Raw genomic sequence first — 285,047 nt, forward strand, 5'->3', positions numbered from 1 at the left:
ACATTTACTGATTTCTATGGTGTAAATATTTCCATCATGGCCAACTTCAAGCCACCAACATGATGTCACTGATCACAAAGCTGAGAAGAAATGCCAGCAGGACACCCATTAAGGAGCATTTCTATTACACGGGTACAATAAGCATTAATAGCCTCAAGGGCACAGACGATAAGGCTGGTTCACAGGCTCCTCCAAGGCTTCCCAGGTGTGATCTGAAACCGGCCCCCACACAGGGAGCAGGGAGAGACCGAAGCAAGAGGCAGGCCACCAGGCTGCTGGGTGGAAAGTTTAATAAGCAAGGGAACGAGGCTAGTCATGGGAAGCCACGAGGTGCAGGTCTCCACGCCCACTCGCCACACTCACAAGTTGAGACAGAGGCCTCACCTGGGTTCAGTCATGTATGCCATCCAGTTGCTCTGAACACCACCGAACTACCTCAAGGCTGTGTCCTTGGAGCAGCCTCTGGGAGTGAGGGCGTCCAGCAGAACCCACATTCCAAAACCAGAGGAGGGGCTGAGGAGCCTCCGAGGGCCTGGATCCAGTTCACTGGTCATCAGCAGTCACGTTTTCTCCATGACCTCCCCCAACAAATAAGAAAGTGGAGTAAAATATTCAGGAAGTGAGGAGTTCTGAGTATATATTGCCTTTATTTTTAGTAGGATTTAATGGTAAGTGTATATAATTTAAAATAATGGCCATGCTTAGTGGTCCTGAGTGGCTCGGCCAGTTAAGTGTCTGACTCTTTGATTTCGGCTCAGGTCATGATCTCATGGTTTGTGAGCTTGAGCCCCTGCATCGGGCTCTGCGCTAACAGTGCAGAGGCTGCTGGGGATTCTCTCTCTCTCCCTCTCTCTCTGCTCCTCCCCTGCTCGTTCTCTCTCTCTCTCTCTCTCTCTCTCTCTCTCTCAAAATAAATAAATAAATAAATAAGAACTATGGCCATGCTTAATAACCAGTTAAAAGAAATCCCAAAAATTCAATAATCAGTTCTTATGAATAAGCTGGAGCTGGCCCCGGCACCCCACTGCTGGTAACAGACTCTTCCGGAAACCCATGGCTGGGGCAAGGGTGAAGAGTAAGACCAAACTTTAAGAGGATGTCAAAAAAACTCAATAATCAAGAGAAATACTATTTTATTTTATTTATTAAACAAATAAATTTGTTTATTTATTTTATTTTTAAAAAAAAATTTTTTTTTAATGTTTTTTATTTATTTTTGAGACCGAGAGAGACAGAGCATGAACGGGGGAGGGGCAGAGAGAGAGGGAGACACAGAATCGGAAGCAGGCTCCAGGCTCTGAGCCATCAGCCCAGAGCCCGACGCGGGGCTCGAACTCACGGACCGCGAGATCGTGACCTGAGCCGAAGTCGGACGCTTAGCCGACTGAGCCACCCAGGCGCCCCTATTTATTTTATTTTTTACTTATTCATTTATTTAAGCAATCTGTATCCCTAACATGGGGCTCGAATTTACCACCTCGAGATCAAGCGTCACATGCTCTACCAACTGAGCCAGCCAGGTGCCCCAAGATAAATAATATTTTAATGCAATGTTTTAAAAACCAAAATTATGAAGAAAGCAATCCATGATGAGCAATTTACCAAATTTTAAATAGAGGATCAGTGGGAACTTTGAGGGTGTGAGCCTGGAACCGGGGTGGTGGGGGGCGTTGCCCACCAAGTGAAGTCACCTATCTAATGCAGAAAAGAGAGTTCAACCTGGAAAGAGAGTCTTATTTTTTTTAATGTTTATTTATTTATTTTGAGAGAGAGAGCGAGCAGCGGAGGGGCAGAGAGAGAGAATTCCAAGCAGGCTTTGCCCTGTCAGGGCAAAGCCCGGCTCGGAACTCAATCCCAGGAACTGTGAGATCATGACCTGAGTGGAAATCAAAAGTCAGGTGTTTAACTGACTGAGCCACCCAGGTGCCCCTGTTATCTCAAAGTTTTAGAACCTCAAGAGATAAGGATCACCAAAGAAAGTTTTTCAGAAGTCTAAACTTTATGCCATTAGTAATAAAGCAGTGATTATTATTCACAATCAAATTAGCTACACTGATTTTTCAGCCCTCCTCTAGAAATGTTTATGTTATTCTTTTTGCTTCAAAAGTCCAAACGGTAGAGAATTTATCCTGCCTCTCTTAGAGGAGTGGACAGAGGGAGGTTCCTCACAGGACATGGCTTGACCACTGCTTCCAAGAAGTGGAGTGATTTGATAATGTGCTTTTGAAAACCCACATGATTAGATAGAAACCATTTTTAATATAAATGATTTTCAATCACAACTTTATTTGAGATATTGAAAGGTATTACTATATATGTTAAATATCAAGTAACAAGGTAGCAAAATATCTTAGGATTTGGAGAAAAGTGTATGAACTTTACAAGAAAAAAACACCTTATGCTTTCGGGTGCTTTGGTGGCTTAGTTGGTTAAGCATTTGACCTTGGGTCAGGTCATGATTTCCTGGTTCCTGAGTTCAAGTCCCGCATCAGGCTCTGTGCTGACAGCTTGGAGGCTGCTTCAGATTCTGTGTCTCCCTCTCTCTCTGCTCCTCCCCTGCTCACGTTCTGCCTGTCTCTCTCTCTCAAAAATAAACATTAAAAAAAAACCACTTTGTCCTTTTGATCCTTTGCTTTCTTGTAACTTGAATGGATTCTCTTTAATTTTTTTTAGGTTTAAAAATTTTTTATTTTTTTAAAGTTAACATGCATAAAAGGAAACTGAATAACACAAGAAGCAAAGAACAAAGTCATCCATAATCACAAGCAGTTTACCAGCAGACTTCTAGGTCTTTAAATTTTTTTAATTTTTATTTATTTTTGATAGAGAGAGACAGAGTGTGATCAGGAGAAGGGCAGAGAGAGACAGAGACACAGAATCCAAAGCAGGCTCCAGGCTCTGAGCTGTCAGCACAGGGCCCAATGTGGGGCTTGAACTCATGAACCGTGAGATCATGACCTGAGCAGAAATCAAGAGTCGGATGCTTAACCGAATGAGCCACTCAGGCAACCCAGTCACTTCTTATTAATATCTTCTTCTTCCATGAGTTTCTCAGACACCATATTTCCATCCTCAGCTCCTAGAGATCCTTTGGCTTTGGAGGTCATGGGCCAAGGCCCTTTAAAAAGAAAGACACTTGTCTAGTACCCACTATCTACAGTGAATCAGTTGGCTATTCAGAATACCTATGTGGCCATACCTCCTGCCAGCAACAGGACTATTCAGATTACTCACCGTTACCAAATTCATATACAGTTCAAATCCACATAGGACACAATGCGCTTTCCACTAGGACCTCCTTATTCTATCCCACTTGTGCTATTTCTTTGACTCTTGGGCTCCTGCGGCACGCTGAGAGAACTACAGGCGAGCTGGGGTCTCCTGGCCACCTGGGGTATGATATGACCAGACCCTCCTCCCATTCATCCAGAGTCCTTTCAAGTGATGAGTCAGATACTCAGACACTCAGAGTGTTCTGACTCTCCCTACAACACTTCCCATGAAGGGTTCATTTTTAACTGCCTCCTGTTCTCTCTGACCCACTGAGATGCTCCCCCTATCCTTGTGGCCAGAACAGACATCTTGGAGTGGGGAACCAACCTGTCATATGAGGCTGCTGGACTCCCCATGATGCCAGGGCCAGATAAAGTCCCTAGACTACCGGCAAAGGTTCAGCCCAGGGAAACAGACATGGGAAACCACTTCTCACTTTCAGAATATACTTGAAGAGGTTCAAGTTTTCCATCAGGTGAAACCCATTCCACCTATGGAAGGAGATGGGTGGGTAGAGAGAGATACCAGATCAGTGTCTGTAACTGTTCTCTCCCCATCTATGATCCAGGCCAAGGATGTTCTGTAAAAGGCTCCCTCCTTCATGTGCCTTGGCCACATGAAATTTCTCCACGTGCTGACCTGGATCTCACCGGAACTCTAATGCATACCCTTCATCTGGGGATTGATTATTGCTCTCTAATTAGCCCCATGGGTTAATTATTTAAACCATCCCTTGCTTTCCAAGGCTGCCTTGCCTGGGACTTGCCTGTGGCTGGGGTGGGGGTGGGGCTGTCCCAACTTCTCTCAAATCCATCTGTGGCTCTTACAACCTCAGCATGAATCAGAGCCCTGGGCCCCTCACTCATCTGGAAGGAAAGGGTGGCTAGCAGGGTGTGTTGAGTTAGAGGTGCCTATGGGAAACGTCTGGTTCTTGTGCTTGTAAGAAAGGTCTAAGTTGGAGATGAAGATTTGGGAGCCATTAATGCATTAGAGATGACACTAGAAGCCACAAGGATGAGTTGCTCCGGTGGAGTGAGTTGCATGAGAAGAGAATAAAGGATGAAGCCCTGGAGGACCAACAAGAAAAGGTCAGGCAGAGGTGCCTGCAAAGAAGACTGAGCAACTGGAGAGGCTGCAGCAAAACTAGGAGAGAGAGGTGCTCACCAAAAATACGGAGAAATCTCCGAAAAGGAGGGAGGAGGGGCGCCTGGGTGGCCCAGTCAGTTAAGCCTTGGACTTTGGCTTAGGTCACGATCGGTTCATGGGTTCGAGCCCCACATCTGGCTCTGTGCTGACAGAGCCCACTTCAGATCCTCTGACCCCTCCTCTGTCTGCTCCTCCCCCACTCATGCTCTCTCTCTCCCTCTCTCAAAAATAAATAAACATTAACAAAAACTTTTTTTAAAAAAAGGGGGTGCCTGAGTGGCTCAGTTGGTTAAGCATCTGACTCTTGATTTCAGCTCAGGTCATGATCTCACAGTTTGTGAATTCAAGGCCCTAGTCAGGCTCCACACTGACAGTGCACAGAGCCTGTCTGCTTGGGATTCTCTCTCTCTTCCTCTCTCTCTGCCCCTCCCCTGCTCATGTTCTGTCTCTCTCTCAAAATAAGTAAATAATTTAAAAAAAAAATTTTTTTTTAAAAGGAGGGGAGGGCACTGGGTGGCTCAGTTGGTTAAGCCTCTGACTCTTGATTTTGGCTCAGGTCATGATCTCACTGTTCGTGAGTTCGAGCCCCACATAGATTCTGTCTCCCTCTTTCTCTGTCCCTCCCCTGGTTGCTCTCTATCTCTCTCAAAATAAATAAAAATAAACTGTAAAAAAAAAAAAAAAAATGAGGGACGAGTCAACAGTGTCAAATGTTGAGAAGTCTAGTAAAATGAGGTCTGAATTAGATTCAACAACTGGGAATCCACGCGGGACCTTCAGAGCAGCTCATTTAGCGGCCTGGTGGGGACAGAAGCAGGGCAAATCATACGGTGTGCTTGGCTGCACAGAGCACTCTGGGTACCAAAGAAGCATCTCTGCCTATGTTGCCTGGCAACGCTCACCACCTCTGTTTGCATTGATGTTTCTCTTAGCTATTACACTCAAATAATACACTGCTGGATCAGTGCGACAGTATGGGATCTATTTTAGTACCATAAAAGCTACTGTAAAAGTTTTTCTGGGTTCATATATAGTATTATTTCACAGTTTACCTTTAGATTCTGAGTTTGCAAGCTGGTAAACACTTTAATTGGTTTAACATAATATAAATCAGGCTTCCCATGGCAATGCTAGCCCTACGTCCCCAATTCCACTGACAACAACTGGCTGGAGGGAGTAGCAGCCTCAGCCTTGAGCTCTCCATCTGGCCATTCGCCTCCACCTCCTACCATCCTTCCGATTTTTCTTATACTTGGCTAGCTTAGCTCATTTGTTCACTCATTTGTTGGGCCCTTTCTCTCTCCTCAAAGGTTTAACTGTCAAACAAAACATATATTGCATACATTTGTACCACGCTTTCACACTTATTTACAAAACACCTTCCATCATTTACCTCTCACAACCCCCTTCTTCAAGGAATGATTAGGCTCGAAAAGCAGTGGCGAGGCGCGTGCGTCCCCTGCCGTCACTCCGGCGCTCTGCAGCCTCTCGGGCTTGCTACCGCTCCCCACCCGGTCAAGAGTTCCAGAGGCCGCTAGGCGAGTGCCCGCGCAAAGCTTCCTGGGAAATGCCTGGCCTACAAATCCCGGTACCCCCCGCGCAGCAGGCCCGAAGCAGAGGGTGCTTTCTGTGAACTCTAAATCTTGTTTGTCAGTGCCACTGGATACTGCACGAGACCGATTCAGTATTCCCAAGAGGCTTTGGGGGAACATGATATCTCTTCCGTCCGGTGCGCACGAACGGACTTTACTTCCGCAGCTTCTTGGTCTTGCTGGTCGTGGCGAATCTGCCGTTGCGTCACGGTGGCTAGGCGCGCAGGCCCTCAACGGGAAGCTTGCGGAATCTGCTGCGGGAAGAACGCCCGGGTTTCTTGAGCATCTACAGTCATGGCGGCGACTGCCCCCAGTGCGGGGGGCTCCGCGACTGAGGCGGCGGGTTCCGACGAAGCCCCGCTACAGTACAGCCTTCTTCTGCAATACCTGGTGGGCGACAAGCGTCAGCCCCGGCTTCTGGAGCCTAGTAGTCTGGGTGGGATCCCGAGCCCCACCAAGAGTGAGGAACAGAAGATGATCGAGAAGGCAATGGAAAGCTGCGCCTTCAAGGCAGCGCTGGCCTGCGTGGGAGGTGAGGCAAGATTGGGGGGCGGGGGGAGCATTGGGAGGCTGAGGGCTTGGACGGCAGAGGGGTCCTCTGCCAAGAAGACCACGCGCTTGGGAGGCGAGGAGCCTGTGGACATCGACCTTGACTACACCCCTGTCTCGATCCATGAACTCGAGTAAACCCACTCTAAGCCCTGAGGTTAGTTTTCGCCTCTGGAAATTGGATCAGAGAATCGGTATTGTTCGGGCCGGGGCCTGGAGGTTGGTTATAAAATGGTTGGCTTCGTTCATTCATTCGTTGATTCGCTTTTAAATAAGGATTCTTTCAACAAATTGTCATAAGCAACTATCACATGCTTGGTAGTGGAGGGACAGGGGGAGACAAGAGCCTGGTTCTCATGAAGCTAACATTTTAATATATAGAGAAACAAGAATGTTGAGAACGACCTGGCAAAAGAGTGCTGCAGACAAACAGGAACAGCAAATGCAAAGGGTCTGGTAGGAACCAGTCTGAAGTCTGAAAAACGGAAAGGCCATTGACGCCAATGTGATTAGATGGCGGTGAACAAGGGGGAAAGACGTCTGGCGTTGGCCCTTTTCTTTTTTCCTTTTTTTTTTTGTTTTTTGTTTTTTTTGTTTTTTTCTTTTTTAAACCTTTTGAGGATTTGAGAATGTATGGTGTGCCTCTTGTAAAAAGGTTGGCCACATCTGCAGAGGAGTTGAAATCTCATTGAGAATGAAAGACAATCCAGAAACAAATATGGCGAGAGTTGCAGATGTAAAGTATAGTTGAAAGCAAAGAGAGGGGTTTTGTTTTGTTTTGTTTTGTTTTTGGTTTGGGGAAGGCTACAAGAGGAGGTGAGATTGCAGCTGTTATCTTAAAGGATTGAGAGAATGGGAGTAGACTAAGAGGAAGAGAAATGTCCTTTCAAGTTGCAAGTGGGGTTGAGTATTTGGGCGTTTTGCCTATAGGCATTAGGGCGGTAATTGATGAACTTTTGCCTATAGGCATTAGGGCGGTAATTGATGAACTTGATGACCCAGCACTGAATGTAGTGAAGCAAAGTCTGGTGCTTCGGGAGACCATATAGGGAATTGGCTGAAGTGAAGCTCTGTGAGGCCTGGCCTCGGTCTTTGTTCATCATTGTGCCTGACTCTAATACATCACTTGCATATTTGTTGAAATGATGAATAAGTCTTTGTAGTGCCCCAGGGTGGAAGTGATAAAGGCCCTAGACTAGGATGGTAATTGTGAACGTAGGGTTGTAGAGGAAAGCAAAGAGGCAGTCAGAAATGCCCTTGAGGGGGAGCCTGGGTGGCTCAGTAGGTTAAGCAGCTGGCTCTTGGTTTGGGCTTGGGTCATGATCTCACGGTTTGTGGGATCGAGCCCCAAGTGGGGCTCTGTGCTCACAGCACAGGGCCAGCTTGGGATTCTCTCTCTCCCACTCTGTCTGCCCCTCCCCTGCTCTTGCACACTACGTGCACTCTCTCTCTCAAATAAATAAACTTTAAAAAAAAAAAAGAAAAGAAATACCCTTGAGGTTTGAAGTGAGAGTGACTGGAAAGAAGGAGCCATAAGTAAGAAAGTCTGGACGGGAGATGCCCATGATTTCATTAAACATTGACCTTGATGTGATGAGAGGACATGTATATGGAAATGCCCAGCAGGCTCAGGAAGGCTCAGGGAGATGGGGACAGCACTGTAGGATTTGCCACTTGGCAGCTTTGTGACCTTAGGGAAGTTATTCCCTGAGCCTCAGTTGCTTCAGCTACAGAATGGAGAGGATAATAGTATGTACCTCATGGGACTATTGTGGAGAATAAATGAAGCTGTGACTATAAAGTGTCAGAGTACTTGGCACATGGTACTCAGTGACAGTTATGAATGTCACCATTGTCACGGGAGTGGTATGCAAAGTTAACAGCTGAATGTCTGAGTATAGACAGAATGAAAGGTTAAAGATTGAATCTTGAGGAATGTTAGACAATGAAAGGAGGAAGAGATCCAAAGGGAGGCCAAGAAGAAGCTGTCAGCAAGGTAGTTCTTAGCTTGTGTGATGTGGAAACCAGGTAAGTGGAGAGCTTGAGTGGCAAGGTGGAGTGAGGGGGCAGCAGGGAGCGTCCTCTTCGCTGGTGGCCATCCAAAATGTGCTATTCGAGTAGGACCTCATTACGGTAACCCAGAAAACATGCCAAAGAAATCTTCATCTCTGTTTGTTTTTAGGATTTGTCTTGGGAGGTGCATTTGGGGTATTCACTGCCGGCATTGATACCAATGTGGGCTTTGACCCTAAGGATCCTTATCGTACGCCGACAGCGAAAGAAGTTCTTAAAGACATGGGGCAGAGAGGGATGTCCTACGCCAAAAATTTTGCCATTGTGGGCGCCATGTTTTCTTGCACTGAGTGCTTGGTAGAATCTGTAAGTGTCTCTGCCTTCTGAGAAAGCCTTGCCTGTGCCATGTTATGACTTCTAAAGAGAAATGCTCTGAATGTTAATTAGAAAGCAGATCAGAAATGTCTGGTACTCGCTAAATTGAATTTCCATTAGTCCATAATGTAAACTTCTCGTGCATTTATGATTTGGGTTTGCGTTACTTTTACTTCTTTTTGTAAGCTAGAAGTTAATGATTTTATTTTTTTAAGTTTTTAAAATTCTAGTTAGTTAACATACAACGTAATATTAGTTTCAGGTGTACAATGTAGTGATTCAACAATTCCATACAACATGGGGCTCAAACTCACGACCCTGAGGTCAATATTCACACTGAGCCAGCCAGGCACCCTAACAGTTCTATTTTTAACTTTCTGAGGAAACTCCATACCCTTTTCCAGAGTGTCTGCACCAGTTTGCATTCCCACCAACAGTGCAAGGGGGTTCCCCTTTCTCCATGTCCTCACTAGTACCTGTGGTTTCTTGTGTTGTAGATTTTAGCCATTCTGACGGGTGAGAGGTGATACCTTGTTTAGTTTTGATTTGCATTTCCCTGATGATGAATGATGTTGAACATCTTTTCATGTCTCTGTTAGAAGTTGGTTAGGGGGGCCTGGGTGGCTCAGTTGGTTAAGTTTCCGACTTGGCTTCCACTGAGGTCATGATCTCACAGTTCATGGGATCGAGCTCTGCACTGGGCTCTGCTGGTAGTGCGGAGCCTGCTTGGGATTCTCTGTCTCCCTCTCTGCCCCTCCCCCACTTGCACTGTCTCTCTTTCCAAATAAATTAATAAAAAAAAAAAAGTTAATGATTTTATTAAAAAAAATTTTTTTTTTTTAATTTATTTTTGAGACAGAGAGAAAGCACAAGCTGGGGAGGAGCAGAGAGAGAGGGAGACAGGAACTGAAACAGGCTCCATGCTGATAGCACAGAGTCCGATGTGGGGCTCAAACCCACGAGCTGTGAGATCATGGCCCAAGCAAAAATCAGAAGCTTAGCCGACTGAGCCACCCAGGTGCCCCTAATGATTTTATTTTTTAAATTAAAAAAAAATTTTTTTATAATGTTTTTATTTATTTTTGACAGAGAGAATGAGAGACAGAGCATGAGCCAGGGAGGAGCAGAGAGAGGAGACACAGAATCTGAAGCAGGCTTCAGCCTCCAGGCTCAGATGTCAGCACAGAGTCTGATGCGGGGCTCAAACTCATGAACTGTGAGATCATGACCTGAGCCGAAGTCAGACACTTAACTGAGCCACTCAGGCACCCCTAAGTTGTTTTTTTAATTAATTTATTTTTGAGAGAGAGAGAGTGTGAGAGAGGGAGGCGTAGAGAGAGAGAATCCCAAGATTGAGATGCTGGGCTCAGTCTCACGAACTGTGAGATGATGACCTGACCCCAAATCAAGAGTCCAGTGCTTAACCAATTGAGCCACCCAGGCACCCCAGAGGTTGGCTAATGATTTTAACCATGGGACTTATTGGAGAACCAAAGAGATTTTGATTACTTGTCAAATTGTACGCTTGGTTTCTGCACTCTGATACCACCTTCAGGAAGCATCCAAGAACACATTCAAATTAGGAACTATACTTTTGAAAGCAAAGAAGATTAGGTTTCCTTTGGGGAGGGACTAATTTGGCCAGCTAGAAACGCTGTGTTTTTTCCCCCTTAATCATCTTGTCTGGCTTGTTTCTTTGGCTCTAAACTGCACTTCTCCACCCACAGTACCGGGGAAAATCAGATTGGAAGAACAGTGTCATTAGTGGCTGCATCACTGGAGGAGCCATTGGTTTCAGAGGTTAGTAAACAACTCTCACATGGTTTTCTTTGTGGCTTCGGACAACATGCTGTAGTTAACATTTCCAAATGTATGAGTGTTTCAGGGACAGCCCAAGGCATATGTGGACACTTGATATTCTTCCCTCTGAGAAGTAAATCACATTTACTTTTGTATTAACTTCATTTTGGAAACTTCTAGTGTCTAGGTCACGATTTTTCATCTTTGGCACTATTGACATCTTGGACATGTAAATCTTTGCTGGAGGGAGAGTAGGGCTGTCCTTTGCATTGTAGGATGTTTAGCAGTAACCCTGGTCTCTACCCACTAGATGCTAGTAGCATCCCTTGGTTGACCACTGAAAGTGTCTCTAGACATTGCCAGGTTTCCCCCAGGGGACAAAATCACCCATGGCTGAGAATCACAGAAGGATCTAGATCTTGGAACTGGGCTCACATTGAAAAGACGGAAAGAACTTCCTCCCAGTAATTCCTGGAATGTGTTGCTCTGCAGGATAAGTACGGAAGCATGGCTAGGTCTCACTCAGCTCCCGAGAGCCCACTTATTCCAAACGGCAGGCCGTGCTGAACTCGCAGCTCTGTGCATTTCAAGTAGCTAAGACATTTTTGTTAATACTGTACAATTGTCAGTTTTAATATTGTATGTAAGTTATACAGTCATGTCTTTTCATGTTGAAGATTCTTAGACTCCTACCCGTGGAAAGCCAAATGTCAGGTTGTCAGCCGTAAACAACGAAGAAACCAGTCCCCTGCACTTCTCCCTGTTGGCGTGCCCGTCAAGAGTGGGATATGGGGTGTCAGTGTCTGGACTCTGCACAGTGTCCGTTGCTGGGCCGCTCTCCCCTCTGCCGTGCCCTGATTTACCCAAATAGCCTGCTTTCTCATTCTCTGAGAGGCAGGATGATTTGCTGTCCTTAAAAGCTGCTTTTGCTCCTCTGACAGCCATTTGTGATTTATAGAGTAGCTTTTCCTCTGGTCTTCCCATCGCTCCGCTTTGTCAGGGACTCTGAGAAGCCTGGCTCCCTCTGGGACTGCTTTGATCACCTTCCCAAGAATTTATTTCATAAACAAATCAGGGTAACAGGCTGTGCGCTTTCACTTGCTTCCAAGGGCTGGTTCTCTTAACCAGTTTCCTGCCTGTGAGGGGCTATTTCATGAAGCTGCAAATAGTAATTCTTTGGAGTGAGAAAAGCCAAATGCACACTTATATAAAGCACACTAGAGTAGATTGTATACACAGCTCGTTGAAGTCTTGTGGATCTGATGGGTTTGTTGAATGACTTCGAATGCTTCCACAGTTTCTTGCATTCATGGGGCAGGCACACTCCTGAATGCGGCCTGTGTTCGTCACTACACGTAACGCCATTTCTGTTTGCTTTACAGCGGGCTTAAAGGCCGGGGTCATTGGTTGTGGAGGTTTTGCTGCTTTCTCTGCTGCGATTGATTATTACCTACGGTGAGAGTTATTGCCTCCCGGGAAGGACAGTGCCAGCCCAAGATTAGAGCTGTTCCGTGGAGGGCAGTTTCTGTACCACTCCGAGGCACTTGCTTCCGAGACCGAAGACCTTTGTTTTCCCTCGTGTAGTTGGTGTGGTGAGGGAGCCACCTGGCTGCTTTCTGCCCCCAGCCTCTGAGTGGCCATACTGTCTGCTCCTGGGTTCTAGCCACGCCTAGTGGGGGATGTGCCATGGCAGCCTCTCTCTCTCGGGCAGATCAGGAGTCAGTGTGATGACTTGTAGGAATTAAGCTCCCCAAAGCTCAGTCCTGACCACAGCTGGCCCTCTGGTTGTTTGGTGCTGGGAACAGAGGCGACTGGACGTACACCAGGAAGTTCGGAGCTCCAGGCAGTCATCCATCTCACACGAGGGCAGGGCACGGCGAATTTACACCTTCTCTCCCATTTTGTCATTATGTTTAGTGTTGTCTTTGTTTAAAAAAATTATATTACGGTTTAAAAGGTTGGTTAGTTTTGGGGTGGCGGAGGGGGGGATAATGACAGAGTGAGTCTTTGGTTCTGCCCCTGGAGCCGGAGTTGTCTTGTCCCCTCCTCTTCCACTTCCCATTATAAATAATAAAGGCCGTTCATACCATAAAATGAATGAATAAATAAAAGGTGGTTTATTTTTATTTTCAAATTTCACAATTCCCAAAAATGGTGCCAGGTAGCCCAGAGGTTGAGAAAGCACCTGAGCGTCTGGGTACATTTGATTCTCAGGGCTTGCAGAGGAGTGTTTTCTGAGTTTGTTACTTCAGCCAGGGCCTGCCCTCCAGGAAGCCCAGCCTAGACGTGGCCCAGGATGCATCGGAATTCCACGCATAAGCCCTGGCCTCTTCTAAAAACCCCACCGGCCGCCTGGTGGGAAGGCCAACAGTCTGAGCCATGTTGGTTTTAGGCTCTGACCGCTGGACCAGGCCCAGCTCAAGGACACAACATGCGCAGGGTCCCGCTGTGGTCCTGCTAAGTCACAGCAGCTGCTGGTGAAGATCGGCTGTTCACCACCACGCTCATTCTCTGGTATCAGGTTATGTATTTTTGTAAAATACATACTACAGATGTATTTTAACATCTTAGTGTTTTTTATTTGATCTAGTGGCCTTTTTCTGAAAACAGAAGCTCATCCTAATTGTGTGCCCTGGGGCAAAAGAAAATAGGCTTTTGGATCTGCCCTGAGACCTTCTTTACTCCGGTGCTTCAGTGATGACATGAAGGTGATGAGCTCAGGCTCTGCCACTTGGGGGCAGGCAGGTAGGCTTTGTGGGGCTGTATAATTCCAACCGCCTTCAGCCAGCAGTAACGCCTCCTGTTTTCTACTGCACGCTAACTTCATCTTTTCTTTTTTCTTTGCTTTCTTTCCCCCCTTCTGCTGTCTTCTAGCTCACCCACCCTTAACCAGAATTCACTCAGCTGACGTGTCCAGATGCCCTAAGTGTGAGTGTATACATGAGTGATAATGTCCAACTCAGTTGGCAACACCTTCCTCTGGCTATGCATGCTGTTTCCTTTGCAATGAGTGTGAGCCAACGCATTCCTGTCCTTATGTGGTGAATTCTATATAATATCCCGTCCAGTCTCACAGGTGTGAGACTTCATTGCCCCTAGGCCAGCTGGAGTATCCTCAGAGGTCTGGGAACAAAAGAGTGTTTCCTATACAGTCCCTAAATATGTCACCTATAAGCACTTTGAGAGCAAGAACAGACACTCCTACCTGGCAGCTGTGATACCTGGCATCTTCTACCAGCCGGTCCAGAAAGTAGGGTCAGATACGCCAAATGAGGACAAGAAATGCTGCTTTCATGACCGCCTTGGACAGATGAGCCCTAGGCTGTCAGTAGCCATCACTTCAATAAGCCAAGCATTGTCCACATTGACTATTCAATCAAGAAAGGAGATGAATAGTTTCCTGTTTTAGATGGCTAAGGAGTCAGTATGAGCTCATAAACCAAACACCAATTTTCAGAGACATCTGTTGCTGATCTCCAGAATAAACAGTGTCCAATGGCTTAGGCTGGTAGGAACCTATATTAACCCTACTGGCTCTCCTAAAGGGAGGCAGGGCCCCCTAGAGGATCCAGCCTCTCCAACAATCAGACTAGGCCAAAAGGCTGCCCCAAAGACGCCCACTTCCAAGGAAAATGCAGAGAAGAGTTTACATAAAATAAGAAAACTCCCCTGGTATGGACAACTTTCTGCCATCTATTGGAGGCACACTGATGTCCAGGTTGTTGGGGCCTTTGTCCTTCATGAAAGGAATTGGTTAGTGACTGACCTGAGACCTCTGTGAAGCACACAGAGGGGGCTGGGCTCACCTCCCCCCAAGGTGCCACAGTCCCTGTAGGCTGAAGGGAAGCTCAAGGGAAGTTGACTAGGTACACAGATTCCTGGGAGCTCCCATCTGGATGCAGCTGGAGGAGTTAAAATGTTTAGATTGGTGGTCTTCCCTGGACTACTGAGTATACAAATGTCCACACCACAGGGCTGGGTTGTGTGCAAATGTTGGGGCTTTGCATTTTTTTTATTAACATTTTCCTCTCACGTGGTTTACATCAATTTATAATAATCTACATAAGTTGAAACAGAACATAGACCAAAAAAAATATATCCTTACCAACTTAATTAAAGTGAAATATTAATGAAGGTTCCCATCCTACCTGTATCAGCAAAAACTGGCCGCCCACAGCCATTGCCAGCAGGGATGGGCATACTGGGATTCCTGCAGCCTGTCAGCTGGGCTCCTGTTGGCACAGCCTGCCCGGCTGGGCACAGTGGCTGGGGATTCTGGGCTGCACGGTCCCTGACTCTCAGGAGAACCCATGGGCTACTTCCTTGATGCAACTTAGTCCATGTCTGGTACCTGCCCCTCCCCACCCTGGGGGTGGAATTTATAAATATTCTGAGCCTTTTGCATTCCTCAGCCCCTGCAGCCTTCCTCCGGTTCTCAAGTTGCTTAAGCAAGTTTGGGGGGTGTGGTGGCTACCTGATGCTGAGAAGCAAATGTCTCTTGTTTCAGGGAAGTGGGAGGCACCCATTTTTTTGGCTGTAACTAGCTCTAACTGGTCCTCCAGTTCATTACCATTAATTAATGGCTTTTGGAAGCAGAAGCCTTCCATGCCATACACCAACTCCTGAGTGCAGAGACTCCTGGGATGGTCACAAGCTGGGATCTTTAGACTCAAATGGTGTTCTTTCTCCATCTCCTGTCCCAAGGAGCAGGGATCCTCGCTGAACCGCTAACAGGCAGCTATGTATTTCCCTCCTGTTAGGCATTTCTTTCCTCTGATGTGCACAGAATGTGTACCGTTCTGCCCAAGATTGGGCAACAGGTGTAAACAAGATCAGAAAGGGCCCTCCCTGCCTCTCACTGAGCAAACGTTCTACCTTTAGGTCCAGCGAACCCTTCTTTAAAACTCCGCCCTGAGCACAATCTAAGGGAACCGTTCTCTACTTCTCTGCCACATGGAGCCAGAGAGCCGTGTACTACAGCTCAAGCCTAGGAGTGTTCTCTGAAGCCACCTGCCACATGCTGGCAGCTACTGCTCAGGTGGGAGGAGATACCTCTCAGTCCTTTCAGTGTGGAGAAAGGGGTCTCCGAGCTGGGAACAGAACCTGCTGATCCTCTGCTCTGGGGAAGATAGTCAACAATGAAAGTCCCCAGCAAATCCCAGTCCCAAAAGAGGCAGCTGCCCATGACTCCTCATTCCTCCCCACTTCTGGAGTTGCCTAGAGTTCACCCAAAAGGCTGCATCTAGAAGCTGTGGGTGGGTGGGGAGGCAGCACCAGGATGACTGGCTACTACTGGACCTGGACCCTGCCTGTGTTTCCTAGGCCCTGGGGGACACACGGCCTCGGGGGCTGCCCTGTGGCAGTGCTTGGCTGTGGAGGATGTGTAACATCTAAGGCAAAGGTACCGCAAGGTACGAGAGGCGCCAGGAAGGACTGCCTCCTGGATGGAGCCTGCGTGTTTCTAGATACCTGCTTCAGCCATATTAGTTGCCCCCCCTAGAGACCTGGCTCCACTACAAAAGCCACTATAATTCCTTGTTGCTGAGAGCCACTTCCCCCCAACTCGGGGCACCTGGTGCTACATGGCACCCCTCCGAATGTTCAACCTGTCTTGTTTCCTCAGTGGCCCGCCTCCCACCTCCCCTGATTCCTGACCCTCTGGCTCTCTTAATATTGGGTCACTTCTGAGTCTCTACGCTCAAAGGAAATAGAACACCAGGGGAAAAGGAACTGAAAAGCAGAAGAAACAGTGAAAGATGCCTCAGTGAAAGTAGGCAGGAGACAGAACAGATAAACCCCAGAAATGGAGATTGTCAGGTGGAAAATTCCAGAAATCTGCTCTCCAGCTCTGTGCTAAGCTGAGGATTAGTGTGAGTCTGTCCCCTTGTCCAACATTTGCACAGGCAGCAAGGCAAAGCAGGTGTGCTTCCACAGGTAGAGGACAAGGAAAGGGCTGGGGGCGGGGGGCAGCAAGCGGCAGCCTTTGACAAGCCACCATCGCCACCGCCACCCGGGGTCTCCTCAACTTTCAAAGTGATGGAGCAAAAACCAAGGCTGCACATGCATGTGGGCAGGCTGGGAGGAAGTAGAGGGTGGAGGAAACCCGAGGAGAGGCTGCCAGGAGACTGCAATCTGGGAGCAGGGCCAAGAGAGGATAAGCTGGCAGTGGTTACAGAGCGCAAAATAAAAGCCCTTGGACTGGACTCAGGAGGAAAGAAAGTGTTGGAGGAAATGAAAGAACAAAGCAGGCTGTCTGTATGCCCATACTGGGTCGGTCACTACCATTTCTGCATGACAAATAGACATAAAACAATTCCTGAACAGCACGGGGCATTAGACACAACTAGAGGTACAGAGGGCGGGGCCCGGGGCATGGTGGTGAGGCTGGGGGCTGGGTCAGCTGGCTTTGTACAAGGTGGCACGAAAGATGCACATATTCCAGTTCTTGGAAATCTGTGTCCCTTGGAGTCTGGAGTGCTGGGTTTGGGAGTTTTCTATTGTAGTCTTTCAAGTCTGTGTTGGGTCCCCCGGCTGGAGGGGCTGGCTCGGGCCGCCCCCACAGCTGATCCCACCTTGGGCTACACATCGGTAGAGAAGTACAGTGTGTTCCGCTTCAGTTCTGCGAAGGAAATGGGGGGGTGCTGCAGGTAGTAGAGGAGGACCTGGACCTGTGGGGGGACAGGGAAGACTCAGGCTGGGTCCCCGTCCTCCCAGCCTTCTGATCTGTTGGGAAGAAACGGTCCCTGCGCTGGGGTCACCTCTGTGCCGCTCCCCTCCCTGCCCTCAGGCCGCTTCGCCTCACTGGAAGCCCAGCTGTGCCTGCCTTTTGGCGGCAGCAGAGGGCACTGCAGGGCAGAGGGTCAGGGAGCCTGGGGCCACTTCCCCAACCTCAGTCAGAAGCTTCCAACCTGCTCCAGAGGTTGGCTTTGGCTGGGCAGCCCTGTCTCCAGACTGGACTCTGCCCTGAATCTTGTAGGGATTCCAGGGAAGCTTCCGACCCTAGAAGCAATCCTAGAGCTTCTACACATGAGGACAAGACCCCGGATGTTTCCTGTGCCCCTGAGCCTGTCTGGGCCCCTGGTCTAGGCTCAGCCTTTTTTTTTTTGTCATGCTGGTCCCGAGCCCTGCCTCCCTGGTGACATTCCGCAGACCACCTACCCCGCTGCTAAGGAGGGAAGGGGTGTGGGAGTCTGAGCTGTTCTCCCCGCCCCCCAGGGGAAGCTTGTCGCCCGCCTCTACCAGCCCCAGTTCCGGGCGGTGCTGGCGGTACCTGTGCCATGACGTCATGGGACCAGATGTCTGCAGCCGACGTGAGGTGTGCTTTGCTCTCCACTTCTGAGGGTCTCAGTAACGTGGGGCCAAACACAGTAGCCAGGTTGTGAAGGGACATTTTGTTGATGGGTTCCTTCTCAGCAACCCTGAAAGGGTTGGGGCAGGGGAGAAAAAAGAAGTCATTTCTCAGCAGCTGCTCAGAGCTCCAGACCGTTGGCCCGAGCTAGAAGAACTGGAAGCATTCCCAGAAGGTGGGTACTAGCCTCCCTCTCCTAGGGGTGGGGACCTCTTGGGATGGAGGGACTAAGCCAATGGACCAAGTCTCCAGCTATGTCCCTGCACATTCCTGTATTAGATTCTAGCTCGTGGGCCACCCCTTGATGGTAAACTGCCAGAGCCAGAGGGCCTGCCCCAACTCCCTTGATGATGTTACAGATTCAAGAACTTTATAGTAACTCATACTCCTCACGGTCCTTTGGGCAGGAACTATCATCATCTCCAGCATACAGATGAAGAAACCAAAGGGCAGAGGGGTTAAGTGACTTGCCTGAGGTCACACAGCTAGCAAGTGGTAGAGCTGGGATGGAATACGTCTGCCTCCAGAGCCAGTGCTGCCTCCAGAGCCAGTCTGCCTCCAGAGCCAGTGCTCCTCGCCACTCTGTGCTCTACCCGTGATCGGTGAAGCTGGAGTGCATGGCCCAGAGGAAGAGCCACAGTGTGTGGGGCAGTGGCAGGGGCCAGAGGTAGGGAGCCAGTGCTCCGGCAGCAGTCACTCACTAGACCTGAGGTTCTTTGGCTGTGCTGTGGCAAGAACCACCCTAATCCCAGACGGAGCCCAGGGGCTCTCCTCCCATGCCTTTCCAGAAGGGTCTTCCTCATGGGACCCCGGAGTTGCCTCCCTTTGGATCGTTCTCTGCCTCTCTTGCATAAGAGGCCTCATGCTCTGTGGAAACTTCCCCTGAGTGGCAGCAGGGGCTGCCACCCATGGTACTGGCAGACCCAGTACCACCCAACGCATCAAAGAGGCGCTGGGCCTCCCTCCCTGAGCAGTGCCTCCTCCCAGCTCCCAACTATACCATCATTCCCAGCCTCTGGGCAAGAGCCACAATGCGCATGCTGACTGCTTTGGAAACGGGCAGACAAACACTGCCATGCCAGGAGGCAGCTGTGCGGCTGGCCCAGCCCCCTCAACACACACACACACACACACACACACACACACACACACACACACACCAGCCAGGGGCCCAGATGTGGGAACAGACTGTGCCCAGTTCCCAGGGTGGAAAACCTAATGAATTTTCCCTTCCCACTCCTTCTCTGTGTGTCCTCCCCACAGTGCTCGCCAAACTATGGGAACTGGTTGGGGCTTCGGTCCTGGCCAAACCAGAGGGAAAATGTCTCATAATGGGAAAAACAAGACAGCAGCCCCAGGCGTTTCCAGGTCTCTGCTGGCCCTCTAGAGCTGGCCTGGCTGAGCTGCAGCCCGGAGCCTGGGCCTGAGGGCTAGAGCTGAGTTCAGGGAAGAGCCGGCCCTCGGCATGGCCCCAACTCAGGAGCTCCCTGGTCCTGGGTGACAAACAGATTTAAGGGACACCAGGACACTTTTTGTCCCCACTTACACCTGGACCAGTGCTGGGCTCAAAGGCAAATGGCGGGGACACCGTGAGGGCTGGTTTCAGTTCGGAACTTTGCAAGCATCAACTTCAGCAGCTCCCGGTTAGAGCTGACTACAGAGAGGGCGGGGGAGACGGTGGGGGTGGTGTGGGGGTGGAACTTAGTTTAGGACTGGGGACGTGCATTCTAAGGACAGAGTTTTTGCTAACCCCAAGCAAATCCCTGTGGACTGGGGCTCGGTTTCCCTGTTAGGTGAGGTGAGGGTCAAGACCAGTGCATTTCAAACTTTTTTGACTGTGACCCACAACAAACACACTTTACATCCGAACCCAGAACACGTGACCGCATGTAATCGAACAGAACCACAACATGCACGCTTACTGCCCACAGCATGCCCTATGCCGTCTGTTCCGTTCCATTTAAAAAATGTTATGGTGATTGAATGACCACTAACTGCAAAATCCATCTACAGTCCCTGGCTCTGACCCTGCCTTTCTAAGCAGTCTATGGCCCATACCTGAGGTCACTATTAGGACCCAAGTATTTCTCAAAACAGAAGAATTTGAGGGCAAGAGTTTGAAAAGCAAACCCTCACCCTGTTAGGGATGGCCCAGCAGAGGCCAGCGCCCATGAGGAAGAGCTGAGAAAGGGGGTCTCCCCCAGTAGATGTGTCCTCCCCAGCAGGGGCCTGCCCTGGGCTCCCTGCTCCCTCCCCCAATTGGGCCCCTGCTCATTACCTTTTCAAGTGTTCCAGCAGGAAGAGGAAGGTGATGAGGTTGGGGTCGGGCAGGGTGCGGAGCAGGTGCATCATGCAGTTTTCCTTGGCAGCAGGGTCTGACAGGGCTGGGGAGAAAGCAGGGAGAGGCTGGAGCTCAGCTCCCAGGTGGGCAGGCCCGAGCCAGCGCCCCCGTGGTCAGGAGGCTATGGGACCCTGAGGGAGAGCCTGGGCTGCCGTGCTCCCCTGAGGGGAGCAGACCCTGTAGGAAGGGCCTGGTATCTTCCCAAGGGTGGGCTATTAACAGCTAGTTCCTACAGAAGCCCCCACCCATGACCTGTAACTCAGTCAGGAGGTAGGCTGGTGGGGAGCAGGCACCCTTCCTCCCCTTACCACGTGGGCCTCTACAGCTCTTGCCATTCCCCATGCCTGGTCTAGAAGGCTAAGTTTAAAGAATGATGATACTGGCACGAATGTTTCCTCTCTTTCAACTGCCTCTGATGCTAGAGCACGGCAGTGAACAGCCTTCCCTTCCGTGGGGCTCTTCACTTCCTGCCGTGGCTGAAGCCCTGATCTGCTCCTGAAGGATGCAGGAGGGAGGAGGCAGGAGGGTGGAGGGAAGAGTGAGGAGGTAGGAGGGAGGAGGGAAGTGGTAGGAGAGAGGAGGGAGGAATCAGGAGGCAGGAGGGAAGAGTGAGGGAGAAGGCAGGAGGGATGCTCCCAGGCCTGGATTCGCCTGGGTGGGTGGAGGCTGGAGCCCTGCTGGCCGAGGCCCTCAGCCTCCACCCACCCATGGCATCAGTGAGAGCGAGGGAGTGCTCCTCTGGAAGGCTGGGTTCCAGCCATCTCAAGTGCACTCCAGCCAGGCTTGTCCTTGGCTCTGGGATGTTGGCCCTGACCACCCACTTCAGGGCACATTTCCCTGGATGCCTGGCTTTCCAGCAAGGAGGTCAGTATTCAAGGAGGAAGCACAGAGGGCAGCCCACAGGGGCAAGAGGGGAGAGGGGCAAGTGAGCGAGGGTCCACCTCTGGATCAGGCCCCAGCAGGTCACACCTCACCCTTTGGGCCACTCGGTCACGCAGCCCCGGAGCACTGGGCAGACCAACAAGCAAGGGAAGCCACGGATCTCTTGGTCCTCACTTTGCGGTCAGGGAAGTCTGGCTCAGCCCAGCCCTCGGGTCCCCCAGAACCTCACCGATGCCCTCCATGAAGGCTGGGTAAAGTCGGTCTGTGAGGAGGGGCTCGGGCAGCTCCCGGAAGTAGAGCTTGAGGGTGCCGGCGATGGCATTGATGTCCATGTCGCTCAGCATCAGCAGGATGTCCTTGTTATCTGCAGAGGAAGTGCGCAGTCAGGTCTGTGGCGGCCTGAGCCCCTCTCTTCCACATAGTCCTCATCTGGGCGGGTGGGCCTGTTCTGTCCCACACAACACGGCCAGGGGAGCCCCCCACCCACTCTGTGTCTGCTCTGGTCTCCCCAGGAAGGGCAGGAATGTAGGTAGTGCCCACAGGTGGTCTGTGACTCAGCCCCGGGGTGGGGGTAGGAGGGGAGCACAGTTCACCATCCAGAGTTTTGGAGCCACATTCACACCACATGTCAGACACCCTCTTTGGAATCTCCCCACTGCTAAGCCTCTCTCTGGAAGGCAGTGCACATTTTTTACACCTAAAATCATGTTCTGACGAAGCCTCAGCTTCCAGGTTGCACAGGGGAGCCATGCCAGCACATCCCCAGCCCCTCACCCCAGGCTTCCTGAACACAGGCCCCACCTCAGCTCTCATGGAATCAGCACTGCCCGGCCAGTTCAGGTTTCCTGACTATTGCAGTGTGAACCAACAAGATGAAGGAAAGAAGAATCAGAAAGGTCAGGACCCACCACTGAGGAGTTTACAGGGCTAGGGGAGCAATGCCCCTCCCAAAGGGTGCTCAGGGCTCTGGAGATAGCAAAGGGGAGCCCGGGCCAGCCAGTTCAGGCTTAAAGCCCTTTAGATTCCTTACAGCCCACCAGGCACCAGGGAGCTGGCAAGAAAGCCAGGAACACTGGAGTAAGAAAGATCTGAGTTTCAGTCAGGCTCAAACCTACAAGCTGGGCGATCCCGAGCAAGCGACTTGGCCTCTCTGAGCCTCAGTTCCTCACCTATGGCAATGGATAACAGATTGGAGGGGAGGAGGATCACAAGAAAATACAGGTGGAGTCCTTGCTTTAGAGACTCAGAGATGACCCACCACGTGCCACATTGGACTGTGATTCACAGACCAAGGCTCCTCTGCCATCAGCTACTTAGGGCCTCTCTGTGGAGAAGGCTTCCAGTTCTTCCAGGCTCCCCTAGCAGGTGGCTGAGCCTCTCAGAGTGCCCTCTGCCCACCACTGCCCAGGTGGGGCCTACCAGACTCACTGGCATCAAAGACGGCCTTCAGCGCCTGGATGTCGGTGGCCACCCCTGATATCCGGTAGATGCCGACCTCCTCGATGCCCCTCTTCTCCACCTCCTCCACACACTGCCGCACGATGTAGGGCACCTTGGAGCGCTCCCGCCTGGTGGGGAGGGGAGGGGAGGGGAGGGGGTGGTAGAGGGCCTCCCCGTGATGGCTACGGGTAACCCCAACTCTGCGCACCTTGGCCTTGGAAGGCACTAGCCTCTGGCGTCAGGGGGTAGGGCCCAAGAAAGGGCTAAGAGGCTGTGCCACACACACCCCACCCAGCCAGCCCAAGGCCTGCCTGCTGAGGGACAGCAAGGGACAAAGGCAGGAGGAAGGCTTGGGAGAGAAGCCCAAAGACTCTGAGAAAAGAATGTTCCTTAGAGCACAGATCTCAGGTTCAAATGCTTACGGGGGACCAACAGGGAGTCCACTGAGGACTCAGGTCCTCAGGTCCTGGGAAGGGGAGACAGGAGGTGGCGGGCAGACGGGCGCGTCCCCCTTCCTGAGGGGCAGCAACCCCTTGGAGTCCAGCCCGCTGCTGCCAAGCCTCAGTGGTCACAGCCTCTCGTTCATTACAAGAAGCTGACAGCCTGGGAGTCTCGCAATCTCCCAGTGCTCAAATGCTGGCTTGTTGATCTCTAAAGCACTGGGGAAGACAGAGACAGACCTCTGCGGGCCACTTTCGGCCTCCAAACTGGCCATCCACTGAGCTGGAGGGTGACTGACTAGGGGCTGACGGGGGCTGGCAGGGGGCCCGGGCACTCATGCCAGCACTCAATATGCCGGAGGCGGCACCTACTTAGTCACCACGCTGATCTTCACGCCGAAGACTCCAGTCTGCTTTTTGGACGGGGTCCTCTTTAGGCTCATATCTCGGCTGGTGAACTTCATGGAGAATTCCACTTTGATCTGGTTGGGGGTACGGCAGGCACAAGTCCCCCGGGGCATGAGTGCCTCCAGAATGCAGGGGTCCCCTCCCCGTAGGGCCACGTCCACCACCCAGGGCTCCCCGCAACACCTGCAGGGTGGGAGTGGGCAGGGTGCCGGCAGTGTAGGGGGGAATGGGCCGGGCTGAGGGGACAGGGGTAAGACGGCACCCTGGGGACAGCAGCCAGAGGCCCACCCATTGTGCAGACATTTCCTGTGTCTCTGGGCTCACCCCGTTCATCTCAATCACATCCGTGTGCCAGTTCTTGGTTTCTACAGTTTGTGGATCCAACTGCAGAGAAAGGAAGAAAGAGAACATGAGTGAGAGGGATGCAGATGGCAGCTCAGGGGCGAGCCAGAGCTCTCTGCTGGCCAGCAGCTGCTCATATGCGGGCGACATGGTCAGGAAGGCAGAACTGGGGCCTGAGGCTTCTCTTGAAATCAACCCTTCAGGGAGGCTCCAGCCCCCGGCCCTCCTGTCTGTCCTGGCTAGTAAAGGACTCCCCTACTCCGTGAAGGAGCCAGGACAGACTGGTAGGCACTCTGGCCCATCACATCTCATTCGTTAGTCACTACCACCCTCTGAGATGGGTATTAACACCCCACCTCACAGACCAGAAACCGAGGCTCACAAACAATAGGCAACTTATTCAACTACCAGGACTGGGGTGGACGGGAGGGTCTGTAGCCTGTGCACATGGAGGTGCTGAGTGGGAGGCGGGAGAGGTTAGGGGGTCCATCTCAGGGGTCAGGCTGCCTGGCTCTGAATCCTGGCTCTGCTGCTTCCAGGTGTGTGACCCTGGGAAGTTTCAACCTCGGCTAAGCCATCAGTTCCCTGCAGCAGCCAGTAGCAGAACCTGTCTTGCCAGATTGTTGGGAAGACTGAGTGAGATAACAGTGGGTGGGCAGCTGGCCCCCAAGGAAGAAAACACTCCTGTAGGGGAATCCCCCCAGATTGGACTGGAGCCCCAGGAAGTGGGGGTAACCGGGGAGTCTCAGGCGCACCTAGGTGGCTCAGTCGGTTAAGCGTCCAACTCTTGGTTCTGGCTCGGGTCATGATCTCACAGTTTTGTGAGTTTGAGCCCCGAGTCGGGCTCTGTGTTGGCAAAGCCTGCTTGGGATTCTCTGTCTCCCTCTCTCTCTCTGCCCCTCCCCCACTCCCCCTGTCTCAGTATCTCTCTTGGAATAAATGTTAAACTTAAAAAAAAAAAAAAATTAAAACAGGGGCGCCCGAGTGGCTGAGTCGGTTAAGCGTCTGACTTTGGCTCAGGTCATATTCTTGTGGTTCCTGAGTTCGAGCCCCGCGTCAGAAGTCAGGCTCTGTGCTGACAGCTCGCAGCCTCTCTCTCTGCCCCTCCCCAACCCATGCTCTGTCTCTGTCTCTCTCAAAAATAAACATAAAAAAATTAAAACAAACAAAAAAGCAGGGGAGGCTCAGAGATATTCCTCACAGGGGATCAGACAGGACTCCGTTTCTCTCAGTGGCCTTCAAACTGTTTTTCCTTGTGCACCCACACAATCATCTTGAAAAAACTATGCACTCCCTGGCCCATTTTCAACTCAACATCTGAGTATTTCCAAAGCAAGTTTCAATAGTTGCAAAGGATAGAACTTCCAGGATAATGTAAATATTTACATCTTAAAACACAAACTGCTACATGATTCTCTTCAATGTATTCAGTGGAATCCAGTTACCACAGTGATTTGATGCACCGTCATCTATTTAAAAAATACAAGCTCTTCTTTCCCTCGTACAAACCCTGTGTCATTTCTTTTTCTCCCTGGATTTGTTGTTATTCTACTTCTCCTAAAGAATTTTCTCCTAGTTTGTACTTTTCTGTCTTAAAGGCTTTCATTCTTCACTCTATTACATGTTGCTTCAACAAAAATATCTGTACAAATGGCAAGGAAATACTTCCTGGGGCCACAAGGCTCCAAATATTCAAAACATGTCCTAGATTAGTTATTACAATGACTAGCAGCACACAATAAAAAAACTAACCAACACATTACGAATAGTTATTAATAAATATTCAGTAGCAAAGTACTATTTTGACGGGACTGCATCTCTTCATGAGACAGGTAGAACATTTTTCTGTGTGTGTGTGTGTGTGTGTGTGTGTGAATGTTATGTTTTGCTAGGGTGGAACTGGGTACAGCCTCAAATACCGCTTCTGTGTGTGCATGTGTGTGTGTAAGTGTCTTGTTTTTTTTGTAAGCTCTACACCCAACATGGGGCTTCAATTCATGACCCTGAGATCAAGAGTCGCACGCTCTTCCGACTGAGCCAGCCAGGCGCCCCTGGTTTTGTTTTTAAAGATGTAAAGGATGGAACATCTTGTTCATATAAATAACTAGATGGGGCTGAAAATAGTTTTATTACAGCAACATTATATGATTCTTTATGCTATTTCCTCCTCTTTTGCCTTAAATTGCATATATACCTATCATCAAAAATTTTGTTTTTATTTTTATTTTTGAGAGAGAAGGTGCAAACGAGGGAGCGAGGCCACGTGGGGGAGGGGCAGGAAGAGAATCCTAGGCAGGCTCTGCGCTGTCAGTGCATATCCCGACGCAGGGGCTCGATCTCAGGAACATCAGATGTTGACCTGAGCTGAAATCAAGAGTCGGATGCTTAACCGACTGAGCCACCCTGGCGCCCCCCAAAATTTATTTTAAATGACTTCTCAGCTGACAATTTCCATCAGTTTTGTGGAAAGCAAAGAAGTGGAACGCACCCGACTTGTAACTGGGCCTTTAGTGTCTTTTACTTTCTCAACACCTACACCTACATTTCAAGAGGCCCCGTGCTGTTGGCCACCCAGGGGGCCTTGGTGCCCTGGGCTATGCTCTGCAGTGAGTCCTGGGCTCCCCAGCAGAGGAAGGGAGGCGAAGGTGAAAGGCTTTTCTCAGGCAGATTGCTTTGTGGTAATAGCACCTGTGGGAGTTGAGAGTCTGCAGACTGATGCTCTGAAAACTCTCCCTGCCCACACACCCCCTGGAAAAGCTCTCTGCACCCTCAGGAGTGTGTGTGCAGCAGTGTGAACACCATTGTTCTAGCAGGCCCACACCACAGAGGAAAACGATCAGGTCAGCCCGGAGTGGGCTGGGCCCTGGAGCTTCCTATAGCTCCAAGTAAGTCCTTCCAGCACCTTCTATCATCCACGCCAGCTGCGGGCAGGTGGCAGTGGGGCCGGGGGGGGGGGGGGGGGGTTCTGCATGTGGGCCAGCTTTGGTCCAGGCCCAGCCTCTAGCAATTGGTTCCCTGCCCAGAGGAGAGATGGAATTGAGAAGGGGACAGAGGAAGAGCAGTGTGGATAGGACCGAGCAACCCCCATGCTCCCCAACTCTGCCCCAGCACCTCCTCAAACACACAAGGGAAGCCTGGCTGTTGTCCAGGCTCGTTACTTCAGAAGATTTGGAGCCAAGCATCCTACTGGGTCCCAAAGGAAGCCCCGGAACCTCCCTCTCCCTAAACCTTTTTTATCTCAAACCCTCACCAGGCCTGTAGCACAGGCTGACCCTTATCGTTCCCTCCTGCCATCCAGAATGCTGGCTCTTGGACATAGGGCCGGGTCTGTCCCCAGCCCTATCCTCTAGCAGTGGCCACCTGGAGTAGAGAGCTAAACGGTGCTTTGTCAACTGCGGCTACCACCTTTGGGTCACACAATCTGGACGGACCAGGCCCTTTTAACTCTGGTTTTTCCAGCCATTGGCATATGCCTCAGGCCGATTCCATGGTTCCGGCACCTAACGCCCCTCCTGTGCTCTAACCACCCATGATCTGGCACCTCCTGGCAGTTGCCATGGACTAGGGAGCCAGTGGTCCCTCCCTGGGTCCTGGAGTGGCATCTGGACACAGCCAAGTGGGGATGCACAGGGATTGAGAGTCAGGCCTATCTGGGTCCAAATGACTGCTCTTCTTCCACTCCCCTGTGTGAATCTGGGCAAGTCACTTAAACCTCCTTGAACCTCAACTTCCTCATAGGGCATCCATAGCACCTCAGAGGACTGTTACGGAAAATACTAACAGAACTAATGCATTCTGATCATTTTATAGGAGTCTGGCATGATGGATGACAAACCCTTCACACACAGCATCTCAGTTAATCATCATAACAAGCCTGTGGGGTTTAAGCCTTTTTTAGCCGCCCCCATTTTACAGATGAGGACACTGAGGCTTAAAGGGAGCAAGGAACTTGCCCAGCGCCGCACACCTAGGAACTGAGAGCTGAGGCACAAAATCAAGTCTCCCCGACTTACCTACTCTGCCAACCCTGCAAAATAAGGTGTAAAGGACCTAGCTGGTGTCTGTGCCTCGCGGCAACAAGACATGAGCTGTTTCCATGATTTGCTTAGAAAGGAGACATTAGGCCTCCCGGTGCCTGGTCTGACACCACAGGCAGGCCTGGGTGCTGGAGGGCTGCCTCCAGTACAATTCAGCCATTCTCTCCCTCCCCATCGTTTCCATTCTAGCTGCTAAGCGGCAACCTTACATTTTCCTGGGAGCATGTGAGACATAGGAAAGGCCACTCCTGATGTTAAGGCCAAGTTCTAGCCCTGCTTCTTCCAGAAAGCCTTCCTTGGATACCCCCAGGCCTTCAGTTCCCTTCTGCATTCCTGCTGGCACTGAGACCCTGTCCCTCTGCAGCCTGCTGGCACCATTTGCTGTCATTTCACACACTCCAGCCTGTCTGAGGCCAAGTCTGAGGAAGGTGGCACTTCTGTGTCTTCCTGGGAGTCCCCACCGCTGCCATATTCTGGATCCCCTTTGCAGGTGTGGCCCTGGTATGCTCCAGGGAGGCCCGCCTAGCCCCTTGGTGTCTTGACAATGAAGTTCTGTCTCTCAGCAGGCCAGCAGCCTCCAGAAACCAAGACTATTTTCAGGACATCACTTAAATACAGAGAAGGGAGGGTGAGGAGTGGAGAGGAACGTGGCACATTTTCCAGAGAAATGATGCTGCCTGAACTACTGTGGCTATTTATAACCCCTGGGAAATGTGGACTCTGCTATTTCCTGATTAGATTAGTGCCGGGGGCGGAAGAGCCAGCCCCCAGGATGTGAGCGGACAGGAACACCTGACCACTTACCCGCCAGTCCCAGCAGATAGATGCCCCCCCGCCACTGGCCCTGGGGAGCGGGTACCTAGGGGCTGCCAGATCACCTGAGAGGGGGGAGACAGATGGGGCTGTGAAGAGCCAGGCTGGGGGAGACCCCCAGAGGACTCCTCCTTCACCCTACAGGTAATACACATGCCGCTGGGGCTCCCCCACGGTGGGGCCCAGGCAGGAGACAGAAATGAGCCACAGGACATCCGGGAGAAAGTCATGAACAAGAGGGCCACACACAGCCACCGGGAGCACCTCAATTATGTTGTTTGCCTTTGCATTTAGGCAAAGGTCGGGTCATGGCTGCACATTCAGACCTCTGCTAAGGAGACAGCTGACCTTGGGGATGGATGTCCACAAGAGAACTACCAGGTCACCTGCACTGAAATCCTTCCTGCGCTTGGAATCCTGCATTCCTGCTCAGGAGACGGAGGCGTACATTCTCAGAGTGAATGCGGCAGGTAGTTGGGTAGCTGCTTCCCCACCTCACATCTCGGCCAGGAAACCCCAGCGGCCTCACAGGGGCGCTGACGGGATCGGAGGACAGGACGGCAGGGGAGGATGCTCTGAGCTCACCTAGGCGACCTGTGGATGGCGGTTGTGACTCGTTCTGCAGGAACATCCTCAAGGGTCCCCTCTGAGAAGCCTAACCCCTTCCTCCCAACCCGTTTCTCGCCAGCCTGGGGCAGGTGACCCCAGTGGATCTCCTTCCCTCTGTTCATGGCCACCTCTCAGTGCTGGGGCTTTCAGAGGCACCAGTGAGTCTGGAGTCCCCACTGCTGCTCCCCTGGGTGGGTGACACAGCCCACGTTCAAACCCAAGTCCTTCTGATGGTGGCCCACAGCCTTCCCACAGTGCCACACTCCCATAGCCAGGCAGCTCGCCCAAAAGCCTTCTGGTGATTTCTGCCACTGCCCCTTCCCACACGCCCTCACAGGGGGCCTGTGGTGGTACCACGCTGTCTATGGGCAGTGGGGATAACCAGATGGAACTGACAGCTACAGTCCCAGTGGGAGGGGACAAAGGGGCACAGAGCAGCCATCGGTGTGTTACTTTGGGATGTAACACAAGGGCTCACTGGGTGACGAGGACCCATGAAGACAGTATTCACCAGGGACCCCAGGGGCTCCGAGGCCCACCCCCACCCCCTCCCCACAGCCCCTTGGCTCGGAGTCCCTTTCCTCAGAACCTCACCCTGTCATTTCCACAGCACAGCCCCGAGGCCCTGCGGAGCCTGCCCGATCCCTGACCTCTTGTCCCTGGGGGCCTCGCTTCTGCTTTCACTCCAGCGCTGCTCTACCCTTGGCTTTCTGAGTCCGGAGCCTGGCATCCCGGGCCTGTCCTGGGAGGTGGCATGGACTTCTCTCGAAGCCAGACTCGTTTGTAGGGCTAATAAAAACTAAGTGCTTCTTAACAAGAAGGACAGCAAATCCAGGATACTGGAGTCGTCACCCTCAGAGGTGAACGGGGTGCTGAATGGAAGGTAGACATGGCTGGCAGTGTTTCTGGGGATGCCTGCCAGAGGCCGAGTGCTGGGCTGTGGAGACCAGGCCCTGAGCCAGGCGTCCTGACGGCAGTACATTTCCTGTGTCTCCCAGGCCGGTGGCCACGGTGGCGGTACCGGGCTGGCCTTCTCCTGCCCTCCCCCAAGTGTGTCCACATGCTCTGGGCTGGGTCCCCTTGGGACACCCAGGCCAGCCTGTCATTGGGACAGACCACAGGCGTGAGAGGCATGGTAAGGCTGGCAACAGGGGAACCGGGGAGCTGCCAAAGCCTGCCTCTCCTCCCTCTCGGGAAGGGTACTAGAGGATTCCGTCAACGTGGCTGCTCTGAGAGAAGCTCACAGAGAGGCAGGGAGGGGTGGCAGGAGGACGCCAGGGCCTATATCCTGGCTTCCAGCTCAGCAGCTGGGCCTGGGGAAACCATGGTCAGGCTCAGAAACTCACCCCGTTTTCCCAGGGGTTGACTCCCCCACCGTTAGGCCAAACAGGTTGCTGGAGTGCCCCTCCAGCACTCACCCTGCAGGGTCAAGGTACCCTCTCCCAGGCCCGCTGCATGATAGGCTTGTGCAGACTCTGTACTGCAAGGCACCAGGATCTCGCCTCCCTTTCCCCCGCCCCCCTGGACTTTGAAGTTCTCAGAGGCCCACATATGGAAAGGGTTTAGCAGCTCTGAATGAGGCTTTTATTGAAGCCAGGTTAGCCTCATAGCACCCACTGTGACCTGCCTTCCCCAGCGGTCTGCATTCCAGTGGCTCAGCCTGCCCTCAACCCTGGGCTGCCTCGGGAGACCCCCAAGGCTGGGGGCATCTCTCCCAGAGCCCTGGGACCCTGCCTTCCTCAGGGCTGGCCCGTACACACTGCCTTCCCTGCTCCAGACAGCCTGGACATTTCACCCCAGAACCGGGCCCCAGGCTAACAGCCAGGAAGTTGCCTTGCCTCGGCTCAGGGCCATACTGGGGGCACCAGGGTAATGAAGGCAGGGTTGCTCTTGGGAAAAGGAACTGGCTGCGGCCAAAACAACACAGAGGCAGCCCAGAGCAGCCTCATCTCCAGAGTCAGGAGTGGGAGGCTGAGGTCCTGAGCAGGAAGTTTCATGCTAATTGCCATGGGAAGGCCAAGGGCCTGCCGGACCACCACGGGCTCGGTGGCCTCCCTCTGGACTCAGAGTGCTTCGGTGAGCATTGTGAAAGTCCTACTCTGAAGCTGACCTCATCCTGCCTGACCAGGCCAGGAACACAGTCTGGGCACAGAGCCTGTTCGTGAGAATGAGTAGCCCTGGCGATTCTGCTGCCTGTGCCCGCGCCGAAGGGCCTCTCAGTGCACTCTTGCCCTGGTCCCACAGGCCGCGAGTCCCCAAGCAGCAAGGCACCCTATCCAGGGCACCCGGCCCTGACCCCTTGAGTTCTATGACCACCCAGACAACCGGGCAACTGAGGATCAGTCATAGGCCCCCACGGGGCTCTGGACCTCCACCTTGCAGGGCGGCATGCTGGCTGAGAGCAGAGTTTAAGTGCTGGCTCCTGGACTAAGCCACTCAGGTCACGCTGGGTCAGTCCCTGAGCCCGTTTCCTCATGTAAAACAGACTAGATAATATTAGCACCTCTTAGGTTATCACCTCTCACATTGCGGCTAGGAATGACCTGGTACTCAGCAAGTGCTCAAAGTGTGTCTGCATCACTAAAACCAGGCTTAAGCTCCCCAGGGGCTTCCCACTGTGCTGAGATTAAAAGCTGAACTCCTTATCACGGCCTGCCAGGTCCTACCCAATTTGGCCACTGCCTGCTCCATCCAGGGTGATCTCCTATACTCTCCCGTGGCCTCTGTCTGCTTCTAAATACGCTATGGCCACCCCGGCCACAGGGTTTTCACTTTGCCTGTTCCTCTGCCTGGAATGCACTATCCTGGATCTTTCCAGAATCCTTTTGTCATTTAGATCTTAGTTCAAGGAGCACCTGGGTGGTTCAGTTGGTTAAGCATCTGACTCTTGATTTGGCTCAGGTCATGATCAGGCGGTGAGATTGAGCCCTAAGTCAGGATCTGCACTGAATCACACTGCTTGGGATTCTCTCTCTCTGCCCCTCCCCTGCTTGTGCTGTCTCTCAAAATAAACAAACGCTAAAAAAAAATTAAAAAAATAATAAAAAAAATCTTAGTTCAAAATTACCTCTTCAGGCAAGGCCTCTCCCTTCTCATTACTCTCTAATCTATTACCCAATTTTATTTTCTTCCCAGCACTTGTCCAGCCTGAAATGATCTCATTTATTGCCTGACTCCCTCTGTAGACAGAAAGTTCCATGAGATTAAGGGTTCTCTGCCTTCTCTGAGCACCTAGTACATGGAAGGCACCCATCAATATTCAGAGACCAAATGAATCAAGTGGGATGTGGGGGGTGGAGAGAAAGCAATGCCTTTCCACCAAGGCTCCTTTAGGACAGGGGTCAAGAAGTCTCATGTTTCCTGCTCACCTCTCAGCTCCTTTGTTCAGTGAATGGCTGGCCTTGGCCCAGGGGCAGCCCTGTGACCTCTCCCACCCAGACTTTCTCAGCGTGTTGAGAGTTTAAGACTTAGGAACAGGAATCTTGAGACATGGCCAAAATCATCACATGAGCTGGATCTAGGAGATCATCCTGTTCAGCTCCTTCATGATACTGATGCCAGAGAATCAAAAAGGTGAAGAGATTTGGCCAAGGTCACACAGCCAGTAAAGACAGCAGGCTCAGAGTTAGAAAAATAAGGCCTCTTGACTCCCACCAGCCTGGTGCCCTCTCTGGCATCCTGTGCCGCATGAGCCCGAAGGGCGGGGTGCTCCAAGGAGGAGGCCAGGACACAAACAAGGCTTCAAGCATGTGATGGGAAGCAGAGCTGTGGCTGTCACTGCTCTGGCTGTGCCCATCTGAGGCACCAACCTTGGCTGGGATCACTGTCCAGGACAGAGAAGGTTCTAGCTCCTGGCTGAGGAAATCACTGTGGAATGACAGGGCCCTCCCAGCCTCTCTGCAGAAGAATCCTAACGGCAAGTTCCCAAGGTGGCTTACCACCTCTCTAGGCTCACCCTGGGGACAAAAGACAATGCAGCAGGGGTGGCCTTAATCTAAAGCTCAGTGGGATCCTGGACTGATTCTGGTTTCTCCCAGGGACTGGGCAGGCAGGTTCCAGACATGGGGGAATGGGTGTTCCTCTAGGATGCTAGGGAGCAGTCAGAACACAAATATCTTTCCTGTCCCCAGCATGAGCTGATAGGGAGAAAGGAAGCCAAGACAGTACTTGCTGACCAGCTCCCGACAATTTGGGAAGCTGGCAGGCAAGGCCACTCAGCAGAGGGCTTTCCAAACTTGTGCTCCCTGACCAGTGCCTGGCAACTCCCCCAAACTAGCTCCTGCAGAAGTTTCTGGGTTCTTTCCAAAATGTCTGCCCTCCTGTGGCCTCGCTGCCTCTGGATACTCCTGCAACACTGGGCTCTGACAGCTCTGGCCTTTCAGGAACCACCTGGGTTGGCAGGCTTAACTCCCCCTGGTCCGGGGCCATCTAAAAGCTGGGGCACCAAGCCCAGCATGGCTGCCTGGCCAAGCCACCTGTGGACCACAGAGATGCTGGAGACAGCCAGTGCCCTTTCTAACCTCCCCAGGTGCAAAGAAACAGCACTTGCCAAGTGCACTTAGAGTAGGGGTTCCTACCTTGGGATCTGTAACTGTATCTAAAACAGCATCCAATTTGTGCATATGGGTGGCTCTGTGTCTGGATGGGGGCTCCATAACCTTCATCAGATTCTTAGAGTTGAGGACCCCTGCTCTGTGGAATCAAATAGCCCTCTTGGGAGCCAGCTCAGTGGAGAAGTAGGGGCACTGGAGGTCAGGAGATCACCCATATGGCCCCAGTGAGCAAGTGCTGTAAGAAGCTTCATGGCTGTGAGAATGTGGGGATGTTACTCCATTCCCCTTTGCTAACTCTCCAGCCAGCCTGATCACAATCCTGGCTCTCACAGAAGCCCAGGAGGTAAATGGGCTGGCCACAGGGGTCTCCAGCCTGAGGGAGAGGCACTATTGTCCCTTTCCTACAGCTGAGGGATCACTATAGGGGTGCAAGTGGGCACGTGAATGATTAAGACATAGACACGGGTCTCTTCCCTCTAGCAGATATGGCAGAGGAGGCGGGGCAGGGGGCGAGGGGCAGGGCAGTGTGTGGGCAGCCAGGGCAGGATAGATGTCTACTGCATAAGGTTTCAAGATCTTTCTTGGCATCCAGAGCCAGATTATGAAATACAGTTAATGAGCCCAAGATGTACCTGTATCTGATAGCCTAGCACCCTTATACCCTCCACACCTAGAACAGCCAGGGGATGGCTGTGTGAGCCTCGGGGATATACGCATGGTTTGAGTATCCGGTGATACCTGTTAGGAAGAACTGTCAAGTTCAATGACAGACTCTGGGAGGGGCTAGGAGCTGTCCTGTGGTCACAGTCAAGATGGCAAAGAGAAGGACCTGAGCCCTAAGGTTCCCCAGACAAGTGACCCAAAGGGGGCTCCCATCCTGTCCTTCCTCAGGCAACACTTCTGACCCTCCCCAGAAATAGAGGGAAGCAAACCCTATCACAGACACTCTGGGGTTCAGCAGGAAACACTTCCATTTACCTTGCTGGCCTCTGGCTTCTTGGCAGAAGTTCTTTTGAGGCAGGGGATTCCCAACGCCCTGTGGCAACCCCTGAAGCAGAGCCAAAGTCATCAAGAACTGTCCTCAACCCCCCCCTCCCCGGCATCCTCTGGGCCCTGCCAGTTCAGCCTCAGTCCCCACCTCCAGGCAACCCCCCCACCCCGCCCCTTGCCCAATGCTTCTGGCTTGGCCTCTGCCTCATGGGGGGCCTGCTAGCTTCTCTATGGCTCCCACAAGTGACCCCATTAAAACCTTTGGATACTTCAGGGGGTGGGGGATGGGCCTCCTCCTTCAGCCTCTCTCTCTGCAAAGTGCAAACCAGGGCCCCAGGAGCAGGTGCGATGGGAGGAAGAGCAGGCGCTGAGCCTCATCTCTGGTAGTGTGATTGAAGCGCAAAATTAAAAAACAAGAAATTAAAAAGGAAAGGAAAAGGAAAGCAGAAACGCGAAGCGGTGTCGAGAGCCCTGGTGGAGCCCGCAAACCCAAATGCCACGTGTCTCCTCTGCTAAACGCTTTGCACCACACGCCAACTGCCAAGTCAGAGGCCAGAATGAGGCTTCAGACCCAGAACTCCCCTTGGGGATACGAACAACCCCAAACACAGCCCCCTGGGACCCAGAGGGAAGCCCCTTCCAGCAGCTGCAGAGGCCCCACAGGTTAATACTAACTAGGACTGTCCCATCTGAACACATTCTTTAGCCCCAGCAAGGGGTCCCCAGATAAGTTACATACACCCCCTCCAGCCTTTAACAAATCTTTAGTGAAAAGGGAGCAGGAGGGCCACAGGTGTCTTGGCATCCACAGCATCAAATCCTCAGGGCAAAGTTGATGAGGAGTTAATGGGCGACCCCGCCTGCCAGGCTGGGTGGTACCTGGCGCCCTTCCCCCATGCCACCTAAGCTGCTGCCTGATCCTAGTCCCCTCCCTGGCTGACAGTGAGCCGCCTGCCCTGCAAAAAATAGGTTAATGCAGCTGGGGAAAGAAGGGGAGTGGGCAGAGGGCCTGGCCCCCCAGGCCCGCCTGTTCACCCACCAGCCTGGGTACAGTTAGGCAGGCTCAGCAGGGTGAATGAATGTCCCGCCATGCAGACCCTCGTGTCTGTGACACTGACATACTTTGTCACACAGCGGGAACTAAAGGACCAAATCCCTGGCCACACAGGGTACCCTAGTGCCAGAGCCACCCTGCGGTTGCACGGATAACAATCGCCTCAGCTGCTCAGCACCTGGCTGGCCTGCCACCCTTGCCCAGAGGGTACCACCAGACGTGGAGATACAAGAGGCCCCCAGAGGCAAAGCTGCCTAAAGAATTCCTGAGGCGGATTCTTGATTTTGCCAGTCACACACGCACGGCGAAAGAACAGAAAGTCTGGGATTTGAGGGGTTGAAAAATTGCCCCCTACCTGCCAGGCACCTCCCCAAAGGCACAGGTAAACCAGAAAGGCTCTGTTTGGCTGGCACCAGGCCAGGAACCTGCTGGGGCAGTTTCTTGCCAACCTGGAGGTTTGGGAATGGACAATGAGCTTTGGGCTGGTGTCTGCTGGCCTCAGCAGGGGCCGGGGAGGGGGGTGCAGGGAAGGGACGGCTCCGGGCTGCCGGGCACAGAGAGCTGCCTCAGCACAGAGGGGCGACGGGAGCAGCTGAGGCCAGCAGGGCTCTGCTAGCCTGGTCCCTGGAGATGCTGAAGGTGACACAGGGGCCAACGCAGGACAGCTCAAGTTGCTGCCTGTCCAGCACTTTCCAAGACTGATGTCACCTCTGGGAGGTCAAGTATGTCCCACTGGCAAGGGGTGAAACTAGACAAGGAGCCAACAGGCCCAAGATCCCTTCCTCTTGGCAGGTGCTGGCTGGAGGTAAAGACCTACACAGAGGGTCTCCCTTCCCCTCCTCCCCAAGCTGCAGGATGGCTTGGAAATCTCCATCAGCCACAGCCACAGCCTCCCTTGAAGGATGGGCATGGCCCTTGCCAGCGAGGACAGGCACCCTGCGACATCTTGCTTAGGCAGTGAATTCAGGGCACAGTTATCAAGTGCTTACTGTGTACTAGGTGCTGGGTCTGGTTCCTCCTCAGATGCCTGATGCCAGGGCCCAAAGCCAGCCCCTAGGCAGCCTGCCCAGCTGCAGGACAGTCGGCTTCTATCTCAGATTTTAATCCCCACCAAGGTCTGGGGCTGCAGGCAGGACAGGCAGTCCGCCCTGGCACAGCTTGGTCTAGGCTGCCTGCTGGGTCAGGAAACCCCTGGCACGCTGACTGGGTTGCCTGATGCCCAGCTGGAACTGGGCCAGCAGTCATCTGGGTGGTCCCTGACAAGGCAGGCCCCTGGAGGCTGTAGCCCCCAGACTCAGCACCACCACCACCTCCACACCGTGCTCCCGTCCTCCCTGGTGGGGCATGATGCCCACAGCCCCGTACAAAGAAGTCTTACATGGCCAGTGGTGTTGAGTGCTTCTGCCAGTGCCCCTCAGCAATGTCCACGGGATTCCGGAAGGGGGTCCCACAGGGGGTGGGCACCCTGAGTAGGGGGAACTGAGACCCAGGAGCCCCTTGCTTAACCGTTCACATTCCTGCCTGTATAGACTCAGAAAGGAGCCAGGCTGTCCTCTCCCACAGGAGACAACAACCCCCCTTTTCCTGAGACAGGGACAGATGCAAAGAAAACAGCCAGGGTCAGGGGTGGGGGTGGCAACAGCATTAATCATCAAATTAAGGCCACTTACAACAGACCCACATGCCTACCCCAGCCTCTGTCCTAGGACTCGGTAATCAGGCAGGAGCTGTAGCGGATCTCCAAGGGGGGTTGGGGGGGGGGGGGGACAGAGCGGCCCCAGCAGTCCCCGGCCCTCCCACCCACGCAGGTCCCCCTTCCCCCCCTCCTAGCACCTTTTGGCGGAGCAGCTTGCTGCGCACCCGGCCCCAGAGCCGGGCGCCCGTGTTGGGGGGCCGCTTGCTCCCTGGCTCCTCCAGCCGATCCAGGCAGCAGCGCTCCAGGGGCTCACAGACCGCCTTCAGGCTGCAGTCGGGCTGAGGCAGAATGTCGGTCATGCCGGCGGCAGCAGGACCCGGCCCGGACTACAACCGGGCCTGCGGTGCCAGCTCCGGGGACACGGGAGAGGCAGAGGCGCGGGCAGCCTGGCCGCCGGGGCTCAGCTGCAGCGGCGAAGATAGAGGGAGCGTGCGGAGCGCTCAGCCCCCGGGCTGGCCTGGACTGTTACTCCAGCCGGACAGGGAAGCGCATGGTGTGCGGCTCCGCTTTCTCCTCCCCTCCCCGGAGACTGCCTCCCAGAGGAGCGCACCGGTGGCGGCGGGCCCTCTTCTCCGCCTGCTGGTCCGCGCCAGGCTCGCAGGGACGCCCCAGTGCGTGCGCCACGGACCTCCCGAGACCGCGCGGGGACCCGCCCCCACCGAAGGAAGTGACTCAAAGGAGGCGCTGGCGGCTGCCCCTCCAAAAAACCCAACCTCCGGGTTTTAACTCTTGGCAGCCTGGGGCTCCAGCTCACCGACCCTCAGCCCAAGTACTGAATAAAGTTTGACAAGCAGCTAAACACAATCCAGTCCATTCCCCTCTCCATCCGCGGCTAACCCCTTCACCACCAGGCTGCTCCCTGGGGGCCTGGGGGATGTGAGGGGGGCTTGGGAGGAAGCCAGAGGGGGGTCTGCAGGGGGCAGGAGCTGCGTTCTGGCCATGGACAACTGCCCTTGTCCCAGGCAAAGGTCCTGCACTGCCCTGGAGTTCTGCTTCCCCTACTCTCAACTCCTGCCCCCAGGCACCTCCCCGGATGCCAATTTGGTGACAGGACCAGACATGTGTGGACTGGCACTCACAAACCACCTCTTCGGAATGTAAAGAATAACGAAGTTCTCCAGTGGGGCAGCCTCCTGGGCTCTAGGGGTCTGGAAGGAACTGGTCACCATGGGCCATTCTCCAAGGACATGAGCAAAAGCCAAGAATGACACTGGTTACAAATGCCCAGCAAGAGGTGCCCCTCACACAGCCACTTTTAACAGTGGCCGCATGCACTTCACCAGAAAAACCCCAAACAGTTTTGTGCTGCCGCGGGCAGAGCCACTTTGGCAAAGGGCAATCAGCCACTTTGTCTGGGCTGGGTGGCTCGGAAGACAGAGAAGAACGAACTTGTTCTTTACCCTCAAGTTGGTAAACATTCTAACCAGAGTGAGAAATGAATCACCAAGTTAGAGCCTGGTGTTGGGGTGGGGGTGGGGGGAAGGCCCCCAGATGGTTAGGGTACACAAAACCCAGAGACATCACATTATGCAGAGCTGGGCTCACAGCAGGAAGGAAACCAACGTTTTCAGGATGCCAACCACGAGCCAGGTCTCATGCAAAGGGCTTTCAGATATCCAACTGCATTTAGGCCTTACAACTTTTGTGATGCCTGTGTTACTGTCTCCATTTTCTGAGTTTTGAGGACTGGGGCTCAGGGAGGGAAAATTCTTGCCTGAGGTCACACAACTGTAGCTGGGGAGTGACAGGTCTCTTTCAAAGCTTCTGGTGCTCACAACCGCTGGGCCTCACTGAAGTGTGGCTGGTTCTTTTTTTTCCTTTTTAAAATATTATTATTTATTTATTTATTTGAGAGAGAGAGAGAGAGAGAGAGAGAAAGAGAGTGAGCGAGTGCGTGCAAGCATGAGCAGGGGAGGGGCAGGGGGAGAGAAAGAGAGAGAATCCCAAGCAGGCTCCATGTTCAGCATGGAGCCCGACGCAGGGATTCACTGCAAAGAAAGCCAAGACCTGGTCATAATAAAAGCCACCCTTTACCGAGCATTTACGGTGTGATGGGCACCGTGCTAAGCCACATGGATTAACTCACTTCGTGATTCCTCAACCTTACGAAGTCAGTACCAGCACCCCCATTTTCCATTTGAGGAAATGAAGGAGACCGGAAGTTGAGCACCCTACCCAAGGCCATGCTGGGTCCAGCCAGAACAGGCCCGGCGGACAGCACCACTGTCGTATCCTGCATTGCAGGATCTGGTTCTGCACTCCCTCTGCCTGGCGGGTAGAAGTGGGGTCCTGGAGCTCTGCTGGGCTCTGGGTGTCCCTGCAGGGTGGCCGGGCCAGCTCCATCTGTTCTAGGGCTCCACACTCCACACCTGCTTCTACACAGCGCAGACAGGGCTAAGCTGCCAAGGCTGCACGGAGTCTCCTCACATCTGAGCCAAAGTTGCCCAAAGTCGCAGCAGCTAAACACGGCCGGCCCATGACACCTTGCCCGGTACTCCCTGAGGGGGAGAGAAAGAGACCCACAGAGGCAGGGACATATCTGTGTCCCCTGCCCAGCTGAGGCCTGAGGCCCCCTATCCCTCCTGACCCATCCCTAATCTGCCTCTCCCAGGGCACCAGATGCTCCCTCTGAAGAGAGTCTTCCTCCAGTCCCACAAGGGGCCAGGCAGGTTCCCCACCCTGGCTGTCACAAAACCCATTCCTCCAGGAAGGCGTCGCTCACTGCTGCAGTCTTCACTTCTCCAACTCATTCATTTCATTCAAGAGGCGCTGACTGAGGGCCTGGCTATGTGTTTGACCCTGGGTGTGGGGCTGAGGAATCATCACAGACATGAATCGAAAGTCTGTGCTTGACAAGGCTGAGAGCCCAAGAGAAGAGCAAGACATGGGCTTAAATACCTTTAACAGGCAGCAGAAAAGCACTCCCTCACTTGACACATATCAAGTGTGTGCCTACCATGTGCCTGCCATACCCAGATGGCCAAAGCATCACCTTAGCTCTCATGAAACCCAGTCTTAGGCCTTAAGAAGAGCACAGATAAAGTGCAATGACAGTTGAAGGAAAGGAGAGCAAATTTCTAGTCAGAGGAACCGCAGAAGGCTTCTTGGAGGAGGAGGGGTTGGCATGAGCCTTGAGAGCTGTGGAAAAAGGCCATCCGCTTGGCTTTCCTCTGCAACCCTTCAGCTGACGTGCAACCGCTGGTTGTGTAACTGGCTGGGAAGGTGCCATTAACATCTCTGACCATGTCGATACGCTTGGTACCATCAGCTGGTTAACTTCAAAACTGGACCCTTGCTGCCTTTCTAAGGTTCTCTTCCTTCTATCTGGGTCATATGCCACAGGGTACAGTTTACTCCCCCAAACTGCACCCTGTGGGACAAGGTGTGCCTCCCCCACCACTGGATGTGTGGGAGAAGGGAGGCAGTCTAGATCCTGTTCCCAAAGCCCTATGCTTGCCTGTCATAGGAACCCCAGGCTCAATACTTGTCTGGGTAAAGCAAACTCTGATTGGGTGAAAGCTGGCCAACTGGTCTCCATGGCGACATAAGCGCCTTAGCAGATGGGTAGCCGAGTTGGGAGGCTCTTCCCTTGAGATGTTCATCTTTCCCTTCCTCCCCGTGGGCTGGGGGCTCTCTCTGGGACAGCACAGATTTGCCTTCTCTTCCCTAAGCCTGACTCACTCCTTCCTGGAATCAATGGTCTAGGAGCAGGCTGCAGGGGGTTTGTGCAAGACAAATGTTCCCAGTCACTTCCTCAAAAGCGACCGTCTGAATTCCAGTCCCTCCAGCCCACCACAGACCCTTCCTCATCTTTGCTGGATGGGCTAGGCTTAGGCTGTCCTGACCACCCAGGAAAGGACTGCATCCCCTTCCCCCTTCTGTCCATCCCTTCCGTCCAGCCACACCTGGCAGAACCCGCCGCTGAGGACATGCAAGGGCCCCCTGTCTGGATAAACAGAGCCTGGGCGGGAAGGCCCACACGAACAGATGTCGCTGTCTTTGGAATTAAAAACATTCCTAGTAGACTGTCCTGTCTTCCCTCATCCCTTCTCTGCACCCCCCACTTCCAGGCTCTCTGCAGAAGGAACAAGAAGGGCCGCCCTTAGGGAGGTGCAGGTTAGGTTCCACCTAAGGAGGGGTGTATATCTGGGGCGGTTGGGGCCAGGCACCCAGCACAAGCCTGCATGAGGCAAAATCGGGTTAAAGTGATCAGTAGCGGCATCACTGAAGAAAAAAAGGTCAACAGGGAATAGATGCAGCCTGAGATGTGTGGGCGGGAGAGGCAGGGACTGCCACCAGTGCTGCCTTGGTGACAGCTGGGGGTGGGGACGGCTTCCAGGCAAATCCTCCAGCCTGTGAATGCTAGGAAGAAGGTTCTTTCTCAGGACTTTGGGATGCTGCTGCCACTTCTCTGGAGTGACCCCCTTTTCCGCAGAAGACTTCCCTCTTCTCCCCCAGCCCAGACTAGAACCCTGATCCTCTATCCCTGGGATTGCACTGAGGATGGGGAGCAGAGCTGGGGAGCAAGGTGGTGGTGGACAGCATGATGGAGTCTGAAGCTGGAGGGCTGCAGAAAGGAAGCCCGAGGCAGTCCCCGCCCAAAGACAGGCACAGGAGTCCAGCCTGAGAGAACCAGCAGGGCCAGCAGCCGGAGCCCAGACAGACCGGGGCCCTCGTGCAGGGTGTGCAAACTGGCGGGGCAGGTGGTACATCCCAGAGCAGCTGTGAGAAAGCACGAGGACACTCCCCTTAAGATTCCTGGCTCTGTATCCCTGCATCCTTAATGTGTGTTCTCACCTCCTTCTGTACTTATCCTATAGAACTATACCAAATGGCACATCCCTGGCAACCCCTAGTGATTCTCATGGCATATTTGGTCATGGAAATGGCTGGAAAACCCACTGGAGACTTTGGGAACATCTCGCTTATCTAAAACAAACCCCACCCAGGGACAGAGCGGGAAGAACACACCTACCGTGTCCTTCTATTTGTTCCCCATACAACTCATGGCCAGACCAGCACCCAGACCCCTTTGACTTCTTGCCTGCTCCTTCTCACCAGAAGGAGGTATGTGGCCAGGGTCTCCCAGCACAGTGTTGGGGGAGAGGCAGCCCCCCCCCCCCCCCGCCCCAGGCCTCATGCTGAAGACACAACAGCCTCAAACAGGAAGGTTTGAAAGTAAGTCAGGATCCAGTGAGGCCCTATGCCTTTTTTTCTCCTGCTCTATGATTAACCAACTCTTTTCCACTCAACTCTCAGCTCCAAATAAACAGAAGAAAGCTCCTGGGAGCCAGGGAACCTGGGCAAGAGTCCTGCCTGGTCACTGGAGACTCAGGAGCCACTTTCTCTCTCTGAGCTCAGTTTCCACACCTGTTAAAACAGGGGCTTGGACCAGACAAATGGTCATCAATGCTTTTTTTTTTTTTTTTTTTTTTTTGCAGAGGACACTCTCTGCCTTTCTTTCCAAATGAAATCTTATACCAAAGTCTCCCTGCCCCCCAGTCAGATAAAAACAGAAGAAAGAAGAGGCCCCTGGCTAAAGCCCAGGATGGATGGGGTGCTCCAGGTCCCTCCCAGCAACCCCTAAGCTCAGTAGGCAGAACCTGGAGCCCCTTAGCCTCCTTCCAGGGGATGGTTCTCATGAGAACTGCTGTTTCTCTTAACCACAGCCATTGGCCCCTGCTTGCCCTCAGGGCGGGGAGATGTGGAGGCTGGGGAGATGAGGGGCTTTTTAAGGAGACTTCCAGGTCAGAGTCCTGGCTCTGAACTCGTGTCTTATCTCTACTTTTCTCTTTGCTTTGGGAAAGCTGTGGGCCTCTGCTTTGCTGGTGTGGGTTCCCTTCGGAGGCCTTCCAAATGGATAACACTCACCGAGTCATTCAGGCTGGTGCTTTCTGGGTCACCTTGGTCCTGAAGCCAGTACAGCCCAGCTCTTGCCTCTAAGGGTATGAGCAGGCTAGGCTGTGCCCAGCCTCTCCTGTCCCAGCTCACGGGAAGTGGGCTGCGCCTGGGGGTCAGACCCTTGCGGAGTGCCACCACTGCTCACACCCTTCAGTGCCGTGGCAAAGGCTGGGCTGCAGTGAGGGGCCACGGCTGGGTCTGCAGCACCCACAGTGAGGGAGGCTGGCAGACCCCATGTGAGGTGCCCCATGTGAGCATTCATATCCACCTCAGCCCTCACTCAGGGATGTCCCTGGCAATTCCTCTACTAAGTCCTTTTCTCAGAGATCTTTTCAAAAAAATCAAAAGCAAGACCACCCAGAGACCAGTTTTTTTGATTTCTAGGAAGATAAAGTTGCAGCCTCTGCCTGCAGGGAGCTCAGCGGTTACTGAAATGTACAGTCACCTCTGTAATCTCATTTAATATTCACACGGGTTCCAGAGGAAGCACTCAAGAGGTCACCTGAGGCCACCTTGCTATTAGGTGGTGGAGCTGGGATCAAACCCAGCTCTTCCGCCTGAGTCTGGGAGCCCCCAGAGCTGGGAAGACAGCACCCCTCTTGTGGTTTGTTGAGAAGCTGGATACTCTCAGGCCCTGAATGAGTCAGTTCCCAAGGTCCTCTCTGAATTAGCTTCTCTGCTTGCCACCCACCCGAGAGGTGGGCCTAGGGAGTGGGCACCAGGCCTGCCCTCAAGGTGGCATTCCCAAGAGGGGCAGGAGGGCAAGAGGGAGATTCCAGCCTCCAGCTGTTTCCTATTGAATGCTTCCCATCTCCAGAATCCACTGGGGCAGAGTCCGCCTCCCCACATCAGGAACACCTGGGAGGCGGAGGCGGCTGAGCAGGGGTGGAACGAGAGAGGTTGGAGAAGTGTGGGGAAGTCTCTGGGTAGCGGGGCACTGGCCCTCCCAAGGTATCCCGCCCCTGGATTTCCCCCATCCTGCTGCCTGCTCTCCAAGTGTAACTGAGGCATCTGGACCAGTCTTGAGAAGTGACAGCAGGTGGGAATGAACAGCTCTGAGACGGGCAGGGGATGGGGTGGGGCAGGACAATGGCTCCAGTCCCAAGACCTCTGGGAGGAGGCAGTGTCTGAAGCAGGGAGAGGAACAGTGCTGGCACCAAACCTCCCCTGTCCCCATGTGCCTCTGGGCTGGCCTGGTGGTGGTGGCAGCAGCAAAGAGAAGAGCCCTGCGTGGGCCAGCTCTGAGAACAGCAGGCAGCAGGGATATGAAACGCAAACTCTAGAGGCAGACGCTTCCCCTGCTTGTGCACATCAGGACTGAGGCTGGGTACAGGGGAGGACTCCACCTTCTGGGGGGAAAGGCCGGAACACCATTCCCAGCATGGCCACTGCAGCATCCCAGGGGAGGGAACTGCCTAGCATTGTGGGTGCCAGGCCAGGGGTTGAGGGCTGGGGTGGTGGAATGAAAGGGAAAAGCCAGCCCCAAGGCTTTCTCATAGCTGCCCCCACACCCTTAGGTAAAACCAGGCCATTCCCAGGATCCAGGGGCCCAGCAGTGGTCAGCGCAGCCCGAAAGACGATTGGGAGAAGGTGTCAAGGACCCACATGAATGTCCCTCTGTTGATCCCACCCAGGGAGGGACCCTGGCACCTCCTGGCACCAGCCATGAAGAACCAGAGTGGGCAAGAGCTAAAAATGTCTGGGTCAACCAGGCCTCTGCCCCAGAGCCCAGGCTCCCAGAGCAATAAAACTGACATGCCTGGCCCTCCAGCAGTCAAACAGGGACAACAGACCCCTCAAGGGCCAAAGAGAGGGATGTGGGGTGGGGGAGAGCCCTTGACTCCTGCCCTAGCAGGCTCCTGACCCACGCTTACTCTGAATTTCCTCATGCTCTGCAGAGTAATTGAAACCAGAAACAACTCTGGGCCAACAATGGCCCCTTGTTCCCGGCTCCTCACTCACTTTGTGCTCTGGGCCTGACCGCACCATGCCAAGCTGAGAGCTGCACCAAGGGAAGAGCCCAGAGCTGCTCAGTCCAGGGTCCAGGCAGGGAAATCTTGGCTGCCGGGTGATAAGGGGCCTAACCTTGACCTCCCTCCAGCCTACTCTGAGGTCAGTTCATCAAAGCCGGGTCTGACCTTCATCAGCATAACAAAATAGATATGGCCTCAGCCAACCTAAGGTCTATACAGAGGGGGCCACTTGCAGGTGACAGCCTTTGGGAGGGGGTGCTGCTTGACGAGCTATACCTGGAGTCCCTGTAGGAAGGTGGAGGACAGTGTACCTGGGTACCTGGACCTCCACCCTCCAAACCTGCCAGTTTGGGCAAAGGGCTGTCATTATTAGATGAGCACGGACTCTGTGCCAGCCCTGTGCCAAGGGCTTCATGGACTTCCACATTCACTTCTCATTAGGACCCATTTTACGGATGAGAAAACAGAAAATAAAGTTAACTTACTCTGTTCTCCCAACTAATGAAAGAAGAAAGCTGAACTCTGAACCCCAGATCTGTTGGGCCTCAAAGGCCCAACGACACTGACATATCAAAATTCTCCTCTTTTCTTTACTACATGCTGAGGTCCTGTTCACTCTTCGTATCCACAGCATAGTGCCTGACAATTAGAGGGTGCTCAGTATGCAGAAAGGCATGAAGAAGCTAGTGAAAGCATGGCTCTTTCAGGGAGGCTCCTCTGAGCCTTACAACAAGCTGGTGATGAAGGCGGAGTGGGAACAGTTATCCCCATTTAACAGATGAAGAAACTGCAGCCCCCAGATAGCAGTCTTCTGACCCTCAGCGTCAGGGTCACTCCCTCCACACTCAGTACATATAAACCATGACCTAGGGAAGGGCAGAGGAGATCCGAGGAAATAAGGGTCAAGGAGACAGGGATGCCTAAATTGGGGGAAAGAAAGCCAAGAGGCAACTGTTTTAACCAGAAAAGGCTAATAGTGACCAGTTGGTCCTCCACTTGTGGGGCCCTGCTTTCTGGTAATAGCTGGAGACCAATGAGCAGTTGGCTGGGGGTGGGGAATCTTGGGTCTGGAGAGGAGGAGGCTATGAAATCTCCATCCTCAAAGACCAGGCTTTTTCTCACTTAAAAGGAAGAAAGTCTAGGGGCGCCTGGTTGGCTCAGTCGGTAGAGCATGCCACTCCTGATCTCAGGGTCGTGAATTCAAGCCCTACGTTGGGTGTGGAACCTACTTAAAATAAAATTTTTTTTTAATTAAAAAAAAAAAAAAAAAAAGGAAGAAAGTCAAAAATAACCAAAATGTCCATTGGTGGATGAGTGGATAAACAAATTGTGGTCTATGCATTCAATGTTATTCAGCATTAAAGAAGGACATTCTGGGAGGGGTACCCAGGTGATTCAGTCAGTCAAGTGTCCAACTTTGGCTCAAGTGTCCAACTTTGGTTTGTGGGTTCGAGCCCCATGTCGGGCTCTGCAGTGACAGTGTAGACCCTGCTTGGGATTCCCTCTGTCTCTGTCCTTCTCTGACCTGTGCTTTCTCTCTCTCTTTCTCTCAAAATAAATAAACTTTAAAAAAAAAAAAAAAAAAGAAAAGGAAATTCTGCGGGCCCCTGGGTGGCTCAGAGCCGCCCGCATCGGGCTCTGTGCTGACAGCTCAGAGCCTGGAGACTGCTTCGGATTCTGTGTCTCCCTCGCTCTCTGTCCCTCCCCGCTCATGCTCTCTCTCTCTCAAAAATGAATGAACATTAAAAAAGTTAGTTTAAGAAGGAAACTCTGACACATGCTACCGCATGGATAAACCTCAAAGACATTATGATTCCACTTCCATGAGGTCCCCGGAATGGTCAAAATCACAGACAAAAAAAGTAGAATGTGGTGGTTGCCAGAGGGGTTACCTTTTTTGTTTTGTTTTGTTTTTTAAAGTAAGTTCCATGCTCAACATGGAGTTTGAACTCATGACCCCAAAATCAAGAGTTGCGTGCTCTACCAACTGAGCCAGCCGGGCATCCCCTGGAAAGTTACTGTTTAATGGGTATGGTAAGTTGGGATGATGAGAAAGTTCTGGAAAAAAAAAAAAAGTTCTGGAGATGGCTGGTGGCGATGGTTGCGCAACAATGTGAATGTATCTAATGCCTCCGGGTGACACTAAAAATTATTAAAATGATAAATTTTATGGTATGTATATTTTACCACAGTTGAACAAAAAAGAGGGTCTAGATACTGTCAGATGTGCCCATCAGGGCTTTGTGTCCTAGTACTGAAGGCAGGGGACTGGCCTTCGTGACCTCCTCCTGAGTGTCATTTATAATAGCTCTGAACCCTCACAAGCTTCCAAGAGGCCAGGTCAAGAATGTTATAGAAACTATCCCCTTTCCCCTTCTGACATGGGCTCTGCACTTTGGAAGGGAAGAGGACAGAGGCAAGGCATCCTATCAGGCCTGAACTTTGCAACTGGGGGTGAAGGGCACCAGGATAGCTGGAGCCTCCTTCCTGGCCTGGGACCCTGCCCCTTCCCACCCCAGGGTCTTCAGTACTCCCAGGTGAAGCCACCTCCTACCCTGGGGTGTGTGTGTGTGGGGGGGGGGCAGAGCCAAGGGTGGGGGCTGTCGCCACGCCACGTCTGGCTGAGCTGAGGAATGGGGGTGGAGCAGGGGCATGGAGGGGCTCCTCTGGCTTAGGTAGCTTCTAGGTCTCAGACTCCTCTTTAGTCTGGAGTCAGTGGCAGGAACCGAGCTATGGGGTCCTCAGGGACAGCTCTCCCCTCAGGCCATGCCAGTCAACAAGGGCTGGGCCCTGGGAATATGCTAATCAGCCAGCGGGTAGGTCCCAGTTGGGGACAGCACATCTGGAGCCTGGAGTAGCATAGTTGGAAATAGACTGAGATAAACATATGGGAGTCCCCTGGGGCCAGGGAGCCAAGGCAGACAAAGGGGGGCCTCCTGGCTGAGAGGTTCCTCGGTTAGGCGGGGGTGGGTCCGCAAGGAGGAGGCAGGCAGTGGGGGTGGCCTGGACAGAAAATCTGGACATACTGGCCTCTTGGTTCTGGGGAACAAAGGGAGGGCTCCTGACCGTGGAAGAGGAGAAATGCACTAAGCTGGGGGTGGGGGAGGCTCCAGGAAATTTGTAGTGACAAAGGGCAGATCCCTGAGGGTCACAGACTGACACCCGCCCCATCTAAGAGCATTTTCTTTCATTCATTTGCCCAGCAGCTGACCAAGCATGACCAACGGACTGGGTCCCTGAATTTGGAGCCCCTGCTCAACCACTGTGGCTCTGTCACTCACCCTTTCTGGTCTCAGTTTCCTTCTCGGCCCAAAACAGGATTGGATTAAATGCCCCCTAGGAGTCCTCTGGCCTAAAACCCTTCTGATCTCTTCTTTCATTCATTCCTTCAATCTCCCTCTGACTTGTGTTACTCACAATCCCTCCTGCTCGGGGCAGGCAGGTTCTTTAATTTCCTGGGACACTCCCTGCACATCCCTGCCTCCCAGCATGGCCACAAAGGCCCTTTCCCCCGGAATGCCCACCCGCTCCTTTCTGCTGATCCAGAGCCTGCCCACCTTGCTAGAATAACACAGAACCTTAAAATGGCAATTCATGTGCTGGCCATTATGTAAAATGATTTTTATGAAGTATAAGATCTACTCTGGGTAATGTAATAAAAAAGGTAATTATAAAGACTACATACAGCCCCAGAAAAAAGGGAGGTAATGATATTACATGAAAATAGAAAAAATACAAAATACACACTGTGATTAAAGCTATATAAAAATTTCTATGCCTGCGGAAGGGAAAAGGCACAAAGTCGAATGGCTGTTTCAGAGGAGTGGGAGGAGGGACGGCTCGTGATTCTGTTTCAAGTCCCTTTACTATTACTGCAATTTTCCTTCTAATATAAACACTGCATTTGGAATTTTAAAAAATCCAGGGCTCTCAAATCCCCCTCACTCCACCTCCTCCTGGGAGCCTCCCCGATTCTGGCCCACGGTGGTCTTTCCTTCTTTGAATTCCTGCTGCACGCTTTTCCATCTTATTCCACAGGGAACAGCGGCAGGCAGGAGAACGTCTGCAGAGGACAGGGCTCCAGCCTGCCTCCAGTTCTGGTTCTGGTCCTGTCTCCCTCCCCAAGGGCAGCCTGGCGTTGGACAGGTCACCTACCCCTTTGGTGCCTCAGTCTTCTCATCTTTCCAACTGCGATCGCTTTCCTCTCCCACAGGGTACGTGAAGACCCCTGAGAAAACAGCTGCAAGTGCTGGGTGCTAGCTCTGGGGTGCTATCACCATCATTACTGGCATCTTGTTGTGCTCTCTTGTGGCTTGGCTCTCCGATCTTGAGGCCAGGCCCCTATGGATCTTGGAGCAGCCAGCCCATGGTGGGTACACTGCAGATAGATGGTAAGTCCCCCACCCCTGGCTCTTTTCTCTGCAGGCATGCTCATTCTGCTTCTTGCCAGGTGCACCAGGCGGTAAGCATCCCCTGCCAATGTAAAGGGACTCCAGGCTAAAGAAGGACTAGGCTCACTTTATACCATAAAGTGGGGTGCTGGGGCAGAATATCACCCTGGCTCCTTCTCTGGGCCACTAGCCATGCCAGTGCCCTGTACCCAGCCTGGGAGATTCCTTGATGGAGGCCTGGGGGATAAGGACACAGCACAGAGAGGGCATGGTTGCCCTGCACACGGTCAGCAGAGGCGACGGGCCTCAGTGTCCTCACGGGGAGGATATAATTGTCATTTTCCTCGCAGAGCTGTTGCGAGGATCAGAGGAGATCATGTTTGGGAATGTGCCTCCAAGAGCCCAAGGGCTGGACACACGTGTTGCTGATCAGTGCTGCCATTTGTCTGCCACTAAATGCTGTCCCGCACCCCCAGCCTGCTGCTCCAGATCCCCTGCCCCCACTGCCACAGCAGGCAAACTCAGAGAGAGACTCGTTTCTGAGCAAACACCTGGAGCTCAGGAAACGGAATCCCTCGCTGTTCTTTGGATGGGCTGAGTAGGAAGGGGCTTAGAAAGAAGGTGGCAGACAGGCATGGGCCTTCTCTCCCCTGCCTCTCCTTCAGGTCACCCGAATATTACCAAAGATGGCCCCTATGGCAAGGCCACCTTTAGCTCCTTCCTCAGTGCCCGCCAAAGGGGAGCAGAGCCCTGTGCCAGAGGCTGGTGCCAATTCCTTTCCTTGGACACGTGGCACAAAGGGAGGTGGGAGCAAGATGTGGGAACAGGCTGTTCTGTGGCTCCGCCGGGCCTGGCCACATGGGACTGGCTCAGCGCAGGCTTTCCACCCAGCCTGGTGATCCACAGGGGCTCCGTGGGGCATCACGGGGGAGCAGGCTTTATGAGGCATGGCGCACACTGGGCAGGACACCCCCACCCCTCCCTGACCCACGGGCAGGAGGGCAAGGCAGCTCCATAGCTGAGGGCCAAGGGCTGCGCCCTGGGGAGGAGAGGGCTGGGAGACTCCGAAGTCCTCCAGAGAATGCTGGCTCTCAGCTGGCCGCGCATAGGCCCAGGTCAGCTGGCAGTAGGAAGGTTTGTATTTCTTTTAATATCAACTCCCAGGCATTTAACATTCCTCGAAGCTTAAACACAGAAACATTTTCCTTACCAGACTGTGCTTTCTTCTCTGCCAAACATAACCTGGCTTCCTCCCCTTCCCCCAAAGCCTCCATCTGCTCCTGTCTCCAAGACGTAATGATTTATGGTGTGTTTCCCCTGGGGCTTGTGAGGCTGACAGAAACGAGGAGGAGGAGGGAAGCAATGGAGCTGGAAGTCCAGGTGGGGACGGTGCCATGGGGCCCTGGAATCTGGATTCTGGGGGGGGGGGGGGTCAGGACCCACAATGCTCACTTGAGGGGGCTGCCCTGGATACCCTTTTTAACTCTCCCATGCCACGGCCACCAATGGCCCAGGAAGCGTGGCAGTCACTTTCTTGGCTGGGTATCTCCTGGGGCTGAGCGGGCCAGCCCCAAACCCCTTCCCCGCCTGTCCCTCCGGCCAGCCCAGGGATATGGAGATGGGGCCCCCACCCCTTATGCCTGCAGGAAGTGGGTTCTGAATTTACAGCCCTCTCTCTCATCTAAATTAATGAAGGACTGGCTTGTGGTTGCCTGGCAGCCCAGTTTCCCTGGTGACAGTGCTGAAAAGCAGGTCCCACAGCATCAGGAACGGACATGCACAGGAACACGGGCGACAGGAGGCAGATGGCCGGGCCCCCACCGAATAATGCCATTCCCCTGTTCTAACACTGAGGTGCAATAGGTGGGAGAAGGAAGAGGCCCATATGGGTCCCCAAAGGGCACTACCGCCAAGAACTTTACCCAGCCAAAGCCAGATACCAATCTCTGCAGCCTCAACAGGGCAGCAGAGAACAAACACTTCCTTTGAAAAAGCACCATTCAGCCCCCCCTCCCCCATCACACCTGGGGCAATTAAGCTCAGAGCACCTAATGCCCATGGGCTCTGTCCCAGTGCTAGTTACTGCTTCCCTTGATTTCGTGGTCACAGAATCCACCCCCAACAAGGCCACTTGTGTCCTAAACAGAAGGTGCCAGATGGAGTATGGATGGCTCCATGCTGAATGTCATCCCTCCAAACCTGCATCCTCTTAATAGGTGAATGAATAGCAGCCATCTTCAAAACTGGCAGAATGTTCCAGAGACACAGGCTGCAAATAAACAAGGCTTTCAAGAAACACAGCTGAGGCACATATACTCTTACCCTGACTCAGGACCTGGCCCTACCAATACCCACAGAACCTACCCGAAGCCAATGAACTCCTGGCATGAGTAAGGCCCAGCAGCCCTAGCAACAAGTGGGAGACCAGCCCCCAGCAAGCCAGCTGGGTCCTAAGCCCTTCCAGCTTAGTGGCAAATGCTCAGGGTCTCACTCCTCCTATGCCAGACATTGCTAATCAAACACAGCATTCATGGATGCAATATAGCCTCAGAATCCTTCTCAGCACAATGTTCCTGGGAAAAGCCACCAGCAGATCAGAGTGGAGATGTGACAACCAAGGTAGGAGTCATCTCTCCAGCCCACCATGCAGGAGTGTGTGTGATGTGCCTGAGCCAGCCGTGAAGCCCAAGGAAGCAGGCACACGTGGGCTTCTGGAGCCATCTCCAGCAGGGGAGAACAACCACCTTGGGGAACTTTTCTCAAACCAGCTTTAGACCCAAGTCACAAAGGGCCAAGCACTTTAGCCAAGAGGGCAGGTAGGAAGGACTCCTTCCCAGTGGCACTGCCTCTTGGCAGTTTCCAGAGCCCTGCCTCGGTGCCCTGGCCGCGCCCGGACCCTCACCTGGATCTGTCCTTTGCCCATGATCTTGTCCACGATCTCGTTGTTGTCCTTGTTGACCTTGGTCTTGTCATAGCACTTTTCGTAGCACAGGATCCTCAGGGACTGGGAGCCCTCCAGCTCAATCTCAAACTCCTGGGGAAAGATGGTACCACGATCCTGAACTTCCAAAGCTGAGACACAAAGCTTCCTGGCAGGTGGGGGCCCCAAACTTGCAAGGTGAGAAAGGGGTGAGGGGGGCCCATGAGGAGCACATTGCAAGGCATGGAGGAACTTCCTCTCTTTCTGGAGCTCCAGAGGCCTCCAAATTCACTGATGAGGTGGAGTTTGGGCCTGAGCTAAAAACCCCATGTCTAGACGTAAACACGGTATCAGACACCAAATGAGCAGGGAGTGGAGAGCAGAGGGGTTGGAGAGAGAGAATTCGCCAAACCAACAGGCTCGGCCACCCCCAGCCAACAGGAGGTGAGCACGGGGAGTGGGGTGGGCACAGCTGGTGATAAGCTCAGGGGTCCCTGTGGGGACACCAGCCCCCTCCACTCACCTCATCCCATTTGGGCTCTGTCGTGTCCCGGAACACCCTGGTTTTGGCTTTGCTGACAAAATAGCCAAAGGAATCCACCTCCAGGGTGCAGTACAGGTCTGCAGTGGGGACAGGCAGAGACACATCAAAGTGAGGTCTGAGACTCAGGACCTCGGGAGGGAAAGGGGGATAAATGCCTCTGTCCCTCCCAGCGTTCCTGCAGGGCAGCCCTCAGTGTTCCCCTTTCCACTTCTCTGCCCTCTTCTTAGGTGGCTCTGCCCCTCCCGCCTCATTCACCACCCTCCAGCTACACTGGCCTCCTCCCTCCAATGTGCCCAGCTGCTCTCACCTGAGGGCCCTTGCACTTGCAGTCCTTCATCCCTGATCCTGGCTTGGCTGCCTCATCCCCACGAAACCCATGGCCGAGGTCTTCACTGACCACGCAAACTGAAGAAGCTCCCCTCTCCCGTCCCCCTCCCCGCTGATCCCACGTTCGTCAACAGGGCATCTGGCATTGGAGGTGGGAGGCTCTGGAGGGCATTTGGCCCCTGGGCGCTGTAAATCTGGAGCAACCCCCACTCGCTGTGACAAACCCAAAACGCCCCTCCCCGCCTTCCAAAAGCTCGGTTTGTTTTCTTCATAGCACTCGACTTTAACTCAAGTTATCTTTCTGCCCGTCTGTCTCCCCTCACTACATCGACACCACACAGGCAGAAGCGTGGTCCTCCTAGCCACCAGTGTACCCTCGGCACCAAGGACAGGGCCTGCACAGAGTAGGCACACTGTGAGTATTTGCGGGATGAATGAATGAATGAAGCTCTTACCACCACCCCAAGTGCTTCAGGTGACAAAGTGGTGGAGGGCTGGGGTGGGAGGAAGGGGAGTTTTCCCTAGTGTTTCCACCTTGAACTGTGGCCTTTAAGGCTGAAAATCTTCTCCCCTCCACTCTGAGATCCAGCTGATGCGGCCACAACACTGGGTAGCCACCCCAGGCACTCTGCAAATCCACAGACTCCCTCTGGGGCTCAGACCCTGGCACCCCTCCCCCTCCATGGGACCTGTCAAGGTTGTTTCCCAGGGTAAATGGTGCTTTGGAGGTGCTTTGGGGGTATTAGAGCCAATCCTCTGACTTGTGAATCAAGGGGCAGAGGTCAGAGGGGGGACATACATGCCCCTCCCAGGCCCCCGTTAAAGGGCTTTCCTCAGAAAGGAGAGAGGATGGGGCTGCCCCCGAGTTGTCTCTGGCCGGGTGTGATGCAGACCAGATATAGCTGGGTATCAGAGCACACTGGAATGTGGGCACGGATTAAAGCAGGAATCACGATGGTGTCTACATCCCAGGCCTGACAGGGCAGATGTAATGAACTTATTAGGACAAAGAGCCATGGTTGAAGATTCATGGGGCCTAACCCTGCGGACTTAGAGTGAACACGTGAGTGGCTCAGGAGGCCGGTAGAGGGAGGAGGTGGGGACAATCTGGAGGTCAGGAGAGGTTTTGTAGCAGCTCACCTCGTGTCTAACAGCCCTGACCCAGTTTGGGAGGCAGAACATCTATCTGCCCTTGGAGAGCGGGCCACTCTCCCCCAATAAGCTGGCTCCCCGGGGCCCACGCTAGCAAACAGGGAGCAGAGAGACAGGGTGAGGCACCTGGGCAGTGTGGGTCATAGACTCAGGTGTATGTAACAGTCCTAAGGAGCTTACTCACTGGGAATATTCCCGGGCAGCTTCCCGGACCCTCCCCAGAACCCTGGGGAGTCTGTGTGTCTGGGGAGGGTCCAGGAAGCTGCCATGTGTACAAGCACAGCTTGAGTGATAAGTGACGTGGTCCTGGCCATACTGAGAAAAACCCTTCTCTAAAGCAAAAAATAGGCGTGTTGCTAAATGGGAATGATATCAGTGACCTCCGAGGGACGTCGAGGATCACAGCAGAAAATCCACTTGAAAGGGCTCTGAACATGCCAAGGCATGTCCACACGCTGGCCACATTGGAGTTTTCTCCAGCATCTAGCAAGGTGCCCAGGCGCGGTAGTAAGCTACCCCATGAACTTCACAGTAAATGTTTATCAAATGGCTGGCTGTGAGCCAACGCCACATTTTCTGTGTGATGTGCCACAGGGAGAGAGGCACAGGACACACCTCCCCACTGCCACAGAGAAAGAGAAGGGGGGGGGGCGGGAAGGGGTGGGTGAAGAGGAGAGGAGTCAGGAGCCTTGGGGTTCTGACCCTCTGTGATGTTAAGTCCCTTTAATCTCTCTGTGACTCAGTTTTCTCATCTGGCAAATGGGGAGAAACAATCAGGTGCCTAACTGGCTCACAAATTCCTATGGGGAAAAGTTAGATAAAAAAGTGTAATTGTATTTTGTCAAACACTAAGATCTGCACAGATTTAGTAGATGGTGATAAAGAAGGCAGAAAAGGGATGGGTGTGCCAGTGCATGCACGGTCATATTTAAGCCTGCTCTTAGGTCAGTATTAATGAGGATGTTTGCCTTTTATGGAGAAAGAAGTTGGGGCTCTGAGAGGTTAAAAGACTTGCCCAAGGTCACATAGCTTATAACTGGCAGAGATGGGGTTAGAGCCCAGGATTTCAGGCACCTAGGGGCTGGGGAGAGCTTAAGAAAGAGCAGATCTTGGAGACACAGGGCAGCCAAGAGGAGCTGGTTCCTGACCGTCAGGGGAATGAATGGCCACCCACCCACATGTCAAGGCAGCTGGCAGGCCCCCAGCGTGGGGCAGGCCAGAGCAGGGTAAGTGGGCAGCGGAAGGCCCCATGCAATGGGTCCACAGGGACTTCTCATGAATGGATGAGCAATGGCTCTCTGCTCTCCCTAGGGCTGGGGTTCAGGGGCACTTACTGGCTGACTGCTTAAACCCCTTGGCGGAGTGGACGATGACATGGAGGAAGCCATAGAGTCCTGGAGACTCATCGTCTGTAAGAGAGGAAAGCCCGCAGGGTAGGGGGTGGTGAGAGGCCTGCTTCAGCCCCTTCTCACCCCAGGCTGGCAGGAAGGCACAGAGGGTGGGAGACAGTTGAAGCCTTGGTCTTGCAGCACCACCTGGTGGCTGGATGAAGGTTTCCAGAGCCCACAGCTTCCTGGAATGTGAGCTGGTAGCGCTTCTCCCTCTACAGAGCCCGGAAGGCCAATCCACATCTTCCCTACTGGGCCAGGGATTTCATACTATTCCCCAGGGGCACTTTTCCTCCGGCTCTGAATCCTGCCTATCCCATGGCTGTCCTCCGCAGTGTCGCCTTTCAAAGTGAAAATTAACCACTATAAGTCAGCCTCCTCTTGGGACAGGAGGCAGATGACCCCCATATGGGGAGGACAGTCTGCCTTCAAAACCCCTTCCACAAGGTGCACCCCCTCCCAGCACCCACAAACAACCAGATACCACCCATTCTGGGCCAGCCCGGATCACAGCTCTCTCCTGCTCCAAAACCTCCTGCAGGCTCCACGGCTTGAACAAACGTCTTTGCTTGGCATTCAAGGCCTTCCGAGATCTGGTCCCTGGAAGCTTCTGACATTATTTCTCATACACTAATCCATCTACGCTTTCCCCCTCCACTGCCATCACATGTCATGCTTCAGTCTTTTGCTTCCATTTTCTGACTACCTCATGAACATATTAACAACATGATTCCAGTATATGATGGTGCCAGATCCTTCTCTCAAGCCAGAGGGGGCCAGTGATGAATTGAGACCATCTGGGAACTCAGTAGAGAACAACCCCTATTCAAGCTCTCTGTGTACCTGGCAACTGAGTCGTTACAGCCACGTGTCTGGCTAGGTCCTTACGGAAGTTTCCAGCAATGCCCCGGGGGCTAGGACCTGCTGATAAGGCAGGAACCTTGGGTTCCAGATCTTACCGTCTTTATTGCTGGTGACAGGAATGTTGTGTACAGTCCTAAGTTTGAAACAGGATCCCGTGAGCACCTGGAGCTCCACTGAGCTCAGGACAAAGGCCTGGAGATCTGTAGGAGGAGCCAAGAGGAAAATGTCGTCACAGATCCACCAGGACCTGCTGCTCTTCTCTAGGGGCTACTGAAGGAAAAAAGCTTAGCTCTAGGGGCAGAGTGGGTCATTGGAAGGGAGGGAAAGACTTGCAGACACTCACATGGGAGCAGTCATAGGTGCTGCCAGCGGGTAGGGATGAGAGAATCTAACTGAAAAAGCTCGAGAATGTGTGTATGAGATAGCGAGAGCAAGAGAAAGAGAGATAGACAAGCCTGGGCCCCGAGTCCAGTCCTGTTGCTAATTCACTGTGTGCTTTAAATAAATCACTTAAGTCCTTTGGGCCTCAAGTGGTCAGTAGCATCAATTAAGTGCCACCTGCCCTGGCACCTTGCAGAGTGACTGTGAGGGCCAAGGAGGAAACCCTGGACATGAAAGTGCATGGAAATGCAAAAGGCCACTGTTGCCATGGATACCATCAGAGCAGTGTAGAGTGGGGCGGGACTTTACCCTTCTTCTGTAGCTTCTGAATTGCTTCTCTCCACTCTGACCTCTCATAGTCCGAGGACAGTAGAAACAGGTAGCTCTGAAGAGAGGAGACGAGAAGTCAATGGGGTGGCCATGTGGCCAAGCACATTCCTGGTTCCTTCTTACCCAGGCACCCCTAGGTTTGGAGAAGGTGGCAGCTGGGAGGAGAGTCTCCTTTCCTGGAAGCCCAGTGACAGGAGTGGCAGTGCCAGTGATGGCCAGCAGGGGGCACTGGCTCCATACCAGCTGGGAGTTGTTGCACCTTCCTTGGGAATCCCGCCTAAGTGCCTGACTCCCACCACAGGTCATGGACAGGAGCCCTAGAGAATGGCAGCCCTGGACCAAGGAAGGGGGTTGCTTCTGTCCCATCCCCACCCCTCCCTGACCTTTCCATTCCGATTGTGGATCCGAAATGGGATCGTGGGGGAGTTGAGCAGCAGCAAGAACTCGTTCTCAAACATCTTCTTTTTCAGGCGCTCGATGGCCCGGCTCTGTCCTTTGTTGGCTTTCTGTGGGGGGATGGAGGGCACGGATGGTTTCCCTCACACACTCCACTCTGCACTCAGCATCTCTAAGCACAACACTCCCTTGTGCATTAGTCGTGTCTTTTTCTTTTTTATATTTTATGATGCTTTGACATCTTGGGAGGCCTAGCTGGCCAGGAAGAAAACTACCCCTCCCTTAGAAATCAGGCCAGCTGATCCCTAAGATAGTAAATGACTCCTCTGTGTGCAGACCTTCCATATACAAACCAACCAGCCCTGAGTTCATACCCCCAACACCTCCTTTATCTAACTCTCACCATGCCAATATTCCTCTGCCTTAAATAACCCAGGGCCAGATAGCACACAACTAGAGACCACCCTATAGCCCAGATCCTGCTGACGTTTTTCCAACTCTCAGTCCTAAGGAGTTGCCCCTGCCTTGCTTTCTTTCCCTGTGGGAAACACGATACAGGCCCTGAGCCATGCTTTCCCCAGAGGTCTTCAGCATCCTGACCAAACCTGGTGCTTCCCCTGTGGCCTGTGTGGTATGACATGCCCCCTCCTCTTGGAAGCTCTAGGTCTTAAGAATCTTCTTTTAGTGCCATTAGCCCATCCATGTCATCACTCAGTCATCTCTAGAAATCAGATCCTGGGCACCATCAAGATACTCTGCTTAAGGGGCATCTGGGTGGCTCAGTCGGTTGGGCGTCCAACTTCGGCTCAGGTCATGATCTCATGGCTCGTGGGTTCAAGCCCTGCTTTGGGCTTTGTGCTGACAGCTCAGAGCCTGGAGCCTGCTTCGCATTCTGTGTCTCCCTTTCTCTCTGCCCCTCCCCTGCTCATGCTCTGTCTCTCAAAAATAAACCTTAAAAAAAAAAAAGATACCCTCCTTAAAAACTTCAGACACCTTTCAGCAAAAAGCCCCAACTGCTGGACTGGCACTCGGGGCCTCCCAGGGCTGGGCTCTGGCCTCCATGCGCAGCTGAATATCCCACCACACCCCACCTTGCACCCCCCACCTCAGCTGCACGGTATTATTATTCCCTATTCTTTAACAAGCCATTATGTCTCAGCCCATGCTGTCTCCTCCAGCTTTTCAAGTTTGTATTTCATGAAGGATCCCTTCCGTCTTATTAACTGTGGTTATGCTCCACATTTCCGTTCTGGCACTGCCCTCAAGCTCCTCAGTTAGAATTCATCTCTGTGGCATTTTCTTACCCACTAGACTAGCAAAAATGGCAACAACTGCTCATAGCCAGTGTTATGACAGTGTGGGGAGACAGTGACTCTCACACATTGCAGGGAAGGGGGTGGGGGGGTTGGTACATAATCAGATGCAACCTTTTCAGAGGTAAATGTGGCAATTAGTGCAAGCCCTCTGTCCCAGCCATCCCACTTGTAAGGAATCTACCAGAGAGAAATAGGAGTGCAGTCAGGTTTACTGCAGTCTTGCCAGTTGAGAGTAAAATATCACATGCGTCCTTGTGCAGTCAAGCAACAGAATACAATAGGATTGCAGCTGGGGCACCTGGGTCACTCAATGGGTTAAGCGTCCAACTCTTGATTTCTGCTCACGTCATGATCTCACGGTTCATGAGTTCGAGCCCCGAGTCGGGCCCTGTGCTGACGGCTGACAGTATGGAGCCTGTTTAGGATTCTCTCTCTCCCTCCCCTACACTCTTGCTCTCTCTCAAAAATAAATAAACATCTGGGGCGCCTGGGTGGCGCAGTCGGTTAAGCGTCCGACTTCAGCCAGGTCACGATCTCACGGTCCATGAGTTCGAGCCCCGCGTCAGGCTCTGGGCGGATGGCTCGGAGCCTGGAGCCTGTTTCTGATTCTGTGTCTCCCTCTCTCTCTGCCCCTCCCCCGTTCATGCTCTGTCTCTCTCTGTCCCCAAAATAAATAAAAAAACGTTGAAAAAAAAATTAAAAAATAAATAAATAAATAAATAAATAAACATTAAAAGAATAGGATACAGCTGTTAAAAAGAATCTGCTAGGTCCAAAAAGCTCTAAGACACACCATTAAGTGAAAAGCTTAAGTTGCAAAATGGCACATTGTAGTCTGGTCTCATTACAAAAAACATACTACACACCCGTAAAAGCAGAGAAGAGTCTAGAAGAACACACCTTAAACTGCTGACAATGGGGGGTGGGTGCTAATCTGTTACACTTTGTACACTTCAGTATTGTATTTCTTGTTACAATAAGCCAGTGTTACATTGGTGATTAGAACAAAAACAAGTTTTTTAAAAAGTATTATTAAAAGAATAAATCATTGCTTCTGTGACTCAGAGAACAACAATGTGCTTCCCCAGGGACTCTCCTCATATTGTGTCACATGCTGACGTCAGTAATGGGTAAGACAAGGAACTCTGTGAGAGGTATCTGGCACACCCCTGCAGCCAGCGGCCAGTGGAGCTCAGCAAGTGTACCTTCAACTGAGTAGAAGGCCACATCTGTGCACCTGGTGCAGGAGGGAGAGGACAAAGTCCACCATCAACCAGGACCAGGATGCCCCGGGGTGGGGCTTGGCCATTCAGGAGGAGGACACCTGTGCCCCTTCTGAGGAGACGTGCCTGCATCACACCCCCAGTCCTAGGTCATCTCTCTGACCCAGGCACGCCTGGGGTCATTACTGTGGTCTTCCTCTCATTCAAAGAGGGATGTCTAAGCTGAAAGTATTCTTAGAAGCCATCTGGTCATGGATTCCTCAATAACTGTTTATGAAGCATCTATTATGTGCTAAGTCCTAGGGACCTAGAACTGAAGAAAACAGTGCCCTGGCTAGAGTTCAAATTCAAGTGGGGAAAAGAGAAAGCAGCCAGTGAAATTATGATTCAGGACCAATAAAGCAAAACAAAGGGGCAAACACCAGGAGCCGGAAAGCAAGGCACCCAACCTAGACTGCAATGGGTACATATCAGGGAAGACTCTTCGGGAGGTGAGGCCTAAGCCAAGTCACTGGGCGAGGAGAGGAAACCAGGCCAACCAACCAAGCCTCTCCATGCCTTTCGTGACATTCACCGGGAAGGCTCCTTCTAGGGGGGCTTTCCTCCAGCCATTGTTTTCAAATATATGAATTGAAGGCTATACATTTGCCTCTAAAGAGTGCTTTGGCCACATCCATGGGGTTTGATATGAGTGCTTTCATTTTCATGCAGTTCTAAACATTTTGTAGTGTCGATTTGACTTCCTTTTCACCTTGAAAGTTTTAATTTTCTAGGCATTTACTTAACTGTATTCTACTTGTTGATTTCTAATTTTGCTTCACTGTGGTCTGTGAACACGACCAGTAGGCCATCAATTTTTTTAGGGATACCTGGCTGGCTCAGTTGGTGGAGCATGTGACTCTTGATCTTGGGATTGGGAGTTCAAGCCCCATGTTGGGCGTAGAGCTTACTTAAAAAAATTTTTTTTTAATTTGAGATTTCCTTTGAGACTTAACACGTGATAAATGTGTGCAAATGTTCGACATGAGTTTGATAAGAATTTCAGTTCTAGGCTACAGCACAAGCTTCTGTGCATTTTTAGTTTTTCATTTAAATTTTTTAAAAGTTTATTTTATTTATTTAGTTAGTTAGTTATTTTTTCTTAATGTTTTTATTTATTTTTGAGACAGAGAGAGACAGAGCATGAGCAGGGAAGGGACAGAGAGAGAGGGAGACACAGAATCGGAAGCAGGCTCCAGGCTCTCAGCCATCAGCACAGAGCCTGATGCGGGGCTCGAACTCACAGACTGTGAGATCATGACCTGAGCCGAAGTCGGACGCTCAACCGACTGAGCCACCCAGGCGCCCCTGAAGTTTATTTATTTTTATTAAAATTTTTTTTCCAATGTTTATTTATTTTTGAGAGACAGAGACAGCGTGAGCGAGGGAGTAGCAGAGAGAGAGGGAGACATAGAATCTGAAACAGGATCCAGGCTCTGAGCTGTCAGTACAGAGCCCAATGTGGGGCTTGTACTTGTACTCACGAACCCTGAGATCATGACCTCAGCCGAAGTCGGACACTTAACTAACTGAGCCACCCAGGTGCCCCTTATTTATTTATTTTGAGAGAGAGAGAGAGAGAGAGAGAGAGAGAGAGAATGAATCCCAAGCAGGCTCCACACAGTGAGCATGGTATTCAATGTGGGGCTCGATCCCATGAACCGTGAGATCATGACCTGAGCTGAAGTCAAGAGTCAGACACTTAACCCACTGAACCACCCAGGCTCCCCAGTCTGAGAGGCCTCTCAGGCCCCTTCTTGCATGCATCCTGCTTTTCCTTAAGAAGGCCTTCTTCTCTCACTTCCCTTTTCTACAGTGCTTGACATACACCAGGAAACTTCCTATGACTAACTTCAGTCAATTCTGAGCACTGACTTCTTGGCCTTCCCTCCATCCGCTCAGTGCTAATCTGCCACAGCCAGAGTCTCTTCATGAGCATGTACCTGAGGCCTCCTATCCTTGCATCCCGCCTCCCTTATCAGATTCTCAAAACTCACAACTTCCCCTCCTTCTGCCACCTTGGCACACCTGGTTCAAAGGGCCCAAGGAAAAGGGCCACCCTTCCTACCTCGGCTCAGATGCCAGGCTCTACTCACCTCCTTCTGGATTTCACTCTTGAGGGCAGAAATCTTCATTTTCATGTCTTCCAGCTCATGGTCTGGGAAGGGATGCACCTGGGGGCTGGCCTCAGACTCCTCAGGGGATGGAAACACTAGGTCGGCCAGGGGGATGTACCACTTGCAGTCATATTGCTGGTGCTTCCTGCAAACGAGCCAGAGAAAGACATGAGCCAGAGGGAAGGAACTTGGCTCTTCAAGCCTGAACTGCTAGAATCCAAAGAAACCTGAAAGGGATTTGCTGTGAACTTGTCACAGGCAAGAATGATCCATGTCCTTGAGGAGTCTGATCAGAAAACCCACGTGTGGAGAAATGACAGTCAAGTTCTAGGGTCAGGCGGCGGTGAGGGCTGTGGACCTTGGCCTTGCCAATCTTCAGGCCCAGTACGACTGATGTTTTTAAATATCTCAACCCTCTAACACTTTCCTATTCCCCATTGCACACTCTTCCCTCCCCCAAGCCTATCTCTCCTTAGCTCATATTCGTTATCCTTTGGGCTAGAGGTGTATTCACACATGTTATCTTTAATGCCAACTCTGATCAATAGAGGCCATGTGGGGTACTGGGTAGAAGATTATAAAGCCACACCCAAGCCTAGTGGGAAACAGTGCCGTGGTTCATTAGTAATGTCTGTCACGGGCAAAGGACTAAAGGCATAGGTGTCTTTGCTTATGACTGCCATCTCTGCTTTTGAATGATCTCATCTGTGATCCCGTTCCAGGGAACTAAAGCACATAATAACCTCTCCTTCTCTCACTTCCCTCAGGCCTTGGGTTTGCACCTCTCGTTGTGGCCCCTTAGTGCTGCAGTCTCCCCGGACTCTGAGGCACACAGTAGGGGATCAAGAAGTGGGGGAGGAAAAATGAGGGAATGAGTACCACATAACCTCTTCTGCTCACGGCACAGTGTGGACTCATGCCACTGCATGTGGAGATGGAGGTGGAAAGCAGCTTTCAGGTCTGATTAAGGTTCAAATCCTACCTTCTCTAGCTCTAGTGCGACCTTGGGCAACTGATTTTTTTTCTTCTTCTTCTTTTTTTATTTTAGAGAGAGAGCACGCACATGTGAGTAGGGGAGAGGGGCAGAGGGAAACAGAATCCAAAGTAGGCTCCACATTCAGCACAGAGCCTGAGGTGGGGCTCAATCCCATAACCCTGGGATCATGACCTGAGCCAAAATCAAGAGTTGGACACTCAACTGACTGAGCCACCCAGACGCCCCTGATTTAACTTTTCTAAGTCTCTTCTCTTGTCTGTGAGATGAGGATAATAATACCCACTTTGTGGAGTTTGGGGGAAGATTGGAAATAATAGAGTCAAAGCATTTGTCATGGCACCTGGCATGGCATAAGCACTCAATAATGACAGCAGATTTAATGAATATTCACCAAATTGCAGTTAGCAAAAATTTAGAGCTGTCTAATAAAAGGAGAATGCTTAAGTAAATTATGGCATATCCACTTGTAACATCATGCAGGAAAGTAAAAGGATGATTATGAAGATTAGGCAGCAACGGGGAAAATGCTTATGACGTGAAATGGAAAAAGCAGCATCCAAAATTGGGCATTCACTCTGATTACAAGTACATGAAAAAACATGAGAAGGTTTAAAAAAACTGGAAGGAAATATAGCAGCAGGAGACTGATGCTTATGTTCGGGTGGGTGATGGGTTTTTCCCCCTGTAATTTGGTTGTATTATCTTTATAATTAAAAACAGGATTTATCTTTAGAAAAAGGATATGTAGTAAAACAAAATGAATTAATGTGTTTTTTAAAAGGAAAAATAAATGCGGACTGCCCCAGGTGCGGGGGAGGGGGCTCCTCAGGGGTCAGAGTCTAGCTCCCTCCCACCTTGCCCCCTGGACTCACCCTGCGGATGTCTTCTTGAGTTTGGCGCACAGTAGGACATCTGTAAAGAGGAAGACGTGCCGCAGCTTCCGGGAGCTCTCCGACACTTCCACCAGGAAGCCATCCTTCACCAGCTGCCGTGTCTGAGGGAGATAGCACACCCACCCCCACCTGCTCAGGGGGAGTCAACCTAGGGCCTGGCCTGCTCTGGGGGCACCATCCAGCTGGGAGGTACCACAGGGACACAGGTAAGGTCCCACAGACACGGGCTTTCTGGCTGTGATCTTGGGCAAGTTCCCTGACCTCTGAGTCTCAGTCTTAACATCTGTAAGATGGGGACAATGATGTCTGCCCTGTAAAGTAGGATTCACCAAGCAAGACGGTATATGTAAAACGGCCTAATGCCTGGCACATAATATGTGATCGATAAATGGTAGCTTTGTATTTCCCCCCAGCTGCCAACAGCTCTCACCTGGATAGACAATAGTCCAGAATGACTTGGTTTCTCCACACTGGGGCGTGAACACCACCCACTCCCAGCCCCAGAACCACCCCAACCTTGCCTAAGAAGATGATCTTGTTTCAGTTCAACCTTGACCCACAGACCCACTGGGGTCTGTTTATGCCACCTCTGAGTGGATTCTATAGGCGCCCTCAGGTGGACAGGAGATACTGGTCTCCCTTGGGTGGGGCTGTACCAGTTCCTGGGGGAAACTGCAGCCATCTCTAACCTGGGTTCTGGATGGTTAAGAGCATTTTGCTCCACGCAGAACTTCCAGACTTTCCTCCCTGACACCCTCAGAGCCAGCAGGCTTCTCTGGGGCTGTCACAAACTGTCCCAGCCTTCCCTGTGTTATATACCACGTGACCTACATATTCTGTGATATGTAGGTGGGCATGGTGAAAGTATACAGTTAAAAAGACCTGAAACCGACAGTGCTCTAAACCTTCTGGAGAGCTTTCAGCTATCTTTGAGTCAAACAAGCCAGTGACATTCCAGGATTTGCAAACCAGAGCTGGGAGTTGCGCACAGGGACAGCTCTCTGTGCCCCATTAGTCACACTCCAGACCCTGTCCCTCATTACTTCCCTCCCCAGGAGATATTGGGGGCTTGTAGATGTAACAAAGGAACATAAACTCAGCCAGCCTCCACTCCTAAATGCCAATTAATTACCTCCCCCGGACAGGGAGCACTGTATAAGGGCCACGCTGCTGACCCACGTGGGTTAACTGTCCCTTCGATTCTTTAAACCGCTTCCCCTCTCTGGGATACCCCCACCCTTCCACCAAGAAGGGGCCCCAAGGAACTGGAGCTGCTGTACCACATCTAGGTGCCCACCTGGGACATTCCAGCAACCTTAGCCACCTCTCATTCCAGAATTTCTTGCTGTTGGGCTCGCTCCTAGCTCCTGCCCTCCTATTCGTGCAGGCTGATAACAGGCAGCTCAGAGGTCGACTCCCCGGGCTCCCTCAGGCTGTGCCATTATCTTCCAGGGGACCCTGAGGGCATCACACTGCCCACGGTGGGTGTGTGCATTCAGCACTGTGAGAGCCAGAGCCCCTGGTTTCCCTGGTATGGGGGACAGTGCGTGAGGCTTGCAGAGAGATAACCCCAGCTAAAAAATCCAGTTCCAACACTTATGGCCAAGAGACCTTGTGTCAGATCTTCAGAGACTCTCCAGGCCTCAGTGGATTATTATAAAGATTAATGAGATACCGAACTTAAAGCTCCCAGGGCCTGAAGACCTTTTCTTGGCTGGGCATGGGAGAGGAGGGTTGGAGAGGCAGAATGCCTGCTCCCCTGTGCAAGAGGGCAGGGATAGGTGATGTGGTCCACTGCACCCTTCTCAGCCTGGGTGAGTGGCTGGGCTGGGTCCTGAGCTCACCTCTCCCTTGGGGGTTGTGACGGCAGTCCGGCGGGGGTCGATGTCCTCATTGATGCTGGACAGGAAGTTCTGGGAGATGCGGAGGGCATCCTGGAGCAGCGGGTAGTCTGGGTGGTCCACAGGTGTGTGCTTCAGCAGGTCCTGGGAAGGGGTGGGGTGAGTCAGGGGCGGCAGTTCTGGGGCTCAACGAGAAGACAGTGGGGACTCAATCTTCACCAAAGGAATTCCAAGGGGGGGCGCTAAGGGACCCATGCTCTAATCTGGTCATGCCTGCAAAATCAGGGTCAGAGAGGCAGCGTCAGGGCAGTGGCGCCCCTTTGTTACTAGTGCAGTCATCACTCTTCCCCCTGGCGGAGTGAGCCAGGTGGAGTCTCATCTCACCGAGCAGCTGCGAGAGACACCCCTCTACCTACCCCACAGCTGCTCCAAGGATCCTGGAGACCATTAGGCCGGGATGGGGAGGCAGGAAGTACCTGCCTCCCCGGGAGCATTTGGTCAAATGTCAAACTTAGTAGCCAGGCTATATTTAGGCCCTGGGTCCATTGGCATAGCTACCACAGACCAGGCAGGTACAGTCGGGACCCAGGGACACTCTGCCCGGCTCCCCAAGTGGGTTGTTCTCAGTGACTCCAGCACTCACCACCCTGGGCTCAGCCTCCCACTCGACTCCTAACACCTCCCTGGCCATCCAGGGGGCTGACACTCACATGTAGGACCAGGGTGCTCCTGGTGACTCGGTCAATGGGCTTGTAGAGCAGAGCTGTTGGCAAAGGCAGGGAGAAGGAGACAGGACAGATGACATACAGGGAGTAGCTCGACACCTTAGAGATGAGCCTTATCCCCACCCTCTCCGCCCCCCTGCCGCTGCCCTACATGGACACCCATGTGCAGGAAGCCACAGCTCCATTCTGTCCCAGGGCAGGCCAGATGACACCAACAGGCAGACATGCAGCCCTGGCAGCCCAGGCCCCCTCCTACCTGCCTCGTCTCATCAGTCACCAGAGGTGACTTCTTTAAGGGCCATCCCACAGGCCTGTCCTTGTCTGACCAGGCTCAGAGCAGATGAAGATGCTCCTCTGCACCCTTAACCCTGCATCATACAGCTATACCTAGCCTTACCCCATAGAGCTCTAGCACCCCCAGAATGTGGGAAAGAGACGTGCTGTTTTTCCAGGGAAGGTAGTTCCTCCACACCCAATCATTCTTATACTCCTCCAGTCCAAGGTCTGGCATTGCCAGCTGGGAACGGCAGGCTTTGTTCCGACCCACACGGTTGGCCTCATCCCCATGAGAAGACCACCCCCCCCGCCCCCCGCCACCCTCCACGCCCTCAAACTCTCCAACCAAACAGGACAGGCTGAGGGCCAGGGAGGCAGGCCAGCTCTCCACATAAAGGCTCTGCTCTCAACCAAGTGGCAGCTGAGGGGGCAAAGATTTCCCACAGGAATTCAGGTGGGGCCTCTGGGAGCCCCGAAGAGGCTGGGGAAATGCTAGCTCAGCAGGGCCCCCATTCACCACACCCTGTGGCTGACCAGGACAAATGAGGATTGCTGGGATTCAGCAGGGACAGGTGGAGGCAGCAGCTGGCTGACCATACTTCCAAACAAAGCTTCCTACAAACAGCTGTGCCTCACCCCTCCCAACATAGGTGGTTCAGCCTCCGTCCACCTGGATGCCTCTGTCCATAGGCTCGTGACCTCTGTCCTCCTGCCCTGGGGCAGGAAGAGGCAGGAGGCTGGTTGTGACAGTCCCAGAGCCGACACTCATGCCCTAGCTAGCCCCCGAACCAAAGAGTCCCCTGTAGATATAAATACCCCATGCACTGCTAAGCAGACACTTTGGGGAACGATCTGCTGGCTATGGAGAAGATACAGTCTCAGTGGTGCGCCATGAGCCTTATCTGCAGTCTTTGCTTGGCTGCCCTTTAGAATCACTGGGGGAGCTCTTAAAAGAAACAGCTGCCTGCTCCACTCTCCCCACCTCATCAGCGAAATCCCAATCTCTGCTGGGTGGAACCTGGGTATTAGCATTTTTAAAAAGTTCCTTTGCTGATTCTGATATGTACCAATGGTTGAAAACTACTGCTTTAGGCAAACACACTTTCCGTGCCTTATTTTAGGCCTTTCTTAACTTAGCAATTGCTAGAGACCCTCCCCATGGTATATGGGAACCAAAATGAACAGGACCAGGCTGGGGTTATCCGGGGATAGGGAGGATACAGCCCAGTTACCAGCCTAGGGCAGGAGGACCCGTATTGACACTATTTAGAGTATCCACCTGTGGCTTAGCTCATCTGCAGGGGGGAAATCACACCCAAGAACCCCAAAGACCCAAGAGAAAGTGCAAGTTCAGCAGACACCTGCCAGCGTGGGCTCTGGAGTCCTAGCCCGGGGAAAGCTGGTACTGCAGTGCCAGCTCCCTCTGCCCCTCTCCCAGGTCCCGGCAGGAAGCGGCTGACTAAGCTCAGAGGTCTGCGCAAATGGTGGGTTGGGTTTCAGAGGGGCTATTAATACGTCTGAGGTCACCTCGAGGTTACCTGATTGGGGCTGTGGAATGAGTGCCTGGGTTGGGGGAGAGGGGAGGAATGGTGGGGACAGGGGAGTGCAGGAAGAGGGCCCTGGGGCCACAGTCAGATATGGAGGGAAGAAGAGGGGGGAAGAACAACCCCGATGTTCTGCTCATCGTGTACCCCACGGGCCGTGTACCCCATGGCCCCTGTACACCAGTCTCCCCTGACAATGCAGGGTAAAGAGCCCACCCTTCCCCCCTTACCTGTTCCATGGCCCTTCCTGCCCCTGCTTCCCCTACTCTCCCTTCTCCTCACCATGCCATTCCAGTTCCTGGGATAGACACCATTCACCAAGTTACAATGCCTGTCTCCCCACCTCTTCCAGGAAGGCTTCCCTGATGAGGATTTTTGCAAACGACACTCACAGTGCCTAAAAGTCAGACCACTGACATAAGCAAGCTGGCCTCTCTGTAGTCTGCTGGGCACTTAATCTGCATCCAGTGGCACTCTCTTATACGTGCTATTTCCTTTGATTAGAAAGACAAGCAATTAATTATCACTAGCCCCATTTTACAGATGAGGAAACTTCTCTAAGGCGCGGAGAAGTTACATAACTTGCTTATAATAACAAAGCTGCAAATGGTAGCTGGGTTTTGAATGTAGGTCTACCCATGCTCCTGGCTTTGAGCTATCATCTTCGGTACAGGAGGGCAGTGTCTGAGAAAGCTCAGTGACCCTCGGGAGAATTCTTGGCAAGATTCACCAGGAAGGAGTAGGTAAGCTGGCCTCTTTTTTGTTACCAAGATGAGCCCCCTCCTTGGGGGCCTGGATCACACACAACTTCCTTTTGCATCCCCCACAGCAACTGGCACAGAGACGTGCAGCAAATAAACCAGTAAGCCAGAGTGAGCCCCAAGTGCAGAATCTCCCCCCGGGAACTTCCAGAACCAGTGTCTCTTGGAGGGGCTGAGAAGATTCTAAACAGTGTGGTTGGTAAAAGCTCATTCTCTCCTCCCTCCCCACTTTGAAGCTGACTTCAAAGACAGCATTGCAGTCACAAAAAAAAAAAAACCCTGAACTCCAGTCCCAGGTCTGTTTCACTAAGACTCAACTCCCTTTTGGGGAGGGAAGAGGAAGCAAAGGGCTGACCGGTTTCCTTTTTAAGGAGGCAGAGTGGAGACCTGACCCACTCCTAGGCCAAACCAAAAAGAGCACTTCTCCTCTGATCTTCAAACAAGGCAATTTCAAGTCCATCCCTCCTCTTGACCCCAGCCTGTTGGAATCTGAGCCAACGGGTGGGGGGCCCAGGACAGCTCCTGCCCGGTGACTGGGGTTCCCACAGCCGTCCTCCTGGGGCAGCTGGAGAGGGGCTACCTCAGGGGTTCCTCCATCAAGAACGAGCCTCGACACAGCATGGCCTGAGAAGGAGAGCAGACAACAGCCCCTCCAGCACAGTGGCCTCTGAGAAAGAGCCCAGGAAACCTCATCATTTCTCCTTCAGCAAACAGCCACCCTCCTCCGTTCAGCCTTCCACAAGGAGCTCCAGGTTACCACGGAGATGTGAAGGCAAAGTGACTGAGAGGATGCAGAGACAAAACGCCTCAGGGAAGGAGGTCCTAAAACCAGCCGCCTGCCGCTCCAACACACAGGGGCCCAGGGCAGCTGGCGTGGAGGTCACACCTGACCCTCCCTCCGCACCCCGTCCCTGCCAAAGGCAGCTCGGGTCATCCCTAAGGCACTTCTTGCCTCAGAGAGCAGTGGCCGCTGCTTCCGGACACCCCCTTTCCTGGGCCTGCTCCTACCTGCTCTGAGCAAGAGCCTGGCTGACAGCACGCGCCTGTCCCAGGACCTCCTTGCTGAGGGAGCTGCAAAGAGGATGCTCTGGGTCCCTTCCATTGACCAGTGGGTGTGTGACCTTCACAAGGCGGCAGCCTGCCACGCCCCCCTCTCCTACTGGCTTGCACCAAGTGCCGAGACCTCAGCTTGCGGGTCTCCAGAGGCTAGAAACGCCCCCCCATCCCGGGAGCAACCCAATTCCTTCCTGCTCTCCCAACTGCATCCGCGTTCTCCCACTGCCGCTGTTCTGAGGAGAGAATGTCGCGAAGGCAGCATGTGCGCTCTGAGCACACAATACCCTGGCGGCTCAACCGCCTCTCCTCTCTCCGGAAACAAAGAAACTCCCAACCTGTCCCTCCAGCGGGGTCCCCCTGGCCGGAGGCACTGCTGTCCAGACCACGTGCCACTCTTTGACAGTCCCCTGCCGGGCCTCTTTAGCCCCAGGGTTGCCACACCTGCAGGCACAGCCTGGTCACTTTCTCTTCTTAAACAGCATCTCCAGGAAGTTGCCCACAGCCTCTCAAGCTAAGCCCCCAATTCCCCACCGATCCTCGGGACGGGGTACCTGGATGCTTCTAGCCTGGTCGTTCCATTTCCGAGCCACCCTGCCCCGCGTGGCCCCAGACTTCAAGTCCAAGCTGGAAGCTGGCCAGAACGGGGGTAAACACAGATCTAGCCATTTGCACCCACCCCCTTCCCTGCTGCCCCCAAACCTTGCCAGCCACACATAAGCCCACTCTGGCCGGCCCCCAGAGGTGGGAAGCCACACCGCCTCCCGTGAGAGGGGGCCTAGGTTACCATAGGTGCAGTTACAGCAGAAGCGAATGATGAGGAGAATTTCCATGGCAGCCTCCGTCCCAGCGGCAGGAGCTTGCGGCCATCGCTCGGTGGCTCCCATCAGCAGCCTGGCCACTCAGCCACCTTGCCGGCTGCTGCTGCACAGCCTGAATCAAGCAGCCGCTTCAGAGTGCTCCTCTAGCAAGGGGGAGGGGCGGGGAGGGAGGCGCGCGTGGAGAGGCAGGAGGGGGAAGGGGGAGGAGGAGGGGAGCGAGCTGCCTGCTGGCATCCTAAGGAGGAGCACGTTTGTAGCTGGCCGGCTGCCTAGGGACAGAGGCTGGATTCTTCCCATTTGTGCACCACACACACTCACACACTCGCACGCACATGCTCACACAAGCAGGGCACCGTAGTCCACAAAGGCAGACAAAGGAAGGTGACTGTTACCCAGCTCGTTCCCCAGAGTACCTTCCATAGTGACTGATGTGTGGCTGTCCTTGGAGTCCTTGGGACCTTTCACTTTGAGTTCCTGCCAAACAGAGGGGAGGAATCACTACATGGCCTCCCCATCCCCCACTGGAGGCATAGCAAGTAGGGCTCTGAAACCCAGGGTGTGAAGAGGAGGGCAAAGACCAAAGCATGGGTCCCCCCACTGCCTGCCTCACTGACTCCCGACTCCCTGTGCCACAACCATGATCTCCTGGAGCCTGTGGAGTCCCAAGACTGGGTGTAGGTGAGGAGGAGGGGTTCTGGGTACCAGAGAGGTCTGTGACAATAGTGCTCCTCAGACACACCCCCTAAAGCCCCTCCCTGGTGACTCGGAGGGCATTCCAATGAATGGGTGGTGACAAGAACAGGACCTCCCCCTGCCCCCCACCGCCACCCCCACCCCCGGTCAGGGTTCCCTCCACAGCAGCCACACACAGGGTTGTACACATCAGCCCAGGGTATGTGGGATTTGAGAGGACAAGCAAAAGGAGTACCAGCACCTTGGGGCACAAGCAGACCTGGAGACAAGGAGGGATGGAGATAAGGGGATAAGGTCTTGCACAGGGGGAGGCAGGGAGGCAGCACCCCTGGGGCAGAGACCCAGCTCCACAGGGTGGTCTGACCTATATCCTACCCAGATTGAGAGGGACTCAACCCAGCCCACAACCACACCTGCCACTCCCCACCCACCGGTGCCTGTGCTGGCAGTAGAGAGAAAACTGCAAGCGAGGAAGGAAGAGCCAACACCCCTCCTGGACCCCAGGCAAAGTGATCCAGAAGTGAGGGCTGGAAACAGACTCCAGGGATGGCTTATCCATTCGATCCTCTTTTATCTGCCTTTACAGAGAGAGCTTCCTGCCCTAGCCCTTTGGCAACAGACCAGTATGGCCTGTAATTGGAGCTGTAATGCAACCCCCACTTGCGGGGCTGAGTGCACGGAGGGGGCCTCCGAGTGGGGTGTCAGCAGAGAGGCCAGGGCGAGGTGAGGCCAAGGTCAGAAACTCAGGTGATGTTGTCTGCTCTGCCTGGAAGTGGGGAAATGTCCAGGCAGCGACGGGAGCTCCCCATTTCCTACTCCTGCCTCAGGCTGTTTCTAGACAGAGAAAACCCTTGGGGACTGAGCATGGGGGTGGGGAGAAGGGGGTTACTCAGCTCCTCAAGACTGTGTCTCTGGCTGGTGACTGGATTCCCAGCTTCAGGAAATTTTTCTCTATGCTCCTCTCCAGTGTGGCCTGGAGGTATGAAATCGCTCCTGCTGCAGAGAAGGGCCTGACTGCAGTGATTAAGTGGAAGCGCCAGTAGGAAGCTAGGAAGCGACGGCATCAGTGCATGAATCAGGGTGAGAAGCCACCTGGCAGCAGGCCAAGGGGCTGGCTCCGCCTTTGGGGCCAGCAGCCTTCGCCAGGGACTAGGGGAGGGATGCAGGGGCCGGCGCCGACCAAAGAGAATGGGCAGTCAGCCCAAGCTAAGGGGAGACTCACCACTCTCTGGACCGTACATGACCCCGGGCAGCCTTGAACACAGATCAGAGGGCTCCAGTTTGTTCCCAGGGAGCGCTGGGAGTGATAAGGGGAAGCGCCATTTCTCCAGCCTTGTGACTCCATGTAGAGGGACTTCCCCACCCAACTCTGTCCTCCCAGGCAGAGGGTGACTCACCTGACGGCTGACTCTGGGAGAAGAAACTGAGCTTAGCTCCCTGCTTCCGTCCCCAGTAGATGTATTTGATGGTGGAGGGGAAGTATTAGCAAGCCCAATGTGGCCGCAGACCCAAGTCTACATTTTCCAATCTGGCTTTTACTAGTAATTAAGCTGACGTTTTCATCTCCATCTGCCCAACCCTTGTGCTGCCTCTCCGCTAGTTCCAAACTGGAGGAGAACCCATAACCCCAGGAGTCTCACAAACACTATCCTACGTCTCACCAACTTTTCTAGCACCAGCGCTGAGAGCGGAAAGCAAAGAGTCCAGAGAGGCCCGTAAGGCAGGATTTCCAAAACTGCAGAAGGAGCCCCCTGTCCCTGGAACCAGAGGTTTTCTTGTCCCAGGCTTGGAGCTGGTGCCGTGACTGCAAGGCCAGCAGCTTGGGGGTCTCACTGAGATCCTTCTGACCAAAGGGGTAAGCTGGGCTCTGCTCCCGGAGGATATGCGAGCTCCTCCCTGACACTTCCTGGAGGGAAGCATCAATGGCAGACATTGCCACATCTTTGCCCTCCAGAGAATGGGAAGAAGGCTTAGCTGCAACAGGGGGACAGGTCTATTACCAGCTGGAAGGTATATGGCTGTGTCTCCACATAAATGGGCCTGGCCCTCTCTCTGTTGTGGGATTGCAAGGATCTTAAAACACCACCTTGGGGCGCCTGGGTGGCTCAGTCGGCTAAACATCCAACTTCGGCTCAGGTCATGATCTCACCGTTTGGGGTGAGCTTAACATCTGTTAATTCTGGGAGCCTGAGTCTGGATCCTGCTTTGGATTCTGTAGCTCCCTCTCTCTCTGCCCTTCCCCACTCTGTCTCTCAAAAATAAATAAATAAACACTAAAAAAAAAAAACAAAACACCACACACACCACCTAGTTTAGACCTCTTCAAATCTTCCTGCTCATAAAATCACTGGGAAGCTTGTTAAAAATATAGACTCCTGGGTCCCACCCAAACCCTCTGAATTGAAGCACCAGGGAAGGTGTCTGAAGATCTGCATTTTAAACAGTGCTCCTGGTGGTTCTTATCAAGCAAGTCTGGGTTGAGCTGAAACATCCAGATACCTCACTGGACAGAAGAGGAAATAAGGCCAAGAGAAGGGAAGTGACTTGCTCAAGGTCACTACCATATTGGGAAAATACTGCCTTTTTTCTTTTTTGCCTCCTCTGTTCTAACATAGAATAACCTAAACAGAATAACAAAATCAAACGAATCGTTATTCTTATATTAAGGGGGAAAATATCAAGTGTGAGAAAGCAAATGTCAGTCTAAGTGTTACCCTCAGGGGAACCATTTCCCTAACTGGCAACAGGCCAGAAGGCTGGAAGGCTCCAGGTTGTAGCGGGGGCTGTGCAGGGAGCTGCCCACCTCCGAGATCTTCTGGAATTGATTGTTGGACTGGCTGCACTTCTCAGCGGTCTCCAGAGCGACTTTATAGTTATCCACAAACGCTTTGTACACGCCAAGCTGGCTGGCCTGCAGGGAGAAGGGAGAAGAGAGAGAGAGGAGGGCAGGGGTGGGATGGGAGAGAGGATTAATGAATGGATGAAAGCCTAAGCAGGGCACCTGGAGCTCCCTTAGCACTCAGAACTTCTGACTTAGCTCCAAAGGGCTATGTGGGAACAGAGAGGGAAAGGTAGGATGAACATACTACGGTACCCCTTTGAACTTAACTGTTTCCGTGGAAACCAGCTCAGCCAATAAGGTTAACAAGAGGGTACTGGGGGCTGGGGGGAGCAGGGCAGGGCCTTTGTTGGCATGCTAGAAACTCAAGAGCATTTGGCTTTATTTAGCATCATCAAGGTCTCTCAGGGTTTGAAGCCCCTGAATGCCTCACACGTCTTTCATAGTCTGGAATTAGCTGGAGCAGGGAGGGCACGTGTAGCCTGTTCAGTACCCCACTCCCCATGCTGAGTATAAGGCACAGCACTTAAAGGTACAGTGCCTGATCGCCTGGCTGGCTCAGTTGTGGAGCGTGCAACTCTTGATCTCGGGGTTGTGGGTTTGAGCCCCACGTTAGGTGTAGAGATTACTTAAAATCTTTAAAAAAAATTTTTTTTTAATGTTTCTTTATTTTTGAGAGAGAGAGAGAGTGAGAGTGCATGAATGGGGAGGGGCAGAGAGAGGGAGACACAGAATCTGAATCAGGCTCCAGGCTCCGAGCTGTCAGCACAGAGTCCCATGCAGGGCTTGAACTCATGAACCATGAGATCATGACCTGAGCCGAAGTTGGACGCTTAACCGACTGAGCCACCCAGGCATCCCTCTGTGTTTTTCCTTTTAAGAATAGGGCTACTAGAAAATTTAAATTACATATATGGCTCGCACTATATTTGTACTGGAAGCACTGCTCTAGAGAAACTTGCATATGTGTGTTCCCAAGGAAATGTGGGCAAGTGTATTCACTGCTTTGCTCTTCCTCCTGTGAAAAGACTGATAACAAATGGTCACAAAAAAGGGGAATCCACACACACAGTACAGTTCAAATGAATGAACTAGATCTCTGTGTAGTAACACTGACAAGTTCCAAAACAAATGTTGACTGAATTGCAAAATATATACATGTAAAAAGTACATGTAAGGCCATAAAAAGATACAGACCCATAATAAAAAACACAAACTACAGCCCAGAAGGCGACACACCAAATTCATTCCAGTAGCTGCTTCTAGGTTGAGCAGAAGGGCAAGGGAAAGAGAGAGAGAGAGAGACTTCATCTGTAAGGCTTTGTTTTCTTGATTAAAAAGCCTTTCTGTATATCTTCAGAGCTTAACATCTGTTAATTCTGGGAGATGAGTGCACAGTTGTTTGCTACATTATTCTCTAGAATTTCTGCTTTAAAATCTTTTTCAATGAAGTAGCAAGGAGGTTCAGCTGCTACGGGGCTCCCTCGGGGGATCCTGCCAAGGTGCTGGGGAAAGTGGGCTGCCCTTGAACCCCATTCTGCACTGCTCTGCTTTCTGCAGAATCCTTGTGCTCCTTAAGATCCCAAAGAGGTGGGGCAGGTGGAAGCTGGCAGGTGTGGGCCAGGAAAGCCAGAGGGGAAGATGAGCACTGGGATGCTTGCAGAGAAGCCAAGGCCAGAGCTGTGCAGGTCTCAGCCCCAGACAGGCCAGACTTTGCAAAAAAAAGAAAAATCTTGGGAGAAGGGCAGGAAGGGATGGAGCTCAGTTCCTTCTCCAAGGGGAGTATTGGCCCACTGGTGTCCCAAGCTACGGGGAAGGTTCTAGACAGCTGCTTCCTAAACCAAAGTAAAAATCATTGCTATTTTTCTTCCAGGTATGTGCTCTCCTTGTCCCCCTTTCCCACAAGAACGATAAAGGCTGGCTGCCCAGGTTGGAACCCTACCTTTCCATCCTACTGCCTCAGGGAGTAGCAGGACAGGAGTGAGAGCAGGAACTACGTGAGCAGAAGACCTGTGTGTAGGGGGTCACTGACCACCCCAGGCACTGCCATCTCCATGGCATATCCTTGTCTGTAGAACCCAAGGCCGGGCCCACCAGGGCCATTAACTGGGAAGTGGAGGTTGCTTGGAAACAGCAGCTTGGCACTGGGGTGATCTCATAAAACAAATAGCAGAGATGCTAATTCCCTTCTCTCAGTAATGGAGACCAGCTGAAAATAAACTGCCTCCAGATGCCTGGACTGCCCCAGCTCCACCCCAGCCCTCCCAAGCCTGCAGCTCCAGGGGCTTCAGATAGCAGTTCCTGATGTTGGAGGAGGGAAGGTGGGGAAGCAAATTCACAACCCAGGCCTGTGGGGCTGAGACCAGAATGCGGGGACCCTCGTGACAGCAGGGTCCAAGTGACAAAGATAAACTGGGACAGTCTTTCCACTATGCTCGGGCCTACACCCCCTACCCCAGCTCTGGTCAGCTCTCTTATGCCCTCCCAAGCTGATCAGCTCAGGCTCCTGGGACCAGGCCAGGAGTGGTGACTGGGTATTCACCATCCCTGACCTGGCGCAAGCACACTGGGGCTGCTAGAACCAGGAGCGTGGGGTTCCCTTGCATACTACCTTCTGGGGTGCCTCTAGCTAAGTATAACAACAATGACGACGATGACAGTGGTAATGGCAATAACAGTAACGTTACTGGCTAACTATGGAGTATTTACTAATGTATTATGTTCCAGGCCCCGTTCCAAGCACTTTTCAGGTAATAACTCATGTAGTCCTCACAACAATTCAATGGGGTAAATACTGTTATTATCCTCTTTTTTACAGATGAGGAAGCTGAGTCACAAAGAGGTTGTACACGAAGTCACAGGTTCAATCTGTGGCAGAGCCAGGATTCAAAGTCAGCTGTGCCTCTAGAAGCTATGTCCCTATAACACTGCTGGCCTCTCAGGACACAGACCTCAGGTCCTGTGATGTCTCCCTCAATGCTCTTCCAAGTTCTCCCTAGTCCCAGTGGTCAAGGTCATGGTGCACTCATTCATTCATTCATTCATTCATGTATTGGGCACTGGGATGGTTCTGGGATCTAATGATGAAGCAAACACAGTCTGTTCTCTCAGAGCTTATGGTTTTGGGGAGTCAGGCAGGTACAGTGTTCACTGAGGGGATAAGCATAGGGGCTTTGTTCGAAGGTCTGGGTAAAGCTTCTCGAAGGAGGCTGTTCTAAGCTGGGAACAGATGGGGAAGGACATTTCAGGCAGCTAGAGCTGCCAGAACAGAGAGGTCAAGAGTGTCTGCTGCATGAACTAAGAATAGAAAGTTCGGTGTCAGGGGGCACAAGGATGGGGGAGGCAGCAGCCAGAGGCCGGGGGGTGGACAGAGGCCAGCATGCAAAGGGTCTCAGGTTCCTCAGAGCCTGGTATTTACTTATCCAATGGGCAAGGGGGAGAGATTTAAGCAGGGGAGAAGCAAGGTCTGGTCAGGAGTTCAGATAACTCTCTCCTGCCAGTAGCTAAGGGTTGGGAGGCTGCTGGGGAGGCGGGCCCAGAAGCAGGAGTCACTAATGAGATGAGGGTGGGGACAAGCAGGCAGCTGTAAGCTTTAAAGTGGACTCCTTGGGATGCGGGGAGGGCTTCAGGACGGGGAAGGTGGTGGGGCAGAGGAGGTGCCAAGGACTAGTCCAAGGGAGGCATGGATGGATGGTGGCTGGGATGGTGGCAGCACCCATTGAGACAGAGGCAGGAAGAAAAGCAAAGAACTTCAGACACAGTAAGTTCAGTTCTGATCGTGCTGAGCATGAGGTCGCAGGAGTATCCAAGCAAGAGTTTTCCCCAGTGTAAGCAAAATACAGGTCTGTCCATTCAACCAGTCCCACCACTGCAGGGGAGGTAAAGGAAAGGCACTGCTCCTTACCCCTACCATTCACACCCAGAGAACAAAGACTCCTGACTGGCTGTCTCTTCCTGCCCTCTGGGCAGGCAGAAGTTATAGGCAGAGAAAGACCAGGGAAGAGTGGGGTTGGGGGCTCTGTGGGTCTGACCTGGGGACCCTCCAGGGGACACAGCCAGAGACAGTGTCAGAGCCAGGGGAGGGTGTCACAGAAGGCTCAGGAACTGGAAGATCTCTGCAAGCCTTTCCCAACAGTATGTCTGCACAGTAATTCTACCTCCTCATACCTTTCCCTCCCTTGCAATCCCTCAGGAGAGCTGACCCGTGTCCCATCTGACTGTTCACTTCAGAGGCAGCACTGAGGTGTGGCAAATGCCCAAGGTGTCCCAAGTGAGCAGTCCCTGCCCGCCCATCTGGCACATGCTCCTCTATCAGCTGAGAACAGGGGACCTGAAGCCCAGCAAGTGAGCATTTGTTCCAGCCCTTGAACTCCCTTGGGGAGAGAGAAACCTATGCATATAGCCTCTCACATCCCTGGAAGCACTTAGGGCTTCACCATGGGAGACCAGGAGTTGAGGCACTAGGCCGAGGTCCCCATACAACAGAGGCCCAGGCTTTCCTCCAGGACTCAGAAATGACCCAGGCCTTCAAGGAGGCCAAAAAGGGCTAGGGATGACCGGTCCTCTCCCAACACCAGCAGCTCCACCGAGACACTGGATAAGGACTCTCCATCAACAGAAAACTCACCAGCTTCTGGAAGAGGTGGCCCATGGTGACCTGGCTGTCCCACTGCTGCACCTTGGGGCAGAGGTTGTCATAGAACTCCTTGTGGATCTCGTAGATGTCCTGGATCTTGTAGAAGATTGTCTCAATCTGTTGGATGGTGAGCACGGGCTGGGAGGTGGTAGCTGTGGCCTTCAGGGGTTTCATGGGCTGGAAGTGAGGAGGAAGGCAGAGAGGAGGTGAGAGGCACATAAACCGGAGGGTCAGAAGGCCCAGGGCACTGATGAGCCTTTCCTGCAGCTGGAGTGGTACCTAGACAAGGCCACTGAGGGCAGGGCACCTGAAGTGTGGTTTGTATCAAGTAGCTGCTGTCATAGGCTCCGACAAGCCATGCCCAACCGCGAGGGGACCTGGCAGCCAGGGCCTGGTCCAGCAGCCCTCCCAGGCCCCAGGCTTAATTACCACCAGGACATATTTCCCCCACGCCCTCATCCCCCAAGGGGCCCCTGCCCCTAGCCTGTATGGACTTTGGTTATTGGTTTAAAAGGACATGTCCTTCTTCCACAATGGCCTTGTGCTCTGAGTCATAAGCTCCCTTGTCACACTTCAGTGGAAGGGAGGGTTGACTGGGAACTCAACCCCTTAGCTACTTCCAAGAAACACAACATGATTCTAGGATTTTGGGGTAGTGTCTCACAGAGACCCAAGACCAACATCAGCTGCACTGACATTTCAAGTTCCCATCACTTAGTATATAGAGAGCGAGCAAGGTGGCACGCATGCCCCTGTCCTACCTCCTATACCTGTGGCAGACATCTCTAATCAATCACAATGCTCTTTCTAAATGAGCTTGGTTGTGGTCTCAGACTCTTTCGCAGTGCTGAGGTTGACATGTAAGATGAAACTTATCTGTAACCTCTGCTTGTCTGCACCAAAACTCTCCAGGGCCTACAGGTGGAGCAGATGAGGTGACAGACAATAACACAGGACCACTCCCTAACACTGGCTGGAAGCTGGAACTATCACCTTAATGCCCCAAAATAGGACTTGTAGGAAAATGGGACTTGGGTGCATTTTCTTCAGGGTGATTGCCTGTGAGTAATGAGTAAATATTCCAGGAAAAAAAAAAAGCTATTAAAATTTATAGTTGAGGGGCGCCTGGGTGGCTCAGTCGGTTAAGTGTCCGACTTCAGCTCAGGTCACGATCTCGCGGTCCGTGAGTTCGAGCCCCGCGTCGGGCTCTGGGCTGATGGCTCAGAGCCTGGAGCCTGTTTCCGATTCTGTGTCTCCCTCTCTCTCTGCCCCTCCCCTGTTCATGCTCTGTCTCTCTCTGTCCCAAAAATAAATAAACGTTAAAATAAAATAAAATAAAATAAAATAAAATAAAATAAAATAAAATAAAATAAAATAAAATAAAATAAAATATAAAATAAAATAAAATATAAAATAAAATAAAATAAAATAAAATTTATAGTTGAAACAAACAAACAAACAAAAACCCCCTGATACTGAAAGATAAAGAGCTCTTCCTAAGTTGGCCTTCCTCAGCCCTAAGCCTCCAAAAGATGCCTCGACTGCACTCCAGAGGCCCTCCAGGAGACAGGGTCTGGAAACCTGCCACATAGAGAAAGTATAGGAGAAGCAGGCACATTCACCAGGAAGACAGAAGCCTGAGTCAGACATGGTTAATATTCTTCATCTAGCTGAAGGGCTCTGTGTGGAAAGAGGCCTTTGACTTACCCTGAGTCACTCTGGAGACCCAGGAACAACCAGAAGTTATGGGGACAGGTGTGGCCTCACTAGAGCTGTCCCCCATTGTCTTATAGGATTGGGTAGTGAGCTTTCCAACCAGAGAAGCATTCAAGCAGATAATGGGCGACTCAGTGCTGGACTGGATGGAACACCGACACTGAGGGAGACCGAAGTTATCACTGGCTCACTCTGAGAGATGACTATCAGCTCGAGCTCCCACAGCAGCCAAACTCCAGGCAAGCTTCCCGCGCTCCTCCCATCCGGCTCTCTGGTGGTGGCAGGGTCATGTCTATCCATAAGAGGAAGTCCCATCTACTCAAATACCCAGATGATGCTCTGAATGCCAGCTCCCTCATCTTCCCAGCTCTAAAAAAAAGTCCAGAAATGATAAAGGCAGGGAAAAGCAGAGCCTTCCTTCTGACTCTTTTAGCTAACCCTAATGTCCAGGCTTTGCTAGGGAGGTAGGATGGGGTTTAACCTGGGGCAGGCCAGGGGGTGTGGGCTTGAGTCTCCGCTCTGCCACTTAATAGCTGTGGGCACATCACTTAGCATCTGGGCCTCAGCAGCCTCATTTGTAAAACTGAGATAATATTACCTTCTTGAGAACACTGATGGGCAGATCAAAAGCCGTAATTTATATAAAATACCAAGTATGTGCCTGGCATACAGACGGCAGTCAATAGTGTTAGCTGCTACTATTATTATTACTCACCCCACAAATAATGTACCAAGTGCCTCATGTGAGGCCAGACCAGGGTATTCAGTGATTCACAACACACCCAATCCCTGAGCCAGTGGAGCCTCCCATCCAGTAGGGGAGACAGACACATAATTTACATAGAAGTGCAGTGAAAGAAATAAGAAGGGGACCTCCTGAGACAGGGTGGGGAAGGACAGCTTCTCCCAGAAAGGAACATTTACCCTGAAACGGAAGCATGGGGGTGCAGAGGACAGTATTCGAGGCAGGCTTCCTCAACGCTGGTCCCGAGGTAGGTACGGTCTTGGCGAGAGACAGGAGCCGGAAGAAGGCAGTGAGCCTGTGTGCCTGGGCAAGGGGGAGGAGCGGGGCTGGAGGACCGAGCAGAGGCCAGATGGGGCAGGGAAGACAGGCAGCTTGTAAGCCCTTGCAATGAGGGTGAGGCAGGGGAGTGATGGGGGTCCAGTTTTCTTTACAGGAGATTTCTTTTTCTGACTCATGATCCTTGCTCTGGAGAACGTTATAATCTATTTGGGTAACATGGACCAACACAAATGAAACAATCTAGTGGGCAAAGCGAGATAGGATATCACCCATCTTGGGCTGTCAGCACCAACCAAGTGGTCCCAAGGTTGGTTGTGCCGGCACAGCTCCGAGGGCTTCACAGAGGAGGTGACAGGAACAGAACCTTGAGGTTTGGGAAGATCTGAGCAGGTGGAGGGTGGGTGGGGCATGGGTGAGCATGCCAGGGAGGGAAACAGAAGGAACCAGGGGCCAGGAGAAAGGGAATATTGTTCTCCCAACCCCAGGTGGGTGGCCCCGCTCGGCTTTAGGGCTTCCGGGATTCCCTGAAGGACACAGAGATGGTCCTCAAGATCACTGTCCTACTTAATCCTTTTTTCCTCTACCAGGAATCCAGTGGACAGACAAGTCACCACAGACTCCCAGAACCTTTACTCCTTGCTCCTGCCTGAGTGCAGTCCCCACTAGGGAGGGAATAGTCCTGGGAAGACAAAGGGTCAGGATTTCTCAGGAGCTGCTGGGGATGCACTCCTCCGCCACCTATGCAAAGATAAGATCTGACCACTCTGCTTCCTCCTGAACCTCCCACTCTGTCTACAAAAAAGGAAGAAATGGGTGCTCACCAGCAGTAGGTCACATGGACAGGGGCTGCACTCCGGCCATCACAGGGTTCTCAGGACAGGGTTGGGGACCTTTGGTCTCAGCTCTGATTTCACTCGGGGGAGAGGGGAGTGATGGGTGTGTGTGAGCCCCGGCTGGCCAGAAACCCTTGAAGGCAGTTCACTTTAATCTGGTGAAGCCCTGAATCCAGGCCTCGGGTCCAGATGGCTGCAAGGCCAAGGCAACCCCACACTGAACTTTGATCCAGCACTGTTCTTCTGCCCAAGTGTTAGCACTCCCAGAATCCTGCTGCAGGGAGCAAGGGTGGTCCCTGGCTCTCCATTTTATCAGAGGAGAAAAAGATTCTTGAGAGGATCACGGAGGGACCTCAGAGTCAAGCCTGGCGCTCGAGTTCCCATGAAGTGCTTCTCAGGAAGATGGGCCAGGTGGGTTCTGACTCATAGTGGGACTTCACACAGCGATCTGTCAGCTCTGTCCCCCAGCAACTTGGCTTTTGAAACAGGGGGAAGAAATCTGCCCAACTCCTCCACTTCCTATCCCAGAAGGCCTGGGTTTACTCCTCCTCCCGGAACCCAGAGAGGGAGGCATAGTTAACCTGTTTTACAGATAAAGAACCTGAGAACCCCAAAGTTAACTGCCTAAATGAGAGGCTGAGAGAGGAGGGCCAGAGGTGGGAAGAGCTTTAGGTGAGGGCCAGGGGGCAGCACCTGAGCTCACTTCACACATTCCTCACACATTCCCCATGGTGGGGAAGATGCAGAATTTCCTGCATTTGATTTGTCTCCCTTCCTCCACCCGCCCCCCCCCCCCCTTCAGTCCAGGCTCCCAGACCTACTTTGCTTGTAATCTGAGCCAACCAGGAACCTGGAGGTTTCCAGATTACCAAACCCTACCCTAGCCAACCACCCAGGGGGCAGGAACAGAGGCTCCTGTGTAGGTCCTGGCTGCGTGTGTGTGTGTGTGTGTGTGTGTGTGTGTGTGCGCGCGCGCATTTGGTGTTGAGTACACACACCACACACACCCAGCCATCTGCATATCAGGAAGTGTGAAGCTGAGAACAGTCGAACACAAACACAGTATGAGCAGAGCCAGGGGACGAGGGTCGAGAGTCTGGTGATGAGTAGGAGATCTGGGCGCGGACCATGGAGAGGACAGGTTTTCTTCTCCAGGCCCCTTGGTCAGGTCATCCCCTGCCCCCACAAAGAGCAAAGGGCTTTAGCAACCACGCAGCCACGAGGGGAGGGTTCTATAGCTCAAGGAGGGGGCAGGGAGGTTTGATTCCTTATCTCTGAGGCTTATTATCTGAGGCTGTGGCTGTGGAGGGTCCTGCCCCCTCTTCCTGGGGCCCTCCAGCACAGGCCAGCCCTCCTAGATAGTCTCTCCCCTCCCTCCTGCCACTGCTCAAGAAAGAACCAATCAGGGGCCTGGGATGAACAAACTCTGGGGGGTGGAGGGAAGGAGCGATGCGCCCTGGGTCACCTCTGGACTGGGGCTCCAGCCTCACAGGTTTTGCCTCTGAGGCATGAAGCTGTTAGAAAGGCGAAGCAGGGAGGGAGTGTCTTGGCCCCTAAACCTGTTGCTATCTTTGCTGGGACAAACGGAAATTCACATGGGGCCCAATGACTGACAAGAATGCAAGTTGGCATCTACGAGTGGCTCGCCTCTGATGAGGATGGGCCTCCCCTTCCTTTGGGGAAAGGGTGTGTTGACAGAAACAAGCCCTAACCTGAGTCTCTCTCAGCCCCGGAGAAAATAACAGCAGCAGCTAACACTTAGGCTCTACGAGCTGCACATACACGCTCATCTCGTCCCCACAACAACCCCATGAGCAGAGTGCCTACTAGTATCAGTGCAAGCATTTTGCAGATGGAGAAAATGGGCCACAAAGGCTCATCAATGTGCTGAAGGGCTAGAGTTAGAAAGCGGTCAAGCAGGGATTCTGGTGAGCAGTCTGGTTCCTTTGTCTGAACTCCTTTCAAACGGGCATCCTTTTCGTAATGACAACTACGCCCCCTCATTTTGGTGTGGCAATTCAGTGTGTGAGAGGTATTTCACATGTGTCTGACTGGCCCTCTGCTTGTCTTCCTTCCTTCAGCTAATTGAGTGCCTAAGTGCCTGGCATTTATACTAGGTCCCCCCAAGGATCACCTGACCTTCTCAACCCCATGAAGGAGAGAGAGAGGGTAGTGGGATTATTCTCAGCTTCAGATGAGGAAAACGAGGCTCCAGGATATTATGCGTGGCTTGCCCAAAGCCAGTGGTTTTCAAAACCACAACACGTGTGAGAAATAACGTGGCCCAGGACACACATACATATACGCATCCATACAACAAACCCAAAGTTTCACAAAATAGTACCTATTCTTACTACGTGCGATGCACGCTGACATTTTCCTTCTCTTTTAAAAAAACACACTGGTTCAACCTACTATGTTGACTTCACAAACTCACTAATGGGTTCAGATGCACAGTATGAAAAACAGTGCAATGAGTCTGTGATTAACAGCACAGTCAAGTCTTGCCCTAGTTCTGGCCTCAGACCACAGTCCTATCTGCCATACCGTCCACCACTTGAAAAACACTTGCTGTGCCTACCAATAAACTCCCGGGGAGAGCTGTCCCAAACTGAGCTCAGGGTGTCGCAAAGTACCTGCACATTTCGATAGTTATTCCTTGGGTAATAAATACCAAGTCCCACCCGAGACTCCGGGTGACGACATCTCACATCACAGCAAGTACAGAAATGTGCATCTTACGGTTCTTGTAAGAATGAGTTTCTACTCATCTACGTTTCTTATGCCCCCTGTGACTGATACCATCCTACGTCTCAGAAGGCAAAACACGCAGGGGAAAGAACTTGACCTGCCAAAGTTACTCTGCAAACTACCCAGCTGCATCTAATGAGCATTTTCTTCAAAGGCAAAAACATCTTACATCTGTGTACTACTTTTACCTAATATTAATAGTATTTTGGGGCGCCTTGGCGGCTCAGTCGGTTAAGCTGTCTGACTTCGGCTCAGGTTACGATCTCACTGTTCATGAGGTCGAGCCCCGTGTGGGGCTCTGTGCTGACAGCTCATAAATAAACATTAAAAATAAATAAATAAATAGTATTTCCCTCCCAGGCTGAGTCTCGCCATGCCTCCATCTTGGGAGGAAACTGAGGCACCTTCATAGAGGGCTGGGGTTGGTCTAATGCATCAGAGCTATGGTGATTCTCAAGAGACACAGACACCCTTCCACCTCACCTTTCCTGCCACAGGGCCTCGGGATGGGGTGAACGGCTCACGACTCCAGGGAGGAGGAAGGACTGGCACCAGGAACGACTAAGAGGGCTCAGTTTGATTGACTGGTAGAGACCACCCTGAGCAGTGTGGAGGCATAGGCTGGGACCCCACCCCCTGACCTGGACAGAGTGCTGTGATTGATTAGTAATGCCTGTGTGCTTTCCCAGATCAGGTAATGGAGAGCCAGGGCTGAAAGGCACAGGCCCTTTCTGGCAATGACCCCCGGCCACCCATTGCCAAGCTGTCAGCAGAGCAACACCAAAGACTCTGCCCACAGAGAAAGACTGATCCAGGTCTCCTTTCTTCTTCAACCCCCAAAGTAGTTTTTGAGCCTGACACTGAGGTCAGAGCACTCACCAGCAACAAGGCTTCCAGCTGGTTAATGTAGATCTCTTCGCTGGCCAGGAACCCCGAGAGAACCAGCTTCCTCATCTCCAGGCCTTTCCCTGCTTCCACCTGTATGAGAGCAAACCGAGAGCCAACAGGTCAGGAGAAAGGAGGCTAACATCCCAAGGGACCTGTTTTCTTGCCTTTTTCCTTCTCTTTAACACTTTTATAGAGAATAAAAGCCAAGTAGATTTACTACAGAAAATTTGGAAAATAGAGAATAAAAAAGGAAAAACAATCACCCATTTTCCTGCTGCTAACATCTTCCTTTCTCTCCCACATTTCCTTATCTGACATCCACCCATCCACCTATCCAGTCTTAGAGTAGTGAGCAAAAGAACAAAGGAGGTGGCCTCATGTGTAAGGGGCAGTTTAATGGGGGAATACAGACAGGTGACAAGGGAAATCAGAGCCATGACTGAGGCAGCGCATGATCACATGGGAGGACCTAACAGGGGCCAGAGGAGGCTCCTGGAAGAGTATAAACTGAGAAGAGGGGTAGAGAGAATGAGACGGAAGTGGCCATGGGAGCCCCATGCTGTGGCCTTCTAGCTACACCTCTGACTATATCTTCCTGTCCCCAAGGGCTCAACCCCACAATAGAAGGTGCTGCACCCCCCAGCATTTCCTGACCACCTCATAGTGCAAGGCACATATCCTAACTAGCCTCCTCCCCACTCCAGAACTCCTCCTCCATAGTGATCGTGCCCCATTTAGCCTTGAACATCCGTCTTGCTAATCTCTTACAAGGACTCTGTTCCACCCCTCCCTTTCTGCTGTGGGCTTTGGCTCTGCCACCCGGATTCTTCTAACTGACCTCTGCCTCTCTCTCCTCCCTTCACACCACACACCAGAGCCAGGTTAACCTTCATGAGAACACTGCCTTACCCCTGATGCTTGTCAAGGGCTTAATATCAATACTGTAAAACCTTGCTAGTTACAACAACATGTATGGATCTAGAGAGTACAATGCAAAGTGAAATGTGTCAGAGAAAGAAATACCGTATGATTTCACTCATACGTGGGATTTAAGAAACAAATGAACAAAGAAAAAAACAAGACAAACAAAAAACCAAAATCTCAACCACAGAGAACTGGTGGTTGCCAGAGGGGAGGTGGGTGGAGAGATGGGTGAAATGGATGAAGGGGATCAAGAGTACCCTTTTTCTGAGAAGCACTGAGCAATGTATAGAATTGTTGAATCACTATAGTGTACACGTGAAACTAATGTAACACTGTATGTTAACCATACTGGAATTAAAAATAAATAAATAGGGACACCTGGGTGGCTCAGAAGGTTAAGCGTTTGACTTTAGCTCAGGCCATGATCTCGCAGTTTGTGAGTTTGAGCCCCACGTGGGGCTCTGTGCTGACAACTCAGAGCCTGGAGCCTGCTTTGGATTCTGTGTCTCCCCCTCTCTCTGCCCCTCCCCTGCTCATGCTCTGTCTCTCTCGATAATAAGTAAATGTTAAAATTTTTAAAAATAATAAATAACATTAAAAAATATCAACATCGCAAAATGCGATTATTTGGGGATTCAATTAGGTCATTTGTTCATTTATTTATTCGTCCAGCAAATATTTACTGAACACCCACCAGACTCTGAAGATCCAACGGGAAGCAAACATACAATAATCCCTGCTCTCATGTGGTTTATACTCTAGAGGAGAGAAAGACATTAAAACGAACAAACAAGTAAATATAAATCTATAACTATACACTGTGATATGGGGTCCGGCTTGTTCTTCACTTAAACACCTTTCCTGGCTCCTAGCGCCTCTCCTTACCCTGCGAACCTGCCCCACAGCTGTCAGATCTCTTTGCCCAACATGCCTGGAGTGTTCTGGCCTCTGAACTTTGGTTCCTGCTGCCCAGGATGCCTTCTTCCACTCTGGCTCTGCTCTTGTCCCAATCCCAGCTCTCTTTGGAGTCACAGCTGAAGTCTCTGGGCTGCAGCATCAGCTCTCACATCAGTGTCTGGGGGACCGACCCTCCCACCTGACGTGTGAGCTCTCGTTAACTGCCCAGTGACTCTGTAGGGCCTTGGAAACACTGTCATCACACTCTTCTTGCACATCCCTGAAGCCCAGCACCACAACGATACCCCTAACACGTGGGCATCCGACATTTATTAAACCTTGTAAGTTCCTTCTGCTTGCATTTAGCCCTCAAATACCTCACTGAGGTCGGTACTATATTTTTCCATTATGCAACCATCTGCATAGCAGGCAGGACTTGTAAGAGGAAAGGGACTAGCCCAGGGTCACACAGCCAGGGAGTGGCAGAGCTGGGATTCCCTCCCAGTCCTTGAGTACCAAATTCCAGGCTCCTCCACTGCTTTAATGATTTCCTCACTCTCCTTTTCTTTTTCAAGCATCAGATGCTTCCCTGGAATCTCAGACAGAACCCTCTCTGGGCATCAAATGCACACTCCTAGTACAGGCTGGGAGAGTATATGAAGCTACCAGAAATTTTGAAGTCTGGAGAAGAGTGGCCTTCTCCCAGTTGCACAACCTGTCCCCAGCATGTTCCCACAGCCTACCCCAGGTGAGGGCCTGAATCCTTGGCCTTCTGTCAGCAACCCAGTTATCAGATCTGGGCCAGAGGCTGCTGCCCCCAGAGTCTCTGACCCTGTGATAGAAAAACAATGTCCTGCCAAAGATGTCCACATCCCACCCCCCAAACCTATAAATACGTCATCTTATATGGAAAAAGGGATTTTGCAGGTATGATTAAGCTAAGGATTTTTAGGCGAGATGACAACACTGGATTATCCCAGTAATCACAAAGGTCTATGAGGGGGAGGCAAGAGAATCAGCGTCAGAAAAGGCAATGTGAGCAGAGAAGGGGAGCAGGAAGAGGGAAAGAAAATGTCTACAAGACTGGAGGATGCTACACTGTCAGGATGTGGCCACGAGCTAAGGAATACAGGGGGCCTCTCTAGAAGCTGGAAAAGGCATGGGAATGGATTCTCGCCCCTAGAAGCTTCCAGAAGGAATGCAGCCCTGCTGACCCTTTTAGACTTGTGTGTGAGAGGATACATTTGTGTTGGGCTAAACCACTAACGGTGTGGTAATTTGTTTCGGCAGCATTAGGAAACCAGCATGGACGTCAAGCTTTCGGGAAGGACAATAGTTATTTATTGATGGCTTCACAAGTACCAGGCACAGTTCTAAGAACTTTCCAGGGATTAACTCACTACAATCCCACGATCTGGAAGGGGTTGTCATTACCCCCACACCCAAAGGCACCGGGTGGAAACTGCCAGCTGCTTGGAACTCTTGGCATTTCAGGCAGGCAGCACACCCTTCAAGGAGCAAGGTCTGAACCTAGAGCAAGGCCACGACCCCGGCCCCTCATGGTCAGATTGGGGGCAGCCTCCCTGCACATCGCACAAACCCTGCTGCTCCCCAAGCCTGACAAATGGGAGCTCGCCTTCCCTCCTGCTCCCTGCCAACCATAGATTCACCCGAGGGCCCTGCAAACATCTAAAGGAAGTCGCTCGGGGCGCATTTGGAGCTTAACGGCAGAGCTGGCTGGACTAGGACCGGGTGAAGACCTGGTGACGGCAGCTGCTGCCATGTTTTCATCCGCCTTGGCGTGAGTACAGAGCCCTGGGCCAGTCCCTGTGACAGCCCCTCTCAGCAAGACCCTCTTCTCAAGAGACTTCCGCCTCAGAGCCCAATCTTGAAAGAGCTCCCCCAAAAGTCAGTAGTCAGCCCCAAGAGTTGCATTCTGGGCCACACTGACCTGACGTTTTGGCTGCCATAGGGGTAAAGGTGGCCGAGAGCTGAAGGATGTGAAATTAGGTTGTGCACATGTTACCAACAAGAGGCCTGTTCTCAGTTACCACCAAAAACCTCTTCCTTTTTTTTTTTTTTTTTTTTTTTTCTGCTTTCCTCAGACCCCCGTGTTCCTGGCTTAGAATCATCTGGAAACTCACAATTGTTTCTTCGATCCTTGCGGGGCTAGTCTCGTCTCACAAATCACCAGGGCTGGACATTCATTCATTCTGCACTATGTGCCAGCCACTGGGAATACAAATTCAAAGGTGAGAGAGATGGTCTCTGCCCCCAAAGAGCCCTCCAGGGGTGGTGCCCACATGCCCAGAATCCCCAGGGCCAGTTCTCTGAAGAGCTCAGGGTCCCCACAGCATGGGCCATTCTGCTTGCCAGTTGTCCAGTACAGGGAAGCTGCCTTCTGAGTGACGATGTCTCCACTTCCTCCCCAAGCAGAGCTTCAGAAACGTAGCCACCGCGGGCTGGTTCATTCCCAGCAGTTTACACAGTTTGGGGGCTTGAGGCCCCCAAACGCAAGAGGTCAAGTCCCTCTGGTAAGGACAGTACCTACAAGGTAGGTTTAGCCAGCTCTGGCCCGGTCTTCTAAAGTGTTTAGAGGCTAAATAAAGGTTTGGGTCTGGGCCAAACCAAGATACCATCTGTCCAGGAACTTTGACCTCCTCCAAGAAAATAGTGAGGACTGAACAGGCAGAGCCACCTGCCATCCAGAGCCCTAGGCCAAATGGCTCTGCACACAGCAATATTCAGTTCATGGGCCACCTCACCTTCTGAGGAGCACCCAGCAGGATCTGCTCAGAGTAGATGCCACTGGGTCTAGAGGCTGTGCCCATGCCAAGCAGCAGCCTTAGGACAGCTGGCCCCTCTCTGAGCTGAGACAGCTGCAGGGATGCCCAGCCATTCTCTCTTCTTCCTAGAGCTAGGCACTGGGGAGGTCCCCTTCAGCCATTTCCTTAGCGGAATTTAGAGACGGGGGACAAAGCCCACTCCCCTGGAAGGTGGATCCCTGCATCCCAGGTTCTCCGCTGTCTGAGGCTTTAGGCAGGCCCAGCAGTGTTTCTGAAGGCCAGGTGTTCATAGCCCACCTTTGCACTTTGGTCATACATACCACCTGCACTCCTGTTTACTTAATATTATTCTTCACAACTGACTTCTTAAAAGTACAGCCTTATCTCAAGCATTATCTTTGAAATCCTAAGATGTCAAGTCATATTTCCCCTAAGATACATTAAAATATAAACCTAACCACTAACATGCAAAAAATACATCTAGGTGCCATCTAAAATCACATCTCAAATCATCCGAAGTGTAGCCCACACTTCGAGAAACACCCCAGCGGGGGGCACAGGCATGGCCATTGCTGCCTGTAGGGGCCCAAGAGACTGGGGCAGGTGAAATCAATGTGACTATCCATTAAAAACTGACTATCCATTAAAAACTGGCACGGAACAACACCTGATAGGTTAATCTGCATTACAAAAACATTTTTATTCCTGACAAATGAGTTCCTTTAAATAGCAGCTTTTAGATAGCAAGGCACTATCAGCCCTACGTACCTTTAAATAGAACCGTAAGAAAAGATTTTTGGAAAGCACACAACACTCTACGGCCAGGAGGTGATGCTGCTATCAGTATTAACATTATTATTAGTTTATAGGGAATTAACTCCTCAAAGGGAAGTCCGGGTTGAAAAACACAGCAAGCTCCAGCCCCAGCTCTGGAGGAAACCACTGCCCTAATCACCTCTGTCCCCCAGGAAGATGAAGCAGCTCGGAAATTACACTGAAAACACGATTGATTTATAGGACTGGCATTTGGACACATGCTCAGGAACACAACCACTCTTTAAGGGGAAGTACTCCTGGAGTAAAGTAATAGCAAAGAGCGAACTGCCTTGGATTCCCACCTGCTCCTGAGAAGGGTCTATCGTGCCAGAGTGCCAAGACCGTCCACAGCCCAGGCCAGGAGCACAGCCTCCAGAAACGCCCCTTGACCACACATGTGCACACACATGCACGAAGTCCAGCTCTGACCCCGACAGAAGTGGTGTCTCCTCCTCTGAATTTCGTACCCTTTTATTGGAACCCTGAGTACTTTCTCATTCTATCCCTATTATCTGTGTGCTTGCCCCCTTGCCCTGAACTGTGAACTCTTTGTGAGAAAGGATCATGCCATGTTAATCTTGTCTCCTCCCCAATGCCAGGCAGGATGCTTTGACTAGAACACAACCTGACAGCGTTTGCTGAATGACTCAAAGAGGTTTCTCCCCACCTCTCTGCAGCCACCCTGCCTGTCTTCTCCCTCTATAGCTGACCAACCCTGATAGAGAATGAGGGTATCCTAGAGGTGTTCAGGATGAGACAGGGGGCCTGGAATTCCCCAACACTCAGGAAAGCCCTCTTCCCCCCTTGCTGAGACAAGTCCAGGAAAACTGAGGCAGCAAAGAAGAGGGGAAGACCACATCTAGGTGCTCACAGGGATCTGGAAAGACCGGGCTTTTTAGGTGTGATGTGTGCCTGGGCCCCCTTAGCATCTGTGTGCAGCCTCCTGGGAACACCTCTGAGTAGAACAAGGCCAGGAACATGGTACACCCTTTGCAGGCCCCATGGAGCCTCGCTGTCTCCACAAAGTCACTGAGCACCAGTCATGTCCCCAGCTTTGTGCAGTGTTCAGCAGTGAATACAACATGGCCCTTGCCCTTGAGGAAAATAGGGTAGAATCAAGGAGGCAGATGCCTAGAGTGCTGAGCAGAATAAAATATGGTCTAAGACTGAGGTAAAAGCCAGAGCCTAGAGTGAGGGTGGATCCATAAGGCAGCATATGAACAGGACCCCATCTGTGCTGGGGAGGGGTTCTCAGAGAAGGCCCATTAGGGATCCCCCATATCTCCCAATCCACACACTACTTAGCTCCCGGCCGGTGCTCTTGGTTCATTACCAGACTTTTCCCCATCCTGTTCCTGGTGGGGAGGTTGCTCAGACCCTAAGTGCAAAGGCCTCTGCGGGCCTAGTGAGAGATGTGACTTAACCCCCAGTGCTCTGAGCTAGCACCAGATGAGGGAACCAGGGGTGGAATGCTAGTCGCTGCCTGCCTCCCATTACTGCTCCTCTCTGCTCTGCACCCAGGCCAACGGCTACGGCTCCACGCAGACGCCACGCATCAGCCATCTCCTGTGGGTCTGTAGTCTGTTTTTACCTCCATTAGCTCCTCCTTAGAACCACACTGTAGTGCGGGCGTGGCAGGGCTGTGATCCCCATCTTACAGGAGGGACAAAGAGGCCCAGAGAGGCTCAGGGGTAGCCTCCTGCCCACGGCAATGCTCCGTGCACCACACCCTCCGGGGTGCAGACAGGCCCGGCGGGGAGTGGGACATGGATGGTCGGTCACTCTGTTAGGCAGCCTGGCTTGCAGCCTGCAAACTCCCTGCCGTACGTTCCCACTGGCCCTCTCTCCCAGCCACAGAACACAGAGGAGGCGAGCAAAAGGCTGAGGTCAGGGCTCTTCGAAGTGGGCCTAGGTGAAAGAAAGGAAGAATGAACGGTGCAGTGTGGATGCCTCACCATGCCTCAGGCAGCACCGGTGTGGCTGCGAGGGGCACCCCTGGCCCTGGGGAGGAGGCGAAGAAAGGAAATGGGATTGATGCACAGCCCCCTCCTGCTCTACCTTCAAGGCAACTCCTACGACAGGACAGGCGCATTGCTGGGGAGAACATTCACAGCCCCAGAGTGAGTGGGCTGGGGCCCAACAGATGCTTCTTGACTACGCCCACCTTGGGAAAAGTGCCTACCCACCTGGCTCCTGCCTCAGAGCCAGCTGTTATCACCCCCTTTTCAGCTGATCCAATTCTTTCCCTTCAAGGAAGCTCAGTGACCTCTGGCTCTCCCTCTCTCCCAATGCTCTCTTGCTTGCCCTAGCCCAGACTCACAAAGTCTCCTTGCTAAGAGGCCAGTGGCCCCTGTGGCCCGAACTTCCTAAGTGCACGTATCCTACTGTTGCCATGGAAACAATGAATTACGACCTCCTGGTTTCAACTCAGCCAGCTCCTCTGGGGCAGCAGGCTCACACCATTGCCGTGCCCACCAGGTGACTCATGTCACTGCCAGAGAAAGCCCCCAGCACAGCTGGCCTGCTGGGGAAAGCCAGCAGCCACTGCCACTTTGGACAACTGGTCCAGGGGGAGGAGGCAGGCACTGCACCTCTCCCCCAGGAACAGCTGCCAGAGAGCTCGGCCCCTCACAACCCCTCGCAGGCATGCGCCAGCCCCTCTCAGCCGGAGTGCGGTGCTTCCACCCGGCCATGAGGCTGGTGCACAAACCAGCCATTTCTGCCCGCACACAGCTTCGGCAGTCGAGAGCTGCCAGCCCTGCCCCTCCCCCGACAAGCATCCAGGGCGTGTCACATTCCCACCTTCACGGCCACCAAGAAGGGGGACCCTGAGCCGGGGCTGGTCGGGGTTCCCAGCTCGCACTCCTCCAGGAGAAACACATCTTCATCCTCCAGAACCTTGTCCAAAAAGCCTATAGCCTCCTCTTCCTCTTCCATGGCAGCCGGAGGCGCGGAGGGCAAACAGGAAGCGGGGTCCACGCAGCAGCAGCAGCCGTTGCCGCCGCCGCCGCCGCCCCGGAGGGAGGCAGGCGGGCAGGGAGGGGAAGAGCGTGCAGGGCAGGCCTAAACCAGCATGCTGGCCTCCCCGGAGTCAGTCCTGGCACCCGGCCACCGGCTCCCGATGAAAGGCTCCATTATGAACCTTTTCCTGCTGCCGCTTCCCGGCCCTCCCGCGCGCCGGGGCTGCGGGCCGCCTCGCGCGCGTCCCCAGGCCGGGAGAGGGGAAGCGGCGCTCCGGCAGCCCCGCCGCCGCCGCCGCCGCGAGCGCAGGGCTGTCACTGGAGAGAGACCGCGCGGCGCGCCGGCGGAGCAGGAGGAGGCGCCCCCGCCGGCCGCCTTGGCCCTTCCTGCTGTGCGCGCCGGCCCGGGCGCAGGCGGGGGCCCGCGCTCCCCGGCCGCCGCTCCCGAGCTCCGGCCGGCCGCCCCGCCACCGCCGCCGCCGCCGCCGCCGGTCCCACAGATCCCGCCCTTTCTGGACTCGGAGGCTCGCGTTTGCTATTAATACACAGGAAATGCACGACTTGACTTGTGAGGTGGAGCCGTTCCCTCTCTGCGGTCACCGGCCAGAGGCTGGCGGAGGCTTCTGGAGCGCGGAGGAGGGGCGAGGAGGCCGCAGACGGGCCGGGCGCAGGGGGAGGTCTGCTTCCCAGAGACAGGCTTTATTTACAGCCCCTCACCAGAGCCGGAGCAGGCAGGGGGAGGAGCGGAGGAGCAGCTGCCCGCACAGCCTCCGGGAAGACCCGGGCGAGCCTCGCTGTCACCCTGGGACGGCCACAAGCTGAGCCCCCTTCTCATCTCTGCCTCGGGTTCTGACACCTTTGCGGAGGGGAGGCCAAGGCCTGGTGAGAAAACAGTTTCTATCACCACTGTGGCTGGGAGAACAAGATTTTGTGCAGAGGAGGCCCCATCCGCGTCACCACAACAGAAGCAAAAGTGCCAGCCAGGTTCTGCAGAAGGGCCCCCTTGGACGGCCGGAGATGCCACATCTCCTACTCACAGATGCTGCTGAGATGAGCAATCCCACCTCCGTGGGGCTCTTTTCGCTCAAGAGGGGCCTCCACCCAGGAGAACCAGCCCCACAGCAGAGAGTACAAGGAACCCAGGGAGATAACACCAGCAGCCCTTCCCACTCCCAGCAGGCTTCCCCTGGGCTTCCTCCGGGGTTACAAAGCTCAATCCATCCAGACAGCAAAGAGCACAATCTGGTGGTCTAGGCCTCAGCCGGAGAGGAGCAGACACTTACTCTCTTGAGGGAAGAGTTTAGGGGCAGCACCTGGGGAAAGCTCTTTCACAGCACAACACCTAGGGCAAAGGTTGCAAACTCCAGCAGCCGTCAGAGTGCAGGTAAGAGCAGTGAAGTGCGCCAGGTAGGAGCTGGGTGAAAAAACCACCACTCAGCTCCAGTTCATGGCTGCTAGGGGCAACGCAGGCTTCAGGTCGCCCCATCTCAGATTGTTCTAGAGAACCTGGAAATTTGGAGTCCTAGGTGATATCTCTCAATTTTATTAAAAAAAAAATTTTTTTAACGTTTATTTTTTGAGAGAGAGACACACAGAGCATGAGCAGGGGAGCGGCAGAGAAAGAGAGGGAGACACAGAATTGGAAACAGGCCCCAGGCTCTGAGCTGTCAGCACAGAGCCTGTCGCGGGGCTTGAACTCACAAGCCATGAGATCATGACCTGAGCCGAAGTCAGACGTTTAACCGACCGAACCACGCAGGCGCCCTGATATCTCTCAATTTTAAAAGGATGGCAGATGAATTACATTAAAACAAAACATGGTGCGCTCTAAATGAAACACATCCGTGAACTGAATTAGGCCCAAGACAAGGTTGCTGCCTTCTCGCAGCTGGTTGTTTCTCTAAGGGAAGTTGAGAGCTCTGTAGGTGTAGGGGACAGGGTGGTGGTGTTCCCCGAATATCCCCTCTGCCCCGTTTCCTCATTGGATCTGGCATCTTGGAATCCAGTTCAGCTTCACATACTACCAACACACCACTTACCTTTGTAAACCTGCATCATAGGTGCCACCACCCAGGTAGATCAAGTGAAAATTCAGGACTCTGGGTGGTGAGCCCTGAAGCTTCATACCCACTCAAGCCAACCCCCTCAACCTCCCACAAGCCCCCCAACAGTGTCTCCAGCCAGGGATTCCCTTGGCTTTCTCCTCATACACATGCTCTCAATGATGCAGTGCTGGAGCTGTCCATCAGTACGCGTATCTACCACCAGCCTCCTTATGCACGTGTCATATCCCCTGTCAGGTGGTAATGGCCTTGGCGGGGAAGGGTCAAACTCTTGGGAAATGAGTTCCAAAGGAATGTCAACTGTGCATCATCTTGTCATTACCTCTCCTTTCCACTGGGCACCTCAGCTGAGAACAGGGCCCCCGGCTGAGCCTCCAAGCTGGATGGAGAGTTGAGGGGAGAGGAGGGAAAAGGAGAAGAATGGAAACAGTTTCTAATCCCAAATCCCCAAAGAAGTCTGTGGAAGCTCTGAGCTCAAGATGGGGCTTGTGCCATTTGCTAGAGCAGAGAAGCTGTCCTCACCACTGATAGGCTCCTCCCTGTCACCAAAGCTGAAATAGAGACTGAGGGATTTGGGGTAGGCTCTTTGGGGCCTCAGGACTGACAGGCACACCCCACCTTACAGCCCGCCCCCTCCCTCAGTCCCTGGTTTTTCCCTGTCCCTGCCCTGGCTGGGTTATAAATAGCCAGAACACATCTGAAGGGCCCTTTCAGCCACAATTCCTCATTTGGTTTGGGCGGGCGAGGCTGTTCCCAGTGCTTGGGAACAACTAGGCCTGGCATTCCCCAGAGCACAAGTGTGCCAGCCCGCGGCTCTATGCCACAGTTTCTGCCTCGCACCCCGCAAGCTTCAAGTGCATGGCAGGACTGACCCACTGGTCAGACATACAGGTGGAATGGGAGAAGGGCCTAAAAGCCCAAGGGCTCCTCTGGTGTCCCTTCCCCCACCCAATTGGGAAAGCGCCTTCCGAAGTCTCCTGGAGTATTCCTGACTTCATTCCCCATGCCCCTAACCAGCAGAGCCAGATCAACACCCGCTTCTTCCCCAAACCCTGAAACCTCTCAGAAGCTGCTCCCTAAACATCCAAGGCATCTCTGCTCCACCCCACCCCAGCTGGCTGGAAATTCCCGTGAGTAACTAGAATGCCCTTCCATCTCCATCGGGCATACAGACACCACTCAGAGGCCCTCAGCCCTCCCCCTGGGGGGGAAGTGACTCACAAGTCCCAGCAATGCCCCCTCCCTTTCCCCTACAAATGCCCTGAGCCAGCCCTGGACCTGAGCTTCCTCCCAGCATCCTCCACACTCCGCTGCTTCAGCCTGGCTCCCGTTCCTCCTCTCCAGAGAAGCAGCCTGCTCCAAAGGTCCCTAAACTGCCGTATCCCAAAGTCGGAGGCCTCCCTCTCCCACTCCTTGGCCTCCGCAGTCTGGCCTTTCTCAAATCCCTCAGCTCCTGTAAGCATGCTGGTGCTGCTCTGACCGCTCTGCTTTAGGCTGGTTCTCCTTACTTCTGCCTCCTGTCAGCATGGAGTCACCCATTCAGGACCCCGGCCCCAGCCCACTGCTCTCCACCATTAAAGAAGTCTTCCCTTCTTACTTCCAGGCCAAAGGCAGCCCATCACCATTTGTAACCCAGCACCTTGCTCAGCTCCAAGCATGACATCTATGCTGGCAGCTGGGTCTCCTCACTTGGAAGTCCCACCAACAGCCCGTTAACTCCACATACCCAGACCAAACGACTCCCACCCCCATGCCAGCTTCCCCTTCTGGCTTCTCCACTTCTGTCGGCAGGGCCATCATCTTGCGACTCTTCCTTCCCTTAGGCCCCACATCCCTTTTACTGAGTCCCCTTCGTTCTTCCTTTTTTTTTTCCTTTTCTTAAAGCCACCACCCGACCAAAGTTTGCAGCATCTCACCCCTGCACAACCAGAATAATATTCCATTTTGAGTCCTGATCTTGCCTGTCCATCTATCTGCTCCCTTGTTTGTTCCTTCATACCCAGAGAAAGCTTGGCATTACAAACACAAATCTGGGAGACACAGCCTTTAGAGTGCTCTCAACCTATAGGAAGTGAAGGACATAGGAACAAAAGAGACAGTGTCTCAGTGATCAACACAGTGGGGACATAGGACAAAGGCAGATTCCTGCCTCAGAGGAAAAGCTTCACAGGAGAGTGGCTTCTAAGCAGCATCTGGAAAGAGTTGGGAAAGAGGTGGTGCCTGGGTGGCTCAGTTTGAGCGACCAACTTCGGCTCAGGTCTTGATCTCACAGCTTGTGGGTTCGAGCCCTGCGTCAGGCTCTGTGCTGACAGCTTAGGATTCCCTGCTTAGGATTCTGTGTCTCCCTCTCTCTCTACCCCTCCCCCATGCATGCTGTTTCTCTCTCTCTCTCTCTCTCAAAAATACATAAACATTAAAAAAATTTAAAAAAAGAAAAGGGGAAGAGTTTGCAGGCAAAGGGAGGAAGGCCAAAAAGGAGAACTTTTTGTAAGCAAACACAGATGGAGAAGAGAATAGAAAAGGGGCAGGAGGTGAACTTGGAGGTGTGGCTGGAACCACGCTGTGGAGGGCAAGGAGCACTGATTGAGATTTCTGACATTTGTCAAGCCCACGCTCTCAAAGCCACCGATAGGCTCCTCTCCCCAAACCCCATGGCCTTCCCTTACACTCATACTCCATCCCTCATTCTCATAGCCACTAAATCAATAAGTATCTATCAACTGCCTGCTGTGCACTGGGCATTCGTATCACACCCATGAACGGGACACTACGTCTACCGCCATGGAGCTGACGGGCTCGGGGACAGATTGACCGCTGTGAGCCACAGCAGTGCCAGGAGCGGGGCACAATCTCAGAACTATGGGGCTGAGGTACAACTCTCCCAGGAAGGAGAACACGGAAATGTCTATTGTGATGTTAAACGTTCACACCCTCTGACGCAGCAACTCCACTTTAAGGGCTTTTTCTGCAAAAACATTTCTAAGAGGACACAAAGATCCGTGTACAATGACATTCACTGCAGCCCAAGGCCAGAAACACCCAAATGTCCGGCAGAAGGGGACGGCTAAGTGTGTCAAGTGGACTGTGCATGCGGTCATGTCACATGGTAAAATAAGGAGAAGTACACAACCGACTTTTAACAGAAGTTTTGTCTGGAGGATGGCACTTGGAGGCTTTCACTTTCTACATTACATATTTCTGTAAAGTCTGGGTTTTCAGTGAGGTAATCAGGGAAAATAAAGAAGTTAAAAAAAGAAGTGTGGTAACTGCTCCGGCTGGGAAAGTAGAGTGAGTGGCAGCTCTCTCCACCTCACAGAGAGCACAAGACAGCTGATGCCACCAAGGGGGAGTCCTAGAAGGTTCTCTGCGGGAGGTCACCTTGAAACTCATACTTGAAAATGAACAGGGGCTAGCCATGCCAGTGGGGGTGGCGGGGGAGGGCAGACAGGACTGGAGGAGGCACAATGAAATTAATTCAGTTGGGTGGCGAGTGTTCATTCAATAAGCCAACTGATGTTTACTGAGCATCTATTATGTGCCAGGCACACTTCTAGGCACTAACGTTTTCAACGAGCAAGCATTTGGTTATGAAATGGGCAAACGTCCATCTTGGAGCTCACATTCTAGTTGGGGGGTTGGTCAAGAGGCTGCAGAAGTAGGCAGCAGTCAAGTGGTCAGATCAGGCAGGGTCTTGGCAGCATTGCTAAGGGTTGGATTTTACCAAAAGGAGAGAGGGAAGGGCATCGAAGAGTTTTAAGCAGGGAATGACAGGACCATTGTTCAATGGTCATCCCTCCCACTGACATCAGATTATTCTTTCTAAAACATTGCTCACTCCGTGCCCAGCAGGAAGCCACCAAATCAGCCCAAACAAGGGCAGTGGGGCCCTTGCTGGTGATTCAACCAATCCAAGTGTTGACAACACCCTCTGAAAGGCCAGGCACATTCCCACCTCCAGGCCTGTCCTGGGCTTGAAGCCCCTTCCTCCTCCTCTCTGACTATCCCAGGCTCAAGCCCCACCAGATTTGCTGGAGCTCAGTGGGGCCAATAAGAACTGACCCCAGGGGGCCAGTGCCAGGAGCAGACAGAGTCAGCTACAGCCATAGATGGAAGCAGATTCATCATCTTCCTGATAATTGTGCTCCCCATTCTGCCTTCCCTTCTCTGTTATAGAATTCACTCCAATAATCATATATAGGGTTTTTATATAAAGCAAATGTTGGGTCTAAGCCCATACTGACACTATTTATACAGTAAAACAAAAACAAAACCAAAAAGAACTTCCCTAGATTCTGGATATGAATCCTCCCTCTGCTTCTTGACGTTGGTGTGACCCTGGGCAAGTCATTCAAACACCCTGGGCCTCAGTTTCCTCATCTGTAAAATGGGGATAATCATAGCACCAATTCTAGGGTTGCAGTGAGGACTAGTCCATGTAGGGCAATGCCTGGCAAGTGTCAGCCCTTATTAGCCACCAGCTATCCTTTTTTTTTTTGGCAGTGGTGGTGGGGTGTGGGGAGCACAGAAGTGGGGAGCCCTAGCTCACTCTCAGCCTCACTCCCCACCTCTTCCAATGAACCCGATGCCCAGCCACACCAGACCATTCTCCTTTTCTCAAATCTCCAGAGATTTTCCCACATTCCAGAACTTACACAGCCCTCTTTATCTAGAACGCCCTCCTGGCCAATGCCCAGGCAGAACACTACCTATGAGGCTGCCTCCTACATGCTCCCCACCCTGATTGCCCCACCTGAGGTCACATGACTCCTCCCTTGGGACGCTGTACATCTTTCAAGGCTGTTGCACAGATGGCCTTGAAATAGAGTGTGTGTGTGTGTGTGTGTGTGTGTGTGTATGAGAGGGGTTAGGGGCAACCCCTGCTCATGCTAATTCCCCACAATATCTTGTAAAATGTGGGTGCTCAGAAAATACTTGGTGAGTAGAAATTGAAGCTTACGGGGCAAGGCAAAGGGTCTCCCGAAAAGATAAATCAAGGTGTTGAGGTTGGATGGATGGTTCCTATGGAAACTGGTCATATGATAAGAGGCTCATAGGGCCAAAGGGAACAGTCCTACCAAAGGAAACAGGTTGAAGGGGAGGAGGGGTAAGCACCCACTGGCGCCAAGTGAGTGGGCCAGGCGTGGCTTTATCTCAAGTTCCCAGCACTTCCCTCCTTCCTTAGCTCACAAACCCCTGGCGGGGGGCGGGGGGTGTCCCGGAAGGTGGGCTTAAGGGGAACACCCTTGCAGTGGGGGCCAGGGAGAAGGGAAGGCAGACTGTAGCCAAGTGAGAAATGGCCCAAGACAAGTCTAACCTCCTTCCCAGCACCTGGGCTCTCCTCTGTGTGCCTCTCCTCCCCCTGAATCCTCCACAGCGGTGCCCTCCACAGGGGCCCTCACCAGGCAAGAATGGCACTGGGGGCTGAGCCCCCTCTGCTAGGACTAGAGCAGGGACAGGAGGGTCTGAGGGCAGCCAGAGCCAGGGACTCATGGAGAACTGGGTTCACATCCCAAGAGAGATTCAAATTCAACTATCACCTCCGGAACGGGTCCTCTGTGCAGCCCAGGCAGAACGAGGTGTTCTCACAGTTACTATGTCACTTGGTCCTCGCGGTAGCCCTTCCGGACAGGAGGTATTTATCCTCATTTTCAGCTGAGGGTACCAAGACTCTGCAAGTTGCCCAAAGCCACACAGCCAGAAAGAGGTAAAAGAAAGGCGCAGAGGGCAATGTTCTGGAGAGAAAGCAGAGAGCAGCTGTGACGAGTACCCTCCCACTCACCAGGTGTGGGACCTTAAGTGAGTTGTGTAACCTCTTTGCACCTGAGTTTCCACATCTGTGAAATAGGGCAATAATGGTGCCTTGCTCACGAGGTCATGGCGAGGGCTAAATAAGTTAATGCTTAGAAAGTGCTGTAACAACCAGTGCCTGCATTTCGTAAGTGCTATGGAAGTGTTTCTTTTTTCTTTTCTTCTTCTTTTTTTTTTTAATTTAGAGAGGGAGAGAGAGCATGGGGGGAGGGAGGGGCAGAGGGAGAAAGAGAGAGAGATACACAGAGAGAGAGAGAATCCCAAGCAGGCTCCACGCTCAGCACGAAGTCCAACCTGGGGCTCGATCCTACGACCCTGGGATCATGACCTGAGCCAATACCAAGAGTTGGATGCTTAACCGACCAAGCCACCCAGGAGCCCCTCTGGAAGTGTTTCTATGAGCTCTTTTCCTTTTGCCACATGGGCAGGATGGTGAGGGGTCTTGAGACCCTCCAGACAGAAGCACCCAGTTGGTAACCCTGAGGGTGGCATGCTCACCAGTGCATCATCCGTGTGAAAGAAAGCGCTGGCACCCACTAGTGGAGAAACTGGGTGACAGTGATGGAAAACAGTCCCTGGGGCAAGAGCCAGCCTGCTGGCCTGGAGGAGGTGCTCTGCCCTTCTGCACAAACCCCCTGCCTCTGGCCCCAGGGTGGCTCACTTTTGTGAGAGCACATTCTCAGGGGCGGGGCGTCTAGGGCACTTAGTTCGCACGCAATTTCACCCCAGTTGGTGTGATTACATGTAGGTCAGTCTGCCTCCCTGCCCCACCCCTGGAGACTCCAGGGCCTCAAGTGCAGAGGATGGTCCTGGCTGAGCTCACCCTCACAGCCACAGTGCCCGGGACCTGCAGGAGATCAGCATCCCTTCACTGAATGTCCCTTTGGAAGAAGCGTTAGGGGTGGATGTGAAATCCATCACGGAACTCTGATCCCAGCAGGCTGGCAGGGAGGGGCAGATGCAGACAGGCTGTGAGAGCTACAGGGATGCTCCAGGTCAGCCAGGTGTGGTCAACCACAGAAGGCCAGATCCGAGCCAGGTGTGAAGAGGGCACGGGCCAGAGAGGACCTGCCGTGGAGGGGGCTGAGGTTGCAACCAGGGCGCTATGTCTCCCTACTTCCTGCTCACCTCCTTCTCAACCCAGACAAGCCAGGGAACCCCCCTGAACCTTAGCTTCTTCATCTACAAATGGGGTGGGAGCTCACCCAGTAATGGGAGGAGTTAGGAGGCAATGAAGCCCATGGGCTCCGAGCTCGCCACCTGGTAGCGGTGGGGCCCAAAGATCCAGAAACGGACAAGTAGGGGGCAAGGCTGCTGAGACAGGATGCTGGAAACTTGAGGAGAGTCTGTCTCTGATTCCACTGGCAGATGGAAACTCCTGAGAGGAGTAAAGACCACGGCAGCCGCTAGCCCACCCAACCCAGGCCTCTAACAATGTCCAGAGGGACCAGACTGGGACACAATCTCACATGCTCTGGCTCTCCACCTGGCTCCTCCATTCACCTGGAAGCAACCTCAACTCCCCAAACCCAACCTTCGGAAGGGACTGAAGAAGGAAAGAGGGAGCAGAGATCTCCCGAACTTCATGACCTGAGACTGCATCGTGAGTCCTTGGCCACTTGGTACTACTCAGTTCAGTTCCACAAACAGCAGGTGCCAGGAGCTGCGGAGGGGGGCCATGGAAATGATCAGGGACCGGGGCTCCTGATCTCACGGGGCCGACCGGCCCCACAAGGAACGGTGCACTCTTCCCAAAGAGCAAAGGGCTCAGCGACGGGCTGTAAAACTTCACAAGGGAGGTGGTGTCCAAGAGACCTGAGTTTCAACAAATCTCTGGCCCCGCTGGCTAGTCTTGGGTGAATTATGTCACTTCTGCCAGCCTGTTTCCTCAACTGTAAGATGACGATTACCGCACCAACTTCACAGGCCCTGAATGAGACAACCTGCGTAAAAGGCTCAGCCAAGTCCAGGCAGCTGTGACGAGGAGAAGCGGGTGGGGGAGATGGAAGGACAACGGTGACCGTTTCAACGCCCCCCGCCCTTACTCTGGACTCTCCCGCTGGCTAAAGTCTGAACCCCTCCATCTGGCCTTTTATTAGATGCCTCTGACCTGCCTCTGGATACCCCCGGAACTACAGAACAAGTCTGACATTGAGCAGTCCCACCAACGTGGGTACAGACTCTACAATTTGCAAAGCGCCCTGCCTGACACTGTCTCACAGAAACCTCATGACGGGTGTGGGCGGTCAGGAGGGAGGAAATTCTCAGTATCTTCCCTTTACAGATGAGTAGATTGGAGCCAGACAGGGGGAGTGGCATCCCTCAGGTCACACAGCTAGGCAGCGGAAGCCCGGAGACAACACCCAGATCTTTTCTCTGCCTTGTTTCCACTTTCTACCATGTCTCCCAAGGGGGCAGAAGGAGGAGTCTCTGGCTTACAGGGAGCAAGCTTTTCTGTATGACCATGGTCCTGGCAGAGGAACGTGTACCCCAACTTGTCAGCTGAGATCAAGAGTCCCTGCCCTGCCTTCCCAAGGTGAAATCAGGCACTGTCGGTCGAATCGAGCCACCAGTGACGTGAGGCCCTGGCCCTACTAAGGGGCTCTGCTCAGCTTGGGCTTGAGGGAAGAGGAGGGTCTGCAGGGCAGGGCTTGAGGTTTCCCCCGAGGCCTAGTGGGCTGCACAGCTGGGGCACACCGAAGACAAGAGCAGCAGAGCCAGGCTGTAGGGGGCAGGTTGGGGAGCGAGGAGACTGGGACACCACAGAGATCTGGCTCCAATCTGGGCCACCATACCTGGCAGGAAAGGAGGTTGCAGAAGCAGATTCAGTTCTTGTCTAGCTAATATTCATTAGACCAGGTCCTTACAATGGTCTTGGCTCCAAAAACAGGCGAGAAAAGTCTTGTGGGTCCCAGTCGCCAAGGGCTGAGCACCCACGGTGAGCCAGACCCAGCGCTGCGGGCTTCACCTGAGCTATCCCAGTCTCTCCCCAACAATCCAGGCAGCTGGTCCTATTTCAAGATGAGGAAAGTGAGGCTCGGAGGGGTCATGGCACTTATCCAGGGCCTTACAGCTAGAGAGTAGCAGGTGTTCACCTATCTAAAGCTCGTGTTCCTTCCGTTTCTGGGCTGCTGCACGAGTGAGACTGTCAAGATTGTTACATTTATGTGTCACAACCTGCCTGGGCCCAGACATTTGGTCAAAGTTATTCTGAGTGTGTCATGAGGGCATTTCTGAGTGAGATTAACATTTGCATCAGGCAACTGAGTATAGCTGCTTCTCTCCCTGATGGGGGTGGTGGGCCTCATCTAATCAACTGAAGACCCAAGTAGAACAAAAAGGCCTAATAAAAGGGAACTCTTCCTGCCAGTCAAGCTGAGACACGAGTCTCTTCCAGGCTTTAGCCTCAGACTGAAACACTGGCCCTTCTTGGATCTCGAGCCTGCTGGCTTTCAGACTAGAACTCACACTACTTGGCTCTGCTGGTTCTTAGGCCTTCAGACTCAACCGGGAACTATTACATCATTCCTGGGTGTCCAGCTTGCTGACTGCAGATCTTGGTACTTCTTGGCCTCCATAATGAAGTGTGCCAATTCCATAATCAAGGGCGGCTGGGTGGCTCAGTCGGTTAAGCGTCCGACTTCGGCTCAGGTCATGATCTCACGGTTCGTGGGTGCGAGCCCCGCGTCGGGCTCTGGGCTGACAGCTCAGAGCCTGGAGCCCGCTTCGGATTCTGTGTCTCCCTGTCTCTGCTCCTCCCCCACTCATGCTCTGTCTCTCTCTCAAAAATAAACAAACATTAAAAAAATAAATAAATCTCCCTACAGATATAGATAGGCATCCCATTGGTTCTGTTCTCTGGAGGACCAAACCTTAGGCTTCCCAGCACAAGTTGGCTGCATACAGGGCTGTGAAATGCCCAGCTGCCAGAGGCCAGACATCTGAATACTTAGAACAATCGTCTGACTTGGTCCAAAAGTCCCCTTGGTTCCCAAGGCCCCAACAGGAAGCCTGGCAGGGAGGAGACCTGCCTGGCCAAATGAACAGAGCCAAGTAGCAAAAACCTTGGTTTTCTGTTTTGTTTTGTTTTTAAACCAAAATAGCGCCCGAGTACTCAGGAAGGGGTGTGTCAACTCTCTGTGGCACCCCGATGTAAACAGCAATACTTGCAGAGTCCACTAGATGGGGCCAGTGACCCAGAGGAAAGGGCAGAAATGCAACTAACTCCAGGAAGGAAGGTGGGCCGGAAGGAGGTTCATCGGACTGCAATCTTCACCCGTATCCCCAAGTTGGATAAATGCTCCCCACCCCTACCTTGCATGACTTCTAGCCAATGGTGTAAAAAAAATCAATTCCGGGGTTCCCAAGCACTTTAGTCAGTTCTCACTGTAGCATCTCTGGATTTCAAAGTCCTCAAAAAAAAACCCACTCACTCGTGAGCCACCAAACAAAATGGGCAGCCACAAAGTGAGGAAAGTCACTGGCCCAAAACCTCAGAGCTCCAGGCGAGGGGGGGTCTCCCGCTGTGCCTGTGATCTGTTTCACTGGGAAAAGCACCCACCAGCACCTTTCACCAAGGAATCTAAAAATCGATGGGCAAGCATGCCGGCGAGGCGGTCACGTGATGAGGGAAGGACCCGAGGCAGGAAGCAAGGAGGAAGGCAGGGGGGCGGGGAGAGGCAGAGAAGGGGGATGAAAATGGCAGAGGCACTTCGCTTGTCAGCAAGCAGCTCTGTTTGGCCACACGTTCTCAACTCTCAGCCAGCATTCTTGGCTCTGGGTTGGGTCCTACAGTGAATCTTCCTGCACCTGCTCACAGTGGGGTAACAGCTGAGTCCTCCAAGGGGCCTCTGAGCTCTGTTTGGTCAGAGACCTGAAGGCAGAGACGGGAAGCAAGAGTTTTAGCCTTGTTTCCTCTGGTTGGCCTCAGTTCACGCCCCAGAATGCTCCCTCCATCACTAGCAAAAATCCTGCCCTGCATGTCCGAGATGGTGGACTCTCGCCTTCCTTAGGATGACAGGGCAACACTCCAGAATGCCAGCTGTGGGGGTCCTGAACCTCACCCGTCCCCTCCACCTCCCACCTGCCCCCACCATCCATTTCCAAACTTGCACTGCCTGGCAGCCACGAAGCTCTGCCTCAGCCTCTGTTGCCATGGCAACAATGTGGCTTCCCTCAAGTGGGAAGCCGGTTGCCAAGGCCCTTGTTGCCAAAGGCTATAACAGCCACCCCAGTGTGTGAAGAGGGGGTGAGAGCTCTGCGGAGGGGTGGAAGGTGGCCAAGGAGGCTGGGAGGGAAAGAAGCAGGGGGTTCTCCAGAAATGGTAGAGTCCAGGCAGCCCTCCTGTGGAGCGGGGATTGCTGGGCCCTTCGGGAGGGGAACAAGTATCTCACAGCATCTGAGTGACTGCTCCTCGGGGTTGCTGGAGGGAAGAAAGGGGTCCCCCACAGAACGCATCTGGACAAGCCCTTTACCAAGCAGGACCAGGCACTCCATGCCCCAGCCCCCCAAATAGAGGAAGGGCTTTGATTCTCCCCAACTCCAGAAAAACAGCCCCCAGGAGCCCCTCTGCCTCACTTGCTCATGTGTCTCAGGTGCACACATACAAGCTGGGCCCAGACACAGCCAGTCCCTGTGGCCAGGAACGGCATGAATCACAAGGATTGCAAACCTCCTGGCCCATCTCAAAGCACATACTTAATGTTCCTTCTAATATGCTTCTCTTTGGAGCAGAGCTCCTATCAGCCGACAAGAGGAGAGGGGGACACCATTAGGGCTGATTCCCTTCCAGAGTCAACAGAGGAGGGCAGCATGGGGGGCCCTTGATCTTCAGGGAATGCTACGGAAGCAGCTCACTCCACCCCACAGAGAGCACGGAGACCAGCCTCGCTTTGCTGAGCCGGCATCTGTGCATTTACAGCCCACAGGCCATGTGCGCTGCTCTGGCCCAGAGAGAAGGGCCTGTTCCCTCCCCCAGGCCCCATCCTGCTAGAGAGGGGCTGGAAGAGAAAGCTGAGAGAGGAAGTGAGGGTGTCCAGAAGGCAGGGGAAGCAGATGGCTGGTAGAGGAGGCAGAGATAGGTGCAGGGGCGGCAGAGAGAGCAGCAGGTGGTGGTGCGGAGCCTAGTCTGAGGGGCCCAGGACTGGAATGAGGTGACAAGGCCGCCAGGTCCACATTTCCCCAGCCCTGCTCTCCCAGTAGCGTCCCAGGCAGGGCCTAGCCCACAACACCCGTGCCTGCCTTCCCCCGTCCCCCAGAGCCCCCTCTTCCCCACCCCAGAAGGAAAAGCAGGTGCACCTACCCCAGGCGCCAGCCCCTCAGGTGGGGTGGGGGAGATGCTGTCCCCGCCGCCTTGGCCACGGGCACTGAGCTGGGGCGACATGGTGGGCGACTCATCGATGTACGGCATGGTCTCCGAGCCCTCCGGGGGCCCCTTCTGCTCCTCATTCCCTTCTCCGTCGTAGTCGTCTGCCCCGTAGCTGAAGTCTGAGACAAGGAACAAGAAAGGCCACTGAGAGTCCTCCACGAGGGCTGCCAGGGACTGATAGCGCAGTGGGCGCCTGCGGCGACTCCCGGCTGCCATGCCCCCCCGTGAGGCATGCACGGCCAGGCCCGGGCGGGGGCTGCGTGGGGGCCCCGGGCCTCGAGAGGGGCTGGGGAGCGCCAGCAGGTCCTGGGGCTGCAGTTCAGGGGCTGCTGGGAGTAGGGGAGGAGCGGCTCCACGGTTGCCACCCGCCAAACAGCATGTCAGTCGCGGATTTCGAGCTGCTGTTTCCTCTGCCTCCTGCCTAATTCCAAGTCTAAAAATTCACAGTGGGAGCAGGAGGCAGGACGCTTCCAACTCTCCTCTCTGAGTCACCATTTTGCTTTTTATAGGGAATAAGGAGGTGGGGCGGGCCAGGCGATGTCACTTCCTGAGCCCCTCCTCCTTGGGTACCATTTGTACACCGAGCCGATGCCTGGTGTGGGGGGTAGAGCAGGTTTCGGGGCGGAGGGCTGAGGCACTGCACCCGGGGAGTCCTCACCCCTCTGAACGAGGCCCCTGCACAAGATGGAGCCCAAGGCTGGCACAGTGTGGGCGAGAAGGTGGCTCTGGGGCCTGGCAGGGACATGGTTTCACAGCAGACTCAAAAGCCGGCACTTATTTCTAGAATTTCAATGGAGGCTCCCTTCGGAGAAGAGGGAAGAAAGGGCTGCAGGGAAGTGGAGCTGCCGTTAACCCCCTTGGTGCTGCCAGCACCAACCAGGCTGCAGAGCCCATGCACATACACCCCTCCTGGGAACAGCGGGCCGGGCCCATGGGGACATAGGGCAGCACCTCAGAAAGGACCCCAAGCTCCACCGGCGGGGTCTCTCCTGCAGCAGCACAAGCAATCCTCTCACGGCTCCTCACCCCCTGGCTGGGCCTGGTCCCACCGTCCGCTCTGATTTCACTTCTTCCGGGATGTCCTCCCTGGCGTCCCAGCTCAGAACCACAGCACGTGGCCTTCTAGTGCCTCTGTTAACTTGCCCATTTGTCCCTGCACCTCTGGGGCAGGAACGGGGTGTCTCAGTCACTGCTGTGTGCCCAGAACCCACGGGCGGACACGCGGCAGGATCTAGGGAAATGTGCGTGGAGGGAATGAATGAGCAGAGGAATGCACTGTCCCTCTCAGGTCCCAGGCTTGAGCCAAATTCTCCACGGGGCCCTGGCTCCTCCTCTTCTGTCACAAAATACCAGCCCCAGGGCAGCCGGCAGCCTGAGAATGGTGTCAACAGGTCACCAGGGCGTCTGGCCACAGCTATACTCAGTCCAATCTGGCCCTTTGGCAGCCGAGAGCTTCCCCCAGCCTCGCTGCACCTGCTCCCTCTGACTTCCTCTCCAGTCCCTGTGCTGACGGCCCATTAAGCTGTCAGAGAACATAAACTATTTTTTTTTCCCCCAGAACAGGCATGCAAGTGAAGAGCCACTGTGATGTGTGTGTGCCATGCACGTGGAAATAGGGCTCACTGACCAGAGGACACAGGACCTATGCGTGAGGTTGGCGGGCGGTGAGCCGACTCTGCTATTTCCATGGGGCAGGAGGGAGAAAGAGAAGCCACAGCATCCATTCTGCCCAAGTCTGGCACTGTGAGGGGGCCCGGCTGTTTGGGGAGACCTACTCACTTTGGAGAAGCACGAGGAGGGAATGGAACATCACGTTAACCTGCCATGTCTCCTCCAGGAGGCTCCAGGCTCTCCTATTAGTGTCTGGAGTCATGGTCAGGGGTTCGAGCTATGGTGAACCCTGACCCGGCCAACAGTTCAGATTCCAGCAGGCTGTGCTGACTCTCCTATACACTTATCTGTGTTTCCAGGGGTCACAGGACCAGATCCGTTAGTCTCAATTTATTTCCAAGGGGCAGAAGGGACAACAGGGAGGGTGGTAAGGCTCGCCTCTACCACACGGTCTGGAGTTGCCTGGGTCACGGCAAGGCGGGAAGGTCTCCGGTGGCCTTCCCTCACGTGTGCACGATTCAGCCTTATCAAGTGGTGGCCACGGACCCGCGTCTCCTGCTCCTCTCAACCCAGCCGCGTCTATACAGCTGTTCTCACCATCCCTGTTTGCAGACGTCTCTGAGTTTCAGAGAGATTTGTGGCAAGGATCTGAACCCAAGTCTGTCTGTCTCCAAATGCCAGCCTTTCCCCTTTGAGCTTCACTGACCTTCCAGAGAAATCTACTTCCGCAGCTCTCCTTGTCAGGGGAGGCTGACCAAGGTGGGGAGGGAAGGTGCCAGCCATAGCAGTGGGGGAGGCCCAGAAGTGGAGAGAATGCATACAGGGCTCTCTGCAAATGTTCTTAGATGCTTTTCCTTTCGTTCCACCCTCTGTAAAATGCTAACAGCCCAGGAAGTCAGTCAGAGACCCAGGAGAGCCCCTACCAGGAAAAGGGATATAAAAGAAACCCACCCTCAGAGAAGGAAGGAGTCCTGGGGACTCAGGAGGATGGAAAACTACCAAGCACAGGCTTCAGTTTATGAGAGGCCATGGATAGAAAGGCTGAGTTGACCATGGCTTGGCCACTAGGTCTCAAAAGAGAAAAGTCAGAGGAGGCTGCTAACAGCCAATATCCATTTCCCCTCCTGGTAACAGAAATATCATTATATTTGGAGTGGCAGTGTGCCCAGTGGCTAGCTAAAATACTACTTTCTCTAGTGGTGTGGGCCATGTGAATAAGTTCCAACCAATGAGATGTTAAGTGGATATGTGTAAAACCTTGAGGAAGGCTGCTAAGAAAGATTGGTCTAGCTGTAAGGTATGCCATTCCCCCCTCCCCTCCATGTTTCCTCCTTCTATTGCCAGTTTGGAAAGCAGATGGGATGGCTGGAGCTCCAGCAGCCATATTAAACCATGAGGTGATATTGAGGCTAGAAGCCAGCACTGAAGGTAGCTGAGTGCGAAGCCAGGAACCTGGGCTGGTGATGGCACAATGAACTGCCATACCACTCCAGGACTGTCTATCTCCAGAGTTCTTTTAGAGGAGAGGAGAAAAAATGCTTGTTATGTAAGCCACTATTATTTAGTTTTTATGTTATATGTAGTCAAACTTATTTATAACTGACCCAGATGATTTTCTTGACCTTCTGTCTGAGTGCTTTTCCTACTGCCTTCATTCACTATTCTTTCTAAGTCTCCTTGGTGGAATCCTCTTGCTCTGCCCACCCCTTAAAAATAGGTATTCCTTATATATCCTTACAATAAAGGACCAATCAAAAGGGACAAACTACCGATACATAGAACAACAGAAATAACTCTTACAAGCATTATGGTAAGTGAAAGAATCCAGACACAAAGGAGCACATCTTGTATGGTTCCACTTACATGACGTTCTAGAACAGACAAAAGTAATCTATGGTTGAAAACAAACAGAAAATAGCAGTTACCTCTGGGGTTGGGGTAGGGACAGCAGTTGATTGTAAGGGGCACGGGGAACTGTCCGGGGTGATAGAAATGTTCTGTGTCTTGACAGGGATTTGGGGTACACAGGTTGACGCCTCCATCACCTTCCTCAAATACATATACATATTTCACTAAATATTGAACACTAGTTAATGATATCCACGCTTAAGTGCTGCAGGGAAGAGTACTGCTGTCTTCAACTTACTCTGAAACACAGGAAAAAACAAGATGGAGGGGCACCTGGGTGGTTCAGTTGGTTAAGAGTCCGACTCTTGATCTAGGCTCAGGTCATGATCTCACCGTTCATGAGTTCAAGCCCCGCATTGGGCTCTGCCCTGACAGTGTGGAGTCTGCTTGGGATTCTCTCTCTCTTTCTCTCTCTCTCTCTCTGCCCCTCCCTGCATTCTCTCTCTCTCTCTCTCTCTCTCTCTCTCTCTCTCTCTCTCAAAATAAATACATAAACTTTAAAAAATAAAACATAAAATGTTAACCTCCCTGTAATCAAAGAAAATTGATTTTGTGTGTGTGCGTTGGGGGGGGAGGGTTGTGATTGTTGCTATTTTTTTTATCAAATCAGCAAGGTTAAAAAAAAATACCCAAAGTTTCCAGGGAACAGGTACCCTCAGAAACTTGTGGAGGGTATGGGGGTACAAGGCTGGCTTGGGTGGTGGAGTGTGCAACTTTTGATCTCAGGGTTGTGAGTTTGAACCCCACGTTGTATGTAGAGATTACTTAAAAATAAAATCTTAGGGACGCCTGGGTGGCTGAGTCGGCTGGGTGTCCGACTTTGGCTCAGGTCATGATCTTGCAGTTCATGGGTTCAAGTCCCGGGTTGGGCTCTGTGCTGACAACTCAGAGCCTGAAGCCTGCTTTGGATTCTGTCTCCCTCTCTCTCTGTCTCTCCCCTACTCGTGCTGTCTCACTCACTCTCTCTCAAAAATAAATAAAAACATTTTTTAAATTAAAAAATGAAATAAATTCTTAAAAAAAAGAGAAACTCTTGGAGGGTATGTACACCTGGGACAGCTTGTCTGAATTCAGTTTGGTAACTGGTTTTGAAAGCTCTATTTGTTGGCAGAGCTTTTAACCCAGCATAACCCAAGACTATGTCCTCAGAAATTAATTATAAGTGTATCTAAAAATAAGGTTACAGGTTATTAATCACAGGGTTCTTTATGATTGTGAAATATTAAAAACAACCCAAATGATTAATTATGGGGAGCCAGTTGAGTAAAGTATGGTATTTCTCTAAGACGGACTACTATGTAGCCATTAAAATTATATGGATGGTGATCAACAATATGCCAAAGTATGGAAAGAGCCCAAATGTCCACTGATGGATGAATGGATAAAGAAGATGTGGTATATATATACAATTATATATTACTCGACATTACTCGAGTATTACTCGGCAATCAGAAAGAATGAAATCTTGCCATTTGCAACTACGTGGATGGAACTGGAGGGTATTATGCTAAGTGAAATCAGTCAGAGAAAGACAAATATCATATGACTTCACTCACATGAGGACTTTAAGAGACAAAACAGATGAACATAAGGGAAGGGAAGCAAAAATAATATAAAAACAGGGAGGGGGACAAAGCATAAGAGACTTTCAAATATGGAGAACAAACAGAGGGTTACTGGAAGGGTTGTGGGAGGGGGGATGGGCCAAATAGGTAAGGGGCATTAAGGAATCTACCCCTGAAATCACTGTTGAACTATAATAACTAACTTGGATGTAAATTTAAAAAAAAATTATATGGATAGTAGGTATCATCTTATTAAGTGAAATAGGAAATAACAGCATGTACACTAGGATACTAGGTTTGAAAAAGTAAAAGGGTCTGTATTTGCACAGGATAAATGCAAGGCAATAGCACAAAACAATTATAAAGCCCTCAGATTCTAAGAATTCGGGAGAAATTAATACGTGATCTCTGCTCTCTAGCTCCTACCCAATATCCATCTTCCCTTCTCCCCTGCTTACCCTACCCTGGTTTTATATGAGATGGCAAAGGACCCAGTCCCAGGCAAGACACTCACTTTCTCTGCCTCTCTTACAACTAGAGTGGCCCTTTGACATCGTTCTGGTCAATGAGACCCAGTAAAGCATGATGGGGCCTCAGCAAGGCCTTTGCTTTGATCATTAAAAAGGGACTCCTTGCCTTGAACACAAATATGACTGGAGTGACAGTGGCCATATTGCTGTCGTGAGGAAATGATCAAGAAAGAACACAGACATTCCCCTTGATGCTTCTGAGCTACTGAACCACATTAGAAACAGTCCATCTTGGGGCGCCTCGGTGGCTCAGTCGGTTAAGCGGCCGACTTCGGCTCAGGTCATGATCTTGCGGTCTGGGAGTTCGAGCCCCGTGTCAGGCTCTGTGCTGACGGCTCAGAGCCTGGAGCCTGTTTCAGATTCTGTGTCTCCCTCTCTCTCTGCCCCTCCCCCGTTCATGCTCTGTCTCTCTCTGTCTCAAAAATAAATAAACGTTAAAAAAAATTTTTTAAAAGAAACAGTCCATCTTGTTTTTTATTTAAGTGAAAAATATAAGCCCCTATCTGTTGGATTTTCTGCCACTTAAAATAAACACATTCCTGAGTGATACCCTTCCAGCCCAGCAGAGGAAGGCTGTCCAATAAGCCATAAGACATCGCAGGTGCTATGACAGAAGTACTTCACAGGTGAGGCAGAGAGGAGGGAGGAGGCAACAGTGTGGGTGAGGGGGCACTGGAAGAGGTTAGGTGGTACTCAGAGGGAGGCGGTTTATTTATTTATTTTGAGAGGGCGTGTGTGCGCACAAGCAGGGGAGGGGCAGAGAGAGAGAGGGAGAGAGAGAATCCCAAGCAGGCTCAGCACTGTCAGCACAGACCCCAGTGCAGTGCTTGAACTCCCAAACTGTGAGATCACGACCTGAGCCGAAACCAAGAGTCAGACGCTTCACCGACTGAGCCACCCAGGTGCCCCAGAGGGAGGTGGTTTATCGCTGTGGCTAAGAGCAAGACCCTAGGGCCACACGGCTCAGGTTCCAGTCCAGGCTCCATCACTTCCTAACCTCTCTGTGCTCACAAGAGTGCCTGGCACAGGGCAGCCACCTATAAATGGATATTGGTTAATCGAGTGAATGTGAAAGAGGATGATGAAGGGGCTAAGTGCCCGGGCCTGCTTTGAGGACTAACTGGAATAAGGCATGCAAAGCACTTAGCACATAGTAAGCACCCAATAAATCTTAGTGGCTATTATTAACATTATTAATTGAATCTTGAAAGATGTGTGGGTGCTTGCCAGGCAGATGGGGACGGGAGCAGAGTTCTAGGCAATGAGAAGAGGCTTGGCAAAGGCACAAAGCGTAAAACAGCAGGGCCCCTCAAGGGGACTATAAATAGCCCAGCACGGCTGGGACACTGAATGAGCAGGAGGGTGAGGTGGCAGATAGCGCTGGAGAAGCGGGCATGGACCAGCACACCGAGGGCCTTGTGAACCAAGCTAAGAGTTAGGCAGGACCCAGTGGGGGCCGCTCATCTGGACCATCACCTGCTGTGGGGTCTTGCCAGCCACACCATCGCCAAATATCGCTAACTTCAGATAATGCCGCTCGATGCACCAGCTCCTCTCTCAAGTTACAAGGCAGGCAGAAGCCTGTGACCTCCAGATCTCTTAGGAGTCATCCAGACTGGGACCACACGTGAACGTAGGGTTACCTATTCCGAGTCTGTAATGGAGCCTGTGCCAGATGACAGAACATGAGCTGACCAGTGACAGACACGGAGACCTCAGGCATGCTCCTTTTGGGCAAGGTGAAGAGCTGGCCTGTCTGGGGCGGGTTCAAACCCAAGCGACCAGCCCTCACTTCCACCATCCTAAGCTCTGGTAAGTGCAAGGGGAAGAAAGGGTGCCCAAATGGCTAGAGGCGTACAGGTGTCAAGCTGTTTACAGCCTTCCCCTAAGACTGTCCGGCACCAATGATGGAAGGGCACAGCCAAGACTATGTCCTGGTACACCCAACCTCCAAAACGGATGCTAACGGCAGTTTGGGGGATCTTTCCAACCTCTTCTCAGACACTCTAAGAACCTGTGGATGAGTGCAGGATAAAGTTAAGTTCTAGCTGTGGCACAGTCCTGCGCTCCCAGCAGGGGTGCTACGAAGGCTGATACCGGATGATAAGCTTACTCTCTGCCCTAGAACTGGCACAGGAGTGGGGAAGAGAAAGCTTGGGAGAACAGCTGGAGGGCAGCCCAGTCCTGACCATCATTCCCACCGAAGCAGCATCCAAGGTCTTCAGAGAACGTCCAGAGTCTCTGTCCACCACATGCTGCATCGGGTGGGAACAGAGCACAGGGGCATAGACTCCATTCCTGCCCTCTGGGATCTCCCAGTGTGGTCCCACACATGCCCACTGTCATCTGTGTCTGTGTTGGGCACAGCCTGATTTCATCTTCCAAGTAACCCCGTGACGGAAAAATCTTACAAACATGTTGAGCAAAAGAAAACCGACACGAAAGAGCACGTACACAGGATTCCACTTATATGAAGTTCAACAACAGGCAAAACAAATGGAGGGTGATAAAAATTCTCATTAGTGGCTCCCTGGGGAGTGGGCTGTGGGAGAGTGTGGGTGTTGACTGGGAAGGGGCATGAGGGAACTTTCTGGGGTGCCGGAAATCTAGGTTGTGGTTACACAAGTAGACATATGTAAAATTTATTTTTTAAAAAAAATTTTTTAACATTTATTTATTTTTGAGACAGAGAGAGACAGAGCATGAACGGGGGAGGGTCAGAGAGAGAGAGAGAGGGAGACACAGAATCTGAAACAGGCTCCAGGCTCGGAGCCGTCAGCACAGAGCCCGACGCGGGGCTCGAACTCACAGACCGCGAGATCGTGACCCGAGCCGAAGTCAGCCGCTCAACCGACTGAGCCACCCAGGCGCCCCGACATATGTAAAATTTAAAACCAAGAAAGTAGTACCATTACGATTCTCATTTACAATTGAGGAAGTGAGGGCACAGGGAGTGAGGTCCCTTGCCAGAGGGTTTAATGGCTGGTAAGTGGAAAACCATGTTGAATAGTAGTCTGACTCCAGGACAAGTGCTTTAACCACTGTCATGAGTGGGACCCGAACAGACAGAAAAAATCATGTGGGCAGGTTGCTGTCAGGGCCCACAAGAGGAAGAAACAACTGGTGTCAAACTCTGGTGGAGGAAGAGATCCATCTGGAGGCGGGTCTGAGCATCCCTTGACGGGATGTAAGCATCCTCGGGGACGCTTCCCCAGGAGGGGAAGGAAGCAGCTGTTCCAGTGAGAGGAGCAGAGCTGCAGAGAACGGGGTTACAACTGCACCCTTTTGTGTGGGGCACTACTGAACAGACTGGTGTAGCTGGAGCTGAGGTCCCGGTGCCCTCCTACATGGATAGAGTCCTTCCAACTTGCCTTTCCTGTCACTAACTCACAGAAAATGATTCTTCTCCCTGCTCAGACCTCCTGTGGATGCCAGGTGCTGGGCTGAGGCCTGCATCGATCCTGTTGTGAAACTGCGCACGAGTGGTTTTCCAGTGTCAGCACCCCCCCCCCCCCAGGAGAGGCACAGATCTGCTCATTTCCCACCCCCGCCAAGTCCCCTATCACCCTCAAATTCCTCCTCCAACTAAGCTGGGTCTTCCCTACCTTCTCAGCAGGCCAGGACACTGGCTAGACTCAACAGTTGGGGTCAGTTCTGAGGCTGACAAGCTATATAGTGACCCTCATCTCCCCCACACAGCTGAGGGGCACACAGGGCTATGAAACTTGGCCTCCCCGCAACGTGGTGGGAACTAAGACCCCAAGGCTGACTTATAGTCTAGGGTCATATTGACCATGCCAGAGCTGGGCTGCCACAGAACTGAAAGAACTGTGTTTAATCAGCTCTGAGGGGGTGCCAGGGTGTCTGACTCTTGATTTCGGCTCAGGTGGTGATCCCAGAGCTGCGGGATTGAGCCTCGTGTCAAGCTCTGCGCGGAGTGTGAGGCCTGCTTAAGATTTTCTCTCTCTCTCTGTCTCTTTCTCCCCCCTGCCCCTGGCCCCATCTCTGGGCGCCTTGGTGACTCAGTCAGTTGAGCGTCCAACTTCAGCTCAGATCATGATCTCACAGTTCTTGAGTTTGAGTCCCACATAGGGCTTGCTGCTATCAGGGCAGAGCCTGCTTGGGATTCTCTGTCCTCCCCTCTCTCTGTCCCTCCCCCACTCACATCCTCTCTCTCTCTCAAAAATAAATAAAACATTGGGAAAAAAAAAAGATCCTCTCTTTCCCTCTGCCCCTCTCCCTGACACATGCTCTCTTTCTCAATCTCTCTCTCTCTCTTTAAAAAAAAAAAAAAAATAGCTCTGAGGATTGTCAGCTGGCTGGCTCCAGGCCTCTCTGAGTTTCAGTTACTCATCTTTGAGACAGGGATAACAATGCCCATGTCACAGGCTGGCTGTAGGATGACATTAAATAACATAATTAGGTTAAGGAACTTGGACAGTGTCTGGGCAGACAGAACAGTCCTCAAGAGAGGTCAGCTGAAGGAACAGGAAAGCAGGCTGCACGCCTTCAGGGCCCTGTGACCCCAGATGACCCAGGAGATACCACTGGGAGCCCCTCAGTGGTAGCATGGCACTAAGGTGAGGCATCCCTGGACAAGCATCTTTCCTGTGGAACAAGCCACCTCCTTCTCAGTATCTCCTCGTCTACAACCTATAGAGGAGAGGGGCTGGGGAACCAGGATAGCATAGTGGTTAAGGGCATACATAGGCTTTGAGGCAGATTCAGGTTATAATCCCAGTGTTACCACTTAATAGCCATGTGACCTTGGGCAAGCTACTTAAGCTTCCAGATCCTCAGTCTCCTCACCTATAAATGGGGAAAACACATAATCTCGTGAGTTTTCCGTGGGGTTCCAGTGAGAAAATATCTGTAGTGTGAGGCACCTGGCCTGGGGCAAATGCTAAATAAATAGTAATCGTCATTACTACCTTGTCCTTTTCCTAAGCATTAAGTGCCCTGGGGGATCTCCTAGTCCTTGAAAAAACAAACAAAAAACCAGGGGTCTGGAAACACACAACTGGGTTAGGCTCCCGCAGGCCGTCCTCCATCAGTTGACCCAACTGTGCAACCACCAGCCTATATTCCAGAGGCTCACATTGAGGAAGACGCCACAGGCCATCAGAGTAGCTTAAATCTTAAACTTTCAGACAGTAGTTCCAAACTTTGCTGCACACTAGAATTCCCTGGAAAGTTTGGAAACTGCTGATAACTGGCTCCCGCTCCAGAGATCCATATAGAACTGGTGTGTTCCGGGGGTGGGGTGGGGTGGGGTGGGGAGGGCTGGGCCTCGGGGCTGTTAAAAGCTCCCCAGGTGATTCTAATGTATTGTAAGGCTGAGAACCACCAGATGGAGACAAGGACCCTGAGTCAATGAAACTGAACTCTGAAACAGCGCTGTGCGAGAAGCGCAGGAAAGACAGGTAACTTGCAAGAGGCAGATATGAATTCAGTTGTGAAGGACGAGGAGGTCTACCTGGGAAGAGGTGAAGGGGCGGGCGTAAAGGGCTTGGCTTAGATTGTACACGGTGGGCCGGCTGTCCCATTCGTGCAGGGCCTGCAGCAGCCCCCTGGCCCACAGGGTAGCCTCCTCAGGACCCAGAGGATCTCACGCAGGCTTGGAGCGGGGGCACTAACCCAGCAAAGGGGCAACTGGAAGACAGGGCATCAGCGACGGGGGCAGCCGGTTCCTGGAGACGCCACTGCATAGTTGGAGTTAGCTCGGTTCTGGCTCTGCCTGGCTATTGAGACAGACTCAATGCTCCCACCCCGAGGGGGTGAGGCTCAGCTTCTGGTTGCCATGGAGATTCGATCAGATCCTCTACCTCTGGGCTCCCTTGAGGAGGGAGGCAGACCAGGGCCTCCTGGAGAAGCCAGGGCCCCAGAGCCTGAGACAAAGGAATCCTAGGTCTTGGGGTTCAGTGGCAGGGGCAGAAATGGCAGGGAAGGGGGCTGCCAACGGCCCTGGGCAGAGAAGGGAGAGGGGCTTCCCCAGTGTCCGGGCTCAGATCGAAGAGAAACACTATTATCTGCATCATGTTTCACAGCGTACAAAGCAAGACCCAAGTCAGGGTCTCACAACATGTGGAGGTTGTCAGAGTAGCTATTACTCCCCCATTTTACACAGGGGGAAACTGAGGCTCAAAGAGGTTCTAGGTCTTGTCCAGGGCCACCTGGTTAATAAGCAACTGACCGACAAATTAGAGTCTACTCTTTGGAGCAAGTCCATTGCTTTCTGACTTTGACATAATCTGCCACCCAGGCACAGGGGCCTAGGATTTCTAATTGCTCTGTCGAAAAAGCAGCTCTATGCCTGCTGAACATAGAGGAATTCTGGTGCAGAATGGTTAGATGACCTTGCCAGAAGGGAGGGAATCTTTATGTGTAAATAAACAATAGTCATTCAACAAGCATCTACGTTATTATGCGCCAGATGCACTGAGAGGAACAGACCCCACACAGGACTGGACACTCCCACCACTACTGCCAGTAGCCTATCAGCCAGTCAGTGGGCTGCAATGAGTCAAGCCCGGGGCCAGAAGTCAAACAAAGCTGGGTTCTGGTCCCAGATTTTCTGGACCTCCTGCAAAGTGCTCATTTTTCGGGAGACTCCACTTTCTCACTGTGAAATGGGAAGACACAGCTGTCCTGCCCACTCCGCGGGGCTTCTCTGAAGAGCAGTGTAAGCTACCAAACAAGAAAAGCGTTTCACAAACAGAGCAGCATTCGATCAATCAGACAATAAACATTCCTCTACAAAGAAAGTCAAACTCACATGCATTAGGTCTTTGGTATATTCTGGCTTCCCCCACTAGGTGGCAGGAATCTGGAGGGCAAGGACAGCCCTCTTCTGGCACTCAGAACAATAGTCACACCTAGCGGACGCTTGGTAACTGCCAACTGTCGGATACAATTCCCTAAAACTCCTCTGAATCCCCTCCCCTAACGACCAATTCAATTATTTAGGGTCTTGGGCCAGGAGGTCACTCTGACACATCCTACAGGAGTTCTAACCCTTGTTACAGTTAACAGCTTTAACTTGTCTCCTGCTTCCTCCCTGAACTGCCGTGAACTGGTGATAAGTAAGGATCCTGGACTGATTTGATTTAAGGCTCTGCTCTTCTGACCCTCTGCCTGCTGGTGGTGGGAGATGCCGCTTGGCCCCAAAGAGGCAGAAGATGGAGTGGACCGGAGGCAATGAAGAGGGAGAATCAAAGGGCCGTTATGACAATGACTTTCAAATCCAATCTCGCTTAGCACCCGCCTGGAATGGCCTCCTTAGAGCCCCTCTCCCATATATGGTTTCATGAGTCCCTAGAGTATTTATGAAAAATTAAATGACTCTCAATCTAGTGCTGAGAAGCAGAAACGGATAGTTCAGAAAACAGATAAGTAATGTAAGGTCCAGAGGGGTCAGTAAGACCCCTAAAGCAGCCTTGTACTTTGGTGGCAGCCAGGGTCAGAATCTACAACCTCTGCCCTCCACACTGGGGGTTCCTTTCAATCGTAGGGCCAAGTGGCCCCCGGTGGGAGCCTGGGAGCCAAGACATTTCCAGCTTGCACGTGCTTGCACACCCTCCCACATCCACCCACAGAAACAGGCCGTATCTCTGTCCGTTGCTGCCAGGAGGCCAGACTCGCTGGCATTCAGCTCACGCTGTTGACTCTCCACAAAGCTTCCCTAGACCTTAAAAATAATTCTATTGTTGAACAAGGCCATACAAGGGTACCTCAAAATTCATGCCCTTCTCTGTCCCCTCAGCTCCAGAGTGTCAGTGTTTCTGCCTATTCCAACTTCCTTTTGTCACCCACTGAGGGGAGATGAGAGGACCTCCCCAAATCAATGGCCTCTTCCTGAACCACCAAATCACCTTTCCTCAGGAGTTGTACAAAGCCAGGTGAGGGCTGTGCTGGGAAAGAGCAATGTGGTTTGCCCAGCCAGCTTCTTTCTGCTCTTGGCCCACATGCACAGATACATGCACACAGAGAGGCACACACAGGCACACACACATATACACACATGCACACCCATGCACATAGGCACACACAGGTACATACTCACATCCGCATCAAGGCCCTGACACCTTCTGACTCTCTCTGCTCTGGTCAGCCCTTGTGAAAGTTCTCCATTCTCCTTCCCCTGCTACAGTCACCTCGGGGGCCGTGGGTTCAGAAGGTGCAGCCTCCATCGGCTGGGACCCTGAGTGACCATGTGGAGCAGAGGCCCCTGCCTACCAGTGAGGGACCGGTGTGAGCAAGCAGTAAACCTTGCTGGTGTTAAGTCATGGGGATTCCAGAACTGATTGGTGCTGCAGCATATCCAGCCTACCCTAAAACATCTTCAACTGCTCCATTTAAAGTCAGCTGGCCAGCCCCAGGCTCAAAGGAGCTCCACATGCACTTCCCACTGCCCAACAGTCCTTTCTCCTAACACCACCCATGCCAGGCTCATAGTGGACAACAGCCACCCTCCTCCTATACAGGAGAGAACCAAGAACCCAGCACCCTCTTCTGAGGGCAGAGGGGAAGGAAATCTGGGACGTCCTCAGGCAAGTAGATTGGTTCCAGAAGCACCCACAGCTTAGTGTCTGGTAGAGGACGGCACCAGAGGGCCAAGCCTTCCCCACCCACTTGGCTCCCCACCCACTCTCCCGGGACCAAGGCAGTGAGCCCATCCCTGACCAAGTCTCAGGGATGGCCTATTGCTCTTGTGTGAAGTAAGCCCAAAAGTCGACTGGGAAACACCCGTATTCATTGGAGCATTATCCGCAACAGCCAAAAGGTGGAAGAAACCCACGTCTCTACTGACAGATAAATGGACACACAAAATGTAAATGTGGTATATACATACTGTGGAATATTACCCAGCCTTCAAAAGGAAAAGAATTCTGAAACATGCTACGCTGCGGATGGATCTTGAGGACACTGTGCTGAGTGAAATCAGCAGTCGCAAAAAGACAAATACTGTGTGATTCCATTCATGTGAGGCGCTTAGAGCAGTCAAATTCACAGACACAGGAAGTGGAATGACGGTCGCCGGGGGCTTGGTCAGCAAGAAGCGGGAGTTAGTGTTTAATGGATGCAGAGTCTCAGTTTTGCAAGACAAAGAGTTCCGGAGATGGACGGCGGCAAAGGTTGTGCAACACTGTGACTGTACTAATGCCACAGAACGGCACACTTGAAAAATGATGACGATAAATTTTACGGTTTATGTATCTTATCACAATTTAAAAATAGAATAAAGCATAATTTTTTTTTAAAACAGAAAAGCAGACAGGAAGGACCAGAAGGAGCAAAATCAGAGACAGAAACCCTCTCATGGGGATTACCAAGGGGCTAGGGGACTAAACCAGGCCTGGAACCCACTTAATTTCCAAGAGGGCTTTGGAGTTGCTTTCTGAGTTACAAAGGTAGGGTCTACCTCCACAGTTCATATCTGTTTTGCTGCCAACTTCCTGGCACAAGACAAGCCTGGCTCTGCCCTAGGCAGGGGCTAACAGGCATCTGTCAGCTCCAATGCCAATACTCCTTCTCCCATCAGACAGCACCTGGGCACCCACTACAGCCTTCAACCTGCCAATGCCAATGGCAATGTCTTGGAGAGCATGCAGAATGCCCCCAGGGGTCACGGCTGGAAATGTAACTTCCCCCAGGTCACCACTTCCCCCGGCTGGACCCCTACCTCTCTGTCACTTCCCAAGTCCTCCATGCAGATCCACACAGCTCCACCCTCCCACCTGGCTGGGAGAGACGCCAGCCTTACCTCCGGCAGGAAGGCAGCCTCCTCCAAGCATCAAGCTCAGGACCAGACCTGGCCCAGGGGCTGATGGGGATGGGGGAGGGAAAGGAAAAAGAGATTTGCCAACGTGGCTCTCGTAACAAGTGTGGCCGTGTCTAGACCACAGGCCAGAAAGGACAGGCCAAGAGAGACAGGTACCAGGGCTCACAGGTCCGGCAGGACCTTCCCTGCTTCAGGTAATTACACTGGACCATCTGAGTGCACGCAGACTGGTGGGATGAGGCTGGAGCTGCAATGGCCAAGGTCAATCACGTCTGCTCCCAGAAGAGCTCCCGGAAATGTCCCTTCCACGCCTGGGCATGTGAGCGTGAGAGGAGAGAAGGTGCACAATACCCACAAAACCAGGGCATGGCTGATGTCAGAGGCCACACCTCATACATAGGACCTGCAGGCAGGCAGGTGGGCACATGGCAGTCTCCCAGGAAAATGAGAGCAAGATTCTGAACTGGGGACAAGAGAAGGGTTATAGGGCCTGAGGCTTCCTCTAGGAGCCATGAAGGGGCATAGTAGCGTGCGGTGCTTTGATAGCACCGGCTCTGGAGCCAGGCTATTTGAAATCAAGTCTCAGTTTTAGCTGTGTGACCTGGGGCAACTTGCTTAACCTCTCTGTGCTTGAGTTTCCTCCTTTATAAAATGAAGACAAAAATAGTAACACTATCTCACAGACCTTTGCGATGGTTAAATGAGTTAGTTAGCTCAAGACCAGTAACGTTAGTGGCTGTTGTTGTTGATCTTCTTCTCATTATTATTATTTATCCCCCAAATCCTGGTCCTGGGAAGGACACTGAGAGGAAGCCCAGTTTGCCCGGTGTCTTCTCAGGGACTGGAAGGAGCTGCACATCGTGTGCACGCTCCATAGGTTACCCAAGCACCCAAAGACACACAAGAGAACAGCCCACACACGCGGCAGTCCTGCTTCCACTTTCCCTGCCTGCTTCTTCTGGGGCCACTGTCCACTCTCAGCTCCAGACCCAAGCTCCCTCCTGGGAGCCTGGGGCCCTTCAACAGGGTTAGGCTAGCATCCAGGTGTGTGGTCTGCAGCAATTTGTGCTTCAGCTCTACACCAGAGGCGGCAGAGCCCGCAGCCCCCTGGGAACCACAAAGGCAGGAAGGGAAGAAGGGAGGGCCCTCGTGCACACAGGTACAGGTGTCTCTGGGCTCCCAGAAATGCACAGGCCACAGCCATTAACACACAGAAGCTCATAAGTGGGGTCCTGAGCCTTCCCTCCCATTGCCGGTATACTGACGTGCTCGCATGTACACACACACTCCTCAGACTGGGCCACACAAGCTAACTCCCTATCATCTTTCCAGAAGGTAAGAGCAGAGACAGTAGTCATGGAGCTTATGCTCTGGAGCCGGACTATCTGGGCTTGAATCCCAGCTCTGCCTCTTACCAGCTGTGTGATCTTGGGCAAGTCACTTAACATCTCTGTGCCTCTGTTTCATGTTCAAAATAGAACAGCACTCAAACTCTCAGGGTTTCTGTGAGGATGAAATGAGTAAATACATCTGAAGTGCACACAGAACAGTGCCAGCACCACCTAAGTATTATCTACTTATTGCTGTGTCTCATAAACTCAGCAAGTCAGGTCTTCTGATTGCTAGGCTGTTGCAGAGGCCCTGGTCCCCCTGGCTCTACATCTTACCCTGGACCAGTTCACCAAACCCCTCTCTGCTGACAATTCATCTGACATTTAGCCTTCACCCCTAGAGGGCCCCAGGCAGAATTCCCAAGCTCAGTCTATGAACCAAGCCTGGACTTTGTCAATGCCCTGCCCTGACATCACCAACTGCTTCCTGGGTTTTCCTCTGTCCACAGGCAACACCCACATCTCTCATGCTTCCCGTTCAGAAATTAGAAAGAGCTCCAGTCAACCATGCCCCACACAGAACATGTGGTTTTCTCTGGGAGAAAACCGGAAGATGTACAGTGTGTTTCTTTACTAGACATCCTAAGAGGTCCTGATTCTAGTGGGATCTGGAATGCAAAAGAACACTGGACATGAAGCCCAAAGATTTAGGTTTAATTCTTTGGGCAAGTCACTTTAAATTCTCTGGGTCCCTGAGTCTGCTCCTCTGCAAAATGGGGACGGTGTTACCTACTCCCCAATGTAGAGGTAAGGAGATGACAAAACGATGAACTAATATTTAGTGCAGTGCCCAGCACATAGCAGATGCTTGATGCAGCTGGAATGCGGACTTTATTTTTAATGTTTATTTATTTTTGAGAGAGGGCATCATGGCAGAGAGAAAGGGAGACAGAGGATCTGAAGCAGGCTCCAGGCTCTGAGCTGTCCGCCAGAGCCCAACGTGGGGATCAAACCCATGAACCATGAGATCATGACCTGAGCTGAAGTTGGACGCTTAACCAACAGGGCCACCCAGACGCCCCTGGAATGTGGACTTTTTACCTCCTTTCCCATTAAAAGCAAAATGTGGGAGAAGAGAAATGAACCGAGGTACCAGGCTGGCTTGGTCAAGCAGTTTATTATCGTTAGCAAGATGAGCTCTGTTAGGCGCTTTAGAAAAAAAATCATGATGCAGCCTGGGCAGGTTTTATTGGCCCAGAGCTGCCCTCTGTACAGGGTGACAGGTTACATTCTGGATCCCTTCCTTCCCCCAGAATCTGGTTTACTTGGTCAAATCACCCACTATTTCCAGAATGAGGAAGAAGGGCTAAGGGAGCCACTTGTGTCTTCCAGGCACACACGCCCAACCTGGTCAATGCCCACACGGCTTTTGGAGCAGCTGCTCCATCATGCCTACCTAAGCAGATGACACATCTCTCCTTGGAAGGGGTAGAAACACAAGCCCACAGGCCCGTGTGCCTATCACATGGCCGTATCACAAGGCGAGAAAACCACACCCTGCAACTAACTCATCCTTCTCACTGGTTTGAAGCCTAGTGGTCACCATAGCAACAGGCTCCCGCTCCAGCCTGCCAGGCGGTGCTGACGCAATTCTCAGGCAGCGAGCAACTTGGACTCAGCTCACACAGCTCTATTCCCACTTGGGGGTGGGTGAAAGGGGAGAACAAATGAAGAGGGAGGATGTGGGCACACACCCACAGAAATCTCTGCTCTCCCTCCAGTTCTGTCCAAGGACTGGAAATAAGGGATGTGGGCCCTGGAGCAAGCGATACATTGCCCTCTAGTGTGTCTAACAAATACAGGGTCACCGCAGTGGCTGCCACTTCTAGAAGATTCACCTCCAGGGTCTTAGGAGATCTGGAGGAGGGGGAGACAGACTGCACCACAGGCCTCTCCACCACCACGCGGCCCCTTCCCTGCCTTTGGAGCCAGCACCCCGCCAGCTAAGCACCTGTGCTTCCCTCAGCCCACAGGCAGCCCAGCAATGCAGAATTCAACAGGTGAAGCTTTACAGCTCTCTGCTCTGTCGTGTTCTCTGCCTGTGTTGCATGAAAGTAGCCGTAAGACTGGAACTCCCCTGCAAGCTAAAATGTCCCCATGATCCCCATCCTCCCAGCTCCCTATCCCACCCCACAAAAGTCTTATTCACTGGCTGGAGTCAACGTGAGACAACAGTCCCACGCGGAGGACATATTGGCCAAGAGCCACTCGACCTCTTAAAGCATCCAAGTCCCCCAACCTCATGGAACAAGAACTCAGAAAGGAGGGGGATCAGGGGCGCCTGGGTGGCTCCGTCGGTTAGACATCCGACTTGGGCTCAGGTCACGATCTCGCGGCTTGTGAGTTCGAGCCCCACATGGGGCTTTCTGCTGACAGCTCAGAGCCTGGGGCCTGCTTCAGATTCTGTGTCTCCCTCCCTCTCTGCTCCTCCCCTGCTCATGCTCTGTCTCTCTCTCTCTCAAAAATAAATAAACATTAAAAAAAAAAGAAAGTAACGAGGGGGGATCAGGTCACACACTGCCACCCACCCACCCCATACCCCACACTCGAGAAACAGGGAAGGAAGCCATGTTAGGACCAGAACTTGGCAACACTAATGGCCCTTTCCAGTCTCCCAGCGCCTACCCATGGATGCAGGGCTCTCCCTCCCAAGGCTGTTGTCCTGGTGAAGATGCCTCCAGTGCCAGGAATGCTTCCCTCCTGCAGGCCCCACTCCCTTCTCCATCCCAAGAGCCACTTCCCGCCCTGTGTCCCCTCCTACCTGGCCTGCATCAAGGGCATCCACCCAATCAGAAGCTGTGCTTTGGCACAAACAGGCCCTGCTCTGGGACCTTGCCCCCTGCACTGGGAGATGTGCTGGCGGGTGCAGGTAGAGGGAGGGAAAGCACGCCTCCACAGCACCCTCCCCGTGTGCCTTCAGGGGCCAGTCACACAGGGCCCTCCCAGTGGTCACCTGACAGATGCGGGAAGTGGTTAACCCCAGAGCCCACTTGGGAGCTGGTGTTCGGCTGTGGGATGTCCCAGTAACACATCCAGCAGGAGCCTCCAGGGCTGCTGACAACACATGGGCAGAGATGGTAAACGGTTAAAGCCAGAGGTGGCTTTCCACATAGATGGATCAAGGGAGTAGATGTGAGACACCAGAAATAAACACATCTCTGTATGGCCAACTGATTTTTAACTAGGGTGCCAGGACCTTCAATAATTTTTTTCAACAACTGGTGTTGACATGGCTGGATATCCGCCTCCAAGAGAATGAAGTTAGACCCTTATTTCATACTTTATTTCACATACAAAAATGAACTCAAAATGGATCGAAGACCTAAACATAAGAGCCAAAACTATGAAACTCTTAAAGGAAAACATAGGGGGAAAGCTCATGACCTTGGATTTGAAGAAAGACACCAAAAGCAACAAAAGAAAACACAGATAAACTGAATGTCATCAAAATCAAAAGCTTTTGTGCTTCAAAGGACACTATCGAGACAGTGAAAAGATAACCCACAGAGTGGGGGGAAAATATTTGCAAATCATGTATCTGACAAGGGTCTTGTGGCTAGAATATGTAAAGAAACCTTACAACTCAACAATAAGAAGACACATAACCTGGGGCACCAGGGTGGCTCAGTTGGTTGAGCGTCCGACTCTCAGTTTCGGCTCAGGTCATGATCTCAGGGTCATGGGATCGAGCCCTGTGACTGGCTCCGCACTGAGAGTGGAGCTTGCTTAAGATGCTCTCTCTCTCTCTCTCTCTCTCTCTCTCTCCCTCCGCTCTTCTACCCCACTCATGCACGTGCTCTCTCTGTCTCAAATACGAAAGTTACAAGTCTATTTAAAAAAAAAGAAGAAGAAGACACGTGACCCAAGTAAAAAATAGGCAAAGGATCGAATAGACATTTCTCCAAGGAGGGTAAAGGCCGCTTCCCTCCATTCCACTGACAGATATCCGGTGTGTACCTACTATGTGCCAGGTGCTGGGCAGGCAATGGGGACACAACTCGGAAACAAAGCAGACTCAGCCTCTGCCTTCATGAGGTTTACAGCCAGTGGACAGAGAGTACACATCGACTATGTGTCTGGTGTATGTAGTAACTCCCTTAATTCTCACAATGAGGTAGATACTCTGACAGCTCCTGTTTTACAGATGAGGAAACTGAGGCACAGAGAGGTTAGGTAACTAGCTCAAGATCACACAGCTCATAAGTGGCGGGGCAGAGATTTACACCTACAACAGTCTTCCCTCCAGAGTCCATGTCCTGAACAATTGCATGATACTGAGCATTATCAGAAGTGATTCATTCTAGTGGGAGTCAGAGAGAGCCGTTTGAGGGACAGGATGGTGAACTGGCTTTGAATCTCTTCTTGAGGCCAGCAAACAGGGAAGGCAGAGACATGGAAGCAAGAATCAATTCTGAGGGAGTCGGAGGTACTTGAGCAGACAGGATAAAAGCAAGGTGAGGGGTGGGGGGAGTGCTGTGGCCAAAGAAGCCAGCAAGCCTTGCCACAGAGGTCGAGGTCAGGAAGGGGACTCCTCCCTCCCAAAGGCCAATGGGGAGCACAAAAAGGTTTTAAGCTGGAGGGAAACCTGATCCTACTTGAATTTTAAAATGGCTGGAGGTGGCCGGGAGGGGCTGTCAGGGGAGGACAGGGGTCTGGCTAACCAGCTGTGGAGGGCTGGGGAAAGATGATTCAAGTGCACGCGGTGGCCAACAGTGGGCTGGGGGCAGCCCATACCATCCTTCTCCTCGTTGCTCCCGCGTCTATCACAAGAGTGGGGTGGGCAGGGTGGGCATCTGCTAGCCACCAAGGGACAGAAGGAAAGGTGCTCACCGCGGGGTGCGCCATGCCTCATGTCTGCACGGCCCCCACGTTTGACTCCAGCACGCTCCTCGTTAAGGACAATAAGAGCCGGGCGTGGGAGGGGGACCACATTAAGACCCACCCCCACCAGCCTACACCACTCAGTATTCTAAGGTGCATTTACGTCCCGAGAGAGAGCCCAGGACTCCAGCTGCAGGGCTCATGAGTGGAGCATTCCAAGAAATGAGCTTTTGCAGAGACGGACCTGGGGCCAGGTGGTTTTCCTTCACACAAGCAACAGTGTCCTGTGAGAAAATAAATCTCTTTTGTTTTTTTTTTCTTTTTCTTTTCATTTTATTTTATTTCTTCATCATGACAGGTGCACTCCTTAATCCCTATCACCTGTTTCCCCCATCCCCCTACCCACCTTCCCTCTGGTAACCATCAGCTTATTCTCTATAGTTAAGAGTCTTTTTCCTGGCTTGTCCCTCTTTTTTTTTTTTTTGCCTTTGCTCCTTGAATTCCACATATGAGTGAGGTCATATGGTATTTGTCTTTCTTTGACAGACTTATTTCATTTAGCTTTATACTCTGTAGCTTCAACCATGTTGTTGCAAATAGCAAGATTTCATTCCACTTTATGGCTGAGTAATATTCCTTTGTATATACATACATCTTCTTTATCCACTCATCTATCAGCGGACATTGGGCCGTTTCCATATATTTGCTGTTGTAAATAATGCTGCAGTAAACCACAGGGGCGCATCTATCCCTTTGAATTAGTGTTTTTGTGTTTGGGGGGTAAATACCCAGTAGTGTGATTCCTAAAAATAAATCTCTTTTCATGCCGTTGTTGTTATTTAAGAGCCATCTCCTGAATTTTGGGCTGGTAGAGGGCGAAGCCAGATCCTGTACGAAAAGCCTCGTGTGCATTATCTTATTCAATTCTCTTAACAACTATGTGGCAAGTTCTTTTATTGCCTCCGTTTTGTAGATGAGTAAGCAGAGGCCCAGGAAGGTCAAATAACTTGCTCATGGCTACACGGCTAGTTAATGGTGAAGCTGGGCTCTGAATACAGGCAGCCAGGGTCCAGAACCAGCTCTTCCATCCATCTCCAACTTCCTTTTAACTGAGTGTTTTGACCTCTTCCCAATGTAGCCATTGTGTTCAGACATATTAGCAAAGAATTAGACAGGTTTCAGGCCCTGACACACAGTTGGGTTCAGGAATAATAATAACAGCCTAGACTTACACAAAAAAATTAATTCATTTCATCCTCACATCACCCCATGAGGTAGGTACTACCAATATCCCCATTTTACAGATGAGGAAATTGAGGCACAGAGAGGTTACATGTCTTGCCCAGGTCACACAGCTGCTTAGTGGTCAAGCTGGGAACACGGGCAGTCTGGTTCCAGACACTATCCTCTCTCTTGCTACCTAACTGAATCAGTAATGCTACAGTGCACACACTTCTAACATGTCCAGAGATCTGGTCTCTCAGGCCACAGTTCATGAGATGGGCCACAAGGGCAAGGCCACAGGTAGAAAATGTCCAGTAGGAGTGGGGAGATGTCTACAGTCACGACAGATGGAAGGGTGGGAACCAGCAGGCACAGCGGTCTTGTGCCAACGGGTGTGTGAGCAGACAGTCCTGGTGAGACAGCAACAGGGCCATCCCTGTGCCTACCTGCTGGGCACAGAACCACAGGGCCATTGAGCCAGACACATGAGGGGGCACGCTCAGCCGCTGCAAATTGACCTATTAGTGCATCATGAATCTGTTTGGCAGGTCACCTCTTGGAATTGATGAAAAAGGAGCATCTCACGGACTAAGAGTAGGTATTGTTTTGTGAAGCCCATATATATAGTTTGTGTGTGTGCTGTGTTGCAGTGTAAAATGATTTTCCTACCATGGATTTTGTCCAAAGGTATAGAAATAGTATACTTTAGACCTATACTTTGGTAGTAGTACAGTATGACTACTAAATAAGTTGTGGTTTATTCCTAGGATGGAATTCTATGCAGCTTTGACAATGAATAATCTAAAGCCACAGGCAAGAACAAAGATGAACCTCAAAAACATAATTTTAAACAGAAAAAGGCAAGTCACAGAAAAATACTCATACTATGATTCCCTTTCTATGGATTGTTGGCAAACCTGCACAGTTACATTGTTTAGGAATACACGCCTATGCAGTAACACTCTGAAGAAAAGGAGGGGATGCTTACCACAAAATTCAGGACGGTGGTTACCTCCGCTTGCAGTGGGGGAGGGGGGCCGTGAGGGTGAGTGCGACGTGATGAATTGTGTCCTCTAAAAAAGATATGTTAGAGTCTTAACCCCCAGTACCTCAGAATGTGACTCATTTGGAAACATGGTCTTTACAGAGCTAATCGAGTTAAAATGAGGTCATTAGGGTGGGCCCTAATCCAACATGACTATTTTCTTTATACAAAGGGGAAATTTGGATGCAGAGACACTGGGAGAACACCATGTAAAAATGGAAGGCAGAGGTCAATCCGGGTGATACATCTACAAGCCAAGGATTGCCAGCAAACCAGCAGAAGCTAGGAGAGAGGCACAGAACAGATTCTGCCTCACAGCCTCAGAAGGAATCAACCCTGCTGGCACCTTGATCTTGGACTTCTGGTCTTCAGAAGCGTGAGCCAACACATCTCTGTTGTTTAAGCAGCCCAGTCTGTGGCACTTTATATTAGCAAACTAACACAGTGAGGCACACAGCAGCTTCTCCTGCCTGGCAAATGTCTCTTTAAACTTAATGGAGGACAGGAGCCCCTGGGTGGCTCAGTCCATTAAGCGTCTGACTTCGGCTCAGGTCATGATCTTGTGGTTTTTGAGTTCGAGCCCCATGTTGAGCTCTGCGCTGACAGCCTGGAGCCTGCTTCAGATTCTGTGTCTCTCCCTCTCTCTGCCCCTGCCCCACTCACTCATGCTGTCTCTCAAAAATAAATAAACATTAAAAAAAAAAAAAAAGCTTAATGGAGGACAAATGGGTATTTGTATTGTAAGTCTTTTTTTTTTTTTAAGCTTATTTATTTGTCTTGAGAGAGTGCACGTGCATGTGGGGGAGGGGCACACATCCAACCAGGGGAAGGGCAGAGAGAGGGAGAGAGAGAATCCCAAGCAGGCTCCACACTGCCAGCATGGAGCCTGATATGTGGGGTTTGAACCCACAAACCGTGAGATCATGACTTGAGCCGAAACCAAGAGTGGGACGCTTAACCGACTGAGCCACCCAGGCGCCCCATACGTCTTTATTAAACCAAGCCTAGATATTTTATATACCCTTTAGTATATATGCTATATTTTCATATAGAAAATAGAAAGAAAAACCATATAGGGATAATCCAACCATTACATTTTACAGTTAAGGGCACCAAGGACCTGCCTAAGGTCACACAGCCAGAGAGCAGCCAAGCTCGGAGAAGAGCCCAGGTCTCCTGCCTCCCAGTTCAGTGAAGGCCATTGTCATAGCCACAGCCCAGAGTTACCCAGGGAAGGCTGAATTCTGTTCAGAGCACAAGGAACCCAGAACTGCTCTGGGACTGAGCAGGGACGCTTCACTCTTTTGTGCCACAGACCCATGGCAATCTGGTGAAGTGAATGGACCTTTTTCTGAAGAATGTTTTGAAATGCATAAAGTACGTAGGACCACAAGGGAAATCAGTTACTCTGAAATGCTATGCCAGCTATGGGGATCCTAGTGAATCCAAGAGAATTAACTGATTAGTGCCTGTGCACAGTAGGACTCAATATAGGTCAGCGATGGTTACTGTTAATATTAGGAGCTGCTTCCATGACCTTGGGCCTGGGTCAGTGATGCTGAGGACAGAGATCAGGGACCCACACCTTGGAGCCTGCAGACATGGTCGGGTCTGGATTCAGCTGAAGGGTGAAGGATGTTACCCCTGAACTTGAGGCCCCTGTGAGTGATGGCATCACCAGGGAGGGGTGCTATCTGGAAAGAATAGGTCTCTTAGGACAGAGAGGAGAGGGACCCATAGCAGGCCTTGCCTGGAGACAGGGAGGCGGGCCCTACAGGAAAGCACAAACACTGCCAGGAACAGAGCCCTGAGGGCCTGTGACCACAGTGCCTGTGGTCTCCTGTATTGCTAAAGGGCAGAAGGTGACATTTAATGGGTGCATCTATGGGCCTGGCATCTCCGCACATTATGTAACTGAATTTAAAAATATATTTTTTCTTTGAGAGAGAGAGAGAGGAGAGCACTCGTGCATGCACATGTGCAGGTGTGCAAGCAGGAGAGAGGCAGAGAGAGAGGGAAAGAGACTCTTACACAGAATTCTTCCAATCTTGAGATCAGGACCTGAGCTAAAATCAAGAGTCAGACGCTTAACCAACTGAGCCACCCAGGTGCCCCTGTGTAACTGTATTTAATCAAGCATCAGCTTTGCAACTACACCATTCCTATGAATCATACCCTGATTTCACAGATGAGGAAACCCAGGGTTACAAGATGTAATGACTTCATAGAATCAACATTCACATCTAAGGCTCTCTGGTTCTAAGGAGAACCTGTAATGCAGACTAACAATCAATCATTCATTCATTTGTTCATTCATTCATTTGTTCAGTCAACAAATCTTCGGTTATATGGAAGTCTCCCGAGGTGGGGCACTTATCCAGGGGAGACACTGTCACTTGATGGAGTTGTTGTCCTTGACCCCTTCAGCCTCTATGCAGTGCTGCTGACGAGTGCTCTGACTGAGAGAAGTGGGCAGGCAGCAGCCAGGCCTCACTGCCTTCTAGAGAACCATGCAGACCCCCAGCCTACCTACACCACCTCTGGGAGCCTCGGCACCCATCTTGGGCCTTTCAGAAAGCCCTACCCATCTGGAAGTTAAGTCTTTCCAATTGGGTCAAGGTTGCCTCCTAGATCCTCTAACCGACACCTCCCCCAACACAAGGCTGGCTAATAGTAATGACAGTACCCATGCTCCTGTGAATCCCAAACCGGCCCAATGAGGTACATTTCACTAAAGAGAGGCTCACTGACGACTTGCCCGATGTCACATGAACATTAAGCAGGGCTCCGGGATTCAGAGGAAGGCTTCTGCAATCTTGCAATTTCTGTTTCCTTTACCCACATGTCCTTTGGAGATTAGAGGATCCCAAGCAGAAATGAGAAAGTGGAAGCCTCATTCCGTGGGGGGTACCCAGTGAGTGTTTATCAATAATAACAATTATCCCTTACTCTGGCATAAAAGAGTATGAGGCACACATGCTGTCACCATTCATGGTCTCAGCTGATTTTTCCAGCAACCACACAACATACACGGGGTGGGTTTCATAACCCTCGCTTTGCAGATAGGGAAAACTTCAGAGAGTTTCTGGCGTGTGCCCCTCCAGGCCCATTTTTTCCTGCTTCTCTACCCTGTTTTCTGCCCCAGAGAAATCAGAGGAAGGGAGGATCTGAGGCTGGGGTACTTCTCCCCCCAGCCCCTCCCTGTGGGCCACCCAGGCTGTGTGATTTGATTGGAGGTTGCAGCTCCTGCCAAGTCTCACACTTGGCCTCTGTGCCTCCGGTGTGGGAACCAGACCCTCCCCTCATTCTGCCCACATTTTGGTCATGGTCCCATTTAAGCTCTCCCCAAACTTCCCAGCTGAATGTGCCACCTGTTTCCTGCTGGACCCTGATGGATGTGGCAATAAGTAACCGGCTGGGGACTCTGGTCTCCAGATGGATAAATCACGGCCTCTTGGAACCTGCCAATAAGTACTTACTGAACAGTCCCTTGAGGACCTGGGGGGGAGGGGACATGGAGAAAAGGAAGATGGCAGAGAACCGAAGAAGCTAGTAACAGAGACAACAGACAAAGGTCTTGGTCTCAGATTTCTCTTTGAATTAACTGGAGTTAACCTTTGGAAAATGAGGAAAGACCACAACATGGAGAAACTGGGTCTAGGGGAGGCATGCAGTAGAAAAAGAGGTGGGGGAGACTTGGATCTAGGCTTCTAGCCAAACAGAGCCACTAATGCTACCTATATACGCATTCTGGACACTGGTCACAGCCACAAGCTGGGATAGGGCCGAGGCAGCTCCCTGTAGCAGCGGGCACCTCCACACTGTGGCCCCTGGGATGGGCTGGGGTGTGGACAGGTGGGCATGTGATGACCTTGAGAGAGTATCTGTGGGCACCTGATCCTCGCCATTCTGAAAGAGCCAGCTGGAGAAGGGGAGATGCCACCTGTTGGTTTCCAGACCCTCTTTCACATTTATCCCCCTTGGCACAAGCGTCCAGGGTTGGTGCTGGGACATGGGGCTGTCAGGGGTTTCTGTCATGCCCTGGCCTCCAGCCTCACTCCTGCCAGGAGCACACAGTTGGGCTACATGCCCAGACCCTGGGTGACAAACAAGAGCAAAGAGGAAGGCTCTTCTCAGGGGGTGGGACAGTGGCACTTGGATTTTCTCCCTTCTATTTTTAGGCATTTTTCTAGTCTTCATTAACTACATGCATTCCTTTTACAAAGGGAAAAAAATTCTATGCTGGAGAATCATGAAGATTCTCAAGGAGAAGGAAGACATCCCATTGTGACATAATTATTTGTGAATTGATAAATCTGGAAAGGACCTGGAATTAGGATTTACAGGCATGGGCCTCAGACAGGCCTGGAACCCGGGCCTCTTGGGGACATTCACTTTATACAACCTCTCAGCAAATACACAGAGATGTGTCAGGGTCTCTTTTCTTGGTGACAGGCTGGCATGTGGCCAGTGTCTCCACAACACTCAGGGGGTGGTGAGCAGGTGGGTAGAGACCCTGGTGTGAGGTCCTCATGCCTGGCCAAACCCTCTTTCTATCCAGGGATCTCAGGGGAAACAAGGAAGTCACTCTTCTCTCTGGGAGCAGGCTGTGTTATCACCTGCTTTGTGAAACCATCCCTGTAGGTTTCCATGTTCTTGACCTGAAAGTAACTTCACATTCTTAGTGTGGCTGTTGGTAGGCAAGATGCGGCCTTGTGTCCTATTAAAGAGCAAGACCACAGGAGTCAAATTGCTTGAGTTCATTTCCCAGCTCATCATTTACGAGCTAAGCATCTTTGAGCAAATCACTTGCCTAATTTATGCATCTGTGGTCTCATTTGTAAAGTGGAGATAAGAGTCTTCTTCACAAGATTATTGTCAAGAATCAGGGAACTTACATGCATAAAATGCTTAGAACAATGTAGGACATATAGCAAGTGCTAGGTAAGTGAGAGCTATTATCACTGGCATTTCCCCCTTAATCACATCACTATTTTTTGTGTCAGTCTATAAAAACCATCTCACAGTACTTCTGTGTTAAACCCACAGAAACTTCTCATCAGCTTCACCTCTAGGGGTCAGGGAGTGGCACAGAGGAGAGAAGAAAGTCATGAAATGTTCTCTCAAAAGGGGTGCCTGGGTGGAATGAGCAAGGAACATCTAGATGGGTCCCTTGCTAAGTGTTACATACATGCCATTCAACCTGGTGGCAGAGACACCAATAAAATACAAGACACCCAGTGAAATCTGAACTTCAGATAAGTAACAAATACATGTTAGTATATCTCAAATATTGCGTGGGATATAATATACTTAAAAAAATTTTTTTATTGTTTATCTGAAATTCAAATTTAACTGGACATCCTACATTTTTATTTGCTGAAAAATTTGGCAACCCTGTCAGTGGGGGTGGTAATGTTGTTCCCATTTTATAGGTGAGGAAGACAAGGCAACACATCGCTTCCCTCCAGCTGCTCCTCTCAGAAGAGGGAACAGACGTAGAGCCAGAGAAACTGAGACCTCAATTACCTGCCTACAATCAGTGTGCTCCTCAGCCTGGAAAGGGGGTGTGCATGCAGGAAGAACCATTTTTCCCAGAGAAGGGGGAGCAAGAGCAAAAGCAAACCAATGCAAACAGGGAGCCTCCCTGGGAGGGGGAGGGTGGGTGACCAGGGGGTAGGAGGTTCCAAGAAGGGCTGCGGTCAGCCGGGGCCACACCCACAGCCCTTCCAGAAGCAGCCCCTGCCTGGGGCTGGAACCTGAAGGCAAAAAGCCCAGGGGAAAACTCAGGAAGCCCCAAAGGAAACCCCTCCGGAAGTCCTGAAATATTTCCACGGCCCAGAGAAAAACTTTAAAGTGAAAGCAGCCGTAAAAATACCTACAGGGGGCACCTGGGTGGCTCAGTTGGTTCAAGCATCCAACTCTTGATTTAGGCTCAGGTCATGATCTCACGGTTAGTGGGTTGGAGGCCCGAATTGGGCTTAGTGCTGACAGTGTGTGGAGCCTGCCTGGGATTCTCTCTCTCTCCCTCTCTCTCTGCCCCTCCCCTGCTCAAACTCTCTCTCCAAAAAAAAAAAAAAAAAAAAAGACTACTGACAGGAGGGTCAGGCTGGCCTCTCAGAATCCAGGGCATGACCACAGTGCCCCGGCAGCCCCGGCCCAGGTCACAAGGCCAGCTCCCCAGAGCTTGCACAGGGCCTAGGGCCTCCCCGTGTTCCAAAGAGTGCCCTCTCACCCTCCCAGGGAGGGGCCCCATGCCCCTGGGACTCCAAGGTGGGGTTTCACTTCAGTACTTCTCAGCTCTATTTTTACACAAAGGTGGCAAGAAATAATGAGTGTTCAATTAAGGATAATTAAGTCACCTTGATTCCATGCCTCTGCAAGGCCAGGGACCACAGATGACCTTTGCTGGGAGCTGGGGCAGGGAAGGATTCTAGAAACCTTTGGGGTCTTCTCTCCAGAGCTAGGATCTTAGGTCTAGAGCCCACTCCCCAGTCTATGACTTCCCAAGGAGTGACATTCAACCTCGTCCTCACCTGGTTGAGAAAGGCCAACGAGTGTTCCTCTGGGCAAAGGAACAGCATGTGCAAAAAATACCAAATGATGACTGGGCATGGGGTGCCTGAGAAACTATGAAGACTTCAGGTTGGCTGGAGGGTCACGAGTGTGGTAGGGAGCACCAGGAGGTGAGGCTGGAGACAGTGTCTGAAAAGGCTCCCATGCCATGCTAAGTGGTTTAGGTTTTACCCTGCAGAAAGGAGAGAGATGGGAAGGTGCTAGACTGGCAAGTGACTGAATCAGATCCTCCAAAAGGGCTTGGAGGAGTCCAGGTCCTTCCTACCCCAAATGGGCATCACCTGGGGGCTTGACTTGACATGCCAAATGGGGGCCCTAGCAGAGGCTTGCTGGGTCAGAATCTGCATTTTCACAAGATTCCCCAGCTGATTAACATGCCCTGATCTGAGTGAGGCCTGAGTTACAGTTGGGGTCCAGAGAGGGTCATGGGCTTGGTCTCTCCAATATGCTTTTCTTTTCTTTTTTTTTTTTTAATATTTATTTTATTTATTTTGAGAGAGAGAGAGCACGTGCAAGTGGGGGAGGGGCAGAGAGAGAGGGAGGAGGAGGATCCCAAGCAGGCTCTGCACTCAGTGCAGAGTCCGACATGGGGCTCGATCTCAAGAACAGTGAGATCATAACCTGAACTGAAATCAAGAGTCAGAGGCTTAACCGACTGAGCCACCCAGGCGCCCTTCTCCAACATCCTTTTCTGACTGCCCTTCTGCCCTCCTCAGGCCCAGCTCTGCTGCCTCCTTGCATTTTCCTTGCTCCACGATTCTCTTGTATGATGGACCTGGGTCCCCCAGAACCCTCTATGTCTTCATACCCTCTCTACCAATCACGGAGCATTTCCAAGCCCCCACATCTTCAGGGCACGGCTCGGTGTGTGGGAAAGGGAGAAGCGTGTGGTGGTTCAGAGCCAGTCCTCAAACTGGACAGAGCAGGCAGAGGAGTGTTTCAAACATACAGTTCTCATTCTGAGAGCCCTGACTTTTGGGCACCCCCACTGACGAGCACAGGCTGGGGCATCCACACAGATCTGGGTTTAGAGCCCAGCTCGGCCCTTTATAGGAAAGCTGTTGGACGTGTCTAGAATCTTGAAAAGAAAGTTTCCTCATCTATAAAACTGGATAAAAATAGTTGGGACCTCCACAGGAGGTGGAAGATTAAATGGAACATTGCAAAGTACTTAAGGACAGTGTCAGGCACCCTATAAATGGCAGCCTTTGTTATTCTTCTTCATGCCTCTAAGGAGTTTAGAGTCTGGCAGAGAAGAAAAGACAACAGATGCAAAACACTATATAGGTAAACACTACAAAACAACAGGTAAGAAAGTGCTCCACGATGTGGCCCAGAGCAAGCAGGGTTCTGAGCTGGGGACCTCACTGGGGTGAGCACTATAATCAGGCTTGGGGTGGGGGGCTTCCTGGAGGTGGTGGGAGGCTGAGCAAGGCTTGAGGTTGGATGGGAGTTCACCAGAACATGGAGCGTGGCTGTGGGGTACTGAGAAATCTGAATGGATAGTGCGAGGATCCCCCTGCATGGGGGATCTTTTTTTTTTTAATGTTTATTTATTTTTGAGAAAGAGAGCACGGGCAGGGGAGGGGCAGAGAGAGAGAGAGAGAGAGAGCGAGACACAGAATCCAAAGCAGTCTCCCTGCTGTCAATGCAAAACCCGACGTGGGGCTTGAACCCATGAACTTTGAGATCGTGACTTGAGCCAAAGTCAGACCTCGACCAACTGAGCCACCCAGCTGCCCCTGCATGGGGGATCTTGAAGGCAGTTTGGATCTAATGTGGAGAGAAAATGCCCCAGGGCAAAGGAGAGGAGATGGAAGTAGGTTTATCATAGCTATAGCCACATGGAAAGCCAGTGGCGCCTCAGGAGACATCAGAGAAGGGACTTGGGGGTGCTTAGGCATCCCCTGCAAGGGCCTGGCTATAATGGCATGGATCAGCCAAGACAGCGTTCCCAGGCCAGAAGGAGCATTTCAGACGTCAAATTTGTGTCTTGTCCTTCCCCTCCAGGGAGCAGGAGACAGAACCAGCTCCTGCTTTCAGTCTCTGAAGGTTGTACACACTAAGATGGCACACAGTGCCCACTGACACATCTAGGTGGGCACCATCCAGGCCCAAAGGGGGAACGTCAGTCAGGAGCTGCCATGGGGTCTGCAGAATGTTTGTCCACCTAAATCAAGGGGAAATGGTGCTTCCACACGGCTGAGTGGCACACCAGCTGGTCTCTCATTAACCCTCTCGATGATGCACTAGAAAATTAACAACCAAGGCATTCTGCTCCATTAACACTGAAGTCGGCCCTTCAGGGGGCAAGGGGGGTGGGGAGGACACAGATTTTGTCTAGACAGTGGCACTCAGAAAAGACCAGATGCCTGAGCTCCTGCCACACAGGGAGGGGGTGAACACAGGAGACCCCCATGACAAAAATCCCCAGCAGAAGCCAACCACAATGGCCGCACTCTCTTCTCATCCTTGGCGTGAGGGTAACAAACTTTCACAGGTTTACTGGGTGGATTAAATGAGATCATGAACATACGAACACTAGCTCAAGTCTGGTTGGTGCCCATTAGACTGTCCAATCAATTGCTTCATTCTTTTTGTTTTTATCGAGAAGGGGGCTCAAAAGAGACACGTCATGGGTTGCCTTTCATCTGGCTAGAATCCAGTTTCAGAAGGGACTGACTTGATTCACAGTGCAGTCAGTCTCCCAGGGATGGGAATCAAGGAGCCTGGAGCTCTGCTACCCAAACTGTGGTCCTTAGACCTTCAGCAGCATTGGCATCCCCTGGGAGCTTGCTAGAATGCAGAACCTCAGGCCTCAGATCTACTGAATGAAAACCTGCGTCTTAACAAGATCCCCAGGCGATTCAAATGCATGACAGAATTTGAGACTCTGCTCTAGTATATTTGTTCCTGGGAGAAAATCATCTTTCTCTTCTCCTCTCCCACCACGGGAACGATGGAGCCCAGGGCTCTGGGTAGATAGAAGTAGAGAATGCCACCGCAGAGGGGCTCTTTGATTAGCACCTGCTTGCTAGCCGCCCTGCATTAAAGCACACTCAAGCACATGTTGAGAAAGTTATTCCCTTCTTGATTCCTTTCAATCTCCCTGTTACTGAAGAAGAAAGACTCTGTTTGATACTGGCATGTCTTTAACATCCCTCTATCTTCTGTTCCTTTTTCTTTAAACAACCGCTGGGGAGGCTCAGACCTAGATCCTTCCAAGGGCAACAGCGTATAATTAGGATTAGCAACATTGTTTAGTTTTTAGCGTGTTTATTGGTAAGGTAACTTTTGGTTTATTGCAAGCGGTACAGAATTTTCACTAGTTCTCTTTCTAAGTTATATTTCAAACAATAAATCAAATTGAAGAAGAACGCTAAGTCCATAAGAACAGAACTGTGTAAATCTGGCGAAAATCACAACAGCGGTATATACATGACTGCAGTCTGGTAAATTATTATTCCTTACGGTTCATAAAAGCCCTCTGAGATCATCGTGTCCACTGTTTTCATACTGCAGATCCTGAAATCAATGTAGTAGGTCATGATCAGCACTTTCTTGGTTTGCTTTGAATGGAATAAAAGGGCATGAAAATCTACGGGCATTGCAAATGTTGCAGAAAGGGTAAGTACTGCCCTGTGAAATTTTGTATTGCTCTGCACACGTGCTTATAACGTAAAGGTACTGCGTTCAGGTTGCAAGTTAGGAAGTCATTCACCTAGTCCAGTCTTCCCTTTGATGGGTGTCCCCACTGCTAACTTCATTCCAATGGTGAGGAGTCGACTCCTTTGGCCAGGTCACCCATGAGCACACTGCCCTTCATGCTACACCCTGGAGGTCCCCACCTTAGCTCTCTGGCTCCTGTCTCATGACACAGAGATGACAACAGTAGCTACCGCAGCAGGTTATTAAACGGGCACTCCTCAGCTCTGCTCAGGTGAGGAAGGAGTTGAGCAGCTTGCAGTAAGGCCACTGTTCCGACCTGCACAGAAGGACCTGTGGAGAAGCACTAGGGTGAAGCGCGTCCTCTTTGGAAGGACAGGATCGCCATCACCAGGCCCTCTCAATTCTTGGGCAGCCCATTTCATCAGTCTTCCCCGAGTGGTGTCTCTTCCCTTGAAAGACAGTGGAGGCTGGGGGGCGGGGGGGGGGGGCGGGGGGTGGTGGCGGGGAAGGGCAGGAAGCACAGGAAGACCAGGAGAAAGCTCGTGGGGTATGGGGGTACACCACAAGGTTGCACCTAGAAGATGGATCTTGTCCAGGCTGAGCCTCTGGTCTGGCTGCGTCCTGGAACCACAGGGAGGCAGAAGCAATGGAAACTTCTTACCAGAAACTCCTCTACAAACAGGAGCAAGGGAGGGGAAGGTTCATGGGTCCCCACACCCAACCAGAGAAGGACTCCTAAAAATGCCTACAGGCTTCGTGCAGGAAGTAAGCTGCCCATGAAATTGTGGGCAGGGAGGGGAAAGGAAGAGAATGGGGTCAGGGAGCTCCCCCCTTCTCCTCCCCACTGGCGCCTTCTGGCTTTGGTTCTCAGCTCAGGGCAGGGCGTTCCTCCGTTTTATCCCATCCAGAACACTCACCACACACAAACCCTCTTTGCAACCATGTGCTAGGGTGTAAGCCACCAGGCACAGGCTGCCCCTCAGCAGGGGACTCTGGGCTCTGGGGCCGTGGGGGTGTGGTGTGGGGAGAGGGGCTGAAGGGTCTGCACCAAACCAGCCCATCATTAGCATGCTGCGCGTGGGTGAGTTCAAACACAGAGGCTGGATCTGCAGCCCAACTGGCCCTGGGCCTCGGCAAAGGACCTTGGTGTGCAGTGGCCTGATTTAGGGCTGAGGGCCCTTTATTCTCCTTTGGAAACTGTGGAGGTGAATTTTAAAAGGCCTGAGAGTGAAGCCAGCGTGGCTCTGCCGAGTCCTCTCCTCCTCCAGCTCTCATCTCCTTGCCTCTGGCCCTGCTCTGCTCTAGAAACTGGGAACTAGCTGTACTCCATTTCTATCCCCAAAATCTATTTTCTCTCTTTCCCTTCAAACTTTATTTTATTTATTTAATTATTTAATTTGGTTAGCCATCAGTGTTTCTTGCCAATAATCCCAGGGATAAGGTAATGGTGGGATACGGGCTCCAAGTGCCCATGGGGAGATCTCCTTGGGATCATTCCTTAGGAAGAGGTAGTCCAGTGGATGGGCACATACAGGCCCCCTGAAGGCTGAGAGCTTTCTGAACCCCATGGGGGAGCCAAGCCTGTCTTTACAGTTGTCATTTTAGCTAGAGAGGTGAACAGATCAATCAACATCCACAAACTACCTGGCCAAGGGGGGGCCTCACTGGCAATGCTGTGAAAGGCAGGGAGTGTGGAAGAAAGCAAAGTTCAGAGTCCAGCCAACCTTGTGCTCAAAGCCTGGCTTGTCTTCTAGCTCTAGAAGCTAAAAGCTCTCATTCTCTTGAATGAATTACTTAACTTCCCTAAGCTCATTTCTTCTCTATAAAATACAGATAACAATTCCTGCCTCATAAAGTAGGGCCTGTTGAGGACTGGTGATAACAGTAAGGTTAATGCCTAGGACAGTGTCAACACATAGTAGGTACTCAACAGCATTGGCTATCATCATCATTGCTGCCAGAAGGCTACACATAGAATCAGAGCAATCCGAAATCTGATCCACTTCAAACTGGAGCCCTTTGGCAATAACCTCTCAGGGCCTCTGTTCCCTTGTCTATAAAACAGGAGGGATAATGACAGTTACTTTGTCGGGATGTTAGGGATAATTCAAGGAAAGTACGTAGCACAGCATCTGGCACGTAGTAGGGCTGGTTATATGTCACATCCGTTCTTCTTAGACCAAATGGAAAAACTAATCTTGACAAACCAAGCAAGACTGACGAGCTTCTTTTCATGGGCCCAGGGGTCGTGAGTGACCCAAGGGTGAGATTTCCACATACCTTTGTGGAACCCAGACACGTTTCCCAAAGAGGCCCCCATCATATAGAACACCCTGCCACTCTGACCCCAAAACTCTCAGAAGGGGTTTTTTCACCTAAAACTGCACCTTCAAGAGAGAAACTCATTCACAAAGATGGCCCACAGGCTGTTTAGGCCCAGGGTAACTTGCAGCTGAACAGGGTGACCACAAGTGAGGAAATCAATTGCTGCTGTGGATAGAGATGTCCCCCAGGTAGGGAAATAACTGGGTTTAATTATACGACATCTTTGGTCTCCGTAATCTTGATCCATTAAACCCCTGCTGCTGGCCAGGAGGCAATGCCCAGGAGGAAGGGGTTAGCCCAACACGCTAATAGGATCAGCCCTTCAATCCCATGAAGGTAATTATGGCCACGTCCTCCCCCAACAGCCCTGAGTAAACCCACAGATCCTTAGTCAATACGGGGCTTTTCTACGCAGCACCAGCTCGGCCAACATACCAGAGAGGCCAGTGGCCATGGCACCCGGAGTGACAAAAACTCTGAGCTCCATCAGCACTGGTCCACCCAAGGCCTTCCATCCATCCACCCAACACTTTCTGGAGATCTTGCTCACCTTTAGGCAAAATGCCTGACCATATCATCTTCCATGTTTATCTGTGGTCTAGAGGGATATGTAGGCATCAGAAGTGAGGGTGGAGAAAAGAGAGAAATGGCATCTGATCAGTTAGGTCACTGCAGAACCCACCTCATCTGCCCCATCTCCTGAAGACACTGGTCCTGTTAGTTTCCATATGGCTAGTAAACCCATATTCAGTTTTCATTCTGGTGTGTGGTAGGGAAGGAAGGGGAGAAAAGAAGATAGGAATGAAGCATAGGTACAGAGAAAACTGAGTGAGAGACCCCAAAAAGGTCTGAATCTGGGACAGAGAACATCTATTCTCCATCCAGTCAGTCATGGTACCAGTTGGTCCCACCTTTAAGGGCTCTTGGGCAGGGGGTTGGATTGAGCATCTAGCCCCAATCTCCATATGGGGCCATTTCTATAAGTCTGCCTACTGCCCTGATTTCTTTCTTCACATTTACAGGGTCTGGACAGGTTCTCCCCAAGATTCAGAAACAAGTAGAACACTCCCACTGCCAGTCAAGGGTATCCATGGCTCCCACTGACCCGATCTTGCCCAAAGAAATGCAAATGAAGCAGACCAAGGCCACGAATTAAAATCAATGTCTCCTATTCTGCTCTGGAGACAGCTAAGCTACAGGCCTCTCCTACTGGTGTTCAGTGGAAAGTTCTAAGAGCCTGTAGGTAGAATGTGATGGGTACTGGAGCCCCATGGATCACCTCCACCTACCACAGCCAGGGGCCCAGCAGAGGAAAACAGTGACGGATGTGGAGCTGACTGTGAAGCTGCCTAGTTCCTGGTTTGCCCCCAAAGGGCTCAAGCTGAGCCAAACAGCTGCAGCACCAGCCCTGGCAGTGAAGTCTTCCAATTGCACAATCACAAGCCCTAGCAACATGTGGGACTCCCTTGGGGGGTCTCCGACTCTACTACAAGCTACTACAATTACCAAATCCACACAGCTGGAAACTTGTGAATGGGCCAATGAATCGGTTTCTGGGGTTTCTGGTGGAGTAAGGAGTTAAGGAGCCAAGAACCCAAGAGTTTTCTTTTCCCTCTCATACTCACTCATGCAACCGAAAATTACAGAGGGCTCATTACGCATGAGGAGCTGGCCTAGGCACTACCTAAGAACTGGGTCCAGCACTCTGTTCCTGCCAGCCCCCTTCCCCCTTTCCCGGCCCCTTGCCACTCCTCAGCAAGCCTTTCACGGACCCCTGTTCGTGATGACGGCCGTGATTGGAGGGCAGTCCGACAGCACTCCTCACCTACAAAGCACCTTATAAACATTCGTCAACCCACATGGTGTCCACGAGAGACATTCGTGGCTTCATATTACAGAGAAGTGTGCACAGGGTACCAGAACTGCCCCCAGGGAGAGGACCACACCTCAGAAAACAGCCCCAAGTCTTCCATCGCACCTGCAAGAGTGAGGCAGAATGAGTTTTCTCACTACTCCCCCGTCTGCTACCCACTTAGCTAATTCTTCACAAATGTTCCTGTCATTTCTTCCGTTTTGCCAAAGAACAACAGCAACAATCACAATCACAAAAATTTTTCTCGGAGTAGATGACTTCATCCTTCTGCCAGCCCCACCTCCGAGACTCCAGCAGCCATGACAATAATGGGCTGGTGTTAACAAGAAGGACTAAGTGACTGGGGCCATTCAGAGGGTAAGAAAACACCCATCTGCAGGTGCTCACTAGCATATCCGAGGTGGTCTGAGGCGGCCTCTGTGAGACCACTGCTCTGATCAGACCCACACAGTCTGTGTCAGGCCAGCAGCCTGGTCCTTGGTGTGGCTAATATGGGAGTGAGATGAGAAACCTAGGCTGCCTCATGATGCTCTGGAGATGGGTTTGTATCCCCACAGCCCCAAATGCTTTCTTGGCTCTTGGATGGGGCACTGAGTCTATAAGGGATGCGAAAATATCACGAGTGACTGAAATATCCCTTGCAAATGTTGTTTGGGGTAGAAGACGAAAGACTTTCCACTTGAGGAGGTGCCAAATTATTGCCTGCCTGGGGCACATACATGCCTCAATTCAGATCTGTTTGGAGGGTGGTATCCACTTAGAGGGACAGGCTCAGAGCACCCTCCCCATTTTGTTATCCCGTTTTTAAATTTTTTTTAATGTTTGTTTACTTTTGAGAGAGAGCATGCGCACGTGTGCTAGCGTGAGCAGGGGAAGGGCAGAGAGAAGAGAGAGAATCCCAAACAGGCTCTGGAGCTGTCAGCTCAGAGCCCAACGCAGGGCCCGAACTCATGAACCGTGAGATCATGATGTGAGTTGAGATCAAGAGTTGGACACTTAACCTACTGAGCCACCCAGGCACCACTCACAGAGCTTAATTTAATACAGTCTAATTCCATGGTATAGAAAAAAACCAAGAGGAAGTGATGTGTTTAGTGGAAAAGGTGATGAGAGAAAGGCACAGAGAAGGTAAAATGAAGGACACAGCCCTACAGAAAGAATCACACCAGCTCCAGGGAGAGAATTTAGGCAAGGCATTGAGGAGCAAAGCTGACATTATTACAGTGACATGGGAAAATGACTGGGACAGAGACAAGAAGTGGGATGGCTGGAAGCCTTGTCTGCCACTCCAGCTTATCAGGAGCAAAGACCTTGCTCCCATCAGTCCCATATCACACTGGCCCCTGGGAGTCAACCCGTCTCCTTGAGTCAGACAAATCACCATCACCGTGACCCTTTAGGACTTCTACCGCAGGGGAGAGGGGCCTGCTGCCCACCTCTTCTCAAATGACTACCAACCTGCAATGAAAATGCACATACTTCTCCTGGGATAGATGCTGAAGCCACAAAGAATGAGCTGACAACTCCAAAGGCAAGAAGTAAGTCAGAGGAGGGGCTGGTTGGCAGCCTGGCATCTTAGGAGGAGAGAACCATCAACCTCAGTGAGTTCAGAGCCTCAACCACCCGCATCTTGGCTCCAGGACCAGCCCCCGGTTCCTACAAGAGGCACGTGGACTCTTGTTGGGCTCAGAGTCATTTGAGTCCACTTATCCTGCTGGAAGAATCCTGTGAACACAGAGGACCAAAGAGACAGATGTCCCCCATTCCATGACATTCCAAGGCCTTGAGCAACTTCTGACATATCTAGGTGACACTAAGAGTCTTCCTCACCAACCTAGGGTGTGATCTGAACTGCAGCTTTGTCACTTATCACTTACGTGACTTTGGATAATGATTTGAGCTCACCAAGCCCCTCTTTCTGCAAAATGGAGATAAGACTACCTGTCTCACACAGTTGTGTGGTCTGGAGAGGATGGATGGAGAGAGCCTAGCATAGTGCCTGGCACATAGTGGGTCCTCAGGATATGCTATTATCACTGTTACCAGGAGCAGCACTTGGGAAGGGCCTCTATCACTGGGTCATTCACATCTCTAAGAAATGCACAGGCCACCCTGTGCCCTGGGGACTTCCCCTTTACAATTCCTGACGGATTTAGCTTTTGTGGGGACTTGCCACCCCAGGATTGTGAGCCTTGTAAGCAAACAGCTTTCTGAGAGGCAGAGGAACTTCCTCCGGGAGCTACAAAACCTTGCTGCCAGGCAAATGACAGCCTGGGTATTTGTTTTAATTTAGGCTCTTGTCAAGAGGAAACTTCATGGCTAACAGCCCAAACATGACTGCACAGCACCTCCCCAGGAAGCCTCATTCTATGGCTCTCAAATAAGCCATTTTGAGGAGGGAGGCAGGGACTCCTCACATTGCTGCCAAGTCAGTGCCTTCCCCCCTCCAGGCTGCCCCCAGGAGCCCAGGGGCTGGGGCAGCAGCATAGCAGACAGCTCAGATGCCTGTCTGCCTGAGTCAGGGCTGGTTAACAGGCACCCCTAAAGAAGGCCTCAGTCGAATTCCCTTTTCAGGTCCCATCTTCCTCTGGTCAGAAATTTTCAAGGAGACCTCAGACAATTTTGCTTCCCTGCTCTAAGTGGCAGGGGGAGGGGTGGTAGGAAAACTTGGAAATAATTAGGTTAGGGAGTCTTTGTCAGGGCAATAGAGAGGAAGTCAGACACAGATTTCCATAGGATTCTACGCTTTGAGAAATACAGAAACCACTACTGGGTTTCGCCAGAGAGCCAGAAATATTTGGGAACATAAGTAGCATGTGAATATGAGGCATTGTTATTACTGTTATTTGCAAGAGCACAGCTAAGAGGTCACTAATCCTTCCTTCAGGTCAGGAGCTGATCTGCAGCAAGGCTCTGAACAGATGTGTGCCCCCATTCACACAGACACACGTGCATCCACACGCCACACAGCCATGGGCCCTGACCTTCACCCAACGGATGCTGGCCTCTGCAGGGGAAGGAGCAGATGGAGTGGCTGGGCTTGGTGCAAGACTGACACCCAGGGGATCTGGCTTTGCCCCTTTGATGTTGAAAAGCCAAAGTGGAATGAACCATCACAAGGAGAGCTCCTATGGAGGGGGGGTGGGGGGGGGCAGAGGAAGGAAAAGAGGATGGAGAAGGAGGAGGAGGGAGAAGAGGGAGGAGGAGGGAGAAGAGGGAGGAGAAGAAGGTGAGGGGAATGATGGGGACCCAAGGGGATACAGAGGTCAGAGGCTGGATACTGAGTACCGAGGGGCCTCCAGGGCAAAGCCTTGGGGTTCAAGGCACCATCCCTGTCTATTCCTCTCCTCACCCATATAACCGTCAACAAGGTATCGGAGCCAGGTTAACCCTTAAAAATGTCCTTGTCCCATGGCATCCAAAGTCCAGAAACTGAGCTTGCCATCCCCAACCCCTGCCCCCTGCCTCAGGACTCTGGGCTAGGAGACATAGCAAGAGAGTGGGAGGGTCCCACTGAAGTGCTCAGAGAGGGCAAAATCCACTCACTGGCTTCTTCAGGGGCCTGCAGGACCCTCTTCTTAAATCACTGAAAGCTTTGGGGAAGATGTCTCAAGGGAGGGTGGAGAGAAGCGCAGGGCTTTTAGTCACCTAAGCAAGGCAGGGTGTAAAGTGGGGGTGCTCACGGGGAGCCCCCAGAATGTACGAGTGATCAGTTACACATCCCCAGCGGCAGTGCAAGAGCAATCACATGATCGAAGCAGATTTGGGAATGAGGGGGTGGAAAAGCCGAGGTTTGTTTTTTTTTTTTCTTTTTTGGGGGGTGGTGAGGGTGGGGGTGGCGATGAAGCTGGCAGGAAAGACTGCTGAGCCCGAGGTTTTCAGCTCCTTCAATCCAAATGGCCCCCATGGAGATCTGCCCCTACAGACCCTCCCACCCGACCCCACCTCCACCCCAAAACACACAACACCCCAGGATGTCCCCGAGGTGACAAACTCAGGCGCCAAGGACTTTGCCAAAATGGCCTTTCTGCTTCAGCGTGGACAGAAGGAGCAGTCAGTCGGGAAGCGGAGGGAGCCCCCTACAAGGGCTCGCCTTCCTGGGGGCTGGGGAGTGCTCAGTTACACAACAGGTGGGAAATGGGTGACACAGCTCTCCAAGCCCCGTCGGTCCACTGGCCCCCCACCCGCTCCACGTCCGCTCTGGGGACCTCATCTGCGGCCGATGGCGGGGGGACCCACGCCTCTTCCCCGCCTCCCGGCCCGCTGGCACCCGGCCGGCGGCGCCCGCAGCCCCCTGCCCGCGCCGGGCTCCCCAGACAAGCCCGGCGGTCGCGCCCCGGGGCCGTCGGGGCGCCGCGGCCCGTTCCCGCCCGGCCTCCCCGGCCCGAGCGCACACGTACTGCTGTAGAGGGTGTCGATCCAGGAGAGGCGCGGCAGGCCCCGGTGGCTGAGCGGCTCCATGCCCGCGGCTCGGCGCGGCGGCGGCGGCGGCTCCGTCAGATCGGAAACCCGACCCTCATCGCACAACAAAGGAGGGAGGGCGCGGGCGGCGGGCGGGCGGGCCGGCGGGGAGCCGGGAGGGGCGGCCAGCCCGGGAGGCCGAAGTTGCCGGGCGCGGGGTGGAGGCGGGGGCAGGCAGGGAAACAGGTAGCAGGGAGGAGCCGGAGCTGCCGGGAGAGGAGGGGAGGGCGGGCGAGGGCAGGCGAGCGCCCCCGGGAGCCCTTCCGGCCGCAGCGGCCTCGGCGAGCCCCGCTGCGGATCCCCGAGCGGCGGCCCCGCAGCGCGCCCGCAGACTAGCAACTTCCCGGGGGCTGCGCCGCGGCCAGGGGCGGGGGGCGGGGGCCGCGACCAATCGGCGCGAGGCTTCCGCGCCCCCTCCCCCGCCGCAGCACGCCTCCAGACCCGGTCGGGGGTGCGGGGAGCAGCCCCAGTCCCCACGGACGCCCAGACGCGAGGGGCTCCAGCCCGTGACGGAGGAGTGGTCCCGCGGGGGTCTCCGGGCTGCGGTGCAGGCCCAGGCTCCGCTTCTTCCCCTCAATGCGCTCAGCCGAATTATGGCAACCCGCAGACTAAGTGCCGCGGGGAGACCTATGGGCCCCGCAGGGGTGACATCACCTGACACCCCAGGATCTCCAAGCGCAGTTTTTGGGGCCGGTGCGGCCGTCAGGCCCCTCCCCTAGACAAGCCTGGGGGACGGCGCTGACGGGGTTAATGTCCTGCCCGCCCGCGGAAAGCCTCGGCCGCGCGGGAACTCTTTGCTTCCAAACCTTAACAACCTCATCTATTTAAACACCCGTGACCTAAAAGCCGGGCAGTTCTGCCCTACACACCAGAGGGCGGCGGCTGGAGAAAGGCGGGAGGCTGGGGGTTGAGTAGGGGCAGTGGAGGACCAACTGGGGGCAGGAGAGCCTCCAGGGTCTTCCCTGGGTTCCCCGGGAGACTTCTTTGGGGATCCACAGCCGCAGCCCAGGAGGCATACCTTGTATATATAATCACATGCAAGCTGAGGGAAGTCTGGGGTCAAGATGCCTCTGAGAACAAAACCTGAGGAAGTGAAATTCCTTCTAAGACCTCGCAAGAGCAGTGGAGAGGTTGGGGGAGGGGGTGGTGGCGGAGGGCTTTAGGCCTCCTAGGTGCCGATTCTATGGGACCCAAGGCAACTTTGCTGCAGATATGGTCCTGTGGGACCCTGGAGGAGGGACCAGGCTAGGGTGGGCAAGGGCAGGGGGCGCTGAAGCTCCTCTCCAGAACCCAAGAGAAGCAAAGCAGTGGGCCCACCAAGGGAACCCTGCGCTGGGCCATTTATGCTAGTTTTACCTCAAATAGTGAGGTCTCTGATAGTGGAGCACACCCTCCCCACCCCTCAGCCCCCATCATCAAGCAGCTGACAGGCAAAGCCTTCATGGGACCCAGCTCTACTGGGACCCATCCACATGGGGCAGGGCTCCTTCCTCATCATTCCAAACAAGCACAGATCTAGTTCTTTTGAGGAGAGAAGCAGACCCTCACCCGTAATGCTGAAAGGAAGCCTGCAGCCAGTTCCGGCAGCTGCTTGGGTAGATGCCTCCAACTCACAGCAGGTCAGGTGAACCCCTGGGAAGGTGCAGGGGAAGGGTGTGAAAAGCCTCCACAGGTGGCTGCAGTGGGTGTTTTTCAACTCTGAGGTAATGCTGGCCCCTCCCTGCATCCACTCAGCCTTCCCCCTTCCCAACCCTCCTGGCTCAGACTCTGCCTCCGTCTCCTGCGGCCCCTCCCTGCTCAGCTGTCACCCTCCCACCATCCCTGACTTGCACACAAGACTGGGAGGGCCAAGCAGGCACCTGGAGCTTGGCAGAGAGGGGGCTGTGCATCTCCAATGAGATGCTCCAGAAATAGAGCCAGGATGGGAGAGGAAGCAAACTGAGCTCTCAGAGGAACCGGAGGGAGGATGGTGAGGGTGGAGGAGCAGAGAGGGGCCCAGAGCCTCTCTTCTTCCCACGTGGAAGTCTCAGAAGGCACAGAACCCAGAAGAAAGCTAGAAACAGGAGCTCAGCCCATGGAAGCAGCAGCACTGCCCTCTCCCCAATAACCACTACCACCATCAAGGCAGCCTGGGCCCTCTCTGTATCAGCAGGGGTTTTCCTGATGGCCACATCCGGAAACTGACTGCGAGGAGGCCATAGATGTATGTTTCTGCGTGAGACACATACATTTGCATACATTTTACATTTTTATCTACAAAGGCTTAAACACGCTATTTTCAGCATTTTCAAGCTAAAATGTTACAGTTGCTCTCCTTAGCGTTGCCATAGTTTGCTTTTCTCCTACATTCTGTCCAATCCTGTCCTGGACCTCCCGCTCCAGAACACAATATAGGGTACAGGGAGAGAGGAATCTTGGAGGAACACTTCTAATAATTAACAGAGAATGTCTGCGGTACACCTGGCTTGGATCTTAGTGCTTTGCTTACAAGATTATCTCACTGCGAACCTCAATGTCATCTCTGTTCCCTCCATTTTCTAGATGAGAAGCCTGAGGCACTGAGCAGCTAAGTAAACCCTTCCAGCCCTCCTCCATCTCCACGCACAGTTTCATACACGTGTCCTGGGAAAGGGTAGTTACCTCAAGATGCCCTTGATGCCTTTTCTGGTGGCTTCCAGTAGGTGGTTAACACCACACAGCCCGACTCTTGGCTTGGAGACAGGTGTGTGGGTCTTTGAGCACCAGGGTGTTTTGAGACCGGAACAGAAGTCTCCAGATTCCTGGCACTAAGGATGAGGAGGAATGTGGAGAGACCCAATCCAACTTCCTAGTAAGGAAGGAGTTAAATAATCATTCTCATCTGCATTGTGCCAAAGGTTAAGTGCTCTGCCAACAACCCCAATCTCTCAGAGTGGCGGAGGGGCTTTCCTGTGCACAGACTGCCCTGATTCAGCGAAGTGCAGACCTGCCTGAGTACCCCAAGGCACTGAATCAGCACTCAACGCACCTCATCTCGCAGCCCACACTAACCATTCTCTGTCTAGGCTTTTGAGTGAACACTCCCCACCTTTGCAGGTAGGCTGTCCTCAATTCCCCACCTCCCTTGGTGACCACCCGCTCCTGCCTCACCACCCGTTGATTTAAGGGGGACTTAAGGCTCGGTTGCCTTGCCCATAGTGCTGGGCTGATGATGAGAGGCTGAGTGGGAAGGAGATATATCCCATTCTGAAGGTCAGCGGCCTTGCCCTTAATTCCCAGGTGTGCCACTCACTGCCTTCACAACAACCAACACTTGATTCTACCAGCCACTCAGCCAGGATGGAAAAAGGGTGACTGTGCTTACAGCCAAAACTGGGTATCTCCACTTTTCTTGCCTCCTCACTGCTAGCAAATCCTGCTCCACTGTGCACAACAGGAAGGCTCCAGGACTCCCTGCTTCCTTGATCACCTGGAGGTCACTGCTGGTGAAAAGGATGTCCATTCACCTCTTCCCATGCTGGAGCTGGCAGGGGGTACCAGTGTGCAGAGGTTGGATGTACAGGTGGGGATGGAGGGCCTATGCTTTCAAATTAAAAAAACAAAAACGCTTGGGTGGCTCAGTTGGGTGAGCAGCTGACTTCAGTTCAGGTCATGATCTCAAGTGTTGTGAGTTCGAGCCCAGCAGCTCGCTGCTGTCAATGCACAGCCTGCTTCAGATCCTCTGTCCCCCCACCACCGCCCCTCCCCTACTCACACTCTCTCAAAAATAAATAAACATTAAAGTAAAAACAAAAACAAAAGTCAGACTATGATAGCCAAAAAAACCCCAAGACTTTGTATCCTTCCTGCCAGCTCAGCTCTTTCAAAGCTGGAACTGCATCTTTTTTCACTGGGGTATCCACAGCACTCTGCCCAGTGGATGACTGACTCGGGTAGACTGTAAAGCAGCCATAATCATATTGTGCCCCAAGATCAGACTTCCTACCCAAAGCCCAACAGAATGGCATTCAATAATACGGGTTGAATAAATCAAACGAATGACAGCTAACATTTACTGAGTGCGTCTTAAGTGTGGGGCCCTGCTCTATGTGCTTCATGTAGGTTATCTCACTTAATCCTCATAATAAGCCAATGAGATAGGCACTGCTCTATGCTCCCTACCCCAGAAGTAGACAGGCTAAGTCACTGGCCAGCTAGTAGCTGGTAATACTTGGAAATGAACTGAGATGCTGAATCCAGAGTCCAGGTGTGTAATCTCTGTATTGGGCTGCCATAAGAGTGAACTAATGAATGAACAGAATGAAGCTAAACTCAGAGAGAGGAAGAAACTGGAGCCATAGGGGGAATGCAAAGCAGTGTCATTCCAGAACGCGCCCCCCCCCCCGCCCCCCCCTCCCCCGCCTCCCCTCCAGGGCCACCAATGATTAAGCAAAAACAGAGCTGGTTTTCAAAGAAAGCCCCATCTACTACAACAGGGCAGATGACTCTGGAGATAAACTAGATGCAATCAATCCAGTGACAGTTTCCTCAACTCCAGTCCCCACTGAACCCCACTGCTTCTATGCCTTGGGCCAATCTTGAACCTTTCCCATCTCATCTTTTGAGTCTGTAGGTGGGTACCCAGGTAGATCAGGCAGATGACTTCCAGACTATAAACTCTGCTTCCTAGCCGACCTTGGGTGGGAGGGCTGTTTCTGGGTCCTTGCTTCATTTTCTTTACCTTGGTACAGTAAAGCAGCATTTACTGTTCTGAAATTCACCCTCACCCCTAGGGCCTGGAAAGCAGAAAATTCTCCAGGCCTCTATTGGGTCACCTCTTAGGGAGAAGGCTTGGCCTTTGTCCTCTTCTGACCTGTCTCTTCCCAGCCTCCTTGCTTTGCCAATGACAGTGAGATCTACAGATAGCACAGATTAACTCAAAGCCCTCCCCAATTATTTCTTTCTCCCAAAGTTTTGTGTCAGCTTGAGTCGTAAGAAATATCTGCAGCCCTGGCAAGACGTAAACCAGAGAACTGCATTCACCCCTTTGCTGCCTCCCTCAGCAGCATGGCCAGGAGAAGGCACAGTGACATCCAACTCCCTGTAGCCATGGAGCTCCCCACACATACCCACATGCCCAGCTCCCATGGCCAGTGGCCACAGCGAGCCCAGCTTCTTGGACACAATAGCTGCCTTAGATTACGCTAAGTATATACTATACTATATGCAATTTCGGGAGGGTCTCATGCCAACCCCGGGCTAAAGTGGCCCTCCTCACCCGACTTGGCTCAAATCGCACCCCCTAGGGGTCAACGTGAGAGGTTTCCTAAAGAGTCGATCAGAGGGCTCAACAGTAGAGTGTGGAGACCCCTTCCTAATTTACTCACCACAGCATCCCCATCAGCATTTGGAAAGAAGCCAGCAGAAGAGACTGAAGGATTCTTTAAGTCCCCAAAGTCCAGAGAGAAAGTTCAGCGGTTCCAACCTTATCAGCTCTGAGTAAAGCAGAGGCATGTCCACCTGGGGTCAGAACTCACAGGCTGGCTCTCTGCCCTCCTGTGGCCACCATTCCGCTGAAGCTGGCTGTGCTTCTGGTTCTCTCAGCCAGAGTTCTGCAGATGCATCCCAGCCCCGTGCTGCTCTGCCAGGAGCTGTGACGCCACCAGCCAGGCTGGCCCTGTCCCTGTCAGGCCCAGGAGTGGCCGCAGGGGCTGAGGACAGGCTGTCAAGGAGATTGGCTCCAAGAGGTGGTGGCTCGACATTCAGGAAGGCGACGACAAAGGAGCATCAGAGCCTAGTCAGTGGTGCCTGTCATCAGGGGAGTCTTGTGTTGGGGTTACCGTGCAAGTTTGCAGTTGTGTGGCCCTGTCTCTTTAAGGACCAGGCCTCCTTAAGGCAAGTTCCCTCTGCAGTCACTCCTGCCACCAGCAGTCCTGCGGCAGACGGCGGGGGGCTCCCGAGTGCCATCTGGTGGCCCAACAGAGCAGCACCTCAGCCGCCAGACACGGTCCTGCCAACCCTGGCCACAGTCCAGACATGAGGCCTGGAAATGCCTGTACTCAAATCTCAACCTTGCCTGAGCTCCAGGCTACCATTGTGAGTAATGAGGCTAGGGAAGGCAGGAGGAACTCCATTTGGGGTCAGGAGACATCAGGAACCTCCATGAGTAGCCCAGGAAGAATAACCACCCCACTTGACAAAAGCTTCTCTAGGATATTCTCAAATGGGGTTGGGGGGGGGGTGATTTTTCCAGTTTCCCGGCATGCTAGCTGCGGGACCTGGAGCACAGCTATGTGTATGTATCCTGTGCCTGTAAACACTGCAACAGTGGCTCTCAATCAGGGGAGGGATAGTTGGTACTGCCCCACAGAAGTATTTGCAAATGTGTAGGGGTATTTTATTATTTTTTTTTTGTAGGACCATTTTAAAGCAAGAGATGTTAAAGTATCCTGCAAAATGCAGAACTCCCCCAAACAATGTCTGTCCCCAACAGTGCTGAGAACACTATGTCAAAGTGCTGAGAACACTATTTGGTTAGGGGGAAAACGAAGATGGTCTCTTGGCAAGCTCATACCCCTCTTCTTTTCCCCATAATTCTTCCATTGATGTCCTCTTTAAATTTCACCTTTATAAGCTTAAAAGGAGAGAGGAAGTGGGCCACTTTCACAAGGGATGCCCCTTCCCAGAAGCTGGGTATACACCTGTACTCAGCTTGTGTTGGGCAGTCATGACCCTTGAAGGGAGAGGCGGATGGGTAGGCGGCCTAACTCAGACAGTTAGGAACAGCAGACAGTGTCCAAGAAGAATCACAGAAGACCAGTCACCCCTTTCCCCCAAGGGACCACCCCGCCATCCTTCCCACATGGATGATTCAACCTAGCGCTGGCTTTCTCTCCCTGAACTGACCCAGAACACCCATCTTTTACATAAGGCACTTTGAGGTTCTAGTCATAAAACCTTGTAACTCCTAATTTCTCCTTCCCCAAGTTCATTGCACTCTGTCCTGGGCTAGTCTGCTTAGTCTCATGAACACAGTCTGGTGCCAGCAGCTGACATAAGAAACCAACACATGTGACATGTATTCTAACAAAGGGAGAGTGGAAAAGAACAAAAGTCTGGCTGCAGTAGCCAAAACAAGCCACACAGTGGTCACATTTGACTTGAGTCTGTCAGTTTACACAGTCCCAAGCTCATGAGGCTGACGTCAACACAGAATGGTCAGTTGGAGGGAAAACTTGCCCAGCAACCCACAGCAACTAGAGCACTTCCCACTGCTGGCAGAATAAAGACCCACATCCTTTTGGTGGCACACAAGTCCCTGTGGCCTGGCCCCTTACTTCCTTCCAGCTTCATCTTTCAGTCCCCTGGTCTCTCTTGCTTTTTCAGAACTTTTGCACAGGATGGTATTTCCAGCTAAAATGCCTGGACATTTCTTCATTTTCCTTCCGATCTTAACTTGAATATCACTTCTGCTAGGAAGCTTTCCCTAACCACCAGACTAGGGAGGCCTGCATTTCAGGTTACTTGGTGCTTTTGTAAACCACTCAGTGTCTGTCTCTCCTGCTAGACTGAGCCCTCCAAGAGGATTCCAAACACCTCTCTCTTGTTCACCACTGTAACCCCAGCACCCTGAAATAGTGGTTTCAGTGAATGAATGAGTACATGAATGAATGGATGGCCAAATATGTTCCTGGTCACAAAGACTCTGGAATGAGGGAGTATAGACTCCTCAGCCAGCTCAGCTCCACCAGCTGGAGAAAAAAAACAAAAAACAAAACTGTCTGGGCCGGTTGGGATGTCATGAGAAGGGTCACGCTCTCTGGAAAGACTCAGAAAAAAAACAACAGGATCCTAGAATCAGATTTGGGGCAAGAGAATTGCTGCTCTAATTAGTTCCTAACTGTTCACATGAAATCCCAACTAAAAACTCCCCAATGTACAGGGCTCCCTTATGAAGCAGCCAGCATTTAATGCTGCACTCTTTTCTACCCAATCAGACTCCAACATGGAAATGGAATAGAAACCAAGAAATGGTTCAGCCCACTAAGGGAACTTTGGTCTCAATTCTCAGAGTCCTTCTCGTGGGCCCGTCCCAAATTTGCAATTACATTTGTTTTTAGAGGAGGGAGGCAAATTGCAGCTCTTCTCTGGGAAAAGAAAAGCAGTCCCTGGGTGTGCACCTGTCCAGTCTCCCCTCCCATTGTGTGGCAGGGGACAGAAGTTGGGAATCAGAGAAACAAGATGCCACTTGCCTGCAGCAATGCTGAACTCCCCTGTTCCGGGGGCCTGTCGGCGGGCGCTGGCACTCACTGGGTTCCGGTGATTACTTTGGTGTCCCTCCAATCAGAGATGAGAAATCTTGCTTTCAGCTCAGTGATGGGAGAAGGACGTGGAAACTGACTCTGGACTGTCTTCCCAAGGACCTAGCTTGAGAGTGTCTGAAGGCTGCCTGACAGAGGGCCAGACAGACAGACAGCAGGCTCTGTGGCTGCTGCTTGCACTGAGCCATGGAGGCCCCTGGGCCCAGGGAGCCCTGGAGGCACTGTGCCAGAGTCGCCCAGTCTGCTTGGCACATGCAGAAAAGGAAGAAGATTCCTTTTCATTTTCCCTTCACTGAAAGAAAGAGACAAAACACCCAATTTTTACTCAAGGTTTCATTTGTTGGGCCTTGGCTCTATCATGGTCTAGAAAAATCACCCTAGGCCCCTAGGGTCAGTAACCCAGATGGCTAGTCCTCTAAAGCTACCCGCCAGCTTCTTAGCTGCTGCCTAGGAAGGATGTACTGGCATAGGTAATATTCCCAGGGCTCCTCCCTGCCCTGATATGATGGGACCGGTGGGAGGAGGTCGTAGTTGTCAATGATGGGCAGAGGAATAATAATAATAAGGGTGATAGCAGGAAACACACGGTGCTTATTGTGGCAGAGCTGATCTAAGGACTCTGTGTATTAAATCATTTACTAATCAGGGCATCTGGGTGGCTCAGTCAGTTAAGCGTCCGACTTCGGCTCAGGTCATGATCTCAGGGTTCGTGGGTTCGAGCCGTGCATCGGGCTCACTGCTGAGAGCTCAGAGCCTGGAGCCTGCTTCGGATTCTGTGTCTCCCTCTCTCTCTGCCCCAAACCCACTCACATTCTGTCTTCCTCTGTCTTTCAAAAATAAATAAATGTTAAAAAAATTTTTAAATCATTGAATTATCAAAGTAATCCTGACTACCCCAGAATATGTCTTTGCCCCTCAATACTCCACTACTCCCTCCACAGAAGGGAAAGAGCACTAAACTGAGTATACCCTGAGTCCAGGCCCTGGCTCTGCCACTAATCTGCTGTGTGAGCTTGAGAAACCCCCTTTCACTCTCTGGACCTTGGTTTCCTTACCTTGACATGCAGGGATGAAAGCTGTCCTATGATTCCTTGAGAGGCAGATTACCAGTAAATGGCTGCTAAGAGAGGGGAAAAACTTTCTTCTTTCCCACCCCTCAGTTCCCCAATATTTCTGGAAGTCGCATGGGTTTTGAGGGCTGGAAAAGTTGTTCATCAGCCCATTGAATATTCCCCGAGCTTTATATAAGACTCAGTGCCTTTGCCCAGGATACTTGTGATTGTGGATTTGAGACATGCCCAGAAGTCTCCAAGAGGCAAGGCAGTGCTTGGTGGGTCCAGAGAGTGGTGTGGACAGTACGCCATGGAGGGGGTGAGGGACAACCACTTGGAACTGAGTTAATGACTAAATGCTTCTTAGAGGAAGTGTCATTTGAACCAGGGCCCGGAAGGACACCTCATATTTCACAGGCAAAAATGGTGGGTGGGGAGGCAGTGCATTCTGGTGGGGGGGAGAGAAAAGCATAAGCAATTATCCAGAAATGTAATCGGGCAGAAATGGGGGTGAAGAGGGCAATTAGAATGGATGCCTGGAAGAGAAGGTTCTGGGGGGACTTGGGGAGAATATAGGCAGTTGCTAATATAATATGTGGCCTCAGCATGAATTCAGGGACACAACAGCATTTGCAGCTTTTCTTAGGCCTGTCTTTATAAAAAAGGGACACCTTTTCCCTGCAACACCAACAATAAAAGTTTCGGGCTCCCCTCCCCTCCCCTCCCTGTGAATTTGTGGGCAGAGGCATCCAGTTACTGAAAGCCTCAGTCAGTGTGTCCCTGGCTTCACCAATATGTATGTTCTAGGCACTGTGTCAAGCACATTACTTTCACTTTTTTTTCTTTCCAGGTTTATTAGAGTATAATTGACAAATAACATGGTGTAAGTTTAAGGTGTACAGGAGCGCCGGGTGGCTCAGTCAGCTGAGCGACCTTGGTTTCTGCTGAGGTCATGATCTCACAGGTTTGTGGGTTTGAGCCCCACAGCGGGCTCTGCGGTGGCAGTGCAGAGCCTTCTTGAGATTCTCTCTCTCCCGCTCTCTCTCTCTGCCCCTCCCCAGCTCACAGTGCGCACAATCTCTCTCTCTTGAAATAAATAAACATAAAAAAAAAAAAAAAGATTGAAGTTTAAGCTGTACAACGTGATGACTTATATGCATTGTAAAATGATTACTACAACAAGGTAGAGAAAACTGAGGTATCATTTCTACATCCTGCCTCACCTAAATTTTCACATCTCCACTGCCCTGGCCCTAAAGAAGAGGACCGGTAGTACACTCAGAACTTTCTCAAAAATTCTTTGTGCTCTGAACAAAGCTAGAGGCCCTGGGGGAAGATAGCACCACATGGTGAGGTATAAGACATTCACTTTCCTAAGGAAGGACGCTGCACTGCTGAGAAACCTTTTCACAGAAACTCAAAGGGTAAAAGTTCTGTGGAACGTTGGTTCTCCTGCAGTGCCATCTGGGGGGAGCACTTTCCAATGCTGCAGGCGGTATCTAATCTCTGAGGCATCCCTCCCACAAAGGCAGCCCCCTAGCCCTGCCTGGGCCAGGCACAGCTGAGTATTTATAAGGAGCACTTAAGAGAATCATTCCTATTCCAGAGCCACCAGGAAAGAGGGCCTGAGCTCATGGTCTGGGGTGGAGAGGGGGATGGTTGAGGACTTGGACCTGCAGCAGCCTCACGCTAAATGATTTCAGACGTCTGTCCCTGGCCGACCCTTCCAAGGTCAGCCCCATGCTCAGCTTCTAGGCTGGCAGGTTGCAGACAGGAAGACACTGTCCTTCTGCCTCCCAACCCCTCTGAATACTCAGGCTTTAGAGACCTCCTTAGATCTTAGCCATGACCGAGACGAAACCTGGTTCCTCACCCTGACACCCCTCCCATGGCCCAGTCTTCCAGACAACTCATTGCCCAATCCCTTACATGCCCACTGAGTTATTTTCCAGGTTCCTATTTCTATCTGATTATGCAAGTTTCTTTCCTCCACAAAGCCACGTGCTCATCACATGAGGGTAGCCACAAGTCACCAGCAAATGGGAGAAGGGTGCTGGGAAGAGCCCCTTTCCTGGACCCCAGAGCTGTGGGTTGCGTTTCTCCACTCTCTGCAGGAGACCGGGACCACCGGAGGGAGACCAGTACAGCCCCAGATGAGATCAGGACTTGGTTCTCAGTTTCACCAGAGGGCAGTCCCCAGAGGTGGCCCCTGCACGTGGGCTCTGTGCCAAGCAGCCCGAACAGAAGACAACCGCTCCATACAGGCCAGGAAGGACACACGAGGTGCCTCCCCTTAACACCAGCTGGACCCGGCTCCAGCCCTACTCTGCCTCGCAGATCCCTGGCTCTGGGGGCAAATGTACAGTACTGCCCGTTGGAGCAGAGCCACGCTAGGGGCTGCTGAAACAGGAACTTTTGCTGCTCCTGCAGGCCAGAGCCTCCACTCTGGGGCTTAGTTTTGGGGACGTGAGGCCCTTAGGGAAGCTGAGTTGTTTTTTGTTTTGTTGTTTTTTGCTGTTGTTGGGGTAGGTTTTGTTTTTGTTTTTTTCTAGAGGTAAAAGGCTGCTTTTGTAAAAGAAATCCAATTTGCCTCCCACCACGACTAACCACAGATGAGGAAGCAGCCAGAGAGAAGCTCTGGCCCCCGGAGCCCCTGGCTTCCTGCTGTTCTCTCTCAGAGACCACACATGGAGCTGCACACAAAGCAGGCCACATTTCCTTCCAGTCCTACAAGGAACCTTGACTTCCTACAAAGACTACTAATGCCAACGTCAGTACACATGGGCACATCTACCCGTGGCAGCACTTCTGCTAATTTCTAACGTGGCTTTCAGGATCCAAAAGGAAGAGTTCTGTCTTGCCAAGGAGAACATAGCCTGAGACACCAACAGCAGCTGACTTCCCACCTGGCCTGCCTGACCCTGCAAGCAAAGATGCCTGATTCCAGGGTCAGTGCACTCTCTCCCATGAAGACCCTCGTTTTCAGGGAGTTGGTGGAGGTGTAGAAGCTTTGCTCAGGAGTAGTCAGGGTCACAGACACTTTGGCAAACAAGTTCTTTCTAAGTCTGCGAGAGGCAGGGAAGAATGGGGGAACCTGAACTGTGGCAACGTCCTGCTGTGAAGAACACCCAAGCTGCTAGCTCAGAAGCCACACTGCAATTAGCACCCTATCATTTGCTCACTTGTATGCATCTCACATGCCATCGAAAGACCATGTGGGGGTGCCTGGGTGACTAGTTGAGCATCTGACTTTGGCTCAGGTCATAATCTCATGGTCTGTAAGTTCGAGCCCTGCATCAGGCTCTGTGCTGACAGCTTGGACCCTGCTTCAGATTCTGTGTTTCCCTCTCTCTCTGACCCTCCCCCACTCACTCTGTCTCTCTCTCTCAAAAATAAATAAACACTAAAAACAAAAAGACCACATAGAAGGGGTGAGGCATATAGACTATCTGGTTTTTTTTTAACTAGTAGTTTATTCAGGCTTTTTCCCCTCTGTTCTACAAGTAATGAAGCCACAATACCCATTTTTTAGACAATAAAAGAGTAAAATGTACATTAGCATTTTCCAGCCTTTTGGGACATGCATACAGTGGGGGTCTTTGCGCAGTTATAATCAAAGCAGCTCTCCAGAATGTGCTCACAAATTTCTCAGCCACCGATCCCTGGCCAGTCCAGCTTTCATTCTCTCCTGCATTCAGCAAGACAAGTTCTGTCTAGATGAACTATAACCTCACCTTGCTCAAGACCACCTTGGCCCTAAACACAAAGATGAGCCGCTGGGAGGAAACTCTAGTTCATCATCCAACTTTGCTCACAGTGCAAGCGAGATGTCTCTGGTTCCTTGGGGGAGGGAGGAACATCACCCACTTGTCAGCACTGCCCAAGGATACTAGAAACATAGTCTCATCTGTAGTGTCCTCAGTAGGAATCTGAGAACTGCTCCTGATAGCACCTGGGGACTCTTTCTTCCATGGAGCTAGGCCACAGCTTTGAGATTAGAAGGAAGTTTTAGGATTGGCCAGGGTGGAAACTGAGGAGGAGGAGGGGAGGGAGGGAGGTGCAGGAACAGAGGTTCCTGTAAAGAAAAAGAGAGGTTTGAATTCACCACCCAAACCCCAACCTGTGACAGGGACAAAGTAAATGGAGGTTGGTTTGCTATTCCAATCTCAGGAGAACAGGGGAGAGACGTGCTTTATCAAATTTTTTCACATCATGCCGCAGGCAAGAGATGCCGTGTCTGCACAGCATGCTGGGGCAGGCAGAGATGGAAACAATCAGTATCTCCTCACACCTTCAACACATTCTAGGCACTCTGACTGGGAAGCTCGGGGAAGGAACAGGGAGAGATGGCCGTCCTATTTTCAACAAACCTCCCAGTGGCCACAGTCTTCATAAGCATTTCTGACTTTAGAAGCCCCCACAACTGCCAAGATGAAATCAGTGAAACTCCAAGGCAGCAGTCCTGGTCCCCACAGCTGATGACATGGGACAATGCCCAGGTGAATTCCCCTGTATACTCAATGGGGCTGAGGCACGCTTCCCAGGAGGACACCCTATCCGTGGGGCATGGTACTGAAGAGTTGATAGCCTAGAGGAGAATGCCATGGCTTGGGCCAGACATTAGTTTAGCCAATCTTGTCAAAAGGTTCCTGTTTCCTGGCTCAGGAGTTCAAAGGCCTGCCGGCCAAGAGAGAAGCTGACAATTACTTTACAAAAGTAGAACTGCCCACACAAGAGTGGCTCTTCTTGGGCTGGGTTAGCCCACCTTCCCATTCCAGGTGCAGGAGGAGGGTGGGGACACCTGCTAATTCCCCCAGGGCACTGCTGCTAAAAGCACCCAGCATGTTGCAGGACCATCCAAAGCCAATCACATCAGCAATAGCGTCACGGGGCCAGTTTCTGGGCTGCTGCTATTCCGGATGCAGAGTTTAATGGTCAGGATGTGGGTTCCAGAGACAGAACAGACCTGGGTTTAAGACCTGGTGCCCATAATTCAATCTCTCTGGACCTTGGTTTCTTTCATTGTGAAATGAGGATAGTAATGGTAACTGCCTCATTTGAGACGGTTGAAATGGGATAACAGATGTAAGACACCCCATGGTGCCTGCTCCATGCCTGCTACACACTCAGCAACGTTAACTATCATCATTATGCTGCTTGAGCTTTGTGGGCGCACACACACCACTCTCTGGAGGGCCAAAACAAGGCAAAAAGTGAAACAGCTCCCAACCCCCGCAAAGGTTACAGCAAACCCAGTGAAGAGATACTGTGAGATGTGCTGAGGTTACCAAAGCCAAACCACACCCTTTGTTTTCTGTAGGTGTCTCATCTTTATTGCAGAGTTAACTCATTAGCATTTTTAAAACAGTCAAAGCAACCCTAATCCCTATTAGAAGTGTGTATCCTCCATACTTTGCTATTCAATAGCTGCTAGAGCAAGAAAAAGAAGATCCATCTAGAAAAATATAATCCCTTCACCTTAAAGTCAGGGCTGTCAGGCCTAAGAGAGCCTGGGAGCTTCTAGACTGGTAAAGGTCTTTGAAAGGCTTCCAGGATAATGGAAACTGAAAAAGTCAGTTCAGTATAGACTTTCTTGAGGAACAGAATTTTCTCCAAGACGCCAAGTATAAAGCACCCACCTTGGGAAAAGGGAAATGGGTCTGAAGTGTCTAAGTGTGCTCAAAGAAAAAAAAGATATATGGGTAATTTTATGTTAAAATGTTAAAATTGTAAACCTTGCATTATCCAGAGTAAACACTAAATCAGAATGGTGGACTAAGAAAAAAATTTTCTTAGAAATTAGTATATATGAATCCCTCCCTCCCCCCCCCCCCCCCCCCACACACACACACATAAATGATGAGACCACATTTAAGGGCATTTCCCCTGTGGACGAAGAACCCAACTTCCCAACCCTCTTCCGAAGGACCTCGGGCTATGGTGTGCCCACCAGAGTGTATAACACCCTTTTCATGTTTTCATATATTAGCTCTTGGTTAATGTTGCATGAAATTTGATGATCCTGCTAGGAAAGGGCAGATGATTCATAATCATCTATTCCTAATCCACAGACCCTTGATGAAAGCCTGCTAGGTTTAGGGTTTGAAACACTGGGGCTGGAAACACTGGTTTGAAGACAAATGGCCCTCTTATTTACACGAGGAGGCCCCAGACGCCTGCAGAAATAGTAAATTCAGCTCTCCCTACTAAGTCCTCTACTAGTTCCAGCATGAGCCTGTGTGAGAAGCAGGTCCTCTGACCCCAGCTGGGCTCCCGGACAGCTCCTAGGGGGCGGGGCCAGATGGGGGCGGGGCCGCGGGCTCCTGGTCACGTGACAGGACGCAGCAGCATTTAAATTTGAAACGGAGCACCGCGGCTAAGCCTTGTTGCCAACCAGAGTTGCCTCCACCTGCACGCGTGATTAATCCGACATCAAATCAGAAGTCGGGTGGCTGCCCGACGCTCGAGGACCCCGGCAGGGGAGGCGGCCTCGGTTTCTGCGGTTTACGCAGTTATTGTGATGCAAATGTATTCAGGGATGGGGCCTTGTTTCTCTGACTCACGCTCCGAGGCAGATGCCGAAACCCTCGGGGGATCTGCCTACATACTCTCAGCACCTTGCGGGGTGAAAGGAGGCCCAGGATCTCCCTGCTGTGGTGGGAAGGGACCGGCCAGGGGGTGTGGCATGTGTGTTGGTCTGGCCACGCTGCAGCCAAACAACTAGACGTAAGCGGTGGACGTTCCAGGAGGCACTGGCTAAAGCGGGAGGAACCAGCTCCAACCTTTTATTCAGGCTTTAAAACAAACAGATCAAAGAGTTTCCGTTTCCTGGCCTCGGTGTCAGATCCACTGGGGAAATCCCAGGAGCAGAAGGGGAAAGAGCGAGAAAGCAAAGGCGCACCTGTCCTAGGCGCCAGGCCAGCCTACTTCCTCTTGGTGTCTCCCCCAGCTCTTACTGGCAGGAGCCACGGTCAGGGTCTCCAGGATTTCCCCCAGGGGCACTTGGGGGAACTATTTACAGTCCCTAGCATCTGAAGACATTCCTTGGAAGCGCTTCAACGATGTCTTTTCACAGGGTTTAAAACGTCCTAGCAAAAATGGAAGATCTGAAATCCAGATGAGGGTTACCTGAAATTCAAATTATCAGGCAAGGGTTTGCTTACTCAGGTCTCCAAAAGTACAACTGCTAAAGGAGAATGTAGCCAAGTGGAAGACCCTAGTGTCCCTTAGACTCCTTCAGACCATTTTGGGTTTGTAAGAAATACACCAGTGGGCAAAGCTCATTCATTTATTTTTCTTAAGACTGGTGCCTCCATCTCTCTCTCTCTCTCTCTCTCTCTCTCTCTCTCTCTCTCTCTGAGTTTATTTATTTTGAGAGAGTAATTAAGCAGGGGAGGGGCCGAGGGGGGGGGGGGCGGGAATCCCAAGCAGGCTCCACACTGTCAGCACAGAGCCTGCCTTGGGGCTCAAACTCACCAAAGGTGAGATCATAACCTGAGCCGAAATCAAGAATCAGACATCAGATGCTTTACCGACTAAGCTACCCAGGCGCTCCTCTGTCTCCTGAAAAAGAGGCACTGGCCCTTTTCAAAATAAGAAACATGGCTTCAAACTAATTAGCTGTGGATCCCTTGGCACATTACCCAACTTTCTTAGGCCTTGGTTATGTCATCCATAAAATGGATTAATAATACTAACCTCTTATGGCTGTGAGAACAAATGAAACAATGCACAAATTAGATATGAATACTTGTGTGTGTGCCATAAAAGGACTAGAAATACAACAAACTGTTAACTGCAGGATCTTTCTGGAGAGAGGAGCGCAAGTAGTGGGAATAGGTGACTAGAACTGATATGTTTTATTACAAAGACTTAAGTACTATTTTCATGTTTATGTTAAAAATGTTTATTCATAACACAAGGACTGATTCATGGTGTGTACTCATGTTAATTTTTAAAACTGAGATCTAGGGGTGCCTGGGTGGCTCAGTCCATTAATCGTCTGACTAATCGTCTGACTTTGGCTCAGGTCTCCCTCTCTCTCTGTCCCACCCCTGCTTGTGCTCTGTCTCTCTCAAAAATTAATAAACTTTAAAAAAAGAATTAAAAAAAATAAAATAAAACTGAGATCTTAATTCTAACTTAATTTTCCTTTGGGGCTTCTGTTTCAAGGTGGAAGACTGAACACGTAGAGGGTTTTTTTGTTTGTTTTACACCATTTTAATAAACTTGTCATAGGCCTCTCCCTCTTAACCCAAATCTCTAGACATGATCTAAATCATGTATTAACACAAAACCTGTAACAGGATACCCTAACACAAGGTACTCTCAAGACCATGAATTCTAGGTAATCCCTGAAAGAGGGGATAGGGGTATCAGGTTGAAAGAAGAGACCACAGGCAACAACATACCCAGGAGAGGACTGCTACCAAAACAGTGGGTAGGGTGGGGTGCAGGAAAGAAGTAGATCCTGGAGGAGGAGGGCACTCAGGGGCAGACAGCTCTCTGGGACTCGAGCAGAGAGGAAGCAGGATGAGTGCCCAGGTGGTTTAGCACCCAGAAGCCTCTTCTGTCCCATCCTCTCTTCCCCAAAACCCAGAGCCCAGCTGCCTTTTTCACACAGTGGCTTTTATTCCATTTCTGGTTCATAGAGATGTAGATCTTATTTTTGAGCACAGCTATAGCTTTTTTTTTTTTTTTTTTTTTTTCAACTTTTTTTTATTTATTTTTGGGACAGAGAGAGACAGAGCATGAACCGGGGAGGGGCAGAGAGAGAGGGAGACACAGAATCGGAAACAGGCTCCAGGCTCCAAGCCATCAGCCCAGAGCCTGACACGGGGCTCGAACTCACGGACTGCGAGATCGTGACCTGGCTGAAGTCGGACGCTTAACCGACTGCGCCACCCAGGCGCCCCACAGCTATAGCTTTTTAATTGGAGAAAAAGTTTTATCTATCATGGCTTTGTTTAGAGCAGGGGGAAAAGCTTAAAGCATGAATTCACAGCATGAACTTGATCTGAAGTTTGAAATGATTGATTTTCCAGGAAGAATAAGTCCAAATATTGGTTTGAGAGGAAAACGGAACAAATTATTAACCTTTAAGAAAATGGACAAGTAGGCAAAGATCTGGATATGAGATTCTGTTGGCTATAAAGGTAAGGGCATCTAAATCTTTACAAACAGAAAATGCCCATGTTATATGAACTGTTCCATGTCACTGAAACAGATGGGAAGCTACCCAACTAATTTCATGATACTACCATAACTCTGACACTAAAACTGGATAAGGACAGCAAAAGAGAGAAAACTATAGATCAATATTTCCTATGCCATAAATGCAAATGATCTTAATTTTCAAATAGCATATTGAATCTAGCAATGATTTTATTATTTTTTTTAAGTTTATTTATTTATTTTGAGAGAGAGACAGCACCTTTGCCCTCATGAGCAGGACAGTGGCAAAGAGAGGGAGAGAGAGAATCTCAGGCAAGCTCCATCCTGTCAGTACAGAGACCCTCTCGGGGCTTAAACTCACAAACCTGGTGAGATCATGAACTGAGCCAAAATCAAGAGTTGGACACTTAACTGACTGAGCCACCCAGGCGCCCCTAACAATGTTTTTTAAAAAACAAGAATGTCTCAGAGGCACTATGCTTGGTTGTGCAGGTTGTGCACTGTACAACTTGCTGTTGTGTGAATAAGTTGTTTAGTGCACCACTGAACCTGTATATCAGATTCTGTATATCAAACCAAATAGGATTTCATCCCAGGAATATATACCTAGTTCAACATTAGGAAATCTATTTGTGTAATTTACCATATTAATAGATTAAGGAAGAAAAAGTGTATGATCATCTTAACATATTTGAGAAAACCATTTGCCAAATGTTAACACTCATTTCTGCTCAGAAAAACAAAAACAAACAAACAAACAAACAAACAAACAGAAAAAATACTCCCAGAAACTAGAAATAAAAAGAACAGCAGGGGCTCTGAGAGTCCTAAAATTCTCACTGGGTTGGTGAAGTATCCACATACAAATTCTTTGAGGTTACCCTCATTGATCCATTCCATAAAGCTATTGAAAGAAATCCTGACACCCAGTGGGTCACCAAACTAGTTCACCAGCACAGGGAGATGCGAGGGCTGACATCTGCAGGCTGCAAGAGCCATGGCCTTGGAAAGGGTCCCAAGTTCCACCATGATACTGGTGGTTCTTGCCATGCAGTTTGCAGAAGACACAATACTCTCCAGCTTCAACGTCACCCACCACTAATATAAGTAATGTTTGTAAAATTCTTACCTGATAAACAATTCAGAGTAGTCAAAAAAAAGAAAAGAAAAGAAAAGAAAAGAAAAAAAAAGAACAGCAAATTTCCTTAACTTAAAAGTAAATCTATAATTAGCATACTACTAAAATATATAATTAGCATACTACTTAAAAGTAAATCTATAATTAGCATACTACTCAGTGGTAAATGGTTAAATGTATTCACATTAAATCTTAAAAATTGGGCAAAGAATATCACACAGAAGAGGAAATAGGAGTCACCAAAGAATATAAGAAAAGATACTGTATCCTTATTAGTAATTGGGATCATATGTACATTGAGATATGTTTTTATCCATTAGGTTGACTGGCACAAATGAAAAATAGTAACAAATGTTGGCGAGAGAGTGAACAGGTTGTCTCAAAAAGTGTGGGGAGAGTATAAACTGGAACATTTTTGGAGGACAATTTGATATTAATATTTAAAATGCACATGGTTTTCAACTTTGCCAGTCCATGTCTAGGTCTTCTCTAGAGAAATACTCACACCTATGCACACATGGGTTATGTACATGGTTTTTCATTGTGTCCATGGATTTAATCGTAATGTTGTGTGGAATAGCAAGAAGTTGGGACATCCTTCCAGGGATGAGATTAGATTTGTCCCCTTTCTCTTTTCTCTAGAAAGGAGAAATGCCTTCCCCCAAATGCTCTTGGAATCACAGACCTTATAACCTTATAATCCCTCGGGCATTCTGTCTTAAGTCAACCACTTTGGAACCACTGACATCAGAGGCGGCCTCCTTGCTGCAGTCTAGGAAAGATGGTGTAAGAAGACCCACTGAGTTCTGAGGGTTTAAAAAGAGAAGTTTTCCAAGAGCACCTGGGTGGCTCAGTCGGTTGAGCGTCTGACTTCGGCTCAGGTCATGATCTTGCGGTCTGTGAGTTTGAGCCCCACGTCAGGCTCTGTGCTGACTGCTGGAGCCTGGAGCCTGCTTCAGATCCTGTGTCTCCCTCTCTCTCTGCCCCTCCCCTGCTCATGCTCTGTCTCTCTCTCTGTCAAAAATAAATAAACATTAAAAAAAATTTTTTTTTAAAAGAGAAGTTTCCCAGACCCTCCCTCCACCCCCCGCGATGGGTCCCCCGGGGAAAGGAAATAGTGGTGATCCTAGATCCTGTCCTTTCGGCCTTCCTGGACAAAGGGACACATGGGAAGCAGCTCTGTCTGTGACCTAAAGGAACTGGGTATCAGGAGCAGGTGCCCTTGGCCAATCTTAGCGTTTTCCTGTCTCCAGACCAACAGCAAGCTGCACTGGGTCTCGATCAATGCGTTCCCACATGACTTGAATGTTTTCTGTTGGCCTGCGCAGTTGAGCAGTCTTTACTCCTAATGAGGCTTGAGTTCTTTGCCACGTTGGGTGTAGTGGCACTGACGACCACTGCTCCCTCTTTGACTCGAAGGGACAGCGACAAGGGGGAGCTGCCTGCGATTTCTGCTGGTAGGCTTGTGGGCACTGGAGAAACAAAGAAAAATGTCAAAGGATGTGTCCTCAAGATTGTGAAGCAGTTGCTATCGCTTTTGTAACCATTGGTCAGCCTGCAAAGATGTGGTAGTTGAACACAGTGGTTACCAACAGTTTTATACAGACCTTCTTTGTGCCTTGGGAGGCAGTTAAAGGTGGCAAGCCCTTGGCATGGTCTCTGTTATATTCACATTCATGCAGTGAAAACCTGTTTGCTAGCCTGGTCCCACAGTGACACCAAATTCTCTTAAAGCAGAGGTTTGAACCCTTTCCTGTGACGTACTGTTTGGCACAATTCAGGTGTCAATGAAGTTGTTTTAATGGTGACTGCATCCCTTTCTCCTGGAGGGGAGTTTATGGTAGCCCAGAATTGATCTCCCATGGTCATAAAATCAGACATACATGCTTTTACTCTCTGCAACATGCTTTGAAGTGAATGATGTTTTATTGTCCAAATCCTTCTCTTTTAACCCTCCAATACTTGGTAATTTAGATACTCCATAAACATTGAGAATTATTGTAAAGATATTTGTTGACCTTTCTCATTGATGAGTTTGGAGGTTATAAGTACTCCATGCCATCCAGTGACTTTTTAAAATACCAGAAAAAGTTCCATTTATTAAAGTCCAGCGGGTGTGCCAAACTATTTACAAACTCAGCAAATTTATAAAATTGCAGTGAAGTGCTTGTCTTAATCTCTGCTCCCAAAGAAAATACACACACAGGTGTTTCACACCACCTACCTCTAAGTTAGCGAAGGCTGACCCCTTTGAGAGAGGGAGAGAGTAGAGGCAGAAAGTAATGAAACTCAGAGAGGCAGTGGCTCAGCCTGTGCTGGGACTCTGGGGCTGTCACTAGTGCCCTGGGTGGAAAGATGTGACCCCACCCCACTGCCCTCCTTCCCCAAAGCTCAGCAGGGGGAATGAATGCAGGAGAGAACCCGACACCTTCAAAAACCACGATCGCTGTCTGGGGGCAGCCAGAGGGTGACCTACATGATTCAAACCACAACCAGCCAAGTGTTTTGAAACAGCAGATCACAATGGACTTCTCTGTACCATGGTCCAAGTGTCACTCAGCTTGCTGATGCTGTGTTTACTCTCAGGCCAAAGGTCACCCTGGGCGGCTTCCTCCCTCTGACTGTTTGCTGGCTCCTAACACAAATGGATTACTTTATCAACTGTCTGGCAACTCCTTATCTACTCACACACAGACTCAAAAGGGCTTTTCCCTTCACATTTTCCTTGGAAGCACCTAAAGTTCTTAAGCAAACTGGGAACTTTTTTATGGCTTCCTTTTAACATCAAGGTTTGGGGTTGTATGGGCGGAAAGGGCCTCCCCAGACATGTTCCAGCAATGCCCCTGCTGGGCATTTACCCAAAAGAGTTGAAAGCAGGGTCTGAAAAAGATATTTGTACGCCAAGTTTGCACCAGCATTATTCACAATAGCTAAAATGTGGAATCAACCCAAGTGTCCATCGATAGATGAATGGATCAGCAAAATGTGGTATAGACATACCATGGAATATTATTCGGCCTGTAAAATGAAGGAAATTTTGACACATGCTACCGCATGGATGAAACTTGAGGACATTATGCTAAGTGAAAGACGCCAGTCGCAAAAAGACAAACGCTGCCCAATTCCAGTTACGCGAGGTACTTACAGAGTAATCAAATTCATAGAGACCGAAAGGAGGATGGTGGAGACTATGGGGCAGTGGGGGAGGGGAACTATTGTTTCATGGGTAGAGAGTTTCAGTTTTGCAAGATGAAAAGAATTCTGGGGATGATGGTGGTGACGGCTGGTACCATATTATAAATGTATTTCATACCCTTGAAGTGGACACACTTAAAAATGGTTAAGATGATAAACTTTATGTTATGTATATTTTACCACAAAAAGTTTTGGAAAGAAAAAAAAATGGGATGTGATGTACATAGCTTGATCCTGTTTTCCGTATTTTATGGCAATTGCAATAAAATTTCCTTTTTGATAACAAACTATAAAAGTGCCTGGTTGGGGCACCTGGGTGGCTCAGTCAGTTGAGCGTCCGACTTCAGCTCAGGTCATGATCTCACAGTCTGTGAGTTCGAGCCCTGCATCGGGCTCTGTGCTGACAGCTCAGAGCCCGGAGCCTGTTTCAGATTCTGTGTCTCCCTCTCTCTCTGACCCTCCCCCGTTCATGCTCTGTCTCTCTCTGTCTCAAAAATAAATAAACGTTAAAAAAAAATTAAAAAAAAAAAAGTGCCTGGCTGAGGGGTGCCTGGCTGACTCAGTTGGTGGTGGAGTGTGTTCAACTCTTGATCTTGGGGTTGTGGGTTCCAGCCCCACACTGGGTATAGAACTTACTTAAAAATAAAATCTCTACAGGGGCTCAAGTCAACTCTTGATTTGGGCTCAGGTCATGATCTCATGGCTCGTGAGATCAACCCGCATTGGGCTCTGCACTGACAGTGTGGAGCCTTCCTGGGAATTTCTCTCTCCTTCTCTGTCTGCCCCTGGTGTGCTCTCTCTCTTTCTCTCTTTCTCAAAATAAATAAATAAACTTGAAAAAAAAAAAAAAAAGAATTCCCACAACACGTTAAAAATATAGACTCCAGGTTGTGCCCAGATCCACTGGGATGCCACTTCAGTGGGTCTAGGCACCAGGAGTCTGTCTTTTTTTTTTTTTTTTTTTTAATGTTTATTTATTTATTTTGAGAGAGAGAGACAGAGACAGAGAGCATGAGCAGAAGAGGAACAGAGAGAGAGAGAGAGGAGAGAGAATCCCAAGCAGCCTCTTGGCTATTAGCACAGAGTCCAGTGGGGGGCTCAATCCCACAACCTTGAGGTCATGACCTGAGCCGAAATCAAGAGGTAGATGCTCAACCGACTGAGCCACCCAGGCGCCCCAGGAATTTGTCATTTTTTCAATGCTCCTGCAGAAGATTCTGACTTGCAATCAGTTCCTTATTTAGATTACTCTAAAAGTAGAAGAATAATAGTTTAGTAATTTTCTCAATCATTCTTTTGGGTTAGTGGATAAACATCTGTCAAGCAGGTAGGACACATAAGGCTCTATGGCAGATGGTGGGAAAACAGAGGGTAAATAATGAGTTATTATTTACTGAGTGCTCACTATACATCAGGCTGAGTACTTACCATGGATTACTTCATTCAATTCTTACAACACTCCAGGAGGTATATGCTATTGACACATCCATTTTACAGATGAGAAAACTGAGGCACAGAGAGGTGAAATAACTTTTTAAAGTCCTCACAACCAGTAAATGTGGCTCAAGGGTCTGCACCCTTGATCACCATAAGTCAGTCCCTGCCTTCGGCAAGCCCTGTGAAGTGGGGGTAACACTGAAATTACCATAATAAGAGGCAGAATGAAACGAGTGTTAAATTCAGACACAAAGACAAGGGCAGGGGGAGGAGCCATGGCTGGGATGACAGATTTGGATTCTAGAGTATTTTTCACCCTTTTGCTAATCAGCTAAAGGAGTGTGACATTTCCCAGCAAATCCTTGAATGGAGCCGTAAAGAATCCGTAAGAGCCAGCTCATCTGACCACAAGGGGAGATCCAGCGTTTGTTCTAACACAGATCTATCTTTGAGGTATGACATTAAACAAACTCTCACCCAGGGACCAAGAAAGAGTTGGCTAGTTCCACCTTTCAGCTTCTAAAACGTCTCACTTTTGCAGTGTGCTCCGGTGGGAGCCAGGTCAGCCTGGGAAGTGGTCAGACAAGAAACTGCAGATTCTGTGTTTTCTTTCCATCCTCTGCCTGCGATTGATTCACAGAAAGACTGATGTGCAGGGACAGAAGAAAGCTGTCAGGCAATTTGGAAGCCAAGAACAAACTAAATAAGTCTGAATTATGGGCACTGAAGTCATTGTCCTAAGTCATAAAAGTTCTGTGCGGGCTTTTCAGAAACGGTGTACAAACTGTAGCAAAGACAGTGTCTTAACCCCACGGTGATCTCACTTCTTCAAGGATGACAAGCTCTGTGGTTCCAAAGAAACGAACTGGTTAAAAAAAAGCAGCGTGACACACTTTCTATTTTGAAAAGATGTGAAATGCTGTATACAACTTCTTTTCGTTTCTTCTTTTCTTAATCCTAAAGATTAGCCTGTATAGGGTCCCTCCTAAAAATGTATTTTGGCTTTCATCAATTTTTAAAATTTATGATACATACATTTGATTGTATTATAAATATACATATATCTTCTCCATGAGTAACTGACTTAACAAGTTTAAATTACCTACTTTGGTCCAATATAAAGGAAGAAGAGGGGTGCTTGGGTGGCTCAGTTGGTTAAGCATCCGACTTCAGCTCAGGTCATGATCTCACGGTTTGCGGGTTCGAGCCCTGCGTGGGGCTCTGTGCTGCTGACAGCTCAGAGCCTGGAGCCTGCTTCTGATTCTGTGTCTCCCTCTCCCTCTGCCCCTCCCTCATGTTCTGTCTCTGTCTCTCAAAAATAAATAAATGTTGAAAAAAAAAATAAAGGAAGAAGAAAGGAGAGACCTAAGGTTTGCATATAAAAATTCTGATTGCAAATCAGAATTTTTCTTCTGATATTTCTTCTTTCTTCTAAGTTGGCAGCTATCTCAATGTATATATAAGCACAATAACTGAGTTGTATTTCTCTCCAAATAAGTAACTCAGATGGAATACTATTGTCCAAATCTAATTTTGATATCCTAAATCAATGCTTTTATGGTCTGTACGAACCTGAAGAATGAAATTAAAAATAAAAAGGTTGTTTCCCTCCTTCTCCCCCCAGTAAACCGGACAAAAACCAAAGACAAGGGGATCACCCTTGGGAATGTTTCACAAGCTAAAAGTAGCAACCGGAAAATAAACCCAGGGAGATGTTGATTTGGAGGCTTCTTTAATATGACTGTGGTGGCAAGGACAGCTGAGGGTCCCCCAAAGATTTCTGCCCCAGCCCCTTCCCCAGAGCATGGCTGTTACTGGGAAGAAGCTTCCAGGTGGGGGGTTCACTCGCCAGGACCCCTACATCTAAGAGGGGACACGGGCCTGGTCTTTGCCAATGCAATGTGAGCAAAAGAAATGGGTATCACTTCTGGGCTAAGAGGAATTAAGAAGTACACGTGTCTTCACTCTCTTGTTTGCCCAGTGCCCTCTGGAAGCAGAGAACTACAGGACCTGGAGGAGGGCCGACGCACCAGGGCACTGGAGCCTGGGTTCTGAGTGACCGCAGGAAGCAAACCTGCCCATCGGGAACACCTACATCCACTGTCATGGGAACCAGAAGAAACTTCACCCGTTAAACCACTGACATGTTGGAGTTGGTTTGTTACAGAGGGTAGCACTACTCTGATGGTTATATTTCAAGGTGCTCGGATGAGGGGATGGAGGAGGGAGTAAAGGCTTATTACGGAGTGAGGATGCACACTAGGAAAGAAATACCTTTTTTTCTTCTATGGAAAAACTCTTTTACACACGGATTGTAAACTCAAATGCCTAAGACACCAGGCAAGGAGTGTAATACTAGTGTAATTAACACCTAAGCAGCACTTGGAATGCGACAGGCAGCTCTAAGCACTTATACAAACTCACTTCTCACAAATTTGTTAGGCACACTATTAATATAACCCCCATTCTGCAGAGGAGGAAACTGGGGCCCACAAGAGTTAAGTAATTTGCTTAAGGTTATGCAGCTAGTAAATAGCAGAGGCAGGCTGCAAGGCCGGGCAGCCCAGCTCCAGAGTCGTGCTTGTTCACCACACTACACATACACCCTGCATGACGTGAACAGAAAACGGGGCCAGCCCAGGGCTGAAGCAGTTAGTGAAACCATGCCCCGTCTGAATGGGTCAGCTCTTCGCCTGATGATTTCCACATGTACCGCAGATCTTCCCATCTCTCAGGAAAAGCCAGAAATCCAGATTTTTATGTACCATTTCCAGATTTTAAATTGTTTCCATTTTGTTTTAACCCTCTGCGGCCCAAACAAAGTGCAGCAGCAGACTGCGTGTAGCCCAGGGCCGGCTACCTGCCTCCCCTGCTTTTCGGGCAGCTGTCTCCTAGGACCCTGCAGTCTTCTGCTTGCACAAAGGCCCTGGGGGATTCTGGGTCTGGTAGCCAGAAGGAGAGTCAACTCTGCAAACAAGAGCTCCTTCAGGCCCACTGATATGAATAATTAATTTCTGTTTTCTCACTGCCAGCCTACAAAGGTTACCACCAAGCCTAGCATTCAGGAAGCAACTCTGTCCCCTTCTGAGACAATGAGGACAAGCATGGGGGATCCTGGGGATGTTCAGGGAGCCCCATAATGAAGTCTGGAGTGGTGGCCTGCACTCAAAGGGGGCCAGTGGATACTGGGGAGGGCCTGTGTGTGTGCTCCCTGCCTGACAGCCTAGGTACAGCCATCAGAGCGTCCGAAGAGGCTCATTAGAGACTGACACTCTTGTGGCTTTCACTGCTATCAGCGGGAGAGGGCTCTGAATTCCTCAAGATGCTTTATAATAAAACAAAAAGGCACAATTATGCAGCCAAACAGAAGGCAAGGCAGCTGCATACAAAGCAGGGCTGTCTCCATAATAGGACCACAACCTCAGCTAGCCAGCCCTGAGGCCTCACCTTCCTCCCCAGGCTGCAGCTGTGAGACTCCGTAATTGGAGGCTCCACTGCTCCAGCTCTTGGATTATTCAAACTGCAGGATTTCCAGAAGCCTCGGGTTTCAGTTAAGGATATGCCCAGGCAACAAGATGAGCCACAGACCATTTGCCACCCTTGCTGTCTATTTCAGCAATGCATATGGCCAACACACGTTACAGTTAACACACACTGCATACCGTGTGTCAGGTGCTTTTCCAGGAGCTTCACATATTAAGTTATTTAATGTGTACACCAGCTTACTTTGGTGTCGTTATCATACCATTATCACCTTCCGTCTACAGATATGGAAACTGAGGCAGAAAAATTTAAGTTAGCTCAAGGCTGCACAACAGTAAGTGGCAGAGCGAGGCTTTGAACGCAGGCAGTGCGGTCCTAGACGGTATGCTCTTCACCACCACACCAGTGGCTGCTGTCATTTCCACAGAGCTTACTGTATGCCCGGCCTTGTGCCACATATTTTCTGTATATTATTTCATCTAATCTCTACAACACCAGGTGAGATATACTCATCTACATTATAGAGAAAAGAAAATAGGTTTATGGAAAGGTGAAGTAACTTGGTCAAGGGCACAAAATAACAAGTGGCCTATGGACCGGATCCAAACCCAGGCTTCTCTGATTCAAAGCCAGGCTCTTAACCATTACTTGGTACAGAGTAGCAGTTCATCTAACTGGTGTTCATAAAGTTTCGGCCTGGAAGACCATCTAGTCTAATCCCCTTATTTTCCAGGTGAGAGATATGGCCTAGAGAGATTAAGAGTTAGTGGGGGGGGCGCCTGGGTGGCTCAGTCGGTTGAGCGTCCGACTTCAGCTCAGGTCATGATCTCGCGGTCCGCGAGTTCGAGCCCCACGTCGGGCTCTGTGCTGACAGCTCAGAGCCCGGAGCCTGTTTCAGATTCTGTGTCTCCCTCTCTCTCTGACCCTCCCCCGTTCATGCTCTGTCTCTCTCTGTCTCAAAAATAAATAAATGTTAAAAAAAAAATTAAAAAAAAAAAAAAGAGTTAGTGGGCCGTGGGGAGTGCCTGGCTGGCTCCGTTCGTATAGTATGCGACTATTGATCTTAGGGTTATGAATTCAAACCTCAAGTTGGGTATAGAGTTTACTAAAAAAAAAAGAAAAAAAAATAGAGTTAGTAGTGGGTTGTACTAGAGTAACTTCGGCCCCAGAAAGAGCTGGGGTTCCAATCCTAGCTTTGTCCTATTAGCTGTGTGACTTGGGCAAGTGACTCAATATTTCTAGACTTATTAGTATGGAATGGGAATAATAATAGTCTCACGGACTATAAATTATGTGTGTAATATATACTTCTAATAAACACTCAGCCTGGCAAAACCATTCCATTATAGTCAGGTGGTCCTGACTATACAGATTGATAATTTTAAACTTTTGCTTACAAATCTGTTCTTTATGGCTTGAAATCATATGTATGTGGTGAGGAGGTTGCCAGTATGGCTCCCAAAGTCTAATTAACAAACAAAGATCTTGGAAAATTGCATTGCATTTCTGAAACTTTTCTGAGTGTTACCCTCACTGTGCAAATTCCCCAAGGAAATTACATTAATCAGAGATCTGAGCAATCAGACAAACGTTTAGGCCTTCTATCCTCCAAATAAAGTTACTATACTACCAGATCAGTGACATCGTGGACAAGATAGGTTTCCATGGTCTTTAATTCTAGTATCCCTTCCACTATGGCAGTGATTTAATGATTTTGCACCTGGAACAATGGATCATGCTGTGATGGCTTGTTTGGCCCTTTTGCACAAACACCAGGATTGCCGATATGCATTTGGTTTCGTTTTGAGGGTTCTTATTTTTGGCTGCCAGGGTTGGTTGTTTATCAGGGTATGCCTGTGTGACCAGCACCTCATAATAGTCTCTAACCTCAGACCCAAACAGACTTCCCTGGGAATAGATAGCCCATGTATGTCTTTGTAGTCTGCTTTGAGAGAGAGAGAACTGCTAAATGGACTCAGACAAGGAAAGACATCAAAGCCTTATGCTGGACCTCTGTGGAGTCTGTCGATACATATATTTTTCTTGCCGCTTTTGCTCTGTATCGTCTGTAAAAAATCTTAGCCATGAGTATAATCTGCTATTGAGTTCTACAAAATCCTTCTAGGAAATCACTGAATAAAACAAGGCGAAACAATTTAGCCATTTCTAACACCATTTTTCACATTTTTGAGCCCCACCCTCTGATATATACCTACAGTAGCTATAGTTACCACTTGGCCTCAGTGAGAAGGGAACTTAGAGGGGCTTTTTGTGTGTGTTAGCTTTGGTTTTTTAGAGCTTCCTTTTGCATGTTTATTTAGTTTTGAGAGAGAGAAAGAGAGTGTGCGGGCCTGTGATTGGAGAAGGGGCAGAGAGAGAAAGACAGAGGTTCCAAAGCTGACTTCACGCTGATAGCAGAAAGAGAGATTAATGTGGGGCTTGAACTCAGGAACCATGAGACCATAACCTGAGCCAAAGTCAGATGCTTAACTGAGCCACCCAGGCGCTCCTGTTTTGTTTTTTTAAAGATGTCTCATCTCTTTTTGTTTCCTTTTTTAAGTTTTTCTTTATTTATGTTTGAGAGAGAGACAGAGAGAGAGAGGGAGGGATTGAGCACAAGCAGGGGACAGGCAGAGAGAGGGAGAGAGAGAGAATCCTAAGCAGGCTCCACACTGTCAGTGCAGAGCCTGATGGGGGGGGCTCAAACTCACAAACTGTGAGATCATGACCTGAGCCAAAATCGAGTCCGATGTTTAATCGACTAAGCCACCCTGGAGCCCCTGTTTTGTTTTTTTTTTTAAATACAGGTCTAGGGTTAGGCCTGACATCCTACATTTCTGTCTTTTCTTTTCTTTTCCTTTCCTTTCTTCCTCTTTCTTTCTTTCTTTCTTTCTTTCTTTCTTTCTTTCTTTCTTTCTTTCTTTCTCTAAGTAGGCTCCATGCCCAAGATGGGTCTTGGACTCATGATCCTGAGATCAAGAATCACACACTCCACTGACTGAGCCAGCCAGTGCCCTGGGAACTTAAAGGTTTTGAGGAAATTACATTGATTTCTTTTATTTTTTTTAATTTTTTTAAATGTTTATTTATTTTAGAGACAGACAGAGCACAAGCTGGGGAGGGGCAGAGACAGCAGGAGACAGACTCTGAAGCAGGCTGCAGGCTCTGAGCTGTCAGCACAGAGCCTGACACGGGGCTTGAACCCATGAACCATGAAATGAGCCAAAGTAGGACACTTAACCGACTGAGCCACCCACAGGCACCCCAGAAAATTACATTGATTTCTGAAGCTCCAAAGAGTCATTCTTCTTTATGAATATAAGCCAGGTGTTTGATCAGTCAGGATAAACTGATCCTGCAGTAACAACGAGCACCAAACATTGTAATGGCTTAAAATAACAATGGTTTCTATTTCACTCTAGTACACATCCATTAATGATTGACTGGGAGCTCTGTTCTGTATTGCCCTCCCCCTAGGACTCAGGCTGACTGAACAGTCACCAGCTTAATCATTGTACATTGCAATACCAAAGAAGGAAAAAGGTCTCATACCAGCATTAAATGCTCTGGTCCAGAAGTTGCACGCATCACTTCCATTCAAACTCACTGGTTAGAACTAGGCAAAGGTTCCTACCCAATTGCAAGGGAACCAGGGATGTAATCCTACCTACCGTGTTCCTGGAAAGCAAGAGGGAACCAAAATATTTAGTTTACCGTCCTAATGACTAGCATGGGTCTCCATCAGTTGGGGAGGACCTAGCTGGCCAGGTTTGAAGTATCATCCTTTTTCTTCATTGTCCACCTTCAGGAAACAACATACTCCCATCAGTAAGAGGCGCACAAAATGCCAGATTCTGAACTGGTGGGCAGGCAGACATGGTAGTAAACTGAAGGGCACACTCCTCAGGGGCATTTGAAGTTTGAAAATGGCTTCAGGAGGAAAAACCCACCACAGCCCTTGAGAATAATGGCTCTAGAATATGTCTTATTAATTGGTCCTACTGATCCCCCCCAAAAAAGTGGGGGGGGGGGGGGAGGAAGAGATGAATATAAAAGCAAAGCGGAAGAGAAGAGAAAAAAGTGAAAGGTCTTTAAGTGCTTAGAGATCCCAATAGTGTGCCCAGGTAGTCCAAATCCCACAAAATTCTTACTTGAAAAGGCACATTCCTCTTCTTCTTTTTTCTTTAATAAATACAATAATACACCAGCACTGTGCTAGGGGCAGGGAGACTAGAATTTTTAAAAGTGGTCCATTTCTAACACACATACACTTTAAGAGGCTAGAATCCAGTTGGGGAGACAGAGAGGCAAACCTATTTAAACCATATTATATTTGCTCAAATGAGTGTATGTGCAAAGTGCAGGGAAGAACTGTGTGGCTAACACTGGGCTGGTTTTCCAAAGAGCCAATCACAGTCTCCTCTCTTTAACACTCTTTACAACCGAGGCTCAAGGGCTGAAATCCTTGATCTCCCCTCCAGCCCTCCTTGCAGCTAATGACGGCCACATTATGTTGGCCAATAGCATGAAAGCAGCAGTCGCTAGGTAGGGTTTGGTGGGGGGAGCTTTTTAAAGGGACAGCCAGTGTGATCACTACAGTCCTTTGCACCCTTCTCCCTCTCTGAAACATGAGCACACATCTAGTGATGCAGCAGATTTTTTTTTTTTTAACTATGAGGCAACAAGCAAGAGGACAAATACCTTTCTGCTAAATAACAGGGAGAGTCTGGGCCCCTGAGAGTGCTGCTGAGCCATCCCAGAAAGCCTGCCTCTGGAGTTCTTGGGATCGGAGAAAAACAAAGCCCTATCTGGCCAGGTCATTGTATTAGTTTCTGTTGCTGTTAACAAATGATTACAAATTTCATGGCTTAAAATGACACCAGTTTACCACCTATAGGTGAGAAGTCTGACACGGCCTGTCACTGGGCTAAAGTCAAGGTGTTGGCAGGGGCTGGGTTCCTTTCTGGAGGCTCTAGAAGATAATTCATTTCCTTGCCTTTTCCAGCTTCTGGAGGCTGCTCATCCTGCTTGGCTCAAGGTCCCCTTCCCTCCTCTTCAAAGTCAGCAACAGTGGATTGAGTCCTTATCATCTTGTATCACTCCGACCTCTTCTACCTCCTTCTTCCACTTTGAAGACCTTTGTTACTACATTGGGCCCACCTGGATAATCCAGGACTCTCTCTCCACGTCAAGGTCCTTAATTTGACCACATTTGCAAGGTTCCTTTTGCCATATAATAGAACATACTCCTAGGTTCCAGGGACTGGGACATGGACATCCTTGGGGGACATTATTCTGCGTATCACAGTGTCATTGTGGCACAGTTTTGTCTTACCTGCAGACAAACGCACTCCTGACACCCAGTTCTTGGGTCTACCTAGGAAAGCAGGAGAGGCTTTACAGAGGAAGTACCTCCTAGCTGAGACCTGAGGGATGAAGAGTAATTTGTCATGTGGACAAATATGGAAAGGGCATTCCAGGGAAGGGGAGCCACACATGCAGAGGAATAAGGATGCAGGGTATGTTTGGAAACTACAAGCAACTCAGGATTGCTAGAGCATGAAGTATATGCGTGTGTGGGTGGGGGAGGGCAGAGCTGAGGGTGGATCGGATCACAAATGGCTGGGCACATTTGCATCTAAGAAGCTCAGATTTACTTTGAGGGTGGCAGAGAGTCACTGAAGAATGCAAGCAGGGGGTGCATAATTAGATTTAGGGCGATCCCTTTGGCTTTAATGTGGAAGATAGCTGGGGGCTGAAGCAGAAAGAGTGAGGCCAGAGGCAGAACAATTGGTTAGTGCACTGGTTTAGATCAGGGGCATTGAAATGAAGGTCTGGACCTTCATGAATTGTGTGAGCGGCTCCTATATGCCAGGGCACTGTGACACTCTGGGGCTATCAAGGCAAATAAGACACAGATCAGAACAAGGATGCCTCTCACCACACCAACCACAACCCCGAGGCAGGAAGGAGGGGTGCTCATGGAACTCAAGTTTGGGATGTTCTGCCCCCTTGCCCCAAGTCTGGGAAGCACTGATGGGGTGAGGTGTGGCCCAGGGAGAATTCAAAAGGGCACCAGGACCATCTCAATGATGGGGAAGCAAATGAAGAAGCAGATGGTCCTTTCCTGTGCACATTTCCCCCAAGCCTGCCCTAGTTGTTTTAATATATACAGATTTTTAATGTTTGTTTGTTTGTTTTGAGAGACAGCTTTATTTATTTATTTATTTATTTATTTATTTATTTATTTTGAGAGACAGCACAAGCAGGGGAGGGGGAGAGAGAGAGGGAGAGAGAGAATCCCAAGCAGGCTCTACACTATCAGTGCAGAGTCCAATGTGGGCCTTGAACCCATGAACCTCAAGATCATGACCTGAGCTGAAATCAAGAATTAGACACTTAACCAACAGAGCCATCCAGGCGTGCCTGACCTAGTAATTTTATTTTATAATTTTTTTAAGTTTATTTATTTATTTTGAAAGAGACAGAGAGTGCAAGCAGGGGAGGGGCAGAGAGAGCAGGGCAGAGAGGATCCAAAGCAGGCTCCCGTGCTGACAGCAGAGAGCGCGACGCAGGGCTGGAATCCACAAACCATGAGATGACGAACTGAGCCGAAGTCAGACACTTAACTGAATGAGCCACCCAGGTGCCCCTGGCAACAATTTTAAATTGTTGCATGTGGTGAGTTAGAAAAGGAAATGGTGTGGTCAGAGGAGGAGCCTGGACCCAAACACAGTCCCCCCGCCCCGATGGAAATGGTCTGGAATTAGAGATGAGGGATGGTTGCACAACTTTGCAAATATACTAAAAACCAACCCGTGACTCCATACTTCAAAGGGGTGAGTTTTATACTGTGTGAATTATCTCTCCATAAAAGTCATTAATTTTTTCAATAGGAGAAGAAAATAACCCCAGCACTTGGCCCTAAGGGAACCTGGGCTTGTTAGCTAACTGGTCAGAGCCTCGGCTTTCCTCATCTGCAAAATGAGAAGAGTGGTACTTACAGAAGGTAAAGAACAGGAGACTGTGCTGAATATTAATGTGACCGTGTAGGTTAAACACTTAACATAGTGCCTTGCAGGTAGTAGTTGCTAAGTATATCCTAGTTCTTTTACTAAGTGCCAATAACATTTTTAAAACAATCATTTTCTCGGCAGCCACAAGATACGACATAAGCTCTAGGCAAGCTCCCTCACACAGTCTTGTCTCAGGCAGACTAGAGCCAGGATCAAACGGGAAGACAGCAACACGAACCGAAGCCCACGCTCCTGCGGAAAGACTGCAGATTTACTCTGGAGCTATGCAGTGCAGAAACCGCGAGAGAGATTTGCGTGGCATAAATACAGCTACACGCAGCAGTGGTAAAGGAAGGTGGGCACAGAGATTTCTGTTTATAATTCTGGTTTAGTATACAAACTAGTCCGGTTTCCAAAACAGTCAAGTCTGCCCCAATACCCGGACCAGTCCATTGTGGCTACAACGCAGCCCTGAGGTTTAGTCATACCCCATGCCCCAATCTCCTCACTCTGGCTCCTCAAAACCACAATGAGCCAAAAACAAACCTTATATAACCGTAATTTTCTAGCACAGTACCAAGGCAGGGGATTTATTTTTTCACTGAACATCTCGCTTGTGATATTCCAAAGTCAACCAAGTACTCATCAAGAGCCTGCCATGTCCCCAGCCCTGTGAAGGATATTGTGAAGGAGAAAAAGAAGCATAAGCTATGATCCCTGCTCTCAAGGAGCCAGCTAACCTCTGAGTTTGAAAGCTACACTTCACAGTAAACATAGAAAAGGCATTGTGCCTTGCACAGAGCAGTGGTTCGGTCATTATTTGTTCGTTGGGTCAATGAATTAATAGAGGGCACAATAATAAGACAACTGTGTGAGTGTGGGGCTCACTCTAAGAACCACAAGATGGGTTGGAGTAGTTGGAAAAGGCTTGTGCCAGAGGCTGCTAGCTGCCTACTCAATATCAATTCTTCCATTTTTTCTTATAACAGAGACCCTATTTTATTTGAGGTGGCCATATGCCCAGATAAAATACTACATCTCCCAGCCTTCCTTGTAGCTAGAGGTGGCTAATGAGATCTAAACAGAATTTGTTAGGAGAGGCTACCAGGAAAGTGCCTTAAAAGGCAGACCAACAGCTGCCACTTAGTCCTTCCTCCCTTTCTTCTAATTCTCATCTGAAATGTGAACGTGATGGCTGGATTTTCAGCAGCTATTTTGGACCTCATGAGGCAACCTTGAGACAGAAAAGCACAAATAGAAACAAGCCCAAATTCCTGATGATCATGGTAGTCACCATACTCTCCCTGGACTGCTTACTTCTGGCATTCTCTTACTTGAAAGAGAAATACACCTCTATCTTGCTTAAGCTACTTTTTGGGGTTTTGTCATATGCAGCAAACCCCTATCTTAACTAACACAAGGTATCATGGAAAAGCCAGGCTTTGAAGGAAGGGTTGGCTTTGTGACTGGGTTTAAGTGGGGGTGAAGGGCATCTCAAAAGCCAGACAGAGCCCACAAAGACACTGGAAGGAATGTGCATTAGCTGAAAGCAAGTGAGTAGAGAGTAAGAAATAAAGAGAAGCCAGATGACAGTTTTATAGATGCCAGGGACAACAGGGATTAACTGGGGAAGGACCAGCGACCACAAAGGAACAAGAAAGCTTATCTGCCTCCAAAGGAGCAAAACACCTGTGACCTGGAGGGAGTAAGAAAGGAGAGACAAGAGGCTTGGGGAACTTCATTACACAAAGAGATAGGAATGTGAGCTGTGGCCTGGACTTAGAACAATGACAACACCACCATCTAAGCTTCATTAAATGCTTATGTGCCCGGCCCTGTGCTAGGTACTCTTCACACACTTACCCCCTTTACACTTCACAAGTTGATGACACAGTCCAATCACCATCACCCACTTTTGGCAGACAAGGAATCCAAGGCTGAGACAGAGTCAGTAACTCATCCAATGTAAGTCTTACAACCCTGCAAGCTGGCTCACATCAAACCCATTTTTCAGATGGGGAACGTGTTTGTACCATTGTTTCAAAGCCGGGGAAATATGTCAAGATCCTGATTTTCAAACATAAAGATCCAGGGCCAAGTATAGAGCCAACTGCTTTGTGAATAGTCTCTTAACCAGAAGAAAAACAAGTAGAGGAAAAGAAAAGTTTTGAGTCTTGGTTGTATTTACTATGTATGTGTAGAGGAGGAAGGGCTCGTTAAACAAACGCACCCACACCCTCTGGCTGGCTGGTAGAGTGCTCCTGAGGTGTAGATAGTGCTAACATGGTGGGGGGTGGGGTGACGGTGGAGAGAAGCAAGCTTTGAGAAGCCCAGTGGCGCCATGTCAACTCCACTTACAAATGAATCACAGCCAACGACCAGCTCATGTGTCTCAGATAGTGTTTTAATATCTCTCTGCAACAGGGAATGGGAAAAAAAAAAAAATTACTCTATCACAGCTAAGGCTGAAAATTCAACACTTTGAATTAAGTTATTCAGACACATCACTGAACACAAGGAATTCTTCCCGGAGCAAAAATCTCATTAGTCACTCACGGGAAGGGGAAAAAACCCATCAAGTTACAACGATCTAGGTAACATGAGTACCGAATAGGAAGTGTATTTCCCATGCAGATTAAAAATAAAAAGTCTCCTTTGGCAGCATGGCAGAATCTGATGGCAGGGCCTCCCAAGTACAGAACGCTAGAATTCTACAGCTGGCCCAGGACAGCACTAAGTGCTGGAAGTTAAAGAGTGCTGTTTTTGTAAGACTGAGTTCAAGGCGGATTCCATCACAAAATGTTTGACTCTGGGTAAATCTCTTTACCTCTCCGAGCCTCAGCACTTTACCTATAAAATGGCAGCAGTAATTTTCATCTGCTGAGATGGATGTGAGGCTAAATGTGATGGTCTACTGCTCCTGTTACCGTGACTTTGACAGAACTTATGTCTTTAGAGTTCTCTGCTTAAAATTCTAGGAAAGAAAAGGCCATAGGACAATGGAAAGAGCCTTGTCCTGGCTCATAGGTCCAGCCTTGAGGGTCATGAGTGTGTGACCTTGAGGATACTTTTAGGTCTCCAGGACTCTGTCTGGAGGGGGCAGGAATAGACCTACTGTAAGATCTCTTCCTGTTCTAGACTCTTGAATGTCACTAAGATTCAGATGAACAGTCCTTAGTCATTCATTTCAGGATTTACAAAGTTGTTTTTTTTTTTAATGTTTATTTATTTTTGAGAGAGAGAGGGAGGCTGAGTGTGAGTGAGGGAGGGAGAGAGAGAGAGAGAGACAGAATCCAAAGCAGACTCCAGGCTATGAGCTGTCAGCACAGAGCCCAACGCGGGGCTGGAACTTACGAACTGTGAGATCACGACCTGAGCCAAAGTCAGACGCTTAATGGACTGAGCCACCCAGGTGCCTCAGGATTTACCAAGTTCTGCTGGAAAGCTGTTTCTTATCTAAAAATGTATGGTTTCTACCCTTGGAGCCAAAGAGTCAGTGAGAACCTTAAAAGCAGGTCACCGACTTTTGCAGTCTTGACCCTTAACACAGACTTGGCATGAAGTAAGACCTTGATAAACTCTCATTGGGTTGGAAGAGATTAATGAACAAATGAATGAATTTCAAGGGCCTGCCAAATAGAGACTGCCTGCCCTTCACCGGGCAAAGTTTAGTGCAAGGAGAAAATGCTGCCAATTTAAAATATTAATGATATTTACTTTGTCATCTGAACTACAACCAGAATATCGGGTGAATAGTTTCTGCCAGTCAAAAGGATGACTGACTCCGAAAAGCCACCTTTGGGCTTTGCTAGAAGAGTATGCTTTGGTCCACAAAGAGTGCGCGTGTGGTACAGGGGATGCCACAGGCTATGGAAGGGATGCATAAGCCCCGAGAAGGAAATGTCACCCAACCTCTGTGGCAGGAATGGCACAGAAGCAAGGCAACCCAAAAGGGAAAATACCAGGGCTCTGCATGTGGGCACACAGTTGCGTCCACCCAAGAGTGCCCAGCTGAAGAGAGGAGATCTAAATCCAGCAGGGGGTCTGCTCACCTGTGAGGCCGAGTCCACTCAGGAGCCCCAAGGGTGGGCAGCAGCCCTGATGGTCGACCCCAGCAGTAGATGGACCCCCCCCCCCCCATGGGGTCTGCTGGGGATTTTCGTGATACAGGAAATGGTAATAATGTACACGGACATGTGTATGCACTTAATGGTCACTGTGTGCCAGGTGCTTTGCTCAAGTCTTCAAATATCTTATTGTATTTAATTTTCATAACTACCTGAGAGGTAGGTGCTATTATTGAGGCAGTATAGCTTGGTGTTTGTTTGAAAGCAAGGACTCAGGACTCAGACTGCTTAGATTCAAATCCCAAGTGTCACTTACAAGCTGAGTGACCTTAGTCAGGGCTATTGAAGCTCTCTGGGCCTTATGATTTTCATATGTAAAATGGAAATAATAATCCTGCCTGTCTTATGAAGCTGTTGCGAGGCACAGATGAGTAAGTACATTTAAAATGCTTACAATAGGCACTGGCACAAAGTAAGCCCTCAGTAAGTGTTAGCTATCCTTGTCATTGCTAATAGAGACTAAGGTGGCTTCTCCATGGCCTCACAACTGCTGAGGGGCAGAGTCGGGGCACACAGGTCTGTCTTCAGAGCACACTGGACCCAACACGAGTAATTCTAGTTCTGCAGCCCTCACCCCATCCATACCACCACCCTGATGCATGTCACCATGGCCTGGTCTTCCTCAGCACCAACCCAGGCTACAAGGTGATAAAAGGAATATACTCAAAGAACTGGCATTCTAACTTAAACTCTGGTTTGGCTACTATGTGTAGAAATGGACCCATATGTGTCTTTGCATGGGAATCTCCCTCTCATTTAAGAGAAAATGGTCCTTTTCCAAGGAGAGGGGCATCTCTGCCTCTCTGACTCTCATGTGGCACTGTCTCCTTAAGACCTCCAGACTGAATGGCTTGATAAAACCCGAACTTCAATTAAGGATCTCAGAATACAAATAATGGGCATAATTGCTGGTGGAGAAGGAGAAACATGAGGGCCAGTCCAGCAAGAGAGCTTCATGAGCAAGACACTGCCCTGGGTCCTGCCCTGCTCCTGGAAGGTTCTAGAAAGAGCCAGAGCCTTGCTAGGAAAAGTACATGCATCACAGAAAACCAAACCATCTGTGATTCCTATCTGGGAATGAGAGAATCTTTGAAGCATCTCAAAGAAAATGACCTGTAGTCATGGTTAGCCAACACTGTGAGTGCCTACCATGTGTCAAGACATGTTCAAAGCCCTTTAGAAACAAAATCCCATTTATTCCTCATATCAACAGTATGATATAAGCAGTGTTTATCAGTCCCATTTCACAGATGTGGAAACTGAGACAGAAAATTCAAATAACTTCACACAAGTTCACACAAGTAGTCTAGCTTCAAAGCCCATAGTCTTTATCAGTATTTTCAAACCTTTTTGTCCAATTCATGGCAAGAAATACCTTCTACATCAGGACCCAATATACACTCACACATTTATACACAACTGAAACAAAGTTTTAAAACAGAATAATGCTCTCCATTACCATGTGCAATGCACTCCCATGTTTCCTCTTCTATTCAATCCCATTAAAAAATTATATCATTCAACAAATATTTATGGAACACCTAGTATGTGTGAGACACTGTTCTAGGCTTTGGGACTTGACGTCAGTGGATGAAAGAGATAAAAATCCTTGCCCTCAAGGATGCAGAGAAAGAGGGACACTTTTGTCCTGCTGGTAGGAATGCAAACTGGTGCGGCCACGCTGGAAAACAGTATGGAGGTTCCTCAAAAACTTAATAATAGAACTACCCTACAACCCAGCAATTGCACTACTAGGAATTTATCCAAAGGATACAAAAATGCTGATTCAAAGGAGTACATCCACCCCTTTGTTTATAGCAGCACTATCAACAATAGCCAAAGTATGGAAAGAGCCCAAATGTCCATTGACTGACAAATGCATAAAGAAGATGTGGTACATCTATACAATGGAATGTTAGTCGGCAATGAAAAAGAATGAAATCTTACCATCGCAACAACGTGGATAGAACTAGAGAGTATTATGCTAAGTGAAATAAGTCAGAGGAAGGTAAAATATATGATTTCACTCATACGTGAAATTTAAGATACAAAATAGATGAATATAGGGGAAGGGAAACAAAAATAAGATAAAAACAGAGAGAGAGAGAGAGAGAGAGAGAGAGAGAGAGAGAGACAAACCATAAGAGACTCTTAAATACAGAGAACAAACTGAGGGCTGCTGGAGGGGTGTTGGGTGGGGGATGTCCTAAATGGGGGATGGGCATTAAGGAGGGCACTTGTTGGGATGAGCACTGAGTATTGTATGTAAGTGATGAATCACTAAATTCTACTCCTGAAACCATTATTACACTATATGTTAACTAACTTGGATTTAAATTTAAAAAAAAATCCTCCTCCTCTTGGACCTTGCCTTTTACTGGAGAGAGAGTGAGAAAGGTCAACATGCAAAATCGTAGCGTCTGAAGTGGTAATTTGGTGAGTGCTACGGGGAAAACTAAAGCCAGGACAGCCAAGGGTGGACAAGGAAGGCCTCTCGATGCTCTCATTCCCCACGACACTGATTTCAGTGGGCTGTCACCCACCGCATGAAAACCCCTGCCCTTAATCCCTCCACTCTAGGGCCTCTCTGTTTGTCTGAAGGCTCTTTCTCCTGCACACGCTTGTGACTGTGCACACGTGCGCATACGTGTACAGGCATGCGTGTACGTGTCCAGCCCCAGGCACTTCCTCAACTGGGGAAGTTTGGGAGGAGGGGCCCCCATACACAGCTGTCCAGGGGTTCCGTCCACAAGCTTGCCCTGCAGAGGGGTCCTGGAACGGGGCCTGAAACACCAGCCAGGCACCAGAGGAAAGAGAATCTTTTAGTCACTGGTCCACCCAGAGGGGGCACCTTTTGTAATTCATTAGGCCAGAAGGAATGCTAATTCCTAATCTGTATCAAGATGCTCTGTGTGCTAGAATGCCCTTAAGGAGAGAGGAGACAGCACACAGAAATAAAAATAACTCCTGGAGAAAATCCAGTGCATTGGGCACACCTGAAGGGGTGATTGATGTGGGTTTCAGGGAAGATGGGACTGGAGCCAGCTCTGAAGCAGCTCTGGGCACTTGGGTAGCCTCTACTGAGTATTTGGAACTTGGCACTAGAGTAAAATCTTCAGACTCTTCCCTTAAGTTAAAGGGGCACATAAAAATGTTACTAGCATGGGCAGCAAAAGCATTACCTATGGGAGAAGCAGCCAATCTCTGCTAATGAATAAGTGTAATTGATCACAACTGATGATTTGATGGACCTTCCAAATGTGCTTTTAGCAAAGTGGACAGTTTTTCATTCAAATGCAAACTCACCCAGATAAGATCTAATAATGGAGATTTTGGAACAATCCCAGCACCAGTGATTTCTTTCTCTCCTTCACTGAGCAGGAAGGCATCTTAAGTTCCTGGTCACAGCTCGACCCAACTAGACATCAATTTATCCTTTCCCTGTGGCTGAGGAGACCCTGACAGCTCCAGGGGCAGCAAAGGGGCAGTCACAGTCCACCTCACATCCCTATCCGTCCTTTCCTCCTTAGCCCCATTACCACTCCCTGACCTATGAGGAGCTGGGTGGCTGAGAGACCCAGACTCAATACATAAATAAGAAATATTTATTGAGTGCTTACTATGTGCAAGGCGCCCTATTGACTGCCACAAGGGCATTCAAAGATTGGCTAGGACAGGGGCGCCTGGGTGGCTCAGTCAGTTGGGCGACCGACTTCGGCTCAGGTCATGATCTCACTGCTGGTGAGTTTGAGCCCCGAGTTGGGCTCTGTGCTGACAGCTTGGAGCCTGGAGCCTGGAGCCTGCTTTGGATTCTGTGTCTCCCTCTCTCTCTGCCCCTAACCTACTCACATTCTGTCTCTGTCTCTCTCAAAAATAAATAAACATTAAAAAAAAATTTTTTTAAACAAAATCAAAGATTGGCTAGGACTAGGTGCTGTCCTCCAAATAGAAGGCAACAGCAACTGACAGCCCAAGTGGAGGTCTCGGCTCACTTCAACAAACACTTAATCTTTCCAAGCTTCCGTTTTCTCCTTTGTCAAACGAAGACATTGCATTAGACATGATCTCTGGGCACTAGGCCAGCTGGAAAACTATGATTCTATGCCCTCTCCTTCCCAATCAGGCTCCTAGGAAGCTGACAGATCTAGGAAGGGGGCAGCCAGCAAAGGGAGGGGGAGAGGGGGCAGTGAGGATTATGTACCTTTCCCTGGGTAAGAGGATGTCTCAGTTTGGCCAGAACACACGATACAGGCTGGAGAAGGTGACAGATAATTCAGAAAATTAAATGAGAAATTTAGACTTTCACATCAAGGAATGTGGGGGAAATGGGGAGCCTCTGGAGTTTGTGCAGAGAAAGGTACTATCATGTGGTGGATAGGAATCTGACCAATCCGTGGAGGATGAGTTCGAGGGAGGGAGGGCCGTGATGTTACAGTATCAGAGCATAAAGGTTGAGGCCTGAAGTGAAAGATTCCTCCCATGGTCTAGCCAATCCACGCATCTATCACCATTCCATCACCCCCTGCCATCGCCATCCTGCTTATTTTCATAAACTCGCCCAAGGCGAAATGATGTTGCACAATCTTTTTTTTTTTTTTTTTTTTTTTTTTTTTTCAGTTCCACAAGTGGTTTCAGGGTAAACAGATAAATTTTATCTCTTTTTCCCAAGTGCCTAAGGTTAAACAGAACCAACGAGGTTTGCCGGAAAGGGGTGCAGGAAGGGGCCAGGAGCCCCCGGGATGCGCGAGGGGTGCGCCTACCTGCAGAGAAGCCGTCCTCGTGGTCCGAGCTGTTGTGGCTGCAGTCACTGCCCCTCTCGGGCGAGCTGTGGCTGGGCGAGTCCCGCTCCGGCACCCGCAGAAACCTCTTGCGCCGCCACGGGGGGAGGTGCTCGCGAGCCCCGCGCGCGGGGTGCTCCTCCGCAGCCAGGGGCGAGCTCCGCCCGTCCTTGGCCTCCGCCTCCAGCTGCTCCAGGTCGCGGCTCCGGCGCTGCTGCCGCCGGCCCCCGGGAATCAGGTGCATCCAGCGATGAGGGCTGCCCGCCCGTGCCGGCTTTTCGGCCTCGTCGCGGGTCCCGAGCCGGCAGGGGGGCACGAGCAAGTGCCCGAGGACGAATTTCTCGTTCAAATCCACCATCTCGAAGTCGTGGTCACTGCTGTTGCCCCCATCATCTGCGACCGAGGCGTCCGGCTCGCCCTCCTCGGAGCCCCGCCCCGCGCGGGTCCGGGAGGACAGCTCCTCTCCCTGGGCGCTGGGGACCGTGTCATCGGGGCCGGGTGGCGCGCGGTCCTCCCGGAGTCTGAAGAGGAGGCGAGGCTGCAGCAGCTGCTGGTGGATGGCGGCGGTCAAGCTGCGCACGGCGCCCCCTGCCCCCGCCGCCCCGGGCCAAGTGGGAAGGTCGGGGCACGCGTGACGAGTCCCGGCCTTGGCGGCCACCTCGGGGTCGGGGCGCCAGGAGCCTGGAGGGTCTCCGCCGCCGCCCGCGGCGCCCTCCTCCTCCCGCGGTGGCGGCGCCCGCTCCGGCCCGGCCGGCGCCGGCTCCTCTGCCCAAGCTCCCCCGCTGTCGCCGTCTCCGCCCTCCAGGCGCCCGCAGCCGAGGTCCCGCTTCTCCCCGGCCAGGGCCGTCTGCAGGTAGGAGACTTTGAATTTCTCCTCAGCCAACACCTGTTGCAGCCGCTTCAGGTTGAGTTTGCAGCGCTCCAGCTCCCGCTCCATGTCCAGCACCGAGTCCAGCCGCATGACCGGTGCCTCCTCCCCGGGGAACTCGGCCTGCCAGTGGCGCTCAAAGTCCTGAGGGTCCCACATGGCGGCCGCCCCTTCGGGCCTCCCGGGCCCAGCTCCGCCGCGCGCCGCGGGCTGGGGTCGCGCCGGGCTTTTCCGGGAAGCTCGCGCTGGCGCAGTCGCCTGCCCTTCACTTCAGCCCCAGAAGAAAATAAGAGCAAAAAAGAATAATAAAAAAAGTTTTTCCCCTTCCGCCCTCGTGCCTTTTTTTTTTTTTTTTTTTTTTTCCTTCTTCTGGGTTTCGCCTCCCTGACGTAAGCGGCCACCCACCGCGGAGGCGGGCGTCTGGGGGCCCTGGGCCCGCCCCGGGCAGGACGCGCAGAGCCTGCCGTCTGCAGCCCCCGCCGCCCCGCGGGCGCCCCGCGGGCTCGGGTGGCGGGCTCGGGCGGACGGGGAGGAGCCTCGGTGGCGTCCGGCCGGGTCCCGCTGGCGCGCCTCGGAGCTGAGCGGGCGACCCTCCGAGCCGGCCACACGGTAGGCCCGGCTCCCACCTTCCCCGCCGCCGCCGCGCCGCTCCCGCCGCCGCGCGCTGTCCGCGCGGGCTCCGTGCACCCGAGCGCGGGGCCGCGGGGCCGCGCGGCCGCGGGGGGCGGGAGCCGCGGTGAGGGAGCGCGCGGGGGCGCCCTGGGCTCCCAGCCAACCTCCCGCCGCCAGGCTCTCCGCAGCCTCGCCTGGCCAGAGTCAGCGCCGCGCCTTGGACCGGGAAGGGAAAGGTGGGGGGAAGGCGATGTGGCGTGGTGACGAGGGCAGGTGTCAAAGGAGCGGTCTGCCGACCGGGGGAGTTATCCTTACCTGGGAGTTACTGAGCGCCCTGCACTGACGTGTCCAAGATCACAGCGCTGTTTAATCCAAAACTGGGGAGTGAACTTTGTTCTTTTGCGAGTCCCTTTAAAGCGTTCTCTCCACTGCTCACTAGAGCTTTTCCCGGGGAGGAATAGGCAAGGGTGACAGCTCCAAGTGGCTCTGCTAGAGGCCCCTGTGACTTCAAAGCTGAGAGTACTCCCGGCTGACTGAATCAAGCCATGGCAGCTGGAGCCTTAGACACTTGGGCATCTAAGAGGGCCCCCCATTCCATGGCTTCTTTTCTTTTTGAGAGAGAGAGAGGGCGAAAGAGAGCGGGGGAGGGGCAGAGAGAGAGGGGGACAGAATCCCAAGCAGGCTCCGAGTTGCCAGCACTGAACACGATTTGAGGCTGGAACTCAAAAACCATGAGATCATGACCTGAGTCTAAACCAGGAGTCAGTTGCTTAACTGAGGAAGCCACCCAGGCGCCCCTCCACTTCTTCTCTCTGGCCTCACGCAATTCCCCTAGAGAAGGAAAGGGGGACCTGGGGACAGTTGCCTAGGCTGGTACTCACCGCGGGGTGGATTGGGGCTCCCAGCTCCGCCTCCCCCCCCTTCCTCTTTTCTAGGTCTTGGGTGAGGACCCACTTTGTGCAGAGAGAGGTCCTGATAAACTGTCTCGTGCTTACTGCAATAGAGGACCTTATTGGTGATTCACATTTCCTTCATTTTAAGGATGAGGAAATTGATGTTCTAAGAGACTTGACATCTGGAAATTCTTCCTGCCCACAGAACCCTTTGGGGACTAGAGCTAAACTCAGCAACCCCTTCTCTGTAGCCACCTGCCACTTTCCTCTCACCTGAACTGTCTGAACAGGCTATCCTACTCCCACTTTTCAGTCCCTTTCAACTCATCCCTCAAGGCTGGCTATTGGGAAGACACCAGGAAGATAGTTCTTAGCCACAAATGAGATAGTGCGATGCTTTTGCTCAAAACCCTTCAGTGGCCCCTCATTACCTACAGGATGGCCTCTAGACTCTGCATGACACAGGAGGTCCTCCCATAAATGGTCCTTGCCTCCCTCCTATGCGTTAGACTTACCAACTCCATGCTAACTTCAAAGATGTGTCTCCCTTATTATGGGTGACTTTTCCTCCAACTTGGCACAACTCTCTGCTGCCTGGGAGATTCCAATGGCCTTTAAGACCCAGCTAAGGGATCTCCACCTCTGAGAAGACTTTTCTGGCCCCTCTCCCTCCTCTTTGTGTCACCAGTCCATCTAGTACATGTCTTTATCTTTGCCCTTGTTCCACTTTATGATAACTGTTAGTGACATCTTTTGCTTCTCCTACTTTTAGAGCCTTCAAGGGCAGGGTTTGTGCCTTTTCCACTTTTGTATTGTTGCTGCTTCTTGCAGGATGTAGTAGAAAGATAACTGATAATCATTGAATGAAAGAAATGAATAAACAAATGAACAGACAGACAGATGAATGAGTCTCCACCTTGTGGTTCCTACTCAGCTTCTCCAGTTGTGAATCACTCCAGATTAGGAGCAAATGTGCTTCCCACAGAGGCTTCTCAACTCCGGGATTTCCTTCCTTGACAAACTCCGTGTTTACTCATTTTCCCAATAGCCTTTATTCCTTCTTTCTCTCTCTCTCTCTCTTTCTTTAAAAAAATTTTTGTTTAACATTTATTTATTTTTGAGAGAAAGAGAGAGAGACTGAGTGCGAGTGGGGAAGGAGCAGAGAGGGAGACAGAATCTGAAGCAAGCTCCAGACTTTGAGCTGTCAGCACAGAGCCCCACACGGGGCTTGAACTCATAGACCTGAGCCGAAGCTGGACGCTTAACAAACTGAGCCACCCAGGCGCCCCCCCCCCCCCTTTTAAAAAAAATTTGGTGTGCCAGTGGCATGACTCATCATAGTGTTTGTCTGGTGCCAGACTGAAGGAATAGATATGTTTTAGAATATGTTAATTGAGTATTCCCCAGTTTGTGTGATTTCTCAGTCCTTCACCTAGTTCCTCAAGCTGCTTTCTCTCCCATCTTTGCTTCATATTCTCCCCTGATCTCCTCAGAGGCTGCCACAATCTCTTTTGTCCACTGGGAAAGACTGAGGAGCTCCCAATGCCTACAGACAGCCAGTGCAGGGGTATTCCATAAAACGGAGTCCTCAAGCATCTTGGCCTCTGTTAAAATTTCAGGATGGTAGAGAAATGCAGCCCAGCAAGGATGGATGAGTCCAGTCAACAGCATATTGATTGGAAGATGTTTTGATATACACATTTAAATGTGCAAAGAAAAAAAATCCTGTAAGTTACTACAAGCATCAATTTCTGAGTTTGTAAATTCCCTACGAGGATAGTTTCAACTCTGTCCTTTAATTAAAACAGCAATATGGTTCCCTTTTGGTCAAAGGAAGTTGTTACTAATACCGCTAATTTTTTCCACGAGGACCAATATAGCTGGAAATGCCAGCATATATCTTCTGTAAACAGATCCCAGGAGAAACCTTCATTGTCTCTAGCTGGTGGATAGTTCAGTTTATTACTTAGCTTGGGGTCATCATGGGGGCAGGGGTAGAGTGGCTGACATTTATTAAGTCCATACTTCTAGTTGCCATACATCTTTGATCTCATCTAATTCCTCACAACAACCCTGTAAAGAAGGTATTATTGTTGCTACTTCAGAGAGAGAGAGAGAGAGAGAGAGAAATAGAAGGTCAAAGAGGTTAGAAGTCACATGGCTAAGGCACCTGTATGGCTCAGTCTGTTAAGCATCTGACTTCAGCTCAGGTCATGATCTCATGCTTCATGAGTTTAAGCCCTGAGTTGGGCTCTGTGCTGACAGTGCTGAGCCTGCCAGGGATTCCCTCTCTCTCTCTCTCTCCCTCTGTCTCTGCCTCTCCCCCACTTGCATGCCCTCTCTCTTTCTCTAAAAATAAATAAACTTTAAAAATTAAAAAAAAAAAAAAGTCACACTAGTCTGCTGGATTCTAAAGCTTGGTCCGGGTGCATCTGTCATTAACGTTCATTTATTCGATAAATATCTATAGAGCACCTATTAGGTGCCAGTGTTTGGCAAATCAAGTGTAAACTTTGTAATGTGGCACAGAAGACTCTTCACAATGGATCCGCTCTGACCCCACCCTACTTTTCCCATTTCCTGAATTTTTTCTCCCACTTGCTGCACCCATTCAGTCCCTTAATCTGAGTCACCCTATGAGCAGATGCCTTTTGTGTCCCATGCCACCTCCCTTTGGCCCATCTCAGATTGCAGTGGGCCCTTCCCAAGGGCTGCCATGGTCTCACCTCAAGCCACCCACTGCTACCACTCTCCCACTTTTCTGCCCCAGGGCTTTTGTTTTCAAAGTCACAAAGGCATCCAGGAAGGAAGCTTCTAAGGGGAAAGTTAATATCCGCAAGGGTATCCCCCAGTGCAGTGCGGAAATGTGAGCTGCTTAATGAAGTCCCAGGTCCCATCTTTGGAGGACATTTCTGAGGTGTACTCAGCGGGCCAACAGGAAGGAGCCCCAGTTGTTCACCGCGGTAACCAATCCATAAGGAGCTCTCTATTGGCTTTCCCTTTTTGTCTGTCTCCCTCACTTCCACTTTCTGGGATAATCTGACTAGAATACTTGTACCAGGTCCCTGTGTCATTCCCCGTGTCCCCCTCTGTTCCCCACACTAAGACATACTCCAGCCTCCCATGCCCTCTCTGATACAGCTGCACAAGATGCTTCACCGTTCCCCCAGCTCCTCCTTGGTCTCTTGTCCTTCTTTCTCTGTGCTGCTTCCTCCTCTACCTGGTGAGATCCTTTTTCACCTATGCAAGCCCAGCTCACCTGTGACTTTCTCTCCAAAGCCTTCCCTTCCCTGGGCATGCTTATCTGCAGAGGGATTTACTTTGGTTCCAGCATCGGTCACACCACACTCTAATAAATTCCACAGCTCCTTGAGGAAATCCTGGCTCTGGCCAGCTGGCACCTCTTATTCCTCCAACTGCCACAGCACCTAATGTGGTGCCAAACAGCCAATACCCAGTACACATCTGCGGAGTGAATAGATAAATGATGATTGAGTGAATGATTAGTGCTCCACCTGGATCCTTGAACCTCTACCCTATGCCATCCTTTTTTTTTTTTTCCTTAAGATTTTTATTTTTAAGTAATCTCTGTACCCAACATGGGATTCGAACTCACGACCCTGAGATCAAGAGTTGCACATTTTACCGACTGAACCAGCGAGGTGCCCCTATCCTATGATATCTTAAAGCAGGACCACCCTGACCCGAAGGATGAGTGGGAACTTAATTCTGAGTTCATGATGTTAGAAGCTCTGCTTTTTTTTTTTTTTTTTTTTACAAGAATTATGCATTTATTTTGAGAGAGAATGCGAGCGACGGAAGGGTAGAGAGGCGGGGAGACAGAGAGAATCCCTGGCAGGCTCCCCACTGTCAGCACAGAGCCCAATAGGGGGCTCGATGTCACGAACCTTGAGATGATGACCTGAGCCAAAATCAAGACTTGGATGCTTAACCGCTTAACCAACTGAGTCACCCAGGTGCCCTGGAGCTCTGCTTTTTAAAATATTCCTTTAGGGGCACCTGAGTGGCTCAGTTTAGCATCCAACTTCGGCTCATGTCACAACCTCACAGTTTGTGGGTTCAAGCCCCATGTCAGGCTCTGTGCTGACAGCTCAGAGCCTAGAACCTGCCTTGGATTCTGTGCCTCCCTCTCTCTCTGCCCCTCTTCCCCTCAAAAATAAATAAACATTTAAAAAATTAAAGAAAAATAACTTATAAAAAATAAAATATTCCTTTAGATTAAGAAGCAGCCTCTATGGAAATATAAGATTTGACTATTAGTCATTCACACTTCAGTGTGAAGTACCTCCCCTTGCTTTCTTCAGGATTATCTGAGGTTAGTATGAAAGGGCTGGGAACTTGGACTAGGGAGGAGAATTGGAGCAGCGTGCAACTAGAAGCAGAGGGATGACCTGGGGAGGAGTTGGGCTGGGGAGTGACCTGAATCTTGAATGCTAAAGGTGTGAACACAGGAGAAAGTGCCTGGGGGCCTTTGAGCAGTTTCTCCACTGGGCTTGCTTCCTCTAATGAAAGAATTCTCCCTTAGAATAACCGGAGAGCTATGCAGACGATCCAGTCTTGGACTCCTTCTGATAGCAATTCATTCAGAATTCAGGAATAGAACCCACACCAGTATTTTATTTATTGTTTAGCTTTGTATTTATACAATATAATCATTTGTTTTGTGTATGCAGCTTGCTGAATTTTGGTAATTGCAAAGAATCCTGTAATCTCCACAATAAACAAGATATAGAGCAGCTACTGGACACCAAAATGGTCTTTTTTTTTTTTTTTTAGTAATCTCTGCACCCAACATGGGGCTCAAACTCACAATGCCAAGATCAAGAGTCACACGCTCTACTGACTGAGCCACCCAGGAGCCCCTAAATGTCCCCTCTTGCTCTTTTGCAGTCTATCCCTCTTCCTGACTACCAGTCGCAAACAACTAGTTTTCTGTAATTTTTATCACTGTAATTTTCCTTTTCTGTAATTTTATATGAATGAATGCAGTTTTTGGAGGTTGAGTGCTGAAACGTAGCATAGTGTTTTTGAGCTTCATCTATGTTGAGTGTATTTATATTTCATTCCTCTCTCCACCCCCTCTCCCTCCCATTGAGAATAGGCACTTTAATGTACTTTATCCATTTCAACCCTCATAGCGCCCTCATAGGCGCTGTGACAAAAGTATTCTCATCATTTTGCAGATAAATGGATTATCGTTTGATGAGATTAAGAGAGTTGGTAAAGTTTAGATCATTCCTTCCTTTTTATTGCCGAGTCAGATTCCATACTATGAATACACCCCTATTTGTTCATCCATTCTCCAGTTGATGGACACGTGGGTTGTTTTTGTGTGGCCATACAGGAGTGGGACTGTTGGGGTGTATGACAACTGTATGTTTAACTTATTAAGATTCTGCCCTACAATGACGTCGAAAAGTGGTCATATCGTTTTCCACTACAACCAGCAAGGTATGAGGGTCTCATTGCTGTACATCCTCTCCAACACTTGGTACAATCTTTTCATTTTACATTTAGAGGGTGTGTAATGTTATCTCATCGTGGTTTTTGTTTATATTGCTTTGATGACAGTGATGTATAGCATCTTTTCATGTGCTTGTTGGCCATTTGTATATATTCTTTGTGAAGTGTCTGTACATAACTTTTTGTTCGTTTTATATCGGATCCTTGCCTTTTTTTTTTAAGGATATTTCCTTTTTTAAAATTTTTATTTATTTTTTTATTTTAGAGGGAGAGAGAGCAAGTGGGGGAGGGGGGCAGAGGGAGAGAGAAATAGAATCTCAAGCAGGCTCCACAGTCAGTGTGGAGCTGGAAGCAGAGCTCAATCCCATGACTCTGGGATCATGACCTGAGCTGAAATCAAGACTAGGACTCTCAACTGATTGAGCCACCCAGGTGGCCCCTGGATGTTTGTCTTCTCATAATTGAGTTGTAATAGTTCTTTATATTCTTTCTTCCAGCCTTTTGTCAGATGTGTGTCACAAATAATTGTCTCCTAGTCTGTGGCTTGCCTTTTCATTTTCTTATCTGTGACTTGTAGACAGTGAACATTTATTTTGATGAAGTACATACAGGTCATTAATTTTTTTACAGTTTATATTATATAGTATATATATATATATATATATATATATATATATATATATATATATATTAGATTTACAGTTGATAAATTTTTTTGCACTTTTTGTGACCTATTTAAGAAATCTTTGCCCAACCCAACATCACAAAGATTTCTCCTATGTTTTCTTCTAGAAGTTTAATAGTGTTAGGACTGGTGTTTCAGCCTCTAATCCACTTTTAGTTAATTTAGGGGTGTGATACAGGGTCAGGGGAGGGGTTATTTCTTTCCATGTGAGTATCCAATTGTTGAAGCTCCATTTAGTAAGAAGACTCTTTTTTACACCTAATTACTTTGGCAGCTTTGTAAAAAGTCAATTGACCATATAAGTGTGGAACTATTGGTAGATACCATTCTGTTCTATTGATGTATATGTCTATTTTCACAGCAATATCATGCTGTTTTCTTACCACAACTTTATAATAGGTCTTGAATCAGGTAGTGAAAGCTTCCTAATAGTCCTTTTAAAATTTTGTCTCAGGGGTGCCTGGGTGGCTCAGTCAGGTAAGCGTCCCACTTTGGGTCAGGTCATGATCTTGCAGTTTGTGGGTTTGAGCCCTGCATTGGGCTCTGTGCTGATGGCTCAGAGCCTGGAGCCTGCTTTGGATTCTGTGTCTCCCTCTCTCTCTGCCCCTCCCCAGCTCTCACTCAGTCTCTCTCAAAAGTAAATAAACATTAAAAAAAAATTGTCTTGGTTATTTCTAGGTCCTGCTTGCCTTTTGGTATAAATCTTAAAATCAGTTTGTCAGTTTTTCAGAAAAGTCTGTTTGGATTTTGACTGGGATTTCATTGAATGTGCAGATACATTTGGGGAGAACTGTCATCTTAACAACACTAAGTCTTCCAAACTAGGAACTCCGTGTTATCTCCCCATTCGTTAAGGTCTTCAATTGCTTTTAGCAATGTTTCACATTTTCAGTGTATAGGTGGTACAACTTTTGCTTAATTTCTAAGTACTTTATTTTTCTTGATGCTATTGCAAATGGGATTGCCTATTATTTCATGTTCTAATTGTTCGTTGCTGGTATGTAACCTTATAATTGTTTTTTGTATATTGACTCTGTATCTTGGGAACTTGCTAAACTTACACATTGGTTCTAGTAATTTTATTGTAAACTCATTATGGGCTTTTATGTTTTTGTTTTGATTTTTTTTTACTGAGATCCCATTCATATGCTATAAATCTTGCCATTTTAAAGTATACAGTGCAGTGATTTTTAGTATATTTTCTCAGTCGTATAACCTTCCTATTATTTATTTCCAGAATACCTTCAACACTCTAAAAAGAAATCTCTGAGCACCTGGGTGGGTGCGTTGGTTAAGCATCTGACTCTTGATTTCGGCTCAGGTCATGATCTCACGGTTCATGAGTTTGAGCCCTACATGGGGCTCTGCCCTGGCAGTGCAAAGCCTGCTTGGGATTCTCTCTCTCCTGTCTCTGTCTCTGCCCCTACCCCACTTGCTCTCTTTCAAATTAAATAAATAAACTTAAAAATAAATAAATAGAAATCTCATGCACGTTACCAGTCATTCCCTATATTCTCCCAACCCACTAGCCCCTAGCCCTAGGCAACCGCTAATCTACTTTCTGTTTCTAGGGATTTGCCTCTTCTGGACCTTTCTGACTGCCTTCACTTAACATAACATTTTCTCTAGGTTCATCCATGTTGTAGCATGTATTAGTAACGAACATGGGAGAGCAAATATCTCTTCTAGATGACTATTTCATTTCCTTTAGATATATACCCAGAAGTGGAATTGCTGGATCATGTGGTAGTTCTATTGTTAATTTTTTGAGGACCACCCCTAATATTTGCCATAGTGGCTGTACCAATTTACATTCCTAACAACAATGGTTGGGGTTTCTTTTTCTCCAGAGCTTACTTACATCTGTTATCTCTTATCTTTTTGAGAACAGACATCCTAACAGGTGCCAAGTGATGTCTCATTGTGGTTTTGATTTGCATTTCCCTAACGCTTAGTGATGCTAAGCACCTATTCATATGGATGGTCATTTGAATAGCTTCTTTGGAAAAATGTCCTCGTGTCTGGTCACATTTCTTCTTGTGATGTTAGCAACCATTGATGATTATTGCAAATGGTATTATACCATCACTTCTTCATTTAGAAGCTGGAAAATGTCTATAAAGAGAAACGTTCCTTCATCACCCATTTGATTAGCCAGTGGTACAGTTCATACAGGAAACATGATAGACGCTTGAATCTTTACCTTTATTTCCAATATTTTTAAAATAATGAGTTGACTTGATCTTGGCTCAGGTCGTGATCTCAGGGTCGTGAGTTTGGGCCCTGTGTTAGGCTGCATGCTGGGCGTATAACCTACTTTAAAAAAATACAATACTATAAAATAATGAGTTGGTTTAGGGGCACCTGGCTGGCACAGTCAGTGGAGCGTGCGACTCTTGATCTTGGATGTGAGTTCAAGCCCCATGTTGGGTGTAGAGACTACTTAAAAATAAAATCTTAAAAATTAGTAAATAAAATGAATTGGTTTACTAGTGTCCTTGATTGGCCGTGATGAGGTTTTATTTTGTTTTGTTTTTTAGTATAAAATGAATTCAGGGATTTAAATACACTTATGCATTTTGTTCCACTGTAATTATCTTTACTGATGTTCGAATTGTCCCATCTTTGGCCAACAGAAGCCTCTTCAAGCATGGGTTTCTAGGCTTTCTGACATCAGTCTAAAGGTCTTTGATAGCTTTGTTGGTTTCTTGGTTGAAAAGATGTTCCAGGCTTATCTTGTCTGTTGTATTTCCCATCCCAGGCATAAAATCAGCCATTTTTCCAAAAAAGCCCCAGTTCCTTTTAGTGAGAAATAGCATTTGGAGATGCAGTTAAGGTGTTAGAGGTGTTTATTTATATTGCGTTAGTCATCATTTATAGGTCTTTTCCGTGGAAAAAGTTAGGAAATATTTATTTATTTACTTACTTGCTTATTTAATGTTTATTTTATTTTTTTCAGGGGACCTGGGTGGCTCAGTTGGTTAAGCATCTGACTTCCGCTCAGGTCATGCTCTCGCAGTTTGTGGGTGCGGGCCCCGCAATGGGCTCTGTGAGCACAGCTCAGAGCCTGGAGCCTGCTTCAGATTGTTTCTCCTTCTCTCTCTGTCCCCACCCCCACTCACGCTCTGTCTGTCTCTCTCTCTCAAAAATAAACATTAAAATAAATAAATAAATAAATAAAATAATGTTTATTTTATTTTTGAAGGAGAGAGAGTGCGGGCAGGAGAACAGCAGAGAGAGGGAGACTGAGGATCAGAAGTGGGCTCTGTGCTGACAGCAGAGAGACGGATGTGGGGCTCCAACTCATGAACCATGGGATCATGACCTCACCCAAAATCAAGAGTCAGACGCTTAACTGACTGAGCCATCCAGGTGCCCCAGGAAATATATATTAAAACTACATCATGAGCGTAGAGGCCGCTTTTAGGCAACCAACATGAGCAATGGAGGCCTGAGTAAGGGAAAAGGGTGCACGGTGAGCCTGAGTACAGACAGGCCTATTAGGTGACCCACCTCAAAATAGCCATAAGCCCCAGCTGACAAATGGGCTACTTATTCCCAGGCGCAGGTGCCAAAAAAGGAAAATTCCATAAGTTCCCATACCTCCTCACTTTCCCCCTTAACTACAGCCACCCTTCCGCCTGCTTCCTGGCAGTCTCTCCCTCCCTGTCCTGCCTGCTGCTCCCTCATCGTGTATTCAATAAACTTCTGGCTCCTTGTTCTGCCTCCGGTGAATCCTTCCACCGCGCACCACGCCGGCCTCCGCCCGATCGGTTGTCCCACAATGACTTTATGGTGATTTTTCCAGCTAATATTCAGGATGACAGAATTTCTACTTATTCTCCTTCGCCTTTTTCCTTCCAAAAAAGAGCTCGTGTTCTCAATAACACCAGCCTGATTACTCACACAACAGCCTCACGGGAGTTACCATTAATCTGCATATCACCTGTACCCAGGGACTGTCCCAATCCTCTCTGTAGCATTCTAAATTTAGTGTGTGTGCTGCTGGGGTGAGAACAACTATATAGTCTTTACCAGTCTGAAAGGTGAAAAATTGTATGTTGTTCTAAATTTAGCTACATTTCGGTAATTAGTGAGGCTGAGGGTGTGTCTTTTCATTATAGGCAGGTCCCTGGTTTAAGCCTCTTCCCTCAGATTGCTGGTATTCTCCACAACAGCCTTTCCCAAACTTCCCAATTAACAAATCCCCCATGCTCTGATTTACTGACTGTATTTTTAGTTACTGAGCCCCACATTTTCTCTTTAAGTTTTTATTTAAGTAATCTCTACACCCAACGTGGGGCTCATACTCACAACCCTGAGATCAAGAGTTGCATGCTCTTCTGACTGAGCCAGCCAGGTGCCCCATCGAGCCCTCTCTTCTGCAGTCATATAGGGCATAATAAACATGAATATTTTTGGTGTCTAGTTATATCTTATACACCTCCCTAGTGCACATTAACATAAGTACATTACTCTTTTTTTTTAATGTTTATTTTTGAGAAAGAGAGAGAGCGCGAGCGGGGGAGGAGAAGAGAGACAGGGAGACACAGAATCCAAAGCAGGCTCCAGGCTCTGAGCTGTCCGCACAGAGCCCATTGCGGGGCTCGAACTCACGAACTGCGAGATCATGACCTGAGCCGAAGTCAGACGCTCAACTGACTGAGCCACCCAGGTGCCCCTGTACATTACTCTTAAAATAATAAAGCAGGTATCACCTGAAATTATCTCATGTACCACTCAGCACCCTATAGGCCTCTGCATTCTGAGACAGAATGAGAGGGTGACAGTCATTGCCCCGTGTCAACATTTCTTCCGCAAGAAAGACTGTGTTCTGAGGAAAGCCAGACCAAATGCCTGCCCTCACTTGGTGCCAGCATGGCCCACTAATGATGATGTGCTTCACCACTGAAGGTGGAGAAGAAGACCCGGGGCTGGACTTGCAGTGCTGGGGTCGGCCACCTGGTGTCTTGGGAAACCACATCTAGCCCTCAGTTTCCTCATCTGTAAAATGGAGAAATTGGAGCAAATGATTTGAAATTCCTACCATGCTTAAGGCAAGGTTTGTAACCCCTTCCACGTTTGTGCACTGAGACCTCCAAGTTTAGAAGTAGCCATCCATTTCCTCTCATCTGGGTTCCCAGGTCAGGACTGGTGGTGGATGGTCCCAGTCTACACCAGCAAGCTTCTCTCTGGTGTCACTGGCAGAGGACTCACACCCAAGGAGCTTAGAACCTCCTATGCTCAGGGAGCACCCAAGGGTACTGAAGAGTTACAGCTGCCCAGCCCAGATCTGGAGGAGCTGGGGTTAGGTCAGTGCAGGCTGTGTGAACATCTTAAGAGGGTGAGACCCGCCATCAGGTAACGCAGGCGGCCCTGGGCGGAGCAGAGCCTGGCAGGAAAGGGTGTCATGATGTCCGAGAGAGGCAATGCACACGACGCAGAAGCCCAGCTCATATTCTGCTTCCAGCAGCTCGGTCCAGAGCAGTGAGGATCAGGAGAGTGTGTGTGTGTGTGTGTGTGTGTGTGTGTATGCATGTGTGGCATGTGGAGTCTGGAGCAGCAGAAAAGCACCAGACCGCCTGGGCTTGACTATCACCCCTGCCCTTTACTAGCTGTGTGGCCTTGGACTAGTCACTTGTGCCTCGGTTTCCTCATCTGTAAAATAAGGATCATAGTACTACCAACTTCGTAAGAAAGTGACAAGGCTTGAAAGGGTTAACACGTGAAAAAAAAAATGGTGTGGCCACGAGCAAGTTTATGTGTCCCAGAGAGAGGCAAACAGGAAGAGGGTGAAGGACAAAGGGCAAGTTAATCAAAGCTACTTCTCCAGTGAGGTGGGGGTAATGAGGGTAGGGGAATGATCTCCAGCCCTGAGATCTGGGAAGAAAATGGGATACACAGAGGTGAGCTTCTCTCACAGAGCAAAGGCAAAAACCAAACAAACGAAAAACCGAAACAAACAAAAAAAACTGCCCAGAGGTATTTTGTTACTCAGATGGGGCCCTGAGGCCCCTGACCTCACCCAACCAGGTGCCTCTCCCTAAGAAAAACAACACATTGTTCAGCGGCACGTATGCCTCATGTTTGCTGTTTGGGGAAGAAGGGAGGTTGCCAGGTGACACGCAGCTCAGAGGAGTGCATGTGGCACTTAACCTTAAGGACAGTCATGGGGTCTTATCCCCGGGAAAAGCAACAGATAGATCTGTGGAACGTGACTTTTGCTCAGTTACATGTGCACAGAAAACTGTAAATTGCTCTGGACGGTGGGTCAGGTATAACCTGCTTGCGACATTAGCTCAATTCCAAATGTCCAGAGCTGGGGCCACCCAAGCATCCCGAGATCAACTGATAACTTGCGACCCTGGTGTTGGGAATCCTCTCCAGATACCATGCCCACTGAAAATGCCACGCCCACAGGAAGTGGTTTCTTCTCCACACCAGAGCAGAACTGAGATCTATTGCAACATTTACTTTTTTTTGGTACTTAAAAGGGGTGTCTGTGTGGCTCAGTCAGTTAAGTATCTGACTTTGGTTCAGGTCATGATCTCACAGTTCGTGAGTTCCAGCCCCACATTGGGCTCTGTGCTGACAGTGCAAAGCCTGCTTAGGATTCTCTCTCTCCCTCTCTCTCTGCCTCTCTCTCTCTCAAAATAAATAAACTAAGAAAAGAAAAGAAAAGAGAAGAAAAGCAACAAAACAACACTTTGGTAATTTCCTTGAGCAGTGTGTGTGCGCACGTGCGTGTATGTGTATGTGATGTCTAAAGAGACAACCTCCCTTTTGGCCCCTTTCCTCAGGTGCCTGGGAAGGTTTCAATCTGACCCAATCTTCAACTATTCCATTGGTTCTTTTTCCTGCCCTGTAGCATTCTCCTCAGAGACTGGCCACTACCCTCAGCAGGAAAGTTCACCTGCCTACAGAGTCAGCATGGGGGGCCCAGTAGCATGGAGGCATTCCTTCATACCTTCTCGATATTTCCCCTACCTGCAGACTGATGACTGCAATTCCTTCTTCTAGTTCAGGCCTTAGATTCCACATCAAGAGACAGCAAGCTATTCTGTAAAGGTCCAGAAGTAAATATTTTGGGCCTTACAGTCTCTGTCCCAGCTACTCAAATCATAGCTAGAAAGCAGCCATAGATAATACACAATGAAACAGCATATCTGTATTCCAATAAAGCTTTATTTACAAAAGCAAGAGCTAGACTTGATCTGCTGGCTGGGAATTGCTGACCATGTGGAGCTCGAACCCACAATCTGTGAGATCATGACCTCAGCTGAAGTCGGATGCCCAACTGACCGAGCTACCCAGGCGCCCCTCCCTCTCTTTTCTTCTTGGAGATAAGGGTGAGCCTCATCTGCCATCTGCCTGGCACACAAGCCATGTGAGAATGGCATCCAGGGTGAATACGGGGCAGCTGTGCTTCTCATGGGCACTTCCTGGCAGCCAAGTGTGCGTCTGAACAGGGGGGTGCTCAAGTGACCCACTGGAGAAGGGTTTTGAAACATTTTAGACAGAGGAAGCAGCTTTGAAAATAGCCATTCACCCACCATCCAAGGTGAGTAAAAACTGATGCCAGAGAAGTGAGCAGGGCCGAGTGCTTATTTCACGAATTCAGTGAAGGCTTGGCACAGTTTCAATGCTATTTAGGGGGCCCCTGCCCAGAGGCCCTCTCAGAGGTGGTCAGAAGGCAGGCAGCAAATTACTAAGCTTGCAGCCTTTTCCAAAGTTCTCATTAGCAAGTGATACATTAGTGTCACCACAGGCCATCTTCACTGACTGCCAAAAATACTGTGACAGGTACAGGCACAGCCCTGGTTCCAATTTACCATGACCAGGTACAAGCTGTAGACCCATCTGTCCTTCCTAAGGAGGGGTGCGGAAGTCGTTTGGAATCCTTATGGTCCTGGATGAAGACCATGAGATACCAACACAGCTGTGGATCATCTGTGGAAACAGAGGGGAGGCATTAAAGCCTGTGGCCATTTAGTGGACTTCCTTGCACCATTTGGTTATGATGTATTTATGTACAGAGGATGCTTGGCTGGTTGTCTTACACTGTTCAACTGTTTGTATTCTAACTTTCATCCAGGTTTTTCTCACCGTCCGTGTTCTTAACATCTAGTCCTTCATCTTAACCAGAGGAGTGTTGCTCTGGTAAGCTTACTTGGTTAAAAGCCAAAATTAGGGGCACCTGGGTGGCTCAGTTGGTTAAGTGCCAACTTCGGCTCAGGTCATGATCTCACGGTTCGTGAGCCTGCTTTGGATTCTGTGTCTCCCTCTCTCTCAGCCCCTCCCCTGCTCACGCTCTGTCTCTCTCTGTCTCTCAAAAATAAATAAACATGTTAAAAATTAAGAAAAAAAAACAACAAAATTAGGGCAATTCCACTCCCAGATGTATATTCCCAGAAGAATGGAAAGCAGGGACTCAAACAGGTACTTGGACACCAATGTTCATCATAGCATTATTCACAATAGCCAAAAAGTGGCAACCACCCAAATATCCACCAACAGATGAATGAATAAGTAAAATGTGGTCTATCTGTGCAATGGAATGTTATTCAGTCATAAAAAATAATGAAATTCTGGCACATGCCGCAATATGGTTGAACCTTGAAATTTTTAGGCTAAATGAAATAAGCCAGACTCAAAAGGACAAATATTGTAAGGTTCCACTTATATAGGTTATCTAAATAGGCAAATTTATAGAGACAGAAAGTGGAAAAGAGGTTCCCAGGGACTGGGGAAAGGGAGAAATGGGGAATTATTATTTAATGGGGGCAAAGTTTCTGTTTGGGAAGATGCAAAATTCTGGAGATGGATGGTGGTGATGGTATGCCACTGAAAGTACTTAATGCCACTGAATTGTACACTTACAGTGGCTAAAATGATCAATTTTATATTATGTATGTTTTACTACAATTCAAAAATATTTGGGGGGGGGCGTGTGCCTGGCTCAATTGCAAGAGCATGCGACTCTTGATCTCAGGTTATGAGTTTGAGCCCAACGTTGCGTGTAAAGAGTACTAAACACACACACACACACACACACACACACGCGCGCACACACACACACACACAACTTTTAAAAAAAAAAATTTTTTTTTTTAACGTTTATTTATTTTTGAGACAGAGAAAGACAGAGCATGAACGGGGGAGGGTCAGAGAGAGGGAGACACAGAATCTGAAACAGGCTCCAGGCTCTGAGCTGTCAGCACAGAGCCCGACGCGGGGCTCGAACTCACGGACCGCGAGATCATGACCCGAGCTGAAGTCGGTCGCTTAACTGACTCAGCCACCCAGGCGCCCCCACACACAACTTTTAAAAGCATTGAAAAGAAATTAGAAAAAATTAAAAAAAAATTTTTAGGTCAAAGTTAGGGGCAAAATTTAAGTAGAGGCCTGTTCGTTCCATCCTATCTCAAACCACCTCAGCCCCATCCCAGGAATAACTGGTATTTAGAAATCAGTACCTCTGATCAGTAGAAAGTTTGGCTCTTCCAGTTGATAAGAAATATGATCCAACTGCTGCTTTAATAGTGGGTTAGGAAAGTTGACCGTGACACTGAACGTTACACCTAGAAGAATAAATAAATAAGACATCCACATTGTTCAAACATTAAAAATAAAAGGCATATAGTAAAAAGTCTTCCTTACACTTTCCCCATCCACTCAGTTCCCATGTCCTCCAACAGGTGAGTCTGTTGTTTAGTTTCTTGTTTATCCTTCTAGAAAAATGTTATATATATATATATACAAGCTATTATGGATATATGTTATTCCCCCCCTCTGTTTTTTTTAAATTTAAATTCTAGTATAGTTAACATACAGTGTTCATTTCAGATGTACAATATAGTGATTCAAAAATTCTATACATTACTCAGTGCTCATCAAGATAAGTGCACATCTTAACCCCCTTCATCTGTTTCACTCATCCCCCCACTACCTTCCCTCTGATAACCAGTTTGTTCTCTATAGTTGAGAGTCTGTTTCTTGGTTTGTCTCTCTCTCTCTCTCTCTTTTTTCCCTTTTGCTCATTTGTTTTGTTTCCCAAATTCCATATGTGAGTAAAGTCATATGGTATTTGTCTTTCTCTGACTGCCTTATTTCACTTGGCATCATACTCTTTAACTCCATCCATGTTGTCGCAAATGGCAAGATTTTGTGGCCATATTATATGTATAAATATATACATCTTCTTTGTCCATTCATTATTGATGGGCATTAGGGATGCTTTCATAATTTGGCTGTTGTAAATAATGCTGCAATAAACATAGGAGTGCACATATCCCTTTGAATTAGTGTTTTCGTATTCTTTGGATAAATACCCAGTAGTGCAATTACTGGATCATACGGTAGTTCTGTTTTTAACTTTTTGAGGAACGGAGCTCCATACTTGTTTTCTAGAGTGGCTGCACCAGTTTGCATTCCTACCAACAGTGCACAAGGGTTTCTTTTTCTCCTCATCCTTGCTAGCACTTGTTTCTTGTGTTGTTAATTTTAGCCATTCTGACAGGTGTAATGTGATCTCTCATTGTAGTTTTGATTTGCATTTCCCTGATGATGAATGATGTTGAGCATTTTTTCATGTGTCTGTTGGCCATCTGTCTTCTTTGGAGAAATGTCTGTTCATGTCTTCTGCCCATTTTTAATTGGATTATTTGTTTTTTGCGTGTTGAATTGCAGAAGTTCTTTTTATAATTTGGATACTAAGCCTTTATCAAATATGTTATTTGCAAATATCTTCTTCCATTCAGTAGGTTGCCTTTTAGTTTTGTGGATTGTTTCCTTTGCTGTGCAGAAGATTTTTATTTTCATGTAGTCCCAGTAGTTTATTTTTGTTTTTATTTCTCTTGCCTCAGGAGATATAGCTAGAAAAATGTTGCTATGACTGATGTCAGAGAATTACCACCTGTGCTCTCTTCCAGGATTTTTATGATTTCAGCTCTCACATTTATTCTTTAATCATTTGAGTTTATTTTTGTGTATAGTATAAGAAAGGGAGGAGTGCCTGAGTGGTTCAGTCAGTTGAGCATCCAACTTCAGCTCAGGTCATGATCTCTCAATTCACGAGTTCGAGCCCTGCATCAGGCTTTGTGCTGACAGCTTAGAACCTGGAGCCTGCTTCAGATCATGCCTGTCTCTCTCTCTCTGCCCCTCCCCTGTTTATGCTCTGTCTCTCTCTCTCTTTCTTAAAAATAAGTAAACATTTAAAAAAGTTTAAAAAAGAAAGTGATCCAATTTCATTCTTTTGCATGTGGCTGTCCAGTTTTCCCAACACCATTTGTTGAAGAGACTGTCTTTTTCTCATTGCACATTCTTTCCTCCTTTGTTGAAGATTAATTGATCACATAATTGTGGGTGTATTTCTGGGTTTTCTATTCTGTTCCATTGGTCTATGTATCTATTTTTGTGCCAGTACCATACTGTTTTCATTACCACAGCTTTGTGGGTTTTTTAAAAAATGTTTATTTATTTATTAAAAAAAATATTTTTTTTTAACGTTTATTTATTTTTGAGACAGAGAGAGACAGAGCATGAACAGGGGAGGGTCAGAGAGAGGGAGACACAGAATCTGAAACAGGCTCCAGGCTCTGAGCTGTCAGCCCAGAGCCCGACGCGGGGCTCGAACTCACGGACCGTGAGATCATGACCTGAGCTGAAGTCGGCCGCTTTACCGACTGAGCCACCGAGGCGCCCCAAAATGTTTATTTATTTTTGAGAGGTGGGGAGGGGCAGAGAGAGAGAGGGAGACAGAGGATCCCGAAATGGGCTCTGCACAGAGAGCAGAGAGCCCAACGCAGGGCTTGAACTCACTCACGAACCATGAGATCATAACCTGAGCTAAAGTTAGATGCTTAACCAACTGAGACACCCAGGCGCCCCATGATTACTAAAGCTTTGTAATAAACTTGAAATCTGGAATTGTGATATCTCCAGTTTTTTCTCCCTCAAGATTGCTTTGGCTATTTGGGGTCTTTTGTTGTTCCATACAAATTTTAGGATTGTCTGTTCTAGTTCTGTGAAAAATGCTGTTGGTATTTTGATAGAGATTGTATTGAATGTGGCAATAGCTTTGGATAGTATGGACATTTTTTTTAAATTTGTTTTATTTTTTTATGTTTTATTTTTATTATTTTTATTTTTAAAATATAATTTATTGTCAAATTGGCTAACATACAGTGTGTACAGTGTGCTCTTGATTTTGGGGGTAGATTCCTGTGGTTCATCGCTTACATACAACACCCAGTGCTCATCCCAACAAGTGCCCTCCTCAAAGCCCATCACCCATTTTCCTCTCTCCACCCCCCACCACCATCAACCCTCAGTTTGTTCTCTGTATTTAAGAGTCTCTTATGGTTTTCTGGATAGTATAGACATTTTAACAATATTTGTTCTTCCATTCCACAAGCAAGCATGGAATGTCTTTCCACTTCTTTGTATCATCTTTAATTTCTTTCATCAGTGTTTTATAGTTTTCAGAGTACAGAACTTTCATCTCTTTGGTTAAGTTTATTCTTAGGTATTTTAGTATTTTTGGTGCAATTGTAAATGGGATTTTTAAAAAAAATTTTTAACGTTTATTCATTTTTGAGAGACAGAATGCGACACAGTGCAAGTAGGGGAGGGGCAGAGAGAGAGGAAGACACAGAATCTAAAGCAGGTTCCAGGCTCCAAGCTGTCAGCACAGAGCCCGATGAACCGTGAGATCATGACCTGAACTGAAGTCAGACGCCCAATCAACTGAGCCACCAGGCACCCAGGATTGTTTCCTTAATTTCTCTTTCTGCCGCTTCACTATTAGTGTGTAGAAATGCAACAGATTTCCGTACAATGATTTTTATCCTGTAGCTTTACTGAATTCATTTATCTATTTTAGCAGGTTTTTTAAAAAGGAGTCTTTAGGATTTCCCTCTTTTTTAACATAAATGGTAGCTCCCTTTTATGAAGCTTGCCTTTTTTTGTTAGAATATATCTTGTTGAATTTCTGTAAAATACATAAGGAGATTCCTTAGTCTCTTTTTACAGCTGTATAATATTCCAACATATGAAGGTACCATAATTTATTTAACCAAGAAGATTTCTAATCTTCTGCCATTACAATTATAATGAATAACCTGATACGAATGTCATTTTTTACATGTGTAAGGATATCTGTAGAAACAAATTCTGGAAGTGGGTACTGGATCAGAGGGTATTTATAATTTATTATAAATTATATTATATTATTTATAATTTTGATAACTACTTACAAATTGCCCTTGATACAGGGTGTCAATTTACTTTCCTACCAGCAATGTATGAGAATGTTTGTTTCCTAGCCCACACAGTGATACCAAATTTTTGGATTTTTAAAAAAAGTTTATTTACTTATTTTGAGAGAGAGAGAGAAAGAGAGAGAGAGCACAGGAGGGGCAGAGAGAGGGGGAGAGAGAGAGAATCCCAAGCAGGTTCCACACGATCAGCGCAGAGTCTGACTTGGGGCTCAAACTCACAAACTGCGAGATCATGACCTGAGCCAAAACCAAGAGTCAGACACTTAACCGACTGAGCTATCCAGGTGCCCCAGGGATTTTTACTAGTGTAAAGAGTGAAAGGTAATATCTCAGTGTGGTTTTAATTTGCATTTATCATAACTGGGGCTGAGCATCTTTTCATAATGAGAGCCATGTTTCTTTTCTGTGGGCCATCTGTTTATAACTTTTGCCCATTTTTCTCTTGGGTTATTAATCTTTTCTCATTAATTTTTAGTAGCTCTTTAAATATTAGGGAAATTAACCCTTTGCCTGTAACAGAAGTTGAAACTATTTTTCCAAGTTTGTCATTTGTCTTATGACTTTATGGTGTTTGCCTTGTAGAATTGTTTATGTAGCCAAATATGTTTTTAGTAGCTTTTGGATTTTGTGCTACAATGAGAAAATCCTTACTGCCTTCAGAATTATAAGAGAATCCTCTTGTATTTTCTTCTGTTACTTCCATGGTTGCATTTTTCTTCCCATTTTAAACTTTGATCCAATTGGGAATTTATCCCCATACGAAGCATAAAGTATGGAATCAACTTTATTTTTCCAGCGGCTACCCAGTTGTTCCAATACTGCATATTGAGAAATGAACCTACTCCCCCATGGGTGTTATATCCTATCTGAATCAAGTATTATGGGATGGAGTGGTTTACCAGGAACCTCCCTAGTGGGCCCCTCTTTTGTCCTCCATCCCTTTGAGGACCTGCCCAAAGTACATCTTAGACTCTCAGCAGATGTTTCTACTCGACAGTCTGCAGTCCCACCTTCTCCATCCAGTAATTGATCCCTATCCAGATCTCATCCAGTAATTGATCCCTATCTTGTTAACTCTTTGGTGTTTTTTTGTTTGTTTGTTTGTTTTTTTCCCGAGAGAGAGAGAGAGAGAGAGAGAGAGAGAGAGAGAGAGAATCCTAAGCAGGCTCCATGTTCAGTGCAAAGCCTGACTTGGGGCTCGATCCCACAACCCTGGGCGGAAACCAAGAGCTGGACGTTCAACCAACTGAGCCACCCAGGCACTCCCCTCTTTGATACTTTAAAAAAAAAAAAAAGAAAAGAAAGATTGTTTTACTTTGTCCAGCTTAAAAATTTTTCTTTGTGGAGAGGGTTGTTCTAATTACCCAGTCTACTACTACCAGAAGAGGAAGTTCTGGGTTTTGGTAGTAGAGTTCTGTATGGCTGAACCATCCTCAAATTCCTGGAATAAACCCCATACGGTCATGATATATTAATTTATTATGTTTATATTTTATTTACTAATATTGCATTTGGACTTTTTGCACTAACATAAGTGAGATATATTTATACATTCGGTGAAGTCTTTTATGGGTTTGGTATCAGTCTTATCATGTTTTTAAAAGATTTCGGAAAATGCTCTTCTTTTTCTATAGTATGTAACAGTTTAAGCAGCTCTACAGTTATCTTCTCTTTAAAGGTTTGGTAGAATTCCCCTAGGAAACCATGTAGTGCACTGATTTTAATTGTAGTCATTGGGACCCTTGCTGAGGGGCTATGGAGGGGACGAGTGTAATTTAAATGACAGACAGTATTTGATTCGCACCAGTGCACACAGCTGGAGCTGGAGCAAGTGCATGATTTAAAATTTTTTAATTCTAGTAAAATATTAACACCATGAAATTACAAAGATTAAACTTTTGGTGTTGGTTGTTTCAAGAGTCAAAAGCTTTAAAGTTTTTTCTTTCACTCATTTCATGCTCTAGCCTTTTTCAGAGATCAAAACGTGTTGAACCACTTTCCAAACATTTATTCTGCCTTTGTTGGTTATCAGAGCTTTAGAGAGGAGTCTGGTTGCTCCGGGCCATAACGATAACCCTCCCCCCAATCCCCAAAGTTAATCTCCTATAAAATTTGACATTTGCTCATCAAAAACAATTCCTATTTCTGGGCTGCTTATCTGTGCTGTTCTCCCCCAAAGGGAGAGGGGTTCATCTCTTTGATTAATCCTATAAGTGGAGTAAATGTGATCATTTAGAATAAAGATGAAAGCAAGATGGGGAGGCGGAGCGTCAAATCTACATTCTAAAACAAAATCCAAATAAACAAACAAAATCCCAATAATGCCAAAAGCCCTAACTCCTTTAGAAAACAACGCGCAATTTGTTAATAGGCTTTTTTTCTCATTTCCCCTTCTGAGGGAAAAATCATGCAGAGAGACCCTGATGTACAGCCAAAGAGCCTCGGGTCAAAAGTGACCTTTCTGAGGTAGCCTCGTTTCATAGGAAGTATGGGATGTAGAGGCCAATTTAGGCTTCAAAGTAATAGGAGACTGAGGGCATCTGAACTGGAACTCTGCCCTGCCCCCACAACCCTGGAAAAGAAGGTGGGAGTCAAGTTCACTGTCAAGATTAGAAGTGCTTGAATTTCAGGATATTGTCCTGTTCAGCCAGTATGTACCTCTACTATGGGACTGATGTGATTTTGCTGGCTAAATGGAGTTAGTTAGCCACTAATTAGGGGAAGCTAGAAATTCTACTTGCCCAGGTTCGTGTCTCTCTTGTGTTCAGATTGTAATCTAATTGAGGATGGGAGTTATTTTTTTAATCTCCGATTTACCAGTGCCTGGCACAGAATACATGCTCAGTACATGAAAGAAAGAATAATAAAATTAAAATAACGGTATTCATTCATTCATTCATTCATTCATTCATTCTTTATTGTGTAACTGGGTTAGGCCCTATGCTGGATGCTGGTAATAGATGAGAGGACAACCCTGGTCTCCGCCCTAATGGGGTTTGTGGTCCAATGGCACAAAATGTCCAAGCGCCAGAGATGGTCAGAGCATGGACGGCGGATGTGACCTTAACCCTCCCTCTAGAAAGGCTTCCCACTCCCTGTCAGTGGGACCTGCAGAGTACCGAGCAAAGGAGTCTTGGGACTCTAGAGTCTAGATCACTCTATTCTGGGGAGCCTCTTGCTGCTTCTGCCCCAGTTCAGTGAGTAGCGAACTCTTCTTGAGTAAGAAGAAAGCCGGGGCGCCCACCTCGACTGCAGCTCACAGCCCGAGGCTCTACGCGCAGAGATTGTAATCTGCATCGCGGCTGTTCTGGAAAGGGTCGACCAACGCCGGACTGGAAGAAAAGCTCCAGATTTGCGCAGATGGTGGGGGTGTGGCTTCCCGAGGCAAGCGCTCCAATTCAGGCGACGGCGCGCCCCCTGCTGGATCTAAGGCTGTTCTGCAACTAGCGCATCGCATCTTCAGTCAAACCATGTGGGAGGAAGGCAGCTCAAACTCAAAGTCGGAACAAGGAAAGTTCAAGAACTTTCTTTGTTTCTTCCAAAGGCAGAAGACAAATCCCCAAGGGGAGAAAAATTTACCAAGACTGATCCAGGGGCCCCCATCTCCCCTACCTTCTGGGGAAATCAGGAAGGAATCAAGAAGGGATACGTGGTAAACAAATCTCCATCTGTAGCCTTGGCTACCCACTCTGCTGACCAACTCACTACCCCCTTGGTGCTTCACTTCCCATTTTGGGCTCACCCCGAAAAAAGTTACATGCATTGTTGTAAAACATCTGTCCCCCTCTTTTTCTGCAAATACAGGGACGCTGGGTGTGGGGAATAATACAGATAGCGTCACTTGCCCGTGTCTGGCTCACTGGCATCTCCCTTCTCCCTCTCCCACAACAGCATATAATTTGAGGATTTTCTTAAAACAAAGACTTTAACGCCCCCAACTAATCTTTCCCAAACAGCGATGATTATAAATTCCAAACAAAACTTCGAGGCATGTGAGCCTCTCTCAAGCTTTTCATTTCAATAGATCTGCTAATTAAAAGCTATAATTTAACAAATAATGACCTAACCATCTCACTTTGAAACCAAACAAAAACCTACCACTAAAACGTTGGACTAGATAAAGATAATGAATCCTGGCGCAATTCAGACTCCTACTGGGCCCATCCATGCTGGCCCCCTTCCAGCAACAGGCCTGACGCCTTTGATTAGAAGCAATAGTTTTCCAAACCATTTGGAGCAAACTCACTACAGGGAGGATAAGTGAGCAATTTGTGAGGCTAAGTGTTTTTTTGGACCCACTCCCACTGCTGATGGAGCAGGATGGAATATTTATCCCTTCCTTGCCCTCATTCATTGTCACTTGGTCAATTTCATTTTCTCCCCGACCCTTCTTTGGCCCTTGGGGGAGAATGTTGTTTCTGACGTAACAAGCAGGAAGGAATCGTGAAAAGGAAAACTAGCGATGAAACCGGGTGATGCTCCCTGCATACAAGCACCCTCAGTGGTTAATAAAATAATAAACGATGAAAGCAAGAGTGCTTCCCACCTACCACATCCCCTCCCTCAGCTGGGAATGGGCATCTGCGCCAGCCCCAAAATAGCCTAGTGTTCTGGAACCTCCCCCGCAGCTCAAGCTCGCACCAGCCGCCAGTGTGTGCCACCCGTCTGCTCTCTGGGCGTGCTGGGTCTCCATGGCAGGAGGGCCGCAAAGACTGGCCCCTTCCTGGAGCCCTGGCAAGGGGGGAGTGGCAAAGGGCTCCCCATGGAGCTGAAGACCGGAAGAGTCGACACTGGGTGAGACCCCAGGAGAATACAAAGCTTGGACACTCTGAATCTCTGTAGATGCAGGAAGGAAGAAGCTGCCAGGTGTATCCACATCAGGCTCTCACCTTCAGGACCTCATCTAGGGCTGTGATAGCCCTAGGAATTGTTCCTGTTTTGAAACATTAAACCCTAATGTCCTTCACTCTTGAGCACCACTCCTGTCCATTATCTCCCTCTATCATTCTACCTGTACCTGTTCGTCAGCCTCAAATAGACCTGACAACAGTTGTCACCCTCGTCTGCCTCTTCTTTCTCCTCCTCCTCATCGCTACCATATATTGAATGCTTACAATGTGCCTAGGACTTAGGCTAAGTACTATATGTGGACTGATTCAATTAATTCTAACAACCCTAAAGCAATAGGAACAGATTTTTTTCAGCCCTTGTTCACTCATTTTCTTCCTGTATTCTCTTCCTGTCCAAACCAACTTCACTGCACGGATCAAAATAGTTCTGCGTGTCTGCCACCCACAGAGTCCTCCTCTGAGAAAAGTGGTTACATTCTGGCTGTTTCTTGCCATGTGCCATGTAACTGAACTATTCTGGTTCTAATAGGCTGGTTCCGGGAATGGGGCCCAAGCCCAAAGTGGCTTTGGATAGGTTGGGCATAGAATAACCAACCACTCACGTGTGAGTCTGTGAGAGTCTGTCCAATAGGGTCGCTCCATACTGTATAGTGACAACAGCAGCCAATCAGATTTTCTCTGGAGGTACACTTCGAGGTGCACGCTGGGAAAAGGGGAGGCTACTTCCATAGATATGGCAGACAAAGCTGTTTGTACGCTGTTGTGTGTTTCCCAAGTGCCAAGGGCTCTGCTGAGCACTTCTCAAGTTTTACCTGGTTTGCTCTTTCAGCAGTTTCACAATATATGTACCATTAGCAACCTCAATTTTAGAATGAGAAAACAGAGGCTTGAACAAATTAATCAACTTGCCATGGGTCATCCAGCTATGGTAGGGAGGAGATTCAAACCCAGGCAGTCTGACTTAAGAACTGTATTCCATTTTAAAAATAATTTAAAATTTTAATTAAAAAGAAGATAACAGATGGTTGTCAGGGGTTGGGGGGCAGGGGATGAATAGTCAGAGCACAGAGCATTTGTAGGGCAAGAGACCGCTCTGTATGATATATAATGGTAGATACATGTAATTATACATTTGTACAAACCCACAGAATATAGAACACCAAGAATTAACACTAATGTAAACTGTGCACCTTGGGTGATTATGATGTGTCAGCACCAGTGCATTGATTGCAACAAATGTATCACTCTGATGGAGGATGGTGATAATGGGGAGGCAAGGCATGTATGGGGGCAGGGAAAATCTCTATACTTTCTGCTCAATTTTGCTGTGAATGTAAAACTGCTCCAAAAAATAAAATCTGTTTTAAAAAAGGGGATGCCTGGGTGGCTCAGTCAGTTAAGCATTGAATTCTTGACTTTGGCTCAGGTCATGATCTCACACAGTTCATGAGTTCAAGCCCTGCATGGGGCTTTCTGCTGTTAGTGCAGAGCCCGCTTTGGATCCTCTCTCTCTCTCTCTCTCTCTCTCTCTCTCTCTCTCAAAAATAAATATCTTTTTTAAAAAAGGATAATAGAGTCACATGGCCCATATGTTTTTTTAAAAAGCATAAAAAACTATTCAGTAAAAAGTTTGCCTCCTACCTCTGTTCTCCATCCTTCCAGCCCTATCCCATCTCTGCCTCTGAAACTACTCATATTAATTTCTCATGTGTCTTTTGAGAACTTCTTTATGCAAATTCAAGTATGTACAAATATATATTCTTATTTTCCACCCTTTTATTTTTTAATAATTTTTAAAAAGTTTATTTTGAAAGAGAAACAGCATGTGAGCGGGGGAGGGGCCGAGAGAGAGGGAGACAAAGAGAATCCCAAGCAGGTTCTGCACTGCCAGCACAGAGCCTGATGAGGGGCTCAAACCCATGAACTGTGAGATCATGACCTGAGCCAAAGTCAAGAGTCAGACGCTTAACTGACTGAACACCCAAGTGCCCCTCCACCCTTTTACACAAAAGGTACATACTCCACACCCTGTTCTGTGCCTTTCTGTTTTCACTAACAAGGTTCTTAGAGAAACTTCCATGTTCGTTCCATCCTTTTCTTTGCTACAGCTGCGTATTATTCCACTGTATGAGTGTGCCGACTAGTCCCTTACTGATGGATATTTAGATGGCTTCCAATCTTTTGCTTTTCAAAATAATGCTTTCAGAGGTGCCTGGGTGGCTCAGTCGGTTAAGTGTCCGACTCTTGATTTCAGCTCAGGTCATGATCTCATGGTTTGTGGGTTCGAGCCCTGTGTTGGGCTCTAGGCTGGTGGTACAGAGCCTGCTTTGGAATCTCTCTCTCTCCCTCTCTCTGCCCCTCCCCTGCTCTCTCTCTCTCTCTCTCTGTGTCAAAATAAATAATAAATTTTTAAAAATACTTAAAAAAAGAAAGAAAAAATAAAAATAATGATTTCATGAATAACAATGGCAGATGTCATTTCATGGGTGCAAGCATAGCTGTAGAGTAAGTTCCATAAAGCATGATTGCTGGGTTGAAGGGAATATACCTGCGTTATTTTGATAGCTATTACCAAATTTCCCTTCATGAGAATGATGCCAGTTTCCCTCCCAGCAGCATGTGTGAGAGGGCCTGTCCCCCTGTGGGGGTGGGCGGGGGGGGGGGGGCTGTTGTCTAAACCGTTTCCTAGATTGCTTTAACTATTGGAGCTTCTTCTACGTCTGGAATGCCAATGAGCCACTGTTGTAGTTCTCCCTAGGTCACCATGTGGCTGCCAAAAAGGTGTCCTTGCCACCTCACTTCCCTGAGGATGGTAATACCAAAGTCGGTGTTTCTTCCAGTGTGGCCCTGGGACAGCAGCCTCAGCATCACCTGGGAACTTGTTAGAAGTACACATTCTCAGGCCCTGCCCCAGACTCACTGAACCAGAAACTCTGGCAACCATTCCCAGAACCATGTTTTAAACAAGCTCTCTGGGTGATTGTGACGCACGCTCAGGTTTGAGGGGCACTGTCCTAAGGTAAATTGAGAAGTCCCTTCCTTGTATCCTGAAAGAACCTCATAATTCAGCCAGTACCATAATCCAACCAGCAAGAGGGCTGATCATCTTACTTGACTTCTTCAGGGTCTTTGGCTCATGACCGTGGTCACCCGAAATGTTCTGTGAGTCTGTCTTGTGGTTTCCCTCCCACACCTCTGGCCTCCTTCTTTAGCTTCCTTTGAGGGCTTCTCTTTACCACCCACCACTACTTCACTGCTCTTAATGATCTGTCTGACACCCACTGCTCTTCTCATCCATCATGTTTCCCACGGCAATTTCATCCACTCCTCTGGCCTTAGCAGCTACCCAATGTGTACCTCCATGCTAACCTCTCCTCGAGTCATGCTGTATAAATGTTTGCCTGTTGTGAATTATCTCCACTGGAATGTCCCACAATCCACCCCAAACTCAACTTTTAAAAAAAAAATTTCTTAAAGATTTTATTTTTAAGTAATCTCTACACCCAATGTGGGACTTGAACTCATGACACCGAGATCAAGAGTCACATGCTCCTCTGACTGAGCCAGCCAGGCGCCACCCCCCCACCAACCCAACTTTTAAAAAACTCAGCTCTGGGGTGTCTGGGTGGCTCGGTCAGTTAAGCATCTGACTCTTGACTTTGGCTCAGGTCATGATCTCACAGTTTGTGAGCTTGAGCGCCGCATCAGGCTCTGTTCTGACAGCATGCAGCCTGATTGGGATTGTCTCTCTCTTTCCTCTGCCCCGCACCACCCTGCCACGCATGCTCTCTCTCTCTCAAAATAAATAATAAATTTAAATAAATAAAACCTTAAAAAAACATCTTGCAAGATTTTTTTAAAGAATTATTTGAAAGAATTATTTGAAAATAATTTAAAGAATTATTAAAAGAATTATTTGAAACAGCAAAGCGTGTTTTCAGTGAATGGAACACAGTAGTGCTTATATTGATGTAAGAACACTTCTTACAAGGTGTTTCTAAGACATGAGTTGAAAGATGCATTCAGCACATCTGAATGTTGTTTCAGTGAATGGAACATAATATGGCCATTCTCTAATGCTTATACAGATCTGTTTAAAAAGACTTCTTACAAGGTTTTCTAACAATTATTTAAAAGATGATTTCAGGACACCTGGCTGGCTTAGTCACTACAGCATGAGACTCTTGTTCTCACAGTGTGAGTTCAAGCCCCACATTGGGATTAGAGATTACTTAAAAATAAAATCTTTTAAAAAAGATGATTTTAACACAGTGTGTGCTCAGTGAGTGGGCTATATAGTCACTGGGTAATGCTTACATTTAATAAATTTAAGAGAACTTCTTAGATGTTTCTTAAAAAAAAAAATGTTTATGTATTTAAACATAAAGGAACAGAGAGGGAGCAGGGGAGGGGCAGAGAGAAAGGGAGAGAGAGAATCCCAAGCAGGCTCCATGCAGACTGGGGGCTGGATCCCACGACTCTGAGATCATGACCCAAGCTGAAATCAGGAGTCGGATGCTTAACCAACTGAGCCACCCAGGAGCTCTTTTAGAAGATGTTTCTAAGATGCTATTTGAAAGGAAACTGGGTGAAGAACATATGGGAACTCTGTGATACCCTCTCAATTTTTATGTAAATCTAAATTCATTAAAAAAAAAATCGTCTATTTTCAAAAAGAAAAAAAAAGTCTAGTTTTTGTAAGAGATGGGAGGGAAGGGGCTCCTCAGCTCAGCAGCAGGGGTTAGCACCCGCCAGCAAGAAGAAAGAAGACTCATGGGTGCAGACAGATATTTTTGTGAGCGCTAACAGGAAGTTGAGGGTTCACATATGAAGGTCTCAATTTCTCCCCCTTGACGGGAGGTGAGGGTGGGTTCCTTGCCTTGAGACCTACGGAAAAACTGTGGGTTGCAAGTGGTGAAATCTGGAGAGGCCTGAGGGGAGCAGAGGAGGAAGTTGACCAGGAGTCAGAAAAGCGCAATTTCCTGTTACAAATTTGTGCTGCAGGCAGCTCCCAGGAGCAGAGAGCCAAAGGGCTTCAGCCTAGAGGCCTAGATGGACGGTCTCCTTGGAATTTCACATCTTGACCAGCAGAGGGCGCAGAGACACCACACCTTCCCCCGCCCCCCCCCACCCCCCCTTTACTTTCCCACACCCCTGGTCTAGATTTCCCAATTTTCTCTTTCCAAAGTTCTAAAGCCTTTGATTTGGGAAGTAAAAAGTTCTTTTCGGAGTTAGCCGTGTTTGAAGGATGAGAAACTCTTTGAAACAGCCCAAAGGAACACCTTTGAGAAGAAAGAATTTGTTTAGGCTTCTGGAAGCTTATTTCTGTTACTTGCCTCCTTCAGGGAAGAGCTGGCAGGGTAAACGCCCACCATTACTGGGTACCTGGTGAGTGTCAGGTGTTCTAAGTGCTGTCTCATTTAATTCTCACAACCACCTCTGAGTGGTGACTCTCACCCCCATTTTACAGCCGAATAAAGGGAGTCACAGGGAGGTTAAGGGGGTTACCCAGAGATCAATCCTACTGCACTAAGCTGCATGCCTATCTGGTTTTAACCACTTAACAATTCTTCAACAGATGTGTGTGCTGGAAAGCCCGTCCTGGTAGATGCTCTGTGAGGAAAGAATTCTTTGTCAATAAATTTGTTTCTGTGTGTTTCAGCACAGTGGAGAATCCTAGGAGTCAGGAAGCAAAGAAACCTGCTTGGTTTTGTTCAAACCCATCATTTTCCAAATGTATTTGTCCAGAGAACTTTCGTTGTTGTTGTTGTTGTTAACACCTGTTAACATCTACAGAACAAACTTTGTGAAATGCTATGGTCAGCACCACCACGGTGGCAGGGAGGGGGAGTGACCAGACTTGTTTGGGAATGGTGTTTGGGTAGTCAGGTGGAGGGAGAGATGAAGCATAGATAGACTGAGGCCAAAAAGATCAGTAAGAGCAGTATGGGGACTCTTCTACCAGGAGATGATGGCTGTGAGGATGAAGAGGAAGGGACAGACTAGAGAGCAAATCATGAGGTAAAAGCAACAAGTTTGGTGGACCATCACATTGTGCGTATATGGAAGGGTAGTGGACGGCAAGGGTGGGAAGTATGTGGGATGGCTCCTGGGTTCCCGGCTGGCACAGCCAGCTAAACGATGATTTTGTTCATTCGCTAAGAGGGGAAGCCAGGGAGAAGCGAGGTGTATGTGGGTGGAGATGTCTGCAGAACGGTATTCCAGAAGTGAGGAACACGGATCTGCACGTCAGGAGAGAGCTTGCGGATGGAAATAAAGATGTGGAAGACCTGGAAATAAAGGGGTTGACGGAAGAAGAGGACCTAACCAAAAAGACAGAAAGAGAGTGGGAAGAGACCCAGAAGAGAGGTGCATACCAGGAAGCAGGGAGCACTGTTTCTGGAAGGTGGGAGTTGTTGGCTGCTTCAGAGCTCACTGGCAGGGCAAGCCGGGTGAGAAATGAAGATGGCCGTCATGTCAGCCATGTAGAAAGTCACTGATGAATGCAGTTTCAGCAGAGTAGACAGAGGCTAATCCAGATTATTATGGGATGCTAAATGAGGCAGGGTGGGGGGTGGGTAGTGAGTCAGTGAGAGATTTCTAGGGAAAAGCAAGATCAAGGGAAGGCTTTGTTATATTCAGGACTAGATACTTGATCACTCCTGGTCGATAGTCTCCCAATACTGCTGCCAATAATTCCTCTAATCCATGGACACACGTCATTCAATCAGCCAAGAGTTGGAATCTATTTTCCCTCCCTCTGTGCTGGCTTTGAGACTTGCTCTGACCAAGAGAGTTGGCAGCAGTGGTGTTTCGGGTCTTCCCACCAAGTTCAGTCCTTAAGAGAAGCAGCAGTTTCCCCTTTTCCCCTCTTGGAACCCAGCAGCCATGCTGTAAGGAAGTCCAAGCTATCTTGCTGGAGAGATGACCCTTGTAGAGAGGCCCTGGAGAAGGCGGGAGGGGCCGTCTTGGGCATTCCAGCACCAGAGAAGATCCCAGATGAATGAATCATCAATGAACCTAGCTGACATCACACGAGGAGAGGAACTGCCAAATCAACCGACAGAATCATGAGAAATAACAGATTGGTGTTTTAAGCCACTTTGGGGTAATTTGTCACGCAGCAATTGATTGATTGAAATAGCACCGTATCTATGGACTGAAGGGAAGGAGCCAGGGGAGAGACGCTGACTCATAACAGAAGGAGAGTAACTGATGGAGTCTGTTCTGGAGGCTGAAGGGATGGCCCTGGGTGGAGTGGGGGCTGCTTTTTCCCCTGACACAAAAGCAAAGGAGACTGTGGACACGGAGTGTTACAAGGTGGGAAGCTAGGGATTTGCCTGCCCACCACCCCCCGCATCGCCCAGCCCCCGCTCGGAGCCCTCGGGAGACCTGGCGAGGGAGATGCCCGGACCCACGGGGTGGCAGGACGTGCACCGCCAGCCCACAGGACTTATGCGGGTGACCACCGGCCTCCCTTGCCTCTGGGAAACTCGCTCTCCGCGCCTGCCGACAAGGTCCCCGCTCCAGGTCTGAGCTCGTAAATCTCCTTCACACAAAGGGCAATAAATCAGGGGGCTTTGCGAGACCCCCCAGCTCCCTGCGCTCTCCCTCCCCCTTCTGGAGAGGATCGGGGCGCAGGAAGCCCCAGGGACAGGGTGGGCGGGGCCGCCCCGGACCCGCCCCCTGCGGCATGTTAATTACAGGCCCCGGAGACCTCTGGGCTTGATTTATGGCGGGGCGGGCCGCGTCCTGGGGCGGGCGCTGGGCACGTCTGGGAGCCTTGGAGGGGCAGGGGCAGGAGCCCCCAGAGGCTCCCAGATTCTGAGGGACTTGTGGAAATGACAATGTTGATAACATCAAATTGTAACTTATTTATATAAATAAAGTATAAACAGAAGAGCAATCGCTCACATTGATTGAGAGACTGCGCCAAACCGGGCTAAACACTTTATTAATTCATTCATCAAATATTTATTGAATGCCTTATTCGGTGCCAGGAATTTTGCATATACTATCTCATGAACTTCCCCAAACAGCCCGCAAGTTAGGCCTTATGGTTCCCGTTTTGCAAGTGGCAAAATCCCAACAAGAAGCGATTAAGTGACTTCTCCAAGGTCACTAGCTAGCGAGCAGTGGGTCCAGGACTCATACCCCTGGCTATCTGTCCTTGGAGCTTAACCTTGTTTGAGCAGATAATACTGTCTCTTTGCTATCACTTGCCTCACTGTCTTCTTGCTCTACCAGGAGCTGTGTGACCTTGGGAAAATGCCTTTGCCTTGCTGAGTCCAGTTTGTCCTTGTTGGCAAAAGACGCACTCTTCCCTACCTACATCACAAGAAGTTAGGAGGATGAAACTAAACAGAAGTTTATGGAAATGTTTTTAAAAACTATCTGTAGAATAAAGCAGAAGTGAGGAGAATAGATCTATCTATGAGAAAGTCTGTCCTATCTGTGATTGGAGAACCATTCAAAGAGAAAAACAAAAAGCAACAGAGGCAATATTTGAAAAGATAAAGGGGAGGAATTTCACCAGTCTAGAAGAGATAACAAACCACAAATTCAAGAAGCCCAACAGATCCTAGAAACTAAAATTTTTAAAAAACTCACATGCTTAAATGTGTTATAGTGAACTATCAAAACCCACAAACACTGAAAAGCTTTGAAAACCAATCTTGAAAAAAAAATTACCTTCAAGAGAGTGACAGTTACTCCGAAGCTGTTACTTCCATAGCAGTGGAAGTAAAAAGACAACATCGTATCTTCAAAGTGATTTTTTTTCAATGTAATCATCAACCAAGACTTGCATGGGAGAAATAAAGGGGAGAGTCATCACCAGGAGGCTTTCAGTAGAGGGAACTCTAAAGACTGTAATTGAGGCAGAAATAAACGCCCCCTGATGGAATGCCTGAGACACAGGAGGTAACGTAGAGCAAAGAAATTCATAAATCTATGAGCAAATTTAAGTGAACATTGATTGTATTTTTAAAAATCTGTAAGACTCTGTATGAAAACTGTATTAGTTAAGGTGATGGTAGATGCAGCCCTTCTCCAGGCTTCTTCTCCCTTTAGACTCCCGCTCCCAGCTCCCACAGATGCCTTAGGTCTTCAAGCCAGGAGGAAGGGGACGGAGTGTGGAGGCTGCATTATTATCCACAGAACTGCGAGTGACTGTACATCACTTCTGCAGATATTCACAGGAGAACTCAGCCAACTGCAGGAAAGGCTGGGAAGTGGCATAGTGCTGTATTAATTATCTGTTGCTATACATAACAAATTATCTCAAGACTTATTGGCTTAAAACAACAATGGACACTATTAATTATTCCGGTCGCTATGGGTCAGGATTTGAGGAGCTGCCTACTTGGTGGTTTTCTTCCCCTTTTGTGCATGACGGAGGATGCATGTGACTCCTAGAACTCCTGCAGCTATTTTGCCACCATGAGGGAAGCCACCTTGAGAAAGAAACATATATAGAAGAGATAGAAAAGAGTCAAAGAAGAATAAGCATGGAGATGATTAAACTAGACAGAAGGATCCTAAAATCCCCATGGAAGCGTAAAGGGCCAAGAACATCCAAAACAATTCTGAAAATGACCGAGGAGACCAAGGCATTGCCAGATCACACGAGGATTAAACAGAAATGGTTGGAGGTGGCATTATAGACATGTGGCATTACACATCACTGGAGACAGAATAAGGTATTTATCAAATGGAGTTGGAAAATTTGGCACCTGGTTCCAATAATAATAAAAATAGGAATCTGATAATAATGAAAAAGCAATAAGAGTAAAAGTGGCTACCATCTACTAACACCTACAAAGTCATAGAAATATACATTCAATTTATCTCATTCTATCCTCACACCAACCCTACAGGGTAGGGGATATTACTTACGGTTCCCACTTGACAGATGAGAAAATTGAACTTCAGGAAGGCAGAGGTGGTTCCTTGAGACCACACCTGGCTGTCAGCCTCCTGGGCACTGGGGGAGAGCCCTGTTTCTCCTCCCCCACGGCAGGGCCCTGTCCTAAGAATTCCAGGCAGGGGCAGTGGCTGCCTCTCCGGGAGACAGGGAGGCAGTGTCCTCAGTCTACACCAAGCCTGGCCCCAGGACCCAGAATTCCTACCTCATCCCCGACTGACTCTGGGGCAGATCTGTGGCTGATTAGAACCACGCTAAAATCACAGAGGCCCTTTGTCATTGCTTTAATGAGAAGCCAATCACCAGGTCATTAATGGGTGGAGGTGATAAGGAGTTTGGTACTGGGATGGGAGGAAGGAGGATGCTCTTACTTCCTGGATGATTTACAGCTGCAGTGGCCAGACTGGCTGAGGAAGGGAGGAGGGTGGCAGCAGGAGGAGAAAGTTAGCATTCCTTGGACACTTAGAGGACCCAGGCCCTGTGCCGAGAGCATACCATGCTGTTTCATTTGATCTTCACAACAAATCTGATGAAGCAGTACTATAATATGGCCCCATTTTATGGACAAGGAAGCTGAGGCTCAGAGAGGTTAACTGAGCATTTTGCCCAAGGATATACAGCTAATAAATGATGCTCCTATTCCAGAGCCCAAACAACTCATTCTGCTGTTAAGTGTTATAGGCACAGCAGAGGTGAGTGTAGGTGAAGGGCCAAGAAATATTCTAGCTTTAGACTAAGAAGGAATAAGCTGTCAGGGGTGCTTGACTGAGGGAAGTGAGTCTGTGGGCTGGGAGTTGGAGCAGGGGGAGAGAGCCATATGCCTGCATGAGAGTGGAAGAAAGAACCCCTGGGGTGGTAAGTCTGCCAGAGAGAGGATAGCAATCATAATAACAAAATAGTAATAAGTACGTATGTGCCAGGCACTGCACCAAGGGTTCTCTGCATGGTGCCATTTACTTATCCCAATCTGGTTGGGAGGCAGTTACCAATCCATTTTATAGAATGAGGACACTGAGGGTCAAAGAGACTAAAGTACCTGCCCCAGGTCTCAAAGCCGGTACGTGGCAGGTACAGGCTGGGGAGTAATAGAGGGGAAACAGGATGGTTGCTTACTCTCTGCTTTGTGTTGCCAGGATTCTTGGTTGTAAACAACCAAACCCAATCTGGTTCACTTAAGCAGAAGAAGAACTTATTGGGTAGCTCTGAGGCAGCTCACAAGATCAATGGAAAGAAAGGCTGGCGTTCAAGTTTGGGAAACTCATAGGAATTACAGGAAAGGGGGTGGCTGGACCCACACCTAAGCAATAACCTCCTGTGGATGCCCCACAGGACACTCGCGGCTACTGGCCCAGGTGCTGGCAGAGCAATTTCTCTTCTCTTGCCCGTTTCTTTAGGACACCTGCTCCACACTCAAGTCAAGGAGTCAAGTACCTAGACTCCTGTCTGTCCCAGCTGCGAGGAATCCCTCCCACCTAGAGCCCCACCATGGAGGTGCCCCTCCCCCCAGGTAAGAATACTATTAGATAAAAAGCTTCTGCACAGTGAAGGAAACAATCAACGAAACTAAAAGGCAGACTGTGGAATGGCAGAAGATATTTGCAAATGACATATCTGATAAAGGGTTAGTATCCAAAATCTATAAAGAACTTATCAAACTCAACATCCAAAAAACAAACAACCCAGTAAAGAAATGGGCAGAAGACATGAGTAGACACTTTCCAAAGAAGACATCCAGATGGCTAACAGACACAAGAAAAGATGCTCAACATCACTCATCATCAGGGAAATACAAATCAAAACCATGATGAGATACCACCTGACACCTGTGAGAATGGCTAAAACTAACAACACAAGAAACAACAGATGTTGGCAAGGATGTGGGGAAAGGGGAACCCTCTTGCACTGCTGGTGGGAATGTAAACTGGTGCAGCCACTCTGAAGAACAGTATGAAGGCTCCTAAAAAAAAAAAAAACTAAACTAAAAATAGAACTGTTCTATGATCCAGCAATTGCACTATTAGGTATTACCCAAAGAATACAAAAATACATATTCGAAGGGGTACATGCATCCCCGTGTTTATAGCAGCATTATCAACAATAGCCAAACTATGGAGGAAGCCCAGATGTCCATCCACTGATGAATGGATAAAGAAGATGCGGTATAGGGGCACCTGGGTGGCTCAGTCAGTTAAGTGTCTAACTCTTGATTTGGGCTCAGGTCATGATCTCATGGTTCATGGGTTCAAGCCCCACTTCGGACTCTGTGCTGAAGGTGTGGAGTCTGCTTGGCATTCTCTCTTTCCCTCTCTCTGCCCCTCCTTCCTCGTGCTTACTCTCTCTCTCTCTCTCTCTCAAAATAAACAAAATAAACATTAAAGGGGCCCTTGGGTGGCTGAGTTGGTTAAGCGTCCAACTTCGGCTCAGGTCACAATCTCACAGTTCATGGGTTCGAGCCCTGCATCAGGCTCTGTACCGACAGCTCAGAGCTTGGAGCCTGCTTTGGATTCTGTGTCTCCCTCTCTCTCTGCCCCTCCCCTGCTCACACTCTTTCACTTGCTCAAAAAATAAACATCAAAAAATTTTAAATAGACATTAAAAAGATATGTATACACACACACACACTGGAACATTACTCAGCCATCAGAAAATGAAATCTTGCCATTTGCAATGACGTGGATGAAGCTAGAATGTATTATGCTAAGCGAAGTAAGTCAATCAGAGAAAGACAAATACCATACGATTTCCCTCATATGCGGAATTTAAGAAACAAAACAGATGAACATATGGGAAGGGTGGGATAAGAGAAAAGAGGGAAACACACCAAAAGAGGACTCTTAACAATAGGGAACAAACTGAGGGTGGATGGAGGGAGGTGGGTAGGAGGTGGACTAGATGGGTGATGGGTACTAAGGAGGGCACTTGTTGCGATGAGCACTGGGTGTTGTGTGTAAGTGATGAATCACTGAATTCTACTCCCGAAATCAATAATGCACTGTATGTTAACTAACTAAAATTAAAAAAAAAAAAAAAAGACTATTTACATGGTACCAGCAAACAATGACAACAACAACAACAACAACAACAACAACAAAAAACCATGCAGGAATGCTCCAGTGCCCCAGGTCTCCCCACCCCCAGCCCCAGAGGTGACCATAACACCATCAGCTCTCTGCCTTTCCTGAGTATTCTCCAAGTCCACACCTGAACCCTAGTTCAGAGAGCCCATCACCAGGAGCTGATCCGAAATCCCAGACTTCCAGTTTTTGAAGGGGGACAGGGAAATAGCACTTTCTTTTCATCATCTGCTACATCCAGTTGGTTGCCTCCATGTACCAATTCTACTTTCCAAACAGATGTTGACTCCAGCACCCCCCCCCACACACACACACCTGCATACCTCAGGCCCCTCCCCTGCCACCTGAACCCCTGCAGTAGCTTCTTAACCAATTTGCCTTAGATCTATTCTCCATACTGCTCAGAGGAGCTACAATCCATGTACAACTGTGTCACTCCTCAACTTAATATCCTTTTGTGGTACCTGGTGACCTACAGTGACCACAAGCTTTCTGGCATAATGCCTCATAATCCCCAGCTTCATCCCCCACTCCCTGGTCTCCCATATCATGGTTTGGCAAAGCCAATTGACTGCATTGTTCCCATCTGATGGCTTATACGTCCAGGCTTTGGCATATGTTGCTCCCTAGATTGTCAATGCTTTCCACCCCTTGTCTGCTTGGCACACTCCTATACTCCTATTCATCCTTTGAAATCGAGTTCAGGCATCATCTCCCCTGTAAAACCCTTCCTGTCCCCTCTTAGAAACTCATCCTCCAACCTCTGCACCACTTCTAAACCTTGCATTCTCTTGTTTCATGCTATGGAAAACAATTGTTTACGAGATACTATTCTGCACTGGATGGTGAGCTCCGTGAGGGCAGGAACCACATCCATTTTGTTCATCATTGTATCTTCAGTGCCTAATCCGAGACCTGGCAAAGAGGTGCTCAATAAATGTGTAACTTAACTGACCAGGAAAGGCTTGCTGGGATCACAGGGGATGAATGAAAGAGAAGAGGGTTTTAGGAGACTGGCGATTGGGGGTGACAAGAGCCAGACCTCGTTTATAGGGGTGAGAACTGATGCTGGGCGAGGCAAGGAAGATGTTCATTGTAGGTTGTCAGAAAGACTAAGTCAGAGAAAGCAGCCCAAGCACATTTGTATTTCCAAGGAAGGAGCCAGTGGAGAGGGAAAGCTGTGAAACCAAGGGAGAGGCAACCGATGAGACAAGGTCCCCAGAAGAGGTGGAGTGGAGGCAGGGAGGAGAGAAGAAGCCTTTCTTCCCAGAGCACTGGCAGGGGGAGGAAGGACACTAAGAGATGGGTGCTGCCCAGAGGGGAGGGGAGAGTCCTCATCCAGCAGTCGGAGAAACAGAAAGCTAATAGTTTTTCTTTCTTCTTCTTTTTTAAAAGTTTATTTATTTATTTTGAGATAGGGAGGGAGAGAGAGAGAGAGAGCACAGGAGGAGCAGAGGGCGGCGGAGAGAATCCCAAGCAGGCTCCCCACTAAGTGCAGAGTCTGACTTGGGGCTCGAACTCATAAACTGTGAGATCACGACCTGAGCCGAAACCAAGAGTCAGACGCTTAACTGACTGAATCACCCAGGTGCCCCTCTTTTTTTCTTTTAATTAAAAAAACAAACATTTTTATTTTATTTAATTTTTTAAAGTAGGCTTCATGCCCAGGGTAGAGCCCAAAGCAGCTTAAACTCATGATACTGAGATCAAGACTTGAGCTGAGATCAAGAGTCGGACACTTAACCAACTGAGCCACTCAGGTGTCCCCAAATTTTTATTTTTAAAAGATTTTATTTTTAAGTAATCTCTGTACCCAGGGTGGGGCTTGAACTTACAATCCTGAGACCAAGGGTCCTTCCGACTGAGCCAGTCAGGCACCCCGGTTTTGTTTTTAAAGATCCATGAAGTGAAGGGGAGGAAATAAATGTTTAATGACTTCCCATATCTTGTCAAGTAAAATGGGAAGATATTGCCATAGCCTACATGGCCAAGTGACCCAAGCTCACTTGTTGCTCTGTCCCACCCTCACTGGCCACCTTGCTTGTGGATGCTGTCCTGAAACTCAGACATACTCTCCTGCCTTAAGACCTGTGCACATGCTGTTCCCTCTGCCTGGAAGCTCTTCCTCAAGATAGCCACAATGCCTTGTCTCATTCAAATCCTTACTCAGATGTCACTTTCTCAGGTGGGCTTCCCCTTACCCCACATCCCCCAACCCCTGAACCTATACATACACTCTTCATTTTCTGTTTTCTGGTGTTATTTTTACTTTCTAATATACTTTTTCTTTAAAATTTTTAATGTTTTTTAAAATTTATTTTTGTGAGAGAGACAGAGTATGAGCAGGGGAGGGGCAGAGAGAGAGGGAGACACAGAATTCCAAGCAGGCTCCAAGCTCTGAGCTGTCAGCAGAGTCTGAAAGGGGCTGGAGCCCACAGACAGCGAGATCATGACCTGAGCTGAAGTCAGACGCTTAACTGACTGAGCCACCCAGGCGCTCCTATACTTGTGGGTTTTTTTTTTTAAGTTTATTTATTTACCGGGGGGGGGGGGGGGGGACAGACAGAGAGGGAGAGAGAGAATCCCTAGCAGGTTCCATGCTGTCAGCGTGGAGCTGGGTGTGGGGCTTGAACCCACAAACAGTGAGATCACAACCCTGAGCCAAAACAAGAGAGTCAGTTGCTCAAACCACTGAGCCACTCAGGTGCCCCCTGATATACTTATAATGGTACTTATTTACTATACAAATTACTTATTTTTCTCATTATTTGCTCTCCGCACTAGAATGTGACTTCCATGAGGACAGGTTTTTGTTCTATTATTACTCTACACCAGTAACTAGCACAGTAGGCAGTCAATACATTTTTGTTGAGTGAATGAATGAATGAATGAGCAGAGCCTGAAACTGAACCCGAACCTGCCGGATCCCAAATTACCGCTACTCTAAGCCCATCTCTGAATTGAACTGCTAAGGGTCTCAGCCTGAAAACGAAGGAAGACTGCAGGCCTTTCTGGGGGTCGGCTCTCCCGCCCCGCTCGAGTTCTCAGGACCCCGTGGGCTCGATTCCCCCGGAACGCCCGTCCCTCGGTCTGGGCTTTCCCTCCGAGGTGGGACTTCTGCCCTCCCCCCGGGGGAGCGACGCCGGAACTTCCAGAGGAAGAGCAGGAATTTCTGAAATCCAGGCCCAGTCGAGCGGTAATAGGCACCTTCGCGGCCGCCAGCGGAACCGCCTGGCCCTAAATCACGGCCGCGGCCCCTCCTCCCTCCGCCCGCCCCGGCCGGGTGAAGCTGTGCTCCTGGGCGGGGGCGGGGTCCAGCCGCGCCGCGGGAGGGACCCGCCGCCGCTGCAGGTGCCGCGGAAATGCTTGCCCCGCTGCCCGCCTTTGAAGTCCGGCCGCACTGCCCGCGCTCGCCGCGCCCGAGCCCCACCGCGGAGCCCCACACCCCGGGGACTGCAGCCGGGATCCGACGGAGTCCTCCCCCGGATTCCTGGGATTCGTGGGCGGCGGGCCGAGGGCGGCGGGGGCGCTTCACTCCGGGAACCCCGGCCATTTGTCAAGAGAGTGTGGCTCAGAATTATTAATTTGGAGCCGTGGGCCATTTCCTGACTTGTTCGGGGAAGGGTGGGGGAGCAGGCCTGGAAACGTACGACACACGGGAAGGAAAAGCCAGAACTGTTTGGGGGGAAGGGATTGGGAGGGTAGGCTCCTTTCCAGGCCTGGGAACTTGTGCTGTTGGGACATTTTCTTTGTTTTTCCCCAATCTCGTTTTAAGGGTTCATGTTAGGAGGCCAGAAGAGAAGTCAGTGGTTCAGTCTCATGTTTTTGTTTTTGTTTTTCCCTTATTGATTTTCTATGGCTATTTTGTTCCTTTTGAGACCCATAGTTGTCTCTTGCCATAAATTTTCCCTGCATCCACCTCATGGATAGGGATGCTCTAAAGTTAATGTGCAAGAAACAAATTGTGTGTAGTCACAATTACTCTTGAATAAACATTAAATTGTGGCATGCAAGGCATAATGTATATAACCCTCAACAGGCATTCTTATGCAAGCTGATATTTAATAGCCACTGAGCTAGACTCTGGAAGAACAAATCTATCTTTCTGAGCATTCCAATCACTTTTGCTGTTAGAAAATTTTTTTAATGTTTTACTTTTTTTTTGAGAGAGAGAGAGAGGGCGTGGGGGCGGCAGAGAGAGAAGGAGGCACAGAATCCGAAGCAGGCTCCAGGCTCTGAGCTGTCAGTACAGAGCAGGATGCGGGGCTTGAACTCATGAACTGTGAGATCATGACCTGAGCTGAAGTTAGAGGCTTAACCCACTGAACCACCCAGGAGCCCCTGCCCCTTTGCTGTTAAGACAGAATTTTGAATTCAGTAGACGTGGGGTGGGGTCTGAGAAGTTTTCTGTCCATGCTGCTGCCACCACAACACACTTTGAGAACCACAGCTTATTTGTTTTGAGATTTTATGTTTAATCTCTACAGCCAACATGTGGCTCAAACTTACAACCTCCAAGATCGAGAGTTACATGCTCCACTGACTGGGCCAGCCAGGTGCCCTGAGAACCACAGCTTTGACAGCTGTCAAATTCCCCCCAGGGAATAGGGTGGGTGGGGAATTTTAAAGCACTTTTATTTGGCTGCAAGGTTTATTTCCTTCTATTATAATATTGGGCTTCTATAGACTCAAGTTAATACACATACTTGTGGCTGTCAACACATGTTAAAGCTTACAGCACCAGGCCCGGTATTTGTAGATGGTCAATAAATATTTACTGGATTTGAATATAGAGCCCGTTTGATCAGAGCAGTGTGGAATTTCCAGAGTTTCATGAATTTCTTAATATCAAGGATTGCACCATTTGGTCAACGTTCAGAAAATATTTCCTTGCACCTCCTATGTACCAGGCACTGTGGTAGGCCTGGGAGTACAGAGGCGGTCCCAGATGTGGACACAACATGAACATAACAGTATATAATATGATCTGTACATTCTGAGATGGAGTTAAGAAAGGGAGCCCTGCAGGGAAGGGCTCAGGGCTGGCTTCACCGAGGAGGAAAGCTGCGGAAGCTGGTGACCCGCTGTAGGCCGCCGAGATCCATCCAGAACTCTACAGACAAAGAGGCCTAAAGCCTTCCCAACGTGCCCATGTAGGAAGCTGCAGGCTGATCTTGAATCCCCTCCGGCTACTCCTGGCTTACTGGGCCCTTGCTCACCTGCCGTAGGGTAAGCATGTGAGCCCTGGTTTGTCACTTCTGCTCTCCGGTGCTCTCCTTCGGGTCCCAGCGGCCATCAGTCCAGCTGGGGTCAGAAAGAGGATTAGCCAAGGAAACACCAGGCAGCAAATCTTAGCCCAGGAGGCAGGCAGTTGGGCTGCTCAGGACTTTTCCTGGCTTCCAGTCTATATTCTCTCTTCTTTCCTGCTTGTCTCTCTTCATTTGGGGGGCCCTCCCTCCCTACTCCAACCCTTCTCTGTACCAGACAAGTTCTTTTTATTTTTTACAGTTGGTTGAAACTGTTTGAATCTCTTAATGGCTTTTGTTTCCAAGGGCAGGAGGCAGGCCTCTAATACCTGCAGGTGGTCAGTGGGGGTTGCTGGTGCTGGGGGTGTGGGACTCCCTGAGTTGAGAATGCAGGTCCAGCCCAGAGGGGTTAAGACTGTGGTCTGTAAATAGGAGTCACACAGCTCAGCCCTCTGACTTGCGGCACGTTACTTACTTTTCTCTAGGTTGCAGTTTCCAGTCTGTAAAATGGGTATTATAATAACAGGGCCTTCCGTGTAGGATTGTTGTGTGGCCAAGATATGTTTCAGAAGCACTTAGTAAAATAAATAAATAAATAAATACAAAGCACTTAGTGCTATGCCTGGCCTATAATAAGCATTCAATAGAAATCAGTATCAATATTACTAAGATAATGAGGAGCACCTGAGTGGCTCAGTCGGTTGAGCATCCGACTTTGGCTCAGGTCATAATCTCACAGCTCGTAAGTTTGAGCCCCACATTGGGCTCTGTGCTGACAGCTCAGAGCCTGGAGCCTGCTTCAGATTCCGTGTCTTCCTCTTTATCTGCTCCTCCCCTGCTCCAACTCCCTCTCTCCCTCTCTCTCAAAACTAAATAAACATTAAAAAAAAAAAAAAAAAAAAAGAGGATGATTGCTATTACTAGTAATGATTGCTAAGCAGCATCCTGCTCATGGTGGATTGTGAGTTCTCACTAGTGGAGGGAAAGGTGATGCAAACAGTTTAAGCTTGTTTATTACTTGACTGGCACCCTCCCTCAGCTCACACACTGCCCCAGGCAGACTCTCCCCTCTGGGAGGCTGCCCTGAGGATCTGTGGGAAGGACTCCTCAGATAGGTCATCTCCATCCTTCTCTGGAGGTGAGGGGTGCTTGGGGCTTGCCCGTCTATTTCCTCCTGATCATGGGTAATGGGCTCCCTGGAGACACCATGAGGGAGGGGAGGCCTTGTTGGTGGTAATACTCAGGCTGAGGTTACCCTTGAGAAAACCAGGTGCAGTATTTCTTGAGGCCTCCTCTTTACTGGAGTCTATTTCACTGAGTCCTCTGAGACTGGTATCCTATTTTGCAGGTGGAGGACTCAAATATCAGGTGAGTTTTGATCCAAAACTTGTGCTCATTACCTCTACACTACTATGTCCTACACTCAGGGCCAGATTCATTGGCATGGGACGTGGGCACCCCATGCTTAAAAGGGCCCCCAGCTCAGCTGAATGTTCTCCTGTCACCGTCTCGAAATTTGCAATGATTTTGAACAAGGAGCCCAGTTTTCATTTTGTACAGGGCGCTGCAAATTATGTAGCTGGTCCTGTCCACCTTCTTTTGTAGAAAGGATGTCTTCCTTGCAAAGAAAAGGAAATTGAAGTATATAGAAAACAGGAGTGGCACAAAGTCATGTAGCAAGTTGGTAGCAGAACCAGAACCAGGTCTCCTGACTCCCTGTCCAGTGGAATTCTCTGGAAGCACTCATATGTCCAACCGTGCCCTGGATGGGGGCAATTTCAGAAGAAGACACTGGCTGGGGGGTGGCGGGGGGAGGGCTCCCATTCACCATATCACCTCTCCCACCTGGCCCTTCTGGGAATGAAATGTCCATCTGCTGCCTCCTGACCTGCCTACCTTGGACCCTAGGGGCCAGGCTTTTCTGAAGGGCTGGGCAAGGCCATGAGCAGGGCAGTGACTCATTTCTCTCTAGAGTGGTTAAAGGACATGGATAGGGGTAGCAGCAGAGGTGGCCATAGAATGTGATACTCAGGAACCAAATTCTCTGGGTGTTGACCTGATGACCTCTTGACCTGAGATGACCCATTGAGACTGACATCCTGTTAGTTAAGCTGGATTCTACTGGCCACAGTTGGACATCTGTGGCCTATGCTCTGTATAGAATCCTGCTAGAGGCATGCATTTCTGTGTGATTTGGTGTGTGTTTGTGTGTGTGTGTTGTGGGGATGAAAACATCCAGTTCTGTCTGCTTTCATTCACTTTGTAATTTCACAGATATTGCAGATTTGGGGAATAGAGCCCCAGAAATACAAATGTCCTTAGGATGCTTATAGTCTAGTGAGCAAGACAGATAATAAAATAAATAATCACAGATAAATACACAATTTGTTTCCTAGTGCCGTGTTCTTTTTCTCCACGGAGCAATTAATAGTTTGAAACAATGGGATTATTGGTATGCTCTTTGGTGAGAAGGATGTGAACCCTATACTCATCCCAGCTGGATGCCAGAGCAAACCTTCACATTTTGGAGGCTTTTGAATTGTGGCTGGGAATGACATTGACTTTGCTGCTTCAAATAACTCACTTGTGGATGCCTGAAATTTCACTGAGGGTCCTTCTCTAGGATTAAACATTATTCTTTTTCTGAGACTCTATTTAAAATTCAAATCCCTGCGAGGTGTGTGTGGGGGAGTGATGCCTGGGTGGCTCAGTCCGTTAAGCATCCGACTTCTGCTCAGGTCATGATCTCACAGTTCATGGGTTCAAGCCTGCCTTGGGCTGTGCTGACAGCTCAGAGCCTGGACCCTACTTCGGATTCTGTGTCTTTCTCTCTGCCCTCCCCCACTCACTCTCTGTCTCTCAAAAATAAACCTTGAAAAAAAATTTACATTTAAATCCTTGGAAATGGGGAGGGGTGGTGGGTGGGTGGGTTCACTGAGTTCATAACATGGCAGTGCTGTGTCATGAGACAGAGCAGCCCAAGGACCCTGAACACCAAAAGATGCCCCTGATGGGTACCACAAGGGGAGCCAGGGTTTCACAAGACAATCTCCATCACCCTCTGCTGCTGGCTCAGTCCAGTTCTGCCTTCTGAAGGGGGGGGGGGGGGGGGGCAAAGGGAGATAGAGGGAGAGTAAGGTCCAAACAAAACCCAAACCCAGAATCCCAGGCAAGCTCACTCTGGTAGCTAGAAAAGCCAGAAGCTTCAGGTCTCTCTTACCTGCAGGCCCCTGCTGTATCAAATCTGTCCCTCCCTTATTGGCCCCACGGGGACAGTAATGCTTTGCTCAAGCACAGCTTTATGGTTGTACAAGCCTTGACGAGAACTTTCAAGGTTCTTGAAACACACTCAACTACCACGGCGACCCTTCTGTGTACCTATCGGCACTCCTGCCCAGGGGCCAAATTTGGCACTGTATTTGGGGTCTGCAGGTGGAACGTGTGTTCAACCTGGTCACCCGAGAGAGGACCTGGAGTGAGGCAGGGCAAGTTCTCCCTGGCGGCTGGAGCACTGCCCCAGGCATGGCCGGGCTGCCGGGTCTGGTCCCCTCTTGCAAGAATCTGCATGCTTCCTCCCTTCCTTGCTTCCTTCCTCCCGGTTCCTCCCTCGCCAACCTACCTGGAGGCAGGTAATAAAGCAGGAGGAGGGAGATGAATGGATGAGGAGGGTGGAGAGCCACGTGGTGCCATAAAGCCCAGCTAGAGAAGGCCTGTCCGGGAGTGTCCAGCCTGCAGGAGTCAACGCTCAGTAGGTGAGGACTGTCAGCCCCGCGAGCCGGAGCCGGGGCTGCAAGGCCCGGGGAAGGCCATGCACCGAGGCGGGCCGGGACCAGGCCTCAGAGGCCTGAAGGGGGCCGAGGGCCCCGCCGAGGACTTGGGGGGCTCTTGCCTGGAGGCCGGCAGGGATTTTGGGGTGCTGAAGGAGAATGGCGAGGCCGAGGAGACGGCGAGCGGCAGGAAACGAGCCCGGCCGGCGCGCTCCAAGGCGCGGCGCATGGCGGCCAACGTGCGGGAGCGCAAGCGCATCCTGGACTACAACGAGGCCTTCAACGCGCTGCGCAGGGCGCTGCGGCACGACCTGGGCGGCAAGAGGCTCTCCAAGATCGCCACGCTGCGCAGGGCCATCCACCGCATCGCGGCGCTCTCCCTAGTCCTGCGCGCCAGCCCCGCGCCCCGCTGGCACTGCGGGCACCTGGAGTGCCACGGCCAGGCCGCGCGTGCCGGGGGCGGCGGGGACGCGGGCTCCAGCCCGCCGCCGCCCGCCCCGCCGCCCGCCGGCCCCTTCGCGCCGCGCTGCGCCTCGTGTTCCCCGCACACGCACCCGGGACGGCCCAGGGCGGTGGCCGAGGCTCAGGGCGCGGCCCAGGCGTCCGCGGGAAGCTGGCGCCGCGGTCCTGGGGCTCCCTTGGCCTGGCCGCGGGGCCACCCGCGAGCGGGCCCCGGGTTGGGCTTCCAGCACTCCTGACTGGCTCCAGAGAGACCCGGTGGGCCTGGAGGGAGGCTGGCCAGGGAGGAGCCAACGGCAGGATGACTACTAAAGGGAAGACTGCAAAAAACCGTCCTGGACCAAGAAAAACTGAATGGCTGAGGCCAGAGAGAGAGAGAGGAGGCAGCCTTGCCAGTAGGAAGGAACTGAGCCCAAGGCTGCGCTCCCCAGCACCTTCCTCCTCAGCCTGAAGCCCAACCAGGGATGGCAACTCCAGGAAAGGAGCAGGATCCTGCTGGGTTCTTTTTTATGTTTGGACTTGATGAACTCTTCTCAGAAAGTGATCTTTGCGTTCCTGTGCCTCTGAGTCCTATCTCTTGCTGCTTTTTAGGAGAAAGAGGGCTTTTGGACGGGGGGGGGAGGGAGGGGCTTGTAGGTGGGAGTGTGGGTGACACCTGGTGTGGTCTGATGACAGTGTGGGGTCCATGTCCCCAGCCTGTGCTGATACCCCAAGTCTGTGATCTGAGAGAGGCAACAGAAGGAGCCAAATAAAAAGGAAAAGCTATCATCTCCGTCTGCTATCAGATGTCCACTGGGCCCAGTGGCCCAGGGTGGCAGAAAGGCCTGAGGTGTGGGGGCTCACTGTGGAATGTCGGTCTCCCACGGCCTGATTCCCACAGGTAGGTACCTGATTCATGGCAGGGCCCTAGGTGTGGCTGAGCAGTGTGAGGAGCACTGTGGGAAATGACATTATTTGGGGAGGGGGAGCGGCACCAGGAGACTCAGGATGCAGTCAGCCTCATCTCTGGGACCCGTCACCCTGCAGAGCTGCTGTCTGCAGTGAGCCACTGTGAGGGCTGCAATGGTAGAAGAGTCCGGACCAGTCTCAGGAAAGGAAGCCTAGGGCCGACCAGGGACTGGGGGTGGGTGAGTCCTGCTTGTACCCTGAGTGTGGGTGAATGGAGCTCCCAGGGAAAATTGGTCCAGTGCATAGAGCCAGGGCCTCTATGATGAGAGGCAGACATAGAATCAGGAAAGATTATGAGGAGGAGGTCAAGGGAATTAGGGCCAAATCTGCCGAGAAAGTGGGAGGCACAACCAGCCCTCCCAGAGAAGTCTGGAGAGCTTTTGCATCTAAGATGAGCACTCCCAAGCTAGTGTCTGGCTTCACTCCTGCTGACCGGGCTGATGTTGCAGCTGCTGCTGGCTGGGGTGAGAACCCAGATGTGCCAGAGGAGGGCTGGGGGTTCTCTGGTCTCCTTGGAGAGCTGGACACTTGCCAGCTTGGAGAAGAAGAGTTACACAGCTCGGAATGGGGGCTATGACAGAAGCTGGAGAGACAGCCATAGACCCCAGGATAAGTGAAGGGTCCCCAAAACAGTCAAGATGAGGCTCAGTGCCTTAATTAAAGATATACTTGCTTTCTGCAAGTGAGACACTGGCTGGCCCACTTGGCATCCTGCCCTCGGCCCATAGGTATCAGGGTTCCCAATTTCACAGGGCAGGTAGCTGCCGCACAGATCACAGGAAAGCTTTGACTCTGGGCAGAGGAGTCCTAGGGTCCAACCGGGAACAAAATGTGGGAATCTGGCCCCAGACCTGCCCACTGAGCCTTCCATCTCATGGAGAGGCAGTGCCACCGTCTGATAGTGTAAAGGAAAGAGCCAGACAGGCCTGGGATCCAGTCTCCGCTCTGCCACTTACTACATGTGTGACCCATGGCATCACTTGACCTCTCTAAGCCTCTAGTTCCTCACCTCTGACACAGATGATTCTACCTCAGGGTGGCTGTGAGGGTTAACATTTGTTCATAATGTAATTTCTGGCAATTAGAAGGCTTTCATAAATTGTTACTGTTTGTATATTATTATAATCTCAGACCAGTTTGGACAATGCTTCTGCCTAGCTTCAGACCCAGATTTTTATGTCCTGGAAACATGATAAAATGACCAGCAAGTCCTGTTTTCTTAAGTTGCAGGATAGAGAGAGCTCAGAGTTCTGGCCCAGTTTTACGGTCAGTGCAGGAATGGTGAGAGCGCCCCCTGCAGGTGGAGGCGTGAATGTGCAGCAGATGTTTGAAGTCAGAGGGAGGGATGTGAAAGTAGTTCTCAGTCTCTTCACCTTCCAGCTGAGTGACCTTGGGCAAAATGCTCAAGGGACTTGAGCCTTGGGGTTCCCCTCTGTATAACAGGCTAAAGTAAGTACTTACATCGTAGGCTGTTGTGCAGACTAAATGAGATAATGCATTTCAAGCACTTAGCATAGTGCCTGTAAGCACTCACTGAGTGGAAGCTATTACGACATATTCTGTTCAGTAGGTTGTTATAAAGACAGAATGCATGGGAGGGTGTTTTATAAACTAAAGTCCACACACATTAGCTATTGTTTTATCAGGGCCATGTGTTTTGTATATTTTCACGCTGATAGGTGTTTGCCTAGCATTCAATTTTTTTTTTTAATGCCATAAAAGTTTTCTGATGTGTACACATCACAGGAGTGCTTATGTAGACGTTTGGACATCTAAATATCTGTGTGTGCATACATGTCTGTATTGATCTAACAGGTACTCCCTGCCTCTCCCTGATGCATTAGAGTCTCCTGGACCAGAATGCCCTTCATTATGGGCCATCTGGGTTTTCTGAAACCCTTGCTTGATTTTTTTAAATGTTTATTTATTTTTGAGAGAGAAAGAGAGACAGGGTGAGCAGGGGAGGGGCAGAGAGAGAGCGAGACACAATCCCAAGCAGGCTCCAGGCTCTGAGCTGTCAGCACAGAGCCTGATGTGGGGCTTTAACCCACAAACTGCAAGATCATGATGTGAGCCAAAGTCGGCTGCTTAACTGACTGAGCCACCCAGGCGCCCCTTGCTTGATTTATTTTTTAAGTTTTATTTATTTACTTTGAGAGAAAGAGAAAGCATTATGTGGGGAGGGGCAGAGAGAGAGGGAGACAGAGAATCCAAAGCAGGCTCCCTGCTGTCAGCACAGAGTCCGACGTGGAGCTTGAACTCATGAACCGTGAGATCATGACCTGAGCCAAAGCTGGACGCTTAACTGACTGAGCCACCCAGGTGCCCCTGATTTTTAAAAATCTGCTTCCCAAGCCTGTATCCATTCTCCAAGATGACTGACTTACTGTGGAGAGGAGCAGCTAAATCTGTGATTATGAAAGGAATGGGCGTTGTCAACCGAGACCAGCTAGGCTTGTCCAAATATAGAGAAAAATAGTACAATGATAACTATTAAGTGAATATAGAAAGAAAAGCACTAGAAAGAGAAACCACATATGTAAGACAGAGCTGCTAAAAGTCATGGCTAAAAGATACAAAGGACCAGTATACCTCAAGACAGAAATTATATAAGATTGCTACCAACCATCCACTCAAATAGTGCTCGAAGGAGAGGGAGTCAGAGAAGAATAACAAGTAGACGCTTACAGTAGTCCACGGCTCATAAAGGGCTCCCATACATGCAGTCTCTTGGCTTCTCTTAGGAAGTCTGGGCCTTCCAACTCCTTTCCTTATACTCGTTGCCTCCATCACAGGAAGCAGCACCTTGTCTGTCTAGCAAGGAATGAGACATACCAGCAAAAATAAACAACAGTTAAGACTGATGTTGTCAGGGATGTGGAGAAGAGGTCGTGGGAACAGATTTCTAGTTGTTCTGTGGATCTGTTCCTTTTTTGGGGGGAGAACAACTGTTCTGTGGATCTGTTCCTTTTTTGGGGGGTTAGTTTGAGCCCCACATTCAGGCTCTCTGCTGTCAGCTGTGGAGCCCGCTTCCGATCCTCTGTCCTGCTCTCTCTCTCTGCCCATCCGCTGCTCACTGTCTCTCTCCAAAACAAAAATTAAAGAAAAAAACACTCCAAGGGAGTAATTTAAAAAGAAAAACAGATTTTCCAAAAGGCAGTCCCAGAGTCCCACAGTGAAAGATTTGAAACAATAAAAATGCCCAACCATAGGGGCGCGGCTAAGAAACTCTGGTGTTCTAACAGTAAAAATAATCGTGAGTTAGAAGCACAGGTCACAAAATGGTCCGTGCCCACTGATTATAACTGTAGACAGACATGTAGGTACATGAACACACCCTGCAAGAATTTGGAAGGATGCAAACAGAGTTAGTATCTATTAGGTTCTTCAGAATTGTTTTTTAAAGGTGAAAGATTTGTCTCCTTAGAGGGCCTTCCAAAGAGGGGTAGGTAGAGAAATGTTTTGAGCCAGGACAGTAAGGACAAAGTGTCCTGAGTGGATTCCTTTGGAGGGATCTCACCTCACTGGATGTGAAACCCAGGTGCTTGCTGATGAGAACAGGACTACATCATGTTTTTCTTACAGCGTGTGTGTGTGTGTGTGTGTGTGTGTGTGTGTGTGTGTGTGCGCACGCGCACATGCTCACACAGATACCAGAAGGCTGCAGCTGTCCCTGGTGCAGGGTGCAGGGTGCAGGGCGAGCTGAGCTCAGGAAGCCCTCAGTGACAAGAGGGATTTGCTTAATTATTCCTGTCCTGACAGCCCCATAGGGTTTCCTGACACCCAGTCATAGACCAAGGGTGGAAAGGGCCATGGGGCACAGATCTGAGAGGGCTCTGTTACCTCTACCTTGGATTAAGGTCCGACTTACCCATCCTTCTGAAGTTGGCTTCCTTCCCCCACCCCAGCTTATAGGTCCACTTTCCCTTCCACTGCTGACCTCAGCGTCTTCCTTGCTTAGGGTGCACTAAGGCTGGGGGCAGGCAGAGGTAGGAACTAGTGTCCATGCAGGCACACCCTGGGCACTTGGTTGGTGCTTTCATCTTCCTCTGCTTCATCCAGCCAGTCTTAACTGGGCCAGGCCCTGGGCAAGGGGGCCAGGGCACACCTGCCCACTCCAGGACCTCACAGCCCAGCGGGGAAGCTGGGGAGAGAAGAGAGGATGACTTTTTTCAGTTCCCTATGAAAGCAGCCTGGCCAGACAGCCGTGGAACAGAAAGGCCAGTCCTTCTGTCTAGCTGCAGGCTCACGGCTGAAATCCCCTGAGACAGGCAGGCCTCATGAAGGCAGAGCTGGAGGAGCTCCTTCTAAAGGCTGCAGCTGGCCCAGTGGCTTGCTGTTCTGCAGAAAACGGGCCCAGAGTTCCCACATCTTCATGCCAGAAGTCTGAAGCTCTGTGCAAGCCAAACCCATTTTGTATGATGAATATGGCCTGCAGTCCTCCGTTTGAGACCTCATTTGGGGGTGGGGGGAGCGGGGGCGGCAACGGCAGGCTTGAGCAGGGGCAGCTGGCTGGGCTGGGCTTACCAGCCTTGGAGCCCCAACCTGATACTCTTTCTTCCGGTCTCTCCCCTTCTCCCGACTCCCACCCTGTGATCATTCCCATCATCACTATCAGGCCACTAGATGGCACCATGAGCCCAGCATCACCCAGTGGCCAAGCACACCTGGGTCCCCAAGTCCCTGAAAGCCAGCCACTGGTCCTGCCACCCCACTGCCATGAGCCACCCTGGGGACTTCTTGCCTTTTTTCTTTTCGGTTTAAGTTTTTTATTAAGTCAGAAAGGCCCCCCTTTTATGTCGGGTTCATTCTATTCTAGACCAGCAGTGCCCAAGAGAAACGTAATACAAACCATGTTTTTAGTTTTTAATTTTCTGGTAGGTATCTTTTTAAAAAGTGAAGAGATGGAGGAGGTGACAGTAATTTTAATCATGTTTTATTCTGCCCAATATATCAACATTATTATCACTTCAATATGTACCCAATGTACACAGTATTAATGAGATCTTTTACATTGCTTTTTGTACTAAGTATTCGAAGTCCAGTGTGATTTATACTTCCAGCACATTTAAACTAGCTACATTTCAGAGGCGCCTGGGTAGCTCATTGGGTTGAGTGTCTGACTTCGGCTCAGGTCATGACCTCATGGTTCGTGGGTTCAAGCCCCGCATCGGGCTCTGTGCTGACAGCTCAGAGCCTGCAGCCTACTTTGGATTCTGGGTCTCCCTCTCTCTCTGCCCCTCCCCTACTCTCTCTCTCTCTCTCTCTCTCTCTCTCTCTCTCTCAAAAATAAATAAAACATTGAAAAAAAAATGAAATGCTTTAAGTAGCTCAGTAGTCACATTTGGCTAGAGGCTATGGAATCTTTGGGCTGGGCAGTTGTCGGCCCCATGGAGGGCCTGAGTCCCTTGCTCCCAGGGTTAGCTTCCAGGCCGTAACATGGAATTCTGTCCAGGGTGGACACTGACTTAGAGTCTAGGGGTCTCAGGCACCTGACTTACCACCCTTTGCAGGAGGTCTCATATTTAAAAAGACACTAGCACATTCCCAGAGATTCCTGGACCAGGGAACCAAGCTCACTCTCCCTACCCCACTAAGATGAGGAGGAAGCCCCCCGCCACCTTCACCCCTGGCAAGAGAACAACAATGTCACTGCCTTGGAGTGCCTTGCATTTTGCAAACAACGATAGGTTTCCTTTATGGAGCAATAATTCTTAATTTAATATAGTCAAATTTATCAAACTCGAAAATTTGCCCCAAAGCCACACACTATTTTCAAAGCTCATTGGCCCCCCGGGTGCCTTTGCAGCATCCCAGCCTCCCCCTCAGCCCCTAGCACGTGGCTCTTCCTCCTGTCTGTGGCCTGCTCCTCCCTCTCTCTGCCAGTCACACACCCTCTTCCACCTTGTCCCAGCCCTTTCTGGAAGCAGCATTTCTGAAGCCGGCCTGATACACAAACCCAAGCTCTTTCTTTCCGCTCAAATGACTCATCTTGCTCCAAACCAGCCCCTGGATCTGGGGATCTGGATAAGAGATTGGCGTCTGGTTGAGATACAGTTTGGGATGAGTGTCTCTCCATCTCTGGCCTCAGTTTTCTAATCTGTGATGTCAAAGGATCTGAACTTTACAACCTCTGAGCCCCCGGCCCTCCTCTACCTTCCCACCCCCATCCTGGATGACCGTAGGGTCTTAGGTTTTTTTCCCGCACCCTCTTCTACCACCCGCCCCAACACACACACATGTACACACATGTACGGTGGTTCCAGGTCGTCCTTATGAAACTATGTAAGGAGAGAGATCAGGGACATAGAAAGAGATGTGGAGAATAGAGAAGGAGGCTGAAACAGAGGGAGAAGACACGAGAGGAAATGAAGAAAGACAAGAGACAGTAGGAATCAGAGAGGACAGTCTACCAGAACTTTGGAGCTGCGATCTGCCCCAGGCAGCTCCTGAACAGAAATATCTTTGCTGCTCTTTAAAAGCACCCCAGAGGGTGCCTGGGTGGCTCAGTGGGTTGAGTGTCTGACTCCTGATTTCAGCTCAGGTCATGATCTCACAGTTTGTGGGTTCGAGCCCCGCGTCGGGCTTTATGCTGACAGTATGGAGCCTGCTAGGGATTCTCTCTCTCTCCCTCTCTCTGCCCCTACCCCGCTCGTTCACACACACACACTCTCTAAATAAATAAATAAACTTAAAAATGAATAAATCAAAGCACCCTTGGAAAGCTCTGATGGGCATGAGATGGAACCCACACTTCCTCCCTTGACATCCCTCCGCCCCACCCCTTGGTGAGGTGCTCAAAACCAATTCGGGCAGGATCCTCCCGTGGTGCTCAGGCTTCCCTCTCCTCCTGGAGCCAGGAGCCAGGCTGTGACCTGAGCACCTCTGGGGGTTGGAGGTCAGGGTCGAGGTAGGATGCCAGAGGTCCAGGGCCCAGCGTTTCCCAGCAGATAAGAGGAAGTGCACAGACGGGAGGAAGCGGATGGAGTCTGTTCCAGCAGAAGAGAAGCAGAGGCTCAGTTTCCCAGGATGGTTGAAGACATACCCTTTTGTGAGCCACTTTGTCTTTTTCCCCTTCCAGAGCCCCCAGCCCAGAGAAGCAGGTTCTGTGGCTGCAGCAGAAACCAGAGGCCCACTCAAGTCCCTCTGGGCTGGGCTGGGCTGGGCTGGGCTAGGGCAGTACGCTGCTGGGTGGCTCTCAGGGGAGAGGGGAATTGAAAAGGAAAAGCATCTCTGAGGAGGGTGGGGAGAGAGGGAGGCTGTGTGGTGTACTCTCTCTCTCTCTCTCTCTCCTGGACTTAGCCTAAGCCTCACCCGGGAGAGGAGTGTCTTCTGTCTGTTCTTGGAGCTGCTTTCTGTCACTTCCCCGCCCATCTGTGCTGTCAGCAGCACCGGCAAAGTTGGCCTCAAACTTGAACGGAGCTGAAGGCTCCAGCTTTCCGAAGCTCCGCGGGGGGCATCAGGCAGGCCTCAGCCTCTGAACTCTGGCTGGCCCAGAGAAGTCGACCCCCGCCCCCCGCCAGGCTCCCGCTGGCCCTTGCTCCCGTGGGCGACCTTTCTGCCCCTGACCCGTGGGCCCCCAGTCTGGGCTGAGGAATGGTGTGCTGAGGTCCCCCTGGAACTGATCGTCTCAGTCTGGAGCTGGAGCAACCCAAGGCCCGAGCCGACATGGCCAATCCTGCGCAGCCTCAGTTTCCCCCAGCCCGGGAGCCAGGCACTGCCTCGCCCACAGACCTGCCGGAGATGGAGAAACTCCTCACTAAGGTGGAAGGCAAGCACGACAAGCCACTGAAGCTGTCCAAGTCCCTCTCGGGGGCCTTGGACCTGGAGCAGAATGGCCATGGCCTGCCCTTCAAGGTGGTGTCCGAGGGGCACCAGGAAGCCGCACTCCCCTGGTCACCCTCTCGAGCCAGCTCTAGGCGGGCATCCTCCGTTGTCACCGCCTCCTCTGCCCAGGACCAAGAAGTCCCCAGAGATTACCTCATCCTTGCCATCACCTCCTGCTTCTGCCCCGTCTGGCCCCTCAACCTCATCCCCCTCATCTTTTCTATCATGGTAAGTGCTGCTGGGTTTCAGGGCAGGGGCAAGGCGAGGGCTCAGCAGGCATGGTCCTCTGGGAGGCACCAGACACTCTGTCTGGGTGCAAAGTAGGGGGGATGGGGGCTCGGGAGAAGACTCCCCTTCTCACCTGGCCTGCTACCCCCCCGTTAGAGAGGGGGCCGGGGACAGGAGACCTTCTGTTTGCTGTCCTCCCTCATCTCTGCTGTTCCTGTTCGGCATCACAGATCCACCTTGCACGCAACCCTGCTGGGGAGGGGACCCCAGGGAGCCGCCTGGAGCTAAACTCTACACAGCAGAAAGATGGCCAAGTTGGGGTGGGGGCGGCTTGCCTTTTGCAGGGGGTGTCCCGAGGAGTCATCCTGAGTGAGGCTGCGTATCAGCAGAGGTTGTGGCCAGCGTGGGGTCTTGGGACCCCCAGTTCTCAGAAGGGGAGCCAGCTGCCCCCACCCCCCATCCCAGGTCACCTGGGTATTCTAACAGCCTTTGCCAGCTCTGGTTTCCAAGAGCTGTGGCTTCCCTGCCATGCACTGAGGGCCCTGGGGCCTGGATCCCCCGAGGCTGCTCCTCTGGGCAGTGGTGTTTTTGCTGGGGGCCCTCTGGGCTTCGTGGCTACACAGATTTCAGCATCTGTCTTCAGGGTAGGGGAAAATGTGTGAAAAATGTGAGCGTCAGAGGGCATGGCTGGCCTTGCCAAGGAGGAGCGTGTGGGCTAGTCATTGCTTCTCACATACTTGTCCCATAAGGTTTTGAGTAAATTGTCATAGGTTGTCCCCAAACCAAGCCACTTGGCTAGAACAACTGACAGAAGATCCATAGAAAATGTCAGTACATGTTGGCAAGTGACTTTTGAGGTCCTGGAAGAGGAAAGAGGGAGGGACGGGACGGAGAGAAGGGGGTGAGAGAGAGAGCTTTCGGAATGAAAAAAAAAAAAAATAAAAGAATGAAAGTGGGGAGGGTAAAGTACCAGCTCCAGGCTGGTCAGGGCTGGAGACTCTGGGTGGAGACACTGTCTGCTTCCCTCTGGAGCACCTCCACTGCTGAGTCACCTATCACTGAGTCCCCTCAGGAGTTGTGGTCACTCCTGCCGCCCCCGGGCTGTCTCCTGAGAAGGCCCCTATTCTCCAAACACCTCCTGTGACTTCACTAAGGCCCAGTGTCCAGTCGGGGATGCCTTCCCTGATCCTCTGTCAAATCTGGCACCACTCGCCAGTACGTCAGGGGACACTGGTAGCATTCCTGAGTCCGAGACTTGGCATGGGCACAAGAGCAGGGCTGAGCAGGGCCCAGGGTGGGGCCTCTGAGGAGCTTCCTGTCCTGCCTGCTGCATTTGGGGGCAGCTGGGAGGCAGAACCAGGCCTCAGGGGTGCAGCTGGGGGCTCTGGGCAGGGCCAACCTCTTGGTTACAGGGAGAAGCCCCGGGAAGGGAGACAGGCTTCTGGGAGGGAAACCACACAAGGGCCCAGGAGAAAACAGTTGCTAGAATCCATCTCCTTGTGGGGGTGGCAGGGTGCAGGCTGGGTAGACGCTGCCTTTGTCAGAGGAAACCTGGGTCCAAGACAGTGAGACCACTGCACCCACCCCCAATACATTTCTACGTCCTTCTCAGGTTCCTGAGCCAGTTCTGAAGGTCACTGGGCCAGGGGCAGGGAATACCAGACACAATCACCAATTCCCAGGAGCCTCCGGTCTGGTGGGGAGAAACTTGTAAACAGTTCCTATCACACATTGCAAGAAGTACTCGTGCTAGACAAAACAGCAAGATTCTGTGTGGCCTCGGGCAAGTCCCTCGAATCTCTCTTCTCGGTGTTCCCATCTGCAAAATGGGTGCTGCGTAACACCTACATTAGAAAGCTGTGTGAGGGTGACGTGAGATCAGCCACACAATGTGCTTAAGAACCACAGTAAGTGCTATGACGCCCTAGCAGTGATTAAGTGGCAGCTGAGGGTCTCCCTGGCCAGGGATGGGAAGCCATCACGGGATATTTGTTTCTTTTTTTTTTTTAATTTTTTTTAAAGCTTTAACATATAATACACATATCATGCAATTCACCTGTTCAATGTGTACAATTCAAAGATCTTTAGTGTATTCACAGATGAGTGCAGCCATATCTACTGCACATTTTCCTCACCTCCAACCCCCCAAGCCTGTTTTATCACTCCATCTCTCCCGTGCTCCCTCCCCCAGATCTAATGAACCACTAGCCTTTCAACCTCTATGGATCTGCCACTTCTGGACATTTCCTATCAAAGGAATCACACAGCATGGGGTCATTTGGGACTGGCTTTGAGCTTCCCCCACATTGCTGCATATATATCATAGGATTTGGAGCCAGAGTGGGGTGTGGTTGGATTTCCAGTTTGGTGCAGGATGAGAGGAGGGACCAGAGGGGCCCCTCTGAGCTGAGCGGTTGGGAGAGGGAAGCTTTGCAGAGGCACAGGTGAGCGGAGAAGAGGCCTGGACCAGGGCCATGGCAAGGGGCAGAGAGGGTTTCTGGAAACCTTCTAAGAATTGTTAACACGGACAATGTATTCATTCATTCAGTCAACCATACGCTTGACTGGCAAGTTGCTTGTTTGGAGGGAACTAAGTGGTACAGAGGGTCCCCCATGAATGAATATATCTCTTCTATGAATGAGGTGCATGCTAGGCATTTGGGAAGATGGATAACCTGGTCTATTTGGCATGTGGCCCAAGGATGCAAGAGTATGGTGATGGAGGGAGGGGGGCAGGGACCCTGCTCTAGGAAATTAAGTTTATCCTAGTGGTTCTGAGGAGCCCCTGAAAAATTTTAAGCAGAGGCATGATGTGGTCTATTCATATTTTACCTTTTTTTTTTTTTAACAGAGAGAGAGAACGAGCATGGTGGGGGGGGGGGCAAAGGGAGAGAGAGAGAGAATCTTAAGAGACTCCATGCCCAGCACAAAGCCCAACTCGGGGCTCAATCTCACCACAATGAGATCATGACCTGAGCCGAAATCAAGAATTGGAAGCTTAACTGACAGAGTCACCCAGGTGCCGTGGTCTGTTCACATTTTAAAACAAACATCCAAGTGCACTGTGGGAAATGACCTAGAGCAGGCAAGGCTGGGAGACAGGAGACTCCATAGGAGTCTCTCGAGATAGTCTAGGCAGTGATGTGATGAAGGCACAGGCCAAGCAGTGGCTTAGAAGGGAACGCACCGATGAGAGGATTGTTGAGGAGAGATCAGCTGCACTCACCTCCCAGTCCTGGGTCTCCACTCAAAAATAGGGCAGCTGTCTTGGAGAGAGCTCTGGGGACTGCAGCATTTAAGGGGTGGGTGGAGGGAGTAGACAGGAAAGAGTTTTGGAAAGAAGACTTCAGGAGGTGGAAGGCAAGCTAGAAGAGAGGGACAGATGCCCTGGGAGGAGTGAGTTTGAAGGAGGAGGGATGGTCAAACTCAGTAGGGAGATCAGGTCAAATCAGGATGGGGATGTCCACTGGTTTGGCCATATATAGACCCCTGGTGACCCTGGTGATGGAGAGGCTGGGCAGAAAAGAGAGAGGTGACTGACGAGGTCCGTGAAGAGTGCAGATTGGGATCCAGAAGGACCCTGTCCCCGGGAGCCTGCAGGAAAGGCCATGGGGGCAGAAGCAGATAGAAATCCTCAAAGGAAAAGGAGCTGGCTCATGCTACATGGGCTCCTTGCCACCAGGGATGTGGAGGGCAAGGCCATTTGCTGAGAAAGAAGGGCCTGATGGCAGGGGAGGGGAGAGGTGACAAGGGACAGAGAGGTCAATGGCCTGAGGGCTCTGCTGAGGCTGGAGACCACGGGTCTGAACTGTCATCAGCTTGTGTGGTGGTGTGTCTTTTCTCCGGCTATAGGTACAGAGTCATAGATGGGACACCGGGCCCACCCAGGGCTGGGGATGGCAAAGCTGCCATGAGGGCAAGACCAGGGGGCACAGAAGACGCCGGGAAGGGTGGTGGAGGTGGTACACTGAAGGATCAGGCTGGATTGGGAGGCAGTGAGGCTGGAAAGATGGTGGTGACCACGGAGGAGAGGGAGGGGTCACAGGCTGAGGCTCAAAGAAGTTAAGGGCAGGTGCTGTGAGAGAGAGATAGCAGGGGCTGAGATTGCAGAGGAGGGGCGTGTGGGGGGGTGGCCAGATGGGGTGTATAGCTGTGGAAATGAATTTCCAAAGAGAACTGTGAGAAGCCAGCAGGAAGGAGCCCGAGGGAGCCCAGTGTTAGGGGATAATATCACTTATTAAAGGTTAGACACAGGTTCAAATTCTTCACATATATTATCTCATTGAACCTGGCCTCTATAACCCATTGGTATTGGTATTATGCTCCTTTTACAGTGGAGAAAACTGAAGCGCAGGTGTGAAAGAACCTGCTGGTCACTGGGGAACCTAGGACCAGAGGGATGCCCGGAGCCAGAGCTGGGGTTCTAGCCACTACACTAACCTGCTTGGCGGGGGGGAGTTATCAGGGGGTGCCCACAGTTGTCTCCCCTCTCTGGGAGCCAGTCTGGGTCACAGGAGGGAGTGCTGAGACTCGGCCCCACCCAAGCAGCAGGGGTGAAGGAGGGACAGAGGGTGTGGGCAGCTAGTACATCTCCTGTGCTGACGTCTCTAGGTCCTGGAGACAGACATCAGAACTCTGGCTACCAAGTAAAGCCCTTGACCCCAGGGCAGAGCCCCACAGCCCTGACAGCTTCTCTACAGCCTACTGTCTGCAGAGCACGCCCTACTGTGAGGCTCACCGAGTCACGTTAATTGTTCTCACTTAACACACAAGGCAAACAGAGACACTTGAACAGAGCCTTGCTCACGGTGGCACAACTGGGTGCTGAATCTAGTGTTCTCGCCACGACCCCACCCTGCCTGCAGCTACCTTTGGGGACAAGGATGGTGTGTCCCTCCCAGGAACGCCACATGTTTGAGACATTTGTGCAGGGAGGGAAGAATCCACTTCCTTCCCTCTGTCTCTCCACCCTCCTCCCCCTACCCCCACCCCCGTCCTTCTGCACCCCTACTGACTCCATCAGTGGAAGACTCATGGACCAGCAGTGTCCTTCCCACTGTGGCTTTGACAGGGGCTCGCTGTGACAAGGGCTCAACCTGAGGGGCTGGGATCACAGGTATGCAGACCCAGCCCTGGTCAGCACTGCAGGCTCCCGTGAGCCTCCTGAGGTGGCCGGGGCAGGGCTAGCTTCATCCGTTTGACTTCTGAGTCAGGCTGAGAAATGGCCATGTTCTTCATCAGTGCCAGCAAGGTCTCCTGTCAGCAAGGGGTGCCGGACCCCAGGCGGCGGTCCTTCAGTTGACAATGGTGCTTAAACCAGCATCAGATAGGCCCGGGTGTACATGCCTCATTTACCAACCAGCTCCATGCCTCCTAAGCCACGTGATCATGTCCGAATCACTCAACTGCCTCAGTTCCCTCATCTATAAAATAGGCGTGATGAAACTGTCTACCCTGTAAAGCTGCCGGAAGGATTAACTGGGTTAATATGTGTGAAAACACCTAGCCCAGAGCCTGGCACGTAGTAAATGCTCCATAAATGGCAGCGGTTGCTGTTTTTATGAATACTAAGTGAAACTTGGTAATGTCAGAGGAAAGGGCAAATCCCCAGTGGACAGGCAATTCCGACTTTAACCAGTTTGGGGGATAATGGGGTCTCAGCTGTCCTGACACCAGCTGGGGAGGGGCAGCCTTGTCTGTGGTTGTCGTGGAGACCTCTGAGCAGCCCCTTCTCGGTGGATTCCCTTAGGACATGCGGGAGCGCTAAAGAGGTCCAGAGTGGCTCCAGGCTTCCTTTCTCAGGCATTTTGGATGACCTGATTGTTTAACTGATGTGTTGCAGGCTCCCTTTCATTCATGTACACATTCATCCATTCACTCGGCAAGAGTGCTGAGCCCCAACCAGCTCTGAAGATCAGCCAGCACTCAGACATATGGCTTAAAATATTGACGTACTCCTTATTTATTTAAATCCAAGTTAGTTAACATACAGCATACTATGGGTTCTCCGGTTCTCCGGGACCCCCATTCCCCACCCACCTTGACAGCTGCTGTGTGCCTGACTCCTCCCCCAGAACCCTCCCCCACCGATGCTTCCCCACTCTCCCTCCAGCAACTGAAGTTAACCCTGTAGTTAGGGTGTTCCAGAAACAATTGCTCTGTTGCAGAGAGAGGGGTGTGAAGGGGGCATGAAGCACATCCCGTGGCTTTGACCCGCCTGCATTTGTTTGATCTCCTTGGAAGGACCAATAGCTGATCAGTGCTCAGCTGATCACAATTTGTCAAGTCCCCTCAGATCTTCCGGGGGCTTGGCCTGAGCCTCACCAGTGGAGGAAACTTTCCTGATAATTTTTGTTGCCGCCTGCTTCTGGCTGGTTTCCTCTGCTGGCAGCTCTCCCCAGCACTCTCCCTGTCCTATCTTCTTCCCTCCCCACCCCCTACCGGCTCTCTCCAACTTTTTTCAATGTATTTCCTCACCGATCTATTAACCTGAGTTCATCTTTTCCCTCACCATTCCCACTGCCATTGCAATCACAAATGATCTATTAATTTGCAGTCATTACAACCATTACTGCAGTTATGGCTCTGTTCCGTCAACCTGAGCCATTTTGTATAAGGCGAAGATAATGCACTAAGTGGGGTGTGGTATATGCAGCTGGTAATTCACTCGTGGAAAGTAAGAAAGGGTCTTCTTCCATCTCTGGAGTCAAGGGATGGATTAAAAAATTTTTTTTAATGTGTATTTATTTTTGAAGGAAAGAGAGACAGAACATGAGCGGAGGAGGAGAAGAGAGAGAGAGAGGGAGACACAGAATCTGAAGCAGGCTCCAGGCTCTGAGCTGTCGGCACAGAGCCTGACGTAGGGCTCGAACCCATGAACCATGAGATCATGACCTGAGCCAAAATCGGACGCTCAACCGACTGAGCCACCCAGGTGCCTCCAGGGATGGATTTTTTATTTGGGAGCTAATGTTGGGTGGGGGGGTACTTCAGAAATGAGTGCCAGCTAGCAGTGGGGACCTTCTGTTTTTCAAAGTAGGGCTCTACCCTTCAAGGCAGCTATTCCCTCCATTTTACGGATCAGAAAATGAAGATTTACAGAATACTTTTGAGGTTTACACTGGACAATGTATGACACATAAAGTGTCTGACACAACATAGCAGGTGAAGTCGGGTCTGCCCCACTCCATCTGGCCATTCCCAGTGATCTCCCTCAACGCTGTCTCTCGGGCTAAAAGGAACACGCATGACTGGGATGCACGGGCTGATGGTGCTGCGGATAAAGAAGAGGGATTGGGTTTAGAGTGACTGAAAAATTCATCTCTCCTCTCGCTTCCCCTCCCCGCCTCTCAAACCCAAGCAACCACACGTGCACCTCTCTCCACAGTCCTGGATCATTATTGAACACACAAAGATTTCTCTGACAAGTGAGGAGCAGGACTCCTCTGAAACCCGGGCCCCTCCCCAGTACATGCCATGCTTACGGCCGAGAATGAGTCCCTTGGTAATGATTCCAGGTAGCCCCAGAATTTCTACAGCTCAACTTCCTGGAAATCCCTAAAGCCTTTCTGTATGTTTCCCCTTCTTCCTCCCAATGTTGCCTTGGTGTTGAAGTCCTTAGTTCAGTACCCTGGGCCGGCCTTGCAGAGAGCTGGAGGTGGCCTGGGTTAGTGGGTGGGGCCCAAACCCAGATAACAGATCTCTCTCCTGTGGGACCTATTGCCTATATTTCATTCATGAATCTTCTATTATAACTTGAGCATTCTGGGGCGCCTGGGTGGCGCAGTCGGTTAAGCGTCCGACTTCAGCCAGGTCACGATCTCGCGGTCTGTGAGTTCGAGCCCCGCGTCAGGCTCTGGGCTGATGGCTCGGAGCCTGGAGCCTGTTTCCGATTCTGTGTCTCCTTCTCTCTCTCTGCCCCTCCCCCGTTCATGCTCTGTCTCTCTCTGTCCCAAAAATAAATAAAAAACGTTGAAAAAAAAAAAAAATTTAAAAAAATAACTTGAGCATTCCACTGACTAAGTCCGCTGGTTAGAAAACACCTCTCATTCTTTCTCTCTCTTCTGTTATTCTTCACTTCCTCAAACATTTACTGAATACCTACTAGGGCCAGTCCCTAGGTTACATAAAAGGGGCACAAAGATTTAGCCTTTGTGGTCCCTGCCTTCAAGGAGCTTACAGTCTAGGGAAAGAGACTGACACAAGAACTAATGACACAAGATGGGAAGAGAGGCAAAGAACATGGTGTGAGATGCTATGGGAGCTCCAAGGAGAAGGTGATTAATTGCTTGTGGATCCCAGGGAAAGTTTTATTGGAGGTGACTCTTGAAGGGTTGGAAGGAGCTGAAGTGGCAATGTGGTAATGAGGACAGCTATTCCAGCAGAGACAACAGTACAGGCCAAGGCACCAAGGCATAAAAATGTGTCCCTTTTGGGGCATCTGGCTGGCTTAGTCAGTAAAGCAGGTGACTCTTAACCTCAGAGCTGTGAGTTCAAGCTCCATGTTGGATGTGGAGCCTACTTTAAAAAATGTTTTTAAATGAAAAACATTTTTAAAAGAAACAGAAAAATTTCATTAAAAAAAAAAAAAGTGTCCCTTTTACGGAGAGCCATGTGACCAGGATTGTGGTTTAAAGACCTCACCTTGGCTCTAAAGAGGTTGGCTGGAGGGGCCCCACGGTGGCTCAGTCACTTGAGCATCTGACTCTTGATTTTGGCTCAGGTCGTGATCTCAGGGTCATGGGATCAAGTCCCGTGTCAGGCTCTGCGGTGAGTGGGGAGCCTGCTTGAGATTCTCTCTCTCTCCCTCTCCCCCTCTCCCCTTCTCTCGCTCTCTCTCTAAAATAAATGAAATAAAATAAAAAAGGAAGAAGAGGTTGGCGGGGGGCAAGGCTGGAGCAGAGAGACCAGTGAGAAGGAAGGAGGCTGTGCAGTCTCCAGATGAAACAAACTGTGAGAGTGGGCTAGGGCCGTGGACTCAGGGCTGGAGAGGTAGGGACAGACTTGAGGAACATTAGAGAGGTCAGGAATTCATACGTGACTGTATTTGAGGACGGGAGAGATAGAGAAGAAGCCACGCTGAGGGGACAGCTGTGGAGGATGGGGACAGGCATCCAGGAGGTCTGGTTCTAAAGCCTGTGCTCCTATCTGGGCTGGCTGCCTTTGCAAGGAGCTGGGAGGCTGTACCTGCTCCCTCAAGTCCTCGCCACGTCCAAGTGAGCCTCAGGATGGGCTGTTACCCGAGCCCCCGCCCATGCCCCCTCCTGTTCAAGCCAGACCCATCTGTTCTTTCATGTCTCACGGGATCACACTCGTTTATTGTCACCGAGCGCCCTGGTGTCTGGAGACTGAACCCTCACGACTCTGCCCCGACCCGCCTGCAGACCGGTCAAAGCATGCGGCCGCCCGCACCCACGTGTGTCTAGTCTCCAAGGACAGCAGTGCTCTCCTCTGCTGGCTGTAGGGCATCCCTTTGCTCAAGTCCAGACCTCTCCCTGCCGTCCTGGGACATGGGGGCACCTGTCACTCCTTGGTCTTTTCAGCCTCTCCCTCTGACTGGATCTTTTCCCTCTCCTGTCTTGATGAAACCCTCTATTTGTCTCTCCCTGCTGCAGGCTCCCCAGGGCTTACAAGACAAAATCCAGATTCCATCCTGCGGTAGTTCGGGCCCTTCCTGATCTGGCCTTTCTCCCCTTCTCTCACACCTGCTTGGTGCTCTGGGCTCTAGCCCCTCCTTTGTAAAATGGTCTAATAACCCTCCCTAACACACTCAAAGGAGTGTGAGGATGCTCTAATGCTCTGCCTGGTGGCAAGCACTTAACATAGTTCCAGGTCCAAGGTAGATGGTCAAATCATGTTAGGGATCATTATCAGTCCAGTCTCAGCAAGCTTCACGGAGGAGGAGGTGGCATCCGAGGCAGCCCTCGACGGGTGGAGAGGATGTGGACGTGTGGTGTTTGAGCGGGAGCGGGAACAAAAGCAGGGAGAGGTCAGTGCCGGCAAAGGCATCCGTTGTGGCAGGGAAGAGTAGAAGATAAAATCAGGAAGGTGCAGAGCTGACCTGGGTTTGGACTTTGTTCTATGAACAGTGGTGGGGGGCCATGGAAGATGCTGGGCAGGGCCACTGCCTAAGCCACCATCATCTCTTTGAACTCATGTGTCAGCTCCTGTCTCTCCGCCTCCTCTCTGATCCCACCCTAGGACCGCATGCTGGGGACCTCGCACAGGGCCTGGCATAAACATGCGTGGAGTGGGATGGTGGCGTGGGGGTGACACGGAGAGGAGGAGAGCTCAGAGCTGGGGCTGGGGGTGGGAGGCTCTTCAGGAGGCTGTTGTGTTGGCTGGGGTGAGAAGTGGCACCTGGAACCAGGGCAGGTGCAAGGGGGCCAGGGAGGACTGTGGGGGAACTGGCCAGGAGAGGAAACTGATGAGTAGGGTGGCAGCAGACAGGTGTTGTGACCGAGTGGGAGGACTCTGGGCTGTGGCCAATAATCGGGCAAGTGGACAGAGGAGCACAAGGCCAGGAGCAGATCCAGGGCAAAGAGAGTCTGAGGTCAAACACTGCACCAGGCAGGTGGCACTGTCCTGGAAGGAGCTTGGACAGGGAGCCGTGAGGTGGGGTGGAGGGTTGGTTAGGTTTCTGCGAGGAGAAACAGCACCTGGGGAAGGGGGGCACCCTCTTCCCTGAACTGCAGCTTCTTTACAAGTTTTTTTTTTTTTTTATGTTTATATGTTTATTTATTTATCTTGAGAGAGAGAGAGAGAGAGCATGAGTGGGGCAGGGGCACAGAGAGAGAGAATCTCAAGCAAAGCTCCAAGTTGTGAGCACATAGCCGGACCCAGGGCTTGATCTCACAAACCATGAGATCATGACCTGAGCCGAAATCAAGAGTCAGACGTTTAACCAGCTGAGCCACCCAGGCGCCCCCTGAACTCCAGGTCCTTTAAAAGTGGCCAACACTGCCAGCCTCATGGGATGGTTCTGAGCCTAAGGAAGGTCTTCCAGGTACAGTCCTTAGCAAGTCCCAGCACAAAGTAAGGGCTCAAGACACCATCATCATCACCACCGCCATCATCAAGGGACTTGACTACATTTCTGCGCTGAACTCAGGAGCCTCAAATAATCCGAAAATAAAATAACCAAATAAGTGGCCTAAGACCTTGAAAGCAGTCACACCTTTAGCGGACTCCTGCCTGTGCCTGTTCTGGAAGCCTAAGGAGCATCAGGGAGCTCTAGAGCTGGAGGAATCTGGAGGTCACAGGTCAGCCCTGGCCAGCAGGTTGACACCTGAAGCATTATGGGTGAGGGTGAGGGTGAGGGGTGGGGGTGGGGGAGGGTGGGACACACCTCCTCCTGAGCCACTCCCAGGAGCTCCCAGGATCCTTTCTGGCCATCCCCACACTCACCCACCTGGTTTCACCGAATTAAATAAGGCTGAGAAAAACCGAGCTCACTGAGAAAGAAGTATCAAATGGGCCTGGTGAAGCCAGGCGTGGCTCTCGCCAAGCCCCAGCCTTTCAGTTCAAACCCAAGATACCTGCCTTTCTGGTGTGATTTGGCAAGTCAGCTTGGTTGAACTAAGATGTGATTCCTGGGTGAAAATAGGAGGAGGAAGGATCGAAGATAACTTTTTCCTGCTGTGGAAGAAGGGGTCACAGAGGAGAGGAGTCAGGCACCTCGGGCCACAGAAAAAGCCACAGGAGGGGCGCTGGGTGGCTCAGTCGGTTAAGCGTCCAACTTTGGCTCAGGTCATGATCTCACAGTTCATGGTTTCAAGCCCCACACCCGGCTCCATGCTGACAGCTCAGAGCCTGGAACCTGCTTCATATTTTGTGTCTCCCTCTCTCCGCCCCTCCCCCCCAACTCTCTCTCTCTCTCTGTCTCTCTCTCAAAAATAAATAAACATTAAAAAACATTTTTATAAAAAGCCACTGGCGCTTAGTGTGGTCATAGCAGTGAGCCTTGGGCAGGGGTCCAGAGGGGCCTGGTGTGTCTGCTCCTGCCAGCCCAGCATGGCCTGGACCTGGTCTACCCTCCCAGGCCCTCCGTCTTCACCAGAACACCTGCCATGGCCACCCTGCCCCATCACTGTCCTGAGAGGAAGTGCCCCGTATTGCTTGGTTCTGTGCCCAGCGAGGGGCAAGCTCGGTTGGGGGTTCCCACAAGAGAGCTGAGCCACTTGGGTCCAGGCCAGTTCTACGGGAGAAGCCTGCTTCCTGTCCCCAAGGTAGGTGCTGGAGTGTGGGCTGAGGTGGGGGCTGGGTAGGCTCTGGAGGCCCAGGCAAGGGGCCCCCCCAACAGGGCTGCTGGGAAGAGCCTTCCTGAGGTCTCTGCCACCCTCTCTCTGCAGTCTCGAAGTAGTGTGCAACAGGGGGACCTGGACGGGGCCCGGAGGCTGGGCCGCCTGGCCCGGCTGCTCAGCATCACCTCCATCATCATGGGAATCATCATCATCATTGTGGCCGTGACCGTCAATTTCGCAGGTGAGGCTCAGCCACGTGGAGCTGAGGGAGCCAGCTTGCTCGGGGTGCGGACCACGGAAGGGCGCAGCCCAGCTCCCAGGGGAGGGGGCGGTGGGAATGGAGTAAGAGCATATAAGGGCCACAGGCCAATCCTCTCAGAGAAGTGACCCCGTCCCTGGGAGTGCCCAGCAGAGTGGGACTGGCTTCCGACCTCCCTTATGCCTGGATCATTAGGAAAGGGGGTGGAAAGAGCACAGGTCTGGGAACCAGAGGTGGGGGGCTCCAGTCTCGGTTCTGAGGGTCCCGGGTCCTGGGCCAGTGTGGTGTCTGGTTGAGCCTGTGAGCGTCACCCAAGATCATGGATGCGATGCTGCTTGGCGAATGCTGGGCCTGCCCTGCGAGCATTCCTGCTGGGGCGGCCAGCACATACGAGAAGTAAACTACGCATGTGGTGGAAGTCTGGCAGTAACACTTTTGTGAGCCCCCAGAGGTGGCCCAGGGAGCTTATGCAAGCAGGGGCACCATTTTCAAAGGTGACTCTCAGCTGCTCAAAAGGCCGGTGCAGCTTTGAGTTTCTGGGCCACGTTGGTCAGTGCAGTCCACTCGCCTCCCTTCACACGCTGGCCTCGGGAAGCCCCCAAGCATCTCTGTCATTTGCAGTGGTCAGTCTAAACTTTCCCCCTAAACATCTTGCTACTCTAGATGCGCTGTGTGGACAGCGGCACTGGCTGCTGACACTGGGAATATGTCAGAAATGCAGAGTCTCAGGCCCCATCCCAGACCCACTGAATCAGAACCTGCATTTCAATAAGATTTCCAGCCCCGTCATTAAAGGAGGCACTGGTCCAGAACATGAGTATTTAACTTGGGGCAGAAAGCCTGGGATACAGCGGTGGGGTCATGGGCAACCTTGGCCACTCCTTTGGAGAGGGAAGAGTTCAGGTTGGTAATCAGCCTGCCTGGGTTCAAAGCCCACATCCTCCACTGACTAAGTATCTGAGATGAAGCACATTCCGCTGTCTCTCTGGGGCTGATGCACATGCAGGTATATGGAAGACAGGGATCTCCGGCCAGGGCATTAGCCTCCGTATCACCCTGTGTGCCTCACTCTCCTCTGTCCTGCTCATCATGTTAGCCGTGACTTTTTTTTTTTAATTATTTTTAATCTTTATTTATTTCTGAGAGAGAGAGACAGCTCAAGCAGGGGAGGGACAGAGAGAGAGATGGAGACACAGGATCTGAAGCAGGCTCCAGGCTCTGAGCTGTAAGCACAGAGCCTGATGCGGCGCTCGAACTCACGAACCGTGAGATCATACTTGAGCTGAAGTTGGACACTTAACCCACTGAGCCGCCCAGGTGCACCATAGCCATGACTTTTTTGATGGCAAATGAGAACTACTGAACTCAAGTTGGCAAAGGGAATTGTTTAAAAACTTCAGGCACAGATTGTTCTATGTTTGGGGGTCCCAAGCCACTGTGAACCAGATGACCCTATTACCATCTCCCACTAGGAAACAAACACCCCAAACCTCAAAACGAGGACTTGAAGACTTGTTCTGAGCTCTGTTTTGCCTCAACTGTTCTCCCCTTTACAGTTCAGAAGAAATAGAACTAAACAGGGCGCTGTGCTAGCAGGGACGGCCCCCGCCGGCTAGAGGCCTCCGCACACCCCCACCACCGCAGGAGAGCAGGACCACGGCTGCCAAGCGCCCACTCTTCCCTGAGCTCCCGAAGCACGGACTTGGAGTCAAGCACCTAAGTCTCCCCACTGTCAGCCCACATCAGATGTGAAAAGCAAGAAGAAGAAAGGAAATTAAATTTCCTGTGAAACTGACGAATAATGAGGTTTAGTCTCATGGACACAGCCTGGTATTTGCCCTCAGTGTTCTGGCTTGTTTCTCGGCCCCACCATTTCCTGGGATCTAGCAAGCAGCATATTCTGCATGTTGGAGGAGGAGCCAGTCCCACAAATGAGATGGACTGTGGTTGGGAGAGAAGCAGCGCATTCCCTGCACGTCTGATGACCGAGAGCCAAGACGTGGGACTTTCTCTTTTGTATTTTTTTTGAGGGGGGGTGTAAAAAAGACCACTTGCATGCCTGTGCCACATGCTTGCTGTGATCCTAGCCAGTGCCCTGAGCCCAGGGGCCCAGGTGCCGCTCAGCATAGGCCTTGGGACCGGTTGGGCACACAAGATGTGCAGCTGCCTGGAGAGAGGTGACCGCCACATCCATAATAGGGTGGATGTTGGTGAAGACAGGAGCAGGAACCGCATGACCCACAGACCTCTTCTCTAACTTTTCAGCCTCAGGAGCATCTCTGCTAAGAACTCTGGTCCCAACACGCCTCCCAGGATGACCCAGTCTGCCTCTTGCTTCCTCCCTCCCTGTGCTGTCGCCTGGGGCACCAACCAAGTGGCCTGGGGCCTGACCCCAGCCCAGCTCAGCCAGTGGGGAGAAGCCTGGACTGGAGCTTGCCTCCTGCCTGCCATGCCCTCCCTGATGGTCTAGGGTACAAACTTGGGGCCCCAGGTGGGGCCTGGGCTCTGGCTCCCAGCCCGGCAGCACCGGCTGCTTTGTGCCTTCTCCTGTGCTCCTGGCCATCCACAAAACAGCAAAGGCTTTCCCTGGAGATTTTGGGGCCACCTCTGTGCTGAGGGCTTCCCACAGGCTCCCAGGCTGTTAGCAGTGTTAGTCCTGTTTGCAGGGGAATGGGCCAGAGGGTTTTTAATGAAGGTTTATTGTTGATTGGGTCTAGAGAGTTCTAGGACAGAGAGAAGAGCTGGGCGAAGAGGCCAGTCTTTGGGAGAGAGGGAGGCCCTGGGCTTGGGAACACACTCACATGCCTCGAGGCAGAGGTGACGCCATGGCCTCTGTCTCAGGACCTAATGAGACACCTGAAAGGACTGAGCAGGGTCCCTTGAACTCCTACCTGATTTCTGGCCTGGGATTCTCCCCAGACCTCTGCCTGGCACGGGCTCTACCCACAGGGGCCTCTCCTGTGCCCACCTCCCTGGCTCGCTTCTCTTCCCAGACCCTCAGAGAGGGATGTTCCAGGATTTCCTACCCTGGGATGCCCTGTCTAGCAGCTATGGCTACTGCCTTTGATAAGAGGGCATGTTCCCAGCCACAGCCAGACTAGCCCCAGGCTGGCAAAGAATGATTCCCCTGCACCCATTCAGGGCCCTCATGCCTCCTCTCAGGGCCCTTTCCTGTCTCTCTGACGCTTCTCAGACTCCTAGGAAGGAGCCTGTTAGCTCTGTCTACTAGAAGGGTCCCCAGTGCAGCTCTGAGCCTTCTAGGAGGGGCTTTGTGGCAGGGGAGGGGTGTAGGGCCCAGGGGCACTGGGTGGATCCCTCTGGGGCCCCCGTTTCTGCATTAGTTCCCCACCTGGGGAGCAAACTCCAACCTCTCCAGATCCTAAAGGAGGGGTTGGGTTTGCTTTATAGGACCTTTGAGGCCAAAATAGAGATGCCTCTGTGTTTTGGGGGAGGGAGGGAGGGAGCCCAGAGCATTCGTGTCACTTGTGAAGTCAGGTCAGGCCAGGGGGTGAATCACAAAGTCTATGGAACTTGTGGTTCATGAGGTCATGGTCTCCTGGCAGGCCCCAGGGGTCCCAGCTTCAGCACCCCAGGGGGAAAGAGAATAACCAGTCAGCCGGTTTAGGCATGGTCTTGTGGGGGAGAAGGATGGCCGAAGTGGGGGTCTATCTTGCACACTGTGACACACCCAGACCTGCCCTGGCCCCCGCAGTCACACCCACACAGACACACACTTGTTCACACTCAAAGCCCAGAACAGTTGAGAAAGAGAGGAGACAGCAGCAGACAGCCACAGGACAGCTGGGAATTCCTTCCATTCAGGCAAGGACAACGTGGGAATACTCTAGTTGTACAAGGACGTAGCTCAGAGGCCTCTGAGGGTTGCAGAAGGAGCACAGGCCTCAGGAGACTGACTCCTGGGGCAGAGAGGAGCACAAGGCCTGCACCCTGCGGAGATTGGACTGGAGGGAGGGTCCCCTGACTCCCCTGTCGCCTCCACCCACAGGCAGCCTGGCCCCGCCCCCCCCCCAGGCCTAACCCCCTGCTGCCCCAGCTCCATCGTGAGTCCAGCTGCTGGCTGCATGAACACAGCGGTCCCCCAGCTCTGGATGCAGACATAGCCCCTCCCCCTGTCCCAGCAAGAACTGCACCCCCCCGCCCCCCCCCCCCCCCGCCCCACACTCTCTAGTTGGCACCTCTGTATTGCTCAGCATGGAAGCAAATAAAGCTGAAAGCGCATGTGCTCCACGGCCCTTTGCTGGGGTCAAAGGATTCTGAACAACAGGGTTGGGGGAAAATCCACTCAGTCTGTTGGTGCCAGTTCCAGGGTCAGGGCCCGGAGCCAGGCAATGGGAAGGCTGGGCACACTCGGGGCATTCCGCTGGGTAAGTTTGTCCTCCCTGGGCCTCAGTTTCTCCAGTGAGGAATGCAGGTCCCGCCTTCCCTCAGTTGTCCTTTCTGCACCTGAACAAAGACCTCAGGCACGGAAAGAAGAGCCCAGGAAACCGACACTTAACTGACAGCCTGGCTCATGCTGGGTGTTTCACATGCACGGGGAAATCCTAGGGGGTTACTAGTGTTATCTCCAGGTTCAGATTGGTAAACTGAGGCTCAGAGACATTCAGGGACTTGTCCCAGGTCACACCATGCCCAGCACACAGAAGGTACTGAATAAATGTTGGTGAACCGACCCTGTCCCTAGGGCTGACCCCAAAGTTGGCTTCTTGCAACCACGCTTTGCTACTCAGAGAGGAAAGCCCTATAGAAGGAAGGCAAGTTAGTTGGCGGGGGTGGGGAGTGGTGGTGGGGGATAAGGTAGGAGGAGGGATCCATTTCCCAGACTGCTGGAGGGCAGCCCAAGCAGGGTGTGGGTGTGGGCACAGTGACACCTACCTCCCCTTTCTCTCTCTCCCTCTCCCCCTCTGGGAGTCTCTTTTATAGGGGCACTAATCCCAGAACCCTTTTGACCTAAGCACCTCCCACAGGCCCCACCTCCTCACACCATCACCTTGATAGGTAAGATTTCAACATACAAATTTGGGAAGGACACAGCAGTCAGACCACAGCAGTGTGGAGGTGTTTCAGTGGGTGCTCACAGGGAGAGCCGTGGAGGGAGCAGCAACCTCTGCCCCAGAGTGGGAGGGAGGCTCCCCAAAGGACCCTGGGCTGGGACCCCTCCCTCTCTTCTTCCACAAACTTGTAGTAAGTGTGGGGTGCTCCGATCGGATAGGGGAGCCACCAAAGGTGGGGTGTCCCAATCGGATGGGGGCTGGTGGCCAGGGCGGTGAAAGAATTCACCCAAGGCAGAACAATGGAGATAGAAGTTTATCAAATACACTGTGAGAGAGCATGGGGCAGGATAGCAAAACAGAGCCGGTCAGTGCCGAGGTGGTGGGGAGGGGCCACAGTTACAGGATGGAGCGAGAGAGTATGGGAACATATGGAATTTTCCTTTCTTTGGTGATCTTAGGAACTGGTTATTTTGAGGTGGGTCCCTTAATGAGCCCATTTGCATTGCCCGTACCTTACTCAGTTTTCCGTTGCTCAAGCTTGTTGCCTAAAAGCTGCCTCTACATTGAACACTTACTACATACCAGGCCTTATACTGGACCCTGAGGACACATAGATGAAAAGGACAGGCTTTCTGGACCATAGGACCTGTGGCCTAAAGGGAAAGTTCTGGAAGGAAGGAGTTAGTTGCTGGGGCAGGGTAAGTGAATGTGCCAGCTGGGTAGATGAGGGCTGCTGGGAGGGGAACACGGGACAGAGGGCTGTCCTAGGAAGTCAGGGAAGCCAAGAGCAGGAAGGTGGCCTTCACCGGGAGACTCATGATCTTTCCAAGGATACTTAAAGCACCACCCGGGGATCCAGATGAAGATGAAATGCCGCCAGTGTAATGCTGCCAATTTAATAACACTCAGGTGAGTGGACACCTCCAGTCCACGGGCACTGCCAGTAACAATCACATCACTGTAGTGCCTGGCTTGGTGGTGAAGGTTTCTTCGACATCGTCAGACACAACCCAATTTTAGAAACTTTAAAACGGGAAGGGGGCACCTGTGTCTTACAATCAGTGAGGGAAATATTGGAGTTTTCACAATGCAGGAGGCCTCATGACAGATGGCTGTGCCCTGGGACAAGGGGTCTGGCCTCTCTGAACCTCATCTCCCCATCTGTAAATGGGGTGATAATCTGCTCTGGACACGCCCAGGGCTGTTGGGAGCCTGATGCAATCCTGGGGAACCGCGAGGGCTCGATACATGTGGGGGGCACAGCCTGGCCCCCAGCCTGGAGAGCATCCCAGAATCTGGGTAGTTCTGGGCACCCCGGCCTGCCCCTTGAGCCCCTGCCAGCCTCCTCCCCATCCCCCGACCCATGATAGGAGACAACCCCGTGGGCCCTGGAAAGCTCTCTGGCCCGGGCCCCAAATTTTTCCCTCATTGTCTGTGTCATCGTGGGCAGCCCCTGGCCTCTCTCTCGGCCTCAGTCTCCTCAAGTAAAGGAGTGAGCTGAGCTGGTCTAGAATCACCTGGGGGCTTGAGGACATGCTGAAGCGTGGCTGCCACTCCTAGAGAATCTGGTTTAAGTGGTCTGGGGTGTGGCTGGAGCACCTGCATTTTTTCTTTTTTTAGATTTTTTTTTTTTTTTAAAGTAATCTCTACACCCAACATGGAGCTCAAACTCACAACCACAAGATCCAGAGTTGCATGCTCCACCAAGTGAGCCAGCCAGCCTCCCCTGGCGCATCCGGGTTTTAACAAATTTTTCCAGTGGTCACCCCAATGGTCTTTTGAGGTTGGAAGCCACTGGGATGGACTCTAGAGCCTTGCTACTCAAATTGTGCTCCCTGGACCATTAGCTTGGACATGACCAGGGCTGGCAAAAATGCAGAAACTCAGACGATGCCCTTTAAGGAGAATATCCACCTTTAACAAGATCCCCAGGCTGTTCCTTTGCATGTTAAGTTTGGGGAAGCTCTGGGCTGGAAGCCTGAAGGAGAGCTGGCTAGTCTCACCTTAGGTGGTTCTTTTCTTCTCTAGTGGTTCTTTTCTCTTCCCTGAAAAAGTAATAGTCATTTGGGTTTCTTTCTTACTACAAGGATCTATTGTAACAAACTGAGAAAATCTAGGCAGTACTGAGAAACAAAGAGAAGGACAAAGAGAGGAACCCCGGGTAAGTATGGCATTTCCTAGCAGATGATGTCTACACCCCTCTTCCCAGTTGTTTGCCAGTGAGGCTGCAGCCCTTGGCGGAGGAGGCGCGTGTGAGTAGGAGGTGTGTGTGTGGGAGGCAGTCAGAAGGTCACAGTGGGTGTGCCCCCAAAGCACCATTCCCAAGGAAGCACGGAACTTCCCCAGCCTCTGGCCCCCCACCATGGGTCTGCTGGAGTCTGCTGGAATCTGCTGGAACCTGCTAGGGACCAGAGAAAGTCAAACAGGTGTCTTGAAGCTGCTGCTTGGATGGAAGTTTCTACTTGCAACCAGAATGAACTCTCTGGCTCTCCTGGGTCTCTACCTGCCAGACTCTGGGCCCTGGAGGAAGAGTGGGGGATGTCTCTTGCACCCTCATCCTGTGATAGGAATTCCTACTCCCAGGGCTGGACCAGTCCACATGGTTCCTTTGTGTTGAGGGACACACGGGACCCTCCAGGCAGACGAGGTATGGAAATTGTAAAAAAAGAAAAAAGAAAAAAGAAAAAAAGGCCTCCTTCCTGGGTATGTTTGCAGCCCAGCTCCCAGCCTGGAGCCCTGGGGACAGCTGGATTTCCATGAAGGATTTCAGCGACCCAAGCACAGAGGCCCACACCACCCCATCGAGGGAGGGCTGTGGAGAGTTCCTCCCTGGACCCTGGGGCAGAGCCGGTCAGCTGGAAGATGGGCCCTGCCAGGGCTTCTGCCTCCTGCATTATTGATCTGCTGCCTGGCCATGGACATGAATAATTCATCAGGGGAAGGAAGCACTGAGAAGTGCAAATTGGAGGCATCCCGGCTCCTCTCACCTCCATGCTGAGGTGGGGGGGGGGGGTACTCCTCTTTGCTTAATGGGCTTCCTGGGAGGCCCTGCTGAATCTCAAGTTTCTCCTCCTGCCCATGGGTAGGCCCAGAAAAAGCCCTACACATTTGGGGTGGCCCTGAATCTGGCCTAACTGGGTACAGAGCTGCCCACAGCCCCAAGGGCCAGATGACCCATCCTGGCCATGCTTCTGCTCACCTGGGACTCCACTGGGCCTGAGTTTACACACTGAGCCCTTTATCCTCTCTGATTAGCTGGATCACCATGCCATTGTTATGCCTGAGAAGGTCCTGGATGTAATCTTGCTCAGGGAACAGTAGCCCTTATTGTTGTTGATGCTATATTTACAATAAAAGGTGGCTCCTTTCATTGCTGTCAAGGTCTTGGGGAAGGGCTGAGGGTACCAGCTGGGAAGGGGTGAGTCAGGATGATGGAGAAGCCTGCTTGGGGTGGGGTGCAGTCTGAGCCTCAGGGGGGTGGGGCAGGCAGCGGAGGGCAGGAGGTAAATGTGTAGAGGAGAGCATCGAAAGAATTATTCAGGATCCTTCTAGGGATTTATCCTCTCTGACCAGACTTCTCCACACTATGGTCTCAGGGGCTGCAGGGATTGGAGTCCATCAACCAGCTCATCCCTGATGCTGCAGATCTCGGGCTCAGTTCTGTTCACCGGTTCCATTTAACACATATTTATTTATTTTTATTAATTTTTAAATGTTTATTTTGAGAGAGATGGAGATAGAGGTGGCGGGGAGACGGAGGGGCTGAGAGAGGGAGAGAGAATCCCAGGCAGGCTCTGTGCTGCCAGCACAGAGCCTGGCGTGGGGCTCGATCTCACAAACCGTGAGATCGTGGGCGCCCCCAACACAAACTATGAAGGGTAATGTACGGCCTATAATCTCGGGCCAAACTCAGGTGTGCAAGAAACATAATTTCTCTTTTGCCCCATTTGGCCTGGTGGCAGAAACTTAAGCTTGGTCAATTCAGATGTCTCTCCCCTTTCCCTGGGGATGACAGCAGGCCAAGGCGTTGGGGACAGGGGTGGCAACAATCTAGTCCTCATTCCGCTGTCCTTAGTCCCTGCAGATGGCTGTTCAGCCTCAGTGCTTGCTCCTCTGTTCCTCTGCCCTCTCACATGTCTAGAGATGGTTCCATTGTCTCCTCACTGAACCCATTTACAAGTGCTTTTGGTTGAGGGGCGCCTGGCTGGCACAGTCGGTTAAGCGTCTGACTCTTGGTTTTGGCTCAGGTCATGATCTCATGGTTTGTGGGTTAGAGCCCCAAGTCGGGCTCTGTGCTGACAATGCAGAGTCTGCTTGGGATTCTCTCTCTTTCTCTCTCTCTCTCCCTCTGCCTGTCTCCCCTGCTTGTGCTCTCTCTCTCAAAATAAATAAACTTAGATAGGGTTCTTTTTTTCTCATTTAACAAGAAGTCCAGGGGTAGGCAACCCCAGGGAGGGGCAGTGCCCCCACGGTGTCATCACCCAGGTGCCTTCAGTCTTCTTGCTTCAGCATCTTAATCTCAAGCCTTTGTCCTCATGCCTTCCACCTAATACTGGTCACAGAATGGCTGCCACCGCTCCAGCCATTCTGGCTAGCAAGGAGGAAAGGGGGCTGCGGAAGTTCTGTCAGGCTGCCCACGGGCTGCCTGCCCAGATCCCCTGGGCAAGTGTTTGTCTTCTCTGGCGTCCTGTTCTCCTTCCATCTGCCCAATCGGAGAAAGCTGCTCAGAGCCCCTCTGTTCTTGGATCTTATACACCCACCTGAGAATTGCATTGTGTGTCCCTGTCACTGCCACTACGTCCATGGACACTCAACCTGGGAGAAACTGGCAAACAGGGCCCCAATCTGCCTTTCTCACTTCCCTTCAGACCAGAGATTCTTGGGGTAGGAGCCCTGCTCTGACTCATCTTACATTTATTCTTCCAAATCTATTTCTTAAGCCTCTAGTTCTTTCAAAAGACCAGGCTTTTGAAACACAAAAGCCAAGAACTGGCTCCTTTTCCTTCCTGCTTTTTCCTGGGTATTTCCTACCGTGAGATGAAAAATAGGAGTGGATGGAGGAAATGAGGATTCAAAGAAACCTAAGAAAAGGGGGGAAATATGGTTAATATGTCAAAGTAATACAACTACACTGCGCTGTTTTTCCTAGTTACACGAGCACACGTACAGGAGCAAACCGCGTGTGGTCTTTGCTCACAAGCTGCTTGCGGCCTAGGAAGGTAGAGAGACCTGCAGGGTAGACAGAATCTGAGTTGTGCGAAGATGGCAGGAAGCAAAGGGAACCGCTGAGGGCAGCACTGAGGAGGGTCAGAGGGCTCCCCGCGGAGCTGAGCTCTGGGCTGAGCTGAGTGCTGGCATGGGAAGAAGGGAGGGTGGGGAAGGGTGTCCCAGGAGGGGAACAGCCTGAGCAAAGACCCAGAGGTCTGGGGTGGTCACAGAGGACATCATGCTGTTGAACAGCCTGGGAGGGGTGGAAGCAGACAGGTGGGGGAGGACCAGATTGATCACAGGAGATCTAGGAGATCTGGGAGCTCTGGGAGCTACTGCGTGTGTCCAGGACTCCATCCGTTTTTATTTTTTATTTTTTGAAGTCTATTTATTTATTTTGAGAGAGAAAGAATGAGTTGGGGAGGGGCAGAGAGAGAGGGAGCCAGAGAATCCCACAGCACAGAGCCCAGTGCGGGGCTCAAACTCATGAACCGTGAAATCTTGACCTGAACCCCAGGACTTCATCCTTGAAGAAGTTTGTTGTTTCTCGCTTCTGTCTTAAATGGGGCCTGGCCCTAACTCCGTCGCCTCCCCCGAAGCAGGGCCTTCCTTCTCACTGGGCTATAGCTACTCTTCAAGATGCTGCATCAGAAGCAGATGCTTACTTCTTATTGCTCAACTGCTTTTCACAAAGCAAAGAGCTGAGATGAACGACATGAAAACCAGCCTTATTATTATTATTATTATTATTATTATTATTATTATTATTATTATCACTACTACTCTGTGCAGTTAGTAATTACCGAGGAGTGCAAGTTGCCTTTTTCTTGCTTTGAAACACTATTTCCAATATTCCGTCAGACTTGACACTTTTCCTTTCCTTATTACCCAAGGCAAATCATAAATAAAACTTGAGAGATCCTCTAAACTGGGGATTGGCAAACTTTTTCTGTAAGGGGCCAGATAGTAGCCCTAAAGGAGCCATAGATAATACGGAAATAAATAAAACTTTATTTATAAAAAACATGTAGTGGACTGGAACTGCCCCATGGGCCGGTCTGCCCACCCTTGCTCTAAACCCACTCGATATATGACTTTCCATGGCACAGAATAGCTTTTTTTTTTTTTTTTTTTTTTTTTTTTGGCATGGGCCAAGATCCAGGTGAGAAAGTGCTGGGCTCACCACACTGCAATGTCAGGAGGCCGGTTAGTGCACCTGGCTCCTTCCTGGTAGGTGATTACTCCCCTATTATAGGTAAATTAGTGACAGTGGAGCAGATGATTGGTTGCTCATCCTATGATGATAAAACCCATCATAAGAAGGAGGGAAAAGTCAGATCATCAGTATCTACATTGGAAATGAACATGGACTCTAATTCCAAAAGGTGTTACCACAAACTGCCGGGTGCCAGGCCGTGGGGTGGGAACTGGGGGTGAGAAGGGGAGGGAGGAAACGCAACCTCTACATCAAAGAGCTCTTGGGGCCTCCAGGGAGGGGTGGGGAGCCAACGCTCTGCTAGAGACACAGTCACCACCAGTAGGGAGACAATGAGGCAACCAGGGTGACAGGCCTCCGCCCTGTGGCTGGGAAAGGGGGTCTACAGAAGAGGGCTCTATTATCAAGTAAATGAGGAAAACACTGAATTAAATAAGGCTAAATACAGGTGCTCGACTAGAAGACTTCTCAGAGCCTTGAATATGCCGACATGCAACCTGAATCTCCAAGAGAGGACTGAGATGTGGTATTTCCTAAAATTAATGCACTGCCAAGCCCTTTCTTTGAGGAGCATTTTCTTGCAAACCTACTTTAGATTTGCAGAGCCGAGCAATTCCCTACGTTATTAAGGACTCTGTGAACATCCTTTTTAGTGGCTATATAATATGTATAAACCATCACTTATTATTTATTTGCTTATCTTTTCTCCCATTGCTGGGCACTTAGGGGCCTGGTTTTTCTCTCCTCTTTCTTTTCCTGCCTATAATTTAACAAGAGGGCTTAAGCATTAGGGGAGCAAAGTCCAAAAAGTGCTCCAGGAGCAGCTGTTGCTACTGAGCCTCCTGGATTTCACTGCTCTGTGGAGCCTGGGGGAAGAGCCCCGCCTCCCCACTGGGGCAGGTGGCTGGTCATCATGGCAACCAGAAGGGCTGGGAAGAGGCAAGATGCTGACAGGTGGGGCTACACGAAGAAGCCCCCAAGGCCAGGAGGCTGGGAGCCTGCAGTGCTGAGGCTGACCAGACCTGACTGTTGCGGGACCCCTGGCAATGATGGATGGGCCTCTAAGCTGCTTTGACTTTCTTCATGGCTCCCGGCACCACCAGGCTACCAGGACCCTCAGCCAGAAGCCTCTTTCTCCCATTGGGACAAAATGGGAGACAGGAAGTAGTGAGGAGCTGGAAAGGTGGGTGGCTGGAGGGTCGATCGGCCCACATTCTCGCCTCAGTGTCCTGCCATGTCTCCAGAGTTTCCCCACTTGTTTTCATTGGATGGAGAATTTTCTTCTATGTGTTTCTTAATGTGCTTTGAATTGTAGGCTCCTCAAGGACGTTTTAACAAGGATCCCCTTTTGCACAGTTGCCTGTAAGAGGATGAGGTTTCTGGGTGAGAGGAGATCTGGTCTTCTTGGGACCCTCCCAGGGGCGCAATGTGCAGGAGGGCCGTGCGTGTCGCAAGGACCAGTGTCCCAAGGGCCTCTCAGGCTCCATGAATGCTGTAAGCAACACTTCTCCACAAGAACTTGGTGCTTCCCGGCCTGTGCGATCTTCATTCTTTAACATTTTTTTTTAACATTAAAGCAATACAAGTTATGTTCACCAAACTGAAGTCAGCAGTCACCCTTGGGGTGGGGGTGGGGGTGACCCTGGGGAGGGGACAAAGGCAGCCTCTCAGTTTTTATGCCATATACCTTGTACCCTCAACATCTTACAATAAGCACTTATTTCTGTATTACTTTTACAATTTATAGTTTAATTTTTAAAAAACAGGAATGTGGGAGGGAGGAAAAATCTGCACCATAATCCATTAGCTGAAGCAATCAATGTGAATACCTGAGCGTTTTTCTTCCAGGCTTCCAAGAAGGAATTTGTTCTGAATACACAGTGAGCTGCTTTATAGTAGCAGAGCTCGGCTAAGGGCTCTCTGTGCTGTAGCCGGACCTGGCAGAGATTTAAGCAGCAGCCACTTTCAATTTCCCTCAAAACTGCCTCCTCACACATGCCAGCCTCTCCTGACTGGAAGGACACACAAAACTGGCACAACATGGGTGGGATGGAGTGGGTGTTTTCAGAGGGGCTGGAAGCCCCTAGAAGCTCTCTCTCTCCTTGGCCTGACTGGGCGGATCTCCAGAAAACCTCGCTCTCTTGGCATCGGCATCGCCTCCAGGGACCTCCCCAGCGTTCACTTCTTCCGACCTTTGCTTTGGATTCAATTCTTGTTCTTGGCCGTCGCCCTAGAACTGGATGCTTCGGTCTGACTCTTGTCTCAGATCTTCTCTCAGCCCCTGCCCCAGTTTCCCTTTGCTGGGACCCTGCCCTCCCATTACTCCAGCTGGAGGCAGATACCTCTGGTGCGTCCTCCTTCCCCTACTGAGCTCAGAGTCCCTTCCTGTATCTGCTAAACTTTCTAAGGGCCTGTGGCTGTAGCAAGATGTCCACATAAGGGACAAATTGGATGCTGGAAAGTCCATGTAATGGGATTCAACTTGGATGGACCTGTGTGGTTTTCTCATGCCCCTCAAACGACCTCACAGCTCTCCCCAAACCCATTCAATTTGTTGGGGGCTTTGGGAAGCTGAGGGAAGTCCCAGGCCAGGCTCCCTCTAGGGTCTCAGGACATTCCCCCAAGAGGGAGACACCCGGTTCCAGGTTGAGCCAGCTCACCCTCCCAGAGGAACCAAGCGCAATGAACTCATGTTTTGATCATGGCCCTTGGGAGCTGCTCTGGAGCTGGTTAAACAGGCAGGAGGTAAACACGCACTGAGGAGACCGACTTGGGCTCCCTGTGCAGCAGGTTTAGTTATAATGATGACAGAATAACAGGGGAGGGACACAGGGAAAAAGCCCTCTTACCAGCACCCCCCTTCCACTGCTGGGTGTGTACGGGCCCCCTTGTGCTCCCTCTGGGTGACTTCCCACAGTGTGGAGTGGTTTCTTCCCTCCTTCATTTTGTTCTGATTACAAAATTAATATTTCATTGTGGCAAACTTGGAAAATGCAAAAAGTGTAATGAACAAGACAAAAATGTCCCTGAATTGCTCTATTCACTCTCTTCCACATTCAGCAGCCTTATTTTCAGTACAGCACTTATCAGCCTCTGAATTCATCTTGTTCATTTATTTGTTCGCTTGTTTACTGTCTACTTCTCCCCCACCACAATCTTAAATGTCTCTCTTTGATTTTGAAAGAGGAAGAGGGCAAGTGGGGGAGGGACAGAGGGAGAGAAAGAATCCTAAGCAGGCTCCACACCCAGTGCAGAGCCTGACGTAGGGCTCGATCCCACGAATTGTGAGATCATGCATGATCTGAGCCGAAATCAAGGGTTAGATGCTTAACTGACTGAGCCACCCAGGTGCCCCAATGTCTTCCTTTCTTTCTTTCTTTCTTTCTTTCTTTCTTTCTTTCTTTCTTTCTCTTTCTTTCTAAGCATTTGCCATTGGGCTTTTGTTTGGTTGGTTGTGTGGACACAATGTATACAAGTTGAGTTGCACAAAAGTCCAAGGAAGAGTCTGTCTTAAGTCTATCTTGTAAACAGCTAATGCCCAGGGCCCAGGAAAAGGCTGGGCACGTGGGAGGTGCTTCATTGCATATCTGATGAATGAATGAGTTCAGGGCAATGTGTAGATTTTCACTCAGTTGTGATCACCCAGTTCATGTTATTTTGTATGCCAATTTCTTTATGTGTTTCATGCAGTTGTGGTGGATGGCAGGAGAGAGGGTGGCTTTGGACAGGGAAAGGAACAGGTCATCTAATGACTGTGATGTCAGAGTCACACATCTGCCCCATGCAGGGACATCTCCTAACTCTTTGGGGTTGTTTGTACAGAAATCTGAGGCTAATTGAACTTGCTCAAGGTCTTGCAGCTGGACAGCAGTGGAGTCAGGTCTAGAACCATAATAAAAGCTTCATCTTTTAGAAAAAAACATATCAAATCAGAGATATGAGTTACATTTTTAAGGCAGCTTTTAACTTAAAAGCTCTGAAGCACATCTCGGGGACCTCAATGTCCTTTTCATTCAAATACTGTTCCATCAAAAGACTTAGTCTGTGCTGATAATAAGATGGGTTTCACAAGATTGGATCCGACAAAGAGGTGTGGTTAGGTGATTAATTAACTGAAGCAGAGATTTGGGAATTTAAAATTTGGCGACCTTTGTTCTCCCTCAATGCAAGAAAAGATTTCTCTTGCCATCAGGCTGGTTTAATGTATGGTTGCCTTTATCCATCTGAAATGGAAAGCTATAGGTTTGTAAAACACATTTTAGAGAACTGTGAGAAATTTTGGTTAAGGAAGGAGATGATTAATACTTCAGCGTCTGTATATACTCACCACTTCAAAATAAATCTATCAGTTGTACTTGTTAATTAAAATAAATTTTGGACACCTGGGTGGCTCAGTCGGTTGAGCGCCCGACTCGGTTTCAGCTCGGGTCATGGTCTCACGGTTCATGGGTTCGGGCCTCACATCAGGCTCAGGATTCTCTCTCTCCTCTCTCTCTCAAAATAAATAAATAAACTTCCAAAAAAAAAAAAAATTCCACACCTCTCTGGGTCTTTGCTTTCCACACCAAGAAATATCTCAGAGTGGCTTTTGAGATGACTTTTGCACCTGTTGTCTCCCACCAGCGACAGTTCACAACTGTGATCCAACAGAACAGCTTCTGACAGTTTGTAGTTTAAAATCCCACATAGGTCTTTCTGTTCTCCAAATCCGCGCTCTTTCCAGCTGCCTCCTCTGATGCCGTCAGCATTCTTGCTGGTCACCTACAGCCATCAGCATTTACAAAGCCAGAATACTAGATCTGGTCTGGATTTTACTTCACAGACCAAGTCGTCATTTTAATGAGAGGCCTTAGCGTTTTGTCTCTGCATTGCTGCTTGTGTTTCTGGGGTTTCTGGGGAGTTTCCTCCAGCCCTGTTCTGGCACCAGGGGTAGCTTGACTGGTCCACCCACATCAAGGGCGAAGTCTTGCCCGCCCAAGGAGCCTCCTTGAGAAACCCATGCCCCCCCACGCCCACCCCGTGGGCTGTAGTTCTCAGAGAGTCCCTTGCCCCAGGATGCTTTCCTTGCTCAGAGGCATTTCCCTAGGGCACATCAGGGGCTTGGGGAGGTGGGGGGGGGGGGGGGTGTGTGGCTGGGGGAAGCTGAGCCCTGGAGACTCATTCTCAGGATACTTGGTTCTGCAGGGAAGGAAAACCACCTCCCTGGAGCCTCCTCCCTCCTCAAAGGAGGAATTCAGTGAGGCAGAAATTAAGAAAACCCTCCATCTGGGGACACGGGCATGTGACTGGAGAGAACAGACATGAAGAAGTCACCCTCTTTACAGATGGCTAACAGAGGGTAGAGTTACCCTGAGTTAAATAGTGAACTGCAGATTTTCATTTTCACCAAAAACTTCCATCTCATTTTTTAAAAATGTTTATCCATTTTTGAGAGAAAGCAGGGGGAGGGGCAGAGAGAGAGAGGGAGGCAGAGGATGTGAAGTGGGCTCTGTGCTGATAGCAGAGAGCCCGATGCAGAGCTCAAACTCACAAACTGTAAGATCATGACTTGAGCTGGAGTCAGAGCTTAACTTCTACTGGGCCACCCAGGAGCCCCCCAGTCTCATTAAAACAAAAAAATTTTTTAAATGTTTATTTACTTTTGAGAGAAGGTGGGGAGGGGCAGAGAGTGAGGAAGACAATCTGAGGCAGGCTCCAGGCTCTGAGCTGTGTGCACAGAGCCTGACTCAGGGCTTGAACTCACAAACTGCAAGGTCATGACCTGAGCCTAAGTCGGATGCTTAACTGACTGAGCCACCCAGGTGCCCCTCCCTCAGTCTCATTCTTAATGCCAATTACCTGGGGAAAAATCATGAGATCCTCTATTCCACTCCCAAAAGCTCTGTTTTACAAGAACAAATCAGTCAATTGACATTTACTGAACATCTACTAGGTACCACTTACTTTTTCGCATATACGATCTCATTTGTTCCCAGTGACAATTTATTTTAAGTAGGAATTTTCCCATTTTACAGATGAGAAAACAAAGTTTTGCAAGTGTTAAAATTAAATTATTGTTATTATACACAGCCATGAACACGAGGGAATAAAAATGACATCTTTGGCTTCTACCCTGACAGCAGAGAATCTCTCCTCAATCAGTTTGGTTTTTTTTCAATATTTATTTATTTTTGAGACGGAGAGAGACAGAGCATGAACGGGGAAGGGTCAGAGACAGAGGGAGACACAGAATCTGAAACAGGCTCCAGGCTCTGAGCTGTCAGCACAGAGCCCGACACGGGGCTCGAACTCACAGACCGTGAGATCATGACCTGAACCGAAGTCGGATGCTCAACCGACTGAGCCACCCAGGCGCCCCTTTCAGTTTTAAGTTCACAGTGTTTATTCTTCATTTTTAATTGTAGTAAAATACACATAACATAAAACTTACTATTCATTTTTTTAAAAGTTTATTTATTTTGAGAGAGCATGAGTGGGGGAGGGGCAGAGAGAGGGAAAGAAAGAATCCCAAGCAGGCTCCACACTGTCAGTGCAGAGCCTGATGCAGGGCTCGAGCTCATGAACTGTGAGATCATGACCTGAGCTGATATCAAGAGTTGGATGCTTAACCAGCTTAGCTATCCAGGTACC

General features: G+C 50.4%; 4 protein-coding genes across 9 annotated transcripts; 3 read left to right on the forward strand and 1 right to left on the reverse strand.

The window, feature by feature from the left end:
* The first annotated feature begins 6,186 nt into the window (after nucleotides 1-6,186).
* On the forward strand, nucleotides 6,187-12,906 carry TIMM22 (translocase of inner mitochondrial membrane 22). Its single transcript, XM_060646876.3, has 4 exons — nucleotides 6,187-6,543; nucleotides 8,743-8,939; nucleotides 10,676-10,748; nucleotides 12,131-12,906. Exons 1-4 carry the CDS (start codon nucleotides 6,306-6,308, stop codon nucleotides 12,205-12,207), a joined length of 585 nt encoding a protein of 194 aa, XP_060502859.1. The 5' UTR covers nucleotides 6,187-6,305; the 3' UTR covers nucleotides 12,208-12,906.
* Nucleotides 12,907-14,728: 1,822 nt separating this feature from the next.
* Nucleotides 14,729-197,530, reverse strand: ABR (ABR activator of RhoGEF and GTPase). Of its 5 annotated transcripts, none has more exons than XM_060646871.3 (23): nucleotides 196,317-197,530; nucleotides 109,810-109,994; nucleotides 87,246-87,344; nucleotides 80,034-80,219; nucleotides 75,371-75,478; nucleotides 72,288-72,348; nucleotides 67,405-67,457; nucleotides 66,698-66,838; nucleotides 64,833-64,954; nucleotides 62,943-63,108; nucleotides 58,256-58,378; nucleotides 57,852-57,927; nucleotides 57,257-57,361; nucleotides 56,244-56,318; nucleotides 53,410-53,507; nucleotides 52,869-53,000; nucleotides 23,932-23,991; nucleotides 23,572-23,681; nucleotides 22,748-22,887; nucleotides 21,549-21,683; nucleotides 20,375-20,480; nucleotides 18,019-18,166; nucleotides 14,729-17,416 (listed from the first exon to the last, which is right to left on the reverse strand). In XM_060646871.3, exons 1-23 carry the CDS (start codon nucleotides 197,359-197,361, stop codon nucleotides 17,327-17,329), a joined length of 3,564 nt encoding a protein of 1,187 aa, XP_060502854.1. In that variant the 5' UTR covers nucleotides 197,362-197,530; the 3' UTR covers nucleotides 14,729-17,326. The 5 variants fall into 5 exon arrangements, with proteins under 5 accessions (XP_060502854.1, XP_060502857.1, XP_060502855.1 ...); XM_060646874.3 differs by lacking the exon at nucleotides 196,317-197,530 and adding an exon at nucleotides 158,001-158,490; XM_060646872.3 differs by lacking the exon at nucleotides 196,317-197,530 and adding an exon at nucleotides 152,595-153,299.
* A 47,303-nt stretch (nucleotides 197,531-244,833) lies between these two features.
* On the forward strand, nucleotides 244,834-246,029 carry BHLHA9 (basic helix-loop-helix family member a9). The gene has a single exon (XM_060647853.2). It carries the CDS (start codon nucleotides 245,060-245,062, stop codon nucleotides 245,714-245,716), a length of 657 nt encoding a protein of 218 aa, XP_060503836.1. The 5' UTR covers nucleotides 244,834-245,059; the 3' UTR covers nucleotides 245,717-246,029.
* A 7,640-nt stretch (nucleotides 246,030-253,669) lies between these two features.
* Nucleotides 253,670-271,224, forward strand: TRARG1 (trafficking regulator of GLUT4 (SLC2A4) 1). Of its 2 annotated transcripts, none has more exons than XR_009614411.3 (3): nucleotides 253,670-254,480; nucleotides 266,521-266,707; nucleotides 266,831-266,963. XR_009614411.3 is itself a non-coding variant. In XM_060646870.3 (3 exons), the coding sequence occupies exons 1-3, from the start codon at nucleotides 254,094-254,096 to the stop codon at nucleotides 268,549-268,551; spliced, it is 534 nt and encodes a 177-aa protein (XP_060502853.3). In that variant the 5' UTR covers nucleotides 253,681-254,093; the 3' UTR covers nucleotides 268,552-271,224. The 2 variants fall into 2 exon arrangements, 1 of the variants encoding a protein (XP_060502853.3); XM_060646870.3 differs by lacking the exon at nucleotides 266,521-266,707 and adding an exon at nucleotides 268,538-271,224 and having other exon boundaries at nucleotides 253,681-254,480.
* Nucleotides 271,225-285,047: the final 13,823 nt, after the last annotated feature.

The sequence above is a fragment of the Panthera onca genome, chromosome E1 (genome assembly GCF_046562875.1).
Source record: "Panthera onca isolate mPanOnc1 chromosome E1, mPanOnc1 haplotype 2, whole genome shotgun sequence".
In the NCBI taxonomy this organism is placed as follows: domain Eukaryota; kingdom Metazoa; phylum Chordata; class Mammalia; order Carnivora; family Felidae; genus Panthera; species Panthera onca.

Excerpts from the sequence above, each read along its gene's own strand:
- TIMM22 (XM_060646876.3), top strand. The coding sequence starts at position 6,306 with ATGGCGGCGACTGCCCCCAGTGCGGGGGGCTCCGCGACTGAGGCGGCG. Across the intron at positions 8,940-10,675 it reads CTGAGTGCTTGGTAGAATCT|TACCGGGGAAAATCAGATTG; the intron begins GTAAGTGTCTCT and ends CTCCACCCACAG. Across the intron at positions 10,749-12,130 it reads AGGAGCCATTGGTTTCAGAG|CGGGCTTAAAGGCCGGGGTC; the intron begins GTTAGTAAACAA and ends TTTGCTTTACAG.
- TRARG1 (XM_060646870.3), top strand. The coding sequence starts at position 254,094 with ATGGCCAATCCTGCGCAGCCTCAGTTTCCCCCAGCCCGGGAGCCAGGC. Across the intron at positions 254,481-266,830 it reads CCCTCATCTTTTCTATCATG|TCTCGAAGTAGTGTGCAACA; the intron begins GTAAGTGCTGCT and ends CTCTCTCTGCAG.
- ABR (XM_060646871.3), bottom strand. The coding sequence starts at position 197,361 with ATGTGGGACCCTCAGGACTTTGAGCGCCACTGGCAGGCCGAGTTCCCC. Across the intron at positions 80,220-87,245 it reads AGCTGGAAGCCTTGTTGCTG|CCCATGAAACCCCTGAAGGC; the intron begins GTGAGTGCTCTG and ends CCTCACTTCCAG. Across the intron at positions 20,481-21,548 it reads AGCCTTCATGGAGGGCATCG|CCCTGTCAGACCCTGCTGCC; the intron begins GTGAGGTTCTGG and ends CTTTCTCCCCAG.
- BHLHA9 (XM_060647853.2), top strand. The coding sequence starts at position 245,060 with ATGCACCGAGGCGGGCCGGGACCAGGCCTCAGAGGCCTGAAGGGGGCC.